Source organism: Giraffa tippelskirchi, chromosome 11, assembly GCF_054371585.1.
Source record: "Giraffa tippelskirchi isolate mGirTip1 chromosome 11, T2T-mGirTip1v1.2.pri, whole genome shotgun sequence".
In the NCBI taxonomy this organism is placed as follows: Eukaryota; Metazoa; Chordata; class Mammalia; order Artiodactyla; family Giraffidae; genus Giraffa; species Giraffa tippelskirchi.
In genome coordinates this window covers 254,803-520,801 of record NC_137285.1, presented here as the reverse complement: position 1 = coordinate 520,801, position 265,999 = coordinate 254,803, and the positions used below count along the sequence as shown (strand labels likewise).

The window sequence follows — 265,999 nt, the reverse complement described above, 5'->3', positions numbered from 1 at the left end:
GGGGGGTTGGGGAGGGACACTGTAGACCGGACCCCACCCGCCTGACCCCCGCTCCGGCGCTCAGAGGGGCCGCTGCCGCATTCCGTGGTGGGAGGAAGCTGAAAGGAGGTTTCACCACTCTGCCGTCGGGGTCCGCACACAGCTCTGCTGGGACGTGGTCACCACGGCGGCGGTTCTCCAGCCACACCTGGGGGCCGCGTGGCCTGCAGAGCCGGAAATGCTTCCTGTCTGGCCCTTCCCAAGCCAGGCCAGGGGCCTCCTCCCCTCCGTGACGGAGATCAGGCGGGTGGCAGCAGCTCACGTGGGCAGCCCTCTGGACTGCTCCGGGGACTTCCTCAGAAACCGAGCGGATAGGGAGGGGCCACCCTCTGCCCCCAGCGGCCTCTGGGTGAAAAGTGAGGGTGAGGACAGGGTGGGTTTGGACAGATTCTCTGCCCCCTCACTGTGTGGCTTTAAAACTGTGGTCAAGTACTCAGAACATAAAATATATCACCTTAAACATTTTTCCCATTGACAGATGTTTACCGAGTGCCTTTCATGTGACACCGATTTCACGGTCAGCCATAAGACAATTAATACATGTTTACTCTTAAAGCTGGGGTAAGTCTGGAGTCTACTTGCCTACAACTCTGAAAACCAGGAAACTCCTTTTTGTTCAAGCTCAGAAGATCTGAAAGCTTACACATAATAAAATATCATGATGCAAATTTATTAATTTATAGGGAGCCCAGGTCAGTTGCAATTTTATTTTCTTAGGCTCCAAAATCACTAGCCGGCAACTGTAGCCATGAAATTAAAAGATGCTTGCTCTTTGGAAGGAAAGCTATGACACACCTAGACAGCATATTAAAAAGTAGAGACATTACTTTGCCAACAAAGGTCCGTCTAGTCAAAGCTATGGTTTTTCCAGTAGTCATGTATGGATGTGAGAGTTGGACCATAAAGAAGGCTGAGCACCAAAGGATTGATGCTTTTGAACTGTGGTGCTGGAGAAGACTCTTGAGAGTCCCTTGGCCTGCAAGGAGATCAAACGAGTTAATCCTAAAGGAGATCAATCCTGAATATTAAAGGACTGATGCTGAAGCTGAAGCTCCAATACTTGGGCCACCTGATGCGAAGAAGTGACTCATTGGAAAAGACCCTGATGCTAAGCAAGATGGGAGGCGGGTGGAGAAGGGGGTGACGGAGAATGAGATGGTTGGATGGCATCACCAACTCAATGGACATGAATTTAAGCAAGCTCTGGGAGTTGGTGATGGACAGGGAAGCCTGGCGTGCTGCAGTCCATGGGGTCGCAGAGTCAGACACAACTTAGGGACTGAACAGTAACAGCAACAGGCGGTTATGGAATGACCGTCTTGGTATAAAGTCCACTTAAAAGACTATTATCAGAAGTTGCGGTGGTGGCTGACTGCATTAAGACTGTACAGGATCCAGCCAGAAGTCTGAAGCTGCAGCCTTGCTGGCTCTCTGCCTGGACACTAGTCCATTAAAATATCCTTTCTTCAAAACTGTCCACACACTTAAGAACCACGGTCCCCAGGGGCTGCTGCAGTACTGCTCAGAGACATCTATTTGCCATCACTCTGGTTTTCTTTGGTTTGGGGCTTTCTTTTTTTTTTTCCAATTTTTATTGTGGTAAAATACACATATCATAAAATTTACCATTTTAGCTATTTTTAAGCATACGGCTTAGTGGCATCAAGTACGCTCATATTGTTGTGCAGCCGTTGCCACCAGCATCTCCAGAACGCTCCATCTTCCCAGACTGACACTCAGGCCCCATCAAATGCCCACCCTGCCTCCCCAACCCAGCCCCTGGCCCCCACTGTCTACTTTCTGTCTCTGTGAGTCTCAGGGCTCCAGGCACCTCATGTACACGGGCTGACGCAGGTTTGGTTTTCACTGAGGGTCGTGTCCTCGGGGATCATTCACACTGAAGCAGGCGTCAAGCGTTCCTCCGTCTTTGGGGCTGAGTGATATTCCACGGTGCGTTTGTTTTACGCGCTCTGTTGCCGCATTTGGCTTCATCATCCACCCAGCGACGGGCACTGGGGCTGCTGCCACCTGGTAGCTGTTGTGACTGAAGGGGCTGTGAGCATGGGGGCACAAACGCCCCTTCAGGACGCGGTTCTCGTTACCCAGGCTGCACACAAAGCTATGCAAGGGGTTCCGATTTCTCCACATCCCCTGTGGAGCAGTTGCGTTTTCTGTTTTCTTAAATACTAGCCATCGTAATGGGTGGGCGGCGGTTTCAGGTTTGCTTTTAAATGAGGCTCTATCTTAACCCAGTGAAATCACAGACCTCGTTTCCCACCAGAGGAGCTGTGACAGTTGAACGCTGTCCAGAGAGAACTTTTCCAGCTCCAGGAAGTTCCGCGGGTCTTTCCCATCAGTCCCTCCCACCCGCCGCAGGTTGCCATCGCCAGGGGGCCGGGCCCCTCCTCGCTGTCCCCGCGGCCGTCCCCCTGGGTGGAGCCTGCGCCAGGTGTTCTGTGACCTGAGCCGGCCTCCCGGGCCCAGCGGGGTCAGGGCCTCTCCCCACCGGAAGCGGGGTGCCATCGGGGCGGGAGAGAGGCTGCTTGCAGCGGAGCTTCCCTGTTTGCTTTTGGAGGACGCGGTACAGGATGCCCCATCCTCCTGGATGACCGGAAAGTGATGTCAGCCCAGGTGCTTCCGAGCCCAGGGCCGGAAGGGTGGGGGAAGGTTCTCCCAGTGAGGGCCAGGCCTGGGCTGGCGACACTTTCCCTGAACGTGCTCACCCTGGAAAACAGTGCCGTTGGCTTCATGGGCAGCAGGTTCCTGAAAAGCTGGGTCCGGCCCGGTGCCTGGGTGACCTGGGTCTCCTCGCGTTCCCCAAGGATTTGCTGAGTGACCACGGATGAGCCTTCTTCTCTGTCAGAGCCTCGCTTTTCATTTATCTGTGATTAGTTCTTCCAGGCACTCGGGAGACAGAACGTGTGGGCCCGAGGTGGCGGGAACCCCTTGGGCAGATAATACCTCATCACATCAAGCCTGCCAGACCTTGGCGGGGAGGCGCATCCAAGTGGGTGATGGTCCGGAAGGGTCCCTCTGAGGGAGTCACCCCTAAAGCATGGGCAGGATTTCCTATGACCCACGCTGAGGCGGCTGAGTCTCGGGGGCTCAGACCGCACGACCTCCAAGGTGTATGCAGGGGCTCCGCGGTGGCCCCTCGGCACGGGGGTACAGTCCGGGGTGGGTACCAGCCCGCACTGGTTGCTCCTGAGCTCGGGGTACAGAGGACCTCCTGGGGCCACAGCCGTCCTTCCGAGCCTCAGTGGCTTCCAGGGCCTTCGACAGCCTGGGTGAAAAGAGGCCCGAGTTTCCACTTCAGTTCTCTTTCCTAACACCAGCTTTTCTAACAGTGGCCCTGAGGGTTTGGCAGTCTCGGGCACTGGCAGCGGGCTGCCCCATCCTCACGTGGGGACTCATGGCGTCCACGTCTCACGTACCTCCATCTGTGGGGCGTCTCTGGGAAGAAGCAAGGACTGGGCGGGAGGCAGAGGACCAGCAGGCTCCCCCCCACCTGGTTCTAGCGTCAGCGTCTCTGCTTTCTTCTCTCTTCAGCGTGGGGAGTGTACACGATGGGGACGTGGTGTCTGAACCGCGTCTACGTGCCCAGCCCAGGAGCACCGGTTGTGCCAGCAGCCTCGGCTGTCTGCCCACTGCAGACCCAGGACCACCGCCGCCCGACCCCGGTGCTGCAGGCAGCGTTAGTGGCACCTCATGCTGGACCGCCTGCCTGGGGAGCTGAGGAGGACTTGGGCATTTATGTGTTGGATGTGGGGGTGTCTCAGAACCCCAGGTCACGCTCTGAGCTCCCACTGAGAGGTGGCTGCCCCCACACCAGCAGACGGCCACCTCAATCGCGGTGCTTTGCGGTGAATTCTTCTGCTGACCTTGCATTCCCAGAGGAGTGTGGTGTCATTTTGGAGAAGGCATCAGCGACTTGATGGACATGAGTTTGAGCAAACTCCGGGAGATGGTGATGGACAGGGAAGCCTGGAGTGCCGCAGTGCATAGGGTCGCAGAGAGTCGGACACGACTGAGGGACTGAACAACATTTTTTTGAGAAGCCTCCATATGCCTTTCCACAATGGCTGTTCTAATTCACATACCCACTAAGACTGCACAAGGGTTCCCTTTTTCCCCACATTCTCACCAATACTTGTTTTCTTTAAAAAAAAGTCACAGCCATCCTTGGGACTTCCCTGGTGGTCCAGTGGCCAAGACTCCACACTCCCGATGCAGGGGGCCCGGGTTCCATCCCTGGTCAGGGAACTAGATCCCACACGCACGACTAAGACCTGGAGCAGCCAAATTGATAAATAAAAATGCGCGTTGAAAGGTGACCGTGACCGTCCCACCAGGTGTGAGCGGATGCCTCACTGCGGTTCCAATCTGCCTCCCCGATCGTCAGCGATGCCGACAGGTTTCTTGTGTAGAGCATCTTTGAGGAAGCCCTCTCCAGGTGTTTCGTTCCAGTTGGGCTCCTGGGTTTGTCGTTGCTGAGCTCTTGGAGCTCTCTGTACGTTCTGGAGAGTGACAATTTATCAGATACGTGGCTCTCCTTCCACGAGTTCTGTTCTCCCTGTTGAACGTGTCCTGGGACGGACTGGGCTGTCGTTTGATGTCGTCCCCGTGGCTTGGTTTCTGTTAAGCAGGTGCCTGCGGGACGCCACACCCAGGAGGCTCCTCTGCGTCTGCTGATGCGTGGCCGAGCTGGGCCACACTCTCGTCACGGGGTCCGGCTTTCCGAGCCAGAGCGTGGAGAGCGGCAGGAAGTCGGGTGCTGTCTGCTTCTTTCATGGCAGCAGAAAGGCACGACCTTTGCCCCGTGGTCGTGCGCTGAAGCCCCCTCCCCCGCCAAGTTTATCTGCCCTCACAGTGTCCCAGATGGGCCTGTATCTGGAGATGCAGCTTTAGAGAGATGATTAAGCTAAAATGAGGACTTCCCAGGCGGCGCTCATGGTAAAGAACCTGCCTGCCAGTGCAGGAGGCATGAGACGCAGGTTCAATCCGTGGGTCAGGAAGATTCCCCTGTGGGAGGGCAGGGCAACCCCCTCCAGGATTCTCGCCCGGAGAATCCCCTCGGACAGAGGAGCCTGGCGGGCTGCAGTCCGTGGGGTCGCAAAGAGTTGGGCACGAGTGAAGTGCCTCAGCAGGCCAGTGAAGTAAAGTGAGTCCGTCAGGGTGGGGTCTCGTGCAGCCCGACCGCCGTCCTCACATGAAGCAGACACGCTGGGGTCCGACCCCTTGAGGCTGCAGCGTGACGACGGCTGTGTGCACGCCCAGGCGAGGGTGATGAGGAGGAGCCGTCCCCACCGACGCCTCGCCCTTGGCCGCCCCTGCCGTGTCAGCCCCGCTGATGATGAGGAGGAGCCGTCCCCACCGACGCCCTTGGCCGCCCCTGCCGTGTCAGCCCTGCTGGCTGGTGTGGCGCTGGGTCACAGCGGCCGCCTCCCACCCCGTCTCCCGTCGGCGTTCCCCTTGACGGTGCCCATGGCCGGCTTGCGGCTCTGGCAGGTGCCCGGGGCCTGGGAGCCCGTGTCCGGACGTGAACCGCGGGTGGTACCAGCCTCCTTGGCTTGCCGCTCAGAGCCCTGCTTCCCGGAGCCCTTGGCCGCAGCCCAGCTTTATGTTCCAAATAGGAAAAGGCGGGTGATTTAGAGGCTCAGCCGTCGTTAGGCGTTACCTTGATTTATGTAAAAATAATATTCACTGGTTGAATAACAATGGCCCTGCGTTCACCTGCGGCCTGGGAGCCTCATAGAATGGGCACATTCATCTCCATCGCCATGACATCCATCTGCACCAGCCGTTCTTCCAGAGAAATGTGTCATGTTGTTCCAAGCGTACCTTCACTCGGTGGTGTTAAGTGGTTCCAACAGACCAGAGTGTATATTTTCTCTAGGGAAAGGCTTGTCTATTATTTCAGCTGAAAACATTCCTCGGACACAATGACTAATCAGGGCTGCAGATCAGCGCTGGCCGGGCCAGCCCACCTGCTGCCCCGCGGCCGGGGGGTGGGCGCCCAGGTTCCGCTGGCCCGGGGGTGCCGGGAGGAAGCAGGCGGGGGGCTGTTCCTGTCTCCTTTCCCTGGAACTCAAGGGTGTTTTGTCAGCCTTTCCCCCACTTGACTCGAGAGGGTCTGGCCTCCGGGCTCACACGCTGCCCGGAGGGCTGGCTCCCAGGGCGGCCGCTCCAAGGGGTGACCTCATGCCAGGGGGGCCGGTGCTGCCTGCTGCTCCTTTTCTTCTGTTTCCCGAGGGAAGGCTAATCTCCAGGAACACAGAGCCTCTGGAGGCCCGTAACGCGGAGCCCAGGAGGAGCGGGATTGTTTCATTGTTGCCGCCCCGAAGCAGAGTTTGTTTTCCTAGCGGTTCTCTTCCCTTCAGGAAAGCGCTGGCTCGCGAGCCCCGATGGGTTATTCTTGCGCCTGGTCCCAGCTTTCCCCCCATTGTTCCCGCTGCTTTTCATCACCGAGATCGCTGTCAAGTTCAATGCCCTTCTCGGGTCCTGTGCTGGTTCCCGCCACTGGGATGCCCGCCCGCCGGTTCCCTGGGCTCTGAGGGTGAACGCGCGCGGCCCGGTCACCACTTCTCAGGTTGTGACCCGTCCTGAGCGGCCCTGAAACCCGCCCGGGGTGTCGCAGGACAGTCCGCTGTTTCGATGACTTGGCGTCCCCCAGCCCAGCGTCCGGGCGGCTCCCATCTCGGGTGAAAGCCCTCAGTGGCCACCTCGATGGTAGGGCTGGGGGATCAGGAGAGGCGGCAGAGGCCCCTTCCTGACTGACCGCCGGGGTGACTGGCCGTGACCCCACGGCTTGGCCGAGCCGCCCCCTTCCCCGAGCCTCTCTGGAATCTGTGCTGCGTCAGTACCCGCGCTCAGCCTCCAGGACGCGGGGACCGTCCAGCATGTGGCCCACAGGAACCTCTCCCCGCGCTGAGGACGGGGGGCCGGCCCGTCCTGGAGGTGCTGGGTCTGCAGGCCCCCTCAGTGAGGCCGCAAGACGCCGAGAAGGGAGAGGGACACTCAGAAGGTCACCTCTAAGTTTAAAAAACACACTTGCACCCCGGTGTGCGTAGCAGTGCCACTCACAGTAGCCAAAGCCTGGAAGCAACTGGAGTGTCCCCGACAGATGAGTGGATAAAGTGTGGTGCACACATACAGTGGACACTGCTCAGGCACAAAAGCAGTGAAGTGATGCCACGGGCGGCAACGTGGATCGTGCTAGAGATGATCACGCTGAGTGAGGTGAGTCAGAGAAAGACAGACGCTACGTGCTCTCACTTACATGTGAATCTGAAATACCAGACAAACAAACACGTCCACGAAAGAGAAACAGACTCAGAGACGTGGACAACACATCTGTGGCTGCCAAGGGCGGGGGAAGGGACAGAGGGAGGGGCTGGGAGTCGGGAATCAACAGAGGCAAACGCGTCCTGGCCGTCCGAGCGGCGTGGGAAGAGGATTTCCAGACACACAGGATTTCAGAAGGGAGTGAGTTTACTCGGGGCAAAGAGCAGAGATAAGGAGGGGGCAGCGAGTGCCCCCGGCCGGGGCAGCCGACGCTTTTCGTGGGTTGTGTGTGTGAAAGCCTTAGTCGCTTCGGTCATGTCCGACTCCTGCGACCCCTTGGACTGTAACCCTCCAGGCTCCTCCGTCCGTGGGATTTTCCAGGCAAGAGTACCGGAGTGGGGTGCCATTTCCTTCTCCAGGGCATCTTCCCCACTCAGGGATCAAACCCGGGTCTCCCGCATTGCAGGCAGACACTTTACCATCTGAGCCACCAGGGACAATTTTTAAAAATAAAATGAAAAAAAAAAGGGAAAAGGCGGCCTGTGCTGTTGGCTGAGCTGGTCTGGCCCGGTGGGCGGGCGTGCACTGCCCTCTAGTGGTGACCCGTGGCGGGACACGCGGGCTTTCCGGGAAGCCGGTGACTCCGGGGCCACCCACCCACCCGTGGGCATTACCCGCTGTCTCAGCTCCACACGTGTCTGCGCGTGTTCTGTGTCCCACGCTGCGGGGGGACCGGATGAAGGACACAGCGTTACGGGCTGTGTTGTGTCCTCTGGATAGTCATCCGCGCCGCCCCCCGGATGCCCAGCACCACGGCCCTTGGAGTGGAAACGAGGTCCTCGGGCCGGGCCCTGATGCCGCGTGGCTGGTTCTTCCAGAGAAGAGCGAGGAGGACTCAGACACACACAGAGGGACGACCGCGTGAGGACACGCGAGAAGCCGCGTCTCACGAGGGGACGGTCCTCTTCAGGGGCTTCACCGCGGACCCGTGTCCTTGGGGGCTGGGCAGCTCTGCGGCCTCTTTGGTGCTGGGCCTGAAATCCAGGCCTGCCCACCCCCGACCCTATCTCAGGTCAGGCGCTGCTCTGCGCCCTGGGAGGGTCCGAGGACCCTCCCTGCTCTGGGTGCTGGTGAGGGCACCCCGTAGGGCCTCTCCCCATCCCCTGGCCGGCCCACCACGCACGTAGGGCTTGCCCAGCCCTGCCGGCCGGGAGCCACACTCCAGCTGCCTGTGGCCGAGCCCCACCCACCCACCCACGTGGCTCTCACGCTGGAGCAGGCCCAAGAAAGCCCACGGCCCCCGAGCAAGGCTGGTCCCCAGCTCAGGTGAAACCAAATCTCATCAGGCAGGCCTGGGGGATCTGTCTTCACAATGCATAGAGAACTTCTGCAACTCAGTAATAAGAAGATAAACAACCCAATTTAAACACAGGCGAACGACTTGAATAGACGTTTCTCCAAAGATACAAAAATGGCCAATAAGCACGTGAGAAGATGGTCCATGACGTTAGCCATCAGGGAGACACCAGGCAGAGCCGCAATGAGATGTCGCTTCACACCCACCAGGACGGCTTCAGTCGCAGATACACGGTGATGAGTATCGGCAAGAACGCTGGGACATGGGACCCTCATGCACCACCGGTGAGAATGTGAAACAACAGCATAGCTGCCGGGGAAAGCGATCGGACTCAAAAAGGTAAACACAGTTACTGTGAAACCCAGTCATTCCACACCCAGGCACAAACCCAAGAACACTGGAAATGCGACCACTCACACACACTTGTACACGAATGTTCACACCTTGTTCCCAACAGCCCCAAATGGAAACGATGCAGATGTCCACCAACAGAAATGTGAGTAAACAAAGTGTCGCACATGTATGTGATGTATGTGCAGGTACACACATGTATGTATGTGATGTATGTGCAGGTACATACATGTATGTATGTGATGTATGTGCAGGTACACACATGTATGTATGTGATGTATGTGCAGGTACACACATGTATGTATATTTGCATACAATGGAGTGTCACTCGGTCATATAAAGGAAAGAAGTCCTGATTCGTGGGGCAACACGGGTAAACCTTGAGACCCTGATGCTGAGCGGGAAGAAGCCCGACGCCAAAGGCCACGTATCATCCTGTTTCTGTTTACATGAATGAGACGGCGCCAGGGGCTGGGGGAGGGGATAGTGGGCAGTGACAGCTGATGGGCACAGAGCTGTTTTGGGAGGTGATGAAGATGCTGTAGAGTCAGGTAGTTTGTGGTATTGCATAGCTTTTAAAATATACCTGTTGTTTAATTAATCAGGCATGTCTGACTCTTGCAACCGCATGGACTATATAGCCCACCAGGCTCCTCTGTCCATAGGGATTCTCCAGGCAAGAATACTGGAGTGGGCGGCCATGCCCTCCTCCGCCAGGGGATCTTCCCCACCCAGGGATTGAACTCATGTCTCTAATGTCTCCTGCATTGGCAGGCGGGTTCCCATTAGAGCTGCCTGGGAAGCCCAATAAGAGATCAGTAATGTAAAAATCACTTTGACTAAAACAATTTGTATTTCTTTCTAAACTCTTCTCCCAAAGTAAAATAAGCACCTTTCTGGTTATGAGCAGGTTCTGCAGGAGTGTGTCTGTTCCGGGTGGGGCTGAGGTCCCCCCACCCCGCCCTTCCTCGCGGAGCAGAAGGAGCCACACGGGGGCGCTGTGGCCCTCACTCTGCTCAGGGCTGAGGCCACGTGGCCTGGTCCCCAAGCAGTTGCAGTCGGGACCTGGAATCCTTGTACCTCAAGGCTGAGGGGCGCCCCGGAACCCTCAGGGAGAAGCCGGGGTCAGCTGACTTTGGGCAGCTGAAAGGAATCGTGTTTCATTGTGTTTTATGTTGTCAGATGTGATGAGGGTATGGTGATCATCGTTTAGAATTCTCATCTTTTAATATCTCCCAGAATATTTAAGAGTAAAAATGTGTCTGGTGCATGCTGGAAAACACTTTAGTAGCGGGCATGAAAGAGATGAAGCAGATATGAACCAAATGTTAATAATTAAAAATTTTCACTGCTGGGCGTCATTGTTGCCATTTAGCCGCCAAATGTCCAGCTCTTTTGCTCCCTGCGGACGGCAGCCTGCCAGGCTCCTCCGTCCCTGGGGTCCCCCAGGCAGGAACACTGGAGTGGGTGCCATTGCCTTATTCAACATGCATCTAAGATCTTTATCTATGTATCTATATCTATCTATGGATGAGATAATAGTAAATGAAACCCTATACGTCCATCAGCTGATGAGCGTAAGGGGGTCCATTTAATATTATTTTACTAGAATATTATCTCATGCATCGATAGGTGGTGCTTGTGGTAAAGAAGCTGCCTGCCAACGCCGGACATGGAGGGTTCGATCCCCGAGTCAGGAAGATCCCCTGGAGGAGAAAAGGACAACCCACTCCAGTATTCTTGCCTGGGGAATCCCAGGGACAGAGGAGTCCATAGGTCCCAAAGAGTCGGACACAACTGAGTGACTAACACTTGTACTTTTTCACTTTTTCACGGACTGTTGAGATGAACACACAAAACATCATCCCCCAGATGCCCCAGCTGTTCATCCAGGGGCAGGGGTGACAGCTAAGCTGGTGACGGGCTGTGAATGGGGGTTTAATGGTGGCCACGTGGGGACCCTCTCAGGAGGGGCCTGGCGGAGTCCCTGAGGTGGGCAGGTCAAGTGTGCCTGGGGGGCCGGGTTCTGTGAGCACCGCCAGGCAGGACAGCTTATTCGCTGCCCGTGCAGTCCAGTCAAACGGTGCGGAGCAGCTTGTAGGAGGACCTCTTGGTGTTTGGTCAGCCGCCTCCCCCACGTGAAGATAGGTTGGGCAGGTTGCTGGGGGGCCCAGCCTGGGACGCGTGCCTCCCAGGAGAGGCTCGTTTATCTGATGACCAGGTGAAGGGTCAGAGAGTCACTGGGGATTTCCATTCTCTTCTTCATGTTTTCCTTTTAAGTTTTCAAGTTTTCTACAGAGACATTTTATACTAAGAAAACAAGCGACTGACACTAACATGAGCATGACACTGAGTCGTTACACTTCAACAGTGAACGATTCGCCTCGGAAACAGGGATCATTCTGTCGTTTCTGAGACTGCACCCACGTACTGCATTTCAGACCCTTTTGCTGACTATGATGGCTACTCCATTTCTTCTAAGGGATTCTTGCCCACAGTAGCAGATATGATTGTCATCTGAGTTAAATTCACCCATTCCAGTCCATCTTAGTTCTCTGATTCCTTAAATGTCAGTGTTCACTCTTGCCATCTCCTGTTTGACCACTTCCAACTTGCCTTGATTCATGGACCTAACATTCCAGGTTCCTATGCAATATTGCTCTTTACAGCATCGGACCTTGCTTCCATCACCAATCACATCTACAACTGGGTGTTGTTTTTGCTTTGGTTCCATCTTTTGATTCTTTCTGGGGTTATTTCTCCACTGATCTCCAGTAGCATGTTGGGCACCTACCGACCTGGGGAGTTCATCTTTCAGTGTCCTATCTTTTTGCCTTTTCACACTGTTCATGGGGTTCTCAAGGCAAGAACACTGAAGTGGTTTGCCATGCCCTTCTCCAGCGGGCCACATTCTGTCAGCCCTCACCACCGTGACCCATCCGTCTCGGGTGCCCCACACGGCAGGGCTCATAGTTTCATTGAAAGTTCCCATAGTTCCCAAAGAAAGGCAATGGAAAAGAATGCTCAAACTACCGCACAACTGCACTCATCTCACATGCTAGTAAAGTAATGCTCAAAATTCTCCAAGCCAGGCTTCAACAGGACGTGAACTGTGAACTTCCAGATGTTCAAGCTGGTTCTAGAAAAGGCAGAGGAACCAGAGATCAAATTGCCAACATCCAGTGGATCATCGAAAAAGCAAGAGAGTTCCAGAAAAAACATCTATTTCTGCTTTATTGACTGTGCCAAAGCCTTTGACTGTGTGGATCACAATAAACTGTGGAAAATTCTTCAAGAGACGGGAATACCAGACCATCTGACCTGCCTCTTGAGAAACCTGTGTGCAGGTCAGGAAGCAACAGTTAGAACTGGACATGGAACAACAGACTGGTTCCAAATAGGAAAAGGAGTACATCAAGGCTGTATATTGTCACCCTGCTTATTTAACTTATATGCAGAGTACATCATGAGAAACTATGGGCTGGAAGAAACACAAGCTGGAATCAAGATTGCCGGGAGAAATATCAGTAACCTCAGATATGCAGATGACACCACCCTTATGGCAGAAAGTGAAGAAGAACTAAAGAGCCTCTTGATGAAAGTGAAAGAGGAGAGTGAAAAGTTGGCTTAAAGCTCAACGTCCAGAAAACTAAGATCATGGCGTCTGGTCCCATCACTTCATGGGAAATAGATGGGAAATAGTGGAGACAGTAGCAGACTTTATTTTTTTAGGCTCCAAAATCACTGCAGATGGTGACTGCAGCCATGAAATTAAAAGACACTTACTCCTTGGAAGGAAAGTTATGACCAGACTAAATAGCATATTTAAAAGCAGAGACATTACTTTGCCAACAAAGGTCCGTCTAGTCAAGGCTATGGTTTTTCCAGTGGTCATGTATGGATGTGAGAGTTGGACTATAAAGAAAGCTGAGCGCTGAGCGCTTTTGGACTGTGGTGTTGGAGAAGACTCTTGAGAGTCCCTTGGACTGCAAGGAAATCCAACCAGTCCATCCTAAAGGAGATCAGTCCTGAATGTTCACTGGAAGGACTGATGTTGAAGCTGAGCCACCTGATGGGAAGAGTTGACTCATTGGAAAAGACCCTGATGCTGGGAAAGATTGAGAGCAGGAGGAGAAGGGGACGACATAGGATGAGATGGTTGGATGGCATCACCAACTCAATGGACATGAGTTTGCGCAAACTCTGGGAGTTGGTGATGGACGGGGCGGCCTGGCATGCTGCAGTCCATGGGGTCGCAAAGAGTCGGACACGCCTGAGCAACTGAACTAAACTGAACTGATACTCCAATATAAAATTTAAAAATTTAAATAACAATAGTAAGTGTTACTTTCAAAAGCAAATGTGTGAGGAGCGGCAGGAACATTCACTTGTGGCTGGTGGGAGTGGAAACTGGCCTGGCCGTGCAAGAGGGCCTGACACGACTGGACACACTCCTGCCCGACGATCCACAGTCGCGCTCCTTGGTGTTTATTTGCTCAGAGGAGCTGGAAACGTCGTCCACACAACCACTTGCATGTGGGCGTGTGTAGCTGCTGCTTTGTGTGTAGTTGCCGAAACTTGGAAGCACCGTTCCAGGAGATGAGTGGATAAAGAAACTGCACAGACAGACAGCGGAATAGTATTCCGCACTAACAGTAAATGAGCCATCAAACCATGAGAAGAGGGACTTCCCTGGCGGTCCACGGTTATAACTTCGCCTTCCAGTGGAGGGGGTACTGCTTTAGTCCCTGGTTGGGGACCTAAGATCCCATATGCCTCCTGGCCAGAAAACGAAAACATAAACGATATTGTAACAAATTCAATAAAAACTTTAAAACGGTCCACAGCAAGAAAAAAACTTTTTAACAAAAACAGGAAAAGACATGGTAAGGCCTTAGATGCAAATCGCTGACTGGACAAGGCCCACAAAGGCCGCACACGGGAGTCCCAGCGCACAGCGTCCTGGGAAAGACAAGGCTTCGGAGACAGTGAAATGACCGGTGGTCTCTAGGGGTCGGGGAGGGAGGGCTGAATGGGGGGAGAAGGGGGTGTTCAGGGCAGAGACACCGTTCTGCACGGTATTGGCGTGGGGGGCACGGCCATCACACGACTGTCCCCCTGGCGTGTGCAGGAGCTGCCCCGATGCAGACTGCGGACCCTGGCTGATGCAGACACGTCGGCGGGGCTTGTCAATGATCGCGACGCGCTGCTCGGGGATGAGTGCTGGTGGGGGGAGGGGGCGTGGGAAACCGCTGTGCTTCCTGCTCTGTCGTGTTGTGACCCTCAGCTGCTCTAAAAATAAACCCTATTAAAACGTTTTAAAAATAAAAGTGAATGTGAGCCCGCAGAGGCTGGGTCTCAGTGTGGCCCCAGGCCCAGTGCGAGGGCTGGGGCCCTGGGCGTGGGCAGAGTGCCCTCCTGGCCCTGCGCCGGGGCGGGACCCCTCGGTCACACAGCGTGTCTGAGTCGTGAGTGTTTTTCTTGGCTTGGATGGACAGGGTAGGTTGCACTCTTTGTCAATTTTGGAATTGAAGGTATTTTTAACAAACGCAGCCAGGATCGTGGGAACATCCTGAAGCCGTTGGCGTGTCTGGAGTCTGCAGTTGGCCCCTCCCGCCCCCTCTAACCTCCCCCCTCAGCCTCTGCCCTCCAGCCTCCCCCCCCCAACTCGGACCGCAGCTCAGTGCCTGGGGTGTCTGGAGTCTGCAGTCGGCCCTGTCCTGCCCCCAGCCTTCCCCCTCCCCCTGCACCCCCCAAGGCAGCTCAGTGGTCGTTAAAATGAAACACACAGGGTTATCGACAAGCACAGCCACCCGGCTGAGCCACCGGAGAAACGCGTGGACCGCGGTCCCGGAGGGCTGGACGCCGCAGGCAGACCCTGCAGACCCTGCAGGGACTGAGGTCTGGTTCCAGACACTGAAATAAAGCGGGTACTGCAACAAAGTCCGTCACACGGAGTGTTTGTTTCCCCAGTGCAAATAAAAGTGGTGTTTACACCAGACTGTAGTCTATTACATATGCAACAACATTATGTCTTTAAAAAAAAAATGTGCAGGCCTTAATTCAAAAATATTGCTGAAAACGTCTAACCATCATCTGAGCCATCAGTGAGTCAAAGTAGCAACATCACAGATCACTGACGACAGATCACCCTGTAAATGCAGTAAGGATGAAAAGTTTGAAATCTGGTGAGAATTACCAAAACGTGACACAAAGACATGAAGTGAGGAAGTGTTGTTGGAAAAATGGCCCAGTAGACTTAATCTACCCGGGGTTGCCACAAACCTGCAGTTTGTGAAAAAGAAAAAAAACAAGAAAAGCCGTTTATCTGTGAAGCTAATAAATCAAGGTGTGCCTGCATACCAGTCCATTTTCATTCATATAACTGTTGAAAAGAAAAAAATAAGCATGGAGAGCAGATTAGCGGCTGCAGGAGGCAGGGAGGGGGTGGGGCAGGGGAGGTGGGCGTGGCTCTGGGCGGAGCCCTCACCGCAGTTCTGCAAAATGTAACCGCGCCTGTCTTCTCCGGGTGCAGGCCGGGCTCCCTGTGGGCTCACAGTTGCCAAAGATGTGCATTGCACCACGGCGCGGGCTCCACCCTTTGGGGAGCGGGGCCCCAGGACCTGCTGGGGGTGGGACGTGGTCCCCGAATCCCCTCCCGTGCTCGCGACACGCCCTGTGCAGAGACCCCCACACACACCGGCCCGTGTGCTGGGTGGACGGTGTGGGGGCCGGCGGGGGACACCTGGGTCCGGAGGAGGGCGGAGGAGCGGGGCTTCGCGGCCGCCGCATCCTCGCACCTGCAGTTTGCCGTTCGGTGCGGACACCGCAGCGGGCCGGGCTCCAGCGGCGAGGCCGCAGGGTTGCTTCACGTCCCTGTCCTCACTCCGCGTCTCACCATCCTTCCGGCCCGCCCCGCTCCCCCTCCCCGCCCTCCCCGCCTGAGGACCCGGCCGTCCGTCCGCTGCCACCTGCCTCTGGGGATCTGGGTGCCTGCTCACTGAGCCATGTTACCCCCCCCAGAACACCTGGCCACACCGCCCCAGAACCACCCTGGTCTGTTTCAACGCGTCGCAGTGGGGCCCTGGACCTCTCCAGACCAGCTCCCCTGACCCCACCTGGCAGCTCTGGGCTGGGACTTGGTGCTGTTTCCAGCCACCGCCCAGCCCTAGGCCACCGACCCCTGGCCTGCCCTTCTTCCGGGCTCACGGGCCACGTGCTGTGTCCTGACACGACCCTGACTCCCACCCCTCCCTTTTTGGTGGCAGGGTTTGCAAGCCTGTCTTATCCGACCTTCCCAAGTGACTCAGTCGGCTAAGAACTCACCTGCCAATGCAGGAGACATGGGTTTGATCCCTGGGTGAGGAAGATCCCCTGTAGGAAGAAATGGCAACCCACTCCAGTAGTCTCGCCTGGGAAATCCCATGGACAGAGGAGCCTGGCGGGCTACAGTCCATGGGGTCCCAAGAGTCAGACACGACTGAGATTGAACCATCACCTTATCTGGCAGAACGGAGTCTTCCGGCGCCCCTACCCTCGGGCTACTGCTCTGTGGCTCTGGATTGTTCCAGGCTCGCGATGCCGGCTGACGAGGACCACTGTCCACGTGTCTTCCCACTGCTGGACATGCGTCCTCAGGGAACATTCCCAGAGGGGGTAGCAGGTCCCAGGGGAAAGGGATGTCCCATCTCCTCAGATGCTTGGGCTGCCCAGCCAGTCCCCGCCTCCTCTGGCCTGAGCGGTCCACCATGCAGGGCCACTTGCTTAGCCTCCCCCTGCTGTGAGTGTGTGTGAGTGTGTGTGAGAGTGTGTGTGTGTGGCCCGTTCTCATGCTGTGAGTTGACCATCATCTGCGTTTTGCACAGTCTCCTGTCTCCCCACCTGGCGTGCTGAGCGTCCTTAAATGTCCTGAATGTTGGCCCGTTGGCCCCCAGATGTGCCCCCTGCCCCGTCAGTTTCATCTCTCACGCTCCCTTTCACAGTGGGCGTGGATGCGATTTTACGTCATTGAATTTGTGCCTTTTATTGTGTGTAGAGTTTCGAGTCCTCACGCCCCGTCTGTGAAGGAACCAGCCCGGGTTTCCGAGTTCAGTATTCTGTGGTTTCACTTGTCAGTGTTGACCTTTGCTCCATTGCAATTTCATTTTGTGGTGGTGTGCGGTGTGCAGCCAATGTTCCCTGTTTCTATGTGACCCCCCAGCTGTGTCCCCGTGTCACTTTATTTTCAGAAAGCCCATCACTGCCCTATCTTCGTTATACACTGAATCTCCAGATGAGCTTGAGTCTGCTCCTAAATTTTCTATCAATGCAAGTCACGTTTGTAATTTAAAATTTTCTCGGAACCATAGTAAAAAAAAGAGAGAGAGAGAGAAACAGGTGAAACTAATTTTATTCTTTTAAATATTTATTTTTACTCATTCGGCCACACAAGGTCTTGGTTGCTGCCTGTGGGATCTAGCTCCCTGACCAGGGATCGAACCCAGGCCCCCTGCATTGGGAGCACAGAATCTTAGCCACTGGACCACCAGGGAAGTCCCTAACTTTTTACCTGAATCTTCCCAAACATCACTTGGAGGTGCGGTATAGACGCGTGATTACTGATGCATCGGCCGCTTTCGGCCTGGAGACTGGGCGTGTGCGGCCCTCCATCAGGACATCACGTCCCAGGGCCAGCAGCCGCTCGGACGCGCGCCAGCCTGTCCCCCTGCCCGTCCGCTCGGGGCTGCCCTCGTGACGGTCACAGTGCGGGTGTGCAGGCTGTGCGTGTCCGGCGGGGCCTTCTCCGTGCCCAGCCGGGGCTGCCGTCTCTCTCCCCAGAGAACAGTCTCCCCCTCCAGGGGGAACTGTCCTCTGGGGGCAGCTGGCATTTTGGTGAGAAAGCATGAGAAATCCCTGTTTGTTCTGGAACTTGTCCTGGGAGAATTTGTCCCTCTCGTTTTGCTGATTTGAAGGTCGGTTCATCTGCCAGGGATCGGGAGACGATTCTTCACTGAATATGGAATTTTCTCCTGCTTCTACCAACCAGCTTTGATGCAGCTTCTTAGGAAATGTGACAAACTGTGAAAATAAAAATAAAAGCCAGTGATATACCTCCTTCCTGCTGCCTCATTTGCCGAATGCCCGGCTCCTCCAGCGGCGGGGACACGGATCCTGAAGGAAGCGGGCTGTGTCTTTCCTTTCGGGGCTCTCTCTGTGAGCTCACTTCTCTGCCTCGTGCTCGGGAGACTGTAATTGCTTTTCCGCAAACCTGGCTTTTTCTGTTTGCTCCGTGTCACTCTTTCCGCCCGAGGACGATCCTTCCCCGTGAGTCGTGCCCAGCTGAGCCGCAGACGGGCCTTCCAGGCGGGACTCGGTGCTCTGGGCCCGAGAGTCCGTCTGGGGAGGCCTAGCGCTTCCTGCTGGGATTCCAGACTCTGGGCTGGCTGCCGGGGCGACCGCACGGCTGGCCTTCAGTGCGAGGAGGGAGGGAGGGAGGGGAGCACAGCAGGCGGGGCTGGGGACACCATTAGTCAGCCGTTAGTCAGCCCACGCGGAACGGGCCCTGCAGGTTCTCACGGGGCGCGGGGCAGGGCCGCAGCGTCTGCACGGGAGCCGGTCTGGGGCAGGGCCGCCCGCCCCTTCCTGCCCAGCGGAAAGCCCTCGGCAAGTGGGGCTGCCGTCCCCGGGGTTCCTGCCCTTCCCTCAGCTTGGCCTCCGAAGGCAGCCCTAACCCTAACCCCAAGCCTGACCCTGACCCTGACCCTAAATGCTATCCCTAACCCTAGCCTGACCCTGAGTCCCAGGATGCTTCCAGAAAGTTCTCACGTGGAGAACCCCTTCCTGTCGCCCGCTGAGTGACAGCTCCTGGGTGTCCCACTGGGGCACCTTATGCATATGCCAGCCAGTGTGTGTCCTCTCGGGAGCTTCATGTATGTTCAAACACACATGAATGTGCAGACGTGCGTCTTCTCCGGGGCTGCCTTACACACACAGGGCAGCAGTCTGCGCCCACAGGCCTGTGACTTTTTTTTCATTATTATTATTATGATAAAACCACATCATGAGCTCCGCTCTCTTAAGAAGTGTCCCACGGTTAGGTTAACTCTGGGGGCTTCATACAGCAGATCCTAGAGCAAAACTGAGACTATACTGGACTATTTTTATTACTTATGTTCGAAAGGAGTTACCGTAAAATGTACATAACACGGGTTTCTCAGGTGGCTCAGTCAGTAATGAATTCTCCTGCAGTGCAGGAGACTCGGGTTCAATCCCTGGGTTGGGAAGATCCCCTGGGGAAGGAAATGGCAGCCCACTTCAGTATTCCTGCCCGGAGAATCCCATGGACAGAGGAGCCTGGTGGGCTGTAGTCCGTGGGGGTCTCAAAGAGTCGGACACAACTGAGCGTGCACGCACACACATCATAACACAAAGTTCACCATTTTAACCACTTCTAAGTGCACGGTTCGGAGGCACTGAGTCCATTCACGCTGTTGTGCAACCCTTCCCACCATTATCTCCAGAACTTTCCGTCTGCCCAAACTGATGCTGCCCCCCCCACCCCGGCCCCCACCGTGCACTTCCTGTCTCTGTGACGCTGACGACCCCGGGGCCTCGTGGAGGATCTGTCCTTCTGGGTCTGCTCTTTCCACCGGGCATCATGTCCTCAGGGCTCATCCTCGTCACAGCCTGAGTCACGCGTCCTTCCTCCGGAGGCGCACCGTGTACCCCCACAAGCCGTGACCGCACGAGTTCACTGTGCTCCTGATGGGACCCGGAGGGGCAGGAGGGGGGGGCCTCTGAAGCTGTAGGAAGAGCTGTCGGAAGCCGACTCTTAGTGGCACTAGGGGGTGTGCCCGGGTGCCCTCCTCTCCAGGCCAGCCCATCCTCATTCCACACACAGTGGCCACAGCGCTGCCCTGGTGCCTCCTCCCTCCCGGATGGAGGAGATGGAGGATGAGCCCAGGTGATCGGGGAAGCAGAGAGACCTCAGGGTCCAGTGACTCCACTCCCTGGACACTTAACTCCACAGGGGCGAAAACGTGTGTCCACACAAGGATTCGTCGTCCCGTCTGCTCATACCGGCCTGTGCACATAGACAAAAAATGGGAACCATCCACGTGGCCATCAACACATGGGCGGACAACACACAGCCCATTCACTCGTTGGAATGAGTTCCTTCACAGGCCACCGTGTGGTGGGCCTCGCGACCTGGTTCTCAGAGAGGGCTGTGTATTGTGTGCAACGTCCAGAGTGGGCAGATGTGCAGACCAGTGATGACCAGGGCCCGGGGGGGCAGTGCCCGCTAATGGCCTTCCTCCGGGTGATGGAGGCACAGCTTTGGAAGGTCCTGAGGCCCACGGAATGGCACCGTGTGTAAGGGAGGGTCCCTGGCGTGAACCATGCCTCCGTAGGATGCCTCCTCACTGTGCTTTTGGCAGTGGCCCCTCAGCCCTCCTCACGCCCTGGAAACCTCTGAACGCACGTGTAGGTAGTGAGCCGTGTGGTGGTGAATTGTCTCAATAAAGCGCACGGCCAGGGGCCTGGGGTGAGCTCGGTGTTCCCGAGCAGAGGCGAGGCGGCCTGTTGGCTGGGGCTGGCCTGGGAGCCGGGGCTCAGCTCCTGGGTGGGGCTGTGCGCATGGCAAGGGTGCAGCTTGAGGCCTGAACCACCCAGGGGTCTCAGGGGTCCCCCCTGCGGAGGTGGGGTGAGTGTGGGCCAGACCCAGGTCCGAGCCCGAGGGGCGCAGACCAGGTGGCCATGGGTGGTGTCGTGGGCTGAGCGGTGTCCCCCAGTTCATGTGCTGAAGCCCCAACCCCAGCGCTCAGAACGTGACCGTACTTGCAGATGGGCCTTGAAAGAGGTGGTTGAGTGAAAAGAGGTCACTAGGGTGGCGCCCCGACCCAGCAGAACCCGGGACCTTTTGAGAAAGGAGGTCGGGACACAGACACGTCGGTGCGGATGCTGGGAGATGATGGTGGACATGGGCCAAGGAGGGGGAACGCCCCAGCCTCAGGCTTGCAGCCCCCAGACCGTGGGGAAGGGACCCCTGCCAACGAAGCCCGGTGGGGGGCTGCTAGGCACTGGGGGAGCCCCGTGAGGAACCGCGGGCACATTGTCGGAGAAGAATCCACACTGGACGTGGAGCAAGAGGGGAGGGGACGACCAGAATGGTTTGGGATTCAGATCAGAGCCACTGGCGGGGAGGGTACCCCACATGTTAGACGGTAAACTGGGCCACAGCGGACTGGTCTGCTGGGGGCCGTCCAGGGACCCCAAGACCATCCCTGGCCGCTGCCAGCGCGGTCAAGGACCCAGCAGCCCCGGGCAGCCCCCAGCTCCTTCTGCGGCCCCCTTCATGGGCTCCAGCGCCAGGCACTGTCTGTGCTGCGGCAAATGAAAACAAAACCCAGAGGCGCCCGGGGCTGAGCAAAGACCCTGCCGTGGGAGGGGGAGAAGGCGGAGCGCAGGGGCCGCTGGAGGTCGAGCCCAAGGTCCCCAGAGCACCTCCGCCGTCGTGGGGAAGACCAAAGGGCCAGCAGTTTGCTGCACGGCTCCTCTGAGGAGAGTCCTGCCACTTGACCCCTGCTAGCAGGGGCTTGGAAGGGTCTCCTTGGATCCATGAGTGGGGAAGCGGAGGGGGTTGTGAACGCAGGGAGAATAGAGATGGTGCCAAATTCTCTGGGCCCTGGAGCAGGGGGGGTGTCAAAGCCGCAGAGAGAGCCCCCGAAACACAGCCCCGTGCCTCCTCGCCGGCCGCCCCGACAGTGCACGCTGGGCTGGTCCTCAGCAGCCAGGCTCTCTGGTGGCCCTGGCCCGGAGTGTACCCTCTCACCCAGCGGCCCCTCCAGAGCCCGAGACGCCGCCCTTGGCTCTGACGTCCTCCCTGGAAGGCCCAGCCAAGCCAAACACGCCAGTGTGGGGCTCCCGGCCCGAGACAGAGCAGAGTGGCCATGGACTCTCCTGTCCCTGAGCCTGGCCACCCCCACATGGCAGTCATCGGCCCCCGATGCGACCCGTGGAGCCCAGACCGCACCCAGTTCGAGGCCTCAGAGGCACGTGGGGGCTACAGGTCCCCTGCCCGCCCCCACGCTCAACCACGTGCCTCGGACGGCCACTCCTCCGCGCTGTCCTGCAGACCTCAGGGTAACTCACCTCGACGGGGCCGTCCCCCACCCTGCCCTAGTCCACCCCTGACTGCTGGCCAGAGACAGGTCAGGACCCATCATCCAGGCTGTGAGCAGAGAGAGCACTGGCCAGGAAAGAGGAGCGTTTACAGAGTTTATTTTTCAAAGACGGGCATGAGCAGCCTTCCAGCCCACACCTTCTCCGGGAGCCGTGACTCCCCAAGAACGTGAGAGTGTTCACACGTCCCACCAACAGCGGGTTACGGGACAGGCGATGCTGCACAACCTCCCTGAGGGCTCAGGGCCCCCGCGTGGTCAGGATGTGGGCCAGGCCCCCCAGATACGATGGGGAGAAGCCCCAGGACTTCACGGAAGGGAGGCGTCCAGCCAGCGGCCGCAGCGCCAGATGCTGAAATCACACGGCCGACTCAGCTGAGCCCTCCCGAGGTTCTGACCCACAGGAACCACAAGAGATTAAAGAATGACTACGTTGATGTTGGACTATAAAGAAAGCTGAGCTGAAGGATTGATGCTTTTGAACTGTGGTGTTGGAGAAGACTCTTGAGAGTCCCTTGGACTGCAAGGAGATCCAACCAGTCCATCCTAAAGGAGATCAGTCCTGAGTGTTCGTTGGAAGGACTGACGTTGAAGCTGAAACTCCAATACTTTGGCCACCTGATGCGGAGAGCTGACTCATTTGAAAAGACCCTGATACTGGGAAAGATTGAAGGCAGGAGGAGAAGGGGATGACAGAGGATGAGATGGCTGGATGGCATCACCAATTGATGGACATGAGTTTGAGTAAAGTCTGGGAGTTGGTGATGGACAGGCAGGTCTGGTGTGCTGCGGTCCATGGGGTCGCAAAGCGTTGGGCATGACTGAGAGACTGAACTGAACTGAAATTGATGTCTTAAGTCACTAAGTTTAGAATTGTTACACAGCAACAGACAGTCATTTCAAAAGAGACTAGAATTCAGAAAGAGATCCACGAGAAAGCTAAAATCTTGAAATTCAGCAGAGGTGTCACGGCGGTTCAGTGGGGAAGGTTAAATTTTTTCAACAAATGGTGCTAGAACTATTGGATAAACTTTGATCTCTACCTGACACCATACACACAAATTAATTCACGATGGATCACAGACCTAAAGATAGTACTGAAACTATAAACCTTAGAGAAGAGACAGAAGAGATTATGTTCATGACCTTGGAGTAAGTAGGCAAAGATTTCTTGGAGAGAACAAAAGAAGCCCAAGGTAGAAAATGAAAAATCAATAAATTGGAACTTATCCAAGTTACAAACATCCGTTTCTTTTTAATTTTTTTGCCATACCACATGGGATCTCAGTTTCCCAAGCAGGGATTGAACCCAGGTCTCCTGCACTGCAAGGCAGAATTTGAGCCACCAGGGAGGTCCCCTGACCAAGTTCAAAAGCAATTCAACAAGGAAGGAGGCAGCAAATGCTATGGGAGCAAGTGGACACTCACAAGCCATCAAAAACGTCAGCCCACCTCTTGCGCCTTATACAAGAATGAGCTCAAAGTAAAATCACAGACTTAAACTAAAAATTTAGGGGGAAAAGAGAAAAGCTTTAGTACCCAGAGCTAAGCAGCAGGTTCTTAGACTTGGCGTTCCTGCTACCTGTGCTGCTGTGTGACGCCCCCGCGGGGCGCCCGCCGGGAGGACCCGGCCCAGCTGTGCGTGGGGTGAGCGCTCCGGGGTGAGAGTCGGTCCAGGACCCCAGGGTGTGCCAGCGCCTGAGGGTGCTTGTGAAGAGTCAGGGCTGCAAAAACCAGCCTTCGTCAAGAGCTCGCGGGAAGGGAGGGGGTCCCGGCAACACCTGCCCCCCTGGTAGTCCCGCTTGGGGGCCCCGGGCCCAGCTCCTTGCACGGTGGTCCTGCTCGGGGGCCCCGGGTCCAGCTCCCAGCGCGCCCGGGATCTGGCTCGCTCAGCCCGGCAGATTGGTGGGCAGAAGCACTCAGGCTGGGCTCCCCCAAACTCTGAGCCACTGGTGACGGAGGCTCGGGGGCTCCTGCTGCCCCCCACTAGAGGGGCCCAGCATGGCTCCCCTCAGTCAGCTGCCTGGGGTGGGCAGAGCTCTGCATAGGAGCCCCCGCGGCCTGTGGCCAGAATGAGGGGCAGGAGGGACTAAGCCAAGATCCCGGGTCCTTCTTGCCCTTCCTTGGAGCAGCCAGGGCCAGCCGCCTGCGAGCTCGGGGTGGGAGTCCTCCCCACGGCCACATCCATGCTGTTCCCTCCCAGGGGCTTTTCTCACCTGTCTCTGGCCTGATGACCCCAGGACAGATGTGGGGCTGGGATACTGCGGGCGCTGGGGCCCGCCTTTGGAACCCCAACACCCAGCCTTCCCTGGAGGGCAGAGGTGGTCGCTGGGGAGGGCAGGCCCGGGTCCGGGTCACCATGAGGCCCGAGACCTGCCCACACTTGGCGGGGGGCCCTGGCCCTGGTCGGCAGCACCCACTGGCTGAGTCACGTTGCACTCCGCGTCATATTCCGGACTCCGTCTCATCAGGAAGGCGTGGAGGCCCCCCGCCACCAGCCCTCGCCATGGAGGGGCGCCCGCTGCTGCTCCAGGTCTCCAGGCTGGGCCCCTGGAGCCAAGTGCAGGCGTCCTCTGTCCCTCTGTCCCTCGGTCCAGCTGTCCAGTGAACAGGGCCGCGGTGTCGACCGAGACTCTGTCTCCAGCGGCACACGGCAGGGCTGGCTGTGCCCTTCTGGCTGGACAGCTGCCGTGGACGGTGTGTCCCTTGGACGGGCCTGCTGCCCACTGGATGTGAGAACCTGCTCGCCCTGACCTGGCACAGCCATCTAAGGGGAGGTGAGGGTAGGGTTCTCCACGGCCCCTGGCTGCACACATGAGCCCCTCACCCTCAGGGTTTGGTGGTGGGGGAGGGTGACTCACCTTCCTGCACACTAGGAACCCCCTGGGAGAAGAGGACCCCTGGACCCCAGACTGGATGCCCCCCAACCCAACAGTCCCAGCATCACCCTGAGAAGCGGGGACCTCAGAGGGGGACAGTACTGAGGCAGAAGCCGGTGGGCACTGCACGGCACGCGGGGCGGGATGCGGGAGCCGGCAAGCAGTGGGGGAGGGGCCGGTCTCGGGGCTGCTCACCGTGCGGGCCTGAGCAGAGAGCCCCCATCCGTTGGAGCGGCAGGTCCTTCTCGGGCCAACACTGAGCCTGACCGGGGCCTGCTCTGCACAGCCGTTCCACACCTGGTCGCAGACTGCATGAGTGAGCGACCCAGGGGACTCCCTGGGGCCAGTCGGGGTGGGCTGCGGGCATCACAGTCCCTGTGTGCTGAGGGGGGGGCGAGTCTGTCTCGAGCCCCATGCTGTTGCCGAGGACGGGGCCCCAGCCTTGAGGGGCCTGAGGCTCTGAGCGGGCCGGGATGGAGCGAGGGGGCGCCCTGCTCGCCAGGAGGGCTCTCTCGGTGGGTTACTCCGCTTTGAGATGACTCAGGTCCTTCTGTGTCCCTGTGAAGGGCAGTGTGGTTCTCCTCCTCTCCTGATGGCCCTTTCTTCAAAGGGGCGGTCTGCGCTCCTGGGGGGGCCAGTGTGACCCGCAGCCCAGATGGGGTGTCGACAACCAGGCTATGTCCAGCTCGGCTTCTGCCCTCGACCTTGGTCTCAGACGGACCAAACGTTCTGGAGCGTGCCACCAGCGGCCCCCAGTCCACCTGACACCGTGTGTCCCCTGGACAGGCTGCCCTGTCTCGAACCCGACACCTCCGGGCTGAGGGCTTACACGGAGGCACCAACGCCCACGTGACCACAGATGCCCACGCGTCTGTGCCGACAGGAAGGACGATTCGGCACTGGCTAAATGCGGCCTCTGGAGAACTTCCGAAATAAAGAGATTTTTTTTTTGTTTTTCTGAAAAGCGTCAAGCTATTTGTAGCCCAAGTTGGTTGAGCAGATTTTTCTGGGTGTAGCTTATTTTTTCACTCATTAACTTCTTTTTCTCGTGAATTAGAAAGTGGCGTTCTTCCCACCCGGGAGCATCTCCCTGACTTCTCCCTGTACCACTGCCAGCCTTCCTGCTCCGGCGGTGGGGGCGGGCTCAGACCTGCTCCCCCCAGCCCAGGAGGCTGGATTTTCCTTTAACCACAGCCCTGCGGCTGGAGGCAGGCGAGCCAGGCCAGGCTCTCCTGCCCAAGGTCACCCCCCCCCGGGGTCATGATCTGCGGTGGGCTGGGGCCGTGGAAGGGTTGCACCAGGCGGTCAGTTGGCAGCGTCCAGGCTGAAGAAAGCGGACGAGGCCCGCCTGGCAGAGCAGAAGACGGGCCTGTGCATCACTGGCCAGAGCCTACGTTCTCACTCGGCCAGCGGAGCCTTGATCTGTCCCCCAGGGTCTCTCAGCTGGAGCGTCTGGAGCGGGATGCGGGGTGTCCCCTGGACTCGCGGCCGGGGTTGGGGGCGAGCAGACCCCACCTGCTTCCCGCCCCGCAGCCCGCAGTCACTCACCCCCGGGGGGGTTCACCGGAGGCCTAACCGGGGCCTGCCCTCGTGCCATCAGCTCCTGGCTGGGTCTCCAGGCCTGAGAGCTGGGCTGTAGCCCACCTTTGAGGACGCCCATCCTCCCCTGGAGCACACTCAGATGAGAAAAGACCCTGCCTCTGTGGGGCCCCATCCCTTCCTGCCTCTTGTGTTCAGGATTGTTTTAAAACCCATAATCTGGCCAAGTCCAGTCCCCTCAGGGCCGAGTTCAAACCCCTGACCTGGGGCTGCGTGGAGCCCCTCCCAGACCCCCAGGACAGGGCAGCTCTGCCCGCCCTCCCGAGTCCCCGTGAGCACAGGCTTGCCCGGGCCAGGTGATGCCAACTGTGGCAGTGTCCTTTCTCACTGCCGGACTGGACCGCTTTGCTAAGCTCCAGGTCCCCGGAGACAGGGTTCCACGGAGGCCCCGGGGCTGGTGAAGGCTCAGAAGTCCTGCCTCGACCTCCAAGCGTCCCCTCTGTCCCCACGCCTTTATCCACAATCCTGAATGCCCTAAAGCTCTGAAAGAAAGGTTTTCAAAATCTGGTGACAAAGCCAGTCCTGAACCAATATACACGTTTACTACGGTCTTTATTTATTCCAGTTTATGGGAACAGTTGTGTTTCACCACCAAAATGTTAAAAAAATTTTTTTAAATATTTCTTTTGCTGGCATGGCATGGGGGACCTTAGCTTCAAACCACGGATGGAACCCGAGCCCCCTGCAGTGAAAGCACGGAGTCTCAGCCACAGGGCCACCAGGAAGTCCCTCAGCAGGAAAACTTCAAGGTGCAGCCCCCGGGCCCTTGCGGTGTCAGGTCATCTGTGATCAAAGTCCTGAATTCCAAACGCTCTGGCCCCAAGGCCTGGGGCGGGGTGGGCGGTGGACTGGCCCCACACCTTGCGCTGCACCAGGTGGAGGCCCCAGGGGAGGGGACCCCGGCCGGCCGGCGGTAGTGAAGGTGCTGTCCCCGTGGCTCTCACACTGAGAGGGGAACAGTCTGCCCAGCGCTGGTGCTCAGAGATGGGGGAGCCCACAGGCCAGCAGAGGGCTGAAGGGCGCAGGGGGGCGGGCCAGGGCAGGGCTTCCTGCCTGTGGAGGGGCCCTCACCTGGGGGGCTGCGGACCCCAGGCCCGAGAGGGACTGGACCCCCCAGACCTGCCTCCCAGGGGGCACTCCGGGGAGGCCCAGGCTGAGGGCACCTGGGAGCGTGGCAGTGAGCGACAGAGACAGGAGGCACTAGGCCTGGGGAGACCTCAGCCTCAGTGGGGTGCAGACCCTGGCCTGCCTTCACAGTGCCTGGGGGGCCCCTTCTCAGGGTGGTCTCAGCAGGTCCGCCTGTGGGTGTGCTGGGGTGGGCCTGGGGGTACAAGGCTGAGGGTGGGAGCTGCTCCTGTCTGGGATGGCAGCCCATCCCTTACCAAGGACCCTGGAATCAGGGCGGACTGACCGCCCAGGGGTGTGCTCTTGGAGAGCCCAGGACAGCGGCGAACAGCTGCAGGAGAGGAGCCGGGGCTGGCCGCGCGCCAGGCATCAGGCTTTCGGCCGGGACATGGCCGGGAGCGGGGCTCCGCAGGCCAAAGCCCCTGGTGTCCATCCTGCTGAGGGGGCGGGGGGGGGGGCATGCCCTGACCTCAGCTGGGCAGAGCCTGCCGGGCGTGGGTGGTGGTGGAGCATGTATGAGGCCTGAGCCTCTGGGGGCGGGCTTTACGGGGGGGGGGGCACACCAAGGATGATCAGAGGTCAGGTGTGGACGGGGGTCCCACGAGGGTGGAGGAGTCAGAGCCGGGGTCTGGGTAGGGGGCCGGGGATCGGGCAGGGACGGTGTGGGGGGCCGGGGGCCTTGGGCAGGGAGGAGGGGGGGTGAACTGCAGCCGCGGTCACAGGGGCCGGGCGCAGCGCGGGTCTCGGGTGCCCGGCGCCCGGCCGGCAGGAAGGGAGGGCGTCGCCCCAGGCCGCGGGCGCGGGGCGGTGAGGGCGCCCGGGTCCCCGCCCCCGTCGGCCGCGCCGGGTCGCGCGTGGGCGCGGCGGGCGCCGATTGGCTGGCGGGCGCGCGGGCGGGGCGGGCGGCGGCGCGGAGGGGCCGGTCACCCCGCAGCCCGGCCTTGGCCTCGGCTCGTCGCCGCCCCGCCCGCGCGCACGTTCCCCCAGCGGCCACCATGAGCACAGGCCTGCGGTACAAGAGCAAGCTGGCGACCCCAGGTGAGCCCGGCGCCCGCCCGCCCGCGCGCGCGCGCGCGCCTTTGTCCCCGCCGCCCGCGCGCCTCTCATCGTGTGTCTCGGTCTCTCTCCCGCCCGCCGGCCGGCCCTGGACCCCGACCCGACCCCCGACCCGACCCGCACCCGCAGAGGACAAGCAGGTACGCGTGCGCCGCCGCTCACCCGGCCCGCTGTCACCCATTGTGCCAACAACACCGCGGCGCCCCGGCGCGACCCCGCCCCCGCCGTCATCCCGCCCTGTCGCGATATCCGATCGTCAGCCCGGGTGCCGCGGGGCGGAGGGGACGCCGTGCCCGGGGCCTGGATCCTGGCCCTGGCCGGCGCGGCGTGCGCCCCTCCCCGATGGGGGATGGGCCGGGTGCCCCTTCCCACTGGTCCAGCGCCGGCCTCCCCTTGTTGAACTGGCCCGAGGCCGCGTGCTGGGGGTCCTGAGCGAGCCCCTGGTCATGGAAGCCCACGGCTAAGGGAGGGGTCTGCGTCCAGCAGCCAGGGCCGTCCCAGAGCGGACCCACACGAAGAGGGCGGGCGGCTGCTCGGGCCACCCCACCCAGCCTCTGTGCATCCTCTTACACTGAGCGATGTGAGTGGGCTGACCTTGGGCCTCTTCCCCAGACTGGGAGCCTCCAGGGCCTGGTCTGAGTCATCCCCCTACCCAGCACGGGTCTTCAGACCTAGGGGGTACAAATGGGTTCACCCAAGGGCCCGCCTGGACCCCACCCTCCAGATGCATGATGCTGGACAGGAGGCCGCCTGGACACCCACTGCGAACCTGGCTGAGGTCGGGTGTAAATATTGAGGAGACCCCACGGAGTGGGGTGCATTGGGGGAGCTCGGGGCCCTGGGGCAGCCCCGCCGGCTGAGGTCTCTGCTCAAGTGCAGCCGTGTTTAGGGTAGAACAGGAAGGCCCGACTCGGGCACCAGGGTGGCCTTGGCAGCCCTCGTCAGGGATGGGGGTTCACGCCCGGGTGGAACCCCACAGTATTGGCCCAGGTGCTGCACGTGGGTGGAGCGGCCCGGCAGGTGGGGCAGGGGCTGGGAGTCGCCGGCTGCGCCCTGGGCTGGGTGAGGCTCGTGGGGAGGGGCCTGTCATCTTTATCCTGCCAGCGAGGGGCTCCCTGGGGAGCCGGGGCCGGGAGCTGCCTGCCCATGCTGCAGGTCGAACAATGCAGGAGACGCAGGGCCAGCCCGCCAGCCCACCATTGTTCAGGGACAGACACGGGGAAGCCCCAGGAGACTGGCCCCCGGCTCCTGGGCCAGCGGGCACTCCGGGGTCTCCTGCTGGGGCTCCAGCCCCTCTGGGCCGGTGTCTGCCCCACCTGGAGCTCAGCTAGGACTGGCCTCACCCATGCCTGCCCCCAGGGCCCGAGGCAGAGGGCGTGATTCGGGTGGGGTGTAGGGTCCCCTGGGATAGGGGCTAGGAACCAGGCGTTTGGGGCGAGCTCCCCATGGGTCTTCGCGGTTCTGTTGTTGACGTTCTGAGCCTCAGCCTGTCACCCCTCCAGCAAAGAGGGGGCTGCATGGACCCTCTCCGTGCCCCCCATCTCAGGCACCAGGGGAGGGGGGCTCTGGTGGTCCTCTGTGCCCTCCCCCACCGCACCCCGTCTCAGTGCCGGGGCGGGGGGGTGGCTCCACTGGCTCTGGCTCCTGTCCCCAGAGCTGATGGGGAGATTCTAAGAATGAAAACACCTCGAGAGTGCCAGGCACCAGGCGCTCGCGAGGAGGTGGGTGCGGCACGTCTGCAGCTCCGGGAGTCCTCAGGAGCATCTGTTGTGCCTCGGGGACCAGACAAAGCGGGTGGCAGGGCCCTCTCCTTGGGGACCCCCAGGGAATCCCCAGGCTCTGTCTGGATGGGGTGGGAGACGGGCCAGGCCGGCAGGGGCTGGGCTTGTCCCCTGTCCCGGGCCTGCCCAAGGCTGTGCCTTAGCAGCGGGCAAACTGAGGCCATCTGGGCAGGGCACCCTTCAGACTCCAGGGTGTGGGGCACTGAGGTGAGGCCCGGCTCTGTCTTTGGAGGTGCCCCGGGCCCGAGATGTCAGCTTGTCCACACGGCGGGAGCTCGGCCTAGGAGCCGTATCTAAAGTGGCCTCCGGGGTTGGAGGCTGGGGGATACTCAGCCCGGAGGCCCCCCACAGGTCCACGTGGCGGATGCTTTCTCAGAGCCAGGGTGGGGGGCCGGGCTGCGGCCTGTGCCCCCCCGCCGTCCTCTTGGATGAAAGGCGCCCCTGTTCCCAGCAGTGGACCCACCCCTCCTCCCCAGGTGCCAGCGGCCTCCAGGCCCCACGACAGCAGCTCCGGCCTGGACAGGGGACAGAGGCCCCTTAAGCAGGGAGCCAGGAAGGGAGGGCGGGTGGGGGTGTGGGGGCCTCCTGGCCCTACTGATGGAGTTCAGAGCGCGTCCACCTCTTTGGATGCCCAGCTCCTTCCCATTGGTCTGGCCTGTTCAGATTCTGGTGGGGGCCTGCCGGGTGGGGGTGAGGCTGGGTTTGCGGGCTCAGGAGACCCCCGTGGTCCCTGGCATCGCGGCACAGGCGAGAGGGCGGAGCTGGCTGGAGCCCCCCAGGCCCCCTGTTGTCCAGTCCTGGGGCTGAGCGCAGGGTGGAAGCTCAGATGGAATGCCCCCTGGGGAGGGGTCCGCTCCGTCAGCCCCCCTCGGCTGGCAGCAGCTGTCTGGCCAGCGGGTTTGGGGAGCCACGCACCGGCCACAGCTTCCGCGTTTGCAGAGGGGATGGGGGGCGGGCATCTAGGGCTCTGACCGCCCCCTCCCGCCCGACGCGGGCCTGGGTGGGGAGCGGGGCTCTGCCCTCGCAGGTTCCCCGCTGGTCTCGGCGGCCGCGTTGGTAAGCATTCTCCGGACACACGCGGGGGGCGGGCCGCGCAGGGAGGGGTGCGTCTGTGGGGAGTTTCGGGCTGCAGGGCGGGAGCGCGCGGATGGGGCTCCCTCTGGCGGCGGGCGCGGCGGCGCGGACCCGCCGTGGACCGGCCCCCACCGTGCAGCCGCGGGGCTGACGGCCCGAGCCGCGTCGCTTCGCGCGCAGCCGCCCGCCCGCCCGCCCGCCCGCCGTGCTGGGCCCTGCCCTCCTCCGCTCCCGTGGCTCCGCCCGCGCGGCCTCATTTCCAGGCGACCGTCTCCCGGAGACCGCGCGCTCCCGTCCGTTGCAGGGACCCGCCTGTGCCCGGGGCGGGCCGTCTGGGGCCAGACCCACGGCTCGAGGGGGGTCTCAGGGTCGCGCATCGCGTGAGCGCCGTCCCGCCCCGGGCCCTGGTGCCCGCGTCCGTGCGCCCCGGGGGCGAGAACACTCCTGGCGGCAGGCGGCCTGACCCTCTGGGCCCCAGCGCGGCCCGCACGGCCCCAGGCTGGCGGGGATGGACTCGCTGGCAGCACCCCAGGACCGCCTGGTGGAGCCGCTGCTGTCGCCGCGGACCCAGGCCCAGAGGCGGCTCAAGGTGTGTGTGGAGAGGGGTGCAGAAAGTGGGTCAGTGGCGCGCCCACCCCGGTGCTCGGACTGGGGATGCGACGGGGGCCGCAATGCCCTGGGGTCCAGGAGTGCGGGGTGGGGGGGGGGCGCTGTCTATAAATAGCCTCAGCTCCACTGGCGCTGCCGCCAGCCGCCCCCATGGCTGGATCGTGGCCAGATGGGGCCTCCCACCCCGTACTTTGGCGGAGGGGTGAGTATTGAGGTGAGGGCTTCTCCAGCTTCGAGGGCCTTGGGCACATCTGGGCACATCTGCGGGGTCCGGATTCTGGTGCCCTCTGCCCCCCAACCCAAGGACACGGGCCTCACCGGATGTGCCTGTTGCCCCCACTCCGTGCACAGAGTCGGTCTCTGTGAAGCCCTGAAGGCACCACCGCCCTCCACACCCACCTGCCTCCCACCTCCACCTGGGGTGGGGGGGCCTTTGCCCACAGGCCCTCACCCGCTGCTGCCACTGAGATGCCCCTTCCCCGGGGGACCCTGCCCGGCTGCCCCCTGGCCTGAGCTCGGTAGGGGCAGGGCCCGGGGCTGCCCCGGGAACCGCAGCGTGCTCCTGACCTGCCCCGCCCCCATCCAGGACATCGACAAGCAGTACGTGGGCTTCGCCACGCTGCCCAACCAGGTGCACCGCAAGTCCGTGAAGAAGGGCTTCGACTTCACACTCATGGTGGCTGGTGAGTGGGCTGGGCCCCACGGCAGGCAGGGGCATGGGCAGCGAGGCTCTGTCTGAGGCCTGGGACCTGACCTCCCCCACTGCTCCTGTGGGCAGGGGAGTCAGGCCTGGGGAAGTCCACACTGGTCCACAGCCTCTTCCTGACCGACCTCTACAAGGAGCGGAAACTGCTGAGTGCTGAGGGTGAGTGGCCCCCTGCCCCCTGCTGGGTGACCCCTTTGAGGGCTCCTTCCAGGTGCAGCCCTGATCCTCTGTCCCTGAAGCGTGGGTGCAGACCACCAGCAGGCCACGTAACCGGGGATGGTCTGGGATGCCCGGGGGTGGGAGTCAGGGCCGCAGAGGCCACTCTACACCACCACCCCCCCGCCCCAGAACGCATCAGCCAGACGGTTGAGATCCTAAAGCACACAGTGGACATTGAGGAGAAAGGGGTGAAGCTGAAGCTCACCATCGTGGACACGCCGGGCTTCGGGGACGCCGTCAACAACTCTGAGTGGTGAGGAAGGCTTGCCCGGGGTGCCCCGGCCCCCGGCCCCCGGCCTGGCCGGCCTCACGTGTCCCCCTACCCCCAGCTGGAAGCCCATCACGGACTATGTGGACCAGCAGTTTGAGCAGTATTTCCGGGACGAGAGCGGCCTCAACCGCAAGAACATCCAGGACAACCGCGTGCACTGCTGCCTGTACTTCATCTCCCCTTTCGGGCACGGGTAGGTGGCTGCCCTGGGCCAGGGGGCCCGGCCTGCCTGCTCCTCGGGCACCCCATCCCGCTGCCCCCACCCCACGAGCCCCTCACCCCAGCCCCCCTTACAGGCTGCGGCCGGTGGACGTGGGCTTCATGAAGGCCCTGCACGAAAAGGTGAACATCGTGCCCCTCATCGCCAAGGCCGACTGTCTTGTCCCTGGGGAGATTCGGAAGCTGAAAGAGCGGGTGAGCCTGTCTGGCTGGGGGGTCCGCGCGGGGCTCTGGCGGGGGAGGGTGGCTGAGGCTGCCGGCCCCTCCCCTGACAGCCCTCGCCGGCTGCAGATCCGGGAGGAGATAGACAAGTTTGGGATCCACGTGTACCAGTTTCCTGAATGTGACTCGGACGAGGATGAGGACTTCAAACAGCAGGACCGGGAGCTGAAGGTGAGCCTCCAGCACTTGGGGGGACCCCAGAGGCCACTGTACACCGAGTCTAGAGGAGGGCTGGGGCCCTGGTCTGACCTGGGGGGGTGTGAGACTTTCATCTAGGCCATAGAGTCTTCGCCGGGGGTGGCCCAGGTCCCTGCTGGCCAGTGTGGTTTGGGCCCCGTGTGATTCATGGGTCATGGAGTGCTTGTCAGGATCCAAGGGCACAGCCACTGGCCAGGCCCCACCCTGGCCCTGCTCCCAGCCCCCTTCTCGTACCCCAGGCCTGTGCATGCCCTGACTCCCAGAGTCCTGAGCTCTGGGGGAGGGAGGTGGCTTTGAGTGGTGATGGCGAAGCCAAGCTAGGGACAGGTGGCCACCAGGCCAGGACCAGGGTAGGCCCTTCACCCCAGAGTCAGCAGGGGTATCACTAACAGGTGGCACGGGCTCCGGTCTGGGGAAGGAGGGGGAGGGGTACCAGGCCGGGAGGGTGCATCTGACTGGGCACAGCCCGGCAAAAGCCTTCCGTATAAGCGGCACCAGCTCTGGCTTCAGCTGGCAACAGAGAGGCCCGAGGTGGGAACGGCAGGATCTCTTTGGGGAGAGTTTGTTGTTGGGGACACTGGAGGGGCGGACCGAGTGCGGCGTGCCCATGCCCCTCTTGCACCGCTGACCTCGCACCCATGCTAACTGGGCATGAGCCCTTGCACCTGCCCGCTCCCTGCAGGAGAGCGCACCCTTCGCTGTTATCGGCAGCAACACGGTGGTGGAGGCCAAGGGGCAGCGGGTCCGGGGGCGTCTGTACCCCTGGGGGATCGTGGAGGGTGAGTCCAGGCCTGGGGCACAGCCTTTGGGTGGGAAGGCTCCCTGGGGCCGGCGGCCCACTCACTGGGCGCCCCTGCCCGCAGTGGAGAACCAGGCGCACTGCGACTTCGTGAAGCTTCGCAACATGCTGATCCGCACGCACATGCACGACCTCAAGGACGTGACCTGCGACGTGCACTACGAGAACTACCGCGCGCACTGCATCCAGCAAATGACCAGGTGCGCGCCCCACCCCGCCCCCCGCCCCCCGCCCTGGGTGTGGGAGCCGCCGGGCGGTGCTGCTGTGGGGGGTCCGCCCGGCCCCCAGCAGTCTTGTCCCCGGTGTCCCCATGCAGTAAGCTGACGCAGGACAGCCGCATGGAGAGCCCCATACCCATCCTGCCGCTGCCCACGCCTGACGCTGAGACTGAAAAGCTCATCAGGATGAAAGATGAGGAGGTGGGCGGGGAATGGGGGGGCAGAGCCAGGCTGGGTGGGCGGGGCGGGGCGGGGCGGAGCCAGTCTGGGCAGGCCCCACCCACCGCTCGCTCACCCCGCCCCCTGTCGCTCCTGCCCTGCCCTGCCCCCAGCTAAGGCGGATGCAAGAGATGCTGCAGAAAATGAAGCAGCAGATGCAGGAGCAGTGACCCCGTGGCAGTCCCACGAGCCATGACCATACTGCCGACTTCCGGGCTGGCCCTTCCCACCCCGACCCCGACGGGCCTGGACTCGACGCCGGATTCGTCTGGATCGCCCATAGGCCCGGGCGCGACCCCCCACCCCAGAGTGGCCCAGACCTGGTTTTTTTCCCTCCTGTTCTCAGAGACGCTGGGTCACAGCCCCCAGCCAACCCTAATTTATTCTCAGCATCGGCCCCTCCCCTCATTTGTATCAGCTTCCCAGGGGCCGGGACGGTGGCCCCCCACATCCGGCCCTCTCTGGCCTTGGGGCCCAGGATCTAAGTTGGGTGGCGACTTCTGAGATCTGCCCCCGAGGTCACTGCACTAACTCCAGGCCCTACTCACATGGGTGGGAGAACCAGGGCAGAGCAGGGGGTGGGGGGTGGGGGGCCGATTCCCAGGACCCTGGCCTGTTTCCCCACTCGGAGCCTCCCTTTGGGCCCGCCGTGGGCCGGGTCCTTCTTACCCCTCCCCCACTCACCAGGCACCTCTGCGCACAGGTTGGGAGCGGAAGCGATTAGGCCCCGTGCGTTCTGACCTAAGGAGGTCAGCTGGCTGCTGGGGGCAGTAACGCGGCTGGGCTTTGCAGTGAATGCCCACGCCCCTCCCCCACGGTCTGGCCTGGCCCCGGGGGGCTCCAGGAGCAGCGGGTGGTCGGCAAACTGGCCACCCCCGTCCCTGGCCCACCCTTTGCCCATCGGTGGCGGGAGGCCCGCTCTCCCCAGCAGCATTGTCGCCCTGGGTTCCCGAGTCCCTGGTCCCCGTCCCTCCACCCGCATGATCCCTGGCCCCAAGCCCCATTCTCCAGTGTGTTCCGTTGTGAATGCTGCGCCCTGTCCTGGTGACAGGAGAACAATGTTGGTGAACGTCGAAGAGGGTGTCCGAGTGGTCTGTGCGCCCCTGGATCTAGGGGCCGGAAGCCCGGTCGGCCGGCGGCCTGGCGATAGCGCTCTATCTGCGCGGGCGGCTCGGCCTCGGGGTTATTTCTGGCGGGGTGGCCGCGTTGTGGTTGGTTCGGCGGGTGCGCCAGGGCCGGGCAGGGGCGGGGCAGCCTTATCTCCCGGTCCTGCGACCGCCGCCCGGCGCTCCAGAGCTAGCCGGGTCGCCGACATCTCGCCATGGGCCTCGGTGAGTCTGGGGTCTGCCCGGGCCCCGCGCTCCCCGAGGATATCCTGTGGGGAGGCTCTCGGTCCTCTGGGCGGCAGTCAGAGCGGTTCGGGGCAGACCCGGAGGACCTTCCAGCCGGCGGGCGGGTGGAGAGGCTCGCGGGCGGTGGCGATGCTGCCCGGGGCCCCCGCGGGCCGGGCTCACCGCCCAGCGCTTCCCTTCCAGGGCCGCGCTGGGCGCTGAGCCTGCTGCTCCTGCTGCTCGCGCCGCCGGGCTGCCCGGCCGCGGGCTGTCCCGCCCCGTGTCGCTGCGCGGGGACGCGCGTGGACTGTGGGCGCCGCGGACTGACGTGGGCCTCGCTGCCAGCCGCCTTCCCGCCGGACACGACTGAGCTGGTGCTGACCGGCAACAACCTGACGGCGCTGCCACCAGGGCTGCTGGACGCGCTGCCGGCGCTGCGTGCCGCGCACCTGGGCGCCAACCCCTGGCGCTGCGACTGTCACCTGGTGCCGCTGCGGGCCTGGCTGGCCGGCCAGCACAAGCGCGAGCCCTACCGCGACCTGCGCTGCGCCGCGCCCCCCGCGCTGCGGGGCCGCCTGCTTCCCTACCTGGCGGAGGACGAGCTGCGCGCCACCTGCCCGCCCGGCGCGCTCTGCCGCGGGGCGCTGGCGGTGCAGCTCCTGCTGCTCGCCCTCGGGCTGCTGCACGCGCTGCTGCTGGCGCTGCTGCTGTGCCGCCTGCGGAGCCTGCGCGCCCGCGCCACACACCGGAGGCCGCCGAGCACCCCGCTGGTCGCCGAGCGCGCGACCCCCCAGCCGAGCGACTGGCGCTGAACCGTGCGGCCGGTCCCCCTGCTCGGTCATCACGATCTCCCAGACCTGTCACCCCCCGCCTCCCCCGCAGCTCCGCGCAGGGGCCCGACTGCTGCGCGCAACTGCTGGCCACACTCACCCACGCCCTGGACCTGGACCGAGGAGGGCCTGGAGGAAGGCGCTGCCCAGGCTCGCGGAGCACCCCCATGCTATCTGCAGTGCCAATAAACCCTGCTCCCCATCCGACCAATCTGCACCGTGTGACTCGGAATCCCCTTCCCAAACCCAGAAAGAGCTCCGGGGGGTGGTTCCCACATGGCAGTTCATACACCCCCCCAAATCACCTCCTGGTGGGGGCACAGGGGCCAGCGAGTGAACTTGCCCACCCGGGACTCTCCCCAAAGTTCAGGTGTGGAAGGGCTGGAAGGACAGTGCCCACCTTGGGGGGAGGGGTGAGGACAGTGCGAGGAGTCGGAACTCCCCGGGCGGTGCATGTGCCGAAAGCACATGCTCAGAGTAGAGGTTTCTAGGCGCCAGGGCGGGTCTGCCAGGAGGCTCCAAGGGTGGTTCAGGGTGTGAGGTGCCCCAAAGCATCAGGAGTGGACCAGGGATGGCGAGGGCTGTCGGGGGCCCCAGCGGCACCTTCCTGGGCATTTGAGTGAGGAGGTCTGGAGGGCAGGAGAGGAGAGAGTGAACCTTGCGAGCTGAGGCCCACAGAAGTTCCCTGCAAGGGTGAGGAGGCACAGGGGGTTGTAAAGTCTCTGAACTGTGTCCTCCACCTGGCTGCCATCTCCTGCAGGAAGGCACCCTTGACTGCTTCTCAGGCCTTGGTTTCCTCTGTCCCAGCCCTGGATCCAGGCCGAGCCACCGGGGCCTGGAAAATCCTGAGTATGTGCCCCAGTGTGGCTCAGGCTGCTAAGCTGGGCCTGGCAGCCCCAGAGAGAGGGCGATGCTTTCCCCACTTCCGCTCTAGGTGTGGCCCCCACCTGTCTGGCCCTGTGAACAATGAAGGCCGCTGACGAGGAGCCTGGGGCCTGAGCCCGGGCTGCCTGGCCCAGGAAGGCCCCTGGCCCCACTGACCCGGTCGGGGAGGCTGCCACTGACACCGTCTTTGTCTCAGCCTTTGTGGGACAAGACGGATGGCCCTCCGGCCGGGCCGATGCTATCTCGGGGCTGCCGGTGGGACATGAGGCAGGAGCCACCCCCTCCTTTGTGGGCAGGTGTGTGGCATCCGGCCCATTGTGGGCTGCAGCTGACTGTCCGCCGTCCATCCAGACTTATCACCAGATCTGGGACAGCGGCCCCTTCTGCACAAAGAAATGCCCCCTGCCTCCCAAGGAGTGGCAAGGAGCCCTGGTGGGGGTCAGAGGTAATTGTCGTCGCGCAAGGTACACAGGCCACCCCTTAAACTCAGCCCCAGTGCAGTGCAGGAATGGGGTGTCACCCCTTCTTTCCACAGCAGGAAACCTGATTCCGAGGGGGGTCTCCCCGCTGGGCCCCAGAGCTTTCTCTGTGGCTGCCCTGGGAGCAGAGCTGAGGCAGTCCCCTGGGACCCCCTCTTCTCCTCCCTGAGGCCTCTGGGGGGCAAACGCAGGGCCCAGAGAAAGGGGCCTGGGGGTCCTAGGTGGTCCCAAGCTAAGACAAGGAGGCCTCCCTGGGCTGTGGGACAGGGTCCCAGCAGGAACTGGGAGTGACCAGTGGTGAGCAGGAGCCCAGCTTCCCAGCCAGTGTCCTGTTGAGGGGCTGGGTTTGGGGGTCCTGGGGGCCAGGAGCTGCAGAAGGCTGGATTTTCTGATGGAGGAAAAGGCCAGCATCATGGTGTAGTCAGATCTGAGGAAGAACTTCCCACTTGGACGACAGGGCAGCAGAACCCTGTAATTGCTCCAGGCTCGCCCCGCCCTCCTGCCAGTTCCCCGTGATTTCTAGGGGCTCCGGCCAAGGTACTGACCACTGGGGGCTGCCGGCCCTGACCCTGAGCTGACGCTCCATACACACACCCTGGGGCCTCAGCCTCCGGGGTGTGGAGAAGGGGAGCGGTCCCAGCGGGGGACCCTGACCGGCCCAGAGCATGGGGGGAGCGTAACCCCTCCGCCTGCCCCAGGGTCCCTTCCCCACTGACAGGCTGGTCCCCACTGGGGCTCAGACTCCACCTAGATGGGAACAGCCCCGCCAGACCCTCATGCCCGCAGCCCCCAGGCGGGCAATTCCGGGCCCCTTGCCCTGCAGCTCCAGTCCTCTGACCACACTGGTCCCCAGCTTCCTGGGGTGGCAGGCAGTGGTATGAGTCCCAGGAACACCAGCCTCAGATCAAGGCTGGCTTCTCCCGGTGCAGGCCCGAGCTTCCTGCTGCCACTCTGTCCTGAGTATCCAAGGCCTCCCCGCCCTGCGTCGGGGTCTACCCTGCCCAGACACGTGCCTCACCACCTCGAGGCCGCCTCAACGCTCAAGCCACATCCTGGCGACTGGAGGACGACCGAGGGGATGCCTAGAGCGCTGAGTCCCTGCAAGGCCAGGAGGCGGCCCAAGCGGACACAGCCCTGACCAGCGCGCGGAACCTCGGTGTTTTCCTCCCTTAAAAGCGCAGATTCCATGGCCGGTCCTCCCTGGAGTGCGGCCTCAACTCGGCAGCAGAGGGCGATCGCGACCTGCCGAATGGCTCGCGCGGGGCGCTCTGGGCGGAGGACGGCGCGGGGCGCAGGAGCCCAGGGGCGCGGGGGATGGAGGGGTGCGGCTGGGTTGGGGTGGGGCGGAGAGGTGCGGGGAGATTGGAAGGGCGCGGGGGGCCGGAGGGGCGCGGGGGGGAATGGAGGGGCGCGGGGGGCCGGAGGGGCGCGGGGGGGAATGGAGGGGCGCGGGGGGGGGATGGAGGGGCGCGGGGGGGGCGGAGGGGCGCGGGGGGGAACGTAGGGGCGGGGGGGGAACGTAGGGGCGCGGAGGGCGGACGGAGGGGCGCGGGGGGGAGCGGAGGGGCGCGGGGGGGCGGAGGGGCGCGGGGGGATGGAGGGGCGCGGGGTTGGAATGGAGGGGCGCGGGGTTGGAATGGAGGGGCGCGGGGGGATGGAGGGGCGCGGGGGGATGGAGGGGCGCGGGGGGGATGGAGGGGCGCGGGGGGGATGGAGGGGCCCGGGGGGATGGAGGGGTCCGGGGGGATGGAGGGGTCCGGGGGGCGCGGAGGTGCGCGGAGGGGCGCGGGGTTGGAATGGAGGGGCGCGGGGTTGGAATGGAGGGGCGCGGGGTTGGAATGGAGGGGCGCGGGGGGAATGGAGGGGCGCGGAGGGCGGAGGGGCGCGGGGGGAATGGAGGGGCGCGGGGGGGGCGGGGGGGCGCGGGGGGAATGGAGGGGCGCGGGGTTGGAATGGAGGGGCGCGGGGGGGATGGAGGGGCGCGGGGGGGATGGAGGGGCGCGGGGGGAATGGAGGGGCGCGGGGGTGTAGAGGGGCGTGAGGCGCAGAGCAGGACTGCGCGCGCTGGCTGGGGCGGCCCCGGGGTCCGCAGGGCGCTCCGGTGGGGGCGGGGCGGGGAACGAGGGCGTCCCCCGCCCCCGGATCGACAGCCGGTCGCGGTCGCGGGGAGATAAGGGGCTTCTTCCGCGGGGCGGCAGTGGCCCGGGACTCCGCCCAGTGAGCCCGCGGCGCGGCCGTCCGCCGCTTTTCGGCTGGGTGAGCACTTATTGAGTCCCTGCTGTGTGCGCTGGAGCGCGGACGAGCGGGCGGGGACGGCGGGGGCGCGCGGAGGGGGCCGTGAAAGGCTGGCCTCGCCGCCCGCCGGGTACCCAGGGAGAGGGGGCACCTCCCGACCAGGCCGGCGGCGGAGCGCGGTCCCCGCGGCCCCTCCAGCCTGCGGAGGGACCGGCCGCCCGCTGGGCGCGAGCTCCGAGGGCCCCGCAGACGAGGCCCCGGGAAGGGCTGGGGGCCAGGCCCTGGCCGTGCTGGGGGTGGGCCCGCCGCCCAGACGGAGCAACAACATTGGTGTGGGTGGCGGGGCCCTGGGGGCCCATAGCTCAGCGCACCGTCTGCGCCCACCCCCGGCGTTTCCGATGGAGGACAGGCAGCGGGTGATAAATCACCAGAGCCCACCCCCACCCACCCGGGCGGTGGTGGGGAAGGGGGGCTTCGTGCGACAGAGACAGAGACGGGCCTAGAGCCGCGAGCCGACCGACCGCAGAGACAAAGCAGCGCCAGCCGCCCACTGACCGCCCGGGTCCCTTTACCGACGCCCCCCCACCCCGGGCGCCCCTCCAGGCGCCTTTCCCCGGCCCATCTGGAAACCAGCTGAGAACCACCCCACCCCAGCCTGCTGACCCCCAACGAGGGGGAGGGGGGAGCAAGAACAAGGCCTCCGCAGCACACCCCCCTCCCTGAGGGCGACCGTAAATCAGCAGGGGGCTCTTGCTGCCGGCCAGGCTGAGGGGGTCTGTGGAGCCCCTGGCCCTGGTGACTGGGCCCAGCCCGGCTGTGTCCCTCTGTCCTTGAACTGTCCTTGGCAGATTCCTCCGCCCAGCTCTCTGCAGCACAGTCACCAGCCCTGTGCTGTCTATACCCGGTACTATCTACACTGGGGCTGTATATATCCCGTGCTGTCTATACTTGGTGCTGTCTCTACAGGCGGTGCTGTGTACACCCAGTGACATGTACAGCAGGTGCCGTGTACAACTGGTGCTGTCTACACCTGGTACTGTCTACACTGGTGCTGTCTATACCCGGTGCTGTCTACACCGGTGCCGTGTACACCCGGTGCTGTCTACACCAGGGCCGTGTACACCCGGTGCTGTCTACACCCGGTACTGTCTACAGCGGCGCTGTCTATACCCAGTGCTCTACACCAGGGCCGTGTACACCTGGTGCTGTCTACACCGGCACTGTCTATACCTGGTGCTGTCTACACCAGGGCTGTGTACACCCGGTGCTGTCTACACCAGGGCCGTGTACACCCGGTGCTGTCTACACCCGGTACTGTCTACACCAGGGCCGTGTACACCCAGTGCTGTCTATACCAGGGCCGTGTACACCCGGTGCTGTCTACACCGGTGTTGTCTACACCAGGGCCGTGTACAGCCAGTGCTGTCTACACCCGGTACTGTCTACACCGGCGCTGTCTATACCCAGTGCTCTACACCAGGGCCGTGTACACCTGGTGCTGTCTACACCGGCACTGTCTATACCTGGTGCTGTCTACACCAGGGCTGTGTACACCCGGTGCTGTCTACACCAGGGCCGTGTACACCCGGTGCTGTCTACACCCGGTACTGTCTACACCAGGGCCGTGTACACCCGGTGCTGTCTACACCAGGGCCGTGTACACCCAGTGCTGTCTACACCCGGTACTGTCTACACCAGGGCCGTGTACACCCGGTGCTGTCTACACCAGGGCTGTGTACACCCGGTGCTGTCTACACCCGGTACTGTCTACACCAGGGCCGTGTACACCCGGTGCTGTCTACACCAGGGCTGTGTACACCCGGTGCTGTCTACACCCGGTACTGTCTACACCGGCGCTGTCTATACCCAGTGCTCTACACCAGGGCCGTGTACACCTGGTGCTGTCTACACCGGCACTGTCTATACCTGGTGCTGTCTACACCAGGGCTGTGTACACCCGGTGCTGTCTACACCAGGGCCGTGTACACCCGGTGCTGTCTACACCCGGTACTGTCTACACCAGGGCCGTGTACACCCGGTGCTGTCTACACCAGGGCCGTGTACACCCGGTGCTGTCTACACCTGGTGCTGTCTATGCTGGATGCACACCCTCACTACCCTCATCATCTCTGTCTGCAGACAGGAAATGTCTGCAGGGAGACATTCTGTCGCACCAGGAGACCCCTGGCTGGCCCGCAGGAACTGGGGGTCAGCAGCCTCCCCAGCATGGCCTCCAGGGGTCCTCTCTGCCCCGGAAGAAATGCTGTCTGTCCCTGCCTCCATCTGGGTTTCCTGTCCCCGCCGCGCCAGCTGCTGAGGGCCAGCGAGACAAAGAGTGCTGAGAGACGGGCCAGGTGGCCCCGCCACAGGTGCGCGCACCCTCTGGGGTCAGGATGCTCCCGGGACCTGCAGAGGGGCCCAGAGCCCGGCCTCGGCAGTGCCTGCCCTGGGCGTCTGTCCTCTGCCCTGGGCACAGGTGGCAGAGATAACGCCACCTGTACACAAGTAAGCCCGCAAACGTCCACCATGACATCTTTCCTGGCTTGTCTCAAAGGGGTGGGCGTGGGGACGGAGGCTTCCTCGTCTCAAAAGACCTTTGGCGCTCTGGGAATTCAGTGCCCGAGAGAGGCCCCGAGGGTCCCGGAGGCTGGCCTGGGCCTCATCGCGAGGACGGTCCCCTGGACACTCAGAACCAACCCCCTGAGCCCCGAGCCGGTGTGTGGAGGTGGGGCCAGGGAAGGTCTCGGACTGGAGGAGAGGGCGGGGGCGGCAGGCGCCCTGGTCCCAGCCTGGGGCGGGGGGAGGAAGGCCTCCCCCTCACTCATTCCCACTCACCTTCCGCTTGTGGGCACCCCTGCCTGGAGGCCGCGGGCGGCATGGGGCAGGCTGGGTGCAGTGCCTTGGTCCTCAGACCTCCGCCCAGGGGAGAGCACCCCCCGGCCGCCCAGGCGCTGCTGTCTGTGCCTCGGGCCAGGCCCACGGGAACCCTCACAGGTGGGGGGGTCTGGAGGGGTTCCCCCGAACTTTGCCTGCTGGCCTCCCCAGGGAGTGGGGGTGCAGACCCCAGGGGAGGTAGAGGGTTCCCATGGTGCCCCTTGTCCCGCCCAGTGTTGCCCGGCCCAGCACACCCACCCTGAGAGGGGGCTGCAGCCTGGGGCTGGGGGTCCCGGCAGCGTGCACGTCACCCAGGCAGTCGTGCCCCCTTGGCCTCTGCGGGCCCCTGTGGGAGACCGTGCGTCTACACAGACGTCTATTTTGATGTGGTTTGTGTTGCGGCGTTTGCTTTTCTCTGGGCTTTGTTTGTTTAAAGATGCTCTTGAAGAATTCCAGCCCGTCTGCAGGTCCTGAGGATGGGCTTCTGTCTGGGCAGGGCTGGGGGGCAGGGCCCTGACAGCCGCCTGTCCCAGCACGCCCGCCCGTGCCCCCTGCCCACCGGAGGGGCGCCCGCGACAGACCGGGAGCAGGTGGGGCCTGCAGTGCCACCATCGAGGGCTGTTGCATCGCGGGGGGGGGTAGTGCGCCTCTGTATGAGGAAGGCGGGCCCATCTGTGTGATGGGGCTCTGGGTCCGCTGTTGCTAAATGCCTCACCGAGGCACACCCTGCTTTGTGTGTCCCTACCGTGTGCGTCCCTACCGTGTGCGTCCCTGTTGTGTGTATATCCCTACCATGTGTGGTCCTACTGTGTCATCCCTACTGTGTGTATCCCTACTGTGTGGGATCCCTTCCATGTGGGGTCCCTACCGTGTGTGTCCCTGCGGTGTGCAGTCCTACTGTGTGCGCCCCTACCGCGTGTGTCCCTGCCATGTGCGGTCCTACTGTGTGCGTCCCTGCCGTGTGCGGCCCTACTGTGTGCATCCCTGCCGTGCGGTCCTACTGTGTGTATATCCCTACCGTGTGTGGTCCTACCGTGTCATCCCTACTGTGTGGGGCCGCTTCCGTGTGGGGTCCTACTGTGTGTGGTCCTACTGTGTGGGTCTCTCTACTGTGGATCCCTCACCCGGGGCCCCAGCTCTGCAGGTCTCTTCTCTGTGGGTCCCTGGTGTGGGAACCTCTGTCAGGGGCTCAGCGCTGCCTCTCCGTACTAGGGGTGACATGGCTCAGCCACTGTGACGTCTAGGTCATCCGTCGGCCCTTCCTCCCTGGACTGAGGGTCTACCGCTACCAGACTCTCCCGGGGCCGCGCTCCCGAGCCTCTGCGGTGAGGCTGTCAGCAGGGATGGCTGGAGCACGGCTCCATCCCCAGGTCGTCTGTGGACAGTGGGGGGTGTGGATACCGCAGGTAGCCTCGCTCCACGACGTGCCTGAGGCCTGGTCAGTCTGCAGCGATAAAATTGGGAGCCCACGAAGTCTTCCCAACCTGCCCTGGGCCCCCCGGGTCCCTTCCGAGTGCCCCTCGAGGCTCCGTGGGCCCGCCCGTGTCTCAGGCTGCGGTGGCTGGACCTGCCTTGGTCCCAGCAGGTAACCGAGGTTGGTGCCAGGGAACCTGGAGCCCAGCCCGCCCCCCAGGGCCCTGTGGGCGAGGGTGGCGGCACGGCTGTCCCCGGCGTGGCGGCAGGACTGTGAAGGGTCCTGCTGCACCGTTCACCGTAAGGCCCTGAGCACCCCCGTCCGGGGTGTGTTCAGAGGCAGGAGGAGTGTGGCCGCCGGCGGGCCCAGCAGGACAGAGGCCCAGCCCTGTTCTGATGTCCTCTTCTCCCAGCCTGTGGGCATCCCGCGTCCGAGGCTGGGCTGCCCTGCCTCTGCCTCCCCGTGCAGCGGCCCAGGGCCCCTCGGCCGAGACCCATCTCGAGGGCACGGAACCTGGCGGCCACCTCCCCAAGCGTGAGCGCGTGTGGAGGGACAGGACGGTCCCCGCGTGCGGGCCTGGTCCTCTCGCCTCTTGTGGGCACACGTCCCGCCACCGGCCGTGCCCCGCGTGCCCTCAGCCGCCGCCCCCCCGCCCGCCGGCCTGTGTGTACACAGGCTTGTTTTCCCTGCCTTGTGGGCCAGGGGCGTGCTCGTAAATCCTGCGGCCGATGACACATTTATCCCGCAGGCGGCTGGCGGTGTGAATTTATGGTTGCCCGTCCTGGCCGAGGCGGGACAGGGGCCTGGACACCGCGCGGGTGGCCACCTCCAGGGGCCGTTGGGTTCAGGAGCACCCCGAGGCCCGGCTGCTTAGAAGCCCTGCAGTGCCTGGTGGACGGGCTGGGTGGGGGGCTGCTAACCCGCCCACCTCAGTCTCCCACCGATGACCCGGGCGGGACGGAGGGGCTGCTCCCCTTGACCGTGGACTTGCTGCTGCTAGGCCGGTGGGAGGCGTGGCCAGCGGGGAAGGACGGTCGGGGAGGGCGGGAACCCCACGGGACCCCCATCCTCCTGCCCCTGTAAAGATGGGGAAACCGAGGCCCAGGGAGGCACGGGGCCTCAGGACCCAGATCCCGCAGCGCGGGGCCCCTGGTGTGGCCCTCTCCCGCCCCAGACAGTCCCTCTTGTCCTTCCCAGTCTGCGGGCTGGCGGAGATCATGGGAGCCGGGCCCCCTCGGGCCACAGTGGGGGAGGGGCCGGGGGCTGTCCGTCTGTCCACCCATCCATCGTCTGCGTAATGGCCGGTCCTCCAGGGGACCGCTCTCTGCCTGGACCCAGGCCCCCCCGCCTGCCCGCCTGTCAGGATGAGCGATGGTGGTGGCCACCCCCCCCCCCCCGGGCCCTCAGCCCCAGGCCGGTTCCCGCTCATTAGCTGCTGACACTGTTTGCTTTCCCGCCTGGGACGCCCACCCCGTCACAGGCCATTTCTCCTGGCGCCCCCCCACCCCTGTGGGCCTGCCCAGGGGTCCAGGGTGCCGGGCAGGACCTGCCTTCAGCTCCCAGGGATGGACAGAGGCGGCACAGTCCTGCCCCTGACCCTAACCCCCACCCCTTCACCTGCGGGCCAAGGATCGCCCGCCGAGCACACAGTCAGGCTGCAGCGAGGGGAGGCTGGCTGGCCTCGAGGGGACACTTGAGGGGTGGCTCGTGACGACACCAGTTCACACTCCCGCCTCTGCCCCTCTTGGCCACTTGCCCCTGCTCCTGTCTTGGCTCTGGTCTTGCCCACTGCCTCCCTGGAGCAGCCCCGGAGCCCCCAGCCCCATAGAGAAGGTGCCTCTGTCCCGCAGGCAGCCCTGGTCCACGGCGTGTGGACCAGACGCTGAGTCTCTGATGCCAAGGCTCTGGGGAGAAGGCAGGCGGAGGGGTGCCCCAGGCCCTGCGCCCCAGCTCTGAGCAGGGGAGGCATCACATGGACCTTGGGGGGCTTGGCGCAGGCTCAGCCTGCAGGCAGGGCAGTGCACAGGCACGCCAGGGGTGCCAGTCTCTCCTGCCGCAGGCCGCCTGTTGCCCCCGCGCCCCCTCCACACCCTCCCCCACCCCCACCCCCACCCCCACCCCCACCCCCACGCAGTGTGGCCACAGCTGGGCGGCATCAAGGCCCGCAGGCCGGTGGCAGCCAGTCCTTCACTTAAAAATGTGTTTGTGATTTGGCGGCAGGGCAGATAACGGTGACTAATGGCCCGCCTGCCCCTCGGGGCCCCAGCCCATCTGGTTTGACTTTGGCCCATCCCTGCCCTTGGGCACTGCCCTCGAGGGGAAGCCGGCCCTTGTGGGCAGCCTCTGCAGACCGCGCCCCTCCAGCGCAGGGCCCCACAAGGCGGCCTTGCTACCCACTGGGCACCGGCCGGGGCCGCAGGGAGGCCTCACCCCAAGAGGGCTGTCCCTCTGCCAATGCAGAGCCGTGGGCACCTGGCTGGAGGGCGGCAGAGGGGCCTGTGGGGGCGGGCGGGGCCTGCGGGCAGCGCATGTGGCCCTCGTCAGGAGGGGTTTCTGACAGGCCTGCCCACCCTCCCGAGCCCCCAGACCATCGATTATCCCTGCACAGCGGCTTCCGGGTCCAGCCCGGCTCGGCCGGGGCAGTGAGGTCGGCGAGCCCCTCTGCCCTCGCCCCTCCCTTCCGCTTCTCTCTGGGCGCCTGGAGGTGGGTGGAGACAGGGTGGGGATGCCTTCTCCTCCCCCTCCAGCCCCTCGCACCCCTCCCGTCGCAGCCCAGGCCATCAGAAGCCGCAGGGATGGTCATTGTCTGCTCGGTGCAGCCCAGGGACCCAGGCTGCTGTGTTGCCCAGGTCACAGACAAGGTTGGGCCCCGTCCTCAGTGGGACCAGGGCGGGCTTGGGGGTCCCCCCACCGTCTCAGGGGCCTAGGGGTGGGGTGTGGGGAGGGCACTCCAGGCTCAGGAGCAGAGCTGGGGGGGCCACCTCCACCCACCCGGAGGTGCAGCCTGGACCCCTCTGTGCGGCCAGAGCCCGTGCTGGGGTGGGGTGGCCAGGGGGAAGGGAATGGCCGGGACGGGGAGGGGTGGCTGGGGGAGGGGGTGGCGGGGGGTGGGTGGGGAATGGGGATGGCTGGGGGGAGGGGCCGGCCGGGGGGGGGGGGGGAGGACGGCTGGGGGGAGGGGCCGGCGGGGGGGGGGAGGAGGATGGCTGGGGGGAGGGGGGCGGTGCTGCACCAGGACTCCAGCTCCCTCCCCCAGGCAGCGAAACACCCACCCCCCCCACTCAGTATCACATTGTTGAGAATTAACTTTGTTGAAATAAAAATTGGTCTTGGTATTAACTCGGCCTCGAGGATTTTCTCCGGGGCCCTGGGGGCCGCAGAGGGGTCAGACGTCCATTCCCAGAGCTGGTGCCAGCTTGGGTTTCAGGGGCGCCAACGACCTCCTCATCCTCTCCAGGCGGTAACTGCCCCCTCACTCGGTTCCTGGGGTTGGGGGAGAGCCGCTGGGGCCCCGCCTCCTCTGGCCCAGCCCTGAGGCAGGACCACGTGGGCAGTGAGGATCTGGGGGTCGAGCCCTGGTGCCCCCATCCCTCACCCTCCTCCACCTCCCTGCCTCACTTGGCAGCCCTGCCTGACGTCCACAGGACTCCTCCAGCTTGTGGTTCTGCGCGGCCTCAGTTTCTCCACCTGTATAATGGGAGGCTTGGCCCAGCCAGGGTACAGGAGGCCCTGCTAACAGATGGGCAGCCAGGTGGCCAGAGCGCAGAGCCGGCCCTTCTGGGAGGCGCCCGCCCTCCTGAGTGGCCGCAGCCAGTACTCTGGGGGACACGGTGGAGCCAGGAGCAGGCTCCGCGGGCTCAGGGCCTTCACAGCCTCAGACCATAATGTGCACCAGACTGTGCGTGGTGGGGGGGGTGAGGACAGAGACGTGGGGTCCCCGAGACCCGCTCACGGGGAGGCAGGCAGAGGCAGGCACCCCCCGGCAGCCACCAAAACGGCGTCCGTCTGCGCCTGCACAGGCCTGCCCGAGGCACGCTGGGGGCCTCGCCCTGCACAGCACCCCGCTGCCTGCCGCGTCCCCCGGGGCCTTCCACCGGCTCTGTGCCTGCGGGGAGGCTGAGCCTGGGGCCGTGGCAGGGACGGGGCAGGTCAGGAGGGCGGGGGCAGTCTGTCCCCCCGCCGCCCCAGGAGCACCCTCTGGCCCAAGGGCTGGTCTGTGCCCGGGTCACCAGGGGGTAGGCAAGAGGTCCCAGCTGGTGGTCCTCCCGCAGCCTCGCCCGCCCGGGTCCTGAGCAGTGTTCTGGGGGGTGGGGTGCAGCCTGGGAACGGGCTGGGGTGGGGGCCTGGGAATGGAGGCCCCGGGGACACTCAAGCGGCCCCAGCTGTTGCTGCCTGGCTCCAATTCCCACTCTGTGCTGAGGCGGGTCCCCTGGGCCGAGGCCGGTGGTCTGCCGGGGGCGGGGTGGGCAGGCAGGCTGGGGGGCCTGAGCCTTCCTCAGGCGGTGGTTTCTGGGGCCGCAGCAGGAGAGGCAGCCACCTTCACGCTGCCGTGGTCACCCAGGAGGACTCTCCTGTCTCCCGCGCCTGGCGGGTCTCCTGTCCAGCAGGTCCTGGAGCCTGGCTCACCTGAGCGCCCGCATCACCTGTCTGCCTGCACCTGGTTCCACGCCCGGGGCCCAGCCCACAGGGCCCTACGTCCAGCTCCACCAGCCCGGCCCCAGCCTGGACTCTCAGTCTGGTCCTTCTGTTCAGGGAGCCCGACCACCAGAACCAGGCCCAGCCTAGAACCCCTACTCATCCTTCAGGACCCCACGCAAGCGCCCCTGTCCTTGGGAGCCACCCGGATGTGGGCCCAGCACCTACCTGGCACCACCCTCTGTCCAAGGCCCCTCCCGTGTGGCCGAGGGGACGAGGCTGGTTCCAGAGCCCTCTCCCCATCCGGCCTATCCTTGGCTGCGCCCTCCGTGGGCCCTGCTGCAGGGAGTTTATCCCCAGGGGACTGTGCGCCTCCCCCAGCGATGGTTCTGAGGTGTCTAGGGGCCCCAGAGAGGCGGGGTTTGCTGTGGGCACCCTGGGGGCTTCCCCCACGGGCCCTCCCCCCACCAGACCACCCCCTGATGCTCGGCTGGCTTTGGCCGAGGGCCTGGCAGAGAGGCTGAAGGGTGGGGCCTGGGGGGTGCGGGGGGGATCCTCTCACTTCTCAGTCCCTCCTGCCTGCCCGCTGGCCCCCAGGGAAGCCCGTGATGCGGGAACCTGATATTTTAAGACTTAAAGCAAATGTTTCTGGAACTCAAGCTGAGCTGAGGCGCCCGCCCGGGGCCTCATGGAGGGGGAGCAACCACAGAGGAGGCGACCACCACCGGCCACAAGCCAACCCTAGCCCCCTGGGCCACAGTTCCTGGTGCTGGGGGGGTCACTGAGCCCGGAGCCCCCTTGAGGGGCCAGACTCAGGGCAGCTTCAGGACGTGGTGGGGCTGGTGTGGGCCCCCAGCCTGCTGGTCCCTCTCGCTGGCCTCCGGCACCTCGTGAGGCCCACCAGGAGCCCCGGATCCCCAAGGGCTGGCCTCTCCTGACCTGGGAGCAGGGGGTGCCCGCGGTCTGCCCTGCCTAGTTGCCCTCAGGTCTGTGGGTCCGTGGGCTGCTCTGACCCCTGGATGAGGAGCCCAGGGCTGAGGAACCCCAGGCTTTGCAGCCTGTGGGGCGGGAGATCTGGGATGGATGGAGGTGCTGGCCTGGGTTGCAGGTGTGAGAACGGGGCATCCAGGGTGTGGGGAGCAGCCTGGGGGCCTCCCCGGGGGTCCACTGGTCACAGAACCCGCCTTGCAACGCGAGGGACGTGGGCGATTCAGTCCCTGTCTTCTTAACCTCAGCACAAGAAGGCGCCCCAGGGCCCGGACTCCGAGGGGCCCAGGCCCAGGCCTGTTGTGCTCAGAGGGGCCATCTTCCTCCTGAGCCCCCAGCGCCTGGAGCAGCGCCTGGGGTTGGGGGGACACAGCAGGGCAGAGGGCTTGAGCCCCGCTAGGGCGGATGGGCGTTAGGGGCCCTGGCTCTAAGCTGTGTTCAGGGCGCTGGTGCAGTCGGGCCCCAGCCCTCCAGGCACCTGTACTGAGTCCCTGGTCTAGTCCCAGCGGGTGGGGCTTGGCCACACCCCCAACCCCACACCAGGGGACCCATCAGGCACAGAAACGCCCCCAGACCTGGCCCCGCTCCCTCCCCGCTCTGTCAGGCCGCCCTCACTGCCAGGCCTGGACTCCTGCTGTGCGGGCAGACACACTGCTGCCATGCCTCTGGCTCTGAGATGGAGAAACTGTGGTGATGAGCCCCGGGTATCCTGAGTGCTCAGGGGGAGATCTGGGTGGGCTGCCTGGAGGAAGGGCCGCCAGCTGTTCAGGGCTCCCACCTCTTACCAGGCCCTGCAGTGGGCCAGTGGGCAGACTCTGCCTGATGGCCCCTCGAGGCTGTGGCTTGGTGGCTGTGCCCACCGGGGTTGAAGCCCGAAGACCAGTCCCTCCCTGGAAGCCACTGGCTCCGGGTGGTCAGAGCCGGTGCCCACCGCTGCTCCAGGAGCCCCCAGGAGTGCTGCGACGCTGCGTGGGTGGGAGGCCCTAGTGGGAGCTCCACACTTCAGGGCCCCGGGTCACTGCCCTGTCTGCCATCCCTGAGGGGCCAAGCACCAAACGCCTGCTTTCTGGAACTTGAAGGCCGTCCTGACCCCGTGACCTGGAAGCCCCATGGAGACTGGGCCCCAGGGCCTCTGTCCAGTGTGATGGACGGGGGTGGGTGCAGAAACAGGCGGGGATGTCCACGTGGTGGCCGCGGGGCTCAGGGTGGGTCTGCAGGTGACGTGGATGTGGACAGGAAGGGGGGGACAGGCGGGGCTCAGGGACGGCCTGCACCCAGGCCCTTCCCTCACCGCTCACCTGGCCTGCCGGGGCCCCCTCCTTTGCCACCCCTCGTCCCCAGGCCCCCAACCCTGCCTGGGCTCCCAGGCTCCAAACCAGAAAAACGAGATGCAGAACAAACAAGCAGGCTCGGGCGCAGCCTCGCCTCCAGCGTGTCCAGCCACCAGCTCCGTGGGGCTGTGGGGCTGGGTCCTGCCCTCTTGGGGCCCCGAGGGTCAGGGTGGACGGATCGCCCCCGGGGGTGCAGAATGCTGAGCCCCTGACTGGCTGCCCCCAGCTCCAAGGGGTCTGGGGCTCACCTGGCTCGGGACCTGGGGCAGGGCCTGGGGCCCAGGACTTCCTGAGGGGCTGGGGAGGGCAGCGGAGAGGTGAGGGGAGTGCTGTGGACTCTGGGGTTGGGCTCCGGCATGGACCAGGCCCCTGAGTCCCCAGGAGCCCTGACCCCTGGGTGTGGGGCCAGGACCTCACCCATCCATCTGGAGCAGCTCGAGGCTGGGACGGGGGGTGAGGTCCAGAGGGGTCCAGCTCCAAGAGCCTAGAGGAGTTGGGGGGGTGGGCAGACACACGGGTGGGGCCTGGGGTGGAGAGCACGGGAACCCTGCAGGGCGAGGGACACCGGGGCGCCGGGCAGGCTCCGAGCGTCCACGCGGCCGGGCCGACGGCCTGTCGCCACGTGGGGCCAGAGGTGCCCAGGCCCCAGGGGCAGAGCCCAGCACGCCGGGCCGTCATCCACGCACCTGGGTGGGGCGCCCCAGCCTTCCTGGGGCCTGCTGCCCCTCGGCCGTGGGGGGCGGGAGAGGGTAGTGGCCGGCCAGCCCCGGGCAGCACAGGCCGGACACCCAGCTGTCCCGGGAGGACACGCTGCCCCCGCCGCGGCCTCACCACCGGACACTCACATGACCTGCGTCTGGCGGCCCGCCCGCCGGGCACCCCGCCAATCACACTGACCTTCTCCCCATCAGCACCTGCTGGGGGCTGACGGAGGTCTCTATTCCCGGGCAGGCGCCTGCCCAGGTTATATTTAGGCCGTGGACGGGGGGCAGTGGGCTGGGCTGCCTGCCCAGGCTCTGCTGGTGGCTCCGCTGTGCTCCGAGTGGCGGGTCACTGCCCACGGGCGCTCTGGCTGCTCCTGGCCAGGGGAGGCCCGGCCTGCCTTCCAGCTCCAAGGCTCGGCTGTCCACGAGGACATTCCCTCCCGGGACCCCCCAGGGTCTGCCCGAGGGGACGCCCAGCCCCGGCCCTTCCTGCCGCCTGGACTGAGCCGTCTTCCCTCCTGCCGCTTGCCGGGCAGGATGTTCCTGGGGAGGAAACGGGCCGTGGAGCCCACCCCATCCACACTGGAGCCCAGGGCCACACTTCCTGCCCCTGGCCCAGCAGGGACGGGCCAGACTCCCCTGCCCACGGGCCTGAGCACTCCAGCTCTGGCACCACCTGCTGCCACACAGCCTGCCTCCCGGGGCGGCTCTGACCTCGGTGGTCCCTGGCCCGGCCCCGGAGGCTGCCCGCTGCTTCAGACCATCTCCCTGGACACGGCGGAGGTTGGCCTGCCTGGCACGCACAGGGCTGGCCCTGAACCAGTGGGCCTGCCTGGGTCTCAAGGGTATGAAGGAAAAGGTCACAACCCTGCCCGTGGGCAGCCTCACCTCTGGGGGGAGGGCAGGCCCCCCACCTTGGCCCAGCCCCCTCTCTCTCTGCCCGGGACCCTCACGCCCCGTCCGAAGGGGTTTCCTGCCCCTGCTGACCCCAGATCAGGGCAAGTCGCCGGGTCACCCCGCCCCCCTCCGCCCCAGGAAGCAACGCAGCTGGAGGTGCGGGGCCTTCTGGCTGGCTTGTAGGCGTCGAGGGCAGGGCTGGGGGCTCTGGGGGGAAGTGGGCGGCCCCAACCTGGCCCGCCCTGAGATTCAGGAAACGGGGGGTCTCAGAAACTTCCTCTCGGCCAGACAAGCTCCCGGTGGGGCCGGACGGCCGGGGGTCAGAGGCCCGGCCCCAGCTGCCCCTTCCTTTCTGGCCGGTCATCAGCCGGGTGGCCTGGGCTGCGGCAGGCTTCAGGCGGGTGTCTGGGCATCCCTCACGCCTGCAGGTGGCCGGCGGTCAGTGCCAGAAGGTCCCTGGGCCGCCCAGGCTGGAGGAGTGTCCACCATGGTCTCTGCGAGGCCCTGCCTGCGGGGGTCACCATCAGAGGGAGTGGCAGCTGTGCCCGGGGGGCTCCACCCCGGCCTGGCCTGTGGTCCCTCCCGCCGGAACCCCCGAGCCTCGGTTCCCCCGTCTGTAAGATGAGGTGAGCATCCTGCCCAGACCCAGACACGGGGCCTGCCAGGGAGGCTGGAGCCGGAATGAGGCGGGCAGAGGCCCCGGGGCCTTGTGGGCAGCACCTGGACCCGGCTCGGTCTCACCCTGAGAGCCGGGGCCCCCGCCGGCTCCCTGTCAGCGTGCACGCCGCACCTGCCCTGAGTGGGCTCTCCGAGCAGGCGCCGGGCCCTGTGGCCACCCTCTGGCACACACAGCTGCTGACCTCAGCCTCGGGGAGCCAGCTTGGCCAGGCCTGAGTGCAGAAGGCTGGAGAGGGGGCCCTGGTGCTCTGGGAGACAGCTGGGTACCCTGGAGAGGCCGTGAGGACCCACCAGCAGACACCTTGCCTCGTGCTGGGCGCACGTTGAGGGACTGCGGCCAGGACTGACTGGGCCGGGGCTCGGTCCGTCAGGTCGTGCGGCCTTGGAGGGTCTCGGGGTGGGGTCAGGCCAGCCCCACAGCTCGCAAGGGTGCATCTGTGTCCGGAGCCTCACGGGCCCCTGCCCCTGGCCCACACATGATGGGCGGCCGTCCGTCAGCACGGCCAGCCTCTCCGGCCATCCGTCAGCGGCCGCGGCTGCGGGAGCAGCGGCCTGTTTGTTTTGCCAGCTCCGTGTCGCTCCCTGGGGCGTGAGCCGGAGGAAATGGACGTTCTGCCTGGGCGGGCAGTGGGCAGCGGGGGCCACCGCGGGCGGGGCTGGCAGGGCCCCTCACCGGTGCCCGAGGCCTCACCCGCTCTGAGCCTCAGTCTCCCCCAGGCACCCAGGCGAGGGGCACTGGGCTTCTCTGCCAGCCCCCATGGTGGCCGTGGCCAGTCAGGTCACTGACCCCTGCCCTTGTCCCTGGGCCGGGGCTCAGGTGTCAGCTGCCCCCGGGTGGGGTTGCCCTGCTCAGAAATCCAAGAGGCCTGATGCTGGACGTCCACACTGGCTGCTCCAGCTGCTCTGGGCCTGGGTTCAGGCCGTAGGCCAACTGGCAGGGAGTAGGGTGGGGGCTGGTCTGGAAGGGCCTAGGCACCTCTCTGGAGACGTCCGGCAAGATCAGAGCCAGGGACACCGGGGCCACTTCAGAAGAAACCGCACACGTGGACTGGAGGAGGCGACACGCTGCACCAGGAGGGCGGGGTCCAGGCCCCACCGCCCCCTCGGGGTGACCGCCGCGGCCCGGGAAGTCTTCACACCGGTCCCCAGTGCTCCGGGGTCACCCATCGCTTCTCACAATGACCCCGAGGGCCCCGCAGGCTGAGCCGGGACCCGTCCGCCCCCAGTGCAGCCTGAGGCTGTCCTCACCCGCTGGCTACATCGCCGGCTACACCGCGGTCACTCCCCTCTGCCCAGGCCTGGGCCTGGAGACGAGGGAGGCAGGCTTGAGAGGCCACAGCGTTGGGGCCACACGTCGTGGGGCAGGCCTCTCACAGAGAATAGGCTGTGTCCGCAAAGCCAGAGGCCGAGAGCTGGAGTCAGGAGACAACCCCCCAGACCCCGTCCCGGCCCTGGCTGTCCAGAAGCGTCTCTAGCAGGAGCAGCACCTCCGGCCCATGCGCTCCTCTGCTGTGCCTGGGGCGCCCACCCGCCCAGGGCAGCCTCTGCAGGACACCCCCTCCTTCCATCGCCGGCAGCAAAGGTTGGGAAAGAACCTGCAAGATCCCCTCCACGGTGAGGTGAGCATGACTAATAGCGTCCCATCCTGAGCGTGCAGGGAGGGCGAGGCGCTCAGAGCAGCCACGTCCGAGGCCACGGGAGGGGACGCCGCGGGGGCTGAGCCCGGGGTTCCGGGAGGGCAGGCCCCGGGGGCACAGTGGGGGCAGGGGGGACGCAGGGCTGGGACCCCACCAGCAGGCACTGCGGAGAGGGGCGGGCCGGGGCTGCGGATGCCTGCATGCCACGTGGGCTCGGCCGGGGCTGCCTCAGTCTCCCCAGGCGGCACCTTGGAGGCTCCCGCTGGCCCCGGAGCCGGGCCGATCCCAGCCGGGCCTGAGACAGCCCGGCGCCCGCTGACACCCCGCCCAGTGCGGGCGGCCCGTGCGCTAGGTTCTGGCAGGCACCCTGCCGGGAGGGGCTGCTGAAAGCTCGCATCTGTCTGTCTGTCTGTCTGTCTGCACAGCTGGTGCCAAGCTCCCACTTCGCTGGATGGGGCGTCCACCTGGCCCGCCCGGGCCCTTGGGCTCAGGGTGCCCACCTGGGAGGCCTGCCCTGCGCCCTGTACCCGGCCGAGGACCCCCTTGGGGCCCGACGGCTTTCGTGGGGCTGGGTGGCCCGAATGGGGGGCTTCAGGGGCGACCGCGGGAAAGGCCGGCCCTGGGGGCAGCCCAGAGCCCCTCAGCCTCGTGGGCCGCAGGGGTCGGTCCATGCGGGGGGGGTGCCGCCCGCGGCTGTGGGAGTGGGCCCGCACGCAGGGCCCCAGGCCGCCCCCTTCCTGCAGCTGTCTCCTGCCCCTCAGCCGCCGCCGCCCCCGCCCACCCCGACTCCTATTTCACTGAGGGGATTAAGACCACCTGGCGAGAGTCCCCCCCGGCCCCCCGCTTCCCCTTGCCCCGCCCGTGGGCCCCTCGAGGTGCTCCCCGGGGGCCCACCCCCATGTTCCCACGCACCCTGGGCTGCCCTCAGTGCTCACCCACGGAGCCCCCAGCCCGTGGGCGGCCCCACAGCGGGCTCTGTCCACATCCGGGGTCCTCTCTGCCCCCACGTGGCCTGCAGCCTCCAGCCGTACTCGCGGGGTCCCAGGGGCTCGGCCATGGGCCCCGTCCAGCCTGCCTGATGCCGCCTCAGACAAGACAGGAGGAATCTCGGCTCCTAAAACCGCAGCTCTGAGCTGTTTGCTTTTGAGAAATTCCAACCTAGTTCAGCAGAGCCGCGGAGGAGGAAAGGGATTTGTCTGGCTGTGGCGGAGTGGGGCGGGGCCCACAGACACGGGAGACCAGGGCCGGTGTCGACACCTGGGCTCAGGCAGAGTGGACTCGAGTGGGCCTTGGGGGTAGGCACCACTTCCCTGAACCCCTGCCCGGTCTGAGGCCCACAGACGCAGCGGCCGCCCTCCCCAGGGTCCCGGGGGGCCGCCTGGGCAGTGGCGGGCCCTGGGCAGAGCAGCACCGCTCGGGAGCCAGGGGAGCTGGCTCAGCCCGCACATGGGCATGCGGCTCTGTCCCGCCTCTCAGGCAGAGACCCAGAGGCTTGGGGAGGGCAGCGGCTCAGGCAGCACTCGTGCCTAACCCTGCCATGGCGCCAGGGCCGCACAGTCCGCCCCAGCTTGGCCAGCTCGAGAGGCCCGTCCCCTTCAAAACGCTGACCCGCCGTCTCCCGGGCGGGCCAACGGCCGAGGGGCCTGGCTGCCTCTGCCACCCCCCCAGGCCCGGCCTCCCGTGGGTCCAGGGCCCTGGAGCCTCGCCTGCCAGGCCCCTCTGCCTTCACATGACTCCACCGTGACAGCAGGGTCCCCGCCGCCCGCACGGTGTCCCCGGGCAGGCCAGTCAGCCTACCTGCTGCCGTCAGATCCCACACATTGGGTTGGGGAGTGCGAGGCGGCCTGCCCAGGGCGCTGGGCATAGCACTCGGACACCAGGTCTCTGTGCCGGGCGAGCTTCTGAGCAAAAGGTCGCCCTGGGGGACGCAGGAGGGCTCGAGCTTGGAGCCAACCCTTCACCGACTCAGGCCAGACTCCCACCTGGGGCTGTCACAGGGAGAAGAGCTTGAATTTTAATTACTAACTGGGTCAAGCATCTCATGAAAACTCCGAGTCTGATATATTCGGTTATTCTAACTGCTCTAAGTTTGGAAATTCAGAGTTACAGCCCTAGGTTATGGCCCTGTAACCAGAGGTGCCAGGCCCAGCCCAGCGGTCACTGTCCATCACCTCTGGCCCTGCCCCCAAGTCTTGCCTCCCGGAGCGCATCTGCCCACCAAACCCGACTCAGGGCTGTGGCTTGAGCTGGGAGGCTGGCCTCCTGGGGACCTATCCGGCAAGGTCCCCGCAGAGTGACCAGCTGCTGTCCCCAGCGTCCGGGGCATCATCCCGGCCATCGGACCTGCCCTCAAGAAGGGCATGGTCTGAGGGCGTCACCTTCAGGAAATCATTCCGCAAGAATAGGCCAAAACATTCGGACCTTCCTTCACTGTGGGGTGTGCAAGACGGGTGAGGCTGAGGCTCCGACTCCCTGAGCTGAGCACTGGACAGTGACGATTTGCCTCGGGCCCCGTGATCCTGTGCGTACATGTTCTACACGAGCCTGTGTGTGCACTCTGGCCCATGTCGGCATGTGTACCTAAGTGTACGGCGTGCACGCGCATCTGTGGGTGTGTTACATGTGTGGTGGGTGTGTTACATGTGTGGTGGGTGTGTTACATGTGTGGCGGGCGTGCACTCACCGGCGTGTGCACGCAGTCAGGGTCCGCCGCCCACCAATGGGCCTGAGGAGCCGGTCTCAGGCATCCAGCTTCCCGCCCCTCGCCCTCAGCCGAGACCCCCAGCGGGGCCTGCCCCTCCCCGCCCTGACCATGGAGGCGGAAGCCTCGGGGCCTCAATCTAGGTCCCTGGGGCCTCTGAGCCCCGTCTCTGCCTGACAGCGCCTGGGGTGGAGGGGCCGGTGTGGCAGTAGATGGACAGACAGATGGACAGCCGGCTCTCCAGGCGGCTGGGTCCTCCCGCCAAGTGGGCAGCTAAGTCAACAGGCCCAGAAATCGGAGCGGGCGTCTGTTTGTTTGTTCTCGGGGGTGGACTTCCAGCCTGTGGGGGGTGGGGGCGCCGACACCCGGTCTGGCCGCAGCCCCATTGATCCCGTCCAGCCCCCCTCACTGTCTCCCTGGTTCCGTCCTCCTGGCCCTGGAAGGAGCTCCCTCAGGGAGGGGGTGGAAGGTGCACCCAGCTGCGCAGACCCGCGACCCGAGGGGCTGGGGTCACAGCACCGTGAGCCTCTCCGCGCTGCCTTGTCGGTCCCTCACTCACCGCCCTGTGTTCATGCCACAGTCACCCCCCCCCAGGGGCCAGGAAGAGCTCCAGGTGATGCCGCAGAAGGGGTGGGGGCTGCCCCCCAGACACGGCTCAGCTCACCCCACCCAGACACCTGCAAGCCAGCGAGGAGCACACACCAGGCTGCTGTGGCGCCAGCCTTTGCCTCCTTCTCGGATGCTCAGGCCCCATACGTGAGCCCCAGTGTACACCTGGGGCTCAGGGCCCGCACGGGGCACCCACCTGACCTCAGGATTAGAGCCCCCCACCCCGGGGGCTGGCAGGGACGTGCGCTTCAGCTGGGGGTGCCCCCGGGGAAGGGCCTGGGGGCAGCTAGGGACCAACAGAGCCACCCCTGGTCCCAGTGCAAGGAGCCCCCAGGCTGGCGGGGGAGCACTTCCTCCAAACGCAGGTGGTGTCACAAGAGACCAGGTCAGTGGGGGCGGGGGGAGGGGGTGGGGGAGGGGAGACAGGTGCGGGGGAGGGGGAGGGGTGGAGTGGGGGGAGGGGGACTTGAGGGGGACGGAAGCCACCCTCACCCCGGATGAATGATGCAGCTTGGCTGCCAGACACTCCTCCTAGCCCCAGCCCCACCCTGGGGCCCGAAGGTCTGCACCCCCCTCCCCGATGGGTCGATCTGCTGGGCCCAGAGGCCGTGAGCTGGGTGCGCGGGAGCCCTGGCTCAGGCTGCGCCCACTGCCCTACTGCGAGCAGAGCCCAGAGTCCTCTCCGGCTCCTCCAGCCTCGGCCGTGCTAGGGGAGGAGGGGGCCTCCTGCCCGCCTCCGGGATTCTGAGTCACTGCCCATTCGTGCCCTCGAGGGCCACCCAGAGAGCCGCCTTTATTGGCATCGCAGCCCCAGCACCTTGGCTGGAGGGAGGCAGATGGGACGTGCCCAGGGGCCAAGGTCCTGAGCAAGGCACCCACGGAGGACGGGAGCAGGGAGGGGGAGGGAGCCTCCCCGGCTCCAGCGAAGGTTGGACCCCGCATCGCCCCCCGCAGGGGAGTGACTGCGCAAGCCACTTCAGGTCAGCCTTCCCGCAGGGCCAGGAGGCTGTCCAGGCAGGCGTGGGGAACGTTCCTGGCGAACCAGTCCTGAAACGGAGGAGCCGGGTGGAGGAAAGCCCTCTGCGCTCTTCCGGAATGCCGAGGTAGCCGCTGCTCTGCTCTGCACTCTGGCCCCTGGGCCCCGCGGTGGCCGGAGACCCAAGCGGGGGCACAGGTGGAGCCCACTGTGTCTCCAGGAGCTCTCGATCACAGAGACACCCAAGGGCCCGCGGTCCTTCCAGGGCTGGCAGTGCAGAGCGCTGGGCGGACGCCGTGGATGTGCCTGCACGGTGGTGGGAGTGACGCATGGACCCCGGTGTGGCCGGCTCCCCTGGAGACCCGCGTGTGCTCCCGGGAGGTGCTGGGTGCCGCCCATACGGCCTGGGCTGCCCCTCGAGAGCTGGGGAGTGAACCTCGGACACGGGGCTGGGGATTCTGGGGCCGAGGGTGAGTGCGGCTGGGGCTCACCCAGAGCAGCCCCCGGAGAAGCAGGGAGTGGCCGCCCCGCTCCGTCCCGCCGCCGCCTTCTGCCCTTGGCTGCACTTCTGACCCCCACCTCCACCTCGGGCTGGCTGGGGGTCCACACCAGCCTTGCTTCTAGGGCCTGTAACGTGGTTTCATCCCGGTTCCATCCTGCTGACCGACACGGGGAACGCAGTCCTGTCTACAACCTGTGTCCCAGGTGGCGGGGCGCGTCATGCCCTAAGCGGGCAGAACTCGATCAGCCCTGGGCCCGGGTGGCGCCCGGCGAAGGTGCAGCCGGCAGGGGGAGCGAGGCGGAAAGGAACTGCGGCTGGTCCAGGTGAGGGAGCGCGGATGCGGCGCGCAGGGGGCACCACAGGGCACGTGCTCCCGCTGGGCAGCGAGGGCACCGGAGCTTTAGTCTCTAATTCTGTAGTTAAAGCGAGGCGTGGCGGGGGGCCCCGGGACGGGTGCGCACACCCCCAGAGGCGCAGGAGGCAGCTACCCCGAGGGGTCCGGTCCCCTTTGTTCTTCAGTCGCTCAGGCGTGTCCGACTCCTTGTGACCCCATGGTCCGCAGCAAGCCAGACCTCCCTGTCCATCACCAACTCCTGGAGTTTACTCAAACTTATGTCCATTGAGTCGGTGATGCCATCCAACCATCTCATCCTCTGCCGTCCCCTTCTCCTCCTGCCTTCAATCTTTCCAGCATCAGGGTCTTTTCTGATGAGCCGGCCCTTCCCATCAGGTGACCAGAGTGTTGCAGCGTCTTCAGCATCTCTGGCCCCAGCAGCTGGGCTCCAGCCGGGCTGGGCATTGCTGCTGGGGTTCGGGGCCTGCAGTGGCTGGAGTGGGCAGTGGCAGCGGGGGAAACAGCTGTGAGTTCCAGGAGGAGCGCCCTGACCTCATCCGTTGTGCTGGCAACCAGAACTGGCCCACTCCGTCCTGCTCTTTCCCCATCTGGCCTGGCTGCCCACGTCCCGGCTCAGGCACCAAGGGGTTAACGGGAGCCGAGAGGACCCTGGCCTGTCCCCCACCTTGGACTCCTCAGAGGGCCAGGGCCCTCAGGACAGAGCTCCGAGGCTGCCCCTGCAACTCCAGAGGACCGGGGGTTTTCACTTTCACTTCTGCTCCTTTCCCAACGCCGGCGTCTCCCTCGGACTCAGCACCTGCCCACTGCCTCCCAGTGTTCGCCCAGGTATATGGGAAGGCTCCTCGGGTGCATAGGACACAACCACCCACACATGTCAGGACAATCGCACAGCCCACCCGCCACAGTGACCCTGGGGACGCCCCACGTGCCCCTCTGGGTGCTGACCGCCACACACGCTTGCTTCCCGCAGCAGCGCCACCCCCCACCAGCCGGCTGTCCTTGGACCTGGGCTCCTGGCAGCCCTGCGGCTGGCCCTGCTGCGGGGGCGGCCAGCGAGGGGGGCAGGGAGCTCAAGCCGAGCTGCTCCCCTCATCAGCATCACAGGACTCCCTGGACCTGCTCCTGGGCTGCACAGGTCACAGCCACAGCCACAGCCACTCCGTGGGGAGGGCATCCCCTGGCCACAGTGCGCCTTCCCAGCGTGGTCCACGGTGCTGCAGGGGCCATCCAGGGGGAGGGGCAGGGCTCAGCGCTCACGAGGTCACGGTCGGTTGCCCACCCTGTCACACAGCAGGGCCCGCATGCTCACCGCCTCCGCTCCAGGTCCTGGACCTCAAGCCCAGGAGCCCCGTGCTTCCTGCCAGAGCGGCTCCCAGGCCCGCCCCCCGCCCCCGTTTCTGGGCCAGCACGCCCTCCAGCCTGGGGGTCCAACAACCCCCCAGAGAGGCTGTTGCCTCCCGCTCCATCCAGGCGAATCAGCAGAGGCCTTGGCAACGAGGCCTGAGGGCCAGAGCCTCAGCCCAGGGCCCAAGCAAGGCCTGAGTCACGGAGGCTTGGCACCCTGCAAGGGTGGGTGTCTGGGTTAGGCGGCCATGGATGCCCCCAACTGGGCAGAGGCGGCCCCGGAGGCAGGCGGTGCGGAGAAGCGCAGGCCGCGTCAGGCTTAGCATCTGGGAAGCCTGGGCTTGCAGGCCCAAGTGGGCAGCCGGGCCTTCCAGGACGGCAGGCAGGCCGCGGGGCGGGCGAGGGGCAGCGAGCAACCGGACCCGGCTGCGGCCTGAATTCCTCCGATGTGTCCTCGGCTCCCTTGGCCAGTCCAGGCCCCGCCCCCGGCCCTCCCTGCGCCCGGCCGGTGCTCAGGGAGGTCGGAGGAGCGGGCACTGCCCACCCTCCGGATGTATAAGCGTCCCGGCCAGGGGCGGGCGGCGCGCGGGTGCGCGTGACGCTCGGGTTCCCGGGCTGGGCGGCCTGGGCGGTGTCCGTCTGCTCAGGGTCCTCAGGCGCGACCGTGAGCCGCCCACAGGGCCCGGAAGCCACTCGCGGGGCTGGGTCCCATCCCTGGGCACCGAAGAAAGGACGACCCTGCGGCCCTGGGGCTGTCCGCCTGTGGCCGCTGCCGGAGCCTGGACGGCCCTCTCCGCGCCCAGGTGCAGGGACAGCTGGGGAGGCGGGAGGAGCCCAGGGCAGGGCCCGGCCGGAGCCCCGCGGCGGCCGGGGTCTGGGGCTGGGGGCTCCTGCTCTCGCCTTCCCTCAGGGCGGTGGAAGCCTGTCTTCGCTGTACAGAGGGAGCCCAGGCCTCGGGGAGCCGCAGAAGGTCCAGGGGTGCTGGCCACGGAGGCCCCTGGGAGCTGAGGCGAAAGGCCAGGGAGCTTGAAACGCAGGAGGGCCCGCACCACCCCCTGGGGGGCTCCACTCGCCAGGGCCCCCTCGGCCCGGGGTGGGGGGCCGTGACGCCATGTCCCCCGGGCGCAGGGCCGCGGCGGTGAGTGGCACCGCGGGCTCCCGCCCCCGGGCCGTGGGCTGGGCCGGCCTCCGTGGGGCCGGGTGCACGCAGTCGGAGGCGGCGCCGGCCAGGCCGCCGGGCGCCTATGGACGCGCGGAGCCCACTGTCTCCCCGGGCCAGTGCGTTCAGCATCGCCTCTCTGGTTGCAGCAGAGGCCTCAGAGCGCACTGCGCGTCCAGCCCCCGGGTCCTCCGAGCCTGTGAAGCCGCTGGGATCCCCGGTCGGCATGCACTTCAGCACCGTCACCAGGGACATGGAAGGTGAGCCTCCCCGCTGTGTCTGGGCAGACGGCCGGCTGCCAGACCCCTGCCCCTGGGGCTCAAGCAAAGAGGGCTGGCAGGATCAGGGGAGGATGGTGAAGGCAGCACCGGAGGGGTGAGCGTCCGACTTCCAGCCTGACTCTGGGGCGCAGAGGAAGGGCGGCATCCTGCCCCAATCTCGTGCCCCCTTCGCCCGGGGACCCCGCTGTGGAGACCCGTGCAGCTGAGTCCAGAGCAGAAGGGGGCGTGGGAGGTCAGAGGGGACAGGAGAGTCAGCAACAGGGGGACGGAGAGCTCGGAGAGGTGGGGGGACAGGAGGGGAGCCCCAGAGAGCCGCGGGATTCGGAGAAGAAGAGGGAGAAAGCAGGAGGGGACGGCGGGAGAAAAAGAGCTGGAGAAAAAGGAGAGACCAGAACACCCCAAAGGGGAAGACGAAAACGACGCGAGGAGAGCCAGAACCGGAGAGAAGCACGCGGAGAAGTGAGGAAAGTCGAGTCTTAAGAAAAGGAGAAAGTCAAGGGAAAGAGTTGTGTCTTAACTTAAAAAAAAAAGTTGAACGCCACGCATAACAGAGAGACGCACACAGAGAGGAGGGGGACAGGCAGACTAAAAGGAAAGGCACAGCGCGGAGAGACCAGGAGAGAGAGGAAGAGGCGGAAAATAAAAGAAATAGAGACGCGAGGGAGACAGTGCAGGGAGGCCAGAGGATGCGGAGGGGAGACGGAGGCGAGGGGAACAGAGGTAAGGGAGTCACAAATCGCAGCGGCCCGGGAGGGCAGCGTCGCGCGGGAGGGCGGCCGGCGGGCGCTCGCGCGCGCCCGCCGCCCGGGGAGCCGGTCCGGGCGGTCGGGGGCCGGGAGGGGCGGGGGCGGGGAGGGGGCCGGGAGCCCATTGTCTCGGCGGGGGCGGGGGCGCGGGGCGGGGCGGGGCGGGGCGGCTCCGCGGGCGGCGGCGCGGGGCGGCGCGCGCCCGCCACTCGGCCCGGGGCCCGGGGCAGCGCTCACCTCGGCGGGGCGCGCGGCCCGCGGGCCATGATCTCCGCCGTGTCCAGCCCGTGGCTCACGCAGCTCTCGCACTTCTGCGACGTTGCAGCCTTCACGGCCAGCAGCCTGAGCGGTCTGGGGGCGGCGGGGGGCTTCCCGGGCGCCGCGTCGCCCGGCGCCGACCCGTACGGCGCGCGCGAGCCCCCGCCGCCGCGCTACGAGCCGTGCTCCGCCGCCGCGCCGGGCGCCCCGGGCCCGCCGCACGCCTACCCGTTCGCGCCGGCCGCCGGGGCCGCCAGCAGCGCCGCCGAGCCCGAGGGCCCCGGGGCCAGCTGCGTGGCCGCCGCCAAGGCGCCGGTGAAGAAGAACGCGAAGGTGGCCAGTGTGAGCGTGCAGCTGGAGATGAAGGCGCTGTGGGACGAGTTCAACCAGCTGGGCACCGAGATGATCGTCACCAAGGCCGGCAGGTCAGGGCGCCCCTCCTCGGCCGCGGGCCGCCCCAGGCTGGAGGGGCCGGCGAGCGGGGCGGGGGCACGGCCGGCTTCTCCGCTCCGGGTCCCGGCTCCGGCGACAGCCGCCTGGGGAGCCGGCGGAGGGGTTAGGGGAGGAGCGGGCCGCTGGGGTCCACCCGCTGCCCCGGGACACCCGCGGCCCGAGGCAGGGGCCAGCTCAGTTCTCCCGGGCCTCGCCAACCGGCAGATCCCAGTGGATCCCAGCTTTTCAGAGGAAACTCCCGTCTCTGGTTCCCCAGTTCAGTCCATCCGGGCTAGATGGAGGCGCCGCCCGGGGACGCGGCAGTGGGTGGGAACCGCTCTGAGACAGTTAAGACCCTCCTGGACGGGCTGTGTTTTGCGGAGGCTGCCACCCCGTTTTCTCAGGCCTACGTCTCTGCCGACCGCGGGGCCTGGCTCTGCCGCTGGGGCCGCCGCCTTCCGTTGGCCTGTGTTTGTTTGAAGGGCCCGGAGAGAAGGGGAACAAGTTTTGCGATGCAGCCGATGTGACCGGCAGACAAAGGCGGGTGCCGGTCTGTTTCTAATGTACGCGGGAGACACCGGCTCTGCGTCCGCAAGGCCTGGGAGAGCTCAGGGCCTGTTTGCAGAGCCTGCGCGGGGCTCCTCCTGCCCTGTCGCCGTGTCTTCCCCAGGGAGCGCGGGGCCTTCTGCCGGCCCTGGGCGCTCAGCCTGCCCGAGGGGACCGCCCCAGCCTCCCGCCCGGCTCAGCCAGCGTTCTGCAGCCCCCTCTGGCCCGCAGGGGCAGGGGGTAGGGGTGGCTTGTCCAGGAGGGCTGGCGTCAGCCCACCACCTGAGAGGAGGTGTCTGTAAGAGGCGGCGGCAGGACGGGCGGGCAGGGGCTGGCGGCACCCTGTCCTCCCAGCCGGCGGCCGGCACCCGCGACTGGACCGGCCCGTGGCCATCGGCCCGAGCTGGGGTTGCGTGCAGGGCGAGTTGGAGCTCGGGAGGGGATGGTCAGGGGACCCCAAGGACACAGGCCCGGCCGGGCTGGAGTAGCTGTGTCTGGGGAACTTGTGTGTGTCCTCGAGGAAGGTGGAGGGAACCCCGGGACCTGGCGAGAGGCCTCAGAGCCAGGGCTGTGGCCTCCACAGCTCGGCCTCTCGGGGGAACCGGGGAAGCAGCCGCAGACTCAGCCGCAAGGCCGACCGGGACTCCTGGAATCCCTCGGTCGTCCGCCCGCTTTCACTTTGTTCAAGCCGGGAGCTTAAAGCGATGGCTTAGATCAGGCGGTGAGGGGAGGTCCTGCTCAGGACCGAGGACCCGGGACTGCGTTGCTGCGGCCCCCTGGGGCTGACCCGGCCTGGGACAGCCGGCTCGGCAGTCATCTAGGCCAGGTCTACGCGGGTGGAGGTGCAATGAGAAGCCAGTGGCCGAGGTCAGGGCCTGCAGGCCCGGCTGGCACGCTGAGTTAGCCGTTTCTGTGTTTCTAACCAGGGCGGGGAGGGGTGGGGGGCAAGGGGCTGTCCTGCCGTCCACTCGCCCTTGGCGGGGCAGGGGCCCAGTCAGGTCAGTCAGGCAGCCGAGTGAGGGGAGATAGGACCACGGCTCGGCCTGCCGGCGGACAGGCCGCGTCCTGGGCCGCTGGAAGCGGGCGGCCTGCCCTCCCCACCTGAGCCGACCGGGTCTCGCCGCCCCCAGGCGCATGTTCCCCACCTTCCAAGTGAAGCTGTTCGGCATGGACCCCATGGCTGACTACATGCTCCTCATGGACTTTGTGCCCGTGGACGACAAGCGCTACCGGTGAGAGCCCGGCCCGGCCCAGCGGGCGAAGGCGGGAGGCCCAGGACGGTCGGTCGTGACCGGTGGCCAACTCTCGGGTCCTGCCAGCCCCCAGCCCCACAGGCCCCGTCCGCCCCCAGTGGTTCTGGGGACTGGCCCTCGGGGAGGGGGTCACGCGTGCCAGGGTCCCCCACCAGCCTTGTCCGTGTCCCCCTCTCCCGCAAGGTGAGCCCTTCCCTTCCCCCTCCCCCAGGACGCCGGCCCCCGAGCCGGCAGGAAAGGTGGGGTGGCCGGGAGAGATTACGCTGGGCGGGCCTGGCCGCCCGGACAATTAACAGCAATTAATAAAGAGAGCCCGGTCCGCCCTGCGCCCTAGGCCCTGGCGGGCCTGATCCAGGCCCCCCCACTCCCTGCCGCTCCGGCGCGACTCGGGAGGCTGCAGGCTGGTGGGACCCGCGTGCGGCGAATTGTGGCTCCAGGGCCGGCAGCCTGCTTGCTGGCGCTTCCTGCCTCCTGTGTGTCAGGACGGGGTTCCGTTTCCTCGCGGCCCCCTGGGCAAGCCCCCGTCCGTCCGTGGGAGCCTTGGGCACCTCGGGCTCCCTGGGCAAGGCCCTCAACTGGCGTGTCGTGGCCCCCGCCCGCCTCCCCGCGGCCCAGGTACGCCTTCCACAGCTCGTCCTGGCTGGTGGCCGGGAAGGCAGACCCCGCCACGCCAGGCCGCGTCCACTACCACCCCGACTCGCCGGCCAAGGGGGCCCAGTGGATGAAGCAGATTGTCTCCTTCGACAAGCTCAAGCTGACCAACAACCTGCTGGACGACAACGGCCATGTGAGCAGCCCCCCGGACTATCGCCCCATCCCCCGGCAGGCCGAGGGGGCCCTGCTGACCCGCGCCACAGCAGAATGTGGATGACGGACGGGCCAGGGAGAGCCAGCCCTTGGGTCAGGGGCCTGGGCCTGGGCCTGGGAGAGAAGGCCACGCTGGTCCCTTCACGCCACTGCTGGGCTTTTGCTGGAAGCGTTTTCCCTGGAAAGGGTGGGGGGCCGTGAGGTGGGGTGGGGGCAGCAGCCCCTGGAATCTGGTGGCTCCTAAGAGGCCGGCCTCCTTGGGGGAGCGCGGGGTTGTGCCGGGTTTTTGGGAAGTGCGCCGCCTGTCTGGGCCCCACCGGTCTCCGAGCTGAGCTCGGACCTCACCATTTCTCTTCCAGATCATTCTCAACTCCATGCACAGATACCAGCCGCGCTTCCATGTGGTCTACGTGGACCCGCGCAAAGACAGCGAGAAGTACGCCGAGGAGAATTTCAAAACCTTCGTGTTTGAGGAGACGCGCTTCACTGCGGTCACCGCCTACCAGAACCACCGGGTGAGGCCCCAGGGCAGCCCGCTCAACACCCCTGGGAAAGGGTGATTCTCAGTGGCTGCCTGGGGAAGCCCAGCCAGGATGGAGCCCACCCCTCCTCAGGGCCTCAGACCGCCCCCTCCTCTGTGTCACTGGCCGGACCAGCCTCCTATCAGGTTGACCCCTCAAGCAGCAACTGTCACTGTGGCCTGAAAGTTTGTTTTCCAGACCATTCCGGAAGCTCTCACCGGGGGCCTGATGCACGGTCTACCCAGATTCCTGGGGTTCCCTCCACTCCAGGCCTCAGCGGGTGGGGGGTGGACCTAACTGCATTGCTAACCCAACCTGGGGGGCACTTGGGGTGCAAAAGAGGAGGAGTTCCTTAGCGAAAAGGAGGGCTCCCCAGCCCCGGAAAGGGGCAGCCCCCTGCGGGGGAGGGAGCGGGTGTGTTCCAGCCGTTTCTGGTGGAGAACGCGGGTGGGGGAGGAGCAGAGGGGAGAGTGGCCGGCGCTCCTACCGCTCCTTCCCCTCCGGATGAGTCCGTGGCCCCCAGGGCACTGGGGCTCACTGCCCGCTTCCTGCAGATCACGCAGCTCAAGATCGCCAGTAACCCTTTCGCCAAAGGCTTCCGAGACTGCGACCCCGAGGATTGGTGAGTGTCCCCCCAGGAGAGCGCGAGCTCGCGGGCGCCCCAGCGGCGCCCCTGACCCCCGCCCGCCTCCCCCACGCAGGCCCCGGAACCACCGGCCCGGCGCCCTGCCGCTGATGAGCGCGTTCGCCCGCTCGCGCAACCCCGTGGCCTCCCCCACGCAGCCCAACGGCGCGGAGAAAGGTAGGCCGGGGTCGTGGGATCCGGGCGGGCGGCCGCGCCCGGCCTCGCCCCGCGCCGCAGGGGCGCTCGCGGCCTTCGCGCCGGTTGCACAACGACCGTGGCGGCCGGGCAAGCGCACACTCGCCCGCCGGCCCGACGGCTGCGCCCGCCCGCTCTCCCCGCCCCGCCCGCCGGCGGGCGCGGGCCCCTGGGGAGGGCCCGGAGCTGGGTGGGGGCGCCGGCTTCTCTGCGGCTCAGCCGTCGGCCCTCTCCGCAGACACGGCCGAGGCCCGGCGAGAGTTCGAGCGCGACGCGGGCGGCCCGGCGGGGCTCGGGGACCCGGCGCACCCGCCGCAGCTGCTGGCGCGGGTGCTCAGCCCCGCGCTGCCCGGGCCCGGGGTCCCGCTACCCGGTGCGCCTGGAGGCCGGCCCAGCCCCCCGCACCCCGAGCTGCGCCTGGAGGCGCCCGGCGCGTCGGAGCCGTTGCACCACCACCCCTACAAGTACCCGGCCGCCGCCTACGACCACTACCTCGGGGCCAAGAGCCGGCCGGCGCCCTACCCGCTGCCCGGCCTGCGCGGCCACGGCTTCCACGCGCACCCGCACGCGCACCCGCACCACCACCCGGCCGTGAGCCCCGCCGCCGCCGCCGCCGCCGCCGCGGCCGCCGCCGCCGCCGCCAGCATGTACTCGTCGGCCGGGGCCGCGCCGCCGGGCTCCTACGACTACTGCCCCAGATAGTGCGCGCGCCCGCCCCGGCGCCGGGGCCGCCCCCCCCCCCCCCGCCATCCCCAGGGCGGCCCGAGGACCCCGTTCCCCGGCCCCGGGGCCCCCGGGGCGCGCCGCCAGCGCCGAAGTGCGCGTTGTGCGCGGGAAGGAAGTGGTATTTATTGTTCTCGGCGAGGCCGCGACGGCCCTGGCCCGGCTGGCTGCTGCAGTGTGGACGACCCGAGAACCCCCGTCTGCAGGCGGTGTAGATACTTGTAGATATGTGTAGATAAATTGTAGATACCGCGCCGGCGCCGCCTTGATAAACGGTTTCGCCTCTTTTGGAAGCTGCCTGAGTGTCCATTTCTTTGTGCCTGTTTATATCGCGCGGGGTGTCTGGGGAGAGCCGGACTCGGGGACTCACGGGCTCCCCTGGCCAGGGGTCCCTGCCTCGCGCTCCCGGCCCCGCCCCAGGCCCTCCGCCCGCGCGCCCCGCCCCCCACTTCCACCTCGCGGCCCCCCGGGTTGTCTGGCCTGAGCTCCTCGTCCCAGGTGTTCATCCGGCCTCCGTGCTGACATTCCTGCCTTGGCGGCTGTCCCTCTGCCTAGGACCCGGTCCCCCGCCCCTGGCCTGTTTTCAGGACCGGTGCCTGTCCTGTTTTTCCATGGAAGCTGGGATAACAGTCCTGGTCAAGCAGGATGGACACTGTCCGCTGGGGGCTGGGAAGGGAAGAAGCCCTGACTCTGATCGGGAAAGACAAACACAGGAGCTCCGCTCTCAGAGCGCTTCCCTGGCTGGCCCCAGCCCAGGCCTGTGTTTTCCCTGTTTATTGACTCTTTGCTGCGAGGGTCCCCATGGGGTGGCCTGAGAGAGGCCACAATGACAGTGGTCATGAGTCATCCTGAAACCTGCCTGGGAAGCGTTTTTCCCAGGCCAGGTGGTGTGGAACCTCTCCCCATCAGCGCGACACCGGACCTTTGATGCGGTCCCTTCCTGAGTCCAGGCAGGAAGAGCCAACCGCCCATCAGCGTCAAGGCTGCCGGCCTGGACTCGAGAGGCACGGGAAGTGCGAGTGGCCGAGGCCCCGTCCCCTTCCGGGCCTGACCGCGGAGGCCACCTGGCAGCGGCGACCTGGGCCACCTCTCCAGGGTACGGCCGGGTGTTTCTGATGCCTGCCCTGGGCCGACCCTTTCTTTCCGGACGTGTCCGCCCTGGAGGCAGTTAAGTGGAGCTCAGTGATCGGAAGGCAGGAGCCATTCTTGTGAGCCCGGTCTAGGACGGGACGTGGTGACCACGGCTGCTGAGGAGCGATCCTCGCGGGGCACCTGGCGCTGGGCATGGAGACTCCCCCAGCGTCCGACTGAGTTGCCAGCAGGCTCGCTGGTCAGAGCTTCAGGAACGCAGCCCTGGACGCCGCCCCTGCGGCTCCACCCTAGTGGACGGTCTGCCCCCAACCCCAGGTCTGCCTCTGAGTGAGCCAGCTGTGTCCCTGGCTTCCTCGCTTGGGGCCACAAATGCAGCCAGCCCTCCTCATCCTGAGAGGAGAGACACGCCGCGGTTTGCTCTGCCCAGCCAGTCTCCGCATGGCGCTCCGGCCTCCTACACCCCGCTCAGACCAGGGAGAGCCGCGGGTGCAGAAATGTCTGTTTCGGGTTTGCTCAGAGCTGAAGTGAGGACACGTGTTCCCTGGCGCCCAGCATCGGCAGATGAGAGGTGCCTGAGACCGCCCCCTCCCCAGACTAGAGCCAGGGTCACTGCACCCACCGTGGGGCGGGCCCATGCCAACAAGCGGGACAGAATAAAGGTGGACACCGGGCTCCCACCAGCCGTGTTCGAGAGCCGGGCACCTGTGGCTGGGCTCTGCAGATGCTCGCCTGCCCTGGGGCACGGCCCCCGCCCCCAGAGGTGTGTTTTCTCCTGCTGCCCCTGCGGGTGAGTTGGCCTGGCTGAGACCTTGTCACAGGCTGGGCGTGAGCCAGGGGCCCCGCCGGCCACTGCAGACCCGCGTCCAGACTCACGTGAGGGGCACTCGCTTGTTCTCGAGTGGGTGCTGGGCTGTGCTGTGCCCACACGCTGCAGTCATCCTGCTATTCATCCTGGCGTCGGGGGGAGGCCTGGCTCAGGTCACTGGGCCTCTGAAGGGCACTTGGGCCTCTTGGTCACTTGTCCCCAGGTACAGGCACCTCCCTGGGACAGGCCGTTTCCCCCACACACACCGGCCCCTGCTTCCCACTCCGACCCTTCTCTGGGAGGGGGGCCTGGGGTCGTCCTCGGGGGCTCCCTCCCAGCTGTCGGACACTCTGAACATCCTCCCTGTATCCCCGCTGGCCCAGAGGCCCCGTTCTGGCCCCGCCTGTCTCCAGGGCCAGGGGGACCTCAGAGACCTGGTCCAGGGGCTCCGGACCCTTCAGTCCCGAAGTGCTTTGAAGAACCTCGACGCCCACTGCGTGAAGGAGGTAAAGGCAGGAGTGGAGGGAGGAGCCCCCGGAGCCCAAGAACCCCGAGTTGTGGGGGACGATGTCCCGGGGTGGGCGGGTCCCTGGTCCTGCCGCCTCCCGGGGCTCAGGAACTGCCTGCCCCGGCCCCATGGCTGCGGTTCTGGTGACTCGCCCAGCGCCCGTTCACCTGGGTCCCCGGAGGCCCACTGTAGGAGCCCCGAGACTCCGCAGACCTGACCCCGCCGCGTGAGGACACGAGGCGGACCCCCTCCATAATGAGGTCCTGGCTGTAGTGAGGGCCCTCGGGAGGTCTCTCTGGCGGCCGTGGTCTGGGTCAAGGGCTGGTGCCGCGGCCTCCCAGGGAGGCCTCGGTGGTGTAGCCTCCGGACGATGGAGGTCTGTTGGGGTCCGCAGGCCTGTCCCTGGGGCCGGGGAGGCCCCCAGAGTGCGTGGGCCACGTTGTGGGGGAGCATGGGGCAGGTCTGCTGCAGATCAAAGCTGCGTGCAGGCTGCCAGGGGAAGGGGCCCGGAGCTGCTTTGTGGACTGAAGCGGTGATCCCAGGGAGGCAGGACCTTGGCCCAGCTGGGCTGGGTGCGGGGGCGCCTGGGTTTGCAGCCGGGGCTTCGGTTTCCCTGCTGTATGATGGGGTGGGGGCTCCACCTCAACCTCCCATGAGGTTCTGTGAGTCCCGGGGCAGAACCTCCGACCAAGCCTGGCCCCGAAAGCAACCTCCCAGCCGGGAGCAGGCCGGGGGTGGGGGCATGGGGGGTGCGACATGGCCCTGCCCTTGGAGGGCAGACGCGGTGTTCGCTGGTCTGCCGCACACGCACTCTGTATTTAGAAAAACGCCGATTGTGCCTTTGATGCAATTCCCTTTCCTGCTTGTTGTCGTTCTTCAAACCAGATGGGGACTCTAGGAGCCTCCACTCAACTGCTGCCAGGTCTGCGTGTGGGAATCGGCAGAACCAAAGGGGTTCTGATGAAAGCAGCCTACTTTGGGGGAGCTTAGGTCTTAATAGCAGCGATTAAATGATCTTCTTAATTATAAAGGGGAATGTTGACATCCCTTCTCCATCAGCTCTCGATCGCAGGGAGCACATGCCCAACCCCTCCTCCCAGCCCCCACCCCCACCCCCCTCACCCCTCCCCACTCCCCCACCCCCCCATCCCCCCATGGTCCGCACCATCCACCCTGGGGCCCCCCAACCCCCACCCCCTGTGGTCCCCTGTGCTATCGAGAAGCCTCCAGCCATTGAGGGTGGAGCCCCCGTCTCCGTGGGGCGGCTGAGGTGAGGCCGCGGGCCCCACATGGGACGGTGCCCCCTGGGCTGCGGGACCGGACGGCGCTCCCGGAGAGCTGCCCCTCCCCGAGCAGGCGGGGGTGGCCTGGGGGCTGGGGGTCCCGGCATGTTCCCCCTCCATGGCCCAGATGAGCAGGCCCTCTGTGCCTTCAGGCGGCCGGCTGGGGGGGTCCCCTCAGTGAGGGGGCCCAGGACGCCATCGGCACCCGCCTGGGGAGAGCTGGGAGCTGTGCCCACAACGTGGCAGGGCGGGGCCCAGGGCTGCCACGTGCTCGTCCGGGTCCGAGGCCACGGGGGCCGGTCCTGCCGCTCTGCAGGTAGGCTGCTGGCGGGGGCCCGGGCGTCCTGGCCGCCCAGCACCACGCATGCCGGGAAGGGGCCCGGTCTGGGGTGGGCTGGACACCCGGACCTGCGCTGGCAGGGCGGACTCGCCCCGGGAGGCTGGCCCGGGCTGCTTTCTGCTCATGGGTCCCTCCAGTGGTCAGCGGCTGCCAGGCGAGTGTGCCACCCCAGGGAGCCAGTTCCCAGAAGACGGGGATCCTGTCATATGCACACCCGGAGAATAACCGAGGGCGAGCGTGAAACCTGGACTGGAGCACGGCAAGGAAGCCGTCACACCGACGGGGGCGGCTGCCAGCCGCAGAAACCGGCAGAAGACGGCCAGCGCTGGCGGGACCAGAACTGCGGACGGCTCATCAGCGGACGGAACCGCTCAACCGATAAACGGACAGGAGGCCCGGTCTGTCCACACAGGGGCATGAAAAGGAGGGACGTTCTGGCGCCACGACGTGGGTGAGCCCCGAGGACCGCGTGCCCGGTGAAAAGCGAGACACAGGACAAACCCTGCGTGGCTCCACCTGCGTGAGGACCTGGGGTCGTCAGATCCACAGACAGGAAGCAGGCGGGGGGGACCAGGGTCGGTGGGGGGGACGGGGCAGAGCCTCAGTTGGGGGAGTTCTGGAGATGCGCCTGCTGACCGCTGCAGGACCCTGTGTGCGGCCCTGATGCCGCCGAGCTGTGCACCAAAAAACAGCCAAGACAGCAGTGACTTGTAAGTTTATGAATGTTTAACTATTTATAACCCCTGGATTACCCACAGTCTATTAAAACCATGCTGTTCATCTCAAACTGGTCAAGTCTTCGTACATGTGCGCGCTCAGTTCTGTGCCTCTCTGCGACCCCGTGGATTGCACCCCGCCAGGTTCCTCTGTCGCTAGGATCCTCCAGGCAAGAAGACTGGCGTGGGCTGCCATGCCCTCCTCCAGGGGATCTTCCCGACCCAGGGATCAAACCTGCGTCTCCCGCATTGGCAGGCGGGTTCTTTACCACTACGCCACCTGGGAAACCCCAATAAGTCCTCACGTGTCTGTAATCAGCAGTTTTTCCCAGGGTAGTTTCGTGTCTGGAGACACCTGCCGGTTGTCACCCTAGGCGGGTAGAGGCCAGCCGGCTGCGGGCACAGGAATCTTGGGGGCACAGGGTCGGGGTCAGCTCACAGAGCCCCGTGGCCTGCCTGGCACGCAGCTGGACAGCAGCTGGACGGGCGCACGTCCCTCCTGTGGGAGCCCCTCTCTTGGCTGTGTGCCCACCGGGCCAGGTCCACCCAGCCCTCCCAGCGCCCCTGTGCCTAGGGGCCCAGACTCACCATGAGGCAGGCCGTCCAGCTGCGGCTCCAGCTGGTGTGGGCTGAGGACCCCCAGGGGAGGGCCCCTCCAAAAGCCCGAGCCCGGCCAGTCCCACTGGCTCTGGAGCAGAAGGGGCCTGTGGGGCAGGCCTGAGGGGGGCACCCTGAGAAAGGTCCCCGAAACCACCAGGAAGGTTGCTGAAGCGCCACAGTCAGAGCCTCTGCTGACCCCTGACCCTGACCCTGGGAGCTGGGGGTCCTGCTGACCCCACCCCCTCCTGACCCCCCCAGCGTCTTCCCGTGTGTGGGGCTCCCACCCTCGACCCTCGGGGCCAGACCGGCGAGGGCGGCGGGCAGAGCGGCACCTCCAGGCACATCCAGCCCCACGGCGTCCTAGGAGAGTCTCTGCACCCAAGCACTGTGTGTGCCCGGGGAAAACAGTGACGTCCCCCAGGATGGGGAGCAGCCATGCTCCGGCAAGAGCAGGGGCCCAGGACAGGCTCGGGCGGGTCCAGGCACAGTGCTCAGGGCTGCGCAGGGCCAGGCTGGGCAGGAGGGGGCCTCAAGGAGCACGTCCACCACGAGACGGGTGGATGGACGGGGACGTGCCCCACAGGGTCCCTCCGTCCACAGGGCCCGGCCCAACGCGGGGGGACGGCGGTGTGGACGGCTGAGCACGTGTCCACACCCAGGCTGGAAGGGGCAGCGCTGGACGTCAGAAGGAACGGGGCAGCGGGGCTGCACCAGGTGCCCCGTGGCCGTCTGCCCCCACCCTGTGCTGGGCCCACTTGCCCCCCCGCCCCGTGTTCCCCCGGTCCCTCCTCCCGTCCCTGAGCTCGGCCGTGCAGCTCGGGGGCTCAGTCACTCCCTGAACCATCTCCTGCCGTCCTTCCCCAAGGAGCGGAGAGGCGCGTCGAGGCCCAGCGTTGTGGCCCAGGGAAGTCCCGTGGCCTCGACTCGCCCAGGCCCCCCGGATGGACTCCAGAGCTGGCCTGATACCTGGAGGCCAAGGCCTCACGCTGAAGCCGGGTGCTGGCTCCGTACTTTCCCCCTTCACTTTGATCTATGCTTGAAATTTCCAAATAAAAACAATGTCAGTTGTTCATTCTCCAGACTGATCAGCTGGATGTTGTGCAGTGATAACTCCCCATGCCGTCACACCCCACCTCCGCTCATAAATCAGCTTACGGCTGTGATAAAGCAGAATTCCCCAACACATCAACGCTGGCTGCGAGTTCAGTAAAAACGCTTGTCAGTACCTAACCACAGGGCTCTCCAAGGACATGGGTGCCCCTCAGGGCTGCAAGGAGCTGCATCCTCTGGGGGCGGGGGGCCAGGCTCATGTGAAACCCTCCAACCCCCTCGGGCCCTCCCGCCAACGCCCCACACGGTGCTGGGGTGTCAACTGCACTTGTGTCCCTGCCTCACCCCACCGGCCGAAGCTCGCCATCCCCGGCCCCGTGCTGGACCTGGAGGCCAGACCCTGCGGCGGGGCCCTGCCCTCGCAGCGCGGCGTCCCGCCACCTGGATGCACACGTGTGCTCCAGATGCTGGCGAAGGCCAGGCGGCCCTCCTGGAGCGCAGCCACCGCGGGCCCACCCTCTCGGACTTGTTGGGTAAAGCACAGTGCAAGGCGGGAGTCCCGGGCGCCCCTCGGGGAGGCTCCAGGGCACCAAAGCGGGCACTCCTCCCTGGCCAGGCGCCCGGGGGCTCCTTCACAAGGAAGCTGGTGGGGCCAAGGGGCCTGCGGCCTGGGCTCGGCTGGGATCTCCCACAGCCCCCGCCCCCAGTGCCAGGGTCTCCTTCCTCCCCGCCCACAGCCCTGCGAGGAGGGAGAGAAGCTGCCGGTGGGAGGAGCCAGCGGCTGCCCTGGGTGACGGCTGCCACAGAGCCCCCAGTCCCCATCTGCCCAGCGGCTACCCTACAGCGGCCAGCTGCCCATCAGCCTCACTCCTGGGCTGAGCCCTCCTCCTGTGACCCTGCTGCAGGCCTGGCCCCCTCCCCACGCCCCGACTGGGGTCCTCTCCGGGGCGCGCTCTCAGCCCTCAGCCCCGGCTGTCTGCAGTGGCTTGGAGCCCGAGACCACGACCCCCACCCCCGCCGTGCTGCGTGGCCGGCCACCTGCCTGGGGAGGCTCTGAGGACGGCCCTGGCTCTGACGCCCCAGGGAAGCAGGGGTTGCCTGGGAGAATTCACACCGCCAAGCTGCAGGTCTGGAAACAAGTTTATTGTCAGGCGCTCGGGGAGGCCTCTTGCCTGGATGGCAGGCACCCAGTGTCCAGCGTGGTTATGCCGTAAACAGCAGCCACCAGGGCCCACATGCTCTGTGTCATGACGGGGAGTTGGCCCCGGGCAGGAGGGGGCCTGAGCGACCTGGGGGCCCAGGACCCGCGCCTGTCCCCGCACCCCCTCCGTGCTGAGTCACGTGGGCGGGTAGAGCGACCAGACGCTGATGCGTTGGTCCCCGGAGCCTGCGGCCAGCAAGCCCGCGGCATTGAAGGCCACGCAGTGGACGGTGGCGCTGTGGAAGGCCAGCACGGCCAGCGGCCTCATCGTCCGCCACTGGAACACGCGGACACGGTGGTCCCAGCCCGCGGTGGCCAGGATCCTGCTGTCCGGCCGGATCTTGAGGTCGGCGATCCCGGGGTTGGTGAGCATGTGGGTCCTGGACACCTGTGAACAGAGGCGCAGAGAGACGTCAAGAGGCTCCTTAGGTCGGCTCCTGACGCTCCGCCCCCAGGACGCCCCCCATCGCAGGACACTCCGCCCCCTGGCCGCCCCGCCCCCACCCCCTCCCCGCCTCTGGGCCGCCCCTCCTCCTCCTCTGTCCATGGTGACCAGCAGTCCCGCGGGTCCCACGCCCTCTGTCCCCCTTGCCCAGGAATTCAGGCTCGGGGCTCAGTGCCCCAGCACCAGAGCAGCCCCGCCCCGCTCCACGTGCAAGGCCCTGCAGGAGCAGGCAGAGTGCGCAGAGTGGGCCTGTGCCCCAACTCTCACGGGTGAGGACCTGCCCCTGCCTCTCCCAGGAGCTCTAGCCCTGGGATCAGAGCGGTGGACGCGCCGGAACCCACGTGGCCTGCTTTGGGGGGCTGTTAACAGTGGGGACTGGGAGGAGGTCCCTGCGGGGTGGGTTGTGTCCAGGCCAGCGTCACTGCCTGGAGGGACCCGGGCGACAGGGGGGACCTTCTTCCTCCTGCTGGAAGCTGGGAACGCCCGGGCTGGAGGAGACGGGCCGTCCTTCCCGCCGGCACCGGGGATGCTTGCAGGGTCAGAGCCCTGTCCCTGGTCCCTGGACGTGTGGGCAGTGTCTCCAGCCCACCAGCCTGCGCATCCTGCTGCCGGCTTCAGGCGGGAGCCCCCAGCAGGGTCGGGGAGTGGGCGGCGGGCCACGGCCAGCAGCGGGGGCGAGGGGACGCCTGGCCAACCAGCTCGGGCGTAGTGGGCGTAAATCAGCCTCTTCAAGGCTGCGGACCTGCCTGAGGCGGGAGGAAGGCCGGTCTGCGTACCACCTGTCTGAGGGCGGCCACGGCCCAGAGCCCGCCCGAGGGGGTAGAGCGGGGACCTGCAGGCAGGCGGGCACCTGGTGTCCTGGTGAGGGTGACCCAGGGCCCGGGCACCGTGGGCCCCGCCGAGCCCACCCGGACCAGGACCCTAGGGAAGGACCCGGCCACCAGGGCTCGCTCGGCGCGTGACCTCAGGTGCCAGGAATGCGCTGGGCCCATCTGGTTCCCATTACCTCGCTCCGCTCTGCGCGGAGCCCCAGCTGCGTCCGCAGCGCCGGCCCGCCCGCCTGCCCGCGGGGAGATTGATTTGGGCTTGTTGGAGCTGTGGCCGGGAGGCGAGGTACATCTCTGCCCACGTGGTTCCAGGGCGGCACTGAGGGCCTACCTCTTGCTCGTCGACACCAGCGCGCCCAGGCCCCCGAGGCCCGACCCCTGCCCTGGAGGCCTCTGGGACCGCTGGTTCTGGAGAGGCGGCAGCAGGTGGCCGGGAGGAGGCGTGGGCCCTGGGACGGCGCTGAGTGAGGCCCAGCCAGCCTCCACCAGCCTCCCTGGCTCCCTCTGCTCGGAGTTCTGCGTTCACCGGCAAACGGCACCTCCAGTTCTGCGCTGGACACGCCCCATAAAGTCTGAAGTTTCTGTCACCGTTTCCCCCACAACCCAGGACGGATCAGGCCGACCTGAGCCAAGACAGCAAGAACGGCCAGGGAGGGGGTCCTGGGGGCAGGGCCTGGGGTCGCCGCAGTGGGTATGGCTCTCCGGGGAGCCGCCCGGTCCGCAGGCCTCGGCCAGTTGGCTGAAGTCCAGGCGACACCCAGAAGGGGTGCAGCATCCCACGGTGTTGGGGGGGCTGCCTCGGCCGCAGCAGGCAGGGGCAGAGGAGGAGGGGACCCTGATGTCCACCTGGCGGGCCCTCCGCCCTCGACGTGAGATGAGCACGGTGCGGCCCCGCCCATCTCAGTGACGTCCACTCCCGCCACCCGCATCCGGGACTCCAAGGCCCTGGCGACCGGAGAAGCCCCACCCCACAGCAGAGCGCCCAGTGGGGGGGTGGCCTGCCCCACTGCACCGGGCGAGGGCTCGCTGGGCCCAAGGTCTGGAAGATGGCGAGCAGCCGCTGTGCCGGCCTGCGGGGGCGGGACGGTGCCGGGGAGCTGGGGCGCCCGCCCTGTCCGCGGGTGCACGGGCCCCGGCTCAGGCTCCAGCCGCAGCCCCGCTCTCTCTGGTTCCAGCTCAGGCCGCCCGAGGACGCGCTTCTCCACAAGCCGATGCCCCTTCAGCTGCTGGAGTCCAGCCTCGGCCCCCCGCCCCCCCGCTCCTGCCTGGGGCTCCACCCTGGCAGCCCTGCCCCGCGGCCCTGCCCCCAGGGGCGGCGACGCCTGCAGGCATGAGGCCTGTCCCCATCTCCACCCAGGCCTGCCTCCCCGGGTACAGGACCTGCTCCCCGGCCGTGGGGGTCCTCCCCGGGTACAGGACCTGCTCCCCAGCCGTGGGGGTCCTCCCCGGGTACAGGACCTGCTCCCCGGCCGTGGGGGTCCCGACTGCTGGGCGAGGCCCCCCTCCAGAGGGTCTGAGAGACACCCTCCTCCTGTGGCCTCCAGTCTGCGGGGAAGCCTGGGCCACACCGCCCGGGAGGACGCAGCCTCTGTCCTACATAGCTTCCCCCCACCCCGGGGCCCTGCTTCCCCAGACCTGGGCCCTCAGAGCTGGCCGTGGACAAGCCTCAGCCTCCTGAGGCTTCCTGGCTAGTGGGGGCTTCCACCCCCCCAGAAGCCAGCGTGCACCCAGGCTCCCCACAGGGCTGGGCACTGGGCACCCAGACGCGGCCCCAGGAGCTCCGCGGCCATGGAGGGCAGGCAAGGCTCCGGTCACTTTGCCCTGAGGCCCCTGCCCCCCCATGGCCCCCGCCGGGCAGCGTGCCGACAGCTACAGGGGCCTCACTAGGGGATTTCTCCATGTATGGTTTGGGTTTTTTTTCTGTTTTTTTTTTTGATTAATCAGTTCCTTACTGACCAAATTCCTCTGAGTTTTCAAACTGGCTTGCACAGCCCGGATCCTACATGCCTTTCCTCTAGATGGACGAGACGTGACCGCTGTCGGCCGAGGCCCGAGAGAAACCCAAGCCCTGTGAACAGCTCAGAAGCGCCGGCCCCTCGCCTGCCGCCGGCCCGCGCCGGCCCCGATGATTAATTAGCCGGGGACCTGCACCAAGTCCTCTTCATGCCTAAATATTGTTTCAGCCCATCAGACCGCCGGCGCGGAGCAGGATGGATGAACCCGCGGCCGGGCCGGCTGACCTGAAGTGCCTGCTGTCCCTCCAGGGTCCAGACGGCCAGCGCCTTCTCCGCGGAGCCCGACACGCCCCTGGCCCTCCGCGGGTCCAAGGCCAGGCCCATGATGGGCTCCGAGTGGCAGGCGATGCGGCTGCACACCTTCCGCGCGGACACGTCCCACAGGGCTAGCGAGCCGTCCTCGTAGCCGGCCAGGAGCAGCGGGCGGGGGCTGGACTCGGCCTGTGGGGACAGCAGGGTGTCAGTTCCGCGGGGAGAAGGGGCTGGAGACGGCGGCCCTCCCTGCTGGGCCCGCGGGCCGACACGCAGTCTGGGCCAGCGCCGGGGGACGCGGGGCACAGGCCGGCGCTCCGGCTCCTTGCCGCCGCTGACGTGCGCGGGCACCCCCGGGCGGGGCCGGCCACCTGTCTGGCGAGCTCCGCCTCCATGAAAAATGAGCCTTCCGCACTTCGTCAACGTCGCCGCGAGCCCCCCGCGCAGTCAGGCCCGCCCGCTGGCCCGCTGCGTGATGGATGAGGCCACGGGTCAGAGGCGGCGCAGCGGCCGCGGGGGGTGGGGGGCGAGGGGACCCCAGGCCGGCCTGGCACCAACCGGGAGCGGCTGCCCTGCGCCTGGTGGCTGGCCCCAGGACCGCTGGCCAAGCTCCCTGGGCTCAGAGGTGACCAGGCACGCCCGCCCCTCACCTGGGCCGCGGGACTTCCCAGGCCAGGGGCTCAGCGGCTGCCCTGGGCCCTGGAGAGCTGGTGGGGTCGGGCCGGGGTTGCAGCAGCCCCGAGGAGGGAGGCTGGCGCTGGACGCGGCCTGGGCCTCGCTGGACACAGCCCTCCTGCAGGCCCAGGGCTGCACCGCACGTGTGACCTGAGCCGAGCTGCGTCCTCACCCACAGGGAGTGGAGCTCGTTGAGCGTGACCTGAGGGCTGCCAGGGACGGAAGGGGGCGGGGAGCCCCGCGCGGGCCCACGCGGGATCTGGAGGGACGGGAGGACCCATGCGCCCGGTTTTCAGATGACCACACGAGCTCCCGGAAGTGACAGCAGGAAACTCCGAGAAAGTGGCCGTGAGGACTCCTGGCCCTGGCCTCCCGCTGCCCCAGCCCGCACATCCCCCCTTCACTGGGGGCTGCCCTGCTGCTGGCCCGGGGGCTCCGAGGCTCCGGCTGAGGGCTGCACGCCGCCGACCTGCCCAGGCCCCGCGCGGCACGCCCAGCTGCCGGCTCGCCCCTGCGCTGAGGCCCCCAGGTCCCCCGCCGCACACAGGTCCCTGCGGGCAGGCCCATCCCACTCACTCAGCGTCCCCGCCCGCCCCCGGGTGTGCCGGCCAGAGGGGCCCCAGCGCCTCCAGGTTCCCTGGGGAGCCTTTGGCCGGAGGGGGGCCGATGGAGGGCCAGCTTCGAGGTCGGGTGTGGATGACCCCTGACCTCCCACGTGACCATCCTCCTCACATCACAGGCCATCCGTTCTTGGGAGCTGGACAAGAAGGCCTCTGACTGACTGGTCAGGCTCCTGCCACACTCGGATCCGTAAGCGGTAGGCACTCAGAGGCCTGGAGAGACGTCCAGGGCCGACGCCCTGAGCCGGGGGCTCTGGGCTGGATCCGCATCAGCCAACACAAGCCAGCCAACACAAGCCGGCGTGTCCTTCTGTCAGCCGTGTCGGTTCCCTTGACAAGTTTGCACATCCTGTTTCTACACGTGGTTCTGATGGAATTCCTACACGATTAGGCAATGACGCCGACAGTGTCTCTAGGGTGAGCGGTTGCGATGCGTCCCCTCGGGGGCCTGTGAGCACCCCCCGAGCCCCGCCAGCCCACGAGACCCACACCTCCCCATGCCCCTGGGGGCTGCTCTCAGTTCAGAAGCTGCAGGGGCAGCAAGTGTGAATAAGGGCAGGGCCCTGCAGGGCCGGGAGTGGGCGCACAGGCCCCTTCACCTTGCGGGGCCCCGTCTAACCGCGGGGCGGGACGGAGTCCCCGGTCTTGGCGGCACAGGAGAGCGGCCCCGGTCAGCGACCCGCTCCTCACGGCTTCTGCGGCAGCAAGGACGCTGCCCAGACTCTGGAGTGCACGCCATGGACCGTCCACTCACTGCCGCTGGAGCAGAGACACCGCGGCGACCGAGGCCGCCCCCACCCCGGCCCTAGCCTTGGAGACGCCTCCCGACCGCGTGCGGCCAGCAATATCGTCCGAGAGAGGAGGACACGGCCGCCGGACAGCGGCACTGAAGCCCCCACGGGCTGGTGAGTGACCAGCTCATCCCACGGGCAGGAGGCCATGGGATTCGCACGGTTGGCCAGCACTCACCCCGGCCCCAGGCAGAGGGTAGCATGTGGCTCCCCGGGAAGGCGGCCACTGTCCCCCTACAGCCCGCAGGGGTGAGCACGAGCCCGTGTCCTGCAGGGTCTGCAGGCGCCCTTGCAGCAGGAGCGGGGCCAGTTGGGGACGGCAAGGCGGTGGAGGAGGGGGGCCAGGAGCCCCGACCTTAATGGGCATGACTCACACCCGGGGGCGTGGCCGGGGCGTGGCCGGCATGGGGCCTTACCTGCCAGAGCTGCAGGCACATGGGCATGCCCAGCCTGGCCCCCGCCTCGGGCTTCAGGCAGCTCACTGACGTCTTGGACGGAAGCTCCAGAACTTGGACCTGACAGTAAGAAAACAGGCGGATCTGGGCTGGAGCCAGCTGGAGTCTGGGCCGCACACGCGGGAGGCCTGAGGCTCAGCTCCGCGCTGTGGGCCTGTCTGCGCCTCCGCACGGCCCCTGGTTCCCAGGCCGTGCGGGACGCACGCGTGACTCCCTGGTGACTGGCGGGTCCCTCCAGGGCGTCGTCATCCAGTGGCCGCCTGGGGCCTCCCTCATGTTGACCTGGCCGGGCGGGCAGCTTGGCCCCAAATGCTGACTCAGCGCCTTCAGCCCCGCCCTCCTAGCGCCCCTGCTGGGACGGGCCTCACATGCAGACGGCCTGGAGCCTTCCGGGCTGTCCTGGGCCCCAGCGCCTGCCACTCCGCCTGCATGTGGCCTGTGCTGAGTTGCCCAAGCCAGCACAGACCCTCCTGGGTCCTCTGCCCAGTGGCCACTCTGCGGGGGAGGCGCCATGGGCAGCCCAGGTCTGCAGATGGCGAGGCCATGGTCCGCACGCTCTCGGGGCATCGAGAGGACCGGACGCCTGCTGGGCTGCTTCTGACACTGGACACAGGACCCCTGGGAGGGACTCCGGGTGAACCAGAGGTGCAGACGTGCGGTGCAGGGGGGAACGCTCTCACCAACACCACACACGTGCGCGCGCACACACACACACACGTGACACACACCCTCCACACCGTCATGCCTGCAGGGCCAGCTTCGGCCCCGCACACCTCATCCTCACTGCCCCAAAGACGTGGAAGAAGACCTGAACCACGAGCGGGTCGCTCCGCCACGCGTCAGAAACGCGAGAAGCCCCCGTGGCAGCCCTGAGGCTCAGGAGAGGCGCCAGGAGGACAAAAGACGTTAGGGAGGACGCAGAGGCCCAGGGTGTGGCCTGGAAGTGACCCTCTCAGGGGAGGCCCCCAGGCCTCAGGCGTCCAGGCCCACCCCGGGGTTGAGGGCCTGCTTCCTAACACCCGCGCACGTCAGGGGGACTGGCCGGGGGGGCAGCGCTGGCCGGCACGTGAGAGCATGTGGCCGTGGTCCCTGTGGTCGGGGTGCGGGGGCACCTCCCACACACCGCTGCTTCCGCTTGGCGTCCCAGGGCACGTTCTGCTTCCAGAAGGATGTCTGGTTCGGGCAAGCGTGGCCACCCAGATGGCCAGGCCCGGCGGGGTGGGAGCACGTCCTGGGCGCATCCGGCACCCCCGGGCCTGCGGCTTCAGTCCAGGTGGGAACACTGTGAACAGCCTGCTCCCAGGAGGTGCCCAGACCCGGGCCCAGACCCCGCCGCCCGCTCAGGAAGGGCAGCCGCGGAGGAGGCTCAGCACCGTCTAGCTGCTGCCGCAGGAGAGAGCGGAGCCCGCTCTCTTCACATTAATAAAACTTTTAACAGGTTTTTGGCAAATTGGCAACAAAAGCGCATGTAGCTCCTAATTGGAGATTTAAGCGCCTCGGCGAACAAACAGACGCCTGTTCCTGCCTCGTTATTTATGAGCTGGGTCTGCGCTGAGATTCACGGCTCCTGTTGGGCGCTGGCCAAACTTCCCGGGTGCAGGGCTCGAGTGCCCGCCCAGCCCTGCCTGCCAAACGGCCCTCAGGGAGCAGGGACACAGTGGGGGATGGAGGGCGTGCCACCCCCGGTATGAGGCTCCCACCCCCCCAGGCCCTCACACAGCACCCGCCAGGCCCGGCTGACCAGTCCCCGCTCCGCCTGCGCCCCCGACAGTGACCCTGGGGCCCTGCTGTCTGACGTCCCCCGTCCTGCGGTCGCCACCACGGTGTGTGTCCCCCAGCAGCGCCCCAGCCCTGCCTCAGGCCTCACGCCGGCGCCCAGCTCTAACCCCGAAAGGCCGCCTCCCCTGCTGGCCCGGCTCTGAGGCCCACCTGGACCTCATGGGGCCTGCCTGCTCCTGACGCCCTGAGGGCCTCCCGGAGACCTCGGCCCACCTGGGCCCCCTGTCTGAGCCCACCACCAGAGCCACCCAGGCGGCCAGGCCATGGCTGGCCGGAGACCCCAGAGCCACTTGGGGCTCACTCACCTCATCACTGCCTCTCCCGGGCACGGCCAGCATCCAGCGCTGTGGGCCCTCGGCCAGGACGGAGGCCCTGCAGAAGCCCACGCTCTCCAGGCGCACGGTGTCCACCACGGCGTTCCTGCCCTCCGCCAGGTCCCACACGCACAGCTGCAGGTCGCGGCCCTGGCTGCCAGAACAAGAGGAGGCGGGCCGTGACCCTCCCAGGGGAGGACACACGGCGGCCGGAGGCCACAGGACAGCAGGGGTTGCCTCGCAGAGAGGGAGCCGGCTCCTGCGCTGAGAAGGGCCACACTCACACCTGTGGCCGACGCGCCAGCCTGGGGTCTATGACAGACGGGGGCAGACACCACGGACGGGGCGTGGGAGCCCGCCCACTGCCTGGCACTGACGCCCCCAGCAAGGCTGGGCCCGCCGACAGCTCAAGCCTGCGTCCCCACAGTGGCCCCTCGCTGGCCCTCGGGTCTCACGTCCGAGGAGCCCAGGAGGAGAGGGACTGTCCCTGACACGTGCACTGTGCACACGGCCCTGGGAGACAAGGCATGGACGGGGCGGGTCTCCTCCAGAAGGCCCACCTCAGCAGTCTGACCTGAGAACCCCAGGGGTCCCGGGAACGTGAGGCCCAGCCCACAGAACCCTAGGGCCGGCCACGGTGCAGGAACACGGGGAAGCGCGTGGGCACAGATGGGAGGGGCCAGAGGGGCCGGGACAGCGTGCGGGGCTGACCTGGGGGCTGCACGTGACCCCCTCTGGGCCCGAGCCCGGATCCGGGGGGAGGGGTCGTGCGTGGAGCCGGACATCGCGCGGGGCGAGGGCAGCGGGGGCGCGGGGCAGCCCGTCTCTGAGGGGCCCAGGGCAGAGGGGGCGCGGAGCGGCCCATCTCTGAGGGGCCCAGGGCAGCGGCTCCTGCCCACGTCGCCCGGTCCCCTCGCTGGCAATGCTGTCCACGCGCCTGGCTGCCCCACGGCCTCCACGCTGGCCCCCTGAGCTGAAGGACAAGGCACAGCCCACGCGACTCATCGCCAGCGTGGGAGTGACTAGCTTGGACCCTGGGCGAATGCTGGCCGGCCAGTGCTCACCAGGCCCACGGACTGGGCAGGCTGTGCCTCTCCCTGTCCGGTGTGTGTGAGTGTCCCCTGGGTGTCACCCCCAGGGTGGCCTCCCACACTCAGGGCCGACAGTGCGGGGATGACCCTGCGCACGAGGCCGACTGCCCCCCCCCTCAGGCCTGCAGAGAAGCGCTAGCCAGGCACATCCACTGAAAGCCCTCCCCCTGCAGCGGGCACTTGTGGGGATGACGGTGACGCCCCGGCACACGGCCCCTCGCCTCTGCCCTCCGCCTATTCCTGTGTGGCTAACGGGCCGTCGCCCATGGTCCTCACTGACGTTTGTGTCCCGACGACCCCAGGCTGGCCGGCGGGGGCCTCTTCAGACACCGGGCGGCTGGGCTCGGCGCACACCGGGGCCCCCGGGAGGCTGCTTGAGCCTTGTCCACACCAGCCCCAGGCAGGCAGCTCCGCTGCCCAATGGCAGAGGCAGGGCACCGGGACGCACGCGTGCAGAGTAAGACAGGCCCTTAAGACACTGCAGCCGCACACCCTGGCCTGTCCCACCAACAGGGTGGGAGGGAGCTGCTCGGCGTGGCTCTGTTTACTTTAAAAAAAAAACCCAAAAAACATAAAACGAGTCTATGCGTTTTGGAGATGACTGTTCAGACGGTAAAGCAAGAAAGTGGGGGGCCTTCCTTCCAAGGATACAGAGCAGAGGCCAGGTGAGTGGGGGCGGGGAAGCATGGCTGCCCAGGGTCCCCGCGACCACACGGCCGCACTCAAACTCCCGGGCCTCTTTCTGCAAGCTCGTCATGCGGCCCACAGCAGGAGGAGGGGTGCGCCCAGGGGCACAGGTGCGGCCAGGTGCAGCCTCGGGCGTGCGGGCCGGGCCGGGGGCTCTCTGGGGCAGGGTGAGGCCACCCAGGCCCCAGCTTTGTCCTCCGGCCCCTGACGTGAAAGGGCACCTTCCCCTCGAGGGCCACTTTGGAGGCCAGACTTGCAAACACAGCTGGGCCCCGGCCGCCACTGCAGTGTCGCACACCTGGCACCTCAAGCACCTGTGCGCCCTGCGTCCTGCCCGGCGGGGCCACTGCGGGCCAGCCGTCACGCACGCACACCAGCGCCCCCCACGATCACCCGCACGCATCCACAGGCCGTCATGCACGCACGCCAGCACCCCCCACGATCGCCCGCACGCATCCACAGGCCGTCATGCATGCACGCCAGCACCCCCCACAATCCCCGCACGCATCCGCAGGCCGTCATGCACGCACGCCAGCACCCCCCACGATCGCCCGCACGCATCCACAGGCCGTCACGCACGCACGCCAGCGCCCCCCACAATCCCCGCATGCATCCGCAGGCCGACTGTCACGCATGCACGCCAGCGCCCCCCACGATCGCCCGCATGCATCCACAGGCCATCATGCACGCACGCCAGCGCCCCCCACGACTGCCCGCACGCATCCACAGGCCGTCACGCACGCACGCCAGCGCCCCCCACGACTGCCCGCATGCATCCACAGGCCGTCATGCACGCATGCCAGCGCCCCCCACGACTGCCCGCACGCATCCACAGGCCAGCCGTCACGCACGCACGCCAGCGCCCCCCACAATCCCCGCATGCATCCGCAGGCCGACTGTCACGCATGCACGCCAGCGCCCCCCACGATCGCCCGCATGCATCCACAGGCCATCATGCATGCACGCCAGCGCCCCCCACGACTGCCCGCACGCATCCACAGGCCAGCCGTCACGCACGCACGCCAGCACCCCCCACGATCGCCCGCATGCATCCACAGGCCGTCATGCACGCATGCCAGCGCCCCCCACGACTGCCCGCACGCATCCACAGGCCGTCACGCACGCACGCCAGCACCCCCCACGACTGCCCGCACGCATCCACAGGCCGTCATGCACGCACGCCAGCACCCCCCATGATCGTCCACACGCATCCACAGGCCGTCATGCACGCACGCCAGCGCCCACGACTGCCCGCACGCATCCACAGGCTGTCACGCACGCACGCCAGCACCCCCCACGACTGCCCGCACGCATCCACAGGCCGTCACGCACGCACGCCAGCGCCCCCCACGACTGCCCGCATGCATCCACAGGCCGTCATGCACGCACGCCAGCGCCCCCCACGACTGCCCGCACGCATCCACAGGCCGTCACGCACGCACGCCAGCGCCCCCCACGATCGCCCGCATGCATCCACAGGCCATCATGCACGCACGCCAGCGCCCCCCACGACTGCCCGCACGCATCCACAGGCCGTCACGCACGCACGCCAGCGCCCCCCACGACTGCCCGCATGCATCCACAGGCCGTCATGCACGCATGCCAGCGCCCCCCACGACTGCCCGCACGCATCCACAGGCCAGCCGTCACGCACGCACGCCAGCGCCCCCCACAATCCCCGCATGCATCCGCAGGCCGACTGTCACGCATGCACGCCAGCGCCCCCCACGATCGCCCGCATGCATCCACAGGCCATCATGCATGCACGCCAGCGCCCCCCACGACTGCCCGCACGCATCCACAGGCCAGCCGTCACGCACGCACGCCAGCACCCCCCACGATCGCCCGCATGCATCCACAGGCCGTCATGCACGCATGCCAGCGCCCCCCACGACTGCCCGCACGCATCCACAGGCCGTCACGCACGCACGCCAGCACCCCCCACGACTGCCCGCACGCATCCACAGGCCGTCATGCACGCACGCCAGCACCCCCCATGATCGTCCACACGCATCCACAGGCCGTCATGCACGCACGCCAGCGCCCACGACTGCCCGCACGCATCCACAGGCCGTCATGCACGCACGCCAGCACCCCCCACGATCCCCGCATGCATCTGCAGGCCGACTGTCACGCATGCACGCCAGCGACCCCCACGATCGCCCGCACGCATCCGCTAGCCGGCTCTCCAAGGGGCCCGCCTCCCGTGGGGGCTCCCCCAGGACAGCCCAGGGTGCTTGGGGGAGCAGGGAGCCCAGAAAGGCCTACACCTCCACTCAACACCCAGGAGGAAGGCTGGACGGCTCAGCGGGGTCCTTGGACATGGCCCCTACTCCAACCGTCATGGAGAGCACGAGGCCCACGTGCAAGGGGTGCATCTGGGCAGCTTGGGGGATGGGGTGAGGCCGAGAGGCTTGCGCCCAGCACAACAGTGCTTTGAGGCCCCCTGGGGCCTAGAGGCCTTGTTTCCTGGGGACCGGCCTCCATGGTGCCCAGGTGCCCAGGCTTCAAGTCCAGAGCTGCAGAGCCAACGTGTCCGGGAGTGCCAGGGCAGAGGGTGCCTAGGAAAGCCCTCTGACCTCTCAGCTATCTGGGGGGGCTTGACCCCTGAACATGGGCAGAGAGCCCCAGACAGCAGTCACTCTGGCGGTGGGGCCCCTGTCCTGGCCCTGCCCCACCTGGCCTGTGCCTCTCTCCAGGGGAAGGCAGACGTCCCCAGCATGCCCCACACCCCCCAGCGCCCTCCGGTCGCCTCCTGGCCGACTGCCCAGCTGGGGCACGTCCCATCACCTCCACAGGCCCCTGCCCTCCTGGGATGCACAGGCCAGGCCCACTGCGGCCTCCACACACATGCTCTCCTGCCAGGAGGCCATACCCCTCGCTCTGCCGTCTCCCACCCCCAGCACCTTCAGGACCTTCTGGCAACCCCCAGCAGCCACACTGAGGGCAGGGTGGGGGCAGGGTGGGGGCAGGGCCCGGCCCAACAGCCTGCTGAGCTTCAGCGTAGGCTCTGAGCCGCCCGGGGACCAGCCGCCCCCTTGCAGGAAGGCAGCTGTAGAGTGGGCATCCTGACACCACGGCCCGGCCTGCAGGGGGTGGCGGACTAGGGTGGACCCCGCTCGGGTCAGGGCAGCGGGGCGTGGACTCGGCCGTCCCAGGCATGCGGCGGCTCTTCCTTTATCTTCAGTAATCGCTTCATTTGCTGGTGTGGCCGCGTCTGGTCTTCGCTGCAGCACGCGAGATCTTTCTTGGCCTCCCACGGGCTCCCTTCACGCGCCATCCTAGCACAGCCCCCCAGTGATGGGGCTGCCCTGGTGGCTGGGCCCCGGGGCGTCCACGGGAGACCTCCCACCCCCGGCTCCCCACCACCACGACCCACCTGAGCAGCTGGGGCCCCCGGGGCAGCGTGTGCAGCCAGGTCACACACTGGCCACCGTGGCCGTCCAGGGTGGCAAGCGGCCTCCACGTCTGCAGGCTCCAGATGTGCACCAGCCCACACAGCGACCTGTTCAGACGAGCGCAGTCAGGGCCGGGCTCGGGGGTGGGGGAGCAGGCTGCAGTCAGGCCCAGAGTCAGGGTGGGCCGGAGTCAGGCCTGGGAGGGTCGGGGTGGGCCGGAGTCAGGCCTGGGGGTGTCGGGGTGGGCCGGAGTCAGGCCTGGGGGGGTCGGGGTGGGCCGGAGTCAGGCCTGGGGGGGTCGGGGGTGGGCCGGAGTCAGGCCTGGGGGGGTCGGGGTGGGCCGGAGTCAGGCCTGGGGGGGTCGGGGGTGGGCCGGAGTCAGGCCTGGGGGGGTCGGGGTGGGCCGGAGTCAGGCCGGGGGGGGGGTCGGGGTGGGCCGGAGTCAGGCCTAGGGGGGTCGGGGTGGGGTGGAGTCAGGCTTGGGGGGGTTGAGGGGGCTGGAGTCAGGCCTGGGTGTGGGGTGGGGGCCGGGGGGACAGCACTCGGCCAGTGAGCAGGCGCTCCAGCCAGCAACTCGCAGGGGAGGGCTGGCCACACAAGCCCTGGAGATGCGCTCCGCTTGCAGGGAGGGCAGGGGCCCGGGGCAGCTCTCCTCCGGGGAGCGGGTGCTGAGGGAGACGGTCCCTGCATGTTTGCCCGGGTGTCGGCAGCCTGGGCTCTCCCCCCACCTCCTCCTGGTCTCCCGGACAGGGCACTCACCCCGAGAGGAGCAGCGGGCGCCCCTCGGCTCCCTCGCAGAAGTGCAGTGCGTGCACGGCCGAGCGGGTGCCACGCAGGACAAACTGGGGGTCCGGCGGTGGGGGCGCGGGGGCTGCCATGCGCTCGCCTGCGGACAGAGGGGGGCGTGAACGACCGCGTGCTCCTCCGGGACGCTGCCCACCGGCACACCATCCTGATGGGTGCCCCCGGCCCCCCAGACGGCGGGCCCCCCTTGCCCGGAGCCCCCACCCTGCCCTCCATGTCTCCCGGGGGGCCCTTCCTGACCAGCCCTCCCCACGCAGTCGGAGGCGTGCGGGTCCAGTCCTCACGGGGCTGCAGGCTCAGCCTGCCCCGCTACCGCCCAAGCAACGGGCCGGCCAGCGGCCTCCTCCAGGCTGCGGACCCTGCACGCCACCACCCAAGGGCGGAGCAGCGGCCCCCACAGTGCACGGGCAGGATGCGGGCCTGGTATCCGCCACCTCCCGGGAGGGCCACTCTCACAGACACCGGAGCCGGCCTCAAACCCCCGGTCTCGCGCGTAAGGCCTGCGGGCCCCCCGAAGGAGGAGCTGCCAGGGCCCCTCCGGGCCCCCCGAAGGAGGAGCTGCCGGGGCCTCCTCCGGGCCCCCCGAAGGAGGAGCTGCCGGGGCCCCTCCGAGCCGCCCCGACCACCCTGTCCGTCTGCCCGCAGGTCCTGGGCCAGGTCGAGGGCACAGCCGGGAGCAGAGCCCAGGGCACCTGAGGGGCCATCCTGCTGGGCCCCGGGACAGTCGCCCCCGGTCTGCACGCAGCCAGGGGGCGCACAGCCATCAGAGTGCCATGTGCGGCAGGGGCCGAGGGGCTCCCACAGGGCAGGCCTCTGGGCACAGAGGCGGGCACGCACACGTTCACACGGCGGGCACGCACGTGCACGCATGCACGCACACAGCGCCAGCAGAGGCCCAGCCTGCACTTGCCATCCGCCCACGGCCTGACGGGAGTTTCCAGAACCTGCGTGGGGCTGGCTCCAGCGGATGAATCAGGCCCCCCACAGTTTCCCGACGGACGCGGACGCGGGGAACAAACCCATCACGTTGTTGTTGTTACAATAGCTGGGGCCAAGACGAAGCCTCAGCAATTAAGGGCTCCATCATTTCAGGCAATTAAAGTAAACGCTTTATTTGAAAACTAATTAATTCTAGCTACATATTTTTCCCATGACAATACCCCGTGATGACTTGATTTATGACGTCTAATTATTCTTTATTAATCTAATTGAGAATAATCACATTATCCCATCTCCTGGCAGCGGGCCGCCCCGAGTGGTGAGCGCCGAGCGCCCGGCGGCCTCGCCCCTGGCCTGTCACTCTCCCCGTCGGCGGGCAGAGGGGTCCGACACTTGATGCATAGAGCACAGCCCTGGGTCTGCGAGACACAGTCCTCCAAAAATTAAAAAGAGAAAGCCTGACAGTTCTTCCATCACCGCGACAAACACCCCTGGAGGCCCCCAGACAAGGAGGCCGCGGGGTGATGCTATGCGGGGTCCCGGCCTTCTGCAGGTCCCCTGCCCCGTGTGGGCGCAGTGTGGGGGCAGGAGCCTGCAGCTGACCCCTGGCCTGCAGGGGACAAGGCCCACAGCCCTCGGGGGCAGGTCATCTCACAGGAGCAACCCCCGCAGGCGAGACACTGCTCGCCGGCGCAAGCGTCAGGCTGAACTGGAGCTAGAGCTGCGCCCAGAGCTGCCCCAACATCACCCCCGCAGCTCTCACCCACCTTGGGGCCCAGAACTGCAGCCTGTGTGTACCTCTCGAGGACCCGAGACCAGGCCTCGGCGGTTCACATGGAGCACCCTGAGGGCCGGCCCCCGTCAACACCGTGAGCAGATGAGGAGGCCCAGCCCTGCGAGGGGGCCCTGCAGGGGCCGCAGGTGTGGACGCGACCCCCACAGAGCACGCAGGGCTGGGACGGACGACAACGCTGCATGGCTCTGAGGATGGAGAGACGGCCTGAGCTACAGCGAGCGCAGCCCCGCTCAGATCCAGAGAGACTTGGCTGTGGAGAGGCTGCTGGGGGGAGGGGGCACGCTGGGGGTGCAGAGGAGATGCTCCGTCACGGGGGACACGCGAGAACAGGCCGCCCCGTCCACCCAGGCCTGCAGGAACCTCCCGACACACCCACAGGGGCCCAGAGAGGACATTCGGCTCAGACTCAGGGCAAAGATCAAGGTCAAGAGAAACAGGAGGGCAGCTCTTCTGAATTCAGAGACTAAGGAGCACGCTGCTGACATGCCACGTGTGGACTTTGATGACGTCCTGGTTTACATCGAGAGCCCGAGATAAAAAATGATAAAACAGACTCAAACATTCAAAGAAAACTTCAGCACGGTAGCAGCAAAGAAAACCAGCAGAGAGAAGTCAACAGTCTCCATGTACAGAAACAGTAACCCATTAGAGAAAATTCCATTTACAGTCCCAACTAAGGAAATAAAAGACTTAACCCTGAACTGTTTACCTGTTGGACATCAAAAGAGCTAAAAACCCTAAGCATCTCTAAAACACATGGAAGTTTTCAAAATGAAGAAAGAGCTAAACGCCAAATAGAAAACTGGGCAAACGACACGAACAGACAATCCCCACATCGAGACAGGACAGCCCCTGAAGCAAAGGAGAGGCGTCCCTGCCCGGGACGGGTGCCGCCCCAGCGGCTCTGCTTCTGGCCCGGATGGAGCGGGCTCGATGCTGATTCTCGCCTCTCTCTCCGGCCAACTGCAGTGAAACCCTGCAGGCAAAACCTGAACAGCGATGACTTGAGGCTCTAAGAAGTGAACGGCCGCAGCCGGACTCTGGAGGCAGGCAGGGACTCGCAAGAGCCGGTCTGCGTGGGGACGAGCTCCCCGCTTCTGCGTCTGCGTCCTGGGGCACTGCCTTCAGGGGCGGCTTGGCTTGGAGAGGAACCAACTTCAGCGCAGGGGAAAGTCTGAGTCCTGGACTGAGTTAAAAACGTCACACACGGCGCAAGAGACAAACAGCCACCACGATCTTGGATTCTGAGGATCCTCGGCCTGCCTCCCGATGGTGTCTGGGATGGCGTCTGCTTCTCTCCTCTCTCAGCCCTATCCCGGGGGCTGGCCCTGGGCACAAAGCTGTGTGGAAGAAGTGGCTTTGAGGGCCACCCCGACTGTGTGGCCAGAGGGACCGCGCAGAAAGGGCCCCGCCGGATCCTGTGTGTGTGAGACAGGACAGCAGAGAGCAGAGACCTACAGAGAAAGACAGGCAGTCGTGGAATGAACCCCAGAAAGCCCGCGCTCACCTCTGAGCAGCGCAGGGTGGGACGGACCCAAAGCAGCACCAGCGTCAACACCTGAACTGGGACCACTGAACCCTGCCCAGGTCTCAGGCTGACCCCAGAGCGGCTGGTGAGCGGACCCAAAGCAGAGCACTGAAAGCTTTGGAAATGGATATGCAAGTAAAAAACTGTAGTCCGTGCAGGGGGAGAGGTCATCTGACTGGGGTGACGGCCTGCTGACACGGAACTCAACGTTCTCCAGGGGACCCAACATAATAGCCCATCCAAGGTACGTCCAGGGTACGGCATAAAGTTATTCTGCACACAGAACCAGGAAATGAGATCAATTCTCGGAGGAAACGACCACTTACAGATGCCAGCCTTGCCGGTTCTGACGCTGGGAGCATCAGATCAGGGTTTTACGCGGCTTTTATGATTGCACTCCAGGAGGCAAAGGTAAGCGCGCTTGAAACGAACGCAGGGAAGTTCCCAGCAGAGAGGCTCCTGGGGCTTCCCTGGTAGTCCTGTGGCTGAGACGTCAGAGTCCCAATGCAGGGGCCCAGGTCTGATCCCTGGTCAGGGAAGATCGCACGGCTGCAGCTAAGAGCTGGTGCAGCCAAACAAATCCAGATAAATACATATGTGTGTGTGTATCTTAAAAAAAGAAGATATGAAACGGCAAAGCAGGTCATGAGAACAGTCACCGGCCCTGTGCATCAGGGAAATCTAGTGACAGACGCGGCCACGTGCACTGCAGGCTCACGGGAGTGGCCACTGTTAAGATGGGCCACACCGCCGGCCGCTGGGACGCGTCTGAAGCGGGGGAATCCTCCTAGGAGTATACTGGTTCAGTCACTTTGGAATAGTTTGGCTGGGTCTCCAGAAAAAGGCTCCACACCAGGGGTGGTCCTAAGTCCCAGGGAGGCCGAACGCACGGTGCTGGACCCTGTGCCCCAGCAAAGCAGCGCTGGTCAGGCCTCCCCGAGAGTTAACCTCAAAATCGCTAAAAGCAGCCAGTGGGAGAGAGGAGATACCGTGATGCTATTTAGATAAAATTCTAGAAAGGGCAAGCCACCCAGCGGCCACAGGAAGCGACTGAGGGTACCTGGGGAGGGCGCTGCAGGGAGCGGGAGGCCCTGTGAGGTCGGAGGTGGGGAGGTGGCCCTCGGCACGCCCCCAGGACGACAGGGGCGCGTGTCTCAGGTGCGGCAAAGCTTAGACAGGTGCTGGAACTTATCCAGTTATCTACTTTAAACGTGTGCGCTTTGCTGTATGTCTTTAAAAACACTGAACAGCACCTAAAAAACGATGTGAGCAGACACTTCACCTGCAGGCGGCGAGCAGCCGGCTCAGCGCCCTTAGCCTCAGGGAAATGCAAACAAAACCGCCACAGCTCAGGTGAAGCCAGCAGACCCGCCGCGAGGATGCAAACCACACGTGAGCCCAAAGCCATCCGGGCAGGCCCTGGACCAGGGAGCAGCAGGGTCACGTCGCCAGCACTGCGACCGCTGGGCGTCTGCTCCAGAGAGACGAAGTCGTGCCTGCAAATGCCTGCACCTGACTGGTCTGTTCAGGATATCGCTCAAACGCAACACGACCAAATGACCACCCACCCTCAAGCAACAGTGCAGGACCCAAGAATTGAGGAACGCAGTGCCGTGGGCGCGTCCACGGAGAAAGGAGCAAGGACCAGCCCACACCGTGCACGGCCCGGTTCACCGGGCATTCTGGAAATGGCAGGTGCCAGGATCGGGGGTGCGCAGAGAGGAGGGGCCTCTGAAGGGGTTTCTACTTGTGCGTTGGAACTCTCCGAAAGCACGTGTGCTGAAGACCAGCCTGAGGCCACGGTGATGAAGGAAACAGCCGAAGGAATGGGCCAGCAGGCAGAGACCCGCCAGGAGGTGGGCCGAACCCCACCCTGGAGGCCGCCTTCCTCTGGGGAGACGGGGCTCGTGTGTACGACGCGAGCAATGGCCCTTTATCTGGGAGGTCCTGCTCCCTGAAACCCAAACCCCAGGCCTATCCTGAGGAACACAGGTGGCAAGTCCCGGCTGAGGGGACTCGCACAGAACTGTCTCGGGCGCCACAGCCCACGGGAGGCCCCATGGACGCGACGACCGAGGGCCACATCCCGGCTGGGGCCCTGGGGAAGGGCTGGAGGGAAAACGAAGGAAGCTGGAACAAGCCCGGGACTCGGGTGGACCCCAGTGCACGAGGCCACTCACTCTGCACGGGCCTCAGTGCCAACCAGGAGCGAGCGCCCTCCCGGCCAATCTGCAAATAACGTGCCACAGGCACTGTTTGGGGGCTGCTGCTTCTCAAGCTACGGCGAGCGGGTATTTGACTTACCACCAACATCTTATGAAAACTCTGCTTCCTACCTACGTTTTCTGGTTTTAGATCCAATTTCTCATTCCAGTTAAGGTGACTTTAAACAGATTCACTGCCAGTTTTTCAGTGCTTTTCCTATGTAAAGTGATTTCCCACCCACCCTATTTTTGCCCTAATAGACTGAGATCCTAAAATGGACTGGAATGGGTGAATTTAACTCAGATGACCATTATATCTACTACTGTGGGCAAGAATCCCTCAGAAGAAATGGAGTAGTCATCATAGTCAACAACAGTCTGAAATGCAGTTCTTGGATGCAATCTCAGAAACGACAGAATGATCCCTGTTCGTTTCCAAGGCAAACCATTCACTATCATGGTAATCCAAGTCTATGTCCCAACCAGTAATGCTGAAGAAGCTGAAGTTGAACAGTTCTATGATGACCTACAAGACCTTCTAGAATGAACACCCAAAAAAGATGTCCTTTTCATTACAGGAGACTGGCATGCAAAAGCAGGAAGTCAAGAAACACCTGGAGTAACAGGCAAACTTGGCCTTGGAGTACAGAATGAAGCAAGGCAAAGGCTAATAGAGTTCTGCCAAGAGAACGCACTGGTCATAGCAAACACCCTCTTCCAACAACACAAGAGAAGACTCTACACATGGACATCACCAGATGGCTAACACTGAAATCAGATTGATTATATTCTTTGCAGCCAAAGATGGAGAAGCTCTATACAGTCAGCAAAAACAAGACCAGGAGCAGACTGTGGCTCAGATCATGAACTGCTTATTGCCAAATTCAGACTTAAATTGAAGAATCTGGGGAAAATCACGAGACCATTCAGATATGACCTAAATCAAATCCCTTACGATTATACAGTGGAAGTGACAAATAGATTTAAAGGACTAGATCTGATAGACAGAATGCCTGATGAACTATGGACGGAGGTTCGTGACACTGTACATGAGACAGGGATCAAGACCTTCCCCAAGAAAAAGAAATGCAAAAAAGTAAAATGGCTGTCTGAGGAGGCCTTACAAATAGCCGTGAAAAGAAGAGAAATGAAAAGCAAAGGAGAAAAGGAAAGATATACCCATTTGAATGCAGAGTTCCAAAGAATAGCAAGGAGAGAAAAGAAAGCCTTCCTCAGCGATCAGTGCAAAGAAATAAAGGAAAACAACAGAATGGGAAAGACTAGAGATCTCTTCAGGAAGATCAGAGATACCAAGTGAATATTTCATGCAAAGATGGGCTCAGTCAAGGACAGCAATGGTTGGGCCTAACAGAAGCAGAAGATATTAAGAAGAGGTGGCAAGAATACACAGAAGAACTGTACAAAAAAGATCTTCATGACCCAGATAATCACAACGGTGTGATCACTCACCTAGAGCCAGACATCCTGGAATGTGAAGTCAAGTGGGTCTTAGGAAGCATCATTACGAACAAAGCTAGTGGAGGTGATGGAATTCCAGTTGTGCTATTTCAAATCCTAAAAGACGATGCTGTGAAAGTGCTGCACTCAATATGCCAGCAAAGTTGGAAAACTCAGCAGTGGCCACAGGACTGGAAAAGGTCAGTTTTCATTCCAATCCCAAAGAAAGGCAATGCCAAAGAATGCTCAAACTACCGCACAATTGCACTCATCTCACATGCTAGTAAAGTAATGCTCAAAATTCTCCAAGCCAGGCTTCAGCAATAGGTGAACCATGAAGTTCCAGATGTTCAAGCTGGATTTAGGAAAGGCAGAGGAACCAGAGATCAAATTGCCAACATCGCTGGATCATCAGAAAAGCAATCGAGTTCCAGAAAAACATCTATTTCTGCTTTATTGATTATGCCAAAGCCTTTGTGTGGATCACAATAAAGTGTGGAAAATTCTGAAAGAGATGGGAATCCCAGACCACCTGACCTGCCTCTTGAGAAATCTGCATGCAGGTCAGGAAGCAACAGTTAGAACTGGACATGGAACAAAGACTGGTTCCAAATAGGAAAAGGAGTACGTCAAGGCTGTATATTGTCACCCTGCTTATTTAACTTATATGCAGAGTACATCATGAGGAACGCTGGGCTGGAGGAAGCACAAACTGGAATCAAGATTGCCGGGAGAAATACCAATAACCTCAGATATGCAGATGACACCACCCTTATGGCAGAAAGTGAAGAAGAACTAAAGAGCCTCTTGATGAAAGTGAAAGCAGAGAGTGAAAAAGTTGGCTTAAAGCTCAACATTCAGAAAACTAAGATCATGGCATCCGGTCCCATCACTTCATGGCAAATAGATGGGGAAACAGTGGAAACAATGGCTGACTTTATTTTTGGGGGACTCCAATATCACTGCAGATGGTGACTGCAGCCATGAAATTAAAAGACGCTTACTCCTTGGAAAGAAAGTTATGACCAACCTAGACAGCATATTGAAAAGCAGAGACATTACTTTGCCAACAAAGGTCCGTCTCATCAAGGCTATGGGTTTTCCAGTGGTCATGTATGGATGTGAGAGTTGGGACGGTGAAGAAAGCTGAGCGCCGAAGAATTGATGCTTTTGAACTGTGGTGTTGGAGAAGACTCTCGAGAGTCTCTTGGACTGAAAGGAGATCCAACCATTCCATCCTAAAGGAGGTCAGTCCTGGGTGTTCATTGGAAGGCCTGATGTTGAAGCTGAAACTCCAGTACTTTGGCCACCTCATGCGAATAGCTGACTTATTTGAAAAGACCCTGATGCTGGGAAAGATTGAAGGTGGGAGGCGAAGGGGACGACAGAGGATGAGATGGTTGGATGGCATCAGCGACTCAATGGACATGAGTTTGAGCAAGCTCCAGGAGTTAGTGATGGACCGGGAGGTCTGGCATGCTGCGGTCCATAGGGTCACAAAGAGTCGGACATGACTGAGCGAGTGAACTGAACTGAGACTTAGATCCATCAGTAGCGGCCCCCACACAAGGTAGTGTGCACTCAGCTATGCAGCTGCCTGGGAACCTTCGTCAGCACGCTCGTGGCTCCTCCCGGAGCAGAGGGGAATCAGGAAGCAAAAGGCCTCCCTCACGTGGCACGGCCCCACTAGAGGGAAGGCCGTGAGCAGACCAGTCCTCCAGGCGGGAGGAACCAAGACCCATTCGTCCAGGCCTCCCGGGTTGCAGCTGGACAGGCCGTCATCCTCCACCATCCTGATCAGCCCTGACTATGGCGAGGCCCGAATCCAGAACCGGCTCCCAGAAGTCATGGCACACTCGCGGAGGCCTGGGCGGTCACTGGACAGCCTCCTGGCTAGATGGGGGGTCTGCCCACCACCCCGCGGCTCTGAGCCGCGGGGAGGTCTGGGGCAGCCCGCGACATGGCACGGCCCTCCTGTCGCCGAGGCCCGTGGGTGAGCGTCTTGTTCATGGCGCTGGCTCACTGGGGTAGGCGGCCCAGCCCTGCGACACCAGGGAGGCCGGGCCTGCCTACGACACCATGGGGAAGCCTCGGTCCAGGGCAGAGCCCGCCCTGGTCCCTGTAGCTCGCTCCCTGGGCCCAGGAAATGCGCCAACCTCTCTGCCCACCCAGGAGGCCCTCGGTGGCCCACCATGCCCATGGAGCCCTGGCCCGGGCCGGTGCAATGGTGGGTGTGCCCGGGACCCCGACTGCACAAAGAAGTGTCTCTGGGATGGGCGGCTGGCCGTGGAGTCAAAGGCGTGCATCACAGCCCTCCCCGCGGGGCCCCTTCCCCTTTGAAGCCTCGGTGAGTGATTGAAGCGTCTCCTTTCTGAGGGCAGATAGCACCGCGTAACCTGACTCTAAGCCCTGGGATAAAGGTAGTTTGTTCCCTCTCAGCCAGTCTGTCAACACCTCCTCAGTAATTAGCCCTAATTATTACCGAGGGCCGGCCCCCATTTGGTTATTAAATCAGAAATAGTATCGTGGCCGGCTGTCTGTCAACGCCCGCTGGGCGACCTTGGATTCACTGGATTCTCTGTCAGTATCCATGGCTTCAAAGATGCAGGCCCGGGAGGGGCTCGGGCAGGCTGCTCGGGGCCGTGAGGGGGTGGGGGCCAGGCCGGTGCCCCAGGCGGCTTCGGGGCCCGGAGAGCAGGAACCAGGCACCCAAGGGCCCCAACCTGCACCCCGTCCCTGACCCGGCCACGCCCGCCTTCGGGCCTGGTGTGGGCGTGCGTGGGGAGGGCAGTCAGGAGCAGCCTGGCGGCCCTGCCTCAGCACAGCCCCCTCCCTGAGTGCCTCCGTGGCCTGGCCTCACCTACACGAGCCGCAAGGCCGTCCTGCAGCCGTGGGCGCGCAGCTGCCCATCAGACACCTCGGGACGACGGGACAGGCCAGGAGAAAATGCCAGGGTGAGGGGCCGCTGGCCCAGGAGTCGGATGCGGCAGGAAGGCAGGCGACGCGGGTGTGCTTAGCCGGCTGCCGGCACTTACGGGCAGGGTGGGACCCCAGTCAGCCGCAGGCCGCTGGCCTGTGTCCCGGGTGTGAGTAGGAAAAGCCCCCCATTGCACAGGACGTGGGCCCATTCCCGGGCGCAGGCCTCTGGGCCCCACTCCAGCCAGGAGGTCTGCTCCCCAGGGCCTGGCAGCCCAGGGCTGACCACGGTGTCCGATGGCGCTCCGCAGGGCCTGGGATGCGGCTGACGTCCGTGGGCTGGCACCAGGAATCTCCGGGGAACTCGGAAGGGCCCACGCCCGCGGGGGTAAAGGGCGCGCCCATTTGGGGCCCCTTGGCGGCCAGAGCAGGCTGCTCCCGCATAGGCAGGTGCGAGGGCACGGGCTCACCCCCGCCCCTGGCCGGGCCGGCGCTGCTCAGACGTGCAGGTGGACAGGGAGGGGCGGCCCCGTGACGTGGAGACAGAACCGGGAGGGCAGGAACGGGCTGCTGAGGCCACCTTGCAGGCCAGGCGACCTGAGTCACGTGAAGGAAGAGCGTTCAAACTAGGGGTACAGGGTGGCATCCTCACAGCTGCTGCCTGAGGCTGAGCAGCTCGGCACGCGGGGCGATGTCGGAGGGATGCTCACGCCAGCACCCTGAGACTGCCAGGATGGGAGACCAAGCAATCCACGTCCGGCGTCGGCAGGTCAGCCGTGTCCCCCAAGCCCACGCGTCAAAGCTCCGTCCCAGCCCCTCAGACGAGACTGCGTGCGAGGCTTCGGCTTCACAGAGGTGACCAGGGGTTGGGGGGGTCACAGGCTGGGTCCGGATCCAACAGGACCGGGGCCCTCGGCCTCCCCCACCCCACGAGGACCAGCGAGTGCCTCGGCTCGGGGCTCAGCTGCGGCTGTGGGGGTCAGCGCCGGGGGCCTCGCGGTGCCCAGCAGAAAGTCTGCCTGGACCCCCGTGCTGCCCTCGCGACCTTTTCCTGTGAAGTCTGTCGCCCACCTGGAGCACAGCTGGCAGGGAGCGGGAGGCCCCGGTTTCACGGGTCTCCAGGTGACTGACCAGGGTTCCGAGTCCCCTCACTGAGGGACCATTCTTACCCCTGAGAACCGGGTACACCCCCGCGGCGTGAACCGGAGCCCTGCCTTTACTGCCCAGTTCTCTGCTTGTCCATCCACACTGACTCCCTCTGCAGTGTCTGTGTCCTCAGCGCTGCCAGGGTTAGCTGTCCCCTGGACGCAGGCGCCAGACAAACCCTCCACAGTGTACACCTGTCTGAGCTCCGGGAAACGGGGCCTCGGGATCTTCCAAGGGCAGCGGGTCTCAGACATGATGCCTGGAAGGCGGGCCCTGCCAGACCGCCCCGCCCCGCACACCCCAAGCCCCCTCCTTCAGGAGGGCCGCCTGCATGCACAGAGCCCGGAGTGGGCACAGACCAAGGGCCTTCTCCCCCGGGGCCCGCTGGGCCATCATACTCGCCCAGAGGCAGGCTAGCTGCCGCCTAAAGGCAGGCGGGCACTCCAGCAGCGCAGGCACTGCCTATTGGAAAGGCCAGGTCAGCGCCCTCCCAACCCACAGCAGGGCAGGCCATGGCTGACCGGGCTGGACGGACGCAGTCCCACCGGGGCCCGCAAGAGGAGGGCCGGGGGGCCGCAGCGCCAGCAGGAGGAGCGGGAACATCCAGATTCCTCCGTCGGATCAGAGACGAGACGGCACTCGCTTCCCGTCCGCTCTGCTGTGGGGCTGTCAGCCCCCTCCCGCCAGGCGTCCCCGCTGGCTCAGTGCTCACAAGTCCGCCTGCAGCGCAGGGCGCGTGGGTCAACCCCCACGTCAGGAAGGTTCCCTGGAGCAGGAAATGGTGGCCGTGGCAACCTGCTCCAGTACTGCTGCCTGGGAAATCCACGGACAGAGGGGCCTGGGGGGGCACAGTCCAGGGGGTCACAAGAGTCGGACACGACTGCAGGGCTGAACAGCAGCCTCCCCCTGCCTGTAGACTCAAAGCCGTTTTACTCACAAGCTGTCTGTGCCATGAAATAATGCACGTGGACCCAGAGGCTTTTCCAGCACGGTACAAAGTGAAATCATCCCAACGTCCATTTTACTTACAATGTTTTACCAGCTGGTTATCAGTTTTTCCTAGAATGACCTTTCAGCTGCACTTAGGTTTCGACTTATTCTTTCATCTTCTCCAGAACTCTAAGACCCACGGGGCCCTAAAGCGCCAGCTGACCCGCCTGTCTGTGCTGACCGGGCTTGAGGCACCTCAGCGCACGTTACCAGGACCCCTCGCCCCAGCCCCGAGCAGAGCGGGCCTTGGTCACTGCGGCCCGGCCCCGCACCGCATAGCCCTGGTCTGCGGCCCACTCCCCCCCTTGCCGCCGGCCTGGAAGCTAGTCCTCGGGGCCACACTCCTCCTCCCGAACCCCCTTGTCCCCCGGTTCAGCCTCTGCGACACCCACGGCCCAGGCAGAAACCTCACCTGTGACGCTGGCCGGGTGCTGGCGGCTGGCCCGGTCCCCTCCCACCACGGACAAGAACCCACACTCGGCCATGGACCCAGCACACGTTTAACAGCCCTGCCCGTGTGCCGGGGACACGAGGCCGACTGCTGGAAGCCCCGCCGCGGGCTCTCGGTCTGCCGGGGACACGGCCGTCACAGCACCGGGCATTGCGGGCGGAGGCAGACGCACAGGAGTGGGCGGGGCGGCCAGGAGGGCAGCACCACCCAGAGACCTGGGAGGGAGCCCACCCGGCGGGCTGGCAGCTGCTGAGCCCCTGGGGGCACCCTTCTCCACCAAGGCCCTCCGGCTCCTACCCAAGACTGAAAACAGCCACTTCCTCCAGGCAGCTTTCTTAATTTCCTGCCCCGAGGACAGAGCACAGGGGCAAAGCCTGGGGCAGCGGTCAAAGCAGATGCCACGCAGGAGTCAAATGGGCAGGCACGCAGGCCCAGGCATCCCGACAATGAAGGGCTGGGGACCAGGACGCAAGGATATCCGACAGGGATGACCCAGGGACCTCGGTCCACCCGCAGGCAGTGCCCCTCGCCAGGTGCGGGGACCCCCGGGGGCTCTGAGGATGAGGGGCACAGGGCAGAGACCACCACGCCGCTGCAGCTCACCCTGGGGCGGGTGCGGGGCTCGTGGGGTGCTGTCTGTGCCCAGACACGCCGAACACACGCACCTTCTGCCCAGCGGTGGGGCCGGGGCCCAGGCACCACCTGGAGCCTCACCCAGTCGCCCTGCAGGGCCACCCTGCCGTGACGGGGGCACACAGGCTGCTTCACCGGGGTCGCCGCCACACCCAAACGACCCGTGCTCAGACAGGGCTGCAGATGGGGCAGGGACGGAACGGCGGCTCTCCTGCAGTCTCGGTGGTGTCCACCGCCCCCCAGGGGAACCTAGGGTGACTCTTGGACACCCTGGGTGAGAGGGACCTGTTCTCTGCGCAGAGGCTCGGCCGATCCTGCACGTGTAGGGGCAGCTTTGGGGGCGGCTGGCCCCATAGGACCAGGACTGTGTGCAGAGTTGGACGAGAGTGGGCCTGGGCTGCCCTCTGTGGCCAGTGTCTGCTCAGAGCGAGCGTTTCTGGATGTGGAGTTGAACTAGGAACAGCAGGGGGCCCAGAGCAGTGGGGCCAGGCCTCGGGGGAGCGCCCGTGTTGCAAGCCGGGCCTCTGAGAACCTAGGTGAGCACTCTCACCACGGGCAGGCGTGGGGCCACTGGTGGCTGGCTCAAGGCTGGAGGCAGAGCCCACGGCACTGCAGCGTGGCACTCGGCAGGGCTGTCTGGTGCTTGATCAACCTCCTCAGGATCCTGGGGGTAAAGCCCATGGTTGTCTCCGGTCCCCGTTGAGGCAGAGGGCTGCCCGTGCTGGGGCTTGGCCCGTCAGGCACCTGAGGTTGTCCCATGGTGCTCAAAGCGGGAGGACGGGTAACTGTCCAGCTGCGCCAGGAATCGGTCCAGCAGCCAAGGCGCGCCGTCAAAGGCGCCCGGGGCCAAGCCAGGCACGCAGGGGCGGCCCTGTCTGCGACACAGCACCGAGCTCACTAGGCTTGTCTGCTCCACAATCGTGTACACGCAGGGTCCCCACACTGGACTGCTCAATCCAGGGATCCGCTGGGGGGGGGCGTCCACAACCCTGGGAGAGGCCCCGTCCATCCGCAGCCAGAGGTGTGCGTGGCGCAGCTGGCCGCCACCCGGACAGCACAGCGAGGGCCCTGCCACCGGCGACGAGGCCTGCTGGGAGTGGACGGGAGCTGCCGTGCCAACCAGAGAGGATGCGAGGAGAGGGGCCCAGAAGGCAGGCAGAAACACCAGACACACGGGCAGAGGCGGCTGTAGAGGGGAGCTGCAGGCAAGTGTTGAGCGGGTAGCTGACCGCGGCCGCCTCAGGAGAGCCCAGGAGAGCCGATGGGACCGTTAGCCGCAGGCCACCATCCGAGGCGATCTGTCCAAAAACAAGGCGGGAGAAGTGGGAAGAAGGCCCCACCATCGCACTGGGCGGCCGACCCCGGGCCCCACTGGGCCTCTCCGTGCGAGGAGCCTGGAGGCCCACCGGGGAGGCCAAGACGGCAGGCAAACACCGCCTGGCCCCTTTAAGAGCAGGGTGTGAGGGCGGCCATGTCCACCCAGGAGAAGGAGGGCCCAAGTCAGGTCCCCCTGGGCTTCCTCGGACAGCCTGGATGGCTGTCAGGGGATTTCAGGAGGGGGGTGACAACAGCAACCGTCACGGGAGGCTCTATTCACGGCGAACACTGACCCGGCCGAGGCCAGACCTCTCGCCGTGCCTGAGGTGCGGCGGTGAGTGAAGGCACTCGTCTGCGGCCACATGCTAACCACTAGGTGAAGATGCAGCTGACCCTGGCCTGCTTCAGCACACATCACCCCCAGCCACCCACGACGCGTCCCGGCCCCGCGGACCGCTGCTCGCCACCCCCGCCCTGCACGGTCACCTGCAGTGTCATGAGACCCCAAGAGCGTTGCAGCTGTTACCCGCGTGCCCTCCAGTGCAGACCCCTGTCCCTACTCACAGGGCAGCCACCGCGACCCCAAAAGCCTTCTGCCTGCATGCCCTTCCCGTCAACAGCCAGGCATCCAGCCCCTCCCTGCCGGCAGCTTTCATTCCACTTGCTGTGTCTACTCTCACCACCCCAAGGTCACCACGCAAAAGGCCAGCTGCTGGAGCGGGCCAGAGACACAGAGCCGAGAAGAAGGGGCGGTTCCCATCAGATGCACGGAGCCTGCCTGAGGGCCACCCGCTCCCCAGTCTCCTTGCAACAGTACGTCCACTGGTGGTCGGCACAGCGCGCGCCCCCTTCACCCTTCCGGGGGCAGTTTCCTCAACAAGGCTCCACACCCGCCCCCTCCACCGCCCCTCCACCTGTCGCCCGCGGACGCCGGCCTGCACTCACCTTCGGGGCAGCTCCCCGCGAGTCCACCTGCCCCCCGTCTGCTGGAGCTCCTCCAGGGAGCACGGTCTGTCGGTCCATCCGCCCCGCACCCCCGGGTGGCCCCCGGTACCTCCCTCCGCACCCAGTCCTGTGCGAGTGCGTGTCGGGCGGGGGTCTTGCACCCGAAAGCCCGTCCCATCCTGACCCTAACACGCTGGGGTGGCAGGTGAACGCCGTGCTCGGCCCTGCCCAACAGCCCAGAGTCCCACCGGTCGCTGACAACGCGCTGCCCACGGAGCACTCCGGCCCCGGCCCCGCGAGGGGAGGGGAGGCGGCGGCCGCGCCCTGGGCCGCTCCGCCCGCCCGCGCTACCTGAGGGAGCCGGGTGCCCAGACGCCCGGGGCAGCGCCCGGATCGCGCGCCACCACACCAAGCCCACCTACCTGCGGCCGCGCGGCGCCACGACGGTGCCGCTCCCTCGACGGCACGCACGGAGCAGGCGAGACCGGCCACGCGAGGCCAGGCCCGCAGCGGCGCGGGCCGGGGTCGGGAGAGAAGGAAGGACACGGACTGGACGGCCGACCCTCTGAGGACCGGAGACCCGCGCACCCCGGCTGCCGGCCCCGCCGCGACGTGGGCCACGCCCCCTGCGTGCGCGCGGCCGCCCCTTACGACCCCGCGCAGGACGTGGCCACGCCCCACGCCGGCCTCCCGGCAGCGCCCGCGTCTGCGCCCTGCGCCCTGGGGCCGCGAACGCGCAGGCGCTTCCGGCCCCGCCCCTGGGCGGTGCGGCGCGGGGGTTGATGGGAGCGCGCCCTACCGTGGGCCCGGTGGAGCGCCGCGCTTTAGGGCCGCGTCCGGCGGCGGACGAGGCGCCGGGCTGAGGGCCGGCACGCTGCTGAGGGGCCGCGCCCCCCCCAGGCGCGGCCCCTGTTCTCAGTTCTTGCCGAGCGCCAGGAGGGCTGCGTCTCCCGCTGCCGGACGGCGTGTCCGCAGAGTGCCCGTCGTAGAGGCCCGGCCAGGGCCGAGCGCGGACCTGCGCCCCGGAGCGACGGGGCGCGGCTGTCCAAGGGCCGTTCGCTGTGGGCCGTCCGCCGTGGGCGAGCCGGGGGGAGCCGGCGCGGACCCCGGGAGCGCAGCTGCGGGGGCCGCCGGCGCTCTCCGAGCGGACTCCCCGGGGCCGCCGCCCCGTGCGGGCGGGTTACCAGGGCCGAGGTCACCGGGAATGGTGTCACACGAGCCCCCTCTCTGCCCTGGTCTAGCGACTCCTTTCATGAGACCGTCCCTGAAATGTTATCTGCGTTTGCACCCAAGCTCACTTGCTTTGATCCTTGAAACGGAATCAAAGGTTACATTGTACCTTCTCAGGGTCTGTGGGCCTTTCAACAACCTCGCCAAAAATAATAGAGGTGGCACCCAGCCAGGAAACGCCTCCTGGAAGTGTGAATGAAACTTGTATTTTTCGGTTGTGTCTTTCCTAATTGACCTGATAATTTAAACTTCCTGCTTCAGAGGAGGGGGGGGTTCCCGACGGTTTGGCAGCTCAGGGAGGTCGGTGGAGAGAGTGGGCTGCTGGCTTTGTGCAAGGCACTCATCCAGCTGGGCCATGCCGACAGAAAACACATTTTTAGGTCCAAAACGCTTTTTTTTTGTTGTTGTTCAGGTCATCTATGTATATATATTTTTAATTGTGGTAAAATGTAATAATGTAAAATTTATCATAACTATTTCTGAGTATACACTCAGTAGCATTAAGTACATTCATATTGTTAGGCAAACTTCACCACCATCATCTCCAGGACTTTTTCATCACCCCAAACAGGCACTCTTCCCCATTAAACACTCCCCCCCACCCCTTTCCCAAGCCCTTGGGAACCTCAACTCTACTTTGCGTTAGTTTGCCTGTTCGGGGTAACTCGTGTAAGTGGTGTCACATATCTGCCACGTCACTTAGAAGAATGTTTTAAAGGTTCATCCATGGTGTGGCACCTATGAATTTTTGTTCCTTTGTGGGGCCGGATAGTATTCCTTTGTACGTATATACAACATTCATCTGTTGGTACACTCGTGTTCCTCCCGTCCTTTGGCTGTTATGACTGATGCTGTTGTGAATGTGGGTATACAAATATATGTTTGAGTCCATGTTCTCAGTTCTTTTGGGTGTATGCCAAGGAGTGGCATTGCTGGGTCACATGGTAATACTATGTCTAACTTTTTGAGGAACTGCTAAACTTTGCTACAGTGGTTGCATGATTTTTCATTCCCAACAGTGCATAAGGGTTCCAATTTCTCTGCATCTTCACCAACAGATGTTCTTACCTATTTTTTTTTTTTTTTTAATAATAGCTGTCCTAATGGGACTTTGTGGTTTTGATTTGCATTTCCTTGGTGACTAGTGATGTTGAGCATCTCTTCATGTGCTCATTGGAGCTGGGTGTGTGTTTCGACTGGGAGGCCCAGAGGCAGTGGTCAGCCCCAAGTGTTCAGTTGGTGTCAGGTCTGTGGCTCCCCAGAGTCAGGGCAGCCGGGAAGCAGGGACACACACAGCGAGGCAGAGGCTCCAGGCCCCGGTGTGGGCCTCTCCCTGGCAGGACCCGTACTTGCGGCCCTGGAGGGTGGGTGGGAAGGCCTCCTGGTGCAGCTCCTCCCCTGGCAGGCCCAGCCCCAGACGCTGGTGGGCACACGCCTCTGGGAGGAGGCAGGCGCCGGGCGGGCCTCCGACCTGCAGAGAGCGGCTGATGGGAACAACACTGCACTTGTATGACGTCTCCCCTTTGAAAACCAGATACTCCCTGAGCTATGGAAACCCAACCGCTGGCTGAGTGTCGGGACATTATTATTACAGTCACCCGGCCCGATTCCAGCCACTGGGGCAGGACAATGCGCCTTTGAGGCTGTGCGGAGGATTCACCTCTTGTCCACCCTCTCCCACAGGCAGGGGCCTGGCTGTACCTATGCGCCCCACAGGGCTCCTGCCCAACGGAGATCTGCTCATTGGTCTGTCTCGTCAGGTGGAGCCCGAAGGAAATGCGTCCAGGTGTTGCTTGACTGCCTCCTATCCTGTCCCATGTCTCCACCATGCCGGGACCTCAGGAGCAACTTAGGTCTGCTTGGGGGAAACTTTCGGGTGTGGAAAAGTCTTCAAAGACACGAAGACCACCAGGGCCTCTTAGCCATTTTCACCATTATGGGCTTCGTGCCTCGCTAACATCACTATGAAAAGGGGCCCATGGGGGGCATTCCTCGCTGGGTCAGTGACTGGCAGCTGGGGCAGAGAGTGGGGCCTGCGGGCTCCTGACCCCCAGCTGCTACGTAGCGAAGCCACAGAGCCTCTTGTTCTTGGTCCCACTTTATTCTCAAGCTTTTGGTGTTACTTGATCATCAGTTTTAGGTCATAAAGATCCTGATTTTATTAGGAAAAAAAAAAAACCAACAAACATAATCTTGTGGAATTGCAAGGCGGGATCACCTTCCCATGAAACCCTAGAGCCAGAGCCTCGAGGCTTGAGACAGGCCTGTGGATTGTCAGTCGTGACTCTGCGACCCCAGGGACTGTAGCCCACCAGGCCCCTCTGTCCATGGGATTCTCCAGGCAAGAATACTGGAGGGGGTTGTCGTTCCCTCCTCCAGGGGATCTTCCCGACCTGGGGCCTAAACCCGCGCCTCCTCAGTCTCCTGCACTGGCAGGAAAGTTCTTTACCACCGTGCCACCTGGGAAGCTTGAAACAGGCCTCCCTCTCCTGTTTGCTTCTGCTGTCACCGCCGCTGGGCACCCTGGGGAGTGGGTGGGGCAGAATGTGCAAGGCAGCGAGGGCTCCACAGTTTGAGAGTTCATCTGGGTTCGTCAGGGTTGGGTCTTCACCCTGCAGGTGCCCTGATTCCACCGGGGGTCGGCTCCAGACAATAGGCACGTGGAGGGAGGTGGGGGTCCTCCTGCTGCTGGTTCGACGGTGCTGGGGCCCCAGCTTGGTCTTTGGGATCAGGGACACCTGAGCACCATAAGGGATTAGGCAGGCTCAGCTCTAAGAGGCTCTGCTGGCCCCAGGGAGGCACAGGTGCTTGGCTGGGGCCCAGGGCATGCAGAGCTCCCAGAGCTCTTGGGGCAGGCCGGGAAACCCGAGAGCCCTCCAGGAGCTGGCGATGGAGGAGTGGGCCTGGGGAGAGGAGACGAGGTCTGCAGGGGGCGGACCCGCTGCACTCCCTGAGAGACGTCAGACCCAGGTCTGAAGGCTGTGGCCCGCCTGTCCTGAGGCTGAGCATCTCGTGGTCTCCTCCCTCCCAGGGTTGCCCCAGAGACCTGATGGGTCAGCAGGAGCAGGACCCTGGCCCCTTGGAGGCAGGCTGCACACTGCTGTCCTCTCGGTCCCCAGGCACTGCAGGAGGTCTGAGGTCCAAGGGGTGCGGTCCGTGGCCGTGGGGATAGGGCGTTGGTTCCAGCAGAGACACCTCTCGACGGGGCCAGGCCAGTGGCATGGCGTGGCGTGGGACCTTGGCGCTACAGCGGGGACAGGACAGGGACACTCATGGGGCTGTCTGGGCTCGTTCACCTCAGGCCCAGACACCCTGCTGTCCTGCTCGCCGGGGTGGAGGCACCTCCCAACCTGTTTCTGGCAATGACCTGGACCCAAGGGTGGGCTGAGTGGGACCAGCGGGCACGGGCCCAGGTGAGGGCACCCACGGACCCTGGGCCAGGCAGGGGAGGGAAGTGGCTTCCAGGGGACTCAGGGACAGGTGGGTACAGCCCCTGACCTGGCAGGAGCTTCTCGTGGAGGATCAGATGCTTCTGAGAGTGACGTGAGCAGGGCGGGCCCTGAATGGAGTGGGCTGGCCGCCCAGAGCCTGAGCAGGGTCTGCAAGGCTCAGTCACATGGCCTGGCAGCCCTGGCCTCTGGACGAGCACACTGCTCAGCCAACTCACAAGTCCCTCTTGCAGGGCCCGGGGCCCCCTGGCAGTTCTGCGTCAAGGGATGAGCAGTGGGTGAGGGTCTCGGGCCCAGTGCGGGGGCCTGCTTCAGGCCAGGGCATCACCCACATCTCTGAGCTGCCGCCTGGCATGTGGCCACACACCCTGACCTGCAGGTGCTGCCTGATGCCAGCTGTTGTCACAGGACGTCTCTGGAGGGACCCTGAACACGCCCGGCGGGTACCTGTTCAGCCAGGCCTCTGGCCACAGGAAAGCGTGGCTGAAGCACGTGTGGGGTGGGTGTTCCCTGCTACCCACCCAGGGATGCTGGGGGTCCCAGCATGAGTGTGGGATGCTGGGGGTCCCAGCATGAGTGTGGGATGCTGGGGGCACCCTTGGCCTGCAGAGGTTGTGAGTCCTCAGCACAGCCCTGGGGGACAGGTCACTTTCGTGTTTTACTATCCACCTCCCTGAGGACCCAGGACCTTGGGGATAGCACCCCAGGTGGCTGGAGGGCTTGGCAGTGGAGGGTGAGGTGGGGGAGGGGTGGGCTGGCCCCGGCTTTGGCAACTCCTCTCATATCCCTGCACAATCTGCAGCCCTAAGTGGAGGAGCGCAGGACGTCCTGGGGGTAATTGTAGGTTATATGAAACAACCGAGGAATTAAAGTCATATTTTCATTGCACCATAAAAACATGCCAAGGCGCAGGAGGCGGCCCTGGGCCCAGGTGGAGAGCACCTGGCCTGTGGGGTTCTGGCCCCTCCCTGCGCCCTCCGGGGGGAGGGGTGGGGCTGGGCCGGGCCGGGGAGCAACTTTGGAGCCAGGCAGGCCTGAGGGAAGCCAGGACAGGACCCCCTGCGGTCCAGCTCGGGCGTGAGACCCAAGAGCACGTGGGAGCCTCCGCGAGCGCGGGGCAAGGGAAGGGAGCCTAGGGGGCGATGCTGTGGGAGGGAAGCCTGGGTCCACGCAGCCCACTCGGCTGGAGCCCCCAGGGCAGGGTGCAGTGGGACGGGGCCAGGCCCTCTGCAGCCCTGCGGCTTGCGAAGGGGCTAAGCTCCCGCCCGTGACCGAGCTGGGGGGCGGGGTGCGACTGAGCCCCGGGCCGGGGAGGGCCTCCAACAGGCGGCGCCCCAGGGCTGGCCCGAGCACCGTGGGGGGCTCTGCTCTGTCCTCGGCGGCCACTCCAACCACGTCAACCGGCCCGGACGCAGATGCCACAGGCACAGCTAGAGCAAGGCCGCCCAGCTGGGGAAAGGGGCTGCGGAGCACCGAGGTGAGGCGGCCGCCCGGCTGCGCCACCCGGAGTCACGGGAAGAGGTGAGGCCGCCTGCGTCCCTCGCCAGCCCCGCGCGGGAGGAGAGGCCCCGCCCACTCGGTTGGCTGACTCGTAGACCCCCGAGCCGGCGGAGGCCACGCCCAGAGGAGAGGCCCCGCCCACCCGGTTGGCTGACTTGCAGACCCCCGAGCCGGCGGAGGCCACGCCCACCGCCGGGGCCCCTCCCACGGTACCGCCCGCCGGGCGTTAAACGGTCGGCTGTTCTCGCCCGAGGCCCGGCCCTGGGCGTCTCGCTCGGGCGTCTGAGGCGGCCGCGCGCGCTTCGCGCGAGCTCATCCAGGCGCAAAGACATTCCTTTGTTCGCTGACAAGCAGGGTCCCACCCAGGGCTCCCGGGCGGCAGACTGAATGATGTTTTCTTAGGGAAGACACAAGATTAACCGCCGCTAAAGCCCCGGCACAATGCAGGGCCCTGCCCGGCCTGTCAGCGCCGTCTCTCCGCCTGACTGACAGGTGCCGGGGGCCTCGCTCCCCGTCGGCCTCAGTGCGCGGGATTAAGCCTGAGACCAGCCGACAAGCTGGCTGGGGCCCCGGGGGAGTGGGCCGCTCGGGGGACGGGTCCTCAGCGCCGGCCACCGCCTGTTACCGGCCACGCCGCTGGCGGGTGGCTCTGCACAGAGCCCGTGTTCCCGGGAGGAAGGGCGAGATCCCCCGTGGCGGGGCTGCTGGGGGCCTGACCCCACCCTCCCCTACCGCACCGGCCCACTGCCCCCACCCACACACCGCCACCCCTGCGCCCACGGCAGGGAGGTGACGGCGTGTGGGAGACATCACAGGCTGGGCATGCTTCCGGAAAACAGCCTCTTTATTTGCACCAGGTAATGCCAGGGGCTCAGACATGCGCAGCCCGCGGGGGGTTTCCGCACAGGTCCTCATCATCTGGCAGGGTCCCGGGTGCGCGGTGCCAGCCTGGGCCATCCTTGCCGGGCGCTCGGCGTCAGTCCAGTGTCCTGCCCAAGGTGGGGGTCAGTGGGGGGCAGCCCGCGTCCCCACACCCACCCACACGGAGGGCCCCTGGGGGGTCAGATGAGACAGCAGGCGAGGGCAGCCCTGCCTGATCAGGTGGGGCATTGTTGTTAGAAATGCCCTGAGTTGATGAGGCTCCTCAGAGGCTGTCACAGGGCTTTGTGAAGGGACCAGTGTCTGAGTGCCCAGGAGAGGCCAGGCCTGGCCTGCTAACTCGGCCACGGCTCAGCCTGACGCCCGCCTGCAGGCATCTTATGGGCACTCACTGCTCTGTCCACAGTCCCCCGGGGGCCTGGGGAGCCCAACCCAGGAGGGGGTGAGGGCCAGGGGAAGCCCCTCTGGCTGACAGCTGGAAAGGCCCGGACCACAGGCACCCTGTTGGCCAGGAGCAGGGAGGGGTTTCCTCCAAGAAGAGGCTCAGGACCAATGGCACACCGGGGCTTCCAGCTGCCCACCTGGCCAGCTTTGCCAAGCCTAACAGAACCAGACTGTGTGTCTACTTTCTGAGCAGAGGGAAAGGACCTGGTGGCTCTGGGTGGGGCAGGCGGGAAGGAGGTCACTGAGCTTTCCCCACCCTGCGTCCCCCTGCCCCCCGGGACGGATGCTGTGGGTGCGCCCGGCCTCCAGACACCCCTGCTTGTCGGCAGCCTGGCCGGGGTCTGGAGTGTCCGGTGGGGGTGGGGCCCTCAATAGCCTCCCTTCTCAGCCGCTTCTCCGGCCACAGTGGCCTGGGCACAGGGCCCACCTGCCTGACGTCACCTGCAGCTGGAGAGCAGTTGGTGGTGGCACCCAGCCCCCCTCAAACACAGGACCGCCCCGCACGCACACCTGGCCGTGGGGGCAGCAGTGGGCCGAGCGCCCCGGGCTGCGGATGGCCGCCTAGCCTCAGCAGCCGGTCACCGTGGGGTCCAGGCCGGAGCGCTTGGAGATGCGGAGCTTGGCCACCTCCTCCGCACAGGTGGGGTGGATGCCCACTGTCCGCATCACCTGCTGGTAGGAGGCCCCACATCTGCATGCCGGGACGGGGGTGGGGGATGAGTTAGTGCAAGGAGGCATGTTCGCCGCCCCCCCCCCCCCCGAGAAGTCCCCGGATGGCAGGACTTGGGGGAGGACTCGGAAGTCACGGTCCTCACTGCCCTCCAGCCCCGGCCCCCACTCTCTCTTCTCCAGCTGGCAGCCAGGAACACCTGCCAACTCCACCTCCCACACACCCAGCCCGGCCCCCTGCTGCCCCTAGGCCCACATGGCCCTCTGAGTTCAGCCCGCTCCCCTCTGCCCTCCTGCCTGACAGCCCTTGCCAGCTGCCCAGCCCCTTCACTCCCAGAAATCCAGCCCCGCCAGAGCGGCCACAGCATGGGCCCCAGGACCCCGCCGTGCACAGCCTGCAGCCAGGGCTGGCCCCAGAGGATGTGTGCCCGCTGGGCGGCCTTCCCGGTACACACAATGCCAAGCTGCTCCCGACCGCCTGGGCACTCATTCTGAGCAGAGAAGACCCACAGGGACCCCTCGGCTGGTCGAGGACACAAGCCTGTCCCAGAGATGGACATGGCCGCGCCCCAGGTGATGGGAGCTGCCCCATCGGGTGGACACTCTGAAAACACCACCCCATGGACGAGCAGCCGGACACGGCAGACGCGACGCCCAGGTGGCCGGACACGGCAGACGCGACGGGCGGCCTGCGAGTGGCGTATCGGCCAACATTGCTGCGGACTCACTTGATCCCCAGGGCAAATCCCTGAGTAACTTCGCCTGCGTTGGGGCCAAGGAAGTGCAGGCCCAGCACCAGCTGTGGGGGCTCCCGCAGACACACCATCTGAAAGGCACATGGTCAGTGGGGGCGGCGGGGGCCTGTGCACCCAGGCCAGGCCCATGGGGACGCTCACCTTTATGTAGCACTGAGATGCGTCCCGCTGGGGGACAGTGAACTCCAGTGGTTTATAGAATGCGTGATAAACCTGGGTGGCAAGACATGGATTCCCAGGTCAGTGGTTGCAGCACAACAAGCCCCGGGGCCTCCTCGAGCTGGTCAGGCTGTGGGCACGGCGGAGGAGCCACAACCACCCACTTGGCCTGCAGGCCGTGATCCGGGCTGAGGACGAGGCCCTGCTGGCCTGGAGGCAGCCCGCCCCCCTGGGCACGGCAGCCTGTGGACAGACTGCCTCCCAGCAGGCCTGAGACCCCTGGAGAACTGTGGCAGCGACGCAGGCTGCCCTCTGACCTGGGACGCTGCCCAGACTGGGCGCTGGAGGGGGCCTGGCCGCCCGTCCAGTTTGCCTGGGCCCCCAGTGTTCTCCAGGCCCTCACTCCAGCCAGTGGGGGGAGGGGCAGGCACGGCCCCCACTGACTGCCGGAGAAAGGCTTTCAGCGCCCGAGAAGGGCCGACAGCGTGGTCGGGGCTGCGGCCGCGTAAAAAATGAGCAGGGCACTCACATGTGCTGCACAGCCATTATTAATTAATGCAGCTTTAGAGAATATTGTTCTAACGAAGACAGAATTGAAAAGAAAACAAACAAAGGGCATTTGGCCATTCAACATTGTGAAACATAAAACAACATCACGGAATGCCACGGACACATGTCCCAGGGCCCTTGTGATGAATTAAACAAAAATAGCAAATAAAGCACAGTTGATGGAGGACAGGGCAGGCCCTGGGGCCCGGGGCTCCCTCCCAGAGGGAAGCCGGCCGCGCTGGTGGCCACGTGGGGTCCGGTGCCTCCCGGCCCGCCTGCAAGCCGCCGCAGAACCCGCAGCCCGCCAGGCCGCCAGGGGCACGCGCTGCAGCCAAAGCAGATCCCAGAGGCACTCATCTGGTGACTAAGCCCTCCCTCTGGGGTGACGCCCACGCTGGGCTGGCGGAGGCCTGTGAGGACCAGAAGTGGGCAGGAGGGCAGGGGTGGCGGCGGGCAAGAGGGCAGAGGGCAGGAGGAGACTTTCCAGACAGCAGGAGACATGCACACCACTGAGGGGGCCGCTGCTCCAAGGCCCCCTGGTCCCTGCCATGCCTGCCGACACCCCCAGCCTGTTGCAGCTGTCGTGCGGGGCCCCATGCCGCCCTGCCGAGCCTCAGGCCCCGGGAAGCAAGGCTCCAACATTCCCGCTGGCCCTCCGGCCTCTGTGGGGGCAACCGTCATCGGGGTGGGGGCCACACAGGCCTGCATGCTGCCCCCCCCCGGGCCCGGACTCACCTCCACGTGCTCCTCTCCATGGCGAGCCACGGCTGCCTCCTCTGACAGCCCCACACAGCCGTACTCCAGGGGGGTGAAGACAGTCGTGGGGACCTGAAGGGCAGGCCCGCGTCAGGCAGGGGGGCCGGGGTGAAGACCCCCCAGGGACACTGAGAGCGTCCCATCACATGTGCGTGCTCACGCACACGCTCACACACACGCACGTGCCCCTGAACGAGCTACAGCCTCGCGCAGGCTGGACGTGGCCCTGGAGAGCAGAGGCACTCACGTTGTCGTAGTCCATCAGGTCTGAGGTCCGGCCGCTCAGCCGCTGAGCCAGGAGCCTCCCGGCCATGATGGCCGTGGGCGTCAGCTCCGGTCGCCCCTGGAAGCAGGGAGCGCGGGTTACGCCAGCACGGCCCACGGTGGGGGTGCCGCCTTGCAGAGACCCCAAGATGCGGGCTGCCTCAGTTGCTCTCATGTGCCCCCCTCTGTCCCACCCTGGACAGCTGCCAGTCTCCCTGGAAGAGGCGATGGGCTGCCGACGAGCCCGGACACGCCAGCCATGCTGGCCACAGCGGCGGCACCGACCACATCCACCAGGGGCTTCTCTCGGGGCCCCACTTCATGCCAGTGCCCTTGGAGAGCGTTCCCAGAGCAAAGCCCAGGCGAAAGCTGCCGCCGTTCACTAGTTCCCATTGACTAGGGTTCAGGCTAAGACGGGCCCAAGGAGCACTTGTGGGCCACGACACGCAGCTGGTCTGGCATGCCGAGCCCAAGACAGAGCCAGGATCGGACTGCGTTCCGCGGAGGCCCCTGCCCTGGGCGTCCTGCCAGGGAGCAGAGCTGGCACAGCCCCGTGTCCCCGCGCGTATCAGCCTGGGACTAGGGGCTGATCCCCCACAGCAGCAGGGAATGCCGATGTCCAACGTTCTGGAAGTGACGGGAATCGGCAGCGAGAGAGCACCCACCCGCCTGACTGATGCAGACCTGACCACACAGCACACACGTCTCCCCGGACCACAGCCGGACCCTGGGGGTGGATGCTTCTGGCTGCTGAGTGACTTTTAGTCGTGACTGTTTTAATCAATGGTCTTCCCGGGTGGCTCAGCGGTAAAGAACCCGCCTGCCAATGCAGGAGATGTAGGAGACACAGGTTCAGTCCCTGGGTTGGGGAGAGCCCCTGGAGGAGAAAATGGCAACCCACTCCAGTGTCCTTGCCTGGGGAATCCAATGGACAGAGGAGCCTGGCAGGCTGCAGTCCATAGGGTTGCAAAGAGTCAGACACGACTTAGCGACTGAGCACACATATGCATTTTAACACACAGCATTGCCTAAGCAGCCAGGTCCCGGGGCAGCGAGCATGCATGAAGCCTTGTCCACAGCAGTGGGCTGACGGGGTGGCCAGGGTCAGAGGGATAAGCAGCAGTGGGCGCCGGCTGTACCTCTGCCACGTCTCCGATGGCGTAGATGTGGGGGACGGAGGTGGCTTCCTGGGCATCAACAAAGATCTTCCCAGTGACGGGGTTTGTACGCACACCAGCCTTCTCCAAATTCAGACTCGCGGTTTCTGGAACTCGGCCTGAAGGACACAGAGCAAGGTGGAAAGTTTCCATGAGAGATTCTGACCAAGATTCCGGGTTTATTTAAAACCCTTTTCAGAAAGTCCACTTAGAATTGGTAAGACATCAAGCACTGACAGCGCCAAGGGCCTCAGACATGCATGCACACACCTGCATATACATGTATATATGCATACATGCAAACACGTACACACGTTGCACGTGTGCACATACACGCAATACGCACACACACAGTATAAGCATACATATACGCAGTGTGTACACAGTGTTTATGTACGCATGCACACGTGAGTACATGCGCACATACACATGTCTGTGCACACCTGCACACACATCTGCACAGAACGGATGGTGCAGGAACAGGAGGAAGTGGGGCAGATGTGCAAAGTCAGGAATAAGACCCCGTAAACACACCCTACTATACAATTTTGGTTTTTTAAATTATAGTCATACATATTCAAAAAATAAATCAAACGTGGGAAAAAAAATCCCTATAACTGGTGAACAACCAGAAACAAAGGGGCTTACTGGTTTTTTTGTTTTTTTACTTTTTCAAAAATATGTACTTATTTGGCTGTGCCAGGTCGTCTTTGCAGCACATGGAATATTTAGTTATGGCACACAACATCTTGGTTGTGGCGCGTGGGATTTAGTTCCTTGACCAGGGATCGAACCTGTGTCCCCCGCATTGGCAGGTGGATTCTCAACCACTGGCCCACCAGGGAAGTCCACAAAGGGGCCTGTGGTAACAGATCACTCGCTCAGGAGACCCGGGAGGCCCACCCTGGAACTGCACCTCTGCGGGTCACGTCTCAGCAAGTGAGATGCTAACAGGTCCTAAGTCTCACTCGAAGAGAATATTCAAGCCCCATAATGCTGACTTTGTGCTGGAGAGCCATGATTTCTTTCCAAGGTGCCTGGCTCTGACAAGAGAAATGGTGTAGAAGCAGCAGCCAAGCGCGACGTGTCCCCAGCCCCAGACAGGATCCCTAAGCCCCTCCCCACTGACGGGTCTGTGCTCCAAGGGCCAGGGACCCCAGGCCATGTGGTGGGGCAATGTGGGTGAAGGATCAGCTCGGCTGCAAACAGCCCAATGGGGCCATGCAGCCTCCGAGCCATCGGCCCGAGGGCAAGTCGGAAACCGGGCCCTGCTTGCACCTCTTGGTGGGGGCATCTCAGGTGACCTCCCTGGACTGAGGCGCCCCCGGACACTCTTCCTGGGGCCCCTGCCCTCTACCTGCCGGGTCACCCCCATCTGCCACGAGGCTGCATGTGCAAGACAGGCGGTGCCTCATGTCCCCAGACCCTGGCAGGGACGTCCCCCCGATACCCGAGCAGGGTGAGTCGACCCAGAGGAGGCAGACGGTGCGCACGACCGTGTCCTGCCCTGGGTCCAGGACAGGCCCCCACTGCTGGCAGCCCCAGCTCCAAGGCGTCCAGGGCCGGCAGGCACAGCCGCCGGTCCTGGGGGGCCGTCAGCTTCTGGACCCCACCCTTGGAAAGAGGCCAGGAGGGGGCGCTGCTGGGCGAACACCCCAGCACTGCCACCCATGTGCTCACAGCCCTCTCCCCCTGCTTCAGACGACAAGGCCTCTTCGAGCGGGGGTGGCAGTGGGGGGGGCGGTGGGCGCCCCGTCTTCCTGGGGCCAGGCGGAGGATCCGGCGGCGGGAGGCTCGGCTTCAAAGGAACAGATCCCACGGCTCCCACGGCTCAGGCCCCCGGGGTGGGCAGGGACTGGCGGAGCTGGGGATGGGAGCCTTAAGTCTCCAGCTGCTCTCCCCGCGGGAAGTCAAAACACAGGCTCAGCTAAACCTCATTCTCCAGCGATGGCTCCGGCTCGGCCCCAGGGATCAGGGGCTGAGGGGCTGGCGCCCTTCCTCAGCAGACCAGACACGGGCCACACCAGGCCAGGAGGGCCCCGCCTCTGACCACACCGATGCTGGCGCTCCAGCCCTGATGGAGGCCCATGAGCCTGCAGAGTGTGACGCGCCACCTGCCAACATCCTGCCCGGGGCCTGGGGGCCCAGAAGTGGGAGACGGCGGCCACGCGGGCCCCCGTGAGCTCAACAAGCACGCGGAACGTGAGGCAGGCCACGGGTACAGGGAGCATGTGGCTGGACCTCGCCGGGTGGCAGTAAGACGCAAGCGCACGCGGCAGGCTTCCAGGACCAACGCTGGAGGAAGGGAGGCCCTGGACAGGGCTCACGGAGGGTGGACGGGTCCCCGGCCTCCACCACACTGCCCTGTGTGCTCCGAGCCGCGGGTCACCCTCCCTCTCCAACAGGCCTGGAGCCCCAGAGGCAGAGGCAGACAGAGAACGGGTGCGGCCAGCCGCTCGGATGCCTGCTCAGACCGGCAGGCGGTCACGCCGTCCTCCACGGCCTCCCCAAGGGCAGGCATCCTCCCCGTTGCCTGCTCACACGCCGCCCTGTCCAGCCCGCGGGCCGCCCACTCCTCAGCCCCGTGTGGGGTTGGCAGCTGGTCCCTGGGGGGGGCCCTTCCGGGAGGGCGGCCCCCTCGCCCTGGGCTCTGCTCCTTGTCAGGGTGGGGGACTGTGAAGGTTCAACATGGGCGTCTTCAATGACTAGTAAAACACAGTGTCCTTTGGCCACATGTTAACGAGCTGTGCTTCCTCCTGAGGATGACCGATCCGGCCCTTTTCATCCGCTTATATGACCCTGTGAGCGTCTTCTCAGGACGTGCGTGACTTGCTGCCGCGGTTACAACAGATGAGGGCACTGAGACCCCAGTCACACACCCTGCTTTGGGGCTGCCCCTCGCCTGCTGGCCAGAGTCCCTCAGGGGGACCGCGTCACCCTTGGAGCTTGGACGGCCCCCATCCAGCGCTGACCACCCAGGACAGAGCTCTCGAGGGGCTGGGCCGGGCCAGCCTCCTCTGGTGGCGCCGGGGGAACCACCTGCTGGCCGTCGCGACCTGCTCCGCGCACCCGGGGACACAGAGGAACAGACACACCGCGTCACAGGGAGACGGGCCTCCCTGGAGCACGCGTGCTGATGTGCAGGGGATCGCGAAACGAGGGCAGACGTCAGGGCCGGGCCGGCAGGAGCCTGGCAGGTGAGCGCGGACTGCGGTCAGACAGACCCGGGAGGCCGCATGGGCAGTCCCGGGTGCGGTGCTGTGAGGCTGGGCTGGGGGCCTGGTCAGGCCGCAGCGGGGCCCCCGCCTGGAGAGCAGAGCCCCATTCGGGTGTCCTGCAGCCGCAGCAGGACGCAGTTCTGGGGGCAGGCCCCAGGTGGCTGCGTCACTGCTGAGACAACCAGCGCCTGCGAGGCCTCCAGGTCGCGGTGCTTGACGGAGGGCCCTGGCCGCAGCCAACCTCAGCACCCCCGGCCCCGGCACGGTCTCCTCCAGCCTTCGTCCCGGGCTGCGGTCCACATGCGCACCAGCGTGGGACGGTGCTCAGAGAGGCTCAGGGCCTTCAGGACAGGGCCGGCCAGAATGGGCAAGCTGGGGCCCACGGGCTTGCTTCCCCCCATGCTGGAGGCTCCCATGTGACACAGGAGAATGGCAACGGCCCGCTGCAAAGAAAACACCTGAAGAAAAAGCGCCGGCTTCAGGGGCTGACTGCCCACAGCGTCCCGTGGCCTCTCCGCCCGTGGGTGGGGCTCCTGTGGCCGGAGCCTTCGTCCAGGGCGGACGCAGAGCCCGGCCTGGAGGCTGCCAATTCTGGGGGACGGGGGGGATGGGGACTGTTTTGGCTCCGGGTTTTCCCGAGGCCAAGGCACTCAGCCCGTTCTTAAATACAAGAAGAAGTCACAGAGAAGCCAAGGGTCCCTGCTCAGAGGTGTCCACGGGGCTCGCCAGTCCTGCTCCGCGCAACCCCCCCAGCCGGGATCCAGGCCACAAGTGGTTAACTGTGGCGGCCGCGAGCCTGCAGGGCGGGCTGATTGTCTTCACTCAGCAGGGTAATCGGCGCATCTGCAGACAGGAAATCCTCCTCCCCAGCTCCCGGCCTGTTATCTAAGACACCTGGTGTGAGCGGGTGATTCACAGACAAACAATGAGCCGGCCCCCTGCACAGCAATTAACTGCTTTAGCTGCTAATGTGCTTAATCCACCTCGTGGGGATCAAGGCCGCGCCGCGGAAGAGGCTGGCAGGCTGCAGGCCAGGCCCACGCCGGCGTCCGCGAGCCGTCCACGGGCACGAGCCGCAGCCCGCCCTTCTCATCCGTGACACGTCAGGTCCGGTGGGGGCCCGGGTGGACCCAGGGTGTGCCAGCTCCTGGCAGGTGTAGTGGACCCCCAGGACCACCCTTTATTGAACGCATAAGTAATGCCCAGTTCCAGGCTCTCCAGGTAAAGGGCAGAGAACATTCCGGTTGCTGAAATGGGACGCGGCTCTTGGATGTTTACAAAACCCGCCGCGAGCCGCGAGCCGCGCCCCGCCAGCACTTGCCCGCGGCCGGGAGACGTGCTGGGAACCGCTGCAGCGCCGCCTCGGGAAGCAAGGTCAGAGGCCAAGGACTGTGAAAAGCCCCCACCCCCGGCATCAATCACACCAGCAGACCGTCTGGGGGACGCTCTTTTTGAAAATACAGAAAACAAAACGGACTCCCGGTGAGGGAGGGCTCCCAGGGCCTTGCCCTGCAGCCCACCAGGGCCGTCTGGATGCAGGGAGGACCCCGAGGGCCCGGCCGGGTGCAGGCTCGCGCCCAGAGGCGAGGGGCCAAGCCGGAGGTGGAGGGGGGGCCGCCACCTTGGCCTTTAGAAAGGAGCTTAAAACAATGGCCGTCAGTTTATTTCTCTGGGTCTGAACACTTGGACAATCCTTCACAGGGTTCATCAAAACAAACCCACTTTAGGTCTACTCTCACGATTTGATCAAGAACATTTCCTCTGGTAATTTAGCGGATCTTGGCCAAGAGTTCACTCCGGGGCGTCTCAGATCTTTGCCTCATTCCTAAAACCTGCTCGTGTTAAGCTTCAACGGCCAGGCACTGACTCCTCTGGGGCTTATTGCCTTTTCTGATTTCCACCCGTTCTGAGCATTTCAGAAGCAGCAGGCTTCTCAGAACTGCACCCCCACCCTGGCCCCACCTTGGGGCACACGGGGACCCGGGCAGCCGGGGTGGACAAGCGCCAGGGACAGGCCCTCTGAGGGCTCCATGGACACGTTGAGTGCCGCGGAGCCGGATGTGGGGTCTGATGGGCACAGGGACTCAGAAGACAGGCCCGGCAGGGAGGGGGGATGAGAGACTGAGGTCAGCACAGAGAGGCCCGCGGGCTGGAAACACGGATAGAAGACCCTGACTGTCCCCAGGTCTAAAGTGCACACGGACGGGCTGGGAAAACGGGTTCCGAACGCACGGGCCTCCTAATGCACGGGCCAGAGGCCCCAAGGCAGGAGGGTGTCAGGGCTCGTGGGCCCAGCGCCCTCTGTGCAGGGAGCCCCTGGGGCAGGCCCGCCCCCCACTCACTGCTCTGGGCTCCAGGCTGTGCCCTAAGGGCCCTCGCCCCTCCTGCAGGGACCCTCACGTCTGCTCCCCACCCTCCAGGGGGGCAGCCGGGTGCAGGAAGGGCCAAACCTTGGAGTGTGTCCCACAAGGTCACCTATGAGCTATCTGCGTCACCGCCCAACAGCCTTTAGGATGGGGGCATGGGGAGGGGCGGGGAGGGGGCGCCTGGGCCCCGGGGCTCGCACAGCCACATGGCCTGCGTGTCCTCACCTATGGCCCAGAGCACAGTGTCAAAGGTGCCCGCATCCTTCCTGTCCGAGGCGAGGTCCACCCAGGTGACGCGGAGCTGCCGGCCTGGGAGCTTCTCCACCCTCTCGGGGGTGCAGCCCCGCAGGACCCGTGTGCCGTGGCCAGCCATGTGCTTGGTGACCAGCGAAGCCATTTGCTGCAGAGGATGGAGAGGGTGCAGGGTAAGGACCCGGCGCTGTGGGAGGGTCAGCAAGTGGCCTGCAGAGAGAACCTGCCCAAGCGGGCCCGTCCGGGGCGGGGTCGGGCCTCACGCCCCCCTCCGGGGACCCCTGCTCTCTGCGGAGCTGAGGACTAAGCTGGCAGAGCTTCTGGCACCCCCCGTCCCTCCAAGTCTGTGGGCCCAGGCCCCTGGGCTACAATGGTGTGACCTCTGGACACTTTTTAGATGTTAACGAACAGAGTCTTCTCTGAAGGGGCTGAGACCCGCCGCTGCCCCTGGCCTGGACTCTGTCTGCCAGATTCTGCCAGGCATGGCGGCCAGGTAGCTGGGAGCAGACACGGGCACCTCTCTGCCCCCCTTCTCATCCCTGTGGGCCTCTGTCTCTCGGGCCCTCTCTGCCTGCGTCCAGTCTGAGGCTCAAGGCCATCCCTGGACGTGTGTGCCAGAGGCGGGCACTTGGGTGTGTCTGTCCAGAGGGTGACAGGACCTCGGGGGGCATCGACCTGGAGCCGCGGTGCCCACTGCTGGGCAGACATCTGGTGTTCTGACAGCGACAACCCAGACCTGGGCTTTAAAGCGACATCTCCTGGGAGGGATTGTGGCTTAAGAAGAAAGTACACATGCTCATCACGTGGGCACGTCCACCATCACCAAGGGTGCCTGCGCCCCAGGGCTGGGAGGCCGTGGGGCCGTCTGCGTGGTGGACGGGGAGGCCGCGGGGCTGCAGGGGCCCGGGTGGGGGCGCCGGCCCGGCATTACCTGGTCAAAGGCCCGGAGGGGCACACTGCGTATCATGACGGTGGTGTCCAAGCCAAGCCCGGTGAGGAGGCCCGCGCACTCCAGGGCTACGTCTGCCAGGCTGCTAAGGAACGCTAACGATGGCGACGTTGGGGCCAGGCAGCAAGACCCCCGCGCCCCGCCAGAAGCCCACACCCCAGCTGTCCCCACCAGCCCAGAGGAGGCTCCGACCCGGCCGCGGAGACCCCTCCGGCGCCCATCTCAGACGCATGTCGAGGGCCAGGTGGGGGCTCCGTCCATGGGCACCGTCCACACCCCCTGGAGGTTCACCCCGGGCCAGGTGGGGACAGTCAGGAGCCGGCGCCCGGACCTCACACCTCCGTCTCCCTTGGATTCGGCCCCTCCCGGCCCCTCCCTGTCCCCCTGGCCCCACCGTCTTACTGCTCTGTCTGAAGGAACCCGCCAGAGCAGGGCTGTCCTCTAGGAGGACCACCTGCCTCACGGCTGTGTCCAGCTGCCTGGCCGGTGAGCAGCTCGGGAAGAGCCTCCTGGCAGCCCCAGACTCAGAGGTCAACCTCGGAGTGTCCCCTGAGCACAGAGGACAGAGTAGGCCTTTACATGCTCCGTTGCTGGTCGCAGGGGGCAGCCCCCACGGGAGGGGCGAGGGCGGGGGCCAGGCCTGAGCATCCACTCTCGGGACGGCGAGCAGAGCCGTCCATCCGTCCATCACCCGCACGCAGCAAAGGATACAGCTGGCCCCGACCACCAACCTGTTGGAGGGACGGACAGAGAGACACATGGGTCACAGGGGCTGCCGGCCGTGAATGAAAGGCGCCCAGCAGCTGACACGCCACTGCTGCGAACTGTCCAACAGGCCATCCCGAGGGACGACACCCACTCCCCAGGGCTCCTGCCACAGTGACAACCAGCTGCCGGGTTGGGAAACCGCCTGGTGGCGAGGAAGGGACGGCTGGTGACAAACCAGCATGTCCGGGGACAGGCCCGGAGGCAGGACCGACGTGGGCCCAGCCCAGGCGCTGCAATCTTCTCCTTGTCTCCTCAGTGCCTTCCGCCGAGGGTCCCACTGGACCCCTGACGCCAGGCTGCACACAACCAGGGAGGTGCAGGATGTGGGCAGAACACTCCGGGGCCACGGGGGCCGGGCGGACGGCCCACGCCTGCCTGCCCTGCATCCCCACAGGCAGAGGCTGGGCGAGTCAGCAAGGCCACCAGGGAGGGGCCACGGGGACCCAGCAGACCTCTCCTGTTACACACCCTGCGTGCACACACACCTGAACATGCGTGCACACACACGTTTGCACACGTGCACAGAACTGAACCTGAGCGCAGACTCCTCACCCAGGCAGCGTGTGGGTGGGCTTGTCAGATCACCCTCAGCCTTTGAACGAGAAGAGGTGACGCGGGGGTGGATCAGTAAATGTCAGCTTGATCCCGGCAGGTACTAATGATATAATTCCATTTCAAACAGACGCTCCTCCCGGGAGGACTGCTGCTGGCGCCCTGAGGGGAGCTGTTGGCACCCAGCTTCCTCAGGACGGGTCGGGGCGGGGGCATCCGTGTGGGTGAATGTGAGCTTGCTGTGTGGGGCACGCACGCAGGCACGCACTCAGGACACACACGCACGCAGGCACGCGCACCCGGGGCACATAGGCATGCGCACTCAGGGCATGCACGCACGCACTCGGGGCATGCATGCACGCAGGCATGTGCACTCGGGGCACACAGGCATGCGCACTCAGGGCACGCATGCGGGCACGCACTCAGGGCATGCACGCACGCAGGCACGTGCACTCGGGGCACACAGGCATGCGCACTCAGGGCACGCACGCGGGCACGCACTCGGGACAGACACGCATGCAGGCACGCACTCGGGACAGACACGCACGCAGGCACGCACTTGGGACACACACGCACGCAGGCACGCACACCCGGGGCACACAGGCAGGCACGCACTTGGGGCACGCACGCAAGCATGCACTCGGGACACACACGCACGCAGGCACGCGCACCCGGGGCACACAGGCATGCGCACTCGGGGCACGCATGCGGGCACGCACTCGGGGCACGCACGCGGGCACGCATTCGGGGCACACAGGCACATGCACTCGGGGCACGCACGCGGGCACGCATTCGGGGCACACAGGCACATGCACTCGGGGCACACAGGCATGCGCACTCGGGGCACACAGGCACGCGCACTCGGGGCACGCACGCAGGCACGTGCAAACATCTGCGTGTGGGCACACACAACACAAGATGGCCTGCTCTCCCTCCAGCAGGGAAAGAGGGAAGCCTTCCTTCAAGACAGAAACTGCGAGGCTTGGGCTGCCTTGAACATCCTGCCCCAACGCGAGAAGCAATGAAGGGCACACGCGTGGACCTCATGGTGCTGCTCTGTGCCGCTGCCAGGGTGCCCACAGCCTTGGCGCCTGAGCCGTGCCAGCCCGGGGAGCCCGCTGGCTGCCTGCTGTGCGGTCCCGCAGTCTGAGTCTTCCTGCCTCCACAAAGCAGACTCTGGTGGGGGTCCACAGCCTGAAGCCCACAGCCCAGCTCCAGGCAGAGCAGCAACGTGGTCTCCTGATTTTGGCAAAGGCGTTTTGTTTCCACAGCCCCTGAGCACACTCCCAAGCCCTGCACAGGTGGGTGCGGAGCAGCTGGGTGAGGGTCCCCCCAAGCCCTGGGCGTTCCACTCCCATCTCAAGGTCACGGGGCCCCGCCCCAAGGCTGCTGGCTCCAAGCCTCCAACAGTGGGAGCATAAGGAGGGCGCGTCCTTGACCAAGCACGGGCGGGCGAAACCTCCCGGGGGCGGGCATGTGCTGGCGCCCACGATCACCTCTGTCTCCTCAACAGGGTTGCTTTTCACTCCATCCTTGGCCCCCAGTTCATCAAATAAGCAATTCGTTAGCAAACAACAATTATCTGAAAAAGGCACGATCCAAGGTCTTAACCAGAGAACTCCCTTCAGACGGACTCGATGAGAAAACACCCAAACCAGGGCTGGACACCGGCGCTGTGGGCCGGAACGGGTGCTGCGCTTCTGTCAGCAGGTCTGAGCTGTGGGTGGGCTTTGCCAGCTGCCGAGGAGACCCTGGCCTGGGTGGGGCTGTGGTCGGTGCCCAGGCAGGTACCCGGGGCAGGCCCTGGGGGCAGGGCGGGCCTCCGGGGCCCAGTGGCTGCGTGTGTGTTCGGGAAGCCCCCCGCGTGCCCCTGGGTGCCACCAACATGGCACACAGAGGTGTAGCTGTGGCAGGATTACCCTGATCACGGGCTGGCTGCCACCTCGCGTCTGGAGGCGGAGGAAGCGGCAACAAAGACTTCCCCAGACGTGAGGCCCCGGCTTAAGGAGCTCTCCACTCGCCTCTTGGGTCTGAAGGCCCCAGTCCGCTCCCAGGGGGGTGAGGGCACCCACACAGCGCGAGGGGCCCTGCAGGCAAGGGCCCCGGGAGCAGCTGGACGTGGGCCATCCAGAGGGCACCCAGACTCCTGGGGCAAAGCAGGTGGGTCACCCGCGGAGGCTGCTGGCTGCTCCGTCTCACGCAGATGACCCTGAGGACGGTCCACACGGGGAGGAAGGCGGACGGCCCCGGAGCCCACGGGCCGTGGGGAGCTGGCCAGCGGAGGCCCCGCAGCTGCAGGCTGAGGCCGAGGCCGAGCACGCCAGGCACTCTGCCGGCTGGCTGGCCTCCTGGATGGGCCCTGGGGCACGGCCCTGCCCGGCTTCTCGAGGCCTCCAGGGCGGGGGCAGCCCTCGGGCCCATATTCATTTCAGCTCCGTTTTAAAGGCGAGTTAAAATAAACACCAGGAATATTTATAAGGCAAATAAATCTGGTAGAAACAGCCCCTCGGAGTGTGAGCCGAGGCCCCCGGCCCGGCCCGAGCTGATAAAATACAGAAATGCTACTGTCGGCCCTCCGGCTTATTTTGACTGCGCACAGGAATGTAAGGAGTAAACACTGCCTCCCGTATCACACTGTTACAACTTGCATTCACAGCTCCGCACAAAAGCTGTGGTTCACAGAAGCATCGTTCGGGGTGTATCTCCAGCTTAATTTTTTTAAAAAAACCATTTCCTCACATAAATCATGCTCAGAACGGAATGGGTGACTGATACATTGCAAACACTTTTTTTTCTTAAACAATAACATACCTAGATTCCTTCTAAACGAAACAGCTAAAAAAAAAAAAAAAGTCTTCTAAATGGTTTTTTTTTTCCCTTGAAGAAAATAAACACTTTACTGACCCTGATATCTGGGGCTGTCTTCCCCGGCCGCGCACACCGCAGCCCCAGCACGCGGTCATCAGGGCGGCCGCGCGGGGCCCTGTTCCTGGACCTTTCCATGCACCGGCCCCGGCGAGACGCGGGCAGTGAGGACCACCAAACAGCGGCCCCTCTTGGCGGCGGCGTTCAAAAGGCAATGCGGAAATAACAAATGAAAGAAAATAGAACACACAGGAACGAAGTCAACGAAAGACCGAGATTCAGAAAGCGCTGGTGGTGGGCAGACGTGACCGAGCCGCCGTGCTGGCTTCGGCCAGGACACAGGCCCCGCGTCGCGAGCCAGCGTCCAGGCGGCTGCGCCATGATGGCCGCCGGCACCATGGTCCCCGCGGAGACGCTGGGGAAGCGCTTGAGTCACCCCCAGAAACCAACGCCCAAGAAAATGACACGGGTCCAAAGCCTGGCGGACGGGACCCCCATATCAGGGCCAGAGCAGGACAGGGCCCCATTCGGAGGGGTTTCCAGGCCAATGGCAGGCGCTGGTGGGGGGTGCCTGGGGCCCCGTCTTCACGCAGACGAGCTGCAGCCGCCCACCAAGGCCCTGGGACCCACAGGGAATCCAGGGGTTTTGTCAAAAACCATCTTGCTGGGGGTGAGGAGGGAGGCTCTCCTGAACATGCGATAAATCTAACAGCAATGAAGCGTCAAAGAGCCTCAGCCACACTTAAAAACCCAAACATTGGGAGTTACTGGGGTTCAAAGACATGAGCAGCCAAACAAGTCTGCAATTGTAAACAACACGAGGGTTCAGCTCTGACAGCAAACCTGTGGGCAGATAAGAAAGAGGACACCCAGAGGGCAGGTCCCAGGGCAGGGCAGCCTCGCTCACAACCACACGCTCACAGCCCCACACAGACACACACGCTCACAGCCACACACTCACAGCCCCACACTCACACACACACGCTCACAGACACACACGCTCACAGACACACACGCTCACAGACACACACGCTCACAGACACACACTCACAGCCACACACACTCACAGCCACACACGCTCACAGCCACACACGCTCACAGCCACACACACTCACAGCCACACACGCTCACAGACACACACATACTCAGACACACACGTACTCACAGCCACACACGCTCACAGCCACACACATACTCACAGCCACACACACTCACAGACACTCACAACCACACATGCTCACATACTCACAGCCATACACACTCACAGACACACATGCTCAGACACACACTCAGACGCACACATACTCACAGCCACACATGCTCACAGACACACACATACTCAGACACACACTCACAGCCACACACGCTCACAGCCACACACATACAGCCACACACGTTCACAGCCACACATGCTCACATACTCACAGCCACACATGCTCACAGACACACACATACTCAGACACACACTCACAGCCACATGCTCACAGCCACACATGCTCACAGCCACACATGCTCACACACACACACTCACAGACACATGCTCATAGACAGACACGCTCACTGACACACACAGAAACAGTCACAGACACATGCTCGCAGCCAGACACACTGACACGCTTACACACTTACACACACTCACACAGAGCCACACATGCTCACACACACACTTACACAGATACAATCACAGACACACTCATAGACACACACACAAATACACACACACAGATACTGAGACACACACGCTCACAGACACAGAAACACACTCACGGCCACACATGCTCTTACATACACACACTTAAATACACTCAGACACCCTCACACACACACACGTTCACAGGCACACATGCTCACGGACATGCTCACATTCACACACACACTCACTTGCACACTTCACAGACACACGCTCACACTGATATAACACACTCAGATATACACTCTCATGGATAAAGACACACGCTCGTGCTCATAGACACAGGCTCACAGACACACACATTCACTGACACACATGCTTACACAGATATACATTCTCACTGACACACACATTCACACTCACAGCCACACATTTAAAACCCACACGCAGACACCCACACTCGTTTTAAAGCTAGTAAATACTAAAGATGACATAATAGCAGATACAAAAGAAACCAGACCACATTTAACCTACTAGTCAGAGATAAGAGAATTAACCCAGATACCATGGAGTAAACAGATAATGTGGTAAGTGTGACATAAAATTAAATCGCACCTCCAGGCGGAAGCGCCCGCCACAGCTGGAGCCCGTGGAGGTGGTGGCCGGGCACCAGGCTGCAGATGGGAGCGGCCGAGTGGCCCCGCCTGGGTGGGGGAGGCCCGGTCCCTTCGGGCCCACGAAACAGTGCCCACCCAGGACCGCGGTTCTCGACTGAACACAGCCCCGGCTGTGCACACGGCGCGGGAGAAGCCAGGGACAGCAAAGACCCGCAGGTCGGGCTTCTCTGCAGCCAGTCCCACGAGGGAAGAAAAAGGGCCGAGGCGCTCACAGGGGCTGGGGGGGTCTCAGGAGCCCCTCGTGAGGGGCTGCGCCCGGGCCTGAAAGGACGCCTTGTGAGGCCAGGACAGCGAGGACATGCAGAGCGCACGGCCCGGCACGCACACATGCTCACATGCTCAGACACAGGCGCACACACATGTTCGCACACATGCTCACACAGGCACACATGCATGTGCTCGCACACATGGTCGCGCACACACACACACACACACGTGCTCACACACACGCTTGCACAAAGGTACACACACACGTGCTCGCACACAGGCACACCCCCACGCACAGACCCTGCGCCCGGCAGGCCTCGGGCAGCAGGTCTCCCCAGCCCGGCGCAGTGACAGCCAAGCCTCTGCTGCCTTCTGGTGGCCTCTCTGGTCCCTGCAAACACAGATTCCCCGAGACGCCAGGCAGCAGCGCCCAGACCTGGACGCCAGGCTGGGCGTGAGCCCGGGCCCCTGGGCCCTGCCGATTTCAGGGGAGCCCAGACACTCAGGGGGCGGGTGAAGGGGGGACATCTGATCAGGGCTGGAGAGGGGCCGGGCTCCCCCTAGTGGCCCTGAGGGCCCGCGGGAACCCTGGTGAACACCAGGGCTGCGGACAACAGCCCCGAACGCAAGGCACAGGGCTGGCTTAGCGCCTTCCCTCGGGTGGGAAGGAACACAGGCTGCCCGTCCTCCCTGTGTACAGGGGAGCGGGCCCCGGACACCCCCAGGCCTTACGTTTTTCCAGGGGATTCCTTCAGCCAGAAGAGGTCATCACTCGTGATCCCGTATTCCAAGGCACCTTCGATCTGTCTGGGAGAAGGGTCGACGTGAGGCGCTAGGGTGCGCAGAGGGGACGCCGGCTCGCAGACACGACTCGGCCAGAACCACCACCCGCGTGGGGCCCTCCTCCCCAGGAGCGGCTCTGGGATGGGGGCCGGGGGGGCCGCAGCCTCTTCCTCCAGCTCTCCGGGACCCCCGGATCAGACCCAGGGCTGGGGGCAGGAGGGGTGAGGCCAGGCGGGCCGGTCCCCAGGGCGCTGGGCTGAAGGCTGGGCGGCTCCTGAGGGACAGTGCGGTGGGCCCCATGCCCCAGCAGGTGGGGGACACGGTGCTCATGCCCTCCCCGTGGCCTTCGGGGGTCAGAAGTGCTGGAGAGAGGAAACGGATTCCAAACAGTTTACAGTTCCAATTGGCAAAAAAAATAAAGTTTCGTAAGTTTGCTCCAGGGAGACCGAAAGGTCTGGGTAACACAGGGACCAGAACCCAGGCAGACCTGGCCGGCAGCAGGGCGGGCGGCCAGCGAGTGGCCTCCCCAGGACCTGTGGCTCCCATTTCGACCCCCAAAGCCCTTCAGAGGGCAGGGGGGTGGGAGCAGGCCAGTCCCCACGTGGGCAACCGGGCAGCTGAGCTGATTGCCGGGTCCTGGGAGCTGACCACGGGCGTCAGGGACTTTGAATGCAGCCTTCGCGGGCCCAGCTGTGGGGAGGGGTCACTAACGGTCACTGCTTGGGCCCTGCCTGTGTGGTCACTTGGAGAAGTGCCCTGCCCTCCTTCAGAGACCTGTCCAGAGCCACCAGTCACAGCCACCAGGTCCCCCGCCCTGGAGGCGGCTCTCGCTGGGTGGACCACAGGGGTTGGGGCCGGGGCTCTGAGGACACTCACGTGCGTGGGGTACCGTGGCCGCCCACCGGTGGCGATGACAATGTGGTCGGCTGAAAGCAGAGTCTGGGAAGAAACCGATAAACCTGCGGTCACCCAGGTACCCCATGGGCACCTCGCGAGGGCTCCACTGTGTCCCGGTCACAGCCGCTGCCCCGCGGTGCCGGCCCCGAGAGGAGTCTGAGCACCGGCAGGAGAGCCTCCCAGCTCAAGCGCCTCCCAGTTCACACAGCAACCCCGGGGGAAGGTCTCCAGAATCCCACAAGGCCATGCCAGGCTGGGCCGCCGAAGCCGCGGGCAGCCTGGCGTGGTCGCTTCCTCCGTCACAGAGGATTAGACTGGCCTCGGCCCTGGAGGGATGTCCTGTCAATCCCAGCGGCACTGATCGCTGGGGACAGTGCAGAGGCTGAGCGAACCCGGGGTCTGCCCACCCAGGCCACAGACTAGCCCCTGGGAGCCCAGGAGGCAGGCGCTCACCTCCTCCCCACCTTTGGAGACACCGCAAACTGTGTGCGCGTTGACAAAGCTGGCCTTGACATTGAAATACTTGACTTTCCTGCAAAATAAAAACAGGATGTTCAAATGTGACCTCGGGCCACCCATGGCTCAGGGGTGGGGGAGCGCGGCTGTGTCTCCCCAGGCCTCCCTGGGACACAGGGACCATAGCCGCCACGCGGGGATGTCCCGAGGCCCAGCACAGCTCCGGTATGTGGGGACAGAGGCGGCCGGGCCTCTGCTGAGCTCAGTCCTGTCACCTGGACACGCTCCACCAGGAAGAGGAGGCCCCCATGTGCACCCAGCTACCCTCCCACCAAAACCCACTGATGTCCCGCTGCCAAGGAAGGGGGCCAGCAGGCAGGGGCCCGTGAGGCCAGGCCCCGGGAGGGGTGAGGGGCGCTTGGTGCTCAGACACTGGTTTTATTTTTTTTTTAAATACTTCCAAATGGTGCTGTGTCTAATTTCTAAATATTTACTTATTTATTTGGCTGTGCTGGGTCTCAGCTGAATTGTGCAGGGTCTAGTTCCCCGACCAGGGATCGAACCTGGGCCCCCCGCATTGGGAGCGTGGAGTCCGCCGCTGGACCAGAGGGAAGTCCTGGCAACCGGGCTTTCTCCGCGGGTTGCCCCCGCCTCCCACGCCTGGGGAGTCCTCACCCCCCACGACCGCCCAGGGCCTGGCGCGGCGGCAGTACCTGTCCTGCAGCTGGACGCGGTGGCCCCAGTTCAGGGATTTCACGTGGTTCTGAACGGCATCCGCCATTTTCGCCCTGGTGACACATGCAGCGCAGGGCTGAACGGCCAAGCGGTTCAGGGGTGGGTCCCGCCACGGACGGGGCTGCTGAGGGCCCTTCACAGGAACACCTGGGGCCAGGCGCTTCTCAAGGTGGCGGGGGTGGAGACCACCCCGGGCCAGGTGAGGGGCTCCTGACCGGGGGGCCCTGAGCGGCCCACCTGCCACCTGCCGGGCCTGGCACCCCGAGCGGGGGTCCTGGGCACCCTGGGGTGCAGCAAGGCCCAGGCCCCACCCAGGGGGTGAGCAGCCTCCGCCACCTGCCCCAGGAGACAACCAGCAGCTTGGCCCAGACGTGGGGGTCCAGATGGGCTGCCCGGGGGCTCTGGGACCCTGGCCCCCCGTCGCCCCTCACCAGTCGTGTGGGGCCTGGGCCACGTCCCAGCCGTAGTAGGGGGCGTCGCGGATCATGTCCCCCAGCAGCGCCGCCTGGTGCATCAGCTTCTTGGGGATGCAGCCGACGTTCACGCAGGTACCGCCGAGGCCCCACCTGGTGCCTGGGGGGTGGGGGGCTCGGATGAGCCGTTGCCCTGCTGACCCCAGCTCCACTGGCCAGTGGGCTGGGCTCGGCCCCTCGGGCCTGATGCCCGCCCCCACCCCAGGGCCGGCCTACCTCGGGGGGAGGGCTCCACGTAGTCCAGCACGGCCACCGTCTTCCCCAGCTGGGCGGCTGAGGACAGAGGAGCAGGCAGGTGAGCACGCTGGGGACCATCCACCCGGGGACTCGGGGGCCCAGGAGGCCTCTGCCCTTGGCCACGCTGCCCACAGACAGGCACCCAGACCCTCCCCGACCGCCCACCAGGGCAGCGCCGCCCAGCCCACCCAGCCACCCTGCTCCAGGGCCAGCTCAGACCCAGGACACCACAGACAGGCCCCTGGCCCCCCTCACACCCTGCTTCCCCGGACACCACGGGGGGGTCCTCCGTCCACCTGCTCAGAGCCCCCCACCTGGGCAATGCTGCCTCTTCTCAAGAAAGCAAAGCTCGGAGGTCAGATGGCTGGTCAGCAGGGCCCCGAGACGGGAAGCAGGACCGGGCTCCACTCTGCACTCCCACCTGGAGCCCCCTCTGCCCCACGCCCTGCCCCCCAACCCCCACCCCCCATCTGCGGGCTCCCCCAGCCACGAGCCCCGCGTTCTGAGGTCAGGGATAACTGCGGGCTTCCCCCCGGCCCCCTGGGGGCACAGCGCCGATCAGCCCCAGGCCCTGGACCTGCATCCCGAGGGCAGGAGCGTCTGACACTACAGAACACACTCGATTCGGGGCTACCACATCAGAAGCACGTTTACAAGCCTTCATCAACAAAACCACTTCATTCAACGATGACCGATGGGACCCCAGCGCTGGATTTAAACACTGCAGCTGAGGGGACACCTCAGACACGACCACACCCAGCTCCTGGGTCTGACCAGGATGGGGCAACGGGGACCAGGGTTACCCTCCTGCTCAAAACAACCAAAAATCCTGACAAAATGTGCAAAATAGTGGTTTCGAGAAACTGAACAGAAGAAAACAAAGGCCAGCGATCTCCGGGAGGCAAGAGCGGGCAGATGTGAGCCCCAGGAATGGGGGCCCTAGGACCCAGCCCGGGAGGGGCCGGGAGGGGCGAATGTGAGCCCCAGGGATGGGGGGGCCCTAGGACCCAGCCCAGGAGGCGCCAGGCGCTCCAGAGAGGAGGTGGGGTAGAAGGGCCGCTCAGCCTCCTGGGGCGGTGGGTGGGCTCAGGAAGGGCGTGTCTCTGAGTAGTCCGGCCTAGACTGGGCCCAGCACCAGGCCCGTCTAACAGGCCTCACGCAGAAGGTTCGAAAAGACCAGGCTGTCTCTACCTACATCCCAGGAGACGCTCTGACACATTTCTAGGAGTACAAAAAGACCCAGAAGCCAGCAGACGAAAGTGAGAGAGTGTAAGTCGCTCCCTTGTGTCCAACTCTGCGACCCTGAGGACTGCAGCCTGCCAGGCGCCTCCGTCCGTGGGATTATCCAGGCAAGAATACTGGAGTGGGTTGCCATGCCCTCCTCCAGGGGATCTTCCGGACCCAGGGATCAAACCCAGGTCTCCTGCAATGCAGGCAGATTCTTTACCAAGTGAACCCAGCAAGGTAGAGTCCAAAGTGTCTGGTGCTCTAACAAAAATTACCAGGCAAACAAAGGAGCAGCAAATGCAAGCAGTCCATGAAGCTGACCGAGAACGGACCGCAACGTCAGGATCAGCGGAAAAGAGAGCAAAACAGGTGTTACAGCTGCATCCATGTGTGCGAAGAGCCAAGAAGCAACGCGAAAGACAGAAAGAAAGTCCCCACGTCAGACTGTGGAGATGAAACTGCTCCAAGCGGCAGGAAATCCAAAAACGGGGGATCTGTGTATACGTGCGGCTGACGTACTTTGCTGGGCGGTGGAAACGAACACGACATTGAAAAGCAACTGTACTCCAATAAAAGTACTTTAAAACACCTGCACCGCGTGGGTTCACGGTGGAGCAGACACCGCAGACTCCTGTGTTAGGGAATTTGCAGACAGGAACACAAACTACCCACAACGAGAGGGCTCTGGCGCGCTCTGAGACAAGCCAGAGCAGCTGACCCACGTGGAATTAACGTCGCCCACGTGAAGAAGTGACTGATGGTTGAACAGTGTCATGGATCAATGAAAACTATGACCCAGCGGTTTTCCCACTCTTTTTGGCACCAGGGGCCGGTCCTGTGGAAGACAACTTTTCCGTGGATGGGGTGGGGGTGGTTTCGGGACGATCCAAGCCCATCATACTTGTGTGTGCTTCATTTCTATTTCCATGACATCAGCTCCACCCCAGGCATTAGGGCCCAGAGGACAGGGACCCCTGATCCACAGACCCACGGGGCTCGACGAACTCCAGCAGGAAGAGAATTCGGCAGGCACCAAGCCATGTTATCGTTAAACTGCTCAAAAGCAACGGAAAGAAAAAGCCCTAAAAGCAAGCAGAGGAGAGAGACACACAACAGAGGAACAAAAAAAAGATACAAACAGCAGATTTCTCGTCAGAATCGATGCCAGGGCGCAGGCAGGGCAGAGCCCTATGGTCCGCTGTGAGTCAACATGCAGGTGTGGGGTGAAGTCCTTGTCGCCTCTGGGTTGGGGTACCCACCTCTCCAAGTCACGGTCCCCCTTCTGGTGACCCTCTCCCAGTGGAGAAGAATCCACAAGCGCCCTAGAGCCCACGCGGCACAAGCAAAGAAGCAGCCACAGTAAGAAGCCCCCCAGCAAAGCGCAGCCCTGCTCGCCGCAACCAGGGAAACCCCGGGCAACAGAGACAAACAAAAAAACAATAAAAAATAAACTTGGTGGTGAAGTTGCACAACTCTGCGAATGCAAAATCCACCGAATCAGGTGGTTTAAATGAGTGATCTACACGGTGTGTGACTTACATCTCAACAAAGTGGTCTGAAAAACACGAAACGCTCAGGGTTAAAACTGACATAAGACGTCAAAGACCTGTTTATCGAACTGGCAAAACACCGCCGAAAGAAATGAAAAATACGTAAACGGGAGCTACACCACATGACCTAGCTGTTCCACTTTCAGGCAATTCTCCAGCAGACTCACAACACGCATCCAAAGACACACGGACAGACGAATATTTCCAACAGCCCAAAACGGGAAACAACCCAGTCCACGGGCGAATGGACCAACCACAGGTGAGATGGACACACAGTCCACGCAGCCGCGTGAGAAGGCGAGACTCCGGATACACGCAGCAAAGCAGATGACCTTCACGAAACAGGGCCCGTGGAAGAGGCCCAGAAAGTAAGGGTACCTGCAGCGCGAGTCCATCGAGACAAAGTTTCATAAAGTGCAACGTGATCTACAGCGAGAGAAAGCAGGTCACTGGCTGCCTGGGGAGGGGGACCAGACCAGCGGCAGAGAGCACGCGTGCTCTCCCTGGGGGCCGGGAAGCCCGGAGGCCCCGCTGCGCCGGCGGGGTGTGGGACGCAGGACATGTACCTTCCTTGGCGCAGGCCAGGCCGCCGGATCCGCCACCGATCACCAGGAGGTCGTAACATTGCCGCCCTGCTGGGGTGAGGGGGGGCGTCAGAAGGAAGGACCGGACCAGCCAGGGGCGCCACCCAGGAGGCCGCCCGCCTTCCAGGGCGGTTCAGCAGCCACACCCCACACTGTGATGGTCTGGGGTGACCACGCAACCCCCAGCACACACTGACCCCCGCAACCCACATCAAGAAGGCAAGTGAGCCGCCCTGAGCTCAACATCACCCGAGGTCCTGGCAGGGGCGAGTGGGAAAGCTTCTCTGAGTCCACCCATCGGGCAGTGCGGCTCAGCCGCTCCGAGTGCCCAGCAGGGCCTGGCGGGGCAGCGGCTCGGAAACGCTTCTGGGCCCCCGGGAGGCTGCTCGCAGCCCCCACCCTTGCCCCTGGCGGACCGGCCGCCCCGTCTTCTCCCGCAGAAGGCCCCGTCTCTGCAGATGCTGCCATGGAAAGCAGCCCAGAGAGACAGCTGAACCGGGGTCTGCAAGGGAGGGCGGGGGGCGGGTGTGTCCTCCTGGGCGGCCGGCTCCGAACCGGGGACCCCCAGCACCAGGCCTCGGCCCGCCGCCCATGGGCAGAAATAAGATCAGCAGGAGCCCGGGGGCTCTCTCTCCTCTCCCCTGCTCAGGGAGGTGGGGACCGGGATGGGGTCCCTACCGTCCATGGCCAGGGCCGGTCCCTCCCACTGCCCCTCAGGGTGCCCGTGGCGGCTCCCTGGCCTGCAGAGCCCCTCTGCCAGCCCACTCTCCCTGCCCACACGAACAGATGGCGCAAGGACTGTGGGCTTATCTTTGACGGTCCGCTCTCCCCACGGGGCGCACCCAGCAGCCCCCTCCTTCTGATAAGCGGGGAGGAGGCAGGCCGAGGGCCTCCATAGGACCCACTGTGGGAAACCGCCTTTAACACCTGCGGGCTCTGGGCAGCCTGTCTGCGAGGAAGAGCCCCAGTGGACCCCAGGGAGGGCACTGCCCCCAGAGTGCCCAACCGCCCCAGGGCTCCCCAGGGCACCTCACAGCCTGGCCCCTCTTCTCGGCCTGCAAGGTCTGTCAGCCTGTGTCCTGAGCCCTCCCTCGCCGGGTTTTCTCCCTGAACTCGGGGCCTGCACGGGGCCCACAGAGCCCCCAGGAGCAGCCCTCCAGCCCCGCCTAACAAGCCCTGACCACCTGCCCGACCCCGCGGCCTCCCCAGCCCCACGCCCCAAGGCCACAGCGACACACGGCCGGCGGGTCGGTGCTCCAACCAGGGCGCCCTCTCCATAAAGGGGTCCTCCCTGCCCGGGCCCCCCAGGGCAGGGATGTGCTGGGAGAGGTCGTGGTGGGTGGTGCCCGAGGCCACCTCTGGGGAGGCCCCCCACCCCCGCCCCTGCTCAGGACCCTGGAGGCAGCCTGCCCCTGCTTGCCCCGGTGGGGACACTGTCCGCGTGGGCCCAGGACCCCTGGCCGTCTCGGAGGTCTGCAGTGTCGGCTCGCTCCCCCAGGGCGCCCCCAGCAGAGGAGCAGGACCCTTCCTGAGTCCCGCACGTGCTGAGCACCTGCCGTGCGCGCCCCCAGCCCTGGGGAGGAGCGGGGAGACCTGGCCGGCGGTCACCGCTCCTGCTGAGCCGGGAGGGGACCCACCCTCACCACGGCCGGCACCACGGCCGGCTCCCCGGTTAACGCCGCCCGGGGGTCAGCGCGCCACGCCCGGCCTGGCCCCCGCGCGGCGCCGGCCCGCGCCCACTGACCTGCGGCGCCCCGCGCCCCGCCCGGCGCGCGGCCCCGGAAACGCGCTGCCGCTCCGCGCAGCGCCGCCATCGCCGCCCCGGGGGCCTCGGGCCGGGCTGCCCGCCGCGCTGCCTGCGCCGGCGACCGCGGACCCGAGGTGGGTACGCGCCGCCCTTTATGGAGAGGGCGCCCTGGTTGGAGCACCGACCCGCCGGCCGTGTGTCGCTGTGGCCTTGGGGCGTGGGGCTGGGGAGGCCGCGGGGTCGGGCAGGTGGTCAGGGCTTGTTAGGCGGGGCTGGAGGGCTGCTCCTGGGGGCTCTGTGGGCCCCGTGCAGGCCCCGAGTTCAGGGAGAAAACCCGGCGAGGGAGGGCTCAGGACACAGGCTGACAGACCTTGCAGGCCCGGAACGGGGCCGCCCGCGGGGTCCGCGCGGGGCCGGGGTCCCACCCGGGCCGGTGCCACGGATGGGGGACGGCTAGGACCCCGGGGAAGGATCCTCCCGGGGCGCGAGCTCCAAGCTGGGCGGGGGCTCTGACCTGAGCTGGGGGGCTCCAACCTGGGGTGGGGGCTCCAACCTGGGGTGGGGAGCTCCGACCTTGATGGGGGCTCTGACCTTGATGGGGGCTCCGACCTGGATGGCGGCTCTGACCTGGTTGGGGGCTCTGACTTGGATGGGGGTCTCTGGACCTGGATTGGGGCTGCGACTTGCGGCGAGGGTCTCAGGACCTGAGGTGGGGTCTCCAGAGAAGGGAGTGTTTAACCTGGGCTGGGGATCCCCAGACCTATGGTGGGGAAGCTCCTAGAACTGGAGTAGGTCTCCTGACATGAGGTGGCTTCCCCAGACCTTAAGGGGGGGGAGGTTCCCCAGACCTGGGCTGGGAGCCTCCGACCTGGGCTGGGGGGCTCTGACGTGGTGGCAGCGGAGACACCAGGCTGGTGGAGGGAAGGGAGCCGTGTTGCAGGAGAAGGTCCCCTTGGGCACCGCGGGAGGGGGGCCCCTGCAGGGCTCCGTACTCCTAGGTTGGCAGTTTCTGGGAGAGGGTGGGCCTGGGACCAGGCTGCAGAGTAAGGTCTGAGCGCCTTGGGTCCCCAGGGAGGGAGCACTCCGGGGCCTAGGCAAGGGCTCAGCCGTGTCCCCGTCCCGCTGGCAGGCCCGGAGCCTCCTGGGCCTTCCGTTTTGTGAAACTGGCAGCCTCCCCAGGAAGAAGCCTGGGCCCCTCGGCCCGCTGCCACCTTTGAGGTTTGACCAGCAGCTTCCTTCAGGCTTGTCGGGTCAGATAGACACGCAGACACGGGTAACGGCACGGTACCGGACTGGCTCAGGGGCCGCCGGGCCTTTGAAAGGGAAAATGCGGGTGGAGTGTTGGGGCCCAAGGGAGTCAGAGAGGAGGCACGGGTCCCTGTGACCCCCACCCGAGCTCGTCGCTGGACCTGGCCTCCTGCCCTCCTGCAGAGCTGGGCAGTGTTGCTGGACGTGTCACTTCTTCCGGAAGCTGTGAGCTTACTGGGTGGACACCTTGGGGGGGGGCTGGGGCATCATAGGGAAGTGGCCTCGAGCCCGGACACACAGTCAGCTCTTTGTTCCAGTCTTTACATGAGGCCTCGTGGCTGGGTCTGGCAGGGACCGAGTCTCCTCGGTGGGTGATCGGAGGCCACAGTAACCCGGGGTTTTGAGCCCCGACGGAGGTCAGTTGAGAAGGTTTTAGATGTCGAGTTCTCAGGTCTCTAGATGGTGACGTGAGGCCGCGGTGGCCATCTGCTGGGTTTCTCGGGTTGCCGTGTGAATGAATGTTTGTGGAGACATCAGGGTCGCATGGCCAGGCCACTGAGGTCTGGAGCAGAGCTCGGGAGGTGCGGGTGCCCCGTGGCTCGAGCAGTGGCCCACATCCGAAGTTCCCGCCACCATGTCTCCCTTTGACATGCAGGTCTCTGTCAGACTGAGGAGGACACGGGCAGTGACAGGACTGAGTCCCAGGGCAGGAGGGAGGGAGGAAAATGGGAAAAACTGATGTTTGGAGCATTACACCAGATATTGAGTAAACGGGAAGGACTGCTGATCCGGCAATGACAAAACGTGCGAGCGGGCCGTGCAGCCCAACAGGCGGCGGCGGCTGCTGCTGCTGCTGCTCCTGAGCGGCTTCAGTCGTGTCCAACTCTGTGCAGCCCCACAGACGGCAGCCCACCAGGCTCCACCATCCCTGGGATTCTCCAGGCAAGAACACTGGAGTGGGTTGCCATTTCCTTCTCCAATGCATGAAAGTGAAAAGTGAAAGTGAAGTCGCTCAGTCGTGTCCGACTCTTCACGACCCCATGGACTGCAGCCCACCAGGCTCCTCCATCCATGGAATTTTCCAGGCAAGAGTACTGGAGTGGGTTGCCATTGCCTTCTCTGAGCCCGACATGCAGGTGGTGATAAAACCTCAAAGGCATCGACTGGATAGGACTGGACTCTGATGACCCACAAGGTGTATTGTTTTTGCCACTGAGACAGCATTTCCCTCTGTGGTCACTTCCATTTTTGATCAGTGGTAAAGTGAAGAGTATTCACGTTTACAAAATAGTTCTGGTCTCGCTTTGTTGTTGTTCGGCTGCTAAGTCACGTCCGACTCTTTGTGACCCCGTGGACTGCAGTGCGCCAGGCCTCCCTGTCTGTCACCAACACCTGGAGTGTGCTCAAACTCATGTCCATTGAGTCGGTGATGCCATCCAACCATCTCGTCCTCTGTCACAACACAGGAGTTGCAAGTTATGTTTTATTTGGGGCAAAATGAGGACCATAGCTTGGGAGGCAGCATTTCAGGTGGCTCGGGAAGGTGCTCGAAGGAGGAAGGGTTAGTGTACATGTGATTTTGACAAAGGGGAGCGCTTGCAGTCAAGTCTGTTTGTGGAAGGTTGCTGGTCACAAAGAGCAGCTGTTGCCAGGAAGGAATTTAGTGCTTTTCTAGATATGAGAAGGTGCAAGCACTGGGCTCATAAAATCAGCTCCTGAGGATAACTGACTCTCTGAAGACCTGTCGTGCCGGTTTTCCCTGGGCACCAAGGGCCTCGTCTCTGCTCTCCACCCTGAACTCCTTCAGGGGTCGCTGGAGGTCAGCAGCTGCAGGGGCACGTGACTTAATCATTGTGGAGGCGGATGGCGAGTTGGTAGTTGACAAGGCTGTGTCTCCCTCTTTTTTTAACCTTTTTACGGGTCTTCATTGCTGCGTGGGCTTCCTCCAGTTGCGGCGAGTGGGGTCTACTCTCCGGTCTGGTGCGCGGGCCCCTCGTTGCAGAGCGCGGGCTCTAGGGCGCCCGGGCTTGGTCGCTCCGCAAAACATGGGATCTTCCTGGGTCGGGGCTCACACTCGGGTCTCCTGCGTTGGCAGGCAGATTCTCTACCCTTGAGCCAGCAGGGGTGCCCTGTCTCCCTGTATTATTTTACTTGAGGACAAAAATGACTCTCCTCCCTCAACAAAAACGTGTTCCACATTCTCTGCGTGCTTTTTGCATAAGAACATATCTTCGCTTTCCTGCCTTGTGGACAAAGTTGTTTTCCTTTGCTCAGACCAGTAGTAGTTTTATTCTCACGTGTTGATTGAAGTTTGTAACCATTAGCAGCCTTTATTTTATAGAGAGAACGAGGAAGTAGACAACTGCAAATTATCTGTCCTATCCCAGTATTCTGTAGCAGATGAGCAAATTTTATGAAGATAGGCTCGCATAATCTGTAAGGTTGGAGGAGGAAACGGCAACCCACTCCAGGATTCTTGTCTGGAGAGTCCCATGGACAGAGGAGCCTGGCCGGCTACAGTCCACGGGGTCACACAGAGTCAGACACGACGGAGCGACCAACACTTTCACCTTCAAATGTCTTTAGCTTCTTTGTTATATAAACATCAGAAGCCAAAGGATATAAACTTAAACTCATGCCTTCTTAATCACGAGTGTTTCAGCACTTTATCTCATACACAAATTATACAGATACTCGGTGATGTTAGGGAAATTTAAATGGAGGTTGTCTTGTTCAGGCTTCAGGAGTAGGGGGAGAAGGCCTCTGACTGACCTCTGACCTTGCCTGGACCACCTGCCTGCAAGCACATCAGTCATACGGGCAAGTCAGGTGGGCAAGTCAGGCGGCACTTAGATAAGAAAGGGAGTGGGTCTTGGAATTTCTTAAGCCCCTGCAGACAGAGCCAGCCCCCTGAGGTCTAAGGAATCTTATGACTCACAAGGTGAAACAAACAGCATTGTGAAAATTAAATCACAACTGCAGTTTTTTGTGCACAAACCGATGATGCTATTAGTTTGCTGCCCGGGATTATAAGCGAGAGCCCCCAAAGCTGCAATTTGAAGTCTTGCCCATGCGGTGGACGCACCACCCGGGACCCTTCCTCTCTGGGACTCCAGACTGCTGTTCCGTGGGGCTTCCCCACGCTGTTAGAGTCTGGATGTAGATGCTGGCTCAGTTGGGCGGTGGATACACCATCGCTTCTCTCTTACTTCTTTTCTCCTACCCACTGTATTTGGAAATTTTTTAAACATTGTATTATTTATTTACTTTTGGCTGAGCTGGGTCTTTGTTGCTGTGCCTTCTCTCATGACGGCAAGCAGGCGCTGCTCTCTCGTTGGGGAGCGCGAGTTGCTCATCGCGGTGGTTCTCCTGTTGCAGAGCGTGGGCTCTGGGACACTCGGGCTTCAGTAGCCGCGCGCGCAGGGTCAGCGGCTCCATGGCATGTGGTGTCTGCCCGCACGAGGGATCGAACCTGTGTCCCCTGCATCTGCAGGCGGATTCTTAACCACTGGGCCACGAGGGCAGTCCCTGGATATTGAGATTAAGTTGGATAATCTTCTATTAAAAAGTGAAATTGTTTATTTGTGTGTAACTAGTGCTTTCTCTTTTTGATGAATGCCTTAAACCTAAAATGAAAGGAAAACTTTTGGCAAAACAACCGATATTTATCATTTAACTTAACTTGGTAGAACTCTTAAGGTTTCAAGTTACCAAAAAGATTTTGGAAACTGTTTTTAGGCAGATGGAAACACAATTATTATGGAAAGAAAGTTTGTCAGAACAGTGACTGGAGGATTTCCCTGGTGGTCCAGTGGCTAAGACTTTGCACTCCCAATGCAGGAGGCCCAGGTTTGATCCCTGGTCAGGGAACTGGATCCCAGACGCTGCAGCTAAGACCTGGTGCAGCCAAATAAAGAAATGAATATTAAAAAAAAGAGAATAGTGACTGGATTTGATTAAAATCAAATTTATAATCTTAAATGTCTAATCGGTACAACAGTAGCTTATTTGACTAGTCTACCAAGGAGATTTAAGTGCCTTGCAATGTATGTGATGTTGACAACGCTAAAGATACACCTATTTTATGAGATGAACACTATTAACCTGGTTTTGTTTAGCAAAGATTTGCCCAAGTACACGAACTAGAAAAACAGTTGAGTTGGTGCTCATATCTCTGGGAGTTTTAGGAAGGTTTACTTTACGTAAGGGCCTGTTCCTCTGGAAGCCAGTCAGGATAGAGTCCCTGGAAGGCATTGCAGAACTTGATCTGGTCATACCATCTGGAGGTGGGGAAGGAGCCTATGTATATAAAAAAAACACAATCGTACATAAAAATTTATGCCTAGCTATGCATCAGTCATAAACACAGTTACATAAAACCCACTAGTTTATGTAAGAGTTGGACTGTGTCTCTGCTCTGCTTCGTATCTTAATCCGAATCGTGTTGTAGCAAGTGGGGCAGCTTGACACCCGTGGGCTGTGACGCCTGAAAGCCCCTCTGGACCCTGATGTATCATCTCAGGGAGGCGTAGACTAAATGCTTCCAATTCACTGTTCTTTTCCCTTTTCAGCATCAGGTGGTTGCTTCTGGAGGATCCCTGAGTCCCTGGAGAGGCGCCAGGGGGCCCAAGGTTTCAGGGGCTGGGGGAATTGAGGGGCCGGGGAGGAGGGCGGAGGAGGCAGGGGCTGCGGGAGGAGGGCGTGGTGGGCAGGCGGCCTGGGAGCCCCAAGGACCAGGACCGCGTGCTCCTGCGGGAGGAAGTGGGCGGAGCCAGCCAGGCGGCTCCTCTCTGCGGGGCTGCAGGGACCCCCCAGCCTAGGAGGGGCAGAGCTGTCCTCCCTGTGGTCTGCGGGTCCGGAGCCAGAATCATAGCCGACAGGAGATGAGGCCACAGCCCCTGGGCCTCTTTGTCCCACGCCGTCCCCTACGTCACCCAAGCGCACAGGCCCTGGGGCCCAGGCGCATCCCTAGTTGGGGCAGCCGCCTGGTTCCCCCTTCGTGAGGACTCGGGGCTGCCCGCCCCTCTTGCCCCTCACGGCCCCCAGCACTCTCAGGCCTGCCTTTCTTGGGGAGGCAGGGCTGGGCTGTGTGACTCCAGGCGAGGACCGCCCCACCCCCGACTCGGCACCCTAGCAGATTCAGCACCGCAGGACTGAAGAGCCTGTGGCCAGTCTGCAGCCCCTGCCTGGGCCTGAGGGGGGCCGGGGACCTGGCTGGCATCTCCATCAGCCCCTTGGGGGTTAACGGGAGGAGGGTAGGTGGCGATCCCAGGTGATGGAGGGTTTGGCTTGGGGTTGCAAGGAGAACACTTAAGAACAGGCTTATAATAAGGAAGGTTGGGGGGGGGCTGTTGCTGCTGTTGTGAGAGAGGGTCCCCCCCCAGGTTTGTGCTCCATCTCTAGGGCGTGGGGAATACACACGGGGCCTGGGGAGGAAGTGCGGGACCCGAAGGCCTTCCCCCTCCTCCCTGAAGGGGTGAGTGTGTGCCTCGGGGCAGGGCAAGGCAGGTGCCCAGGCTCAGGGGGCGGGCAGCCGGCCCAGCAGGCAGGCAGGTTGGGAGCTGGGCTGGTTTTTCTGGATCCTGCTTCCCAGTGGGGGTGCCGTGCATGTTCCTTTTTCTTGTGGGAACAGAGAGGACCAGAAACAGGGTTGCTTGTTTTCTTGGTTTTCCACCATTTTTGATGCAGTGAAACATGCAGAAGTTGAAATTTACTGCTCTAACCACGTGCACGCCTACAGTTGGGTGGCATCGAGCGTCCACGTGGCTGCGTAGCCGTTGCCGCTGTCTTCAGGGCTCCCGCGCCACCCCAAGCAGAAGCTCTGCCCCGTCCAGCAGTGACTCCCCGCTGGTCCCCAGCCCCTGGCAGCCTCTGTTCTCCGTCCTGTCTCCATGAGCCTGCCTCTTGTGTGCTTGTCATCCGGGTGCGATCATTCAGTATTGGTCCTCACGCGCCCGGCTCATCCCACTGAGCGTGGCCTCCCCTGGGTCCCTCCGTGAAGTCGCAGGTGTCAGCACGTCCCTCCCAGTGGGACGGGGTCGGGGCCACAGTCATCTTAGTGTGACTAAGGGGTACCCAGTGTGTGGAGAGACCCCGCCTTGTCTGTCCGTGGTCCGTGTCCCCTCGCGGCCACTGCGCCTCACACTGTCCTGAACGTGGGTGGACAAATACAGGTTCAAGCCGCTGCTCTCGGGTGTCTTGCGTCCACTGCCAGAGGTGGAATTGCTGGGTCACATGGTAACTCTGTATTTACCTTTCTGAGGAACGGCCAACTGTTTTCCACAGCAGCTGCTCCATCTTGGGTTCCCACCAGCCGCGCTTGAGTTCCCGATTTCTCCGCTTGAGTTCCCGATTTCTCCGTGTCCCTGCCGACACGGGGCGGGTCATCCCATCGGGTGTGAGGTGGTGCCTTGCTGCTTTGATCAGACTTCCCAAGTGATGTGCTTCCTGGTCACTGGTGTGTCTTCTTTGGGGAAATGTCTGTTCGTGTCCTCTGTCCCCTTTCTAACTGGGTTGTTTCTGAGTTGTAGGAATTCTTATATATACTTAGGACTTGTAACCCTCATCAGATAGGTGGTTTGCAAATGTTGTCTCCACCCCTTGGGTTGTCCTTTGCTCTCTTGATGGTGTCCTTTGATGCACAAACCTTTCATTTTGGTGAAATTCTATTTTTCTTTTGTTGCCTGTGCTTTTGGTGTCGTATCTAAGAATCAGTGGCCAAATTCAAGGTCATGAAGAGTTACTCCTGTTTTCTTCTACGAGCTTTATGGTTTTATTTCTTAAAATTAGGTTCTGGACGCGCGTGGAGCACATGGAAGCAGGGGGCGTGTGGGACACGCAAAGCAGGGGGTCTGAGGGTGCTGCTCGGCCACCAGCCCTCACCTCTGGCCAGTGGCTCCTTTGTCCTCCTCTCAGGCCACCGCCGGGGGTCCCAAGTGACCTCACTGTGGCCCTTCCAAAGGGCAGAGCCGTGGGCTCTCCAGTACTGGGACCCCCAGCACAAGGGGCTCCCCGGGTTGTCCCCCAGAGGAGGGGTCCGCCCGGCCCTGACCTGGAGGGCTTCCTCCCAGCACATCTGCCTGGTTCCGTCAGTGGGTCTGTTCTTGGTCCCCGGCACCGCGTGAAGCTCCCGGCAGACCTGGGCCCTCAGGTGGCTGAGTCTTCACCCAATTTTTATAGAATTCAGTTGTTGCCGGAATTACAAGTTGTCCTTCACAACTCCAGGGTCCACCAAGGACTTTGGTATTTAAATGAAATACTACTTCTTATTTTTCTATATTTATGTGTAACATTGATTAGTTTTTTCATCAACCCAGAGAATCCATCAAAGTGGCCCAGCCTCTCTTCACTACTGCTGAACACAGTCGTGACAAAGTCACACAGGTGTGTGGTTGGGGGCCCCAAGCTGGCGGAGCCGAGCGGAGCGCGGTGCTGGCCGCTGCCGGCCATGCACCCCCGCTGTGTTCTGTCACTCGTCCCGGAAGCGCAGTCAGCCCCACTCCACCGCACCTCCAGATTCCCCCCACCTGCCTCCTGCCCCGTGGGGCACCTGCTGGCCTGGGCTGCAGGCAGTGCCGTGGGGACCAGGGAGAACGTCCCTGGTGTCCCGGGCTGGGGGGACATTCCAGGCGACGTCTTGCTGCCTGTCTGCTCTCCCCCGAGGGCAGGACTGGCCTGCGGCAGGCCCCTGTACCAGGACTCTGGTCCCTCTCAAGCTATGGTTCCTGATTAACCGTCTACAGGCAGGAGAACTCCGACGAGCTCTGTCAGCTTTGCAGCAGAGCTCGGAGGAGGGGCGTGGGGCGTGGCCGTCGGGGAGGTGGGTCAGGTCGGGCCCTGACCTGCTGACCACGTGCTCGCTGTGCCTGCTGTAAACAGTCCGCGCGGGTGAGACCACTCAGAAGTCTGGGTGTCCGCGCTCCCCTGTTCCTCCCTGCCCTGCCTGCTGAGACCCTCATCGTGGTCCAGTCCGCTGGAGCCCTGAGCTGTCCAGGGAGAGGCAGTCACCCCTCCGAGACCCTCAGCCTGCCTGCTCTTCCACGTGCCTTTCCCAACGGGCGCTTCTGGAGGAGCCGGTCCTGTGCGGCTCCTCCCTGTGCGTGACCAGCCAGTGACCACAGCCCTGCTGGAAGCTTCCTACGCTTTCCCACTTTAAGGCCTCTGCCCTGTGCCGGCTCAGCCTGGCTGTGTCTCGGGCCCTGGGCCCCTCCTCTGACCGGGGCCCCCCTCTACCCGCCCAAAGGGTCGCCTGCCAGGGGGACGGAGGGCCAGTCTCGCTCCCATTGTGGTGCAGGCTGGCGGCAGGATAGGCGTCCTCCTTGCGGAACAGACTGCCCCTGTGTGGGACAGCCCTGAGGGCACCGTGTGCCCGCTTGGGGCTCCCTGTGTCCGTCCCCGGAGGCTCATGGGCCACACGAGCTCCTGGGCTGTCAGTGTGTGCCCCAGGGGGCTCTGCGTACACTTGGCTGCCCCTGTGGGGAGTGTCCAGCCTCGGGCCAGCCGTGCCCCGGGGTCGGGGCTGCCAGAGACCCCCTTTCTCCACCCAGGGCGGGGTCCCTGGGGGACGTGGTTTGCGGATGGGCGGGGCTCCGGCCGTCTCACCTGGGGCTGGCCACCGAGCTCGGGGCTGGCCTCTCGAACCTCGTGGGTGGGTCAGCCAGGTGGCCAGGTCACTAACACCGTGGTGACTGACCACGTGCTCCCACGAGTCCTGCGGGCGGCGGGGCCTCGCGGAGTCCCGAGGCCCCGCCCCTCGCCCCACTGCAGATGCTGGAGGCCGTGCCCTGAAGCCCCGCCCCTCGCCCAGAAGCTCGCCCCTTTCCCCGCCACAGATGCTGGAGCCCCGCCCCTACCTTGAAGCCCCGCCCCTTTCCCCACCGCGGATGCTGGCTGCCCCCCTGAAGCCCCGCCCCCCGCCTCCGCAGATGCTGGAGGCCCCGCCCCTGCTGCTGGTCGCTGGAACCATCGGCCTGGCCCTGCTCGCGCTGCGGTGGCTGGCCCCGCGGCACCTGCGGCTCTTCGGCCTGGCCTTTCTCGGCTGGAACGAGTTCATCGTGATCCCCGTCCGCAACCTCCTCATGGGCAGCAGCAAGGAGCAGCGCATCCTGCAGCATGTGCTGCAGCACGCGGTGGCCGGGGACCCGCAGAGCGTGCTGGCCGCCATCGACGGCTACAGCTCGGAGAAGGAGTGGGCCATGCACGTGGGCGAGAAGAAAGGTGAGTGGCGGGGCGGCCCGGGCGCTGGCCCCGCGGGAGGACCGCCGTAGGGGAAGCCTCGCTCCCTCACCCCCCCGAGGTTCCGCCAGGGAGCCCCGGCCAGTGCTGGGGGGGGGACGGGGAACAGCAGAGTCATTGCAGGGCTTCCTCGCTCGCAGCCGCCAGGCAGAGCCAGGTGCCCCCCGGGGCGGGTCGTGGGTCCCTGGGTGTCCCGGCTGGCCCCAGGGTGCATGGAGACCTTTGGACTGCGTCCTGCGCGGGCGCCAAGCCTCGCCCCGCCCCCGGGGCCCCCTCCCGACCTTTGGACTCCAGCTGGGGGCCCGGCAGGCGATGCGTGGCCCGCCCCCCCGCCCCGGAGTCAGGGCAGCGGACGTGAACCCTGGGGACGGACGTCAGGGCAGCGGTCCAGCAGCCTTGAACCTTCCGACTGTGTCCAGCTCAAGGGAGCGGGGCGGGCTCTCTGTGCAGCCCAGGGCCGGAGTGGGGTGGGGCTTCCACGGAGGGCGGCTCTGGGTGGGGCCAGGCTGGGGGCAGCCGGGAATGCTGGGAGGGGAGGGCCAGCGCAAGCCGAAGCAGAGAGCTGGGGGCGGGAGCTCGGGCTGAGCGCGGTGCGGCCTGCGGCTGGCAGGAGGGCGCTGGGCCAGCACGGGGTGGGGGGGTAGGGGGGGAAGCCCCCTGCTCACCCCCTGCCCCTTGTAGGCCAGATCGTGGACAGCGTGCTGAGGGAGCAGCGGCCGTCCGTGCTGCTGGAGCTGGGCGCCTACTGCGGCTACTCGGCGGTGCGAATGGCCCGCCTGCTGCTGCCCGGTGCCCGGCTGCTCACCATTGAGCTCAACCCCGACTATGCCGCCATCACCCAGCGGATGGTGGAGTTTGCAGGCCTGCAGGACAAGGTGCGGCGCCATCCCTGAGGTGGCGGATGTGGGCACAGGCTCCGGGGGCCGGGAGGGCTGGGGTCACACCCCAGTGTCTCCAGGCCATGCTTACCCAGCTGGCCAGCAGCCCCGTCCGCAGGGCAGGAGACTCCCGGAGGTGGGGCAGAGCGGGAACCCATCTCCTGGAATCCCCAGGCTCAGTGGGTGGGGGTCTGTTGTTCCAGGTGACTGTTATTCTTGGAGCGTCCCAGGACATCATCCCCCAGCTGAAGAAGAAATATGATGTGGACACTCTGGACATGGTCTTTATCGACCACTGGAAGGACCGCTACCTGCCGGACACGCTTCTCCTGGAGGTGAGCCCTGTGCCTGCTGGCCTGGTCAGGCCCTGCAGAGGGCGGCCGGGGAGCCGTGGGCTGGCCTGTGTGCAGTCAGGACACAGAGGGGAGTGGGGCCTGGGCCAGGGTGGGTGGGCCTCGGGGAGCACACCTGGACGGCCTGCATCCATAGAAAGCAGCAGATACTGCCCTTGGAAGTGGATGTGTTACTTGCTCAGTCATGTTCGACTTTTTGTGACCTCATGGACTGTACCCGCCAGGCTCCTCTGCCCATGGGATTCTCCAGGGGGAATCTTCCTGACCTAGGGATTGAACCCAAGTTTCCTGCACTGTGGCGGGATTCTTTACCATCTGAGCCACCAGGGAAGCCCTGCTGCCCTTAGCAACTAGGAACCAAACAGTTTTTTCAGTGCCTGTTCAAAGCTGGTTATTATCTCAAGGGAAGGCGTGTTCTGCAACTGGCCCTGCCTTGGCCCGGCCACAATGCCTTGGTTGGGCAAGGGGCTGGCAGGGCAGGTGGCCCTCGTCCCCATCGCTCAGGCCTCTCCATGCGCTGCTTGGGGCCTTAGAGCAGAGTGGCCGGAGACGAAGGAGAGGGAGGCCTGGCACCCTCGTGACCTGAAGCCTCACCCGGGGCGGAAGGAGGGGAGTCAGGAACAGGGGACCCCGCTCTGGTCCTCTGAGTGCCGGCACACAGCGTTGGTCAGACACTCCAGGGCTCCGTCCCTGGGCAGGTGGCCGGCCTTTGCATCCCCTCCTCCGAGGTTAACCTGTGGGTTCAGGGCCTCACGTGCTGAGCCCCAGCTCGCCTTGAGCATTTCCTCCTGGGGTTGGGCAGGCCGGGGTGCTGCCTCAGTGGCCCTTCCTCATCAGTATCACGGGGAAGTTCCTTTTTTAGGAGAAACGCTCCACGATTCAGAGGCCCACTTTTTTCAGATTCTGGCTCATGGGTTGTCCCAACCTCACTGACCTCACAGCTGTGTTTTCCACTTTGGCCTCAGGGTCCAGGGATGGAAGGGAGGCCAGCCGCCACCAGGAAGATTTGAGGGCTGCACCCACTGCAGTGGCCCCGTGTTCCTAAGTCACCAGGGGGTGTCCTTCCATCCCTGGGGTCCCACTGGCAACAAGACACGCCTGGGGCCCCCTGCTTGACTTTGCCTTCCTTTTTGGAGATTGGTTTTTTTTTTCCACTTGAATGATTATTAGAGAAAGCTCTGATCTTCTAGCGCAGCAGCTGGGCTGTCCCTTTACCCCTTCCCCAGGGAAACATTTCCTCTCGCTTGTTTATGTAACCTAAGCAGGGCTTCCCTGGTGGCTCAGATGGTAAAGAATCTGCCTGCAATTTGGGAGAACTGGATTCCATCCCTGGGTCAGGAAGTTGCCCTGGAGGAGGGCATGGCAGCCCACTCCAGTTTCTTGCCTGGAGAATCCCATGGACAGAGAAGCCTGGCGGGCTATAGTCCATGGGGTCGCAGAGAGTCGGACGTGACTGAGCAAGTCTCACACACACCAAGCAGCTCCTCCTCTGGCTCAGAGAGACTGCGGGTAAGGTCGGGGGGCACGGAAGTGCAGCTGCCCCTCCCTCTGTAGAGCCAGGCCTGACCTGCTGGCTGACTGCCCAAGCGCAGGTAGAGGCTGGGGTGCCTCAGGGTGGACCCGAGGGGCAGGCTTGTGGGTGTGGCGGTCTGCCCCCCCCCCCACCCTGCAGGGTCCCCCTGGTCAGGCCCTACTGAACCTCCAGTGACCGATGCCAGCAGCTCCCGCATGGGTCACCAAGCATCTCGGTGACCTGGAGGAGTCTGTGTTCCTGGCACCTGGGGACCAAGGGAGCCGCTGGCCTTAGTCACCCACTGGCCGTGGTCGTGGCCCCGGCATCCGCACCGTCACTTCCGCCAGCGCGCAGTGAGCCCCTGCTGTGTGCCACGCACTGTCCTAGGGCCCGAGGGTCCCCCTGCCCGCTCAGCCCTTCCTTGCAGTGGCTGCTGCTGGGGAGGGGGTGGGGTGGGACTGCCCCCTGGCCAGGCCGCCCTAAGGCTCTCCCCTCCAGCCGTCTGTCTGTCCCCGCAGGAGTGCGGCCTGCTGCGGGAGGGGACGGTGTTGCTGGCTGACAATGTCATCTTCCCTGGGACGCCCGACTTTCTGGAGTACGTGCGCGGGAGCAGCCGCTTCGAGTGCACGCACTTCAGCTCATACCTGGAGTACTCCAAGGTGGTGGACGGCCTGGAGAAGGCGGTCTACAAGGGCCCCGGCGGCCCCGCTCAACCCTGAGCCCTGCTCGGTGACCCCTCCCCACGCCTGGCCCTGAGGGTGCGGCGGCCCCAGCCCTGGCCGCCCGAGTCCGCAGCGCCGGTCTGTCCTCAGGCAGCAGCCTCGCGGCCGCCTCTCATCAGCTCCAGGCTATCACGCTGGTCTGCCCCAAGCACGACCAGCTCCCCTTCCAAAGTCATGGCAATACGTCTAGAAGGTGCTTGCCTGCGAAGACCAGCCAGGCAAGCAGTGCCCGTGACAGTGTCGCACGCACACACACACACACGTGCAGTGTCACACAATATCACACACAGTGTCACAGTGAGTGTCAGTGTGTCACACACTGTCACTCAGTGTCTCTCACAGTCACAATGTTTCACAATGTCACACAGTCATTGACAGTGTCTCAGTTTCACACTGTGTCACAGTGTCTCACACACTGTCACTCACAGTCTCACAGACACACTGTCTCACACACATACAGTCACTCACACAGTGTCTCTCACACTGACACACACACACACTGTCACAGAGTCACTCACACGGTATCTCAGTTTCACACTCACACTCACACTGTCACTCACACTGCCTCACACACACTGTCACTCACATAGTGTCTCACACACACTGTCACTCACATAGTGTCTCACACACACTGTCACTCACACTGTCACTCACACTGACACACACTGTCACTCACACTGTCACTCAGTCACTCCCTGTCACTCACACTGCCTCACACACACTGTCACTCACATAGTGTCTCACACACACTGTCACTCACACTGTCACTCACACTGACACACACACTGTCAGTCACTCACTGTCACTCACACTGTCACTCAGTCACTCACTGTCACTCACACTGTCTCACACTGTCACTCACACTGTCACTCAGTCACTCACTGTCACTCACACTGTCACTCAGTCACTCACTGTCACTCACACTGTCTCACACTGTCACTCACACTGTCTCACACACACTGTCACTCACACTGTCTCACAGTCACTCACACAGTCACTCTCACTGTCACTCACACTGTCTCACACTGTCACTCACTGTCACTCACACTGTCTCACACTGTCACTCACACAGTCACTCACACTGTCACTCACAGTCACTCACTGTCACTCAGACTGTCTCACACTGTCACTCACACTGTCTCACACACACTGTCACACTGTCTCACATACACTGTCACTCACACTGTCTCACACTGTCACTCACACTGTCACTCTCACTGTCACTCACACTGTCTCACACACACTGTCACTCACACTGTCTCACACTGTCACTCACTGTCACTCAGACTGTCTCACACTGTCACTCACACTGTCTCACACACACTGTCACTCACACTGTCTCACAGTCACTCACACAGTCACTCTCACTGTCACTCACACTGTCTCACACTGTCACTCACTGTCACTCAGACTGTCTCACACTGTCACTCACACTGTCACTCACACTGTCTCACATACACTGTCACACTGTCTCACAGTGTCACTCACACTGTCACTCTCACTGTCACTCACACTGTCTCACACTGTCGCTCACACAGTCACTCAGACTGTCTCACACACACTGTCTCACACAGTCACTCACACAGTCACTCACACTGTCACTCACAGTCACTCACTCAGACTGTCTCACACTGTCACTCACACTGTCTCACACTGTCTCACACACACTGTCACTCACACTGTCTCACATACACTGTCACTCACACTGTCACTCACACTGTCTCACATACACTGTCACTCACACTGTCACTCACACTGTCTCACATACACTGTCACACTGTCTCACAGTGTCACTCACACTGTCACTCTCACTGTCACTCACACTGTCTCACACTGTCGCTCACACAGTCACTCAGACTGTCACACACACTGTCTCACACAGTCACTCACACAGTCACTCACACTGTCACTCACAGTCACTCACTCACTCAGACTGTCTCACACTGTCACTCACACTGTCTCACACTGTCTCACACACACTGTCACTCACACTGTCTCACATACACTGTCACTCACACTGTCACTCACACTGTCTCACATACACTGTCACTCACACTGTCACTCACACTGTCTCACATACACTGTCACACTGTCTCACAGTGTCACTCACACTGTCACTCTCACTGTCACTCACACTGTCTCACACTGTCGCTCACACAGTCACTCAGACTGTCACACACACTGTCTCACACAGTCACTCACACTGTCACTCACAGTCACTCACTGTCACTCACACTGTCTCACACACACTGTCACTCACACTGTCACACTGTCACTCACACTGCCTCACCACCCTCTCCCCCCCTCGCAGCCGCACCTGCGCTCTGCCGTCAGCAGGTGGCAGCAGTGCCTCGGTGATCACCCCGCCCCCCCCCCCACGGCCCCCACATTCCTGCCTCCTTTCGCCTCCTTTTTAAGAGTGAAATGCAACTTTCCTACAATCAGCCGCTATCAATCTCACAGACTAACACCCTGTTTAGAAGACGGGGAGGTGGAAGTTAAGGGCCTGATTCTTGAGGTGAGAGAGGACCCGAGCGCTGCCCTGCCTGCCCCCCACGCCCCAGCTTCGCACCAGGCACCCGCTGCTCCCCCCGGCCGTGCCGCCGCTGCAGACTGGCCATCCTGCTCAGCCCCACGGGAACGTCTGCGGGCTGCGCTGAGCCCCACTGGGAACCTGGCCTGCAGGCCGCTCTCTGAGCAAGCAGTGCTGGGCCAGGTGCGGAATGCCCAGTGCCCGGTCTCTCGGGCCTGGTGTGGCTCTGGGCTGACCGCGTCCCCGTCCCGCTCGGCCTCGTCTGGGGATGAGATGCCGCAGTCGGAGCAGCTGCAGTGCTTCCGTGGTGGCCCGGCTGCCCGTGACGATGTGGTCGGCCGGTGCCCACTTACGTCCACAGGCGCCCCCGGCCCTGATGCTGGCCCTCCAGCCCCAAGGCCCTAAAGCAGCTGGCTGGACCTCCGGCCACCTCGGAGGCTCTCCCCGGTCCCTTACCCCAAGATCACCCCTTCTGGCCGAGCCCACCTGTCCTCAAGACCAGCCACAGACCTCGGGGCCCCACTAGCCACCCAGGATTGAGCGCACACCTCGGTGTGTAGAGAGGGGCCACCTGGGGGTCACATCCCGGGGGCCTGGATGCAGCGGACTCCCACCCAGCAAACAGCAGGGGAGTGGCTGGCGGAGACAGACACAGGAAGTTCCTTTGTTGCTTTTTATAATTTTTAATTTTTCTTACAAAAATTTAGATGTTTACCAAGACAGTCTTAGTTTGGTTTTGTTATTGATTTTTTTTATCAGTGTTTTTCTGGTTTTTAAGTCACAAACAGCAGGCACTCAACAGCGGTCCCCCACTGCTGCCAGAGGCCAGTCCCAGAGGTGCTACTCAAGGGCTGCAGTGCCCAGGGAGGGGCTCCAGGCGTGACGGGCAGGGCACGCGCAGCCAGCTCCCGCTTGCCACCTCCAGGGTCTCTGGGCGGGCTGTCCCCCAGCACTTCCCCCCGCTCATGGCCCAGGTAAGCCCCTGCAGCCTCGGGGCCAGACTCCCTGCCCTGAGCCCCCTCCTCACCTGCCCGCGCTCCTCAAGGGGCCCCGCTGGCCCCAGAGCAACGCCAGGTGCCCCGGCCTGGGCCCCCCGGGCGCACGCTGCACACAGCACCATGTCAGGAAGCTAACTCGCCTGGGAGTTAGGAGCAGAGAGCCAGGGCCAGAGGGGGAGGTGCCACCCGCCCCGCCGCCAGAGGGCTCCCTGCTCCGCAGTGGGGTCTGCACGGGCGCCCAGAGGCCCCTTCCCGTGGTCTCTTCAGAGGTCAGATCCTAAGAGCAAACGTCCGGGCCCAGGCCCTGCAGACGGAAAGGGGAAGCCTGAGCAAGCCTGGTGACGGCCGCTGGGTGAAGGCGGGTCTGGGGGGGCCCTGTGTCAGGGCGTTGGAAAGTGTGGAGGGATCAGCCCCGCGCTCGCCCTGTGACCTTCAGGCTCCGATGGCCCAGGCACCCCCACCCCCACCCCGACCCTGGGCTTCCCTCCGCCGAGCTCGGGTGGCCCTGCAGGAAGCGTGCAGGGAGAGCGGGGCAGGCAGGCAGCGGCACGGGGAGGAGGCCCCACCCTGACACAGAACCCAGAGGGGACGTACCAGGCATGCAAGCTAGACCCAGGAGTCGACAGGCTGAGGCCTGGCGTCCCCTACGGCGTCCACCAGCCTGACCGCAGGCCTGCTGGGCCCAGGTGGAGGAGCCTTCCTGCTGGGGTCAGGCTGCAGCGAGCGGGCAGTGGGCAGGTGGGCGTCAGAGGCAGAACGCAGCAGGTTAGTGTGAGCCGGCGGGTGGGAGCCGGGCTGGTCAGCAGGGCAGGGGTGGGTGCCAGGGGAGGGCTGAGCCGGGAGACGCAGGAGTGGGCGTAAAGCAGGCAGCGGGGCTGCCGTGGGGGTGGGACCGAGCAGGGGAGGGTGCGGACGCAGCCTCAGACCAACCCGCCCGCCCGGCGTGAGAGGGTTCCCCAGGCAGGAGAGCCACAGCCCCGCCCCCCTCCCCGCGGACATGCCACCTCTCCGGACACCCGCCCAAGGCCACTCACTTTCAACGGCTCCTTCTCAGAGGCCTCCCCCACGGGGTCACTGCCTCGAGCCCTGCGCTCCCTCCTGTCCACGGTGGAATAGCCGTCTGTGGGGCGGAGGCAGAGGGGACCATGAGGCAGGCACCAAGGTGTGGCTGTCCCTCAGCACCCAGGGTGCACCTGGGGAGACTGTCCGCCCGGACTGTGCTGAGCTGGGTCTTCTCATCTGACCCTACCTCCCCCTGCTGGCCCCCTGGCCCACAGCTCAGAGCCCTCCAGCCGCCCCTCGAGTGGCAGACCAGTCTGGCTGGACAGTGACCCCCCCCCGGCGGCCCTGCCCCTCGCTCCCTGGGCACCCCTAAACCAAACCACTTTTCCAACCACACCTCCTTGAAAGGCCCTCCCCACACGGCGAGAAGCAGCCTGCGCCTGCCCGCACCTGGACCAAGTGCCTCCATGGGGATCACGTCCCGGCCGCCTGGCTTCTCACCGTCTGCAAGGCATGAACGGGGGGGTGGCTGGCTGCAGGTGGTGGCGGGGGCCCAGGCCTGGCCTCAGCCACTCTGGGTACCCTGTCACCAACATCTACTCCCTGGCACAGCCGCCCCCAGCTTGGTGCCAAGGTGAAAGCCCTGGGGGCAGGGGGTGCGAGAGGAGCGGAGGCCATCTTCCTGGAGGAAGGCCCACCTCCCTCCAGCCCTCGGCCGGGAGGTGGGGAACAGCTGAACCTCGGGATGGGCCCCGGACCCATACTCACCCAGGCTCTTTTCCACCAGCGGCAGCGTGCTGTCGTCCAAGCCTCCCGGACTCGGGGCTGCCTTGGGGCCCCTGGCATTAGCAGCGGCTGACTGCGGCGGGGGGACACATACCAGACGGCGTGGGTCGGGGAACTGGCGCGGGGGGATCTGGCCTGGCGAAGTGAGAGGAAGGGGAGGGCGGGCCTAACCTGGAAGCGCGCCTTGCTCCAGCCGTCCTTCTGCAGGGCGCCGCGCAGTTCCTTGTAGCTCCACACCGTCTGCAGCACATGCGACGCGGCCTTCGCCTCGCGCACTGATTGGCTGCGGCCCAGGCGGGATCAGCTTCTGCCCGGACTGCCCGGGCCCCCTCCCACTCCGCCCCCCACAGGCCCCGCCCACCCGCCTAGGCTGCCCCCACTCCGCCCACCCACAGGCCCCGCCCGCCCACCTGGGCCATTCCCGCCCCACCCACCACAGGCCCCGCCCCCCAGGTGGGGACCCCCCCCACTGCCCACCCACAAGCCCCGCCCCCCACCTGGGGCACCTTCCACCCTGCCCACCCACCTGGGCACCGCCCCCCCATTCGGCCCACACACAGGCCTTGCCCCCCACCTAGGGCCCCTTCCGCTCTGCCCACCCTCCTGCCCCCTACACCGCCCACATACAGGCCCCGCCCCCAAGACCCCACCCGCCCACCTGGGCCCCTCCCACTCTGCCCACACAAGGCCCCGCCCCGCCCCGCCCGTGGCCGCGCCGGCACCCACCTGGAGGCGCCCAGTGCCACCAACGCGGGCACGCCACAGGCTTGCAGCAGCGAGCGCGCGTTGTCAAGACTGTCGGACACGATCTCGTGGATGGTGTTGAGCACGGCCACCACCGTGTCCTCCTCCAGGCGGGCACCGGGCCGGGCGGGCGCCTGCGCGCTGCGCACGTTTCGCACGAGCTCGGCCATGGCGTAGCTCCCTGCGGGCGGGGGGCGGTGAGACCGCGCCGGCGGGGTGGGGGGGCCCGGAGGGGCCCGGGCCCCAGACCCCCGTGCCCACGCTCACCGATAAGGTCCTTGTTGCGCCGGTCCAGCGAGAGGTTGCGCAGAGCGATGGCGACGGCGCGCACCACCTTGTCGGTCTCCGACTGCAGCAGCTCCACCAGCACCGGCAGCCCGCGCTCCTTGCGCACCGCGGCACGGATGTACGTGGCCCACTGCGGCGGGGGGCGGCGTGCTCAGCTGGGACCGCGTCGCGTGTCCAGCGGCGCCCTGACAGCCCCCTCAAGCCGGACCGCCCTCCCGCTGCGGACAAAGCCCGCCCCCAGCAGCTCCATTCCGAAGCCCCCCTGCCCCGTGGGGCCTCTCACCACCCAGTTCCCGGCGCTGAGGTTTTGCAGGGCGCCGGCTGCGGCCTCCAGGGTGTTGAAGTTGCGGCTCTCCGTCAGGAGGGACAGGTAGAGACGCACCACCTCGGGCTGGTACAGCAACTCGAAGCCTGGGCACAGAGCGCCCCCGCTGCAGTCATGCATGCCGCCCTGTCACCCTCCCCCTCCTCGGCGCTCACGGTGCAGCAGAGCCGGGCCCAGGGCGGCTGTGACATCACTGGGGGACGTTCCACACCCACGTGTTCACCCCTTAGCCGCCCGAGAGGAAAAGCCTTCCCATTCACAGGGGAAGCAACAGAGGCTGGGCGAGGTCACGGACTGGCCTGGGGGGGGGCGTGGGCAGCAGCCAAGACTGCTCCCCTAGCAACAGGACTCAGACTGCCTACCAACAGCCCCTACCTGGGCATCCTGTGTTAGAGGCCTGCCCTTCAAGCCTCAACTGCTCAACCCCTCCTGGCCCTGCATCACTGTAGGCCCCAGCCTGGCAGCAGAGTCGCTCCACAGTGCTCCAGGGAGGAACGGGGAGCAGCCTTCCAGGTCTGTCCCCACACTGCAGCCTGTGTCCCTGGGCATCATCTCCGTCCCCTGTCCCTCACCCTGCGTGTCATCACCCCCTCCCCGATTCTGCCCCAACATGCCAGGGTGCTCTGGACCAGCCTCTGAACTGGGCCTGACCGCACCCCGGGCACCTCGGCTGCACAGGAGGCCTTGCTGGTTAGCTCTGCCCTTCGCTGAAGACCCTCGCTGCCATCCCCACCCGCTCCTCCACGCCTCCACCCCCATACCTGACCAAAGTTACCTTGGCACAGACCCTGATTCCCAGCCCTGAGCAGAAGGCCAGGGACTGGCACAGTCCTCTGGGAGCCCCACCCCTGTGGGCCTTAGTTTCCCCACTGGGCCCCAAGGCCCTTCAGGTCAGCTTGGTGGCACAGAGCTCCACTCCTGGACCAGCCTGGCCTCTGCCTCCCTGCACTCACCCTTGGCCGCCTCAGTGCGCTTGGGCAGGTCCAGGGTGTCAGAGTTCCGGTCCATCTCCCCATCCCTCTTCCCTGGAACAGAAGGGCAGTGGAAGGTGAAATGGAGTCTGCAGGGTGCAGGTATGTGTCAGGAGGGGCCCAAAAGACACCCCAATGTCAGAGACAGGCACCAGGAGGCTGGGAGCAGGGCGCCGTCCTGAGTTCGGGCGGACCTGCCGGCCCAGAGGGCAGTGGTGGCCAGGACTCATCTCCCACTGGGTGCTGGGAGCCACGCTTCAGATCACCCCATAGCCTCCTTGGGGTCCCAGGGCATGAACTGAGGGGCCAGCAGCCTAGGCTGGGCAGGGAGGCGCAGACAAGGCAGTGAGGCCTGGCAGGGGCAGGGCGCGCTTGGCTGCGGTGAAGCAGGGCTGGGGCCAACAGTGCCTCTCGTGGTGGCCGGGCCCAGGCCTGGGCTCTGGCGGCCAGGAGACCCCCACCTAACCTGCCAACTGAGGGCCAGTTCACCGCCTGCCAGCCCCTCCACCCAGACAGGACCCCCTCCCTCGTGGAAGGCAGAGCTGAGGTCAGATGGCCGGGCCCGCTCTGCCTAGCCTCCTGGGGCCTTTGCGTGCTCCCGCTGTCTGCGCCACGCCTCACCCGCTCCGTCGGAGGGCAGACTCTCTCCCCAGGGCCCTGGGGATGGACGTGCCCGGCCCTGTCCACCCTGGGCTCCCCCCACCCAGGGCTGAGTCTGAGGTTTTACAGAGGGACAGCCCCTCGGCCTCCCAACCAGCCCCAGGCATTCCTGCCGTTGTCATGGAGACAGCTGCCTGGAGAAGGGAGGGGCCTTCCGATGCAGGTCCTGTGGTTGTCATAGAGACATCTGCCTGAGCAATGGGGGGTCCCTGGTGCCCACTGCGCCTGCATGCAGGCCGCGCAGGGACTCACCTTGATGGAACCACTCTTCTGGGCGGCCGAGGAAGCACGGGAGAGAGGAGAGGAGCCTGAGCGGGTGGCACCCTACACCCCACCGGGGTTGGGCGGGGGACGGGGAGTCTCAGCCCGATCACTCCTGGGGGAGTGACCCCACAGGCGACGGGGTCAGGAAAGGCCACGCGGTGGGCGGGCAAGGGCAGCACAGGCCCCCGGCAGCCATGCCGGAGGCAGTGATGGAGTGAGGTGGGTGGGTGCTACCCCCCAGGTTCCTCGGGGTCCTTGGGCACCCTGCCAACACCGGAAGGCAGCGCCGTCCAAACGTGAGCCCCCAGAACCCTCCCTGGAGCTGAAGGTCTGGGTCCGGGCACCAAAGGAGACCACCGCACAGGTTCCCTCCTGCCTGCCCCTGGGTGCCCCACTGGGCTCCCTGACTGTGACCCCCGTGGACGTGGAGGGCCTTCAGCTCAGCGGGGCTGGGATCCGAGAGCCGAACCGCGGTGCCACCCACACACCTTTGGCCTTCTTGCCACCGAAGCAGCCGGCGTCCTCCCTGCTCCGGCGCTGGGCACTCCCGGAACCACCCAGGGGCCCGGGCTCGGCCTCCTGGTACCTTTCGGCCCCCGGCACCTCCTTGTGCACGTGGTAGGAGAGGTTCCGGACAATGCACACGCAGTTCTCCACCGACTGTGGGGAGAGGGGGCACGAGGCGCTGACCCTCCGGGGAGCACGCCGTGGCCCATGAGGCGGGAGGGGCCAGGGCCCACGGGGTGAGACCCAGGGACGCGCCTGAGGGGTCAGGGAGCACCTCCCACTCGTGGACCACGTGTCCGCCCCCCTGCTGCCCGGTGCTCCAAGGCTCCTGTTCAGACCTCAGCCCTTTATGGGGGCTGCAAGTCCGGCCCTTCCTGGGGCTCCCTGCCCACCTTGTTGTCCGTGTCCTTTCTGCCCACGGCCGACTGCAGGGCGTGCAGCAGGGCGTCCACCAGCCCCTCACACTCGCGGAGCCGCCGCCGGGCTTCTGCACCGTCTGAGCTCACGTTCCTGGGAGGCCGAGAGCAAGCCTGTGGCCGGGCTCCTGCGGGGACTCCCCGCCCCTCAGCTCTGGGGTCTTGTCTGCAGAAATGCCCCACACAGTCAGGGCTGCCAGCAGATGAGGGAGCCTGGCAGTGAACATGGGCCTGCAACGGCAGACCACGGGACCTGGGCCGGGGGCCCGCCTGCACCCACATGGGGTGGGGGCTCCTCTGACTCCCAGAGGCCTGAGTCTGTGCAGCTCGGGGCTCTACGTGGCCCTGAGGTCAGGACCCCACAAAGGGTTACCCAACGAACAGGCAGGACCGAGGGGACCTGGATCTGAGAATCCCAGCTGCCTGCCTGGCTGTGGCAGGGCTACGTGGATGGACACAGATGTCCAGAGCAGGCCCGTTCTCAGGACCTGGGCAGGCGCTGTGACGAGCTCTGAGGCCGAGGTCTGGGTGGCCAGCTGCCTTGCACGTTATCTGGGACACGGGGATGTCCCCGGGGCACAGGCCAGCTGGGCACCCAGCTCCTGTCTCCTGGGCAGGGAAGAGCCCTGGCAGCCGTGAGAACCCGCACCTCAGGCAACCTGACGTGTTCTTGAAGACGGTCGTCCACTCGGCATCCCGCGGCTTGGAGTCCTCGTTGGGCTCCGGCTCCCAGCCCGAGTTCGGCACGATGACCTCGTGGGTCAGTGTCTGCAGGCCGTGGTCGATGATGACCATCTTCAGGGGCTCGTAGGATGACAGGTTCCAGAGCGTGCCTGTGGGTGCCATCGACCTGCCCAGGCTGACCGCAGGCTGTGTCCGCCCTTCCTCCCCAAGGAACCCCCTCCCCGCCCAGCTCAGGCCAGCCACGGTGAGAGGCTGTGGGCACTCTGGCGTGGGGGGGGAGGGGCTGGCAGATGCACCCCCTCCCATCCACCCAGGCAGCTGGGACTGTGCTCCAGGGCCAAGAGGTGGTCGTCAGGTGACCCCCGCCCGGCCATGGGTCCCCCACTTCCCTGCTGCGGGAGGACCAGGAAGGGAGGGCCGGAGGAGTCCTGGTGGGCACATGGGAGCTGGTGGGGCGGGGGTGAGGTGGGGGGAGGGGCGCCTGAGCCCGACCCTGACCCCAACCGACCCCAGGGACGCGGGGGGCGGCGCCTCACCTGTGACGAGCTCGCGGACCTCGCTGTCCCGCGCAGCACGCAGCAGGCGCACCAGGGCGGGCACGCCGCCGCAGTCCCGGATGGCGGCCTTGTTGTCGGCGTCCCGGCCATAGGAGAGGTTCCGCAGCGCCCCGCAGGCCCGGCGCCGCACCTCCGCGCGCGGGTGGTCCAGCAGGGCCACGAGCAGCGGCAGCCCCCGCAGCTGCCGCACACGCCGCTTGACGGCCTCGTTCTCGAAGCACAGGTGCTGCAGGTAGGCGGCCGCATTGGCCTTCACGGGGTCCACAGGGTGCCGCAGCATGGCCAGCACCTCGGGCAGCTCAGGGTCCCGCCAGCGCGGCTCCTTGCGGGCACTGTCCACCGAGGGCGAGCGCCGCACTGCCCGTTCCAGGCTGCCCAGGCTGCCGCGTTCCGGCTGCGCCAGGGGCGCCGCGGTGGCCGGGAAGGGCGGCCGCTCCTCCATCAGCTCGCCACCGGCGTCCGCCAAGTCCTCGTAGGCCCTGGGCGAGCGAGCACGCGCGTGACCGGCCCCTCCCGGCTGTGGCCCTGCCCGCGAGCAAGCGGCCCCATCGCACTGGCTGTTGGGAAGGTTGTCCCCAGACCCGGGGAGCTCGCTCACTCCCACCACCAGGCAGGCCCCCGACTCCCAGCTGAATGCTTCTGTGAAACGCCGCAATGGGGTCCCACCTCCCCGTGAGGCCCACGTGAGGGGCCACCAGGCGCGGGGTCAGATGTCCAACCCCCTTCCAGGTGAGGGGCTGCGGCTAGGCAAGTGTCTCGCCTGTGGGCATATTCCCACTGGGCAGATGGAGACGCTGAGAGTGGGAGAGAGAACCAGAGGTGCCAGCGGGAAGGGAAAGGCCGGGGCCTGGGTTCTGGGCACCCCTGTGCATGGGCCGGGGTCTGGCCCAAGCTCAGACAGACGCTCTGAGCTCGTATCTTCGGGGCCATCTAGCTGGAACGGGGGCGGGAAGTGCGGGTGGGTCACCAGCTTCTCGCTCCAGACCCGCACGAGGGGACCCAGTGCAGCCCCCCAGGCCAGAGCCCGCCCTTGCCGCTGTCCCTGAGAAGAGCCAAGGCCAATCCCGCAGCGAGACTGCCCGGGTGGTACCCTGGCAGGGGGCGCAGGGCGGACTTCTCGGAGGCGGCGGCAGGGCACAGGGCTCACCTGGAGCGCAGGCCCCGCCCACAGTCCGGCCTCCTCCGCGTGGCGGTGCCGTAGTCCGGCTCCAGCTCTGGGGCCCCCTCTTCCTCGGCGGCCAGGCTGCGAGCGTCGTCCTCCAAGCCGTACGGCTCCGCCTGGAACCGCTCGGGCTGCGAGCGGCCGGCCGGCGGTCCTAGCTCCGGCCCCGGCCCTGCGAGAAAGGCCTCCCGGCGGCCGGGCAGCGTGAAGCAGCCATCGCCGGGGCCCGGGCCCGGGGGGCCTCCGCGTGGGGGCCGGACGCCCAGCCCTCGGGACAGGCTTCCGTAGCTGGGGACGTCGCGGGGCTCCTCGGGAAAGCCGCCCCCGCCGCCGAGGCAGGTGCGGGAGAGCGTGGCCGCTGGGCCGCCCCCGCGCAACAGGAAGTGCCGGTCCAGGGGGCCGTCGGTGAAGGGGCCCAGGGGGGGCCCGCCGTCCAGCAGGGGGAGGCCATCAGGGCCCACGGGCACCTGGCGCAGGGTTCTCGTGGTCACGGTCTTGACTGTCTTGGTGACCTGGTGGGCAAGGGGGCGGCCGGTGGGCGGGCAGCCCGGGAGGTCAGGGCTGCTGCGCGGGAGGCGGAGCACCGCGTACCTTAGTCTCCGTGCGGCGCGTGGTGCCGTCTTCGGACGTGACAATGGACACGTGGGACGTGGGGGTTCCCGGGCCCTCCTCCACTGTCACGGTCTCCTCCAGCACCTCGGGCGCCTCCGGCATCGTGGCCAGCGAGGCCTGGCTGCCCGGGCTCTGCTCCTGGGCGAGGGGGCAGGTGTCGGCAGTGCAGCAGCGAGTTCAGGAGCCCTGGGCACCGACGCCTTCCTGCTCCGCCTCCCGCCCCGGGCCCATCTCAGCCAGGCGGCACCTTCCTGCCTCTGACAGCGGAGGGGCTGGTCCCTCCCAGGGGCCTCCAAGGGCTGAGCGAGTGGGTAAAGCTTGGCCCCCGCGCGGTGGGCAGCCTCAGGCTGCCCCGCTGGGGCTGTGCAGCTGGGCTGCTGCTGCCTCTGGAGGCCCCAGCGCCCGCAGGACCCTCGTGACCCCCGGCGGGGCACTACCCGCGTCCCGGGCCTCCTCGCCGCCCACTTCAGAAGCCCTGAGTGCAGAGGGTGGCAGGGTCTGCACCGTTCACAGGCTCCCCGAGGCCACACCCAGGTTCCTGCCACCCCCAGGGCCCACAGACGCCCTCGCAGGACAGAAATACCCAGTTCCCAGAAAGCCATGCGCACCCGGAGCAACAAAATACCCTGGGTCCTTCCGGCCGGACGCTCCGGCTGCTGCGTGGGCACGGCCTCCCTCGGGCCAGGGGCTGGTGCCCGCTCCCTGAGACCTGGTGCCAGGTCAGAGCCCAGAGAGGCTGGATCCAGGCCAGCGGGGCCCAGCCGACCCCGGAAGGGAGCCCTGGTGTCCCCTCCCTGCACCCTCCCCCAGTCTCCCCAGCCGGGCCCTTAGCTCTCAGCCCCACTTGCCAACATCCCCACAGACAAGATGGCGCAGCACAGGGGCTATTCTGAAGGCCACGGGCCTGCGGGTCAGACTTTCTGGAGGGTAAACTGAGGCTCACAGAAGACAGGCCAGCCCTGGGCTGGATCCCTGCCGTGCTGAGCAGCACGAGGTCCCCCCTGCCTGCACCAGAACCCCAGGACCAGCCTCTGGCCGGGAGCGGCAGTGGCTGAGATCCAAGCCCTAGTGGGTGGCGCAGGGGCGCACACTCCCCGATCAGCAGGAGGCCGGGCCCTGCTCCACGGCCAGGCTCGTGCCCGATGGGTGGGGTCCTGTCTTGAAGGAACGTGTGTCCCCCAACTGCACACAGTGCTGAGGTCTGGGCCTCCTCAGGGTCCCAGGGGAACCTGGAGGACCAGCCCGCAGGCTCCGGTGCCAGGGGCCACGGAACGCGCCCCTCCTCCAGAAGCAGGGCCCCGAGGATGGTGTGGTTTTATAAAGTGACGCTGAGGCCTGACGAGGGCAGAGTGTGAGCAGGACATGTGCGCTGCTAACGGGAGCGCAGCGCCCCGGGGAAGGCCTCCCGGTCACACGTCAGCCCTTGTGGGCCTCGGCCCGGCGGCACCTCCTTGGTCCTGGAGAGCAAGCAGCATGCCTGCCGGGGACCCGGTCCAGAGGAGGGAGTCCACCCCCCAAGGAAGAGAAGCAGACGGAGGCCTGGGATGGGGACATAGGTGGTCGGCCCAGCAGAGTGGCCTGGCTGTTGTCTGAGGGCCCTGGGGAAGCCAGGACGGTGCTGGGGCAACCTGCAGACCCTCAGGACCCCCGCCCCCCGCATCTGCACTGGACAACGGAGGGGGCATGAGTGTGGCAGGCAGTGGTCGCTCTGCTGGCACAGGGGGCCGGGGGCCAGGGGGCTGGGCTAGGCAGCAAGCCCCCAGGCTATGGTGCCCGGAGGAGGGAGTGCAGGGCGTCCAGGACCCAGCGTGGGAGGGCCCTGGGGAGGTGTGCATACATTTGCATACATTAACTCTCCCAGAAGAGGCCCCGCCCTGCTGGGCTTGGGCTGCTGGGAGGGCACAGGGAGTGACCCCCTTGGGTCTCAGTGCCACTGGCACCTGGCTGCCCAGCCTGCAGACACAGTGCAGTCGGGGGTCAAGGGGGTGGGGGTCCTGGGGAGCCAGGGGCCCAGGAAGGCCTGGTGGCCCTGCCGCAGCTCCCACCGACACCAGCCGGGGCAGCCCGGCAGCGGGATCCCGAGGCCCCGAAAGCCCCCGCTGGCGAGTGACCTCAGGGAGCTAAAAACGGCGATGACTTCACCAGGGCAGGCTGGCAGGGAGGCGGCAGCCTGAGTCAGCCAGGGAGCATGGGGAGGCCCAGCTCCCGTACACACGCCTGGGCACACGCATGCAGACAGGGACCTGAACACACGTGTGCACTCACATGCGTGTGCAAGAGCACCCAGCCCGGACCCTGGGCTCTCCCAACAGCACCACACCCCCATGATACCACCCTGCACCTTCTACCTGTGCGTCCAGGCTCCCTCAGCACCCCCGGTGTCCACCACAGGGGTCTCGGAGCAGGTAGGTGGGGGAGCTGAGGCCTGGGGGCCGAAGGGGCCTGAGGTCGGCCTGTGGCTGCCGTCTCCGAAATAGCTTTGGGGTGAGGACATGGGGTCACTGACTGACCACCAAGACATGGTCGGCGCTCACCAGAGGCTGCGGACCTGTCTGCCTGCACCCTGTCTGGCTCCAGGCCCTGCTCCAGGGCCCCGTGTCCCGTGTCCACCTACCCAGGCCAGCTGAGCCTCAGGGACCCCAGCCCTGCAGCCCCAGACCTCCCTCATACCCTAGACACGGAGCCCCCCACCTCCCATCCCGCCAGTCCTGTCCACCGCCTCTCCACCCCGTCCTTGGCCTGGGCCCCACCCTTGCCTCTCATGCTAGGATAACTGTCCAGCCTCCCGTCACCTCTCCCCCAAGCCCAGATCAATTCCATGGTCCTCCCGTCCATGGTGACTGGGTCCACAGCCCCTGGGACCGGCCCAGCAAGGGGCTGTGTCCAGGCCTGGGGTTTCCCATGAGCTCCTGGAGCTTGTGCACAGGGCCTGGGCCAGGATGCCAAGCCAGGGGCCAGAGTGACCAGCACCCCACTGCTCTCAAGAGGGTCCCCGGGGCCCAGAGCTAGAGGGCCCTGGGCCGGCTACACACCTGGGCTCAGCTTCCTCACATGGAAACAGGAGGAAGCCAGGCGTCCAGGCTGTGGGACGGGGGTAGCACCAGTCCTGCCTTTGTGACCAAATCTAGGGTGTGCGGGGCATAGAAAAGGGACCTGGGGAACAAGGCAGAAGCCCAGAGCAGCCTCTAGGGGCACGTGTGGCGATGGCAGGAGGGTGCAGGAAACAAGTGCAGTCACAGCTGGGGGCCTGGACAGGGGTCCCAGAGGTGCGGATCCACCCCCACTGCCTGCCTTCCCCAGAGGAGCACTCAGTCTCCGTCATGAAGACCAGGATGTGAGGTGCCCGTGACCCCACTGGCACACACACGGGATGGGTTACAGCCGGTGTCCAGGCATTATACCCCCTGTCCAGGCCCCGGAACACAAGACAGGTGCTGGATGAATGAACGGAAGGGGGAGGAACGCCAGCCCCCCACCCAGCGTGGCCATCCTGGTAGGGTCTATGCCAGGCCGCACAAGCCTCTGCTCCGAGGGAGCAAGTTCTTAGCCACTACAGACGCCCTCTCCCTTGGTGCCCAGAGCGGTGGGCCCAGCCTGGCTGACTGGGAGCTCACCCCTCCACAGCAGCACTCCCCTGCCAGTGCACAGCTCCAGGCCGAGTAACCAGAGGACACCGGGTGGTGGGTGCCCTGCAGACTAGGGAAGCGAGCCTGTGGGAGACAGCAGGGTGGGCTTTCCCCTAACCCAGCTTCCCCGAGCCCAGCCCACCACCATCAGCCACACGGTGGCCCCAGATGCCCTCAGCTCCCCTGAACTGGTCCCTCGGTCTCTGCAGCCAGCAGGCACCTAGTCGTCCAGCTGGGCAGGTGTCCAGACCCACCTCTTGCCCCTCCCCTCTGCCTCAGTTTCCGTGCCTGGAAGTGCACCGCCCCACACACTCTGAGCAAGCGTCCCCTCGGCTGGTGCTCGGAGGACACCCCCTCTGCCTCCGCACGTGGGCAGGGCAGGCCCCCAGCCCTCGCTCCACGTGCAATGGCGCGGCAGACCGGCTTCCATTAGAATCCCGAAGCTCCTGCGCGGCCCCTGCTCCTCCCCACCCCGAGCCGGGGCCCTGGGAACGTGGGGGAGGCCTAGCCGCGCTGCCCTCTCCGAACGCGGCCTCCCTCCTGCAGCAGAGGTGCCGCTCCGGGAGGCCCTGCCCACCACCCTGTCCCAGGCACCTGTCCGGGGCGCTGGGCGGGGGTGCGCCCGCGGCCCCCCCGCCTCCATGGCCCCGGCCCCGGCCCGCTCTCCGCACCCCCGGCGGCGCGTCCACTCAGCCCCCACGCCCGGCACCGGCCCCGGGGGCGCAGACAATAGCTGCCTCCGGCCGGCGGCTCCACAAACAAAAGCGTGTCCTCCCGGAGGGCCAGCGCCCCGCCCTCCGCCACCGGCCCCCGAGACGGAGCCCCCGCCCGGGACCAAGTTCCTTCCAACCTGTCTGAGTTCGGCCGGCATCGGGCCGGGCTCGGGGGGCGCGGGCCGGCGGCGGCGGCGGCCGGACCGGGGTCAGCTCCGGTGCCTCGGCCGCTCGGCTCGGGCTCGGCGGACTCGCTCCCCGCGGGGCGGACCTGGCTGAGCGGCTGCGAGCGGCCGATGGGCGGGGCGGGGCGACGAGGCGAGCGGCCAATCGGGCGGGGCCAAGCTGGGGCGGGGCGGCGAGCAGCCAATAGGGCGTGGCCAAGCTGGAGTGGGGCGGAGCGAAACTGGGGCGGGGCGGCGAGCAGCCAATCGGGCTGGGTGGCGCCCGGCGGGCGGGGAGGGGCGGGGCGAGCCGCAGCCAATCGGGAGGGGCGGCGCCCGGCGGGGGGCGGGTCGGGGCCGAGCCGAGGTCGGCCTCCGCCCCCGCGGCCGGTTAGGGCTCCCGGTCCCCACGCCCCTGCCGCGGGGCTGGCATTTTCCCGCTGAGCCCTTCCCGGGCCTCGGTTTGCTCCCAGTGAAAGCACTCACAGCCCCCCACCCCTGCATGTGGCCCAGAGGCCTCTGAGACTTGAGGTTCCCCTCTCTGGGTCCCCCAGCCGCTGAGCGGTGTCAGAGCAGACAGATCACAGGGCGGGGAGGGAGCACCACTGTTGGGTGGCTGGGTGAAGGCTGGCGGGCCTAGCTGGCCTCAGACCCTCTCCTCCCGCCTTTGATGTACTAAGCGGTGGCTGGGGGGTCGGTTATCAGGGCTTCTGACCAGTCCGGGGGTGAACTCTCCGCCTCCAGCAGGCCACACCCGGGAAGTCTGGCTCCCCCTAAGGGAACACAGACCTGGAGGAGGTTCAAGGGGCTGGACACGAGAGGGTGCCCTGGCCTGGGCTCTCTGCTTTCCGCCCACTTCTCCCCAGACCCCATGCCCCTTCCAAGTCACGCCAGCACACGGGCCACGCAGCCAGCACGCTCAAGCTCTCTGGGTGCCCACTGCATGTCCTTCTAAGCCTCAGTTTCCCTTGAGTTACTCCTCACCACTGGCCCCTGTAACTTGGAGCCACGCAAGGCAGGAGCAGAAGATGGGACCACTGCCCTGAGGGAACCTGGACACTTCTATGTGAGTAGTTCCTTCTCCCAAATCTCACCGTCTGCTAGTGCCCCCGTCACACCCCCATCTTGGCCTGGCCTGCAACTGGCCAGGTCCCCACAGGTGACCCCCGCCACACACATGTTGGGTGAGGGCCAGCCCTGCTCCAGCCAGCCTGCTCCAGGTGTCCGGAGGAGGCCACCCTTTCTGCTGGACGATGAAAGCCTGCAGTTAGGGCTACGGCACAGCCTCGGGGTCACGGCACCCCTCGGGGTCCCCCACCCCTTGGCTCCCTGGACCCAGCCACCTGCCTGGCCACCAGCCTCCAAGCTTCGCAGACCCAGGCTGACCCTGAGGATCAGGTCCAGGCAGCCGAGGGTCACAGGTGGGTCACCAGGCACCTCCTGCTGAGACGGGGCTGGGAAGCAGGTGTGGTGTGGAGGCCGCCAGGCCCGGCCGGCGACAGGTGGCTCGGCCTCCCCAGAGTCCCCACAGGTCCTGCTAGTCTGACCTCAGCCTGAGAAACCATCTCCTGCCAAGAGATGGAGGGAGGCCTGGAGGGCCCTAGGTGCGGAGGGGCCGTGGGCGGGGAGGGTGGTGGCCTTTAAGGCCAGGGCAGCTCCGGGCTATGGGAACATCTTCCTGCGGGGTCGTCGACCCTCAGCGCACCCTCTGGGCTGGACGCCAGAGCCCTTACCAGACTGGGAGGGCTGGAGCCTGGAAAGAGCGCTCGGCGCCCAAAGAGTAACCTTGGGGTCATGGGCGGCCGCTGTCCCCATGAGGCCCAGCTGGCTGTGTCGCTACCCAAGTTTGGGGATGCAGGCCTCACTGTCTGGAGTGCCCGGGGTCCAGGGGGCCCCGGGGAGGCACTCTGTACCTAGACCCACTTGGCCTCAGCTCCAGCCTCTGTGAACCAGCTATGTGGCCCCATCAGCGCCAGCCAGCATGGGAAGAGCTGCCTAACGTGTCCGGCCCCTGGAGAGGTGTCTTCGGCTCTGACCGTGGACCTTGCTGGGCTGTGCGTGTGGACTGCCCATCATCAGAGGAGGACATCAAGGGCTCAGGGAAGTCACTGGTCATGCCCCGCGTCTGACTACAGGCCACTGCTCTGAGTCCCACACGCCCAGGCTGGGCAGCTGAGCCTGCTGGACCAGTCTCGGGCCAGACCCATACCCTGTTCCCTCTCTCTCCAGCCACAGAGGCCCCAGGTCCCTACTCTGCCAGTGTGAGTCTGGCTCCCCGGAACCCTGCCGGCGCCCTGCCCTGAACCTCCGCCCATCACAGCGACCTCAAGGCAAAGCGTTCCCTCTTCCACCGACACCCCAGGAGCCAGCCCCCACCTGTGGGTTTGGCGGTGGGACACAGCTCACATGGGGAGGAACCCAGGAGGCTGCACTGGACTGTCCACTCCCACCTCAGAGTTCTCGGGCCAGGAGCAGACCAGGCTCACCCCTCCTGGGGCTGCGCAGGGGCAATGGCCATCACGCTCCAGGCGGCAGGCAGAGCCCAGCCTTGCCTGAGCCTCCCCAGCAGCTGGCCTGCTGACGGACGCAGCAGCAGCGAAGGCAGGGAGACTTCATGGAAGCTGAACCCTCCACGTGCCCAGGCTGAGGGCTGAGCCACCCAGAGCGGACCCTGCTCAGCTGCCTGGGCCCCGGGGGCTCCCTCAGGTGGAAAGTGCTGTTCTGAGGGTCTGGCCATGTCCTGCCCCCTTGTCACATGTCCTGCACACCCAGGGGGGCCGGAATCCCACTCCCTTTCCCTCCCAAGGCCCCAGGAGGCCTGGCAATAAGCCGCTGCCTGTGGGCTTGTGGTCCACCTGGGTCCCGTGATTGTCTTCCCTCTGGGCCGAGTCCCAGGGCTAGTACCTGCAGAACCAGCTGTTGCCAGGCCATGGGCAGGGACTGCCCACCGCCCGCGCCAGGCTGCTGGGCGCGCTCCAGCTGCAGGGCGACATGGCGCCGCTCCTGCTCCAGCGCCTGCGTCAGCCGCTCGAAGCGGGCCTCCTGCTCTCTCACTGAGGCCAGGATGGTGGCGGCCGAGCGCACGCTGCAGTCCTCCATGACCGGGGCTCCAGCTGTGGGCAGAGCAGAGCAAGTCAGGGTGCGGCCAGGGCGAGGGCCCGGGAAGGCCATCGCAGGCCCCCTGCCCACCCCACTCTCAGAGCACGTGACTCACGACCGAACCAGAGCGTGCAGCCCTCTGGAGACACTCCACATTGATTAAATTCTAAATTAAAAGCCATTAATCCAATGCTGGCCGGAAGCAGGAGGCTCCCTCCCCGGGGTGTGCGGGGCTCTGACCCAGGCTCCCTGCTTCCTGCCAGGCCCGGCAGAACTGCGGGCCCTGAGCCCACGGGCGAGGACTGGGGAGGGGAGGGAGAGCTCGGAGGAGCGGACGTGACCAGCTCGCAGACCTCCTGGGCCCTCCGCTGACCACAGCACCCGCCAGCTCACCCCAGCCTGGCAGCCCCCGCGCAGGCCCAGCTCAGAGGTGGACGCTGGGGCTTGGAGAGTGTGGGAGGCCCCTCTGTGGCCACAGGGCTGGCCCGATGGGCCCGGGGCGCCAGCGCGCAGGGAGTGGGAGGCTGCCCCGTGGCTGCTGGGCGCCCAGGCTGCCTGGGTGGGGGCGGGCACGACATGGGCTGCATGCCAGCGGCCCCCTCCACTCACAGCCGAACCCCAGGGAGGCACAAGGCCTGACCCAGGGTGGCCCCCTCGCCCTGTACTGACGTGGGGCCTGGGTGTGGTGGGCAGCACCCCCAAAGGGTCAGATGAGCTGCTCACAGGCCCAAGGACAGCACCCAGGGAGGAGGGTCAGCCCTGGGCTCGGCTTGTACCAGCGTGGCTGGGCCAGGGGCGCGGGCACACCTCAGAGACCCCCCACGCCTATGACAGATGGGCAGACCGTGGCCCCACGAGGGAAAAGGCCAGTGGGGCCCAGAGCTGGCCTTCACCTGCCCCGCGCCTCTCACACCAGCGCCACAGCAGCAAGCCGAACTACCGGGACAGCAGTCAGCACAAGCGGTGGGCCACGGCAGGCTGTGTGTTTTTAAGCCGGACGGAGAAACTGTGACGATGCCTCCCCCAGTGGATTCCGGGGAGAGGTGAGCACCAGGCTCACCTCTCTGCTGGCCTGGGAGGCCTGGGAGCTGGCGCCATGTGCCCTGTGGGACCACAGTGACCTTCACCCTCCTCCCTGGCCAGCACCTTCCCTGCCCCTGTCCACCAGTGTGGGCCTCGCACTGCCCACTGGGCAGACCCCTCACACCCCTGCCCAGATCCTGACCCCAGTGTCCTGAGTCCCGGGTGCAGGCTGCTCATGGTGGGGGTGGGGGACGTCTAGCAGGAAGACAGGGACAGATGTACCGTCCAGAGACCACCTTGTCTGTCCCGGGACAGGTGTCCAGGCTGAGCCTCCCTTCCCGGGAGGACCCCCAGGTGGGTGGAGGGATGGAAGGGCAGGAAGCAGGTGGAAGGGAGCACAGGGGAGTAGTGAGGGGAGCACGAGGAGCGGTGAGGGGAGCACGAGGAGCAGTGAGGGGAGCACAAGAATCAGTGAGAGGAGCAGTGAGGGGAGCACTAAGCGGAGCATGGAGAGCAGTGAGGGGAGCACGGAGAGCAGTGAGGGCGAGCACAAGGAGCAGTGAGAGGAGCACTGAGGGGAGCACTAAGGGGAGCACTGGGAGCACAGAGAGCAGTGAGGGGAGAGCGGGGAGCACTTAAGGGAGCATGGAGAGCACTGAGGGGAGCACGAAGAGCAGTGAGGGGAGCACTAAGGGGAGCGCTGGGAGCACAGAGAGCAGTGAGGAGAGCACTGAGGGGAGCACTAAGGGGAGCGCTGGGAGCACAGAGAGCAGTGAGGGGAGCACTGAGGGGAGCGCGGGGAGAATTGAGGGGAGCATGAAGAGCAGTGAGGGGAGCACTGAGGGGAGCACGGAGAGCACTGGGGGAACGGTAGGGGAGCGCGGGGAGCACCGGGGGGAATGGTAGGGGAGCGCGGGGAGCACTGGGGGGAGCGCGGGGAGCACTGGGGGGAGCGCGGGGAGCACTGAGGGGAACACGAAGAGCAGTGAGGGGAGCACGGGGAGCGGTGAGGGGAGCACAAGGAGCAGTGAGAGGAGCAGTGAGGGGAGCACTAGGGGAGCGCAGGGAGCATGGAGAGCAGTGAGGGGAGCACTGAGGGGAGCGCGGAGAGCACTGAGGGGAGTGCGGGGAGCAGTGAGGGGAGCGCAGAGAGCAGTGAGGGGAGCACTGAGGGGAGCACGCGGAGCACTGAGGGGAGCACGGAGAGCGGTGAGGGGAGCAGTGAGGGGACATGTGGATGTTGCCGGGGGGGGGAGCAGGGTGGGTTGGTCCGCAGGGGGCAGCTCGGGGAGGAAGGGAGGCTGGCTGCAGCAGGGTGGGGGTGGGCAGCCGGAGGCTGAGTGCGTGGGCAAGGTAGAGGTGGACATACCCCCCCATGGGCTCCTAGCCGGCCGGGGTGGCACTGCAGCCAGCAGTCGCTCTCCCAGGAGGCCGTGGGGGCCCAGAAGGACTGGGGGGTTGCTGAACGTCCCCTGAAACTGTGCCTGGCTTGCCGCTCCTCCTCCTCACGGGCCCAGCCAAACCCGGCTCCAGAAATCAAATTATGGGGATGCAGTCCAGTCTGGGCTGAGGAATTAGAGGAATTTCCGATGGGTCAGGCCAGCGGGGAGGCAGGCAGGAGGCCGGGGCTCCAGGGCCCTCCCCTCGCAGGCCCTTTGCTGGCACACTGCCCAGAGCCCCTGACCTCCATGAGGGAAGGACAGGGCTCTGCTTCCGCAGCCCGGCCCCTTACCCCCGGGCAGGAGGGGAGTGGGCTGCAGCCCACCTACCTGGGAGGGCGCCGTGTTGCCCCGGCCCCGCGAGGGCCTGCCTTCACCCCACCACCCTCACAGGGGTCAGAGGGCGCCCTCAGCCATGGGGAGAGCTGCTGGCCGAAGCCACGAGGATGGCACGGTGCCACGGCCAGGCGGGGTCTGCATCCGCCCATCACGGCAAGGCCCGCAGGGTCACCCAGAGCTGGTGCGGGGGTGGGTGCAGGCCTGGGCGGGAAGAGACTGTTCTCGACCCTAAGGCCGTGGAAGAAACTGCAGAGGAGAAGGGACCGGCTCGCCTTTGCGAGAAAGAAGTTCTTCTGAGCATCCGGAAAACGCGCCCTGCGCCAAGGCCGAGCTGGGTGGAGCAAGCGCTCAGATGGGGGCCAGTGCGCTGCGCGCTCACCACTACAGAAGCCGGGCAGGCACGTGGGACACACGCCACTGCTCTGCACCGTTGCCTGTTTCCAATTTTCCACGATAGGCAGTAGGAACAAAAGACAAAACCGAGATACCGTTGACACGCGGGGATCAAGGATTCACAGCGTCCAGTAGACAAGCGATCCCCTCCATCTGCACAGTGTCTGGAGGAGTCAGCAGAAACCAAAGCCCAGCCCAGGAGCGAAAAGGGCGCCTCCTCGGTATGCTGGGCTTCCCTGGTGGCTCAGCTGGTAAAGAATCCACCTGCAATGCAGGAGACCCCAGTTCGATCCCTGGGTTGGGAAGATCCCCTGGAGAAGGGAAAGGCTGCCCACTCCAGTACTCTGGCCTGGAGAACTCCATGGACTGTATAGTCCATGGGGTCACAAAGAGTCGGACACGACTGAGCAACTTTCACCAGACGCTACTGGACCAGGTGTGTGGCCCAGCAATGCTGTGCGAAGCATGAGTGTGGAAACGGTCACACACACACACACTAGCGCGTACACACACGGGAAGAAGGGCACGTAAGCTGCGGTGGGGCTCTGGTGGAGGAATGCAGGAACCACGGGCGCAGGCAGGGCCCCTACCCACAGCATCCTGGCAGGTGGGGGCGGGGCCCGGAAGCTCGACCCGGGCCCCGAAGGAAGCCTGGTCCTCAGGGCGCTGCATTCAGCCTGGACGTCAGTTTCGCCCAGCAGAGGAGATGCCCCGCTGTCACCCGGGCCGGTCACCGTGGGGGTGGGAGGTGGGCACAGGTGGCCCCTCGGTGACCTCCTGCCCCTAGGCTGTCCCCATGAACACCCAGGAGCACCCACTGACTGCACCCACTGGCCGCTCTGGGCAGGGGCGGCAGTCTGGGTTGCCCTTCCTGAGGGGTTCCTGCCCCGCACAGAGGAGGCGCCTGGGGCCTGCGCAGCACTGGTCAGGCCCAGGGCAGGGGGCCGCTGGATGGGCAGTCTGCGAGGACCGGAGGATGTGAGGGCTGTTGTAGGAAGCCTGGGGGCAGGCTGAGGCAGGAACGCTTTCCGGGGCGTGTGGGGCCTGAGGTCCGGCATTCAAGAGCCTAGGGCTGGGGCCAGGGCCGGGGCCCGGGAGCGGCCAGGTAGCCACAGGCTGGACATGGCAGGGACAGGCCTGGCCCTGGCCAGAGGGTGGGTGAGCGTGCCAGTTACAGGGATGGGAGGCCTGGGCCACAGGGAGCCCCCATCAGACCCCAGAAGGGTCTCGGTCTGAGATTCCTGCCGGGGCGGGTTATAGATGCGTGCTCCGAGTCACGGGGACTTGCCACTCCGGGGAGACTCGGCGGACAGCTGCCCTCCGCCCTGGCCCCAGACTCTGGCTGCGCCACAGCCCGAGGGCAATGCCCGACAGGCTCTGAGGTGGGGCTTGGCACTGAGGACCCCACCCACGGTGTCTGCCGCAGCCAGTCCAAGGCCGCCCCAAGGGAGGGCAGGACAGGGAGGTATGGGGCTGGCGGGCACACTGCTCTCTGCACCAGCAGCCCACCCCCTCCAGCCCGGCCACGAAAGGGGAGCCCACGGTGGGCCATGCGGGGCAGCGGCCTGTTGTCTGCATCGCCTCCCCTGGGGGGTCCCCCTGGGAGGTGGCTCCCCCCTCCGCATTCCATCCCGGGAGAACCCCTCCGTATGGTGCTCTGGGGTGGGCACCGGGCCGAGGCATTCCTGGGGGGCACCAAACGCGGGGATTCCCACTGGTCCCCAGGCCCGGGAGCCCAGCTCCTGCCCAGAGGCCAAGAGGGCACTGAGGCCTCCAGGAGCCCAGGCTGGCACAGCCGGGCAGCTTCCGTCCAGGCCTAGGGCCGCAGCCCGCGTGCACCAGTGCCCTCTGCCAGGAACACCCCTTCCCCCCCAAGACGTAGGACCCCTTCTTCCCAGACCCCCTCTGTCACCATGGCAATGCCCAAGCTTCCCGGAGACCGGACAGAGCCTCTTTGTGGCAGCACAAAGCCCCTTTGAGGGGTAGCGGGGCTTCAACCCCAGGGAGCCTGTGGCCAGTGGGTCTCTGGGGGACACGGCCGGGCCCCTCAGCCCAGCCCTCGCCCTGAGGCTGCAGAGCCAAGGAAGCCGCATAGTCTGGTGGTCCGGTATACCGACCCCAGCACTGCCTGCCCACAGAAGCGTCCCTGGGGTGAGCCCCCGGCCCTGGGGGGCTCCCTGTGGGGGCCTGGGGACTTCCCACATCCTCCCAGCCTTTGACAGGAGACCTGCTTTTCCTGGATAAGGGGATGGGCCAGAGGCAGCAGGGAAGCCCCCTGCAGGACAGGAAGTTGGATTCAGGACCAGGTTGGGGGCACAGGGTGCAGGTCTGGAGCTAGGCTGGCCCAGCCCCCCATCCCACCCCACCTCCACCCGCCTGCCCCAAGGAGGTGCAGCTGGGCCAGCCGGGTGGCCCGAGGCAGGCTTGCCACAGCCAGGAGCTCAGGACAGACTGGGCCAGGAGGAGGCCTTGCAGGGGAGGGGAGATGGGACCCCAGGGGCAGTGTGGGCCCAGCGCAGAGCCCCCCAGCATGTTGCTTGGTCCCCGCCCAGCCCCCCATCCCCACAGGCCCCAGCCACCCTGGCCACTGCTGACCAGGCAGCTGGCAGTGCCCCGTGTGCCGGGCACCCTGCCCGGCGGCCCTCCCCGCGTGACCTCAGCCTGACCCCTGCAGCTTTGCTAACCCAGCACCCTGGAGGAGGGGCCACAGCCCCGGGGGCAGCACAGGGCCATGCTGGTCTGGAAGGGTCGGTCTGCTGTGGGCAGACCCACAGCGGGCAGGGGCGCGGGCTGCCAAGGGCCTGGCCCTCACGGTCAGGGGCGGGGGCCCCTCACCCACCTGGCCGGCTGCCCTGCCAGCATTCCTGGGAGCTGCTGACTCTTCTGGGCTCCCAGACAGGCTCGCACGGACTGCTGTCAGCAGTCCTGGGTCCCCCCCACCAAGCCCAGCCCAGGGCCTTGCGGTCCTGTGGCTCAGTTTTGGGGAGGTTCCCCGGGAAGTGTGAGAGTGGGCAACTGGTCACCCATTCCCTCATCAGGGAATAACAGAGGGCCCTGCAGACACAGCGCCCACAGCCCGGGGTAGTGCCCGTGTCAGGAAGACCCTCCAGTGGCTGTGGGCAGAGGCAGGGTGGCTGGGCCGCCTGGGCCTGAATGAGTGGGCGACCGGGCGGATTGCACCCCGGGAAGGGGGCCCCGGGCCCCTCCAGCCCCGCTCCCAGCCCACAGCATCTAAGGGCCAGGCCCCGCTGGTCTGCCCTGGCCCAGGGTCCTGTGTGGCCTCCCGCTGGCACTGGTGCCTCCCAGGGGCCCTAGGACCCCCCCACCTCCTCCCAGAAGCTGAGCTGAATGCCAGTTCCTCTGCTCCAGACGGCCCTTCCCCCTTCCCCGGGAACCGGGAGCCAGACCGGTGCCCGAAGCCTAGGAGCACCCATGGCAACATGTCCAGACACCAGCAGCCTCCAGCCAACAGCACAGTCTCACATTTTATATGCAAATACCCCAGCAGGGGCAGGGGGCACCACCCCACCCCACCCAGTGCAGACTCTGCCTCCACCCCCCCGCCCCCTCCTCAGTGCCCCTGCCTGGCTCCCCGACCCCCCCATACCATGAGAACACAGGGGCATGTGCCCTGGCCCCACCAGCAGGATGTGGATCGCTGCGGCAGGCCAACTGGCAGTGTGGGGGCCTCCTTGGACCCACCCGCGGGCACACGCCTGCAGCCACCCACAAGGTCACGCGCACACACGCCCGTCCGCGCCGTGCAGCTGTTAACACACCAAGCTTCCCCAAGTGGCCTTGCCTGCCCTGGGGAACGGGTGGTGGGTGGTCTCTGACATCCGTGTGCTGGGGGAGGCAGGAGTCTGGCTCCTGGAGGGTTGGGCAGACCCGTGATGCCAGGCCTGTGGCGCCCAGCCTCGGTCCACACCGGGGGTCCCTGTGACGGGAGGGGGGGTATGGACGAGCCAGGACCCTGGACAGAAGCCCTGGGGCGGCAGAGACCCCAGCGCCTGGGGCTGCCCCAGGGCCCCGGAGAGCTGCAGTTAACCAGCACAAGCCTGAGGGAGCTGTTGATACGTGTCCTTGAGGGGTGAAAGACACCTTGATATGATGAGCTGGGAACAAACTACAAGACGGACCGATCGTGGACCCCACGGGGATTTGAAGGAAAACACAGTGGAGGCTTGGCGGCCGGGATGCTGTCCGAGGCCACAGGACACAGACCCGAGACAGACCTGCCAAACCGCGGAAAACAACCCAGAGCCGTCAGGAGGGAGGACGGGAGCGGTTGGACCGGGATGCTGGGCCGCGTCTACCGGCACAGGGGGTCCCCGAGAGACCCCAGAACCGGCCGCGAGCCGCCCCACAGGGGGCCTCCAGCAGTGCTGTGGAGTCGCGTCGGGCCTGAGCTCCGCCCAGGAGGAAGCCGGGAAGGCTGTGGTCACACCAAGCTGGGCCTGCAGGACGTGCTCTCCCGGGACTCTGTGCCCCAGCCGCCAGGCCACCGGGCGCCGGGCCACCCCAGGAAGCACCGTGGGGTCCACAGTGCCACCGAGCGGTCTGTGATGTCAGCTCAGGCCCCCGAGGCCCACCCATCCTATTTGTAGGCAGACGCTCCTCTGCGGTGAGGACTGGCTGACAGCTCTGCAAACAGGGCACCTCCCTTTCTCCCTTCTCTCAACATCTCGAGGGTAAACCCGGCCCTGGACGTTCTAAGGAAACATCGGGCAGACTTCTCACCGTCGGGGCTGACTTGCCACCCGGGCCCTGTGTGCCCACCTGCACACTTGACCCCCCAACCACGGCCGAGGGCAGAGGGGCCGCAGGGCGCCAGGCTCTCCCTGCAGGGCACGAGCAAGCGGAGGCCCCAGAGGCCAGGCTGCCAGCCGGCTCCCAGTCTCGTCATCTTGCAAAATGCAGAGAGCAGCAAGTACATTCAGATGAATGAATGGCCTAATTAGGATTTCACCGAGAGTGAAAATATTTTGAAAAGAGAAAGTTTAACTAAAGGCATATTTGAAATACCAAACTCATCAATTGCAAACATCAACCTGGCAACGTGTGCCGGGAGGGTGGGGGTCGTGGGGGCCTCCCTCGCCCCACCTGACAACAGGAAGCCCTCCTCAGATTGGAGCACAAGACCAAAGTCAGGGCGGAGCTGACGACCCTGGTGCCCCGTGGAGGGTCACGCCAGGCCGGGAGGAGGCACATGCTCAGGGCCTGGGGAAGGAAGCTGACAGTCTGGTCCAGGCCAGGAGCAGAACAGAGCACCTAGGGGACAGGCAGAACCTGACCGTGGCTGGCGGGGCAAGGCCGCACCCTGAGCTGAGACGCAAACAGGCAGGTGTGGGTGCAGCTGGTGGTGCTTCCACTGGAGGTCACAAGTGTGCCAGGCCCACACCTGGAGGAGGAGGCCCACATACCCCCCGAAGGCCGCCAGGGAGCAGGGGAGCCTCGGGGGGCCGCCCAGGCCCTCCCAGCCACCAGGAGCTGCATGCTCAGAGGCTGGATGCCTCCAAGGGGGCCCGCGTCGCTGTGGGGGCTTCCGAGAGGCTTCCCCACAGCAGGGACTTGTTCTTGGTCACCAAGGGGGACCAGAGGGGCTGGAGATTCAGGGAAACCAGAGCGGGACCCGCGTGCACACAGGCCAGCACGGCGGGGCCCCCCGACAGTGTGGACCGGTTCGGACCTGCGGGGCCAGCTCGAGGCCGCCTGCGACTGAACCACACAGGGGCTGGTTGGCCTGAGCTTCCAACGAGGACCCAGGGGCTCCCGTTTCCAGTTGCCACTGACAGAACACGTCGGTCAGGTAACAGTTCCGATACAACTGTGTCAACCAAGTTCAGCCCTCGCCTCGCATATGCGTCAACGCAGACTCCAGGTGGGTGAAATCTCGGGCGTGGACGCCGACCTGGAAACACCAACAGGGGTGGACGAACGCATGCTTGCCCGGCCACGCTCAGAGGACACGCGTGGGACACGGAACCGTCGGAAGATGAAGCCTTCCACAGCTTCTGTGCAGAACGTGCAAAGTTTGAAACTTTCTCGAACAGAAAGTCACCAACCACAGGCAAACATTGAAAGGCTGTAAAAAGCCTGCCGTGGCCGATGCACGTGGCCGTGACCCCAAGAGGCCCCACAGCCTGGATGCAGGGCGAGCCTCCTCATCCCGACCGAGCAGGCCCTGCGTGGCCCCGCAGCCTGGCCACTGAGACGCTGGGCTGGTGTTCTGAGAGGCTGCCACCCTCTGCGAGTCCATCAGTGTGGCAAACTGACCGCCCGGCTATGCGGGTCCGGGGCCCCCTCGGCCTCTGTCCCTGCCTCACTCCCCAGGCGCCACGCCCCATGCCCCTGGAGCTGTCACTGCAGAGGAGCCCATGAGGCAGGGCCGGCGCACGCCGGGCACAGCTCCTCCCCCTCTGACCATGGCCCGGGGCAGCTGTGTATGCCAGAGGCCACCTGGCCCCGTTGGACAAAGCCTCCCGCAGCACGTGGGCCTGTTGCCTGTCACTGCTGGCGGCTCCAGCCTCTCTGGTTCGGCGGGAGCTGCCCGAAGCAGGAGCGGAGCTGGTGGCTTGTGCAACACATGGGCACTGACCTGCCGGGCGTCCACGTCAGGGCAGCGCAGACCTGCCTGGCTGACGTCCTGGTGGGTTGTCCCCAACGCAGGCGCATCCTGCAAGCCAGTACGTGTGGTTCACGCCCAGCCCATTGGTGAACTCAAGCAGGGCTGGCAGGAGGCCTCACGTCCAGCCCTGTCCAGCCTGGGGCGCTGTGCCCACCTGGGCTGAGGCTGACCAGAGGCACACACACTCAGGCCACCATCCACCCCTCTGTTGACCACAAGCCACCCTGCCTGCCACCTGTGTGAGGACGGAACGTCCCCAGGGAGGTCAGCATGTCCAGGCACCTATCGGCCGATTCTTCGTCCTACAGGGAGCCAGAGGGTGCCTGCTGAGGCCAATCTGTGGGGCCGAGTCCCTGCTGGATGGGATCAGAGCCCGGCTGGTCACCCCTGGCCCGGGGACATCCCACAGCACGCCGACAGGGGCCCGCCCACAGGACCCTGAGCACGTTCTTGTCCCCACCTCGCACTGGGTCTGTGGCGTCTACACTTAGCATCGGCTGCCTGGGCGTGTCTAACAGTTCTGACTATCCTTCAAAAGCCGGAGCGTTCAGAGTTGTAAGCGGATAACCTCTCCAGCTTCCTGAGGCTGGGCGTGCTCTGCTGTGATAAGCTCCCACACCCGGGCCAGTGCAGGGGTCTGCGCCCCACCTCCCCCGGGTCCCCTGAGGCCGGCCACATCCGTGTCCCTCCCAGGCAGGCGGCGAGCCTCCCAGGCCCAGACCGAGGACCATGCAGCTGCCTGTCTCAGCCAGGGGGTTGGGGACACCACCCCCCCACCTGTGTCCAGGCCTGGGGACACCTCCCCTCTGCTTGCATCTAGGCCTGGCGATATTACTGAAAACATGAAAACCAGGGCGGTACAGACAGGAGGGAGGCCCCTCCGGGGACCACAGTGGTGGGAGTTCTCCCCCCGGCTCCGTAGTGTCACCCAAGTGGCCCCAAGCCTCCGCACAACCTTTCCTTGTGGACACGGCTCATTTGGGGGCCCAAGGGTGCGGCCTTCTGCCTCCTGCCAGCCCGTTCAACAAGGGGAAGGGCTTCCAGGCAGGGCAGGACTGTGACGGGAGAGCGGGAGGCCAGGGCCAGAGCCAAGGAAGAAGGGGGGCGGGGGGGCTCAAGCCAGATGTGTGTGTGCACGCGTGTACATGTGTGTGCCGGAGTTCCTGGAAGGGAGGCGTGGTTGGGAGTCTGCCCGCTGGTGGCAGGACCTGCGGCTCCCACCCTGAGGTCTCAGGAATCAGCGTTTGGTCCAAATGTGAAATGTCTGGGGCACATCTGCTTCTGGCTTAAGCGTTGACAAAGACCTTGTCCCATGAGAACTACAACGTGCTTTTATTATCAGTCGTGATAACCACCCAACCACGGGAAGAACGTGGCTCCTATCTCGGGGGCTCCAGCGGGCCAAGAAGCCACCAAAGCAGAGGCAACCCGGGGTCCAGGCCAGTGTGGGGGTGGGGGGGTGTCTTCAGGGCAAGAAGGACTGAGGACCGGGAGGGTCTGGACGGTGAGGGGTGGGCGTGGACCTGGGCAGGGTCTGCGTGCCCAGGGCGCCTGCCTCAGCAGCACTGTGTGCTGGGGCGCTGGGGGCAGAGCCTCATTAGAGCCCTGGGGCCATGGACGGACAGACGGACCGGCAGGCGTGAGATGTGAAGGCAGAAGCAGCGGTGGGGCTTGTGCTGCGAGGCCGAGGGTGCCTGTCGCAGGGAGCCCTCCTCAGCCACCCTCAGAGCCGGTTGGCAGCTGGGGGTCCCCTGCAGAACAAGGACCCTGCACCAAGAGCCTGGGGGCCAAGGGGGCTGCCCCCACCCCGGAAAGGCCTGTAGTGTCCCCGGCGGGGGCAGGAGCCCTCTGCAGGGACCGGCCAAGAGCCTCGACAGCAAGCACAGACCAGAGACGCCTGGCAGCGTGAGGGAGCCCCCATAGCACAATCCCAGTCTGGAGGGTGAGTGGGGCCCGGGCTGGGGGGAGTGGGTCTGGACTGGGGGGTGGGGGCCTGGACAGGGAGGATGGGGGATGGGGCCCAGGCTGGAGGGAGGGGGCCCAGGTTGGGGGGTGGGGGGGCCCAGGCTAGGGGGAGGGGTGATGGAGGAGGGGGCCTGGGCTGGGGGGATGGGCGGGCCGCTCTGGGCCATGGAGGGTGGTGAGGAGCCCAAGCTTGCCTTGCACTTAGCCTGGAGTCCTGCTTCACCACGGAAATCCTGGCCAGCCCCTGCTGGCTACTGGTCACTTTGCATTTTGAAAGGACCCCCTTTGGCTGCTCCCTCTGTGCTACCGAGGACACTGAGGCAGAGAGGCACGGCCTGGTGCTGAGGCCTGGCCTGGACCCAGGGGCCGCACATGACAGGATGGCCGGTGGGAGTCTGGGCCCGGCCTGCGGCCCCTGCTGTGCCCGGTACCCAGGGGCCTTGCCATCTCCAGCTCCCCACCCGGCCCGGACAGAGCAAAGCTCCAGTGAGTGCCTCTGGGCGCCTGGGGAAGGGTCACCATCCTCCCCCGAACTGGGGGGCTGGGTGGAGCCACTCTTGCTGGCTGTGGCATCCCAGGTGCCCTCTGGTGGCCGCACTCAGCTTGTGCCTACTCTGCTCGAGGGCGCCAGCCACTCAGGGTCCGCCAGGGCAGCGGTGAGGGCTGTGCCTCACACCGGCACCCCCCCCACAACCCCGGGCAGGGGCAAGGAGGAGGGGCCCCGTGAGTGATGCGGATGTCCCCCAGCTCCAGGCAAGTTGGCCATGCAGGCCTCCCGGGGGAAGCCCCAGGAAGGGGCTCCTGACCCCGAGTCCCACTGGTTACTCTCTGATCCTGAGTCCCCCCGTAACTCTGACCCCGAGTTCCCCGCTTATGCTCTGATTCTGGGGTTCCTGTGGAGTGGCTGACCCCTCATTTGAGTCTTGACGGATGAGGCAGCAAAGGAGCAGATGCCCAACTGAGCCACTGCTGGGGAAAGCGCAGGGAACCCTGGCCACCTCCCTGGCACCCCATGGCACTTACCCCCAGGACCCCTGCCCCGGCTGCCCCCTCCCTCCCTCCTGCTGGCTCAGGTAGGCTGGTGTCTCCACCTGCCCCTTGGCTCCTCTTGGAGGTGGAGGATCTCACTGGTCGCCCCGGGGTGGAGGGGAGGGAACCCACCTGAATCCTGTGCAGCACAGATGGGGCTGGTGGTGCAGCCCCCAGGGAAAGCGGGAGATGCAGAGGGACCCCTGGGACCGAGAAGCGACCTGAGGGGCCACCCTGGGGGGAGGCATGCGGCCCAGGCCAGGTTGGGGGGGCAGCTCTAGCCTGGCAGGACTGAAGGCGTGCCCCACTCACCCAGGAGGACGTGGTTAGCAGGCCTCGTGCCCATGTGGAGAGCAGGGTGGGGCTGGCCCGGCTGTGCTTGAGGGACCTCTTCCCCAGGCCACGGCCAGACCAGAGTCCTGAGTGCAGTGTGTGCTCTATGCCCGGTCCTGGGGTGGGTGCCGGTGGACCTCAGACTCGGGGGTGTGGGTGATGGGGGAGAGACAGAGCGCTGTGGAAGGGATGGGCGAGGCTGCGGGAAAACACGAGTGCCAGATTCACATAGACCCTCACCTGACGTGTGCCCTGCACGGTGACTCGGATGACATGTGAAAGGGGTGCGAGGGAGGGGGATTACACACGGAATGAGGCTCTCAGAGCGGCTGTTCTCCTTGTTCCTAAACACCTTTGGGTTAAAGGAAAAGAGGCTTGGGAGTCTCCAACTCCGGTTTTCACTGTGACACGTTGTGCAGAGGTTAGAAATGGTGACATGTTGTAATAACCCAATATTTAATTATTTAAGATCAAAAGAGGCAGGCTGGGGATCTCCGGCTGCTCAGGTTAGCAGCCAATCTGGACCGAGTCCCACTCCGGGTCGGGGGGGAGGGGGGACGCGCCTCACACAAGTGGGGCGCAGGGGTGGCGAGGAGGGGAAGCCAGGTTGGGGCTCTGGGCAGGGACCCCGGGCAGCGTTCCCCACCTCGTCCTCTGGGCGGCGGGAGCGGCGGGCATTCCCCGGCCCCGCCGTGCCGCTGCTTCCCGGCGGCTAGCCGCCCCGGGAAAGTTCTCCAGCCCCTGATCCGCTCGGCCGATGGAAAGTTTCCGTGGCTGCGTGGCGCCGGCCCAAGGCGCCCGGTCGAGTAGGGAGGACACGGCTCAGGTTGCGCCGCGACCGGAGGGGTGCCCCGAGCGAGGCGCACGGCCGGCCAGGCAGGACCCCAGGCCGCGCACAAAGGGACCCGCCCCCGCCGGTCCGGGATATCGCGCACCGCGGCGCGGTGCGGGTGAAGCGGGGCCGGCCTGGACCCCCGGCACTGACCCCTGCCCAGACCTCAGTTCCGGCCCCTACCCGGCCCGTAGCCCTGATGCCGGCCCCGACCCCGACCCGGGTTCCCGGCCGGAGCCTACCTGGAGCGCGGTTGTAGGCGGCGCCGCAGCACAGCCCCCGCCCCAGACGGGCGTCCGCGGGTCCCTCGGCGCGCGGCGTCCCCGGGCGGGCGCGGGTGACCGACCGGGGGCCTCCGATCGCGCCGGTGCGGGGCGCACCCTCAGCACCCCGCGCAACCCGGGCAAGCCCTCCGCCCCTCTCGCGGCCCGTGCGCAAAGCCGGCCTGCCGGCGACTCGACCCTCGCCCCGCCCCGCCGCCGCCACTGTTCCCATTGGTCGGGAGGCCCGGCAACCGGCGCCGATTGGGCGAGCGGGGGGAGACGCCGGCTTGCCATTGGGTGCTGGGGGTGTCCGTCTCTGCCGACCACTGCCCCTCGCGGAGCCGCGGAGGCCCGGGCACCTGCCGGGACCTATGCGGCTGTGGCCCGGGCTGCCGGCCGCCCTCTCCCGGCCGCCTTCGAGGACGTACCCAGGCCGTGCGGCCCGCGCGTGGAGCGGGGCAGGCCTGGCGCCCCATCCCCGGACTTGGGCCCGGTCGGCTCTATGACCACCCCCAGTTCCCGGGTATCCTCCTCCAGCGCCTGCTGTTGGCTGCACGCCGCGCCCGCCCATCGGGACCAGTTGTATTCCCCACAGTCCGCGAGGGAGCGTTCTGCTGCCTTCCCGTTTTACAGACGGGAAACCCACCGAGGCGTAGAGAGGTTCTCGCCAGCTTTAGGTCACTGGGAGGTGGCGGTGGGGCTCCAACCCAGTCCACCTGGGCAGTCTCCCACCCTCATCGCCCCAGGGTTCCCACTGTGGAGGCCCGAGTAGGGGGGACCCCTCGGGGAACAGTGGCTTTTCTCCTTCAGGGGTGAATTTACCGACACCGTGGGCTCCGCCCACCCTGCAGGGCCCGCGGGACTGGCCTCCCTCCCTGATCCAGGCTGCAGATGGGGGCTGGAAGGAGTCAGAGTTCAGGGAAGGTGGCCTCCGCCCCTAGCCCACCGCCACAGGGCCCAGAGGCCCCATCTGCCCCTCTCACCCACCCTCTACCTGGCTTCTGGCCAGTTCTGTAGGGACATCGCTTGGGCACCTGTGAAAAGCTGCAGGGAGAGCCGGGTTTCAGCTGGATATTAGAAGTTCCCAACAGCTGCAGATGCTTGAGGTCAAAAGGGTGGCCACACGAGGTCATGAGCTCCCATCTAAGGATGTATGTGTTCAGAGGTAGGGTGACAGGGAACCTGTGGTGACCCTGAGACCCCCATCTCATTGGCTGACGGCGAAGTGGGATTTCCACCTCTCCAACCCAAGCATGGCTGCATCCCGTTTGCAGATAAAGGGAAGGTGCTGGTCAGGAGGGCTCGGCCGCTCAGGGTCCCGCACCTCTGGGCCCAGTGGTTTGGGGCAGATTGCTCTGCGGCTGCTGCCCTGTTGTCCCCCCGGGCATGGCCACTCGCCTCCAAGCCCCGGGTCCTGCTTATCCAACACTACCAACTCTCAGCTGGACTGCAGAATCCAGCTGCCCAGAGGGGAATCACTGGCACCACCCAGCTTGACTCCCTTGCCAGGTGGTGGGAGTGAGGACTGAGTGTCTCTCACTGGGTCTGCCACGTGCTGGCCAGGAGCCCTGGGACACGGGGAGTTCCAGGACATGGGGAGCCTTGAGACATAGGGAGCCCAAGGACAGGGGGATCCCTGGACACGGGGGGCCTGGGGAGTCCCGGGACAGGAGTAGTCCTTGGACATGGGGAGCCCCAGGACAGGGGAGCCCCAGGACACAGGGAGTCCTTGGTTTCCTTGCCTGCAAGGGCTTCTGTGGACTTCCAGGAGTAGCACAGATGAGACAGCACAGCAGGGGAGCGGAATGGGCTTTCAGGGGTGTCATGCAGGTTTGAGGTGGACTCTTGCCTGGCGTTAATACCAGCCAGGCCCTTGCCCTCTCTGAGTCCCACTTTCCACAGGGCATCAGCTCTCCAAGAAAGGATCAGGCACCTACATCCTCACTGCAGGGCTGCGGAATTAATCCAGCCACTGCCACTGGCCACCTGATTCTGACTTCAAGCAAGTGACACATCATTGCTCGGGGCCTCGATGTTTGCATCTGTACAATGGAAAAATGACAGCTGTGTCCTGGAATGCTGGGTTAGAGCACTTAGCACACTGAAGGGAAGAGCCAGCTCATTGGAAAAGACCCTGATGCTGGGAGAGACTGAGGGCAGGAGGAGAAGCGGGCAACAGAGGACGGGATGGTTGGATGGCATCACCGACTCAATGGACATGAATTTGAGCAAACTCTGGAAGACAGTGAGGGACAGGGAAGCCTGGCATGCTGCAGTCCATGGGGTCTCAAGAGTCGGACAGGACTTAATCATTGAACAACAACAAAGCACATTGTTGTGTGCGTGTGCTCAGTCATATCTGACTCTTTCTGACCCCAAGGACTATATATAGTCCACCAGTCTCCTCTGTTCATGGGATTTTCCAGGAAAGAATACAGGAGCAGAGTGAGTTGTCATTTCCTCCTCCAGGGGATCTTCCGGACTCGGGGATGAAACCCGCATCTCTTGCATCTCCTGCATTGGCAGGCGGATTCTTTACCACTGTGCCACCTGGGAAGCACCATTATTAGCAACCTTAATATAACTGTCATCCTCGTCATAGTGTGCTGAGGGCCCATTTGGAGCAAGCCCTGGGTCTCTGAATCTCCACTCAGACCCCAGACACAGTCCAGAGGCCGCTGTCCTCGGGTAAGGGACCTAGTCAGTGGCTTTTGCTCAGTTGTGATGGTGTGGAGATCAGGCCGGCAGCCCTGCATCCTGGGGCCAGCCCTGCCGAACAGCCTCGAGGCGGGTTAAAGGCTGCGGTGACCGGTCCGACGTCTGTCCTGAGCGCAGCAGGGACGTCCGCGGTCAGAGCTGCAATGGGGAAAGATGGCCAATCCAGAGGCATGGACTGGGGAGGCGGGGAGGCAGCCCCCAGGTACGCACCCTGCGGAGCCTCCTGCAGGGCCCCGCGCAGCCCGGGCCGCTGGGCGGGCAGGGACGTGCCCACGAGGGTAGGGCTGGGGGCCGGCGCCGTCCTGCCCGCGGGGGTGACGAGGCTCCCCCGGGCGCTTGGCGCAGCCCTGGGGTCGGGGCGCCGGGAGGTGCAGCCCGGAGCGACGGCGCGGGCAGCCAATGGAGCCCGGGCTTGCGCCGCGCCGCCCCGCCCCCAGGTCTGGCTGCCCAATGGCGAGCGCACGGGCGGCGGGGGGCGGGGCTGGGGCGGTGGCGGCTGCGGCGCGCGGGCGCGGCACCCGGAAGTCGGCGGCCGCGGCGGAGGCGGTGAGTACGCCCCGGGATGCGGGCGGCGTGCGGCGCTTGGCGCGGGGCGCAGGGCTCGGATTCGGCAGCGGCCACCGCGCCCGCCCCGATTTCCCCTTCTCGAGGCGGTGATTGCCCGTCCAGCGGCCGGTCCGGTCGGAGACCGAGCTGACCCCGGCCGACGGAGCGTCCTTCGCGTTCCTGAAACCGCGTTTCCAGTGTCCCCGCTGGGACGGGTCGCGGGCCTCGCAAGCCCGGCCGGTGTCCCTGCCAGGGTGGGTGGGCTACGCGGCGGTGGGCCGGGGAGCCCTGAGTCACGCTGCTCCCTCCCTGCGCCCTGCTGCAGGGGATAGCTGATGCCTGTCCAGGGAGGCAGCCGGGGCCAGGTCATGTGCGTGCCTGGACACGGCCTTCCTGGGCTGGCTCTGTCGTCAGGCCCTCCCCACGAGAGTTCAGGGCAAGGGGCTGGGCAGGGCTGCACCCCGGGTAAGGCCCTGTAGCCACTGGTCTTGAAGACCCTCCTGCCCCAGCAGCTACCCCGCGCGCCTCTGGGCCACAGATCTGGTGGCCGTGGGCCTTCTGCCCTTGGACAGCTCCCGAAGCCCAGCCGGCCTCTACTGGGGCAGTCACGTGGTCAGCCAGGCCTGCCCTGCTGTCCTGCTGTGGGCCTGCCCACCTGTGTCTTGCTTTTGCTGTCTCGGACAAGGGACTGAGCTGTGAGGGGTGCCTGCAGCCTGGAGCTCGTGGGAACTGCTTTCTGCTGCTTGCGCCTTGTCCTCTGGGCAGCCTTTCAGGGCAAGTGTCTGTTGGCCAGACGACAGCATTCACAGTGAAGAAAACTCAGGCTGAGGGCCAGTGGTGTCTCCAAGGTCACTCAGAGCCAGGCTGGCCTGTCCTCCCGAGCCCCTCTCCCAGAAGCCTTCCTGCCTCGGGTGACCTGTCGGGTGGGGTGGGGTGAGAGGGTGGGCGTGTTGGCAGGTGGACACAGCGGAGCCTTCCTGCTTCCTGGGGCCCAGGGCTCCCGGTGGGCAGAGCGTGCTGTCCTGGCGCTCCCACCCACTGGGACCCCTGACCGCAGAAGCACGCGTACCCCAGTACCGTGGCTTTGTGTCACTGGTGTGTCTGCAGGCCCTCGGACCAGGCCACCAGCCGTCTGCTCTGCCCCGCTGCCCTGTCCCTGAGCTGTTAGGATGGCCTCACACGCTGTGTGTGTTCATTTCTGGGCTGTCGCTTGGGTTGTGCTTCACCCTGGTGTGGTCACATGCAGTGTCCCGGAGCCTTAACCCTGTGCTGGCTGCAGCTCTAGAAGGCCCCTCCTGGCTGCTTGGCTCCCTGCGTGCTGCTTCTGAGGGTGTCTGCCCGTGCCCCAGGCAGGGAGGCCGCTGCAGGTGGGGCCACACTCGTCACTGACAGCCCGAGTGTGTGAGTGCGGGTGTGTCAGCCAGTGTGTCAGGACAGTTGGTTGGTCTGGACCTCGGGGTTTGGTGATGGGTTCTGAGAGAACAAGGTTGCCCCTGGGCCACCAGGTTCCCTTCTCAGGGTGTCGGTGCAGCTGTGTTTCCTCCGTCTCAACTTTCTTTCTAGGTTGCAGAAGTGATGGGTACACGCTTCACAGTAAAGAGGCCCAGCCCCCACCATCGGCTGTCTCTGCCGGGTCTCCAAGACCATGCCGGCTAGAAGTGCTTGCCTCCACACTCCTTTGAGGGGCTGGTGGGAGTGCCCCCTTCCTCCCCTGTTAACCCGTCGAGCCGCAGGGCTAGCGCCCGGCTGTGGGGAAGCTGTGTTCCTGGGGGGATGGGGACCGAAGTGCAGAGTGTCCGGCGTGCGCCATGACTCCCTGCGTCTCTTGTTGGTGTTGCTCTTTTGAACCCTGAAGGGACAGTGACACTCGCTGTGAGGCTGTATGAGTGCCCCTCAAATGGCTCTAAGATCTCAGGAAACATGGTCGCCGTAGAAAATGTGTCGTCGTGAAATGCCACTTATCAGCCAGAGCCACAGAGCTGGGTTGCGGAGTCGTGGGCGGGGAGGGGGCGCGGTGGGCAGTGGCAGGGCGGGCAGCGGCTGCTCTGAATGATTAGGTTGGGACTGCAGGCTTTCTCAGCCCGGGGCCGGGAGCAGTGACACCGTGTCCCCGCGTGTTTACCTCCTGTGCTGGCGGCCGCTGCGAAGTCACCCGTCACTTGTCACTTGTGAGCAGCTCTTGCCTGGAGCTCCGAGCTCCACCCCGCGTGGTGGGCGGGGTGCCCGGCACCTTGGCTCCAGGCCAGATGGGCTGGCTGGCTGGCTTTGACTGCCTTTCGCCAAGAGTGTGCGGTGCCGGACAGAAGGAGTGGGCCTGCTGACCCCAGGGCTGGGTCACCCCCTGCACAGAGCCCTAGGAAACAGCTGGAGGAGACTGATTGCCAGGCCCCTGGATCCCTCCCCCGCACTCACCCCCACCACTCACGCACATGGGTCCCCCACTCCTGGCTCCTCTGGGCGGTGTGCCCGCTTGTCCCCAGGTGCCCCCCTTCCCGAGGTGCCCCCCTTCCCCAGGTGCCCCCCTTCCCCAGGTGCCCCTTCCCCAGGTGCCCCCCCTTCCCCAGGTGCCCCCCTTCCCCAGGTGCCCCCCTTCCCCAGGTGCCCCCCCTTCCCCAGGTGCCCCCTTGTCCCCAGGTGCTCCCCCTTCCCCAGGTGCCCCCCTTGTCCCAGGGTGCCCCCCTTGTCCCCAGGTGCTCCCCCTTCCCCAGGTGCCCCCCTTCCCCAGGTGCCCCCCTTCCCCACGTGCTCCCCCTTGTCCCCACGTGCTCCCCCTTGTCCCCACGTGCTCCCCCTTGTCCCCACGTGCTCCCCCTTGTCCCCACGTGCTCCCCCTTCCCCACGTGCTCCCCCTTGTCCCCACGTGCTCCCCCTTGTCCCCACGTGCTCCCCCTTCCCCAGGTGCTCCCCCTTCCCCACGTGCTCCCCCTTCCCCACGTGCTCCCCCTTGTCCCCAGGTGCTCCCCCTTGTCCCCACGTGCTCCCCCTTGTCCCCACGTGCTCCCCCTTGTCCCCACGTGCTCCCCCTTGTCCCCACGTGCTCCCCCTTGTCCCCACGTGCTCCCCCTTCCCCACGTGCTCCCCCTTGTCCCCACGTGCTCCCCCTTGTCCCCACGTGCTCCCCCTTCCCCACGTGCTCCCCCTTGTCCCCACGTGCTCCCCCTTGTCCCCACGTGCTCCCCCTTCCCCAGGTGCCCCCCTTCCCCAGGTGCCCCCCTTCCCCACGTGCTCCCCCTTGTCCCCACGTGCTCCCCCTTGTCCCCACGTGCTCCCCCTTGTCCCCACGTGCTCCCCCTTCCCCACGTGCTCCCCCTTGTCCCCACGTGCTCCCCCTTGTCCCCACGTGCTCCCCCTTGTCCCCACGTGCTCCCCCTTGTCCCCACGTGCTCCCCCTTGTCCCCACGTGCTCCCCCTTCCCCAGGTGCATCCCCTTCCCCAGGTGCTCCCCCTTCCCCACGTGCTCCCCCTTCCCCACGTGCTCCCCCTTGTCCCCACGTGCTCCCCCTTGTCCCCAGGTGCCCCCCCTTCCCCAGGTGCTCCCCCTTGTCCCCAGGTGCTCCTCCTTCCCCAGGTGCCCCCCCTTCCCCAGGTGCTCCCCCTTGTCCCCACGTGCTCCCCCTTCCCCAGGTGCATCCCCTTCCCCATGTGCCCCCCCTTCCCCACGTGCTCCCCCTTGTCCCCAGGTGCCCCCCTTCCCCACGTGCTCCCCCTTCCCCACGTGCCCCCCTTGTCCCCAGGTGCTCCTCCTTCCCCAGGTGCTCCTCCTTCCCCAGGTGCGCCCTCTTGTCCCCAAGTGTGCCCCCTTGTTGAGGTGTGCCCCACTGTCCCCGGGCTCTGTTTGCCTTTTCAGCTGAGGGTGCAGTCCTCCACCCCTGGCAGCGGTCACCTGAGCGTGTAGGTCTTTGTGCCAAACTCTTGGCCGCTGACTGCCCCAAGCCAGGGCTCGATCTGGCCTCCCCGGTCTGCTGAGAACCCCTCTTCCTGCCCCACCTCGGGAATAGCTCAGAGCCCTTGGGGATGGAGGGCAGGGTCTGTCAAGGTCTTCTCATGGGCAGCTTATGGGAGGGTACCCAGGTTCCCCTTAGAAGGGCACACGTTGTAAGTGCCCAGCTCGTGGGATAGCACAGAGCAAGCCCAGCAGGCCGCCGCCCAGATCAGGGTGTGGACCCCCCTCCAGCACTGAGACTGAGGCACCCCTTCGGGTCCCTGGACAGGCAGGCTGGCCTCTGGCTCCGGGAGCGTACTTCCTCACCCACGTCACTTCACGGACACAGGCGCCTGCAGTGCCTGGCGTGCCCGACCTGTCAGTGTCAGTGGCTTCTGCGAAAAGCTGAGTGGGAGACCCCCGCTCTGAGACAGCGCAGCGCGTGCCGAAGCTCGGGGCCCGAGGGGTCGCGTGGTGCGCGTCCGGGGAGGCCCGGTGGTGCAGACAGGACACCGTCCGCTGGGGAGCACGGGGGTCCCTGGCTCACACCTTCCACCCAGGCAGACACGTCTGAGAACGGAGCCCAAAGGCAGCCATGCGCAGAGGTCAGGAGAAAGGGGTGTCGCTCTGAGATGAGGGGGCATGTGCTGTGCAGCTTGGATGGAGAGACGTGCTCTAGGGGGATGGGCAGGCTTGCACGGGGGCAGCTCACGCAGCGGGCAGGGCCACCCCCCTGCCACCGTGCTGCAGGACGGCGGCCAGCAGACCCTCGGAGCAGTTCCTGCCACGGGGTGGGGACACGGACTGACGGCCAGTGGGCAGGAAGACGGGGTGGCGGCATCCTGTGCAAGCTATGACCCTCGTGTGCACCCATACTTTTCCGAGAAAGGTCTGGAAGCACACAGCCAACCGGAAACTCCTGGGTGACCCGGGGGTGCCCCTCACCGTTCCCCCACCCAGGGTGTCCAGCCATCTCTCAGTCTCCAAGCTCTGGTCCTGGGAGGCCTCCTTTCTTCAGCCCAAGCCGCCATCTGGGGCTTCCTTCCCCGGGACCTGTCTGGGGCCTGGCTGCACCCCCAGTGGGACGCACGTGGGCTCAGCACTTGGTGCTGGAGGAGCCCACCTGGGACGTGCCAGGCCGGGATCGGCCGCCGCTGTCCTTGCCCTGCCTGCGGCCTTGGGGCCCGCTCTGCTCCAGGTCCGCATGTACCGGGCCCAGAGACCCGAGTTCCGTGGCAGCCGCTCCATCAGTGGGGATCCTGCCCCCAGCCCGGGTCCCCCCGGCCACCCTGCTTGCTGCGGGCCGAGCCCCCTCGCCCGCAGAGGATGGGCGGCTGGTGTCCGACTGCAGCCGGCACCCTGGCAGGGGGCTGTTACCACCCCCCTGTCCACTAGGCTGGGCGGCTTCCTCCAGCACCCGGTGCCCCCAGCTTCGCCCACCTCCATGCATCCACCCCGTGGTGGGTGCGGCGCCTGGTCCGGCCTGGGACCTTCCTGGCCACCCAGCCCTCGGGGCTGTGCCAGGATCGCAGAGTTCCGACTTCTCAGGCTGCCCTGGGCCTGTGGGCACCCTGGGATGCAGGTGGAGCTGGGCTGGGCGGGGTGGGGACCCCCCGAGAGGGCCAGGAACGGCGTCCCCAAGCACCCCGGCCTGGCGCCCTTCAGGGTGACCTCGTCCTGACCCCAGCCTCGGTGTGCTCGGGGAGGAGGAGCCTCGGCTCACCTGGAGCACTGGGGCCTTGACCCTCTGCTCGCTGCCCCGCCCCGATCGGAAGTCTCAGGGAGCAAGTGGAGGGGAGCGCCTGGGTGCCCCGCCGTGGGGCTGTGGGGGGATGCCAGTGCAGTGTCCAGAGCTTGCCCTGGGAGCCCTGGAAGGCAGGGGGCTGTCACGGAGGACTCAGACACCAGAGCGGGTGTGGAGCTCCTTGCGGGGCTTGGGCGGGGCAGGCCAGGAGGCGGCCCCGGAGGAGGACGCTGGGGGTCAGGGCGGGGCCAGGGCAGCAGGCCTGCTGAGTGGGGGGCGAGGGACTGGAGAGAAAGGCAGTTCCTGACGGTCCCCTCCCCAGGGGCTGGCTTTCCTCCCGTCCCTCCTTCCTGATGACCGCGTCTGCGCCGAGGCCCACACCTGCCCGGAGACCCGTTGCGGCCTTCCTGGGACCGGGAGCCCTGCTCACCGCCGCCTCCTGCGGGGAGGGGAGGGGCTCTGCATCCGGCCCCTGCTCACCAGGGGCTGGTGCCCCCCCCCCCCGTGCCGCAGCCTGGGCTGGACATGGCGGGGGAGGCGGGCCAGGGAGGGCACGTTCAGCGTGGCGTGTTCCCGGTGAGGCAGCCCTCCGTCCTGGCGGGGCTCGGGGTTGGCGGCAACCCAGTGGGGCTCCTCCTGCTGCCTGCAGCCAGCCTGGTCGCTGCAAATGGCCCCGGCCGACCCGCCTGGGGAGTCCGTGTGTCTGGGAGTGACCAGCCCCCTGGTGGGCGGGGCTCTGTGTCTTGGGTGCCGCACTCTGGTCACGGGGCAGGTGGGATGCCGGGGTCTCGTGGCACCCAGCGGCTGCCCATCACCCCGCCCTGCCTCCTGGGTGACCCCGCTGGCCGTCTCACCTCCGTGTCTGACATGCCCCTGCGCCGTCGGCTGAGGTCCCACTCATGCTCACCAGCATGCTGTTTCTGCTGTTTTGTTCATGGCCACGCCGTGGGGCTCGCCGTCCCTTAGTTTCCCTGACCAAGGATCAAACCCGCGCCCCTGTGTTGGGCACGCAGGAAGGTCCCTGAGGCTGCTGCTTCTGGAGGGTCTTTCCGGCGCTGGGAGGCCCCCGGCATCCTCTCCGCACCCGTGTTCCCAAGCCCCTTTTCTGCGCTCAGACGGGCGGGGAGCCCTGCTGTTCTTGCTCGCCGTCCTCCGTCTAGTTATGCGGGTCTGTCCTGGGAACTATTCCAGAGACTCTCGGAAGTCCAGGGTGAAGATGGAAACTTTGGTGTGCCCAGTGCCCAGGGGCACTGCCAGCGCAGACACCCCTCAGACCAAGTCCCTGGGCATCTGGGGTGGCCCTGGCTCTGCACATGGAGCTTCTTAGAGAGCCCCCCACTTTTGTGCACCTTCCCTGCAGCCCCTATGTCGCTGTGCAGACACACTGGGTCCCTGTCCCCTCACTCCCGAGGCTGCCAGGGCCTGTGGGCACCACTGGGGAGAGTTCCAGATGTGCCCAGTGCTCGCTGGCCACCCCGGCCAGACCCGCGAGCGCAGCGAGGGGAGGGGACGCCAGAAGGCTGTGAGTCGGGCAGCTGCCACGTGGCTCTGCGTCGCGGTTGCGGCCGTGTTGCTGGCCGTGGGCTCCGGCCTCTCCTTGGCGTCTCCGTGCGGGACGGCCAGGGCTCCTGCACCCGCTCGCCTGCTTTGAAGGCGGGTCGGTGTGCTGGGAATGTCCTCCTATGAGTCCTGAGATGGGAGATGCTTTGTTTCAGACCCCAGACCAGGGAGCAATCGCCGGCCGCCAGGGCCAGCGAGATCACCGGCCTCGGGGAAGTATCTGACCACTGCCTCAGAGCACGTTTACGGAGACAGGCGAGCGTCACGGCATGCACCACGCAGCCCCTCATCCAGCGAGGGTCTGGGCACCGAGGGCTGGCTCAGTTTGGGCAAGGGGGCTCTGCTGATTCGGGAGGCGATCCTGCCGTCTGCCGTTCACTCAACGTGTCTCCTTCTCCTGCAGAGCTCGTGACCTGTGGAGCCAAGCCCTCCTCGGGACTCATGTGCATCATCTTCTTTAAGTTCGATCCTCGCCCTGTTTCCAAAAATGCGTACAGGTAACCCCCCCAGGCTGCACCCACTCTCCCTCTTGGCCTCGGGAGCCTGCCATCCTCGGGAGCCCGCGTCGATGTGCAGAGGTGCTCAGACTTGGCCGCTGGAGATGGCTGCATGGGCAGGACGGAGGGTGGGGTGGGCGCGCGCACAGCCTTGTGCCCCCAGCTGGGGACCCGGCGGCAGCAGGACGGAGTGGCAGCGAGGGAGACTGGCCTAGGGGCCGCAGCCTGCATGGTGATGGCCGCCCGTGCGGGGGTCAGGGGAGCCGGGGGACCAGCTGGAGCAGACAGGAGGCTGAGGCCAGGGAGGGGCTGCCGGCTCTGGGGGGCCCCCTCCGTCCTCCCGCTCCATGGTGGGGACGCCCCAACATTGATCCAAACGGAGAGTGAGGCTGGGTTGTGACCCCCAACCACAGATGAGTCACCGGTGCAACTGCTGGGAAGTCGCCATTGTCCCAGGACCTGGGTCATTTCAGCTGCTTCTCGGACGCCTGACGTGTGGGTGAGGTCACTCACTCCAGGCCAGGGAATGAGCGGTGCCCAGCGTCCCCTTCTTGCGGGGGTGTGGGCCACAGGGCCAGGCTGGGGGCTGGGAGCTGGCCCTCAACAGCCCCCAGTAGAGCGAGCTGTGAGTCGGGGTCCAGCCAGTGGACAGAGCCCCAGGGCTGTGATTAGAGCAGGGAGCTCTAACATGGGATTATTAGCCACTGGGGTCAGGGTGTCTGGGGGCAGAGCCCGCCCTCTACCCCTGGGCTGAGCCTCAGACTGGGCTGGCACACGGGGTGGCCAGAAGCTCTCTGGGCACTTGCTGGAAGTCTGCCCGCTTGCACTGGCCTCCATCTGGGTTGTGTCCCGAGCCAGGGAGCGAAACCTCTCCACCGCAGTGTCTCTCTGGTGCCCTCTGCTGACAAAATGGGGCCCGCAGCTGCTGCGGAGCCCTGGGAAGGGCGGTGGTGGACGCTGGTGCTGGGCTGCGAAGCTCTCCTACAATCCAGGCCCACTGCACGAGAGTGTGTGTCCTGTGGGCTGTTTGGCGGAGCGCCCTCGGGGGTGTGGGGGGTGGGAGACAGCGTGCCTGGTGGGGGGCTGGGGTACGTGTGGGGGCTGGGGTACATGCGGGGGCTGGGGTACGCGTCGGGGCTGGGGTACATGCGGGGAGCTGGGGTACACGTGGTGGGGCTGGGGTACATGTGGGGGCTGGGGTACGCGTGGGGGGGCTGGGGTATGCGTGGGGAGCTGGGGTACATGTGGGGGCTGGGGTATGTGTGGTGGGGCTGGGGTATGTGCGGGGGATGGGGGTATGTGTGGGGGGCTGGGGTACGCGTGGGGGGCTGGGGTACGCACGGGGGGCTGGGGTACGCGTGGTGGGGCTGGGGTACACATGGTGGGGCTGGGGTACGCGTGGTGGGGGCTGGGGTACACGTGGGGGCTGGGGTACATGTGGGGGCTGGGGTACATGTGGGGGCTGGGGTACATGTGGGGAGCTGGGGTACACATGGTGGGGCTGGGGTACGCGTGGGGGGGCTGGGGTACGCGCAGGGGATTGGGGTACGTGTGGGGGGCTGGGGTACGCACGGGGGGCTGGGGTACGCGTGGGGGGGCTGGGGTACATGTGGTGGGGCTGGGGTACATGCGGGGAGCTGGGGTACACATGGTGGGGCTGGGGTACGCATGGGGGGGCTGGGGTACGCGCAGGGGATTGGGGTACGTGCGGGGGGCTGGGGTACGCGTGGGGGGGCTGGGGTACATGTGGTGGGGCTGGGGTACATGTGGTGGGGCTGGGATACACGTGGGGGCTGGGGTACATGTGGGGGCTGGGGTATGTGCGGGGGATTGGGGTACACATGGTGGGGCTGGGGTATGCGTGGTGGGGCTGGGGTACACGTGGGGGCTGGGGTACATGTGGGGGCTGCGGTATGCATGGGGAGCTGGGGTACACATGGTGGGGCTGGGGTACGCGTGGTGGGGCTGGGGTACACGTGGGGGCTGGGGTACGCGTGGGGGGCTGGGGTATGCGTGGTGGGGCTGGGGTACACGTGAGGGCTGGGGTACATGTGGGGGCTGGGGTATGCGTGGGGAGCTGGGGTACACATGGTGGGGCTGGGGTACACGTGGGGGGGCTGGGGTACACGTGGGGGGGCTGGGGTATGTGTGGGGAGCTGGGGTATGTGTGGTGGGGCTGGGGTACGCGTGGTGGGGCTGGGGTACACGTGGGGGCTGGGGTACGTGTGGTGGAGCTGGGGTACGTGTGGTGGAGCTGGGGTACGTGTGGTGGGGCTGGGGTACGCGCGGGGGGCTGGGGTACATGTGGGGGGCTGGGGTATGTGTGGTGGGGCTGGGGTACGCGTGGGGGATTGGGGTATGTGGGGGGGCTGGGGTACGCACGGGGGGCTGGGGTACGCGTGGGGGGGCTGGGGTATGTGTGGGGAGCTGGGGTACACATGGTGGGGCTGGGGTACATGTGGTGGGGCTGGGGTACACGTGGGGGGGCTGGGGTACGCGTGGTGGGGCTGGGGTACACGTGGGGCTGGGGTACGTGTGGGGGTTGGGGTGAGTGTGAGTGGCTCGGCAGAGCAGCTCGGGGCCAAGGCTGCTTGGACCCCTCATCTGTGCCCTGCACTGCACCCCTGTGTTGCCCTCCACTGCCCTCTCTTTTGGGGCACCCACCCCTTCTCATGTCACCTCCCATTGCCATCACCCCTGGGGCCCCAAGCTGAGCACCTGGCTGAGGCGATGGGTGGGTGTTGGGGTGCACAGCCAGTGTTCCCCACCAGCCAGTGTTCATGGAGTCAGGCGTCCACGTGAATAGTTCTCTTGGAGAGTTTTGAGGATCTGACCACGGAGTACGGGCTGGCCCCCGGCCCCATGCCAGCCCATGCTGCTCAGAGGGTCCCTCAGCAGAAACAGACACTGGGTCTCTGGGGGTTTTCAGGGTGACTCCTCCCACTTGATCACCACCTGTGTTTGTAGTTGTTTCTGTTGTTGTTTTTTGGGGTATTGGGGCCCTGCCAAGCCTCACTCAGGATTTTAGTTCCCTGATTAGGAATCACACCACAGCCCTAACAGCAGAGGCACGGAATCTTAGCCCCTCCACTGCCAGGAAAGTTCCTCTAGACCTCGGGGTAGTCCTGAACGTTTGTTTAGACTGTTGGGGAGGTTGTGTTTGCTGATGCTAGTGGCCATGGACTTCCTAGATCAAAAGCCAAGAAACTAGAGGCAGAGGAACAGCTTGTTGTTTTTTAGTCACTAAGTCACGTGGGACTCTTTTGAGACCCCATGGCTTGTAGCCCCCTTAGGCTCCTGTGTCCATGGGGTTTCCCAGACAAGAGGACTGGAGTGGGTTGCCATGCCCTTGTCCAGGGTCTCTTCCCGCGCAGTTATTTTAACTGGCAAAACGGACCAGAAACCTCGTTTTCGTACCTCAAAACCAGTGCTCTGTAAACATCAACATGTTTGCTAGTTGCCAAATAAATATTTGTTTGATTCATAATACTAAACGGGAAGGAAACACAGAGAAGTCCTCAGCTGCCCCCTCCCAGAGACACCCCAAAGCACAGGAGGGAGCAGCCCTGGGAGACCGTCAGCGCTGGTGGGGGTTTCACGGGGGGTCCTCAGGGAAGGGGCCCACGGCCAGAGGAGGCGCCTGGTGCCCTGTCCCTGCTGGTCGGGGAGCGGGGCTGAGGCAGGTCAGCTTTCTCCTTCGGGCGAGGTTGCTTCCTGACTACCAAGGCGCCGTTGTCTTGGTAACGAGAGGAAAACCCCGGCTGTTCTGCCTTTCCGCGAGACCGTCCACCCACGTGAGACCGCCCGAGTTCCCGCGAGACTATCTGCCCACGCGAGATGCTCCAGTTCCCGCGAGACCCTTCTCCGTGCTCTCTCCTCAGGCTCATCCTGGCCGCCAACAGGGATGAGTTCTATCACCGGCCGGCCAGGGCCGCGGACTTCTGGGGGAGCAACAACGAGGTCCTCAGCGGTGAGTGTCCCCGCAGCCCTCCAAGCGCCTGGGTGCCCTGGGGAAGCGGCTGGAAGGTGGGGGCTGTACCTGGATCCACCCTCCGCTGGGGCTGGTCCTGCACGAGTCCAGGCCGAGTCCCGGCCGCTGTCCTCAAGGCAGCCTGGCGGTACCTGCGTATGTCAGCCACAGGCTCTTCTGGTGCCCTTGCACACCCTTGGCCCCAGGGAGGGCCGCTGGAGTTTGGGGGCCCGGGGCTTGGCTGGCGGGGCGGGGGCCGATGGGGGCCCTGTGGAGCAGAGGGGCCCCTTGGAAGGAGCAGCTCCCGGCCCTGCAGGCAGGTTCACCCAAAGGGCACGTGTGCAGGGCTCGTGTGTGGGCCAGGGCCCTCGGACATCCATGCAGGCTTCCTGTGTGCAGAATCGGGCAGCGGGGCCAGGCAGAGGAGACCGGGCGCAGGGAGAATGAGCAGATCCTGCCAGAGGTGGGGAGAGTGCTGAGGGTGGGGCGGGGTGGGCTGGCCCCTGCACCCTGAGCTCTGGGTGTGGTGGTCCTGTGTGTGGGGTCTTTGCCCAGGCTGGCCTGGCCTGGCTTCCCAGAGGCCCGGGAGCCACCGGAGGAGGATTGTGGGGAGCCGGTGGGCGCGGCCGAGGACCATCCTGGGTTTGCTGTTGTTGTTCAGTCGCAAAATCGTCACCAACTCTCTGCGACCCCATGGACTGCCGCATGCCAGGCCTCCCTGTCCGTCACCAACTCCCTTGCTTGCTCAAACGTGTGTCCATCAAATAGGTGATGCCATCCAACTGTGTCATCCTCTGTCGTCCCCTTCTCCTCCCACCTTCAACCTTTCCCAGCATCAGGGTCTTTTCAAATGAGTCAGTTCTTCACGTCAGGTGGCCAAGTATTGGAGTTTTCAGCTTCAGCATCAGTCCTTCCGATGAATATTCAGGACTGATTTCCTTTAGGATGGACTGGTTGGATCTCCTTGCAGTCCAACGAACTCTCAAGAGTCTTTTCCAACACCACAGTTCAAAAGCATCAATTCTATGGTGCTCAGCCTTCTTTATGGTCCAACTCTCATATCCATGCATGACTACTGGGAAAACCATAGCTTTGACAGTACAGACTTGTGTTGGCAAAGTGATGTCTCTGCTTTTTAATATGCTGTCTAGGTTTGTCATAGGTTTTTTTTTGCATCTTACCCAAAGTCTTTGCCTATTGTGAGGTTGTAAAGGTGTTTTCCTCTGTGTGGTTCTGGAGGCCTTCTGGTTTTATGCTTAGGTCTGTGATTTCTGTGAAACACCAGCCTGCCAGGTCTTCATTTGCTTGTGGTCACTCTTGCTCATTTGGAGAGAACCATCATCCTTTTTTTTACAGTTGATTTACAGTGTTGTGTTAGTTTCTGCTGTTCAACACTGATTCAGTTTTACATATGTACATAGATATTCTTTTTCATAATGTTTTCTATTATGGTTTATCACAAGATGTTGAGTACAGTGTTTTGTGCTACGTAGTAGGATCTTGTTTATTCATCCTATATAATATGAGTTTGCCTCTGCTAACCCTGAACTCCCACTCCATCCCTCCCCCGCTCCCTTGGCAACTACAAGTCTGTTCTCTGTGTCTGTGAGTCTGCTGCTTTCGTAGATAAGTTCGTTTGTGTCACATTTTATTTTTAGAGTATTTATTCAGCTGTGCTGGGTCTTAGTTGCAGCATGGGGACTCTTTAGTTGCCACATGCAGGATCTAGTTCCCTGACCAGGGATCGAACCTGGGCCCTCTGCGTTGGGAGCACAGAGTCTTAGCCACTAGGTCATATTTTAGATTCTACATATAAGCCATACAATATGATATTTGTCTTTCTTTGTGTGATTTACTTCACTCAACATGACAATCTCTGGGTTCACCCATGTTGCTGCAAATGGCATTATTTTGTTCTTCTTAAGGCTGAATGGTATTCTGTTGTAGAAATATACCACAGCTTCATCCATTCATCTGTTGATGAATGGTAAATTTACTTTTACATTGTGGCTGTTGTAAATAGTGCTGCAGTGAACATTAGGGTGCGTGGATCTTTTCACATTATTTTGTCCAGATACACACCCAGGAGTGGGCTTGTAGGATTGTATGGAAGTTCTATGTTAGTGTTCTAAGGAACCTCCGTCCTGGTCTTCACAGTGGCTGCACCAGCGCACACTCCCACCAGCAGTGTCGGAGGGCTCCGTTTTGTCCGCATTCTGGGAGAGCTCCCCTTGACCACATGAGTGTCCGGGTGCCGAATGGGGCTCTTCCTTTAGTCAGGTCTGCCTGACACCCGTCCTCAGCACACGTGTCTTTCCTGCCGGAGTCCCGCTCCAGCTGGTCCAGGGGTCCCCAAGGGATGAACGGCGTCGGCGAAAGGAAAAGAGACAGAGAGTTTTTGATGGCCCAAAGACCACACTCTTTATTGCTTTAGTTTCTATTTATATAGCATATGATCTTCTACGTAATGATTCTTACAATATTTTTCCATGAGATCAACATCCCCTGATTGTAAGATGTGTTAAAAGTTTTTTCCTAGTCTATTGTCACATTTTGGTTACATGTTTACCCCAACACCTATTTTTATTTTACTAGAACATAGTCTATGAATCATATTATTCCATCTACTTTTTCTGTACAGCCTGCTACTACAGCGAATACAGCGTCTTGCTTCAGTCAATAAGTACCATAGTGGTGTCTTAAGGGCAAAAAGTTTTTCATAGTACAGCCATTGTCAGTGGTGGTTTGTTTACCATCTACCCAGATAATACAAGACTATTTCTGGCAGGACAAGTCTTTTGCAGTTTACCTAGAAACTATTTACAATACAATTCATATAGTTCTTTCCCATTTATGCTTAGATTCTGAGGGGAAAAGGCAATTGGCTTAGTTTCTGCAATTTTCCCTGATACATGACCCAAGTTTTCCAGTCATCAAAAACAATCTCCTCATGAGGCCAGGTCACAATAGGCTTAGGGCTTGTTTCCCAAATGATCATGGCCTTATTCCCTGGCTGAATGTTAGGGACCCACCAGTCAGGGGCCTCAGTAGGTTTAATCATTTTTGGAATGTTTCTCTGGGGCAAGGGATCATTATTCTTTTTACTGGACTCTCATGACCTCATCGTGGAAGCCCCTACAACTGCAGCCATCTAAGAATGAAACAGAGTTAGCCACAGCAAAAGCATCGAAACAGGAAGGAGCGAAGGTCCCGATCCTGGAGAGAAACGCTTTGCAGTCTCTTCTTGAGTGGCGCCGTGACTTTGTCACCCGGCAGTAGTTCCAGAACGGCTCCCAACACTTTCCTGTAACGTTTTCCTGTGTGTTTTGAAAATCATTTGGTGCTGTTGTAAATGATTAAATTTTCATTTTCCAGTTCTTACTAGTATTTACTCATTAGTTATGGAAGGCTTTTTTTTTTTTTTTGTAGATTCTCTTTGGGTCTTCTTCACAGACAAATAAGGGCAGTTTTATTCCAATACTTCTTTCAGATCTTTCCGTCTTTTAGTTCTTCTACTATTGTAATTTCCCTGGAGGAGGATAAGGCATCCCACTCCAGTATTCTTGCCTGGTAAGTCCCATGGACAGAAGAGCCCGGCAGGCTACAGTCCATGGGGTCACAAAGAGTAGGACATGACTGGGCGACTTAGCACGTACTGTAACAATTTATTATTGTTGTGACAATAATGTGTTAATGACTTAGCTGTTTTCACCCCAGTCTTCAAGCGAAGTGACCCCACCAGCCTAGGAAGTCGCTGTCTGGTGGCTGTAGCCGCCTTGCCAGCCCTGGGTGGGCCTCTGGTCATGGAGCATTGTGGTGCGAGAGCTCCTAATGAAGCCTGGTCCTGCCCAGGGATGACAGCCACTGTCCCTGCGCCTGATCGGGGCCTCGTGCGGTTCCCGCAGCAGAGCTGGTGCTGTGGGTGCCCCAGCCTGACGCCCACCCAGGTGCCAGCATGTGTGTGCGGGGCTGGGGGTCCTGGGGACAGCAGGTGTTGTCCCGGATGAAGGTCACCCCCCCGGACCCGTGGGCCTGCAGGCTGCCTCATCCCGCAGAGTTTGAGCCCCTGGTCAGCCCCAGGGCTGCTGGTGACACGGTCGTGTGCTGCAGGGCTGGACATGGAGGAAGGCAAGGAGGGCGGCACGTGGCTGGGCGTCAGCACGCGAGGCAAGCTGGCCGCGCTTACCAACTACTTGCAGCCGCAGCTGAACCATGATGCCCGGGGCCGAGGTACGGGGCTGGGGGCTCGCGGACACCTGCAGGGGTGGGAGGAGGGGCGAGGAGAAGGGCTCTGCAGCCCCCAGGCCGGTGACGCTTGGAGTCACCTCGGCCTGGCTCTCGACCACTGTGTGGTCACCCCCGTCCAGTGGACACATACTGTCTCCCTGACAACGTCCCCTCCTGCTGGCCCTCCCCATGGGGGCTCAGCAGGAGGATGTTCAGAGTCAGAATTCTCGGCGCCCACCTCCTCAGCTGCTGGTTGGTGAGGGGGGCTGGTCCGGGGGGATCGTTGTCCCCGGGAGAGGTGCTCAGTCCTGCCGCCCTGCCGTGGGCGTGTGTCCCCTGCCACAGGTGAGCTCGTCGCCCAGTTCCTGACCTCAGACATGGACAGCTTGTCCTACCTGAAGAAGGTCTCGGCCGAGGGCCACCTGTACAACGGCTTCAACCTCATAGCGGCCGACCTGAGGTGGGTCTTCAGGTGGGGACGCCCCCCGCACCACCTGGGACTGGGCCTTGGGCAGTGAGGCGACCCCAGGTCCTCCGCGGGCTCGGGAGCCATCTGCCGGCCTGTCCAGAGCCTCCAGGGGGCTGCGATGCTGGCCAAGCCAGCCGTGGGCCCTGTCACCAGAGGACGTGGGGCAAGGGGCGTTCCCCACCCGGGGTGGGGTGGGTAGCGAGGGGCAGGGAGGGGCAGGGGCCTGTCCCCACGGTGGGAGGAGCAGTTCACCTGGGGAGGCCAGGGCCTTGGAGCCCCGGGTGGCTGCCCTGGCTGTGAGGTACAGGAGCCAGGCTGCTGGGACCCTGCGGGGGGCTGGGGCCACGGGGACGCGGCAGTCGGGTTGTGGGCAGGCCCATGTTGACGCGCAGAGAGGTGTCGGGCTGGTCGGGCACAGGCAACTCGTAACAGCAGTGCCCATGTGGAAGGGTGTGGCCCCCGTGGCCCCGTCTGACCCTCTCTGCCCTCGGCCACAGCACAGAGAAGGGAGACGTCATCTGCTACTACGGAAACCGGGGGGAGCGGGAGCCTGTCGTCCTGGCGCCAGGTGAGGCCGCTCCGGCGAGTGGCACAGGGTGGGCTGCTCCCCTGGGGTCCCTTGCCACTCTCTGGGCCCCGGGGCCCCACCGGTGTCTGTCCTGGGGCTGTTTGCAGCTGTTCGGGACCCTTGTGGCCAGTGGTGCCTATGGCCTCACCTGGCCCACAGGCGGGCGCCTTCTGCCCGTGCGGAGCCCCTGGTGCCCCCATTTCTGTGACCCCTGTAGCAGCGCCGGGACCCCCCACGTTGCCCTCAGCTGCGCCTGGAGAGGCTGCTCGTCCGCAAATCGCTGCTGGGATGGAATTCTTGTCACCTCCCCACTTCTGTGTCGTCCCAGAGCCTACCCCGGCCAATCCCTGTCACTCCTGTTTCTTTAAAAAAGCGTATCTCTTTTTTTCTTTATTCATGTTTGGCTGTGCTGGGTCTCCCTTGCTGGCCGGGCTCTCCCTAGTTGCGGCGAGCGGGGCTGCTCCCTGCGGTGGCTTCCCTTGCTGTGGGGCAGGGGCTCTAGGGCAGGGCCCCATAGTCATGGCGCGGGGGCAGAGATGCTGCACAGCACGTGCGGTCTTACTGGATCAGGGATCGAATCCCTGTCTGCTGCGTTGGCAGGTAGATTCTTTACCACAGAGCCACCAGGGAAGCCCTCCGTGTTACTTAAAAAAAAAAAGGAACTGCTCCCTGGAGCCGTGGCCACGCGGCATCCAGCCTGCCCGTTAGAGTGCAGCTTCAGTCGTTGCCGCTGTCCTCAGAGTGGAGCAGCCGCCATCCAAACCCCGCTCCAGAAGGCAAGCTCACCCCCGGGGCTGGCAGTTGCCCCCAGCCCTGGAGATCGCCGTCTGCTTTCTATCCCTGGGTTGCCCGCTCTGCACGCCTTACGCAGACGGGCGCAGACAGGACTAGCCTTCTGTGTCTGGCCTTTCCCTTTGAGGAACGCTTTCAAGGTTTAGCCTTCTGTGGTGTGAGTGAGGGTTCCGTTCCTTTTTGTGACTGAATAGTATTCCATCCTGTGGGTTTTCTGCCTCGTTTATCTCTCACCCAGTGAAGGACAGTTGGTTGTCCCCGCTCTTGGCTGCTGTGAACGTTGGTTCCACGTTTTAGTGTGGGTACGTTCATCTCTCTTGTGTGGGTTCTTTGAGTGGAGTTGGCAGATTATAAAGTAACTGAATGTTTGATGAATTGCCAGACTGTTTCCCAAAGCAGCTGCACCATTTTACATTGCCAGCAGGAACTTTACGAGTCTCGCCAGGACCTGTCACTGGCCGACTCCTCATCACAGCTGTCCCTGGTGTGATGTGGTCGCACTGTGGCCTTGGTTTGCATTTCCCTGGTAGTTAATGACATTGAGCAACTTTTCTGCTGCTTGTTGGTCATTCTTCTGTCTTATTCGGAGAAATGTCTATTCAAGTCCTCTCCCTATTTTTCATTTGGGTCATCTGTTATTGAATTGCAAGAATTATTTTATGTATTCTAAATACAAGTCTCCCATTACTGACTCGATGGACATGGGTTTGAGTGGATTTAGGGAGTTAGTGATGGACAGGGAGGCCTGGTGTGCTGCGGTTCATGGGGTCGCAAAGAGTCGGACATGACTGAGCGACTGAACTGAACTGATTAGATATTTGATTTTTCTAACTTTTTCTTCCGTCCCGTCTGTCTTCCCACCTTCTCGTTGGTGTCTTCTGAAGCACGTCGCTTTAAATTTTGATAACGTCCAGTTTACGTGTTGGCACCTGGGGCATCGCAGGGTCAGGCTCCCTGACTCCGGCTGACCCTGGAGGGCAGCCTCCTGGCCTGAGGCTGCAGGGTTCCCAGCCTCAACCTTCTCAGGTGGACCCCACCTCGGGCTCCCCTGACTTAGGGATGGACCTTTCTCTGGTGTTGATTCCAATCACCCAAGCCCTCCCAACAGCCAGGCCTGGCAAGTTCCTGGAGACGGAGGCATGCAGAGGAGCGGTGGGTGGGTGGCGTGTGGGTCGCAGTCCCCCCACCCCCACACTGGCAGAACCCCCGGCCTCCTGCAGGGACCTACGGGCTGAGCAACGCGCTGCTGGAGACGCCCTGGAGGAAGCTGTGCTTTGGGAAGCAGCTCTTCCTGGAGGCCGTGGAGAGGGGCTGGGAGCTCCCCAGGGACGCGCTGGTGGCCCAGCTCCTGGACGTGCTCAGCAATGACGAGGCGTGAGTGCCCCCCGCGCACACACACCGAGGCTCTGAGAGCCGGCTGCTTCCGCCCATGGGGCCTGCGTGGTTGGGCCCCGGGCAGCCCTGGGGGGCCCTGGCACAGGGACGGGCTGGCAGTCGCTGTCCCGTGGCCCCCACAGCAGAGCCCTGAGTAACAGGCTGAGTGGGGGTTCCGGGCCCTGACTTGGGACCTCCCGGGAGCAGCTCGTGTGGTTCCCCCACCCAGTCTGGTGGACTCCTGGGCGCTGCAGGGCTGCGGGCTGGCAGCAACAACCCTGCCTCTGTCCTTCAGGCAGCTGCCAGACCCAGCCATCGAGGCCCAGGGCAGGGAGTACGTGCGGCCCATCCTCAGCAAGTACGCAGCTGTGTGCGTGCGCTGCCCGGACTACGGCACCAGGTACGACAGGCAGGCGCAGATGCCGCCTCTGCCCCTGGGGGGCCTGCCTCCCCAGCCCCTCCCGCTGCCTCCTTGGCTGGGAGCCCCGGGTGCTCTGCCTGGTCAGCCCAGGGCCCACCTGCTGAGTGGTGGGGGGTGGTCCCGCTGGGCAGGAACCTGTGGGGCCCCCAGCTCAGTGACCCCCCCACGAGGCCCAGAGGCACTGGGCCTGAGTGCCCTGACACCAGAGCCAGGCTGGGGCCCAGCGAGGCCCTTCCCACCTCTGATCTGCGCCTTTCGGGGCTGAACACGGGCCCTGCGCTCTTTCAGGACCAACACGGTCATCCTCGTGGATGCAGATGGGCACGTGACCTTCACGGAGCGCAGCATGTTGGGCTCGGACCCCACCTGCTGGGAGACCACCACCCATGAGTTCAGGCTGCAGAGCTAGCCCGCAGCTGCTGCGGCTGGGGCTCTGGGGAGGCCCTGTCACAGGTACTGCCCGTGACCTGGCCAGCGTCCCCCTGGGCAGAGCCCTCTGTGTGAACCGTCTGCGTCCCCGGGTCTAGCTCGGGGTCCAGCCTTAGGCCCTGGAAATGACAGAGGCCTGCAGTCAGGGTGCCAGGCCTCCCCTGCCTGTGTGCAAAGCCCTGTGTGACACACATCACGCAGGCAGGCACACACGGCAGGCCACAGGCATGTGCACACGTGCTCACACACAGGCTCCAGGCGTGCCGCCCACAAGAGCGAGTCTCACCGCGATCCAGACACAAGAGTGGATGTCTGCTTTACAGCAGCCCCTCCTGTCCTGGCCATGGCCCTTGCTGCCCCCAGCCCTGCTCCTGGAAGCGGACAGGCCCTCTGGGGGGATGAAAGCCTCCCCCCTAGAGAGACACAGCCTGGGGCTCGGGGGTGCCGCGTGCCTGGGGCCGTCCACCAGGGGCGTCCGTGCGCACTGCACTGCCTGGGGCTCTGGGCTCCAGGCAGGCCCGTCTCAGGGAGGGCACACAGGCGCCTCTGCCGTTCTCCTTCTCCCGAGGAACTAAACGTCATAGGACTCTGTCTTTGCACAGGGAGCGTTGACAATAAAACTGAGTCCGGTGCATTCTACACCTCGACTGTGAGACGGGATGACCGTGTGGGCTGGGGAGCTGCCCTTCTGGTCCGCAGACCCTGGTGCAGCTGGGCGCTCCGCACCCCTGGGAGCCATGTGGTCAGGCCTGCAGAGGCCTGTGGGTGGTGGAGGGGCTGTGCGCCAGCGAAGAGGGCAGTGGCATCCATCCTGCTCGCAGCCCCGAGCCCTGGTTTTGGACGAGCACCCTGGCACTCCTGTCTGCAGCTGGGGCTGGGCACCTGGAGTCCTGCGTCCAGCGCGGGCAGCCAGCTTTCCTCCGCCTCAGCGGCCCACCCGTGACCTGACGGCTCGGGTGGGCTGGGTGCGCCCAGGCCCGCCCTGCCTCCCTGGCCCTCCTCTGTCCGCTCTTCACCCCTCGTGGCCCAGTGAGAAGTGGCCCCATGTGAGGTAGCCTGTGGCGCTCCCCGCACCCCGCACCCCGCGGAGCCACCATCGGCCAGGCCCTTGGCTCCGGCCAGCGCCCTGCCTGCCTCACAGGCCCCCGCCTCGGCCAGCCATGCTGCCCTTGGGGGCGCCGCTGGTGCAGGGCCATCCGGAGAGGCTCTCAGATGTCTGCTCCCCCACTCCCCACGCGCCCTCTGCCCCACGCTCCTGGGCAGCCCAGGCCCCGAGGAGGGAGCTCCAGACTTGGCTCTGTGGTTCTGGGCTGACCTGGGTGCTCCCTGGAAGATGATGCTGGGCTCCAGCCTCTCGGGTGACCTCGTCAGGTGTTTCCAGAGGCAACCAGAAGAGTCAGTAGGAGCGGTATCCTTATGAAAAGGGACACGTGGGCACAGGGACAGGCAGGCACGCAGACAGACGCCTGCAAAGGCTGGGGCCAAGCTGCTTCCCACCAAGGAGCCCCAGAAGCGGGAGGGGGGCCTGCTGCCCCCTGGAGCCCTCAGAGGGAGCAGGGCCTGTGACGGACACCCCAACCTCAGACAGCCCGCCTCGAACCGGGAGAATAAATCTCTGTTGTGTAAGCCCCTCACTGGCGTACTTTGTTACGGCAGCCAAGCAAAATAAAAAACCGTGACCTTGCTTTACACACCAGGAAACTGAGGCCTGGGGAGACACAGGGACAGCCTCGCAGGCCAGGAGGGGGCAGGGTGAGGCCAGGTGGCCCTTGGGGTCCAGCCATGCTGGTCTTGCCCCATTTGCCCCAGCTCTCACTGCTGCTCCTGCCCCAGGGCCTTTGCTCTGCGGTTCCCTCTGCCTAAAGGGCTCCTCCCGCAGATGCCCATGCTGCACTCCCCCTCCCCTACCCCGCAGGTCTTTGCTCAAGTCCTGACAGTCACCCTGTCTGAGGCAGCCTCCCGGTCTTGGTCTCTGCTGCACAACAGAAAGCCCTTGTCTTGACAGGCTGTGCATTGACCGAGTGTTGCTCGTGTGTCTCCCGGTCGGAACAAGAGCGTGAAGACCTTTCCTCTTTTCCACCCCTGTGTCCTGATGCCCTGGCCAGATAAGATAGTAGAGCCAAGGATGACAGTACTGGCCCTCTGCACGCCCCCTTGGCTTAGGCCAGTGTCTGGAAGCAAGGTCTCTGTTGTTTGGAGGATTCAGGACCTGGGTTAGCTGTCTCCTGGAAGTGCCTTTGATATGCCCAGAAGAGGCCTCTGTGCTTGTCACCAGATGCGTCTGATCCCTGAGTCCCTGCTGGGGTCTCTTGTGCCCCTTCCCTGATGAGCTGCTTGTTCTCCAGCCCCAGGATGGCCAAGTGGAGGTGTGCAGGCAGAGGCTGGAGGCCTGGGGCTGAGTGATGTAGAGGCGTGTCTGTAAGCACACCACCAGCGAGGGATGCAGGGATCCTCAGGTCTGGTCAGTCATTCGGGCCTGGGTACCTGGCTCCTGTCTGCAGAGGACCCCCCCCCGCCTCCCCCACCCTGTCTTTTGGTCTCCTGTGCTGGCAGAGACCCCCTCGAGTGAGCCAGGCTGAGGTGGAAGCCCAGAGGGAAAGGTTTCCTTCCCCAGCATGTGCTGGAGTTCCAGCTTCCAGGCATTGATCTTTGCGACTCCGATGCTGGAGCCAGCTGGGGACAGCAGGGCAGTCCCGTGGAAAGGGCCTTGTCTGGCACCTGCTTGGTGCCAGGCCAAGTGGGAAGTTGGCTGTAGTGTGCATGGGTGAGGTCTTAGGTTTGACTGGGGTAGGTGGCAATGAAGTGTGAGGTGGCTAGCTGGAAGGTAGTGGGCTGGGGGTTCCCATGGGCTCTGAGTGCACTGGGCAAGGCCAGCAGCTGGCCGAGTCCAGGAGCCAGACCCTCATAGGGCTCAGTGCCTGCTGTGGGGTGCCTGGTGCCAACCCCCTGGCGCAGCCTGGCAAGCAGAGGGTAGGCAGGGAGGGAAGGCCTAGGTGGGCTTCCAGCTTAGTGACCTGCAGCACCCCTCCCCCGGCTTTTTGTAGGAAATGATTTCAACTTGCTACAAACTTGAAAAATGGAACAAAGAATCCAACACCCTTCAGAGATCCAGTCTCAACACCTTAGCTAACCACAGTAAACATTTACAACCATGAAATTAGCATTGCTACAATACTGTTAACTAATCTGCTGACTTTTGTCCCACTAATAACCCTTGCCTGAGCTCAGACCCCCTTATCACACTTAGCTGTTGCTCCTCCGGCCCTAGAGAGCTCCCCAGTCTCTGACTTGAACCATCTTGACATTTTTTGAAAAGCACAGGCCATTTTGGGGGTAGAAGGACCCTCTTGTGGGTTTGCCGGGTCTTTGTGATTACACACGGGTTTTGCCTTTGAGGCTTTAGTATGTCCTCAGGAGGCCCTCCGTATGTCCCTTTACTGGGGTTTTTCCCTCCGTTTTTTTATCGAGGCATCTTGAAGACACAATGCAACACGTCTTGATCCGCTCTGATGGTGGACGTGCGCACCTTTGCTGGGGCGCCTGGCCGAGCGGTCTTCCGAGTTGTCTCCTGCAAAGTCACCGTCTTGGCCTTGGAGCCAGGGAGTGTTGGGGCGGGTGCGGGGAGGGGCAGCTCTGTAACGGCGTCAAACTGACGGGCCCCGCCCGGCCCTCGCTCTCGGCCCTCGGTCCGCACCGCCGGCTTTGGTCTGCAGCCGTCTCCGTGCTGGCAGCCGCCGGCGTTCCCGGGAGTTCCCGCCTCGGCAGGGGCAGTCCTGGCTCCTCGCGCAGGACCAGCGAGCCGAGAAGAGCCGGACAGCGGCGCTCTCCTGTCTTTGCCGCCCTTATCGTTACGCTCACCGCCTTCACACGGAAAGCGTGGTGGCCGGCGTGCCTGCGGTCTCGCCCAGACCCGAGGCGAGCCCTGGGCTCCCGCGCCCCCGCTCCCGGCGTCCCCCGCGCGCCCCGCTCCCGGCGTCCCCCGCGCGCCCTTCGTTCCCGGCGCCCTCCGCGGCCGCCGTCCTCTGCGCGCCGAGCCCCGCCCTGGCGGCGACCGTTAGCGCGGCGGCCGCCTCAGCGCCCGGTCGCGCCCGCGCAACCGCGCCGTTCATTGGGCCGCGCTCCGCGGCCGCGAGCGCCGCGCGCCGCCGATTGGCGGCCTCCGCAGCCCGCCCGGCGGCTCCCCCAATGCGGGCAGGCCGCGCGCGGGATTGGCTGCGCGCGCCAAGGCCCGCCCTCCGCTCGCTGCGCGCGGCAGGCGGGTCCCGCCGAGCGAAGAGCGCCCGCGCGGCCCCTCTGGAGGGCGGCGGCGGCGGCGGTGGCCGGGCCGCGAGGCTCTGCGCTGCAGGAGGGCCGCGGGCGCCGGAGGTAGGTGCGGGGCGCGAGGGGCGCCCCGCGGCCGGGCGGGTGGGCGGCGCTGTGGCCTGCGCGAGGCGCGCCCTTCCGCTCCCGGGCCGAGGCCGCGGGGCCGGCGGGCGGCGGGCTGGCGCAGGCGGGCCCGGCCACGCCGAGTCCCCGTCCGCCTTTGTGAGGCGCCGCGGGCACGGGGGCCGCCGCGGTCTGGGCCGGCGCCAGGGGCCGCCGCGCCGCTCGCTCTCCGCGCGGGCCGGCCCCGGGGGTGAGGAGACCCCTCGTCCCTTAGGCCCGAAGCCGTATGAGGGCTTTCGGGCGGGCAGGGTCCCGACCGCGGCGATGCCGGTCCGGGACCCTGCCAGGCGCGAGAGCCTGGGAAACCTGAGAAGCCGCCCGTCTTCTCCACCACACGCTCACGGACCCAGGGTCACGTAGACGATCGGGATGTGGTTTTGTCGTAACAATGACCGGGGGGGCAGAAACAAGTGGAAGGTGACCACCTGTTGACAGTGGTCCCCGCCAGGTGTCCTCCGATGGACCTGGGTTGCTCAGGGTAGGAACTTGACTTGTTTGCATGCTCGCATGTGCCTCGGTTACCCGGCGCCCTGCAGTCCGGGCTAGGGCAGGGGACTGTGCCAGGCCCCAAATGCTAGGCGGGTGTCCTGTGTCCTGGCCGCAGACTGGACTCCAGTCCTGGGTGGCGGGTAGAGCGGGCCAGAAACCCTGCCGCAGGCGGTCACCCACCAGAGGAGGGGAGTGGCCAGTAAGCGGTGGCGCCTGTGAGTGTGCGATGCGAGGCCGACGGAGGATGACAAAAGGACGGGGTGAGGTCATTCTACCGCTGGGTTGGGCGGGAGGCTGCAGCGAGAGGCTTGACTGAAAGGCAGCAGCCACAGCACTGGACCATCCGAGACGGCGCCTCCACGCCAGCCCAACAAGTGGACCCAAGTGAAGGGCGCTGTCGGAGTGTCTTGGTTTTACACTGTGCCGGGATCCGGGGGTGCCTGCTGAAAGTCGGCTGCTGGTTCACCATCCACTTGGCGAGCCGGATTTGCATCCATGTGTGCCGTCAGCTGGAGCAGTAGCGATGGCAGGAGGGCCAGCCTCTGAGCCCGTTGTGGCCCTTTCCACCGTGTGGGGCACGTCCCCGGGCTTTTATAATCTGACTGTGACCTCAGGGTAGGGAAGTGAGTCTTGGCTTCTTGTAGGAGCTGCTCTCCCCTCCTTGACGATCTCGTCCAGTCCCTGATTTTAACGCTGTCTCTCCTGACACCTGCATGTCTGTCTCCAGCCCTGGCCACCCCTCTGACAGCTGCACGCTTCTGGCTGCCTCTTCCACACCTCCACATGTTACTTTGGTGCCAAGTAGCCATGTCTAAACCTAGGCTGTGATCTTCACCCGCCGGAACACTCCCCACGCTGCCTTCACCACCTCTGCGCGCGACACCTCGTTCCCTGAGTGTGGAGTCTCCTCGGCCTCCATACACTACTAGGGCAGTTTCTCACCACCTCCAGCTTGACATGCTGGTCCAGGCTGTGTGGTGAGCCTCTTTATTTGTTTGTTTGCTCTCACTTTTGTGCCTCGTATTATCTGCCTACTTAGGGATTTTCTGGACACAGAGCTGTTCTTTCCAACCGTAAGTCTAATACCAAGGCGGTGCAGACCGGAGCTACCTTGCCTGGGTGGTAAAGCACTCCACCACCTTCTCGCTGTGTGACCTTGAGCAAGTTGCTTAACCTCTCTGTCCCTGACCTTTTTCTCACAGTGCTGTGTGAGAGCTGGTGAGTCATAGTGCGTACCATGCTTAGAACAGGGCCTACTCGAGGGCTGGTTGCGACTGCTGACCTTGGATTGTGTGACCTCACTGCTTGGACCCTCCTGTCCAGGGGCCCGTCTCTCGAGATAATAGCTAGAGTCCTGGTCTCCCTTGCCCTCACGGCCCTGGCCTCTTCCCCTGGGCACACTGCTGTCATCTGCCACCCTGTGCTTCTACCCAGGGGCCTTTGCTCTTCTTGGTGTTGCCTGGAATATCCCCTCCTCCGCCTTCAGGGGGATGTTGGCTGTGAGGCCTTTGCTGCCCACCCTTCCTCAACTCCTTGCTTTGCTTTCTCCTGAATGCGTCTCAGTTTTTCTTAGTTGTTATTACTTGTCCGTCTCTCCGCTGACTTGGGCTCTGGGGCTGGGGGGTTCGTCTGTTTCCCGTCCTCAGCATCCGAAGTGTTCTGTGTGCGCCACATGGAAGGCGTTGATGGGTGCAGATAGTGAACAGGGAAGGTCAGCAGCGTGCTTGGGAGAGCCTGCAGCGGAGTCCTCAGCGCACTGCTTCCCCGGGGCTGGGCGGCTCCCCAAACTCCAAGGACCACTCACCTCAGCTCCCTGCCTGCACTCTGGGCACCTCTTCAAGGCCTCCCTGCATCAAGCTTCATCGTTACCATCTTGGTTCTGTGCTTCTACACTGGGCTTCTCAGCCTCTGAACGTGGCTGGAGGTGTCCCTGTCCTCTTCACGTCTCTTCGTTTTAGCCTTTTTGGCCCCCAGAATCACGAGGTGGCTCTTGCTGGGGTCTCTGCAGACCTGTCTGGTGCCCAGGGCTTTGGTCCTGGCTGTGTCTGTGTTCCATAGTGCTGGGTGTGCTGACCTGTCTGTCCTCTGAAATGAGCTTTCTTGGTGCCAGGAGACTGGCCTGACCCCCTCGGTGGTCCTCGTGCGCGTCTGGTGCCTCCTCGGGGTCTCCCGGCTCCGCGTCCGTCATCACCTGTGTGCCGTGTTTCCTTGGTCCTTAGCGCCTTTGGCAGACATGCCTGCGGGGGAGGTATTGTGTTCAGAAACGTGAGGACACCTTGGGACCCGGGAAGTAGCAGACAGGTCAGTGGTTGCTGCCCTCTCGTTCATGCTGATGCCCCCATCAGAGTAGGTGGTCAGTGAACAGTTGTTGGATGAATTGATTACATCTAAACAAGTCTCTGTCGTTTATGTCCTGTTCCTCCACTGTAACCTCTTAAACGTGTGGTGTCTGCTGTTTCCTGTCTGTCTGCAACCCGCAAGCTGCCCCGAGTGGTGTGGGCACGCATGTGTGTCTGCATCCATGTGCATGGCATGTTCGTGCGTGTGTCTGCACGGTGTGGGGTGCGTGTGTGCACGTGCGTGTGTGTGTGCACCTGCGTGCGTGTCTGCACGTGTTCTGCCCTGTTGGGACCTCCCTCCCGCGGCCCTGTTTGGACGCCCCGCCCCGCCTTCTCAGCCTGGTGTCTTCCGTCTGGCGGGAACTCGCCAGGGTTGCGTCCTCAGCCCTTTTCTTGGTCTGTCCTCGCTCTCTGGGTGGCCTCTCCTGTGGTTTGGGTGACCGCCTGGCTGACACGTCCTGGTGCCCTCGGCCCCGTTGGCTGGGTCTGCCCAGAGGCTCCGAGCAGCCTTCTCTGTGGGCCCTGCCTGAGTGTCCCCTGGGGAGAGGCCCTGTTGGTCTTTGGGGCTGCCTCGTCCCGCTCTCCGCCTCCACCCGCTCAGCAGTGTGGTCAGTTCTGTGTCCACTGTTCTCGCGGGTGCGGGCGCCAGGCCTCCCCTCTGCGTACAGACTGAACTGTGGCCTGAGGGTCCCTTCACCCTGGGCCTCCCTGCTGCCCCAGCATGGAGCCAGGCTCCAGGCGGCCTCCAGGACCCCCGTGCCTGGGCTCAGCCGGCCCCCGCAGCCCCTCCCTGCCCGCCCGGCCGGGCTCCGTCCCTGTGGCTCCCAGCGCTCCTCCTCTCCCGGGAGCAGAGACACGCCCAACCCCCTGCATCCCTGCCCCTGCCCCCATGCCCTGGGGTCCCGGGGGCAGAGCCCTGGCCGCGCCTCTGAGGCCATAGTGCCGCAGAGCTGAGTGGAGGGCCGCCCGCTTGCCCTCTGACTGACTGGCCCGCGCAGGTGAGTGGACCCACGTCACTGGTGCTGGAGGGAAGCCGCACACCCTCGTGTGCTGTGGAAGGGCGGCCGTGTGAGCCGAGCTAGGGGAGTGCTGCGGTGCAGTGCAGTGGAGGAGTTTTGGTTTTTTTAATCCTTTTTGAACTTAAGTATAATACGGCTTTTGTGTTTCTGAAGTTGGAAATACAGTGGACAAGTAGTAAAATACTTGATTTAGGGCTTAAGTTATAATTTAGGTTCTGAAGAAGGGAGTCAAGTTCGACTGTCCTGAAGCGTAGAAGGTGCTCTTCTCAGGCAGTATCACTGCAGTCTTGACTGCACTGTCCGTAGCCCTGGCCGCGCGGTGCCGGGAAGCGGAAGGTCTCTGTCACTGTGTGACGACGCCTTTACGTCTCTTTGCAGGTGGAGGAAGACGGGTGCCCCTTCGGCTCGAGGACAGACTCGCGTAGTCGTCAGTCATTTAAGCTGAGTGCATTGTGATTTCCAATAATTGAGGCAGTGGTTCTAAAAGCTGTCTACATTAATGAAAAGAGCAATGTGGCCAGCTTGACTAAGCCGCCAGCGTGCGCAGCACGGGCAGGACGCACCCGGGTCTCGACGGACTTGTGCATGTTAGCTGTCTAGATTTATGTCAGGTTTTTAAAAACTCTGGTCTTTTAAAGTAGTCCTAACCACTTTACTATGGAGACGTGTGAGAGCCCCTCTCCTCTCCCGCGCGAGCCCGCAGGAGGAGTGGCGATGGAGGACCGTGCTTGCCCCCTCCGCGCGCTGCCCCGTGGACAGTCTCCACCACCTCCCCTGCAAACGTCCAGTGATGCAGAGGTAATGGACGTTGGCTCTGGTGGTGATGGACAGGCCGAACCCCCTGCCGAGGACCCGCTCAACTTCTACGGAGCTTCTCTTCTCTCCAAAGGATCCTCCTCTAAGGCCCGCCTCCTCGTAGACCCGAACTGTAGTGGCCACAGCCCGCGCACCGCGCGGCACGCACCTGCGGTCCGGAAGTTCTCCCCTGACCTTAAGTTGCTTAAGGATGTAAAGATTAGCGTGAGCTTTACGGAGAGCTGCAGGAGTGAGGACAGGAAGGTGCTGTACACAGGAGTGGAGCGCGACGTGCGGGCAGAGTGTGGCCTGGCCCTCAGCCCTGTCAGTGGGGACGTGCATGCTGGTCCCTTTGGCGGGAGCGTGGGGAACGGGGTAGGCACAGGGGGTGAGAGTGCGGGTAAGAGAGATGAGGAACATGAGCTGGATCAGGAAAAGAGAGTGGAGTATGCAGTGCTCGATGAGTTAGAAGATTTTACTGACAATTTGGAGCTAGATGAAGAAGGCGCAGGCGGGTTCACGGCTAAAGCGATCGTGCAGAGAGACAGAGTGGACGAAGAGGCCTTGAATTTCTCCTATGAGGTATGTCGGCGTCCCCTCCTTTGGAGCACTCTTAGCAAAACCCAAAGAGAGGTGTTTGGGAGTTGCAGCATCTCTGGGAAGCCCATGTTGCAATGTTGCAGAGGAAAAAATACCCACAGGAGGTGGAAAGGTCCACGCGAAAAGAAAGAGCCGTCAGGAGTCCAGGTGTCCCAGCTTTGCTAACAGAGAGTTTGGCTGACAGGTCTGCCTTGTACCCTTGTCTCAGCCGACTTGGAAGGATCTGCTGGTCACAAGCGTGTGCTTCGGCTGGCCGCTTCACCCTCTTTGTTTTGCAGGTGCTCGCGCACCAGAGGCGCACCTAGGCCCCCGAGACCACCTCCTCTCTGTGTGGTTGCTGACGCCTGCCCATGGGCAGGGGTGCAGGTGCCAGGGGCCGCGGTTTCTGAACAGCGTGTTTTGCAGGATGATTTCGACAACGATGTTGATGCTCTTCTGGAAGAGGGCCTCTGTGCTCCCAAAAAGAGGCGGATGGAGGAGAAATACGGAGGAGACAGCGACCACCCATCGGACGGGGAGACAAGCGTGCAGCCGATGATGACCAAGATTAAAACCGTGCTCAAAAGTAAGTTGGGCCGGGAAGTAGCGAGGTGCTCAGGACGCATGCGAACGCTGGGAGAGCCCTCAGGCTGCCGGGCGGCGGTCTGCATCTGCGGGCAGGAGGGTCCTGTTGGCGACGGGAAGCACGGAGCGTGAGGACACACCCTACGCACTGCCGTGGTGTGGGGAGGGGCCTTCCTGGGGAGGGGGCTCCGGGGGTGTGGAGGCTGCAGACGGAGGCGGTTCTGAGTGAGGTGGCTGCTCATGGCCGCCATCTTAGTTCTGGGTTCTGTGCCAAGTGCTGGGGAAGCTGCTGGAAGCAGGCAGGACTCATTCCACAGTCTGCTCTGAAAGCACAACCCATGGCCCGCGCGCGGGCGGAGGTGGAGGGGTCACGGGCACAGCGGGAAGAGCGGTCAGGGTGCCCAGAGCCGGCCCTGCGGCCACCTGCTGACACGGGGACGTCTCGGGTTCCCTGATTCTGTCTTGGCCTGGGGGCGCCTTGGTGTCGGGCGGGCGGTGGGAAGGGGCTGGAGGGACTCGGGACTCAGGCACACAGGTAATGCCTGAGGAACCGAGGAGTGGCCGGCGCGCCGTCTCCTGGCCAGAGTGGACCCGTCGGCAGGGCCAGGCGTGTGTCTGCCACGTGGGCTCTGGTCTGCTCACGGTCACGGACACGCCTCGTCTTGTGATGTGCTCGGCTTGAGCCGTGTGAGCACCTCTTCCTCCTCCGTTACCCGGGGCTGGTTGCAGGCAGCTCCTGGCCCAGCCTGCGGGGCCTGGGGTGCCAGAGGGAGTCTGTGCATGCCCGACTCGCCCTCCCTCCCAGGGCCGTCCTGATGCTGCTGTTCGCCTGGCGTCAGCCGCATGCGGGTGTCAGACCTGGCACGAGGGAGTCGTTTCCATTTCCGCAAGAGTTGGTGGGGCTGTTTTCATCTCGTATGTGTGTTTTTTTAGATTCCACGTGGTTTTTCACTTTTGTTCCTGAGTTTTTTACTGTTCCCAATACTAGTAAGAAAAGCAAGCTGTCCTTGAGTCTTTGTCCTGTGCATCTCCCTCCCGGCAGCCAGGCCTGTCCGTGGCAGCTCAGAGCACTGCAGGCTTGCCACCTGGTCACAGGGAGCAGTGACCCACAGTCTGTGGTTCCTAGCGGAGCCTACCCAGCCCCTGTGGCTGCAGCCGCTGGAGGTGGGCGGAGAGGCAGTGGTAAAGGGGCGGCAGAGCTGCAGCGAGGCCCCGTGTCTTGTGGAGCCCTGCTCGGGGTTCTGTGGCGTGTCCGGGGACTAGAGCGGGTGAGGCGGGTCTTGGCGCCCGCGGTCCCCCAGAGGCTCGGGCCCAGCACGCGGAGGAGCAGGCTGGGAGGCGGGGCTGGGCTCTCCTGGTGGGGGTGGGCTGTCCCCAGCCTGCTCAGAGCTTTTCTGTACGGCTGGCTCCAGCTTGTGCTGTTTCTGCCCGGGTGCTGACTGTGACTGTGCTGACGGTGCTGACGCGGCGGTGACCACAGCTGTCCTTGCCCCGTGCAGGCCGTGGCCGCCCGCCGACGGAGCCGCTGCCCGACGGCTGGATCATGACGTTCCACAACTCGGGAGTGCCCGTGTACCTGCACCGGGAGTCGCGGGTGGTCACCTGGTCCAGGCCCTACTTCCTGGGGACGGGGAGCATACGGGTAGGGGCCGCGTCTGTCGTGCGCTTGGTCTCGTGAGTTGCAGGAGGAGGGTGGTCGCCAGGCAGGCCGGTGGGGACGTCAGAGGCCTGTGCGTCCGGCCTGGTGACCTGCGCGGTCTCCCCGCCTGCAGAAACACGGCCCTCCCCTGACCAGCATCCCCTGCCTGCACTATCGGAAGATGAAGGACAGCGAGGAGCGGGAGCGGGGCGCAGGGCCCCCCCCCCCAGAGCCGGAGCTGCCCCCGGACGAGCCCGACCCCTTGGGGGCCGACGTGGGGCCCCCGGACGAGAAGGACCCGCTGGGGGCCGAGGCCGCGCCCGGGGCCCTGGGGCAGGTGAAGGCCAAGGTGGAGGTGTGCAAGGACGAGTCGGTCGGTAAGCTTCAGGATGAAATTGGTCCCTAGGGAGGAGGGGCCCTGTCTGTGCCTGCCTGTCCCCTCCGTGTGGCAGGAGAGCCCGCCCACTGACTGGTGCCGCTGCCCGGTTGGCCTTTGGTCACAACCGTCCGGCCTTTTCCCGCCGGGGTGTGCTCGTGTGGGTCCTGGGGTCCCACCGCATGGGTTGGGCGCAGCTGCTGTCTCGGCCCCGCGGTCACCCCGGTCTTGGGTCATCCCTTCCTGTCTCTGCTACGTCTTTTCCGTGGGGGCAGGCTCTCTCAGCCCCTGCCCAGTCCCTGTTAGAGGGCGGCGCGTTTTCGAGCCCTAGCTGTCTGTGTGCTCCTGCCTGTGAGGGGCTGGGGGCTGCTCCCAAGGAGGGGCAGCGTCTGGGGCTGGCGGGGAGGCCTCTGGGGAGCGCGCTGCTGCTCCGCGGGGACGGGGGTGTTCTCGAGACACAGCTGGAAGGGGCCCCCATCTGCCTGGTGGTTTCCCCGTGGCACCATCTTCAGCTTGTGCCCACTGCTCTACACTCCTGTGTGGGGAGCTCTGTGGTTTCATTCCGTCCCTAAGTGTGCATGGGTGCGCGTGGCGTCTCAGGCCTCCGGGGGAGGCAGCGGGGTAGGGCTGATGGGCAGCCCCGGGGTCCTGGGGGAGAGGCGGGGGCAGGAGGCCGTGCTGGGCTCAACGCCTCCGCTTCAGGCCGTCAGCTCCCGGTTCCGGATGGGGAGAAGGTCCTGGAGGCTGATGGTGTTTTTTGGTGTTCCTTTTTCTTTGTTTATTTTTGTTTTTCTGTTCTACATAAACTAAAAGGATAGCCCAGAAATTTCTCCCTAGGGGACCTGGCAGAGCAAAGGAGTCTGATCGCTTGGCCCCTCGTCCTTGAGGGGAAGCGGGAGGGGAGTCGTGTGGCCGGACCGTCCTGCCGCCGAGGGGTGAGTCTGGCTGGGAGTCCATCACACGCGTCTCTCTGGTCGATCCGTGCAGACCTGGAGGAGTTTCGGAATTACCTGGAGAAGCGCTTCGACTTTGAGCAAGTGACCGTGAAGAAGTTTAGGACGTGGGCTGAGCGTCGGCAGTTCAACCGAGAAATGAAGCGAAAACAGGCCGAGTCGGAGAGGCCCATCCTGCCTGCCAACCAGAAGCTCATCACGCTGTCTGTGCAGGACGCGCCCACAAAGAAAGGTGAGCCCGGCCACGTCCACCCCGTGGTGCGGAAGCCCCTCCTGCAGGCGGGGGCCGGGCTGTGCTGAGACGGCCCCTGTCGTCACGTCGCAGAGTTCGTCATCAACCCCAACGGGAAGTCCGAGGTGTGCATCCTGCACGAGTACATGCAGCGCGTGCTCAAGGTCCGCCCCGTGTACAGCTTCTTCGAGTGCGGTGAGTGCCCCCTCCCCGGCCTCGGCCTCGGCCTCAGCAGTCAGGCAGGGCCCGGGGCTGCCTATCAGCCAGTCTGCTGGGATGAGACTGGAGATGGAGGAGGTCGTCCCTGCCCGCCATCCCCTCCCCACCCCTCCGCACCCCTCCGCACCGCACCTCTCCCCACACAGCCCCCCCACCCAGGCCTCGGGCTGGAGGAGCCGCAGCCCTGCGCTGGCTGCCGCCTCCCTCTGTGCCGCCCTCGGCAGTCCTGAGTGAAGGCCAGAAGCTCGGGTCCGCCGTGGTCTCCCTGCTTCTTGGGCTTGCCGCGTCTGCGTTCCCGCCCCTCGCGTTCTGTGTGCGCCCCCGCGCCCATCCACCTTTCTCAGACCTCGGTCTCTGTCCCCAGGCGGCTCTGCCTCTGGCCCCGCCTCCCTCTGTTGCTGCCCAGGGCCCCGGGAGCCCCCGCCCCCCAGCCCCCGCCTTCCTGCAGCAGCCCTGCCCCACCTCTCGCTGGGAGCAGAGTGTGTGTGCTGGTGTGCTATGAACGTCCTGGCAAGTGTGTTTTAAAGTGGTCGTTTTAATTTAAGAGAACCCAAGCGAGCCATTTGGTGCTTCGGTGACCATTGACGGTGTGACCTATGGATCTGGAACGGCGAGCAGCAAAAAGCTGGCCAAGAACAAAGCTGGTAACGTGTCTGCTGGTGTCAGAGGGACCTTGTGAACCACCCTTGGCTAGAGGTGGGGTGGGCGAGTCTGTTATCTATGGAGTCATCCAGTTGGATTGTTTTAAGTTATGCACTCACTGGAAAGGATTTACCAAGAGGCAGAATGTGAGACGTGAACATAGAAGGCCTTCGTCTGCTCGGACGGGTGGGCCCGCGCCTCCTACCCCGGCCCCCCTGCCACACACACACAGCGCTCTGCGCTGCCTGAGCCTGGGCGCCATCTGTGTAGACCCCGCACGGCCTGCGTGCTCCTCGGGGGTTCCGACCTCCGTGAGGACCGCTCCCGAGTGCTTCCAGCTGAGACCTGGGGCTGCCGGTCCCGGGGGTCCTCCTGCCCGGCCTGCTGCTGGCTCCACTTCCGTGTGGCGTGGCAGCGTGCTTCCAGGAGCTATCTAGCCCCTCTCCTGGGGAGGCACTGTGGCGGGCCGGCAGCGGCTGTGCCCCAGGCCCTGCCACCGCGTTGCTGCGTGTCTTAGACCAGCTCTGTGCTTCACAGGCCCTGGGGCGTGTCCGGTTTGTCGCAGCCTCCCCGCGGCTCAGGCTGGCGCAGGGTCTGAGCTCCGGGGCTCAGAGTCCCCTGCCTTGGTCTCCCCTGGTGGCCAATGCTGAGGACGATGGACTGTGTGGCCGTCTCCGTGCCAGGCTGCGCTGGGCGCCCGTGGTCTGCCCCCCGCCCCCAGGAGGCCCCTCCACTTCAGAGAGGCTCCAGAAGGTCTTCTGGCTCCAGCCACCAGTGGGCTGTTCCCGGGCTCTTGGGGCAGAAAGCTGTGGGTGCCCGTCGGGCTGCAGCCGTCCTCGTGGCAGCACTCCCCTCTCCGCCGCCCCCGGTGAGGCCGTTCGCTGCAGGCACGCTCCTGTGCCCCGGGCGCGCCCGCGCTCAGCCTGCAGACCCCCCCCCCCCCCCCGAGTGCCGCTCGGCCCTGGGGCCCGGCTCCTGCCTGAGCCTGGCCCTCACCCAGTGCTCCTCCCTGCAGCTCGCGCCACGCTGGAGATCCTCATCCCGGACTTCGTCAAGCAGACGTCGGAGGAGAAGCCCAGAGACAGCGAGGAGCTGGAGGTGAGCGCGGGCCCCGCCGCCTGTGTTTGGGACCGGGAGGCCTGCCTGTCCTGCGGGCAGGGCCGTCCCGTATCAGGTCTCCGTCCCCGTGTCTCGCCGTGCGTGTGAGAAGCTGCGTTTGCCGTATTGCAAGGAAGTCACGCTCCACTGACAGCTGTGCGGTGGACAAGCCTTCAAGGCAGAGGCTGCAAAAGCTGGACGGTTCTTTGTGTTGAGAACCACTTAAAAATGTTTGTGAGCTGCTTTGGGTAGATGGCTTCTGTGGGTTTTTGTAGCAAGGGCTTCTTACGCTGAAGGACACATCCTTTTATTTGAAAAAGACAACCTATTCCCGTTTCTTTGGAGGGCTGGCTTCGAGCCGTGTCACGTGGGCTCTAGTTCCGTGACCAGGGGCGGGACCCAGGCCCCTCGCGTGGGAAGCGCCGTGTCTCAACCACCGGACCGCTAGGGAAGCCCCTGCACTCTTTTTATAACAGCTTTATTGAAGTTGAACTTACATATACCATAGTTTTTCCCTTTTTTTTTTCGTTTTTTTTTTGTTTTGGTTTTTCCCTTTTAAGCTACACAGCACAGTGGGTTTTTGTATGTTCGGATTGTTTTCATCACCTCAGAAGGAACCCCTGTCCCCGTTATCTGGGCCCCCGCTCTCCCAGCTCCTCGACCCTGGCAGCCACCGGCTGCTTTCTGTGCTGGCTCTGCCGCTTCTGCCCTCTGCAGTCAGCGGGGTCAGACCCAGGCGCCCCTTACCGACTGCTGGTGAGCCGGGGCTTTGTCAGCGTGAGGGCGTTTCCTTCCACTCCTGGTTGGTTGGCTGTTTCTGTCGGCAGTGGATGCTGGGTTTTGAATTTTCTGCTTCTGTGAGGTGATCACACGGTTTTTATCTCTGACTTTGCTGCCGTGGGGCTGTGTTCGATTCTCTCGTCCCACTCAGACGTGGTGCGCGGTTGTCTGTATGTGTGGATGGGGCTGGGCTCACTGCTGCTGTTAAGGATTTCTGCAGCTGTGTTTCCAAGGGGTGCTGGTCTGTATTTTCTTTTCTTGTGATGTCTTTGGTGTTGGTATCAGGGCAGTTGTAGAATGAGTGGAAAAGTGTTCCTCTTTCATCGTGTGGAATAGTTTGCAAAGGATTGGTGTTAATTTTTTAAACACTTCGTAGAATTCACCAGTGAAACCGTCTGGGCCTGGACTTTGCTTTCAAGTTGTTCACTTTTTACACATTTCAGGTTTGCCGCTGCTTCTCGAGCCGGTTGTGGGTCCTGTGTCTTCGCAGGGCTTTTCCCAGTTGGCCGGGCCTCGAGTGGACCGGCGTCCACAGTGCTCTTCTGTGACCCTTTTTACTTCAGCGGGCTTGTGATGTCTTTGCTTTCGTTCCTGAGTGTCAGCGGGTTGAGTCTTTGTTTTCTTTTGGCCAGTCTGTTTGTCAGTGTTGGTCTTTTCAGATACACAGCTTCTGCTTGTGTGGCAGTTCTCTTTTTTATTCTGTTTCTGTTCCAGCCTTATTTTTTTTTTTTTCTGCCAGCCTAGTGTTTGGTTTGTCCTTTCTTCTAGTTTCTTAAGGTTTAGGGTATTGATTTGAGGTCTTTTTAAATGTGGAGTTTACAGCTGTCAGTTTTCTTCGGTGTACTAATTTGCATCCCATAATTTTGCTTTAATATATGTTGTGTTTTTGTTCTTATCTATGTCAAGATATTTTCCTAATTTCTTTTGTGATTTTTTTTTTCTTTGAACCAGTGGTTATTTTAGGACCGTTTACTTTTCATATATTTGTGCGTCTCCCGAGTTTCCGTCAGTTGTTGGTCTCTAACTTAATTCCATTGTGATTCAGAACCACAGCTTGTGTGATTCTAGTCAGTCCTTTAACGTGTGTCGAGGCTTGTGCTGTGCCCGCCCGAGAGGCTGGGCATGTGCGCTTGCTGGTGGAGTGAAGGCTGAGCTGGTGAGGGGCGTGTTCCCCTGCCTGGAGGGTCTCTGTCCTGCAGGGATGCTGCTGAGTCCCCGGCTGCTGCCGAGTTGCCCCTTCCCTGCCGTCAGGTTTGCTCCCTGTACTTGGGCCTGTTAGGCGCGTATGTCTTTGTGATAATGTAATAAAGTAACAAATAGACATTTGGTCTCTGTCCTTGGTTCCTGCAAAGAGGTAATGCAGTAGAGAAATTACCCCAGTTCCTGAAATAGCTCCGTTTGATAAAAGTGAAGGGGACATTTGGGACTTCCCTGGCAATCCTGGGGTGGGGACTCCACACTTCTGATGCAGGGGAATTGGGATCCTGTGTGCCAGGAGGTGCAGCCAAAAAGTAAAAAAAATTGAAGTGAAGGGAACCCTTTATTCTAACCCCTTCCCTCCGCCTGAGTTCACGTTGAGGTGGCCCGAGGCGGGGGGCTGGTTGCCGGGGCACTGCCGTGCATTCGGGGGGTAGGACCTGCAGCCTCATCCTCCGCCCCCTGCGCCTGGCGGGGGCCTCTTCTCTCGTGGCCGGCTGTCTGAGCAGCACCCTGCCTGCGGGGCTCAGGGTGCCCTGGCTGGTGAACACCCAGAGGTGCAGGGAGGGAGGCACACTCAGAAAGGATGCTTTTCCGCCTGCTGGGACCAGGGCCGCCTCCTGACGCTGTGGGGGAGGAAGCCCATTCGCTCCCGGAGGAGCAGGTTCCTGGAGTTTTGTATGAAGACGGTGGGGCTGGGGGCCCCAGGAGCTGGACAGTCGGGGAAGGAGCCTCCCTGAGAGGCTCCGACAGAGCGCGTGGTTCTGGGTCACTGCCACCCCACGAGGAGGGGTCCCAGCCGGCTCCAGGCTGGAGAGGCCTCTGTCGCCAACTTCCCTCTCTGCGAACCGGGCGGGCGCCGCCTCTTCGTCACCGTGGCTCAGCTTCTGTTCTGTTGTGTCTGGTCACTTTCTCTATTCTGAATTCACTTACGATGGTTTTCAAGGTTTTTTCCAAAGGTGGTGTGTCTTAACTTTCTGGCCAGTCGCCTGATCAGACTCTGGTTCAGGACAGGCTCCGAGGCCAGCAGGTGGGCGTGTCTCGGGCGACTGCGACTGGGCAGCTGGACAGGGCACGGGCATGGCCGGCACTCACTGGCCGCTTCCCTTTGTAGTATTTCAACCACATCAGTATCGAGGACTCGCGGGTCTACGAGCTGACCAGCAAGGCCGGGCTGCTGTCCCCCTACCAGATCCTCCACGAGTGCCTTAAAAGGTGGGGCGTCCCTGCCCGGGGCCTCTCCAGGGGACCAGCGGGGGGCCCTGGGAGAGCCCTTCTCTGGCTGGGAGCCACGGTTTGGGGAGGACGGTGGGTGCCATCTCAGGGCGATGTTGCCTACTGTCTGCTTCATCCCCCAGAAACCACGGGATGGGAGACACCTCCATCAAGTTTGAAGTGGTTCCTGGTAAAAACCAGAAGAGCGAATATGTCATGGCGTGTGGCAAGCACACAGTGCGCGGCTGGTGTAAGCCCCCCGCCCCTCTGCCCCCCAGACACTTGTGCACCTGCTTTCAGTGACCCCAGGGTCCACTGCCCGGGCTCACCGGGGCCTCAGCCACGTGCTGACGGCTCCCAGGTGCGCCTGGCACACCGCACGTCACCCTGAGACGAGCCAGCCTGCACGCCGCTGTGGCGTCCAGCGTCCCGGGCTTGAGCTGCTCACCTGGCTGGGCCGTGGCCTTGGCCGCAAGCGCAGCCCGCCCAGCACTGGGTCCCTGGGAAGGGAGTGGGCCTGCTGCTCTTCACCTCGCCCAGGGCTGGAGGTGGCCTCACACAGAGACTGTGTGACCGTCTAAACACAGCCTAGTACCGGGTAAGGGAGAAGGTCATGACCGAGCAGGCCCCGGGAGATCATGCAGCCCGGGCCGTGCCCCACAGACACCAGCGCTTGCTGAGTCCAGCCTGAGCAGGGGGCAGGGTGGGAACAGACCTACCCAGGGTAGCGGCCTGTCCTCCCTCCATCTAGAAACATCTGCTGCATAGCACTTCCCCTGCCCCCAGCGTGCCCTGTGGGACACATCATCTGTGTGTCTGCAGCTGGGGGCAGGGGGCCTTGAGAGCTGCGGACTGGGGGGCATCCTGCCCTCCCCAAGCCTCTGGTGGGCGGGGCTGTGTGGAGCGTGCTCGTCTGGACGCGGTGTCCCGTGGATGCCAGTGTCATGACTCCGTGTCCACATCTCCGCCCAGGCAAGAACAAGCGTGTTGGGAAGCAGTTAGCGTCTCAGAAGATCCTGCAGCTGCTGCACCCTCATGTCAAGAACTGGGGGTCCTTGCTGCGCATGTATGGCCGCGAGAGCAGCAAGATGGTCAAGCAGGTAACTGGGGGAGAGGCACAGCAGGCGGGCGCTGTCCCGGGCACCAGCACCATCTGCCTCTGCAGCCCGTGTGTGTCCTCTGTTTTGGCCAAGATGTTGAGATTTCACAACACTGTTAAGTTTTTGTGCATTTAGGGGAAAGTACAGGAAAGTGACGTCTGTGGTCTTTGATTTTTTCCCGACTTGCAGAAATGGTCCCCAGTGAGTGGTGGGTGAGGACTTCAGAGGGCACCCCAGCCATCCCTGAAGAGCTGCTGGCTCTGGGCTGGGAGAGGTGTGCGGGGGGCCGGGGCCCTGAGGCGCTGGGCTGTGCGTGCCTGAGCCGCTGCCTTCCTACCTCTGCGTGGAAAGCGTCCTGCTGGGCCGGGAGCCGGGGAGAAGCCTGCTCAACCCTGGCGGGAGGCCTCGGAGCCATCTGGGGGTGGGGGCACGGCCAGCAGGCATCCTCACATGGCTCTCTCACCCCTCGAGCATGCGGGCAGCGCTGTGTCGGCCCTCGGGCTTCTGGTAGCCGTGGGGCAGGGCGAGCCTGGGCCCCTGCGTGCTGTCCCCGCCCCCCCCACCCAACCACGTTGGGTCCTGGTCAGTCTCGCCGGAGGCCTCTGGGCACGGTGTGTGCCTGGCTGGTGGCTGTGGGTCCGGCGGACCCCCCATGCCTGAGGTGGCGGAAGCAGGGACGGCCAGCGGGTTGGTGGGCAGGTCGTGGGCGGGGAGGCCCTGGCCGGTGCTGCCAGCAGGCTCTGCTCCCCAGGAGACCTCGGACAAGAGCGTGATCGAGCTGCAGCAGTTCGCCCGCAAAAACAAGCCTAATCTGCACATCCTGAGCAAGCTGCAGGAGGAGATGCGGCGGCTGGCGGAGGAGCGGGTGCGTGGGGCGGCCCCAAGCCCTGGGGGCTGCAACCTTGACCGCCCTCTCCTGGGCATGCGTCCTGACTCTGGGAGGCACCAGTGCGTGGTGCTGTGAGCTGGCACCCTGCTGCTCGGGCTGCCCAGTGCCTGTCCGCTGGGCTCATCCCTCCCCAGGGCCCACAGAGCCTGGGCTGCAGTCCCTGTGGGCCCACCCCTGACCTCAGTGTCCTTCCAGGAGGAGACGCGCAAGAAGCCCAAGATGTCCATCGTGGCGTCTGCGCAGCCTGGTGGTGAACCCCTGTGCACCGTGGACGTGTGAGGGCGGCAGCCCGGCTTGGGGCCGCCAGCTCACTGGGAGACCTGCCTGTGTGCCCTGCCACCCTGGGCCTCTGGTCCACGGCCCCCGCCGCCGTGCATCTGACAGCAGGCCCACGCAGCTCCTCCCAGGGGCCACCTAAGGTCCAGGTGGCCGTGTTCCGGCCTCCACCCACCTGCCGCACAGGCGGACGCGGACAGCCGGGAGATTGCTGTGGGGCTCCGTTTGTGTGGACAGACCCTGAAGGTTTTCATGAATTTTCTATGTAACGTGCACTGACCAGAAGTGATAGCTGATGACATGAAATGCAAACGCCGCGCACCCCTGGCTCCCACAGGCATGTAGGGACCCAGGGAGGTGCAGGCTGGTACCCCTCCCCTTCTAGCCTCCTGGGTTTTCCTTTTTTTCTGAAAAAGTTAACAGTAGGAAGGAGTATTTAAAAATGCACAGGATTTAGTATCAGAACTATTTTTCAGAGGTTGCAGGCAAACCACCAAGGTGATTTTTCTTCACCTAGAAAGGCACTGTCTGTGGGCGTGGGCACTGCCCTGCCTGCTTGCTGGCCTGGCGTCCGCTTAGTGCCCTGAGCACACCTTGGTAGATACTGAGGCCCCTCACCTTTGTTGGCCTCTGCTAATTTTTTACTAAATTTTTGCAGTCCAGTCTGTCCACCCATCAATTTTTAAAGCTTTTATGATATTTTAGCGTTTGAAAAGAAGCTTTTACAGTGCGGGTAGAAGATAGGTGTGGAATCTTGTAGCATATGTGAACAGTTAATGCATTTTAGCTTGTGGACTTATTTAAAAAGAGGAACTGAAGATGCTCACGCTGGCGCAGGCAGACCTCGACTTTAAGTGTGGCCGTGCGGCGTGACCTGACGGTCCCCGTGGACAGGGGGCAGGTCTGTCCCACCCCAGGTCCCGGGGCAGCGCTGCTGTTCTGACCCTCGGCCGTGGAGCCTTCAGAATGTCCCCCCACGTGACTGAGGTCGGCACCTTGTGGACCTTTGTAAAACAATCCACGGATCAAGTCGCTGTAATTATACACTCGCTTCTGTCCTGTCCCGTCTACAGTGGTGAATGATAATTTGACTGTTAACTGTTTGCCCTTAAAGCAGCCAGATGTGCCACCTTGAACCAATGCCTCGTGCAGACTGGAGGTGGTAACCTCGCCGCAGTCCTTCCTTCCTCTGTCCCTTTCCTCAGGCGTGGGCACGGCTCTGCTGCAGGGGCAGCAGGCAGGGAGAGCCTGTGGGGCCACCCCCCCATACTCCTGGGGCAGCTGGGCCATGGCCACAGGCACGCACCTCCATGGGCTGGAAGCGGAAAGTGGAGCTGTCCCCAGGAAACGGCCCTCCTTTTAGCCCTGGGGCTGCGGGGCCTCCATGGGCCACAGCCTCCCAGAGGGCGGAGGTCCCCAGCTCCCCTCAGCTCTCGCTGCCACCAGGACGGGCCTCCTCTGGAGCCAAGACAGGCGGGGAGGGGGGGAGCCAGGCACCGTGCCCCCAGGCCCTGCACCTCTGAGCAGCATGAGGACGCTTGAGAGCAGCTCCCAGTTCTGAGGGTGCCTTCCGGGGCTTGCCCCCGGGTTCGCATCACAAACACGGGCGGTTCAGCACTTGTTTATTCCAGCCCTCGTGGCCCATATGGGGATGAGGGACAGGGCTTGCTGGCCTCTGGCTGCTGCCTGGCCGTCCTAGGCGGGCTTTGAGGACCCCAGGCTCCGCCTGTGGTGGTCCACGTGTTGTTCCAGAAGGGCTGGTTTCTGTGGCCCCTAAGAAGTGGGGGAGGCCCTGGCTTCCGGCAGGGCATCACCTGGGGGTGCTGGTGGGGTCTGGACCAGAGACTTGTGGGGCTCCAGGGACCCCGCACCATTGGGGTGCTCCACCCTCTCAAACAGAAGGAGCATCTCACAGTGCGGAGTCTGAGGGAACAAGTCCACAGCCACAGCCTTGACCGGTCGGAAGGGAGCACCCTTGACACGGTTGGACGGGGCCCTGCAGAGGCTGTAAACGACGGAGCACAGTCAGTGTGGGGGTGTGGCAAGACCCCTGCAGGGGTGAAACGGGCACAGCGGGCCCCCACCCACCCGACCCCACTCACTCCACGAAGTTGCCCATGGCTGCCCGGGGGTTGCAGGAGACATACAGCAGCCTCCGGAGGTTCTCTGCCCGGCGCACGGCCAGAATCACCTTGGAGTCTGGGGAGACACAGAGCCGCAAGGGGGGGTCCCCAAGGCCGCCCTCCCAAGGCAAAGGCCCAGTCAGCCCCTGGGCAGCCTTCTGCCTCCCAGCACTCCCTGGGAAGGAGGCCACTCACGTAGGCCAGCGCGGGGCGGGTCCAGAATGGCCACGAGCTGCTGGGAGGCCAGTCTGCTCACCAGGGCAGGCACCAGCTCCTCGGCCCTGCCGCAGTGGAATTCCACGTTGCTCAGCTCTGCAAGAGGCAGGGCAGCCGTGCCAGGGGGGCCTGCGACCCCCCACCCCCACCCCAACACAGGCCCACCAGGCCACCCTGTGTTTCAAAGCCCCAGGACCAAGATGCCTCAGGAAAGCCCTTCCCCGCAGGGCGGCCCCAGGCGTCGTGGGTGCACAGTGGGTCCGCAGTGGGGCCTTCTCTGCCCCCGCCCCGTGTGCAGTAGGGGCGCAGGGCTGCCCGGCAGCCCCCCCACCACTGGCCCTCACCATTGTCCAGGGCGTTCACCCGCGCATCCTCCACGGCCTCCTGGGACAGCTCGACCCCCACGACTCTCTTCACCTTCTGGAGCAGGGACAGGAAGAACTGATGACTGCCCAGCCCAGGCCTCCTAGGGCAGCGAAGGAGGGGCTGCTACGGAGTGGAGGGCACAGAACAGACAGGAAGGGGCATGAAAGGAGCGGGGTGGGGGTGCGCCTGGCTGGCGCGGCGGGGCTCACCCGGGCCAGGGCCAGGCCGATGGTGCCCGTCCCACAACACACGTCCAGCACCGTGCTGCCTGCGTCCAGCTGGGCCCAGTCCTGGATGAGCATGTAGAGCACCTCGGCCGCAGGGGTGTTCACCTGGGTGCAGGCTGGGCCATCAGAGCAGCTCCTCCGCCCGGCTCCCTCACCCCTTGCCCACCTGACTCCCTGAGTGCCCCACGGCCCCTCGGGCCACACTCAGTCTCCCGGCTCAAGAACAGCTCAGTGCCACCGCCCCCTACTTCCCCCTGAGCCCAGGCTCTGGCCACCTGGAAGAAGGCATGGGGGGAGATGCGGAAGGTCAGCCCCAGCACGTCCTCACGGATGCACCGGTCCCCGGCCACGTGCTCCAGAGGCAGGCCCTCCTGGCTGGGGGTCTTTCTGTGGGCATGAGAGGAGCTCTCAGTCACCGTCCTCACAAGGACCCCCGCCCCAGCCATCCCGACTACTGACCGCTGTCCTTCCTCCACGAAGTAGAGGCAGGTCACCCCACTGGCCTTGCCTGGCCCCTCCATGAAGTAGTGTGCCAGAGACGCCTTCAGCCCCGCCAGCTCCTCCGGGCTCAGGTTCTGGAGCAGGCGGTAGAAAGGGCCAGTGAGACTGCGTCCAAGTCCACTCTGGCCCAGACGCCCCTCCCACAGGCTGCCCGCCCGAGACCTGTGGGTGGAAGTAGGCAATGGCCATGGCTTGGCCGCGGCGGCTGGTACGCACGGTCAGCTGCTTCCAGTGACCCGAGTATGTCTCCGGGTCGTATGCTGAGTAGGGGGTGGACCTGCAGGAGCCACAGAGGGCCCTGAGTGCCCGCGTCTGCCCCCAGGTCTGCGTCCTCCAGCCCCACCACCAGAGCCCCCTCCCAGGTGGGACCCCGTCTTCTGCTCTCAGACGGACCCGGACATCCCAGGCCACCAGCGACCTCACCGGATGAACTCCTGGAACGCCTTCACCACCTGCTTGGTGGCCCCAGGGATATGCACGGTGTCGAAGGGGGCTGCCACGGCACACGTCCCGCTCTTGTACTTGCTGAGCCGGCAGCCCACTGTGTTGTCCTCCCCGTCCACACCGACACCAACCAGGAACTCGCATTTGTTCCGATACTCAGTCTGCAAGAAGAGCCAACGGAAACAGAGGGATGCCGGCTCTCACTCTGACCGTCCAACACCAGCAGCGCAGTGATGCGAGGCCCAGGCTCCCCCACGGGCAGGGCAACCAGCGGGTGCTTGGTGAGAACCAGAAGCAGCTCTAAGAGGGCGGGAGGACCAAGTGGGAGAAGTTTCTGTGGGACCCCGAGGCCTAACCTGCTGGGGGGAGGGCCGGACGCCCTCCAGCGGGCAGCAGGCCTTGTTGTGCTCGTGCCTCTGAGAGAGCAGCCACGGCAGCAGGGCGCGGTTGGTGCTCCCGATCTCCCTGTGGGCAGAGGAGGGGCGGCGGTGGGGCTCCAAACGGCCCTACCCAGGGCGCTCAGGACCCTGCTGTCCTGAGCCAGGAACACAGGGCTCTGACTGGGCTGGCTCCCTAAGGGACCGTGTTCGAGGGCCGGGGAGCGGGCTGAGTGAACGCAGCGCCCAGCCCAGGGTGCCCGCGCCTACACTCACCTGGCCAGCTTCTGCAGCACTTGCTCGCACTCCTGCCGCTTCCGCTCCAGCTGCTCCTCGTAGGGAACGGCCCAGAGAGGGGTCACCACGTCGGCGACGCACGCGGCCGGGCCGGCGGGGAGCTGCCCCCGGTCCTCCTGCCGCCTCTTCCTGGCCAAAGGGTCAGCCTTGGGCCTGGCCAGGCGCGCGCTGAGCGGGCGGCCCTTCCAAAGCGCCCCGTGCAGCACGCATAGGGCCTTGTCGCGCTCGGCGGCGCTGCGGAAAGTCACGAAGGCGCAGGGCGGCTGCCCGAAGAGCTTCGTCTTGTGGGGCTGCAGCCCGAAGCGGCCCAGGAAGCGCCGCACGTCGCTGAAGCTGGCGTGGCGGGGCACGTTCTGCAGCTCCAGCTTGAAGACCTCCGAAGTGAAAAGGCCGGCCCGGATGTAGCCGTAGGGCCCCGGCCCCGCGGGCCCGGCCGCCGCTGCCGGCTCCTCCTCCCGCCCCGGCGTCGCGGCGCCGTCCTGGCCGGGGTCCCCGACGTGCGCCCGGCCCTGCGTGCAGACGGCAGGCGCGGGGCTGGCAGCGGCCCGCGCGCCCGGAGCCCCGCCCCGGCCTCCCCAGCCCATCGCGGCCCCGGTCCCCGGCCCGCCGGCTCCCCCGCACCGTACTTCGCCGTCCAGCTCGTCCCCCATCGTTCGCAGCGTCTGCCGCCTCGCCTGAGGCCTGGAGCGCACACCTTCCGGCTGCGGCCTGGGAGGGGCCGGGACTCGAACCCGCGGTGCTCGGAGCTGTGCCTCGGCCACGCGCTGCGCCGCCCGCCCGCCAGGGGCCCGCGCCCGCCGCTCTCCGGGCCCACTGACCTCCCGCCCGGTCGCCGGCGTGCGCAGTGCAGGAGGCGCGTCTCTATCGTCCCCGCTTCCGGCTACGTCATCACCACGCGCCGTTCGAGCCCCCTCCCCCAGCCCAGTCCTCTAGCTCCAGGGGCGCGCGCGCGGCCGCGGGGCGGAAGTGCGCGCGAGGGCTGCAGGGAGTGCGTGCTCCCCCCCGCCCCCCTCCCAGCCTGCACGGCTGGCCGGGCATGCGCCGCGGGCGTTTTGGCGGGAAGCGCGGGGCGGGCCGGACAATGCGAGTGTCCGCCGCCCGAGCCCAATAAAGCTGCGCCGGTTTTGAATCGCGGCGCGTTTCCCGCCGCCGGGGTCAGGGGTCGGGGTTCGGGTCGCGGGGCGGAGGGAAGAGCGAGCGAGCGAGCGGGCGGGCGGAGGCGCCGGCGCCAGACGCGGAGGAAGGAGCTGCGAGCAGCCGCCGAGAGGCCGCGGAGCCCGCAACGACCGAGCCCGCCGAGCCGCCGCCGCCGCGCTCATGGCGGCCGCCAAGGTGGGCCGGGCCGGGCGAGCGGGCCGGGGCGGGTGCCGGGGGGCGCCGGGGCCGCTGCCTCCGGTGGCCACGTGGGCGGGCCGCGCCGTCTCCAACCCCCGCCGGCCCGCGGGCCCGGGCGCCGCGCCGCGTGACCTTGGGGCGGCCGGGCCTCGCGCCCGCCCCCGGCCGCCGCCGAACCCCCGCGCGGACGCGGCCGTCCCGCTGGGCTCCCCATTCATCCGGTGCCGGTCCGCGAGCCGCTACCCGCCTCTGCGCCCGCGCGGCCTGGCGGGCGGCCCGTGGCCACCGGGGCTGGTGGGGAGGGATGCCGTCCGGCCGAGTGGCCGGCGGAGGCTTGCGTTCCTGGGCCGAGCCGGGGAGCTCAGTCCGGGCGTCTTACCCTCCGGGGCTATGGATCTTAAAGCCACGTGCTCCGTGAGACAGCCCAAAACCTGATCCTTTGTGCCCTGTGGTTAGTCCTCCGCGCTGGAGCCTAACTCTTTGGCTTTTATTTGTGTGAATCCCCTTGATTCACACGCGTCATTTCCGCAACCGAGATAAAATTGTTGGCAGAGCTGAATTCTGCATCCTTACTAGCGCGCCGCCGCAACTTTTAAGCAAGAACACAGATTTTTCTCACCCAGTAAAAACTCAAAAGGGTTTGTAAGAGGAGTGCTCGACTCGAGGCCCTTCCCTCTCCCCCACCCCGTCGTCGTGCCCTTAATCTGCACGTGGCAGTATCTGCGTTCCCATCCTACAGATGAAGTGCGGGGGCAAGGGGGAGTGTGGGGAGTCTGTGAGGTGGTGTCGTTGCATCTGAAAGAGGATGTCAGGAGTCCAGTGTCTCACTGCAGATTGGAGAAAGGCTTTGGGGGTGATAGGCCCTTCACTAGTGGGAATGCCTCGCCCTGGGCACTGGTGGGGTCTGGTGCAGCCAGAAGGGTCACTCACATCTCCACCCGCCACTGCAGGACACCCACGAGGACCACGACACCTCCACCGAGAATGCTGACGAGTCCAACCACGACCCCCAGTTTGAGCCAATAGTTTCTCTTCCCGAGCAAGAAATTAAAACGCTGGAAGAAGATGAAGAGGAACTTTTTAAAATGTAAGTTGGCATCCTTTCAGAAGTAGGCACATTCACTTTGAGGTCGAAAGTGTTTTTTTTACAGGTGTTAAGGGCTTGGCTTGACCTTTATCACAGGATTTTGTGATGGTTACTCCCACGTTGAAACTAAGCTGCTCTTGAATACACTCATTCCTGGCCCCTGGGACCCACACTGCCCGGAGGCCTGTCCCACTCTGCCCACAATTGACATCTACGCAGACCCCTGTCTTTGCCACCTCGCCTTTAAGACTCCCATAGCTGCCTGTCTCTGGTCGAGCATCGGGTCTTTACCAACACTGTCTTTTTTCCTTCGACACTGGCACCCTTTGAAGCTCCTGAATTTCCGATTCAGTATTTTTAATGTACGAAATGATGCTTGGAATTACAGATAAAAGGTGGGTGGTTTAAAGATCATTTGTGATCTTGGTGCCTCCAACAAGAGGTTACGGTGGCCATGTCATCTTGAAGCAGCACTCGCAGAAGCCGTTGGCTGGGTGACTGTGACGGTGCCAGCGCTGCGCAGCGCACGGGGCCTTGGGAGTTACAGCTGCAAGTTAGTGGGAATCGGGGGCGATAGGTGGGTTTGTCGGAGGGAAGGAGGGGCCAACTCTCCACCCCTTCAGGTTCCCTCGGAAACACCAGAGTACCGTTTGTGAGTGCTCTGCTGTGGGTCAGAGGAGGGAAGCAGAGGGGATCACCAGCACTGCGACCCCTCCTCTTAAGACCAGGAGGCTGGAGACCAGTCCCGAGGGCCTGGGGTGGGAGCGCCGTCTGCGCCTCCCAGCCTCCCCAGGGAGGCTGGGCCAGCGGGAAGGTCCTCCTCGTGGGCCCACTGCTCCCTTGATGGTTGCGTGTGGCGCGGAGAGCAGTCTCTGCAGGAAAGGGACCGGCAGAGCTGGGGTCCTTGGCGAGGCAGACGGCCGGGCTGCTGTGGGCGGGAAGGCCGGCTCTCGGCTCAGAGCCTGTGGCCCGAGTGGAGGCCTGCAGCCTGTCTTCCCAGCAGAGGAAAGGCTCCTCGTCCCTTGCCCGCATCCGTACCGCCCCTGTGGCGCCAGGGAGCCCGCGCACCGTGATGGCCACCTCGGCCGGCAGTGCAGTGGGCCCTCTGAGAGGTCAGGCTTTCCTCTAAGACTTGGGGTTCGTTGGGCCTCCTCGCTTTTCTGGTGATGTCTTGACCTGCAGATCTGGAGTAAAAGGCAGGGATGTCTGGCGAGGCCTCTGGTGCAGACCCGGCCTTGTTCCTCCTACGCCCGCCTAACGCCTCGCCCCACGGCTGTCCTCGCAGGCGGGCCAAGCTGTTCCGGTTTGCTTCAGAGAACGACCTCCCGGAGTGGAAGGAGCGCGGCACGGGGGACGTCAAGCTGCTGAAGCACAAGGAGAAGGGGACCATCCGCCTGCTCATGCGCAGGGACAAGACCCTCAAGATCTGCGCCAACCACTACAGTAGGCGGGGGCGAGGGGCGGGGCCCCTCAAGATCCGCACCAATCACTGCAGTGGGCGGGGCGAGGGCCGGGGCCACCGAGGGGGGGCGTGGACCCAAGATACGCGCCAACCACTACAGTCACTACAGTAAGCGAGGTGAGGGGCGGGGCCTTTAGGGCGCACAGGTGACCCGGCAGGAACCAGAGGGGGCAGCCCCGGGGTGGGGAGGGTGTTGTGGCTGGACAGGCGGGGACGGGCCTCCCAGTACCACAGTCCCATCGACACTCGTGGGCCAGCTCCCGCGTCCGCGCTCCGAGGTCCTCCCGTCCCGCCCCGCGCCGCCCAGTCTGTCGTTTCTGGCCTGGTCCTTCTTCTCCAACCCAGTTTGAGGTGTTTCCCAGGGGTTTTTTTCCCCGACCTGGCTACTCCCAGAGCCTGGCTGGTCACCGGGTCTCCGGCCTGGTGTGCGGGTGGGTGGGTGGTGGCGGAGAGGGGCCTTGAGTGCCGGTAGGCACGTGGGCTCACCGGGGGTCTGGGCTGGGACGAGCGGTCTCGGTGCTGAGTGTGACACCGAGGTTGGTCCTTGGTGGTCCTGGAGGGCTTCTGCCAGGCACGTGGGGCAAGTTTGGCCGGGGGAGGGGGGCACTCGTTTCTTGGGAAGCTAGTCTCCTCGAGTCCCTGCGTGGCCTGAGGGATGGGTGGCCAGGCTGATTCCTGGACGCACCTCGATCTCTGTGGCGTACAAGCTGGTCACAGGCCTTCGGTGCCCACTTCCAGCGGCCTCTTTCCCTGAGATGTCCCTGGGCAGTGCAAGGCCGAGAGTGGTGGGTCTCCACCCCACTTCTGGCTTCTGCATCTCGGCTACAGCCCTGCCTGCTGTGGGCCGGGTCGTGCTGTGTGGCCAGACGTGGACTCGGCCACATGATGGGCACCCTTTTCGGGAAAGCTGGGCCTGCCCAGCTGCGGTCCACATCTGCTCTGGGTCTGCTTGGACAGGGACAGGGTTGGGGGCGGCTGGTGGTGAACGGGTCTGGTGGTGTTGGAGACCTCGGCCGAGGTGTCCTCATGCTCAGGGAATGGCTGCCCTCTTCCCAGATTCAGGACAGCCCTGCTTTTAAGTGGGCACGGGGGGGTTTCAGGGCTTTCGGTGAGATCCAGACCCACAAGCCTTTGTCTGGGCCTGGTTGGTGAACCCCCAACCAGGCTTTTGCTCCAGGTAGGGCCTTTAGGGGTCGGGGTGGGGGGCCGGCCTGGCAGCCGCACAGTCCTCATGGGGCTTCTCCCTCCAGTCACGCCGATGATGGAGCTGAAGCCAAACGCGGGCAGCGACCGCGCCTGGGTCTGGAATACCCACGCTGACTTCGCCGATGAGTGCCCCAAGCAGGAGCTGCTGGCCATCCGCTTCCTCAACGCCGAGAGTAAGTGGACCCAGACGTGTGCGGGGGGCCCTCTGGGGAGGGTCCGCGCTCACAGGGCTGTGCCCAACCTGCCCTCCCTGGGCTGGGGTGTCCTCCCGCTCGTGTTGTCGAGAGTGGCACCTGGTAGCCGGCCGCCTGGTGCTGAGGAGGCCTTGCCTCTGCCCTGCGGGCCCTGCTCCAGCACAGTGCCTGGCAGGACGGGCTGCCCGGATGGGAGTAGGGTGTCCGTGGGACCCTCCAGGACCGTGTCCCCCTTGCTGCTCAGGGATCTTTGGGGGCATCCTCTCTCATCTCTGCAGATGCACAGAAATTTAAGACGAAGTTTGAAGAATGCAGGAAAGAGATCGAAGAGAAAGGAAAAAAAGGTGCCGCAGGCCCGTGGGGGGGGGTGGGGCTCTGCAGACTCACTCTGCACCCAGCCGCAGCCCCAGGCGGGTGCTTTTTCCGTCTGCCACAGGAACTTGCGGGGGGCTGTGCCCTCTGCCCTGTTAAGGGCAGCGCAGCTACCCCGGTACACAGGTGCTTTCTGGGGGCGGGCCGGCCGCGTCTCCCCAGGGCCTCAGGGGCTTGGGGAGGTGCTCATGGCGCCTGCTTGCTTGGGCTCGTGCTGCCACCGGCGTCCCAGGCGCACGCTCACCTGGAGACGCTGGGGCCGCCGCGCCTCCCTCTGACCGTGCCCCCGTGTCCCCCAGGGTCCGGCAAGAACGACAGCGCCGAGAAGGTGGCGGAGAAGCTCGAGGCGCTCTCGGTGCAGGAGGGTGAGCAGCCCGAGGACGCGGCCCCGGCTGCGGCCGAGGAGGAGCAGTGAGGCGCCCCAGGCTCCTCGCCCCTGGCTGCCCCGTTTCTTTTTTTAATTTTGTCCTATGCCTTCTTTTCGGTTTGTTTTTATTCTGTTTTGTTTTTACAAGGGACTTTATATAAAGAACTGACTTCCAACATTCAGGTTGTTTTTTTTCTAAGTTTTTGCCCTCATGAAGACACCTTCAGAAAATCCATTCCCCGGTCACGAGAATGTACCGTGCTAACTTTCTTTTCCATAGTGGAAACACTTATTTATAGTCATCAAAATAGCGAATAAACAACACATTTGAAACCTGCATGGAAGCAGGACGTGTGTGTGCCGCCCCCTCGCTCTACCCGTGGCCTTGGGGTGAGGACGCCCACCAGGTGCCCTCGGCACGCCCCGGGCTTTAACTGGGCGTCTTTGGTTGGCCCTCTGCCCTGGCGGAGCTGCCCGACTGACCTGGAGCTGGGCGCAGCCCCGTGACGGTCCTCAGGGAAGACTGTCCCGCGTGGCTCCAGGCCCTCTTGTCTGGGTGGAGGTGGGGCATCCTCGGGGGGGCAGGCCTCCAAGTGCACAGTCGACGCCTGTGAGGCCCAGTGTTCACGGAGACCACGGGCTCTGAGGGACTCCCTTGGGGGCGGGGGTTTGGGGAACATGGCAGGACCCGGCTGGAGGATGCCCCCTGACTGTGCTTGGCCCTAAGCCGGGCTGCGTGGGGTGGGGCAAAAGGGTGGGCTGGGGATGGGCAGTGGCTGTGCCGTTCGTGTCAGCCCCTGGCCTGCAGGTCAGGCCCGCTCCCCACTGCCCTTGGGAAGGGATCCCTGGGCCATAGCTCCCTGGGACCCTGCACCCAGGGGGACACACATCCTTCCTGCCCACGCCCCGCACTCCCCCCATACAGACCCAGAGACCCTGAGGGGCAGGGCAAGGCCCTAGGACCGCAGTGTGTCCTCAGAACCTTGGGCCACGGGAGGCAGAGGCAGCTGGGTAGAGCCAGGAGGTGTCCTCTCCCTGCCTGCCTGCGGCCCTGGGCCTCCTGGGGGGCTGCTCCCCGCCGGGCAGAGGCTGTGGCCGGGGGTGATGGGAGGACACGCACCCTCTCTTCTGTCTAGCAGCTGCCCTGGGGCCCCGGGGCCAGGCGGGATCGCCCAGCCCAAGGTGGACTGGGGACATGGCTGCACAGGGTTCTGGCCACAGGCAGACACTCTGCCGTGGATTCCCACCTGGGGAGGGGCTGAAGGTCTTGGTTTCAGAGCAGAGGACCCAGGCTGGCCAGACCCCACTGTGGTCAGATCCACCTTAAGTGGCCGCCACTGGGTCCCGGGGTGGGGTTTCCTGCAGGGGGTGAGCCTGCCCACGCGGGGGGTGGGCTGTCCTAGGCAGGGGCAGGGCGCTGGGCTCTCCCCAGTACACTCCACTCTGTCCCTCGAGCCCTGCATCCTGGGACAGGAGAGGGCCAGCGCCCCTCCCTCCTTACCCTGCCGGCCGCCGCCCTCTCTGTCTAGCTCAGGGGCTGTGAAGTGGGCAGGGGATAAACCACCAAGGTGCCCTGACGTGTCACGATCGGCCACCCTCGGACACGTCCTGGAGCGGGAGCGGGGGCGGGGTTGGGGGGGCGCTCCAGGCAGAAGGGGCGTGGCCCTGCCCCGCAGGAGTTCCGAGGTGTTTCAGGGAAAGGGCTGCCCCAAGAGGGCCCCGCGCAGGGACCGTGGGCCGGACGTGGGCCTTGGCGGCGGCGCGAACCCTGGTGGGCCAGACCCCAGGTGCGCAGGCCCGCAGCAGCCCCCCAGGGTCGCGGGTTCCTGGCTGGAGTGGCCCGAAGAGGCCCCCGGCGGGAGGGTCCGAGCCCGGCCCCGCCCCCGGCGCAAGATGGGGAGGGCGGGCGGGGCGGCGGTCGCGAGGGGCCCCGCCTGGCCCCTGGCCCCGCGCGCCGGTCCACCTTAAGGGGCGCGCTGACATCAGCACGCCGCCGCGCCGCCGCGCCCGCGGGGTGGGATTTCCTCCCGGGCCGCCGCCGCCGCCGGGTCCTGCCCGTCCTGCCGGCCCCGCCCGCCCGGCCCCGGGGAGGGATGCGGCGGCGCGGCCCCCAGGATGCCCCGCAGCCCCGGGACGCGCCTCAAACCCGCCAAGTACATCCCGGTGGCCACGGCGGCTGCACTGCTGGTCGGCTCCAGCACCCTGTTCTTCGTGTTCACGTGAGTCGGCCGCGGCGGGCGCCGGGGCCAGAAGGGGCAGGGCTGCGCGCACGGCGCTGGACGCGGCCCCGTGGGACTGGACCCCGCCCGGAGCCTGATGGTGGGCTGGGCTGGGCAGGGGGCACAGGGCTGTGGGCGCCGCGAGCCCCCACCCTGGGCCAAGACTGATGCCGCGAGCCAGGCAGGGCCAGGTGGGTCCTGGGTGTGAGGACCCTGGAGTCCGGCAGGCCCCCCTGGGTGCGAGGCCCCCACCCGGGGCAGCGGAGTGCATGCGGATCTGCACAGGGTGTGGCTGCAGCCCTTCCCTCCCTGTGGGCCCACGAGGGGACGCCGGCCACCCAGGGCCACCAGCCCCCCTTGCAAGCAGTGGATGGTGGCTCCCGGGTGCCCTCCCGGCCGTCTGGCCCCAGGCCACAGCCAAGTTGTTCCCGCGTAGGTGTGGCCTGGCCCAGCTGCCACGTGCCTGCCCCACGGCCACTGCCGACACTGGCCTGGCAGTGCCCTCCTCTTTCCCTTGACCTCCTCAGGAAGGCCCAGTGGTCACGGCCAAAGGGCCCAACCAGGCCACACCCAGGGACACCAGTTCCAGTGGACACTGGGACCCTTGAGGCAGGGGGCCGGCCGATCCTGGGCTGGTGCAGACCAGGCGGGTGCTGATGACAAGCTTCTGTTTGCGTTGTCGTGACCCACCCCCTGCCCCCCACCCCAGGCACAGGGAGGGGTTGGGGACCCCGGCTTCAGCCATGCAGGTCTGTGGCCGCCTCTTGCCACGGTTTCCAGACTGGGACATGGCCAGGTGACCGGAGTAATTACTGCTCCAGCCTTCCTGGGGACCTGAGGCTTGGGGTGACTGCGGCCAGCTGGGCACCCTTTCCCCTCGGCGGGCAGCGGCCCGAGGCCGACCAGGCTGCACTGGGTGCCTGGAGGCGAGCGGGCCCTGGCGGCTGGGCTGGGTGGGCGCCATAGGCTGCCAGGAGCGTGTTTAAAAAAGGCTGTGTGGACGGGCTTATTTCTGGCTTTGGCGAGCAGACGTGTTCTAGTCACTGAGATGCTGCTGGCTGTGGGCAGCGGGCGCGGGCCAAGGGGGGACACGTCCCGCGGGGGCTTCTGGGGGGCGGGCTCCCTACTCTGGCCTCCGGGCCCGGGCGGGGGTCCCTGGGGGAGCCTCAGCCTTGCTTCCTCGTAGCCTGGCCTCCACTGGTTCCTCACCCCCAAGTGCAATTTAGCATTAGTCCTTCTGACTTTAAAAGGAATTCGTGTTCTTGGTGAGAACTTGTGAGATGCAAGAGAAAGTTTAGCAGGAAGCTGAGCTCAGCACCATCCCCTCTCCCACTCAGAGCACCCTGACCCCCCAAGGAAGGGCTCCTGTCCTGTGGCTTCCCTTGATTTCAGAGGGTCCCGACAGCCCCACCTGGTGGGGGGCGGGTGTGCAGGGTCCCTGCCCTGCCTCTGTGCTCACCGCCCCAGGGCAGCTCGGTGTGGAAGGTGGGGGCGCAGGGGCACGGGCTGGGTCCAGGCGCAGCAGTCCTCTTGCCCGGGAACCCTTCTGTGCCCCGGGGCCGTGCTCCTTGGCCGAGTGACCATCGAGGACCCCGGGCTGCTCTTAGCCCAGTCCTGCTGGGCTCTACCAAGGCGGTGGGGTTCTGTGGGGGTTCTGCCAGGCCATCCAGGCCCAGTGACGCTGCCCGCAGTGGGCCGTTTCGGGTGGGCAGGGGGCCGGGCAGTGCCCTTCTTGGACAGGCCTCGCATCCCCTTAGCTCTGATCCCAGGCCCTCTGCGGAGCCAGACCCCCTCTCTGGGGCTCTCCCCACCCCGCCTCGGGCCCCCGCGGGATCGGGACTCTGTCTTCTCTGCTTCTTGGGCTTTGCTGGACGCTGGGGCCCCAGGCCCCTCTCTGCGCTCAGGAAATATGAGCTGCCCATTTGAGGCAGGTTGGCGCAGACAGCAGCTCCTGGTGTGGCTCAGAGTGGGAGCCCAGGCTCATGGGACCGGGGACCCCTGCCTTGGGCCAGCTCACTGAGGGGCTTGGCTGGTAGGGCATTCAGACCTGTCACCAGGAGAGGCTGGGGCATGGCGAGCATGCCCAGAGGTGGGGTCCCCCTGCTGAGGAAGGGTAGCATGCCACAGGGGAGGTTCCTGGCGGCCCTCCTCCTCCAGGAAGCTTTCCTGGGTTCTCAGAACAGTCCTGTCCCCCGGGCACCAGAAGGCTCAGTGCCAGGCCGGCTTAGGTGCTGGGAGGGGTCTGAGAGCCCCAGGCCAGGTCCCTGCCCCTGCCCCTTCCCACGCCTGGATCCACCCTGCAGAGTGACGGGGATTCTATGAACATCAGAGGGCCAGGGCTGTGGGGCCGGGACCCACGTGGGGGCTGGGCTATCTTGTCTCCCTGGACCCACTGGGTTCCCCTCTGGATGTTGCACAGAGGGGTCGGCACGATGGACCTGAGTGGTCCCTATGTCCAGTCGGGCCATGAGGCCCGGCCTAGGACTAAGCCAGCCTGCGGTGGGCCCACGTGGACGGGGCCGCTGGCAGGGGCTGCATGGAGAGGTGAGCTCCCTGCCACGACCTGCCGCATGTGGCCTGAGGAGCCCCGGTGCCCTGAGGCACCTTCCTCCTCTGCTCGGGGGTCTGTGGGGTGGGTGCAGGAAGCCAGAGCCCCTCCTAGCCAGACCAGGGCAGAGTGGCCGCCCACCCTCTGGTCCCGGCTGCCCTGTTCCTGAGCTTCATTAGCCAGTGTTAATGAAGAATCCGTTTTAAATGAAAACGTCTGAGCTAAAATTTTCCATTCCACATTTAGCCGTGGCTGCTTGCTACCCTGTGGAACCCCCATCCTGCTGGGTGGAGCCTCCTGTGGGCCCAGGTGGGTTCACGGGAGGCTCTGGGGGGAGGGGGTTGGCCCGGGCCTGCAGCGTAGCTGTCCCGGTGGGCAGTGTCCACCCCCCAGCTGGCAGGGCGTACCTGGAGCATGCCGTTCCTGGGGGGTGGGGGGGTCGTCCCGAGGGCCAAGAGGTCCCCCTGGAGCCCGGCGCAGACTCAGCTCCCAGGCAGTGCCCGCCAGGCCTTGCCCACCGAGCACGTGCTTCCTCACTCCCTCCTCATGCTTGCCCGGCCCACAGGGAGCGGACAGGGGTCCAGAGAGGGCGGGGTGTGGGGGTCCACGGGAGGGGACGTGTCTGCATCCGTGTCTGTGGGTATGGATGTGCACTGTGTGCACAAGTGTGCTTGCCTGTACACACATCAGCACATACCTGTCATGTTGATCACGTGTCCTGTGTGTGCGAGTGTGCTTGTCCTTACACATGTCAGTGTACACCTGGCTGTCGTGTTGCACATGTCCTGTGTGTGTGCCTGTTTATGCAGCGTCCACACACATGTGTGTGCGTGCTCACGGGGACGTGTGCTCTTTCGTCCTCTCCCCTGCTTACCTGTTCTCGGGCCCTGGCAGCACTGGTAACTGAGCCAGTCCCCGTGGGGGACCCAGGCCTGAGACCCCCTTCGGCAAGCCCGGGGGTGGAGGCTGCGAGCGGAAGGACGCGGGCCAGCGTGCAGGGCAGCCCCTGACCCCGTGTTCGAGTCAAGCCTGGGGGGCTGGAGACGGTGAATGGAGGGGGCTCAGGTCCCCGTCAGAAAACCCGTGTTCCCCCCAGGCTTGCCCCGCCCTTGCTGAGGCCACACCCTGCCCTCCCCTGGGATGTGCTGCCCATGGGCGCTGGGGGCGGGCAGTACCTGTCCGGGGCAGAGGCCACCCAGCAAGCGTGGCTCCGCTGCCTTGCAGCTCTCACCCCGGTCCCGCTGCAACTCAGGGCCACAGAGGCTCAGGGAGGACAGGGCGGCATGGGCCGCCGGGGGCAGGGCGATGACCCTGATACCCACCCCCCCGACGGTGAAGCAGGGCTGACAGGCGCACCGCTCTGCTGCACCTTGCGTCCGCATGTCTGTCTGTTCCTAGTCCCGGCCCCTTCCTCGGGAGCGGGCTGGCTCCCCCTCGGCACCAGTGCAGGAGAAGACGTTTCCTTCCGCACGGAGGCTGCGGCCAGCCGTCTCCAGAAGGGGTGTGGGGAGCCAGTTCTCCGCACCAGGGTGGGTCTGCAGCGCCCACCTGTCCCCAGTCTTGGCCGGGCCTGGCTCTGTCTTACCCACCTGTCTCCACTGGCATCTGGGCCGGTAGCCCCTCCCAACCCATTGGGCAGAGCACACCTCTGGGGCCCACCGCCGACCCTCCAAATGGCATTGGATCGGAGGCCACAAACGTGTGCTGAGCACCACCTGCATGCCCGGGCCGGCGTGCAGGGATGGGCGTGGGGAAGGCGTCTGCTCCCGGCCGTGGGCAGGCACAGTGGAGGCGGGCCGCCCGGCACACAGACGCTGTGTCCTCGGGCTGCGTGTCACCTCCACGGTGGGTCCCAGAGAAGAGGAAGGGGTGACGCGCGGCTCCCAGCCCGCCCAGCGTGCTGCCGCCGTGGGAGCGGAGTCTTTAAATAGCCTCTCACTTTCCACTAAAAATAGAGAAGTTCCACCCGCACAGAGGTGGTTGCTGGGGTGGCGGGGCTGGCAGCCGGCCAAGGCAGGTTTGGGTGCCAGCGTGGCCGGTGAGGGCTGGGCAGGGCCACCCACACGACTCACTCGCGGGTGGCCACAGGGCTGGTCCCCGAGGCAGGTGTCAGGGAACCCGGGGGCTCCCGGCCTCCACGCAGGGTCTGGGTGTGCGGGAGCGGACCCATCGGGCACCCCCTGCTCAGCATAGGAGAGACGGGGAGCCTGGAGCCAGAGGCGCTTTGGGGTAGCCTGGTGGGCAGACTCAGGGACCCGCCAAGGGTGGGGGCAGGGGGCCCAGGCCACTGCCTGAGGCCAGGCACATCCTCAGAGAGGGCTGTGGGCAGGTCCTGTGAGGGCCAGGAAGACACTCTCGGTGCCAGATTGTCCACCAGGGAGGTGTGCAAGACCTCCGCAGGGAGCCAGAAGTCTGGGAAGGCTTACTGGAAGAGGGGACAGTCCTGGAGCCCGGTGCGGAGGGGTGATGAGAGATGGCGAAGGGGTAGGGGCCTGTGCCTTCAGAGTCCACAGGAATTCTGTACTGCCCTGCGGAGAGAAAGGAGACAAACTAAGAAGAAGGGGCTGGGGCCCCCCTGGGGGTCCGGTGGCTGAGGATCCGCCTGCCAATCCGATGCAGGTTGGATGACTGCTTGGGGAGCTGAGTCCCACCTACCGCGGAGCAGCTCAGCCCGTGCGTCGCAGTTACTGAGCCCGCGCACCTCGACAAGGAAGAAGCCCGCACACCTGACACAGCCACAGACAAATGCATAAAATTACGAGACGAGGCTGCCTGGGTGCGGACGCACCTGGGCCTAGGCCCTGAGACCGCACCCCACAGGGAATGGCATGCACACTCCCCATCATGCATTTACAGACCCAGGAAGGCAGCTCTCCATACCACACCCCAGAATCTCCCTGGATGCAGGGGCCTGCCAGGCCGGGGACAGGTTTGGGTGAGGCCCAGGGTTGGCCTGAGCTGCCCAGCGGGTCACTGGCCTCTGCCCATCAGAGTACATGGGCAGAGATGGGCTCCCACCCCCTGTCTGCGTCCACTCCTCCTGGGGCAGGGGGCGCAGGAAAGATGCCCAACTGGGCCGGAGGACAAGGCTTGGCTCTGGCCAACCCCTCCTGCCTTTCTCTGAGCCTGAGTTTTCTCAACTGGGAGTTGAGTTCCTGGCAGGTGCTCAGGGGTGGCTGGGTCGGAGTTGGCTCTGGTGGCCACCCTGAGCGCCGCAGGCGTGTGGCCTAAGGCCGCTGCCCCACGTCTCCTCCCCACACACCTGCCACACCCCAGACCCAGCTCTGCCCTGCTGTCTGACACAGGTGCCCGTGGTTGACACGCGCCGTGTCCCCAGCCGTCCCTGTCTACAATGGCATCCTCTTCCTCTTTGTCCTGGCCAACTTCAGCATGGCCACCTTCATGGACCCTGGCGTCTTCCCCCGAGGTAGGGCCCCGTGCGGGGCGGCTCCCCGCTCGCTCTCGCTCTCGCTCTAGTGTGAGTGGCTGACGAGGGCGAGCTGGGCCGGGAGCGGACTGGCTGGGGAGGGGCTGGCCTCTCCCGCCAGGGCGGTCACTTTCCTGCCGCCCCCGGCCCGCAGCGGATGAGGACGAGGACAAGGAGGACGACTTCCGGGCCCCGCTGTACAAGAACGTGGATGTGCGGGGCATCCAGGTCCGTATGAAGTGGTGCGCCACCTGCCACTTCTACCGCCCGCCGCGGTGCTCCCACTGCAGCGTCTGCGACAACTGCGTGGAGGTGACGGCCCGCCCCGGCCCCGCCCCTCCTCTGCTCCTCCTGCGGTCCCTTCCCGCCCGTGATCCCACCCCTCCTCTGCTCGGCGCTGCCCCTCCCTGGCCCCGCCTCTGCTCCACCCCGCCCCGCCCTTGATCCCACCCCTCCTCTGCTCGGCCCCGCCCCTCCCCGGGCCCGCCTCTGCTCCGCCCCGCCCCGCCCCTGCCCTTGCCCCTCCTCGGCTCGGCCCCGCCCCTCCCTGGCCCCGCCTCTGCTCCACCCCTCTCCTGATCCCGCCCCGCCCACTGCGTGCTGACGCGCTGCTCCCGCCCAGGACTTCGACCACCACTGCCCCTGGGTCAACAACTGCATCGGGCGCCGCAACTACCGCTATTTCTTCCTGTTCCTGCTGTCGCTCAGCGCGCACATGGTAGGCGTCGTCGCCTTCGGGCTGGTCTACGTGCTGAACCACGCGGAGGGGCTGGGCGCCGCCCACACCACCATCACGTATCCTTGGCCTGACCACAAAGGCGGTGGGGGCGGGGGACATGTCTCGCGGGGAAGTCGAGGCCCGGAGGGCTGGGGCGGAGCCCGGAAGCCCCCGGGGAGTGGGTCGCCTTCCCTGAGTGGGTGGTGGGGAGGGCCTGGGCCGTCTGCCCACAGGCAGCTGCTCCGTCCTCGCCCTCGGCCGTTGGCCTTAACGGGCCAGCATGGCCGTCATGTGTGTGGCCGGTCTCTTCTTCATCCCCGTCGTCGGTCTCACGGGCTTCCACGTGGTGCTGGTCACTCGGGGCCGCACCACCAACGAGCAGGTGCAGATCTGGGGGGGCGGGGGGGGCGTGCATTCTTGACGCGGATGGGCGTGGGCGGGTCCCTGACCGGCTGAGCGAGGAGCCCGAGCCACACCATGACTTGTGGGAGGGTGGGCAGAGCAGGGGCCTGGGGGCCCTTGGCTGACCCGCAGCAGTGCTGGGGGAGGCTCCGGCCCTGGAGTCCCCAGTGGGGTTTGGCACGTAAGGTCTCGCCTGCCCTGTCCCCCTCCACATCCCCATCGGTGGCCACTGCGGCCACCAGTGGATCAGAACCTAGAAGTTCCACTGCATGCAGGGGCAGGTCCTAGTGACCTAGGTGGGGGACACCCCTGGGCTGACGCTGCCCAACTGACCTCTGAGGAACCCCGCTGTCCTTGCTTGTCTTCCTCCCCTCCTTGGCTGGACCCTGGGTGACAAGGCTGGCTGAGAGTTTCCATATCCACAGGTGACAGGGAAGTTCCGTGGGGGCGTGAACCCCTTCACCCGCGGCTGCTATGGGAACGTGGAGCACGTGCTGTGCAGTCCCCTGGCGCCCCGGTGAGGCTCTCAGCCCATCCAATCTGCTCTCACCTGGCGGGCCCGCCCCTCGGTGCGCATTCAAGCGGGGCCGCCCTGGCCACTGACCCTCTGCCCTGGCGCAGGTATGTGGTGGAGCCGCCCCGGCTGCCGCTGGCTGCTCGCCTGAAGCCGCCCTTCCTTCGGCCGGAGCTCCTGGAGCGAGCGCCACCGCTCAAGGTCAAGCTTAGTGACAATGGGCTGAAGGCTGGCCTAGGCCGCAGCAAGGTGGGCGCCCAGGGGTGGACTGGGGACGGGGAGCGGTGGGAAGCCGCCAGGTTGGCGGGACCACGAAGTAGAAGGAAGAGGACCGAGCTGAACAAAGGAAGGGTCAGGGTCCTGGGCACCAGGATGAAGTCCCTAATAAAGCCCTGCCCCTGGCCTGTACCCTGCACACCACTGACCATATCCCCTTCCAGTCCAAGGGCAGCCTGGACCGGCTGGATGAGAAGCCCCTGGACCTGGGGCCGCCACTGCCCCCTAAGGTGGAGGCCAGCACGTTTGGCAGCGACTTGCAGACCCCGCGCCCGGGCAGTGCTGGTGAGGTGGGAGCGCCTGAGCGGAGGGAGGGGCGCCGAGCGATCCCAGCCTGACCGCGGCCCGTTTTCTCCAGAGAGCGCCCTGTCGGCGCAGAGGACCAGCCCCCCGACACCCGCCATGTACAAGTTCCGGCCTGCCTTTCCCACGGGTCCCAAGGCGCCATTCTGCGGGCCGGCTGAGCAGGTGAGGAGGCCTGGCATCGCCCAGGCTCCGGAGGCCGTGCCCAGGAGGCACCGCCCAGGAGGCCCCGCCCCTGGAGTTCCTATCCGAGGAGGCCCCGCCCCAGGAGGCCCCGCCCCCAGCAGCTCCTACCCGAAGAGGCCCCGCCCCAGGAGGCCCCGCCCCCAGGAGCTTCTACCCGAAGAGGCCCCGCCCCTGGAGGCCTCGCCCCAGGAGACCCTGTCTGGGAAGCTCCAGGGCCCCGCCCCCAGACTTCTTCGAAGACCACTCCGTGGAGGCCCCGCCCCCAGGCGGCACTTCTGAAGACCCCTTCCGGGTCACAGAGGGTGAGCGTGCCGGCTGGGGCAGGGCGTCTTGGTCATTCTGGCCATTGGCCTGCCTGCCTGCTGGCTCGGCGCTGTTCCCCGGCCCACTGTGGGCGCTGCCCCCGGCAGCACTGTGTGCGGGCCGCCTGGAATTCCACGTTAATCACCGCCTGAGGCCTTCAGGGCCCCCGCGAAGGCTTCAGAGTAATTTGAGATTGTTTGAGGAAGCACATTTATTCCCTGCGTTCATGTGGGGCAGTGGGCGGCCTGAGCAGAGGCCAAGAGCCCAGAGGTCCCCGGGCTGCATGTTTCCTTCATGGCAGTGGAGGGCAGGCCCGTGGTGGGCCAGACGCCCAGACCCCAGGGAGCTCCCCCAGGGCTGGTGGCCCTTGGAATGGTCACCTCCTTCCTGAGGTTGTCCTGGATCCCACGGAGGGTCTGGCTGGTTGTCCATGTGCCCTGAGGCCACCCACACTGCCGTGCCCACCTTGGGCCTCTTCACTCCAGGGGCGAGTGGACTGAGAGCTTCTGGGAGCAGCTCAGCGGTGCACCTGCCGCCACTTGATGGCAGCTTCCCAGAGGGCACAGGGCATCCAGCAGGGCCTGGGGTGGGCAGACGTGGACGTGCCTTCTCTCCCTGTAGGTCACGGGCACCGACTCCCTGACGCTGGGGGAGGACAGCATCCACAGCCTAGACTTTGAGTCCGAGCCCAGCCTGGACCTGCCTGACTACCCGCCCCTCAGCGCTGCTGACACCTTCTCAGGCGCTCTGCGCTCCCTGAGCCTCAAGGCGGCCAGTCGGCGGGGCGGGGACCACGTGGCCCTGCAGCCCCTGCGCTCCGACGGGGGGCCCCCCACACCCCACCACAGCCTCTTTGCCCCCCACGCGCTGCCCAACCGCAATGGCAGCCTGTCCTACGATAGCCTGCTGAACCCCGGGTCCCCCGGGGGCCACGCCTGCCCGGCCCACCCCGCAGCCGGCGCCCCTGGCTACCGCTCACCCTACCTGCACGCAGGGGCGCCGGGCGACCCGCCACGGCCACCACCCCGCAGCTTCAGCCCAGTGCTGGGCCCGCGGCCGCGGGAGCCCTCGCCAGTGCGCTACGACAACCTGTCCCGGACCATCATGGCCTCCATCCAGGAGCGCAAGGACAGGGAGGAGCGGGAGCGGCTGCTGCGCTCTCAGGCCGACTCGCTCTTCGGAGACTCAGGCGTCTACGACACGCCCAGCTCCTACAGCCTGCAGCAGGCTGGCATGCTGTCCGAGGGCCCTCATGGCCCCGGGCTGCGCTGCGGCTCCCGGGACGACCTGGTGGCCGGGCCCGGCTTCAGGGGCGCCCGCAACCCCGCGCTGCAGACCTCGCTGTCCTCGCTGTCCAGCGCAGTGAGCCGGGCACCACGGACCTCCTCCTCCTCCCTGCAGGCAGACCTGGCCAGTAGCGGCGGCCCAGGGGCCCGGCCTGCCAGCGGCCCGCACAGGTCGCCGGTGCACCAGGTGCCCCCGTCCCCACCTGGCACCCCCTGTTCGCCCTCCTACGCCGGCCCCAAAGCCGTCGCCTTCATCCATGCGGACCTCCCGGAACCGCCGCCCTCTCTGGCTGTGCAGAGGTGGGTGCTGGGGGTGCGGTCAGTCACCAGGCATGGGTCAGGGGTCTGCGGGGCTGTTGGCTGGGAGGCTGCCCAGGAGGCCTGAGGTTACTCTGAGGGGTGGGCCTCACCCGGCCTAGAGGCTCCTGCTGGCCAGCGTGAGGGTTGCAGGCTCCAAGGACGCCCTGGACACCCTGGGGCGGGGGCAGGTGATTTTTCACCTTGAGCCAACGGCTCGCACTCTTTCTGGGCTGAAACAGACCCAGTGCATGGGGCACCTCGGGTCTTTCTAGAGATGGCCAACTGTCTGGGTTCAGAAGGCCAAGTCAGGGGGACATCATCCCACAGCGGATGTGCACTCTGGGCAGCATGATCCTGGCTCTCTGGGGACTTCCCTGCTCAGAAACAGGCAAACGGAGGCTCAGATGGGGGGCGGAGGCAGGCTGAGTGACAGGCCCAGGGGGCGGAAGGTCCACGCTATTGGTCAGCACCCAGCGGCTAGAGGGCCAAAGGGCAGCCCCTTGCTTTCCTCCGAGGGAGCGAGGAGGAAGTCAGATGGTCTCGGCCGGCTCCGCTGCTCAGGGCGCCAGGACAGGGACACACCTGGCCGGGGTCCACCTGGCTTCCCTGTGCCCTTGGTCTATGCTGAGCGGCCTGGGAGGGGATGGTGGTTATTCTGACAGCTGTCTGTCCTCCGCCCCCAGCCCCCCATTTCCACGTGGGACTGTCCAGGCTCGGAGGCAGGGGCCGCCCAGGGCGCCGTCTGTCTGTGTCCTCTGTCCGTTGCCTCCGCTGGCCGTGTTCTGCCGTGGTCCCGTGTTCACGTGTGTGCATGTCTGCTTGTTTCGATGCAGGGACCACCCTCAGCTGAAGACCCCCCCAAGTAAGCTTAATGGGCAGTCCCCGGGTCTGACCCGCTTGGGGCCGGCCCCAGGCCCCCTGGGGCCCTCCGCCAGCCCTGCCCGGCACACGCTGGTTAAGAAAGTGTCCGGCGTGGGTGGGACCACATACGAAATCTCGGTGTGAAGACCAACTGCCCCCCATCGCTGAGCGCCATGGGAACCACGACCCCTGCAGCCACCCCTCCCAGCTTCTCTGCCCCTGGAGAGGAGGCCCAGGCCTGGCGCAGACGCCTCGGCGAGGAAAGCCACACCTCCGCGGCCCACCCCTCGTCCTCAGCCGTCTGTCTGCACCTGCTCACCGGGCACCATGGGGCCGCAGGGCCTGCTCGTTGGTGGTCCTGCTCCTGTGAGCTGGGGGGGCGAGGGGCACGGAGCCCGCCTTTGCCCCTGAGGTTGTCACCCGGCCGGCCCCACTCGCTTTCCTTCTGCGCGGTTCCCTGCGGCCCAGAGACGGACAGAGAGGCCTGAGCCCCTGGCCGAGGGCCCCGCCACCCGGCTGCCCCGACCCCTTGCCTTTCAGGGACCTGCTGCAAGCTTGTAGCTTGGCACAGCCAGCTCTCCCACAGGGAGCACAGGCCCAGCCCACAGGCACCCAGCTGTTCTGATGGACAGGTGGACAAATGGACAGACGGACAGCCAGCCAGCTGTGGGTGGGGTCCTGGCTCCGTGTGTCTCGTCTTGCCCCTGCTGGTGGGCACGTCCCCACGTCTGTGCTCTGAGCTGCCATGCTGTGTCCCACGTGTCATCGTTCGGGCCCCTGCCGTCCCCCTCCCCTGCCCCGCCTGGAAACGCGCTTTAATTGAAGCCTTAACCTCTGCTTTATGCTCTTGTGGGAGGCGACGGGGGCTGGGGGAGCAGACAGGAGGCCCGACACCGCCCCTTGGGGCCCAGGCCACCCCGAGCCCCCTCCCTGCAAACTGGAGACCCCCACCCAAGGCACGCAAAGCCCAGGCCCCGCTGGAGCCTGGGGCCCACGTGGGAAGCACATCGGGAGGGCTCGGAGTTTCGTCTGGTGCCAGGGACCCGAGAGTAAGCACACGGCAGCGTCCGCTTGCATTGTGTCTGTTCTGTGTTTTTATATCTACATCTATATATCTATAATTTTATTAAAAAAAGAAAAAGAGTCACTTGGGTCCTTTCCTTGAGCAAGACCAGGGCTCCGGGCTGGGCAGAGGGGCTCAGGCCGAGGGAGAGGGGGGGTGGCAGCCTGTCCGGGCCTGGCTGTTCTGGGTGGGCGCCCCTGGCCCTGTGCCAGGCTAGAGGCCGGGCAGGGGTGTGCGGCCCCCGTGTCTGTGTCACCCCGGCAGTAACAGGGTGTCTGGGGGGAGCTGGGCTGAGCCGCCCCAGGGCCCCTGAGCAAGGGGTGCCCGCGGGCTGGGACGCCGGGCAGCTGGACCTGTCCCCGTGTGCCCCTCCTCAGATGCATGGTGGGCGGGGCGAGGGGAATCTGCAGCCTTTCAGGGACTGGAGGCCTGGGGCAGGGCCTGCTCCGCTGACCTCCGCCTTTCTGCTTCTCTCTCACTGGACGCTGCGACCCACAGGGGCTGGATCGGCACCTGCAGCCGTGGATGGGGGCGGCGCGGCCAGCCCTGGGCACCCCCTGGCCTGCGCCTGTGCCACTTCGGCCTCCCAGAGGACCACCCACCGCTGCGGGCCCCCTGGAGCCCAGCCGCAGGGGCGCCCCCCCGGGGGGCCGTGTGCCGGCTGCACTTGGCTGCCTCCAGCCTCTTCCCCAGCCTCTCAGGGCCTGAGCGGGACACCAAGTAGGCCACTCTGGGGCCCCGGAGGGCCGGGCTGCCCTGGACCCTAGTGGCCCGGGGCCTCCGTTCTACCAGCCACAGCTTGACTTGACCCCCAGCCCACCAGGGCCCGTGACCCTGCGCCCTCCCGGCTCAGGAGGCCCCCACCCGCCACAGAGGGTCAGACCCCCCAGGCAGGGGCCCCAGAGCTGCTGGGGCCACCACAGCCTTCTGGGCTGTCGCTGCCCCCCCACCTGACCCCCTGCCTGACCAAGCACTTTACACGTCCCTTCCTTCCCAGGGAGCCCGGCCTCTGTGGGCTGGGCCGGGCCGGGCCGGCGGGGGTCTCAGGCAGCCCCTGCAGGTCTCTGCACTGCCCCCCCCCTCCTGCACTCTGCACATGAACGGATGCCTTAAGCTCCTGCAGCAGCCAGCCAGAGGAGACCCCAGCCCACCAGTCCTGCCCCGACGGTCTTCCCTCCTTCTCTGCACACCTGGGACTCTCAGAGGGCCCCGCTGCCCCCAGCCCTGCAGCCCCCAGCCAGCTGAGCCCCCCAACGCCCCCAGGAGTGGGGCAGGGCCCCGGCTGGGCCAGCAGAGAGCTCTGTTTCCCCCATGTGGGGACGAGCAGCCACAAATCTGGTCTCTATTGTTCTAAAAGGTATTCCCTCACCCCAGTTTAATGCAGTAAATAAAATCTTTGGTGTTTTACCTCCATGGCTCTGTCCACCACCGTGGTCCCCCTGTCCTTCAAGCCTGGCCTGGCCAGGGACCCTGGGTTGGGGAGGTAAACAGGAACGGGGAGGGGGGGTGGAGGGCGCTGGGTGGTGGCTGGGCAGGTGTGGGATGTGGGTGGCAGGCCAGACAGGGACACGGGTTGTGTTCGGGCTCAGCAGCACCTGTAGGGCAGAGAACCTGCTCCCCGAGGTCCGCCCACCCAGGGATGAGGCCTGGGGAGCTCACTTTCATTGAGGCTCCCTCCCCACTCCTGGTGGCAAGGGGGCTGCGGAGAAGCTGCCCCTGCAGCGGGTGGGTGAGGGGTGCCAGACAGGGGCGCCACCCTGGGGACCCTGGCTGCAAGATTAGCCAGGGAAGGCGTCACAGCCTCCAGCGCCCGCCCCAGTATCCATGGAAACAAGTGCACAGGCCGAGAGTCACGACTATATGTCCGGCCACAGGCCCAGCCCTCAGGACAGCCCCCGCCCCCTCCCTTCTCCAAGCCTCCGGGCGGGGACGGTGCGCCGCAGTGCCGTGGGCGGGGGCCGGAGCGGCCGCTGGGAGCCGGGGGCCGCGCCGGCCTGCTGGCTTCCTCCTCGCTGGGGCCGCTGGGCCTCCGGCCTAGAAGGGCAGGAAGCCGTCCACCTCGAGGTGCAGGAACGGGCCCAGCAGGGCCCGCAGCTTCCAGACGGCGGCGCGGCTCAGCAGGGGCGGCACCAGCCCCTCGAAGGGCGCGGGGTCGACCACGTACACGTAGGCGGCGGTGCAGGCCAGCAGGGCGCCCAGCAGCAGCCTCAGGGCCAGCAGCCTGCGGGCGGTGGTGGTCAGGGGGCGGGGCGCCCGGGGACGGGCCCTGGGCACTGGGCTCGGTCCCTGTGCCGTCTAGGCCACCTACCAGAGCTGGCCTCCGAGGCCCTCGGAGCATCCTAGCTGCGGCCGTGCCTTCTGCGGAGGAGGGGCCGAGCCGGTGAGGTCAGGGCAGGCCTGCTCACCGGGCTCCTCCCCCGCTGCCTGAGCTGGGCCTCCGGGAAGAGGGTGTGTGGGGGCTTACCCCTCTGCATGCCATCTTCTGGTCCTTCCTGGCCTGGGTGCGACACTGGGCCCGTTCCCTGGGGGACCGGGGGTGCTCCAGTCAGCACCATAGGTATACCCCCTCCTCAGCCCGCATCACTACCATGGCGCTGGGGAACTGGGGACCGGTTAGGGACGGGTCCACGGCACCCTGACCCAAACACCATCGCAGCTCAGCCAGCCCCCGCCCCCGGGCCTCCAGCCCCCACATCACCCCAGGATCTCCAGCTGGATGTCCTCCATCTGGTCCAGCACGCCCCTGATGTCCTTCTTGAGGTTCTGGGGGCCAGAGAGGGTAAAGCGGGGGTCCTGCTCGCCCGCCCCCTCCCGACCCGCTCATCCTCTGGGCGTCGCGCCTCTGGGGACCTACCAGGAGCCCGGTGGCCTGGTTGTTCAGCGCCATGTGTACTTCGGCCACGCCATCCCACACCTGGTGGGAGGGGCGAGGCTGGGTCACGCCCTCAGGATGGAGCAGGACCCGTGCTGGACGCCCCTCTCCACAGGTGGAGCCCCCGCCAGGCGCCCCCACCCACCCCTGCAGGTGGCACCTCGGTGATAGCCATCTTCTTCCTCTCAAAGGACAGTCGGATCTGCTGCAGCTCGTTCTGGGAAGGGGGCTCAGTGTGGGCCAAGGCAGGGGTGGCGGGTGGTCGGCTGCCGCTCCACTGCGCCCCGCCCCGCCCCCGGGCCCACCGGAGACTGCGGCACGGACTCCTCCCCCGCCCCGGCACCGCTCCCCCCGCCCCCTCCCGGCCTCGCCCTCTGGACCACCTGGGACTGCTGCAGGAGCGACTGCCTGGCCCCGCCCCATCCCGGCCCCGGCCCTGCCCCCACCCCCCGGGCCCACCAGGGACTGCGGCACGGACTCCTCCCCCACCGCCCCGGCCTGGCCCCGCCCCCGGCTTCGCTCCCCGGATCACCTGGGACTGATGCAGGAACAACTCCCTGGCCCCGCCCCATCCAGGCCCCGCCCCTCCCAGGCCCCCGCCCTCTGGACCACCTGGGACAACGGCAGAAACTACTCCCTAGCCCCGCCCCATCCCGGCCCCGCCCCCCGGGACTGCGGCACGGACTCCTCCCCTTGCCCCGGCCCCGCCCCTCCCCACCTCGGCCCCGCTCAGGCCCCGCCCCCGGGCCCACCTAGGGCTGCAGCACGGACTCCTCCCCCCCGCCCCGTCCCCTCCCCTCCCAGCCCTGGCCCCGCCCCACCCCGGCCCCGCCCCTCCGCGGCCCCCCGGCCCACCTGGGACTGCTGCACGAAGGACTCCTCTCCCCGGCAGAGCTCCTGCCGCAGCAGCTGCAGAGGGGCCCTGTCCTCCAGGGGCCGGGCGCAGGCCTGCTCAGGGGGCTGCGGAGGAGCCCCCGGCTCAGCCCCAAGGCCATCGGCAGCGTCCGTGGTCATGGACTGCTTGGGAGTGGGGTGGGGGGGCGCGCATGGAGCCACAGAGCGCTCCAGAGCCCCCCGCGATCCTGTTAGGGCCGGGCCCCGCCCCGCACTCACCCAGGCCAGGGCCGTGCAGCTCGAGTGCTCAGGGCACAAGGGCAGGAACTGCTGCCCTGGCCCCAGGAGGGCCCCCAGCTGCTCCCGCAGATCCTGGTTCTGCCTCTTCTGGGGTGGGGCACAGAGATGGGGAGATGGGGACAGCCGTGTCTGGGGCGGGGGCTGGGGAGAGGGCATGGGCCTGGCGGGGCTGGGGCGCGGGGTCTGGCGGGGCTGGAGAGAGGGATCTGGCAGGGCTGGGGCATGGGGTCTGTGGCGTGGGGTCTGGCAGGGCTGGAGAGATGGGTCTGGCGGGTCCAGGGCATGGGGTCTGGCAGGATGTGGGGTCCAGGGAGTGGGGTCTGGCAGATCCAGGGCATGGAGTCTAGCAGGGTGCAGGGTCTGGCGGGTTCGGGGCCTGGTGCTCACCAGACTCTGGTTCTCCTGCTCCAGCTGGAGGAAGGACTGCTCTGCGGGCCCCAGGGGAATGCCCTGGAGCTGGGGGGGATCTGCCCTGGGTGAGGCCGGGGCCCCTGTGCCCGGGATCAGGGGTGGGCACGGGCAGGGTCTGGGCCCCGAGCTGGGCCCTGCCACCTGCTGGGAAGCCCTCTGCTCTCGCTGGCGGCCAGAGTGCAGGGCCCAGCCCCACCCCAGCCTGCTGTCCATCTGTCCTTGTCTCATCCTTGCCGGGTCTCGCAGCCTCTGTCGCTGCAGCTCACCGTCCTCGCTTGTGATGAAGTTCCCGGATACCTCGCCCCCGACCCTGGGCCCCCCACCCCCTGTCCCCAAGGTTGAGAAAGGCCTGGCAGTCTCCATCGAGTGGGTGGGGCTGAGAGGCACCATGCAGGGCCACCTGGCGAACCCCGGGCAGGGCTGGTCCAGGCACCCCCCGTGGCTGCTCGGAGCTGGGGGCTGGGGGCACTGGGGGTGGGTGTGGCCACAGGGCCCCAGGGTTTTCAGCCCCTCCATTCCTCCCTGTGACCCCTTCCTGACCCCGGTTCCAGGCTTTGGCCTGGTCTGTCCTGCCACCCTCTTACTAAGGGAGCTCTGGGTGTCATGGCTCATAGGGACCTCAGGGGCAACTGTCACAAAGGCCTGGGCAGGACCAGGGAGGTCATAATGGGCTGGAGTGGTGGCCGGAGCGGGGCTGACTGGGCCCCTCCCACCACGTCCAGTCAGCTACTATCTTAAACTGTACGGCAGGTCCTTTTAGATGCGTACTAAAAGCAAAGTCAAACAGCAGCAGGTGTCCAATGTGGCCCTGCCCCACCTGAGAGCCCCAAGGCTGAGGCCTTCCTGGAGGCGGTGGCCATGCCTCTCTCCACCCAGAAGAGATCATCCCACAGCCTGACCTTTTCACCTGTGACTCTTCAAGTTTTTTTTTTTTTTAAATCATTTATTAAACATTCAGTGGTCCCACAAGGACTGTTATCTGAGGTTGAGTCACCCGCTCAAGGCCATGGCCTGTTCACTGGCTGGACCAGAGTCCAGCCCACTTTTCGCCACTTCAGGGGTCTTTTCAGGGACTGCAGAGTGCCAGCCAGATCGAGCACCCCCTGGTTTCCCCTCCCCTCTTAACAGCCTCATGCAGTGTCCCGCCCTCTGTCCCACTGCACTCCCTGCCCTCCACGGCGCCCCCTACTCCTGGAGCCCCCACCTCACCACCCGCTCTTTTTCAGTTCCCTCCTTTGTTCCACAGAAGCACATCCTCAAGCAGCTTTCTCAGAAAGGAGGATCGGCGGAAACCTGAGTGCCCGTGTGGGGGACACAGCTGCAGATCACGGCCATCCCTGTGTCGCTGATCCTTGGCAACATGACCCTGGGCTCTGGGCTAGCCCAGGGGCCAGCTTGGGCCTGTGGGCTCTTCCCAGGAGGTCTGAACAACACTTGTGTGTCAGGTGGTGACTTTCTCGCTGCCCTGCGGATCCTCTGTGACCTTGATCTCGGATTCGAGGTCACGGGGAAGGGGGGGCTCTGGTCGTCCCGGTGGGTCCCCAGCTCCCGGGAGGGGGTTGACAAGCCCAGCGAGACCACAGAGACCCACCGGGTGGGGCCAGCCACGTGGACCAGGCCTGGCTGACGGGTGTTTGCTTTAGCCTCTGGCGTGTGGAGCTAGATCTGGAGATGCTGGGGATCAGACCTCAGGCTGCTTGCCTGTGAGGCTGGGTGGGTCAGAGGGAATTTCCCAGTAGCTCAGGCCCTTCCCCGTGGAAGATCCCGTTGTGACATTCCAGGACTCTCCATTGTTCTCTGCCTCTCCCTATTCTTTTCTCAGAGCTTCCTGTTCTCCTTTAGGGATGAAGTGGATTTGGGAGAGGGGCGCTTTCACTTCCTGCTGCTTCTCCTTGGGGATCTTCTGTTTGGAAGGCCTTCCTGCCAGGAATCGCTAAGGGCTTTGCTACTCCCCATTAGCAGCCAGGGAGTCCTCTGGGCAGACGTCTGGAGGGGGGCAGCCTGGGGAGTTGCCTGTGGGTCCCCTGCCACCTGGTGACTCTCACATGTGCTGGGCGGCCCCCCGAGCCGCCCCCTAGCCAGCCTGGGTCAGCAGCCCTGCCTCATCCACACCCAGGTGTGGTCAGCCCCCGCTTCCCGTCTGAAGAAGTCCGTCAATATCTCTTGACTGCTGGTGGTCTGGCTCCACTGCCGAGTGCAGGACACCCACAAAGGAGGGGCGTGAACCGTTCACAGGCTGCGCCCGGCTGGATGCACGTGGCCTGGCCCCAGGAGGCCGCTCTGTGTTTCTGGGGGTGCGTCTGGACCTTAGCAACAGGCTCTGCTGGGAGGGGCCGGGAAAGACAGGCCCAGAGCCCGACTCAGGCCCCCACGGCCTCCTGCGCCTGCTCCCCACTGGAGAAGACAGCACCCTGGGGTGCAGCGGGGGCACCATCCCGTCAGGGGCCAACAAGTGCTCAGGAACGTTCAACGAGGGGGAGAAGCACCTTGTGGAGACGGGGACCCCTGTGCTGACAGCAAAGGTAGCCCGGGAACTGCTGGCAGAGGCCTCGAGTCTCACCTGGGCCCCAGGCGGGTCTGCAGGAGGGGATGCCCGGCACGCCCGGTGGCACAGGAGGCTCCCTGACCCATCTGGAACCCACTCCTGGACACAGCCTGTGACCCTCTGTGCCCTGCCTGGGAAGCTTGCTTGTGGCTCGGAACCCAGCCCCAAAGACCCCACACCCCACGTCCCATCCCTGTGGTCCTTGCAGTGCGGCCCTGAGCTTGGGCGTGGCCCAGGGGGTGGGGGGGCTCTCAGAGGGAACCCCAGCTGTGATGGCATT

The 265,999-nt window shown here is 64.8% G+C and overlaps 15 protein-coding genes, 3 long non-coding RNA genes and 2 other non-coding genes across 71 annotated transcripts; 13 read left to right on the top strand and 7 right to left on the bottom strand.

The window, feature by feature from the left end:
- Nucleotides 1-28,701: 28,701 nt before the first annotated feature.
- SEPTIN5 (septin 5) lies at nt 28,702-36,458 on the top strand. 6 transcript variants are annotated; one of them, XM_081537986.1, is made up of 12 exons: nt 28,702-28,832; nt 28,980-28,990; nt 32,901-32,997; nt 33,093-33,179; nt 33,369-33,492; nt 33,569-33,703; nt 33,807-33,924; nt 34,021-34,122; nt 34,832-34,928; nt 35,013-35,148; nt 35,265-35,367; nt 35,499-36,458. In XM_081537986.1, exons 1-12 carry the CDS (start codon nt 28,790-28,792, stop codon nt 35,553-35,555), a joined length of 1,110 nt encoding a protein of 369 aa, XP_081394112.1. In that variant the 5' UTR covers nt 28,702-28,789; the 3' UTR covers nt 35,556-36,458. The 6 variants fall into 6 exon arrangements, with proteins under 6 accessions (XP_081394112.1, XP_081394111.1, XP_081394115.1 ...); XM_081537985.1 differs by having other exon boundaries at nt 28,980-32,294; XM_081537989.1 differs by lacking the exon at nt 28,980-28,990 and having other exon boundaries at nt 33,102-33,179.
- Nucleotides 36,459-36,677: 219 nt separating this feature from the next.
- GP1BB (glycoprotein Ib platelet subunit beta) lies at nt 36,678-37,757 on the top strand. The gene is made up of 2 exons (XM_081537990.1): nt 36,678-36,716; nt 36,921-37,757. The coding sequence occupies exons 1-2, from the start codon at nt 36,707-36,709 to the stop codon at nt 37,526-37,528; spliced, it is 618 nt and encodes a 205-aa protein (XP_081394116.1). The 5' UTR covers nt 36,678-36,706; the 3' UTR covers nt 37,529-37,757.
- A 25,618-nt stretch (nt 37,758-63,375) lies between these two features.
- TBX1 (T-box transcription factor 1) lies at nt 63,376-70,631 on the top strand. 3 transcript variants are annotated; one of them, XM_081541902.1, is made up of 9 exons: nt 63,376-63,592; nt 64,098-64,208; nt 65,301-65,658; nt 67,342-67,443; nt 68,080-68,251; nt 68,631-68,786; nt 69,347-69,414; nt 69,494-69,594; nt 69,851-70,631. In XM_081541902.1, the coding sequence occupies exons 2-9, from the start codon at nt 64,175-64,177 to the stop codon at nt 70,312-70,314; spliced, it is 1,455 nt and encodes a 484-aa protein (XP_081398028.1). In that variant the 5' UTR covers nt 63,376-63,592; nt 64,098-64,174; the 3' UTR covers nt 70,315-70,631. The 3 variants fall into 3 exon arrangements, with proteins under 3 accessions (XP_081398028.1, XP_081398029.1, XP_081398027.1); XM_081541903.1 differs by lacking the exons at nt 63,376-63,592; nt 64,098-64,208 and adding an exon at nt 64,546-64,949; XM_081541901.1 differs by lacking the exons at nt 63,376-63,592; nt 64,098-64,208 and having other exon boundaries at nt 65,192-65,658.
- A 7,220-nt stretch (nt 70,632-77,851) lies between these two features.
- On the bottom strand, nt 77,852-108,672 carry GNB1L (G protein subunit beta 1 like). Of its 3 annotated transcripts, none has more exons than XM_081541914.1 (7): nt 108,206-108,672; nt 92,039-92,165; nt 91,261-91,386; nt 86,095-86,257; nt 83,972-84,070; nt 81,443-81,658; nt 77,852-78,318 (listed from the first exon to the last, which is right to left on the bottom strand). In XM_081541914.1, the coding sequence occupies exons 2-7, from the start codon at nt 92,155-92,157 to the stop codon at nt 78,067-78,069; spliced, it is 975 nt and encodes a 324-aa protein (XP_081398040.1). In that variant the 5' UTR covers nt 92,158-92,165; nt 108,206-108,672; the 3' UTR covers nt 77,852-78,066. The 3 variants fall into 3 exon arrangements, with proteins under 3 accessions (XP_081398040.1, XP_081398039.1, XP_081398041.1); XM_081541913.1 differs by lacking the exon at nt 108,206-108,672 and adding an exon at nt 107,829-108,033; XM_081541915.1 differs by lacking the exons at nt 83,972-84,070; nt 108,206-108,672 and adding an exon at nt 107,829-108,033.
- LOC145526654 (uncharacterized) lies at nt 105,810-110,465 on the bottom strand. Its single transcript, XM_081542853.1, has 5 exons — nt 110,338-110,465; nt 109,931-110,120; nt 108,333-108,524; nt 107,407-108,201; nt 105,810-106,442 (listed from the first exon to the last, which is right to left on the bottom strand). Exons 1-5 carry the CDS (start codon nt 110,463-110,465, stop codon nt 105,975-105,977), a joined length of 1,773 nt encoding a protein of 590 aa, XP_081398979.1. The 3' UTR covers nt 105,810-105,974.
- A 3,447-nt stretch (nt 110,466-113,912) lies between these two features.
- Nucleotides 113,913-116,558, top strand: LOC145526419 (uncharacterized). 2 transcript variants are annotated; one of them, XR_014068880.1, is made up of 4 exons: nt 113,913-114,077; nt 114,371-114,442; nt 115,315-115,583; nt 115,882-116,558. It is a non-coding gene; the product is annotated as an uncharacterized LOC145526419 (long non-coding RNA). The 2 variants fall into 2 exon arrangements; XR_014068881.1 differs by having other exon boundaries at nt 115,297-115,583.
- Nucleotides 114,412-141,466, bottom strand: TXNRD2 (thioredoxin reductase 2). Of its 7 annotated transcripts, none has more exons than XM_081541848.1 (18): nt 141,384-141,466; nt 139,626-139,691; nt 136,262-136,318; nt 136,004-136,145; nt 135,551-135,625; nt 134,835-134,913; nt 134,361-134,423; nt 133,434-133,504; nt 126,461-126,733; nt 125,985-126,084; nt 125,027-125,201; nt 119,200-119,336; nt 118,044-118,139; nt 117,776-117,868; nt 116,474-116,545; nt 116,306-116,403; nt 115,419-115,599; nt 114,412-114,574 (listed from the first exon to the last, which is right to left on the bottom strand). In XM_081541848.1, exons 4-17 carry the CDS (start codon nt 136,084-136,086, stop codon nt 115,476-115,478), a joined length of 1,539 nt encoding a protein of 512 aa, XP_081397974.1. In that variant the 5' UTR covers nt 136,087-136,145; nt 136,262-136,318; nt 139,626-139,691; nt 141,384-141,466; the 3' UTR covers nt 114,412-114,574; nt 115,419-115,475. The 7 variants fall into 7 exon arrangements, with proteins under 7 accessions (XP_081397974.1, XP_081397968.1, XP_081397970.1 ...); XM_081541842.1 differs by having other exon boundaries at nt 125,985-126,097; nt 126,405-126,733; nt 139,626-139,694; nt 141,388-141,466; XM_081541844.1 differs by having other exon boundaries at nt 139,626-139,694; nt 141,388-141,466.
- Nucleotides 126,284-130,231, top strand: LOC145526421 (uncharacterized). Its single transcript, XR_014068883.1, has 2 exons — nt 126,284-128,623; nt 128,836-130,231. It is a non-coding gene; the product is annotated as an uncharacterized LOC145526421 (long non-coding RNA).
- Nucleotides 141,459-158,593, top strand: COMT (catechol-O-methyltransferase). 5 transcript variants are annotated; one of them, XM_081541934.1, is made up of 6 exons: nt 141,459-141,524; nt 151,470-151,477; nt 151,572-151,854; nt 152,554-152,747; nt 152,954-153,085; nt 155,135-158,593. In XM_081541934.1, the coding sequence occupies exons 3-6, from the start codon at nt 151,716-151,718 to the stop codon at nt 155,333-155,335; spliced, it is 666 nt and encodes a 221-aa protein (XP_081398060.1). In that variant the 5' UTR covers nt 141,459-141,524; nt 151,470-151,477; nt 151,572-151,715; the 3' UTR covers nt 155,336-158,593. The 5 variants fall into 5 exon arrangements, with proteins under 5 accessions (XP_081398060.1, XP_081398057.1, XP_081398058.1 ...); XM_081541931.1 differs by lacking the exon at nt 151,470-151,477 and adding an exon at nt 149,955-150,021 and having other exon boundaries at nt 151,563-151,854; XM_081541932.1 differs by lacking the exon at nt 151,470-151,477 and adding an exon at nt 149,955-150,021 and having other exon boundaries at nt 141,459-142,863; nt 151,563-151,854.
- TRNAG-CCC (transfer RNA glycine (anticodon CCC)) lies at nt 146,436-146,508 on the top strand. The gene has a single exon. It is a non-coding gene; the product is annotated as a tRNA-Gly (tRNA).
- ARVCF (ARVCF delta catenin family member) lies at nt 158,535-189,889 on the bottom strand. 13 transcript variants are annotated; one of them, XM_081541809.1, is made up of 20 exons: nt 179,234-180,521; nt 178,242-178,907; nt 177,842-178,038; nt 175,255-175,463; nt 167,827-167,985; nt 167,221-167,747; nt 166,053-166,552; nt 165,482-165,665; nt 164,809-164,926; nt 164,398-164,569; nt 162,968-163,039; nt 161,973-162,100; nt 161,669-161,819; nt 161,384-161,582; nt 160,829-160,940; nt 160,640-160,730; nt 160,322-160,375; nt 159,904-159,989; nt 159,464-159,583; nt 158,535-159,173 (listed from the first exon to the last, which is right to left on the bottom strand). In XM_081541809.1, exons 4-19 carry the CDS (start codon nt 175,447-175,449, stop codon nt 159,476-159,478), a joined length of 2,856 nt encoding a protein of 951 aa, XP_081397935.1. In that variant the 5' UTR covers nt 175,450-175,463; nt 177,842-178,038; nt 178,242-178,907; nt 179,234-180,521; the 3' UTR covers nt 158,535-159,173; nt 159,464-159,475. The 13 variants fall into 13 exon arrangements, with proteins under 13 accessions (XP_081397935.1, XP_081397931.1, XP_081397933.1 ...); XM_081541805.1 differs by lacking the exons at nt 177,842-178,038; nt 178,242-178,907; nt 179,234-180,521 and adding exons at nt 163,898-163,915; nt 189,673-189,889; XM_081541807.1 differs by lacking the exons at nt 177,842-178,038; nt 179,234-180,521 and adding an exon at nt 189,673-189,859 and having other exon boundaries at nt 178,739-178,907.
- LOC145526420 (uncharacterized) lies at nt 172,704-175,628 on the top strand. The gene is made up of 2 exons (XR_014068882.1): nt 172,704-173,416; nt 174,580-175,628. It is a non-coding gene; the product is annotated as an uncharacterized LOC145526420 (long non-coding RNA).
- A 3,042-nt stretch (nt 189,890-192,931) lies between the features above and the next one.
- On the top strand, nt 192,932-213,569 carry TANGO2 (transport and golgi organization 2 homolog). Of its 9 annotated transcripts, none has more exons than XM_081541924.1 (10): nt 192,932-192,957; nt 200,587-200,680; nt 204,562-204,650; nt 208,761-208,880; nt 209,223-209,337; nt 209,844-209,914; nt 211,927-212,080; nt 212,376-212,480; nt 212,790-212,954; nt 213,533-213,569. In XM_081541924.1, the coding sequence occupies exons 2-9, from the start codon at nt 200,625-200,627 to the stop codon at nt 212,908-212,910; spliced, it is 831 nt and encodes a 276-aa protein (XP_081398050.1). In that variant the 5' UTR covers nt 192,932-192,957; nt 200,587-200,624; the 3' UTR covers nt 212,911-212,954; nt 213,533-213,569. The 9 variants fall into 9 exon arrangements, with proteins under 9 accessions (XP_081398050.1, XP_081398049.1, XP_081398051.1 ...); XM_081541923.1 differs by having other exon boundaries at nt 213,182-213,569; XM_081541925.1 differs by having other exon boundaries at nt 192,932-193,211.
- Nucleotides 213,570-217,174: 3,605 nt separating this feature from the next.
- DGCR8 (DGCR8 microprocessor complex subunit) lies at nt 217,175-234,845 on the top strand. Of its 4 annotated transcripts, XM_081541821.1 has the most exons (16): nt 217,175-217,295; nt 218,666-218,821; nt 220,064-220,145; nt 221,581-222,579; nt 223,003-223,162; nt 224,661-224,803; nt 224,934-225,177; nt 226,164-226,361; nt 226,455-226,556; nt 227,126-227,224; nt 228,238-228,320; nt 231,412-231,512; nt 231,656-231,762; nt 232,485-232,612; nt 233,364-233,477; nt 233,697-234,845. In XM_081541821.1, exons 4-16 carry the CDS (start codon nt 221,860-221,862, stop codon nt 233,778-233,780), a joined length of 2,283 nt encoding a protein of 760 aa, XP_081397947.1. In that variant the 5' UTR covers nt 217,175-217,295; nt 218,666-218,821; nt 220,064-220,145; nt 221,581-221,859; the 3' UTR covers nt 233,781-234,845. The 4 variants fall into 4 exon arrangements, with proteins under 4 accessions (XP_081397947.1, XP_081397946.1, XP_081397945.1 ...); XM_081541820.1 differs by lacking the exon at nt 218,666-218,821; XM_081541819.1 differs by lacking the exons at nt 218,666-218,821; nt 220,064-220,145.
- A 537-nt stretch (nt 234,846-235,382) lies between these two features.
- Nucleotides 235,383-239,206, bottom strand: TRMT2A (tRNA methyltransferase 2A). Its single transcript, XM_081541855.1, has 12 exons — nt 238,955-239,206; nt 238,308-238,837; nt 238,011-238,119; nt 237,634-237,815; nt 237,373-237,487; nt 237,169-237,284; nt 236,985-237,096; nt 236,692-236,814; nt 236,461-236,536; nt 236,096-236,212; nt 235,880-235,976; nt 235,383-235,782 (listed from the first exon to the last, which is right to left on the bottom strand). The coding sequence occupies exons 1-12, from the start codon at nt 238,976-238,978 to the stop codon at nt 235,551-235,553; spliced, it is 1,833 nt and encodes a 610-aa protein (XP_081397981.1). The 5' UTR covers nt 238,979-239,206; the 3' UTR covers nt 235,383-235,550.
- Nucleotides 239,207-239,511: 305 nt separating this feature from the next.
- Nucleotides 239,512-244,688, top strand: RANBP1 (RAN binding protein 1). Of its 3 annotated transcripts, none has more exons than XM_081541942.1 (6): nt 239,512-239,660; nt 240,614-240,750; nt 242,036-242,193; nt 243,463-243,591; nt 243,891-243,956; nt 244,284-244,688. In XM_081541942.1, the coding sequence occupies exons 1-6, from the start codon at nt 239,646-239,648 to the stop codon at nt 244,397-244,399; spliced, it is 621 nt and encodes a 206-aa protein (XP_081398068.1). In that variant the 5' UTR covers nt 239,512-239,645; the 3' UTR covers nt 244,400-244,688. The 3 variants fall into 3 exon arrangements, with proteins under 3 accessions (XP_081398068.1, XP_081398070.1, XP_081398069.1); XM_081541944.1 differs by lacking the exon at nt 239,512-239,660 and adding an exon at nt 239,957-240,114; XM_081541943.1 differs by lacking the exon at nt 239,512-239,660 and adding an exon at nt 239,957-240,301.
- Nucleotides 241,091-243,387, bottom strand: LOC145526413 (uncharacterized). Its single transcript, XM_081541940.1, has 4 exons — nt 242,898-243,387; nt 241,819-241,934; nt 241,398-241,678; nt 241,091-241,297 (listed from the first exon to the last, which is right to left on the bottom strand). Exons 1-4 carry the CDS (start codon nt 243,144-243,146, stop codon nt 241,194-241,196), a joined length of 750 nt encoding a protein of 249 aa, XP_081398066.1. The 5' UTR covers nt 243,147-243,387; the 3' UTR covers nt 241,091-241,193.
- On the top strand, nt 243,990-244,112 carry LOC145528083 (small nucleolar RNA SNORA77). Its single transcript, XR_014070154.1, has one exon. It is a non-coding gene; the product is annotated as a small nucleolar RNA SNORA77 (small nucleolar RNA).
- Nucleotides 244,689-246,388: 1,700 nt separating the features above from the next.
- Nucleotides 246,389-260,170, top strand: ZDHHC8 (zDHHC palmitoyltransferase 8). 4 transcript variants are annotated; one of them, XR_014068873.1, is made up of 12 exons: nt 246,389-246,570; nt 252,424-252,545; nt 252,700-252,857; nt 253,168-253,340; nt 253,543-253,645; nt 254,091-254,182; nt 254,287-254,428; nt 254,620-254,740; nt 254,814-254,923; nt 255,869-256,833; nt 257,667-258,743; nt 259,256-260,170. XR_014068873.1 is itself a non-coding variant. In XM_081541802.1 (12 exons), the coding sequence occupies exons 1-12, from the start codon at nt 246,467-246,469 to the stop codon at nt 259,868-259,870; spliced, it is 2,385 nt and encodes a 794-aa protein (XP_081397928.1). In that variant the 5' UTR covers nt 246,389-246,466; the 3' UTR covers nt 259,871-260,170. The 4 variants fall into 4 exon arrangements, 3 of the variants coding, with proteins under 3 accessions (XP_081397928.1, XP_081397930.1, XP_081397929.1); XM_081541802.1 differs by having other exon boundaries at nt 257,517-257,695; nt 259,755-260,170; XM_081541804.1 differs by lacking the exon at nt 257,667-258,743 and having other exon boundaries at nt 254,287-254,380.
- Nucleotides 260,171-260,602: 432 nt separating this feature from the next.
- On the bottom strand, nt 260,603-263,759 carry CCDC188 (coiled-coil domain containing 188). 4 transcript variants are annotated; one of them, XM_081541906.1, is made up of 9 exons: nt 263,151-263,759; nt 262,743-262,850; nt 262,485-262,646; nt 261,775-261,846; nt 261,612-261,671; nt 261,456-261,520; nt 261,222-261,279; nt 261,066-261,115; nt 260,603-260,978 (listed from the first exon to the last, which is right to left on the bottom strand). In XM_081541906.1, the coding sequence occupies exons 1-9, from the start codon at nt 263,688-263,690 to the stop codon at nt 260,792-260,794; spliced, it is 1,302 nt and encodes a 433-aa protein (XP_081398032.1). In that variant the 5' UTR covers nt 263,691-263,759; the 3' UTR covers nt 260,603-260,791. The 4 variants fall into 4 exon arrangements, with proteins under 4 accessions (XP_081398032.1, XP_081398033.1, XP_081398035.1 ...); XM_081541907.1 differs by having other exon boundaries at nt 261,790-261,846; XM_081541909.1 differs by having other exon boundaries at nt 262,485-262,589.
- Nucleotides 263,760-265,999: the final 2,240 nt, after the last annotated feature.

Coding starts and splice junctions, on each gene's coding strand:
- TXNRD2 (XM_081541842.1), bottom strand. CDS start 141,457: ATGGCGGCGCTGCGCGGAGCGGCAGCGCGTTTCCGGGGCCGCGCGCCG. Junction 116,546..117,775: donor ATGGAGAGGAGCACGTGGAG/GTGAGTCCGGGC, acceptor CTTGCCACCCAG/GTTTATCACGCATTCTATAA. Junction 116,404..116,473: donor CATCTCAGTGCTACATAAAG/GTGAGCGTCCCC, acceptor TGTGCCTTTCAG/ATGGTGTGTCTGCGGGAGCC.
- COMT (XM_081541930.1), top strand. CDS start 151,563: ATGCTGGAGGCCCCGCCCCTGCTGCTGGTCGCTGGAACCATCGGCCTG. Junction 151,855..152,553: donor GCACGTGGGCGAGAAGAAAG/GTGAGTGGCGGG, acceptor TGCCCCTTGTAG/GCCAGATCGTGGACAGCGTG. Junction 152,748..152,953: donor TTGCAGGCCTGCAGGACAAG/GTGCGGCGCCAT, acceptor CTGTTGTTCCAG/GTGACTGTTATTCTTGGAGC.
- ZDHHC8 (XM_081541802.1), top strand. CDS start 246,467: ATGCCCCGCAGCCCCGGGACGCGCCTCAAACCCGCCAAGTACATCCCG. Junction 252,858..253,167: donor TCTGCGACAACTGCGTGGAG/GTGACGGCCCGC, acceptor GCTCCCGCCCAG/GACTTCGACCACCACTGCCC. Junction 254,183..254,286: donor TGCAGTCCCCTGGCGCCCCG/GTGAGGCTCTCA, acceptor GCCCTGGCGCAG/GTATGTGGTGGAGCCGCCCC.
- SEPTIN5 (XM_081537984.1), top strand. CDS start 28,790: ATGAGCACAGGCCTGCGGTACAAGAGCAAGCTGGCGACCCCAGGTGAG. Junction 32,998..33,092: donor CTTCACACTCATGGTGGCTG/GTGAGTGGGCTG, acceptor TCCTGTGGGCAG/GGGAGTCAGGCCTGGGGAAG. Junction 33,180..33,368: donor GAAACTGCTGAGTGCTGAGG/GTGAGTGGCCCC, acceptor CCCCCGCCCCAG/AACGCATCAGCCAGACGGTT.
- LOC145526654 (XM_081542853.1), bottom strand. CDS start 110,465: ATGGTGGAGACATGGGACAGGATAGGAGGCAGTCAAGCAACACCTGGA. Junction 108,525..109,930: donor CCTGGAGCCTCTGCCTCGCT/GTGTGTGTCCCT, acceptor CGGCCCCCGCAG/CTGCGCTCCCGGGGTCCGCG. Junction 108,202..108,332: donor CGCAGCCCTCCTGGCGCTCG/GCAAGAACTGAG, acceptor GGCCCACGGTAG/GGCGCGCTCCCATCAACCCC.
- RANBP1 (XM_081541942.1), top strand. Junction 242,194..243,462: donor GATCTGCGCCAACCACTACA/GTAGGCGGGGGC, acceptor TTCTCCCTCCAG/TCACGCCGATGATGGAGCTG. Junction 243,957..244,283: donor CGAAGAGAAAGGAAAAAAAG/GTGCCGCAGGCC, acceptor CGTGTCCCCCAG/GGTCCGGCAAGAACGACAGC.
- CCDC188 (XM_081541906.1), bottom strand. CDS start 263,690: ATGGAGGGGCTGAAAACCCTGGGGCCCTGTGGCCACACCCACCCCCAG. Junction 261,521..261,611: donor ACCAGGCCACCGGGCTCCTG/GTAGGTCCCCAG, acceptor TCTGGCCCCCAG/AACCTCAAGAAGGACATCAG. Junction 261,280..261,455: donor ATCCAGCTGGAGATCCTGGG/GTGATGTGGGGG, acceptor CCGGTCCCCCAG/GGAACGGGCCCAGTGTCGCA.
- DGCR8 (XM_081541819.1), top strand. CDS start 221,860: ATGGAGACGTGTGAGAGCCCCTCTCCTCTCCCGCGCGAGCCCGCAGGA. Junction 224,804..224,933: donor TGGGGACGGGGAGCATACGG/GTAGGGGCCGCG, acceptor CCCCGCCTGCAG/AAACACGGCCCTCCCCTGAC. Junction 231,513..231,655: donor CTCCACGAGTGCCTTAAAAG/GTGGGGCGTCCC, acceptor TTCATCCCCCAG/AAACCACGGGATGGGAGACA.
- LOC145526413 (XM_081541940.1), bottom strand. CDS start 243,146: ATGTGGACCGCAGCTGGGCAGGCCCAGCTTTCCCGAAAAGGGTGCCCA. Junction 241,679..241,818: donor CGGCCGAGGTGGCCATCACG/GTGCGCGGGCTC, acceptor TCCCGCCCACAG/CAGCCCGGCCGTCTGCCTCG. Junction 241,298..241,397: donor CAGCAGAGCACTCACAAACG/GTACTCTGGTGT, acceptor ACTAACTTGCAG/CTGTAACTCCCAAGGCCCCG.
- GNB1L (XM_081541914.1), bottom strand. CDS start 92,157: ATGGCAGCCCCCGCGCCCCCACCGCCGGACCCCCAGTTTGTCCTGCGT. Junction 91,387..92,038: donor CGCCCGCTGCTCCTCTCGGG/GTGAGTGCCCTG, acceptor TCGTCTGAACAG/GTCGCTGTGTGGGCTGGTGC. Junction 84,071..86,094: donor CCGGGAGAGGCAGTGATGAG/GTGAGTGAGCCC, acceptor TCTTACTGTCAG/GTCCAAGTTCTGGAGCTTCC.
- ARVCF (XM_081541805.1), bottom strand. CDS start 175,449: ATGGAGGACTGCAGCGTGCGCTCGGCCGCCACCATCCTGGCCTCAGTG. Junction 167,748..167,826: donor CGCGCCGCACGGAGACTAAG/GTACGCGGTGCT, acceptor CTTGCCCACCAG/GTCACCAAGACAGTCAAGAC. Junction 160,731..160,828: donor GGAGCAAGGCGCGCTTCCAG/GTTAGGCCCGCC, acceptor CCCCCGCCGCAG/TCAGCCGCTGCTAATGCCAG.
- TBX1 (XM_081541901.1), top strand. CDS start 65,240: ATGATCTCCGCCGTGTCCAGCCCGTGGCTCACGCAGCTCTCGCACTTC. Junction 68,787..69,346: donor CCGCCTACCAGAACCACCGG/GTGAGGCCCCAG, acceptor CGCTTCCTGCAG/ATCACGCAGCTCAAGATCGC. Junction 69,595..69,850: donor GCCCAACGGCGCGGAGAAAG/GTAGGCCGGGGT, acceptor CCCTCTCCGCAG/ACACGGCCGAGGCCCGGCGA.
- TANGO2 (XM_081541924.1), top strand. CDS start 200,625: ATGTGCATCATCTTCTTTAAGTTCGATCCTCGCCCTGTTTCCAAAAAT. Junction 204,651..208,760: donor CAACAACGAGGTCCTCAGCG/GTGAGTGTCCCC, acceptor CGTGTGCTGCAG/GGCTGGACATGGAGGAAGGC. Junction 209,915..211,926: donor GCCTGTCGTCCTGGCGCCAG/GTGAGGCCGCTC, acceptor GGCCTCCTGCAG/GGACCTACGGGCTGAGCAAC.
- TRMT2A (XM_081541855.1), bottom strand. CDS start 238,978: ATGGGGGACGAGCTGGACGGCGAA. Junction 238,838..238,954: donor GGGACGAGCTGGACGGCGAA/GTACGGTGCGGG, acceptor GTCTGCACGCAG/GGCCGGGCGCACGTCGGGGA. Junction 236,213..236,460: donor GGTGAACGCCCTGGACAATG/GTGAGGGCCAGT, acceptor TGCCTCTTGCAG/AGCTGAGCAACGTGGAATTC.